Source organism: Equus caballus, chromosome 12 (assembly GCF_041296265.1).
Source record: "Equus caballus isolate H_3958 breed thoroughbred chromosome 12, TB-T2T, whole genome shotgun sequence".
Lineage (NCBI taxonomy): Eukaryota > Metazoa > Chordata > Mammalia > Perissodactyla > Equidae > Equus > Equus caballus.
This window is the reverse complement of record NC_091695.1, coordinates 1,221,382-1,497,392: the sequence shown is the minus strand read 5'-3', so window position 1 is coordinate 1,497,392 and position 276,011 is coordinate 1,221,382. Positions and strand designations below refer to the sequence as shown.

The 276,011-nt window shown below is 46.9% G+C and overlaps 3 protein-coding genes, 3 long non-coding RNA genes and 1 pseudogene across 24 annotated transcripts; 1 reads left to right on the top strand and 6 right to left on the bottom strand.

Annotated features, from left to right (window-relative positions):
* Window positions 1–24,504: 24,504 nt before the first annotated feature.
* On the bottom strand, window positions 24,505–64,655 carry EHF (ETS homologous factor). 10 transcript variants are annotated; one of them, XM_001503304.6, is made up of 9 exons: window positions 64,406–64,655; window positions 43,805–43,904; window positions 39,903–40,148; window positions 37,800–37,862; window positions 35,021–35,089; window positions 34,834–34,902; window positions 29,452–29,514; window positions 28,023–28,218; window positions 24,505–27,905 (listed from the first exon to the last, which is right to left on the bottom strand). In XM_001503304.6, the coding sequence occupies exons 2-9, from the start codon at window positions 43,899–43,901 to the stop codon at window positions 27,806–27,808; spliced, it is 903 nt and encodes a 300-aa protein (XP_001503354.1). In that variant the 5' UTR covers window positions 43,902–43,904; window positions 64,406–64,655; the 3' UTR covers window positions 24,505–27,805. The 10 variants fall into 10 exon arrangements, with proteins under 10 accessions (XP_001503354.1, XP_070084721.1, XP_070084719.1 ...); XM_070228620.1 differs by having other exon boundaries at window positions 29,452–29,511; window positions 64,406–64,638; XM_070228618.1 differs by having other exon boundaries at window positions 64,415–64,578.
* A 13,141-nt stretch (window positions 64,656–77,796) lies between these two features.
* On the bottom strand, window positions 77,797–85,126 carry LOC138916375 (uncharacterized). Its single transcript, XR_011423610.1, has 2 exons — window positions 78,916–85,126; window positions 77,797–78,449 (listed from the first exon to the last, which is right to left on the bottom strand). It is a non-coding gene; the product is annotated as an uncharacterized lncRNA (long non-coding RNA).
* Window positions 85,127–93,254: 8,128 nt separating this feature from the next.
* LOC138916376 (uncharacterized) lies at window positions 93,255–96,322 on the bottom strand. The gene is made up of 2 exons (XR_011423611.1): window positions 95,440–96,322; window positions 93,255–95,096 (listed from the first exon to the last, which is right to left on the bottom strand). It is a non-coding gene; the product is annotated as an uncharacterized lncRNA (long non-coding RNA).
* Window positions 96,323–140,079: 43,757 nt separating this feature from the next.
* LOC138916374 (uncharacterized) lies at window positions 140,080–141,895 on the bottom strand. Its single transcript, XR_011423609.1, has 2 exons — window positions 141,607–141,895; window positions 140,080–140,195 (listed from the first exon to the last, which is right to left on the bottom strand). It is a non-coding gene; the product is annotated as an uncharacterized lncRNA (long non-coding RNA).
* Window positions 141,896–164,554: 22,659 nt separating this feature from the next.
* Window positions 164,555–207,236, top strand: ELF5 (E74 like ETS transcription factor 5). 8 transcript variants are annotated; one of them, XM_070229261.1, is made up of 8 exons: window positions 164,555–164,983; window positions 165,106–165,197; window positions 182,304–182,428; window positions 193,793–194,026; window positions 197,068–197,118; window positions 204,156–204,224; window positions 205,226–205,421; window positions 205,854–207,236. In XM_070229261.1, the coding sequence occupies exons 1-8, from the start codon at window positions 164,684–164,686 to the stop codon at window positions 205,948–205,950; spliced, it is 1,164 nt and encodes a 387-aa protein (XP_070085362.1). In that variant the 5' UTR covers window positions 164,555–164,683; the 3' UTR covers window positions 205,951–207,236. The 8 variants fall into 8 exon arrangements, with proteins under 8 accessions (XP_070085362.1, XP_014584828.1, XP_070085366.1 ...); XM_014729342.3 differs by having other exon boundaries at window positions 164,739–165,197; XM_001492879.6 differs by lacking the exons at window positions 164,555–164,983; window positions 165,106–165,197 and adding an exon at window positions 175,188–175,595.
* A 7,078-nt stretch (window positions 207,237–214,314) lies between these two features.
* On the bottom strand, window positions 214,315–272,584 carry CAT (catalase). Of its 3 annotated transcripts, none has more exons than XM_070229259.1 (15): window positions 271,884–272,582; window positions 259,853–259,965; window positions 257,971–258,114; window positions 235,611–235,782; window positions 234,457–234,567; window positions 233,367–233,497; window positions 232,806–232,910; window positions 232,083–232,208; window positions 228,920–229,111; window positions 228,326–228,478; window positions 224,206–224,344; window positions 221,018–221,148; window positions 216,945–217,052; window positions 215,373–215,456; window positions 214,315–215,044 (listed from the first exon to the last, which is right to left on the bottom strand). In XM_070229259.1, exons 3-15 carry the CDS (start codon window positions 258,034–258,036, stop codon window positions 214,979–214,981), a joined length of 1,584 nt encoding a protein of 527 aa, XP_070085360.1. In that variant the 5' UTR covers window positions 258,037–258,114; window positions 259,853–259,965; window positions 271,884–272,582; the 3' UTR covers window positions 214,315–214,978. The 3 variants fall into 3 exon arrangements, with proteins under 3 accessions (XP_070085360.1, XP_014584827.2, XP_001914753.3); XM_014729341.3 differs by having other exon boundaries at window positions 235,611–235,779; window positions 271,884–271,940; XM_001914718.6 differs by lacking the exon at window positions 259,853–259,965 and having other exon boundaries at window positions 271,884–272,584.
* Window positions 265,380–274,183, bottom strand: LOC100060615 (thyroid transcription factor 1-associated protein 26-like; annotated as a pseudogene).
* Window positions 274,184–276,011: the final 1,828 nt, after the last annotated feature.

The following is a 276,011-nucleotide window of genomic DNA, read 5'->3' as shown; positions in this document are numbered from 1 at the left end:
TATTACAAGGCACAATTAGAGATGTTTCATAGAAGGGGTCAATTCATCAGGATATAATAGTCCTAAATTTGGTATGCACCTAATAAGAGAGTTTCAAACACAGGACACAAAATCTGTGTTTGAAATTAAAAAAATAGACAAATCCACGATGATAGCTGGAAGCACCAGCATTACTCTCACAATAACTGAGAGCAGAATTACATAAATCTGCAAGGATTTAGAAGACCTGAGTGCTGCTATCAAACAAGCATTACCTACTTGGCATTTATGGAACGCTGCACACGACAGCAGCAGAGTACAATTTCTTTTCCACTGCTCATGAAACATTCACCAAGACAGACTATATTCCAGGACAGAAACTTGTCTCAATAATTCAAAAGCATTGAAAGCATACAAAGGTTGTTCTTGGAGCAAAACAGAGTTAAATTAGAGATCATAACAAAAACTTCTGGATAATGCCGAGTTTGGAAATTAAACAACATTTGGAAATTAAAAAATATATTTCTAAATTATCCATGGGTCAAGTAAGAAGTCATAAAGGAAATTAGAAAATATTTAACTGAATAAAAATGACAGAACAACACATTAAGACTTGTAGGATATAAAGAAGTGCTTAGAAGGAAATTTATGTTATTAAATGCTTATGGAGAAAGAAGAAAGTCCCATAACCATTTATCTAAGCTTTAACCTTAAGAAACTACAGAATATGAATAAATTAAAGCCAAAATAACAAGAAGTAAGGAAACAATAAAGATAAGGGAAATCAATGAAATAGAAAATTGACAAGCAATAGAGAAAATCACTAAACCAAAATCTGAATCTTTGAAAAACTTAATAAAGTTGATAAATCTGGACTGATCAAGAAAAAGAGAGAAAAGGTACAGATTATTAAGATCAAGAAAGCAAGATGAGACATCACTGCAAATCCTACACACGTTAAAATTATAACAAGTACATATAATAACCAATTTATACTAATAAATTTAAAAACTTAGAAAAAAATTACAAATTACCAAAAAACACCTCAAGAAGAAATTTTAAAATCTTCATCGTCCTCTATTAAAGAAATTTAATTCATAATTTAAAATGTTCACACAAAGAAAATCCAGGCCCAGCTGGTTCCATTAGCGTATTTTAACATTTAGGAAAGAAATTGTACCAATCCTAAACACTCTTTCAGAAAACAGATGAGGAGAGGATATTTCTCAATTCATTTTATGAGGCAAGCATTAGTCGGGTTCCAAAACCAGACATTGCAAAAAAGAAAAAGCAATAGATAAATATTCCTCATGAACATAGATGCAAAAATCTTCAATGAAGTTCTAGCAGATTACATTCAGCAGTATATAAAAAGGATAGTGTATTGTGACTATAAGTGATTTATTCTAGGAAAAAAAAAGGTGTCGCAGAAAATGCATCTATTGACATAGAAATACAATTGCAATAAAATTGGGTGAAAATATCAGTCCTCCAAAAGAGTATCTCTTTGAAGGGAAAATGTTTATACACGTACAAATAGAAAAGGATCTCAGTGGCGTCCTTAGGTTTGATGGAACCCTCTGATCTAAACCCAGAACAATGGCTTTTCCATGTAAAAATAAACAATTGGGGAGATACAGTGGAGCTCAAAAACAAGATGCACTAGAAACACAGCAAATGTAAAGTTATGAGTGTGGTTGACCCAAAGGGGCACTGGGCTCTGGGGCTGAAGCACACGGTGGGAAGAGTCTGCTCACGTGAGGTAAAGATGTAAAAAAGTTCCATCTCAGTTAGCATTGCCGGCATCACTGTGTGACAAAGGACTTCTCTCTGTCTCTCCTCATCATAAAAGGAGGCTAAAGAAAGCTATTGCTAACCATTTGAGGCAATGGTTTAAGCAAGCTGTGGGTCCAGGGACAAAACAGAAGTAAACTTGTGACCTGGAGGTAAACCAAGCCGCTTCGGGTTTATCTTGGGTTGGGTTCCCCAAAAGAAAAGTCCGAGCTGGGGTGACTGACTGACTGAGAGAGTTCTTTCAGGAGAAACCTGTAATGACATGAGGAAAGAAGGAGAGTGCAGAAGAAGCAGCTAGGCACCGACATCAGTTCAGAAAAGCCTAGTCTCAGCCGGATCCCACTAGGAGCTCTGCAGTGTAAATCGTGTCACGAAGGTTGTTCTGCCCCGGTTGTTCCTATACTCCTGCTTCAATCAGTCAGTGTCCACATGCCAACGCCTAAAGTGAAGCTGTGAATCCTTCAGGAATGAAGCTCCTGTCAGTCAAGGCAATCAGCTGTGAAGGATGCAAGTGTGATCTGTTAGCACCAACACCCAGAACAGCTGGGTGGAGCACGTCCTGCATCTGCCGTCGAGGGTGATTTAACCATGGGATCCTGAACTGTGGTGAGGCAGGAGCTCCAAAAGGCTGTCACAGAACTCGATTTTGAGCGGAAAGGCTCAAGAGACCCAGGAGGAAGCAAGAACAAAACCACAAAACAGCGTGGACACAGAGGTTGGAGTCATGGGGAGCGAGAAGGAAAATAAAACACTCAAAGTGAAACTTCATACCAAAATTCCACCAACAAAAAGAAATCAAATGCTAAGAAAGACAGCAAATAAAGTCAACAACCAAGACACGGATTCACTCCAAACGAAAGTAATGTTACATAGTAATCTGAAAAAGATGTTCAAAACATCCTTCTTAACATCCTCAAGTAATTAAATAAAATAATTTCCAAGAGTAAAAATTCCACCAGAGAAGCAAAACAAGAAAAGTAGGAGGATGAAAAAGAAGTAGTTAGAAATATTGGATATAAAAAATACAGTCATAAAGGAAAGAAATACAAAAGATAGCATCAAATCTACATTAAACACAGTCAAAGAGAGTACTAGTTAATTAGAACATCGTGCTGGGGACTCACCCAAAACAGCGCAGAGAGACAAAGATTTGGAAAAATTAAGGGAGCAGCTAAGAGACATAAAGGATGGATTGTCAAGGCTCCAAAAATCATCTAACACTAATTCCAGAAGGAGAGTAAATAGGTAATGATGGAGAAGCAATAGTTGAAAAATAATGGCTTTTTTCCATAGTGAAAGAAGAACCTGAATCCTCAAATTCAAAACGCAGTCTGAATATTAAGCAGGATAAATAAAGATCAATCTATACTTTGGCAAAACATGGTAAAATTGCGTAACATTAAAGGTAACTAAAAATATTAAAAGCTACTGGAAAAAAACAGGCTACAGCAATAATCTCCTTAGCAATATTGGTTTCCAGGAGCAATACATAAATTTCTTCAAACTAATGAGTAAAAACATCTGTCAGTTTAAATTCTATTACTAAAAAATAGTCTTAATTTTTCAAAAAAGGCAAGCCATGTCCTAAGTATCGATACTTGCAATATACGTAGCCAAAAATGGTTCAAATCTGGAGTACATTAAAAACGCTTACAAAGCAATAAGAAAAATAATCATGCAATGAAAAATGGGCCCAAGTTTTCATTATGTTAATAGGTAATTTACAGAAAAGAAAAACTGAAAAGACAATAAATACATGAAAATGTGCTCAATCTCATTAATTTTTGTGGAATGCAGATTATGACAATAATGAGATATGTCTCACATCCCTCACACTCATCAAAACTCAAAAGTAGGGCAGTGGCCTGTGTTCATGAGGACACGGGACAATGGTGACACTCACGCCGCTGCTTTGGAAACATTTCTGCCTTATCTAGGAACACAGAAGACACTCAGACTCCGCAACATTGCTTTCTGGAGAAACTCTAACACGTGCAGAAGGAAACGTTTAATGCAGCTGTTTCATGGGAGAAAAAATTTGGAAATGGTTTAAATATCTATCAGTAGAAGAATGGATAAATTATGATGGACGTATGTGACAGAATACTGTTCAGCACGTAAAATGAAGCTGAAAAAGCAGCATATATCAATATCGATAAAACATAAATTACAGAATGATACAGACAGCGTAAAAACATCTACATGAAGCCTTTAAATGTGCAAAATTTTGCCACTTACATCTTGGGGACAGATACATAGGCAGCAAAAGTATAAACCTAAGCATGGGAATTCGGGAGGGTAGTCAACTCTCAGGAAAGAAGGAAAAGAAGGGAGTGTAGTCTCCAACTGCGTCTGGCATTGCAATCCTTTATTTTTCAAAAAGAAAAAAACTCTACACATCTCTTTATGTTTGAAATATTTCACAATTATTTTAAAAATCCAGAAGGAAAGTAAAATCAAGATTTTAACAGGGATCGTCTTTGGGTGCGTGAATTTATTTTGTTGTTGTTTTAGGATTTCTTGTCCTTTTTTATTGTTGTTGTTCAGAAAGGGCAATTCATTTTTTTTTTTCTGAAATAGTTAGGCTTTTTCCCCATCTGAATATTTTGTGTACACAGGATACAGCACATATGCCTTTGGTAATAACAGAGCCACTTAACACAATTGGAGAAATTTCTCCATCAATCATCTAGAACGTTTGATGGAAAAGTGATTTTTCTGGGCTTCGCAGATTATAATCTCATAAAGACCTTGGCAGGAGTGGAATGACCTCGCCCACAGTGGTTTCCAGGGTTTGGATGGGAACCAGTTTCTGGCTATGTCACCACCTCAGGAGAAGTGAGAGGTGTTTCTCCAGGGGCATCTGCCCGAGAGGCTCTGCCCAGCCATGCGATCGTTTCTGAAACTAATGAGATCAGCGGCCTTTTACGAAACCATGAGTCATCCCATCAGTGAGGATTTCCAGGAGCGGGAGGAGTGCCTTGAAGTGCCGGCTTCACCAGATGTGCTGGCGTCACCAACCCTTCCCCCAACACAGAGCAGCGCATCTGGCCCGTCACCAACGGTCACAAGGTCACCAACAGCCAAGAACTCTTGGCTTCCGGTGAGGACCTGTAAAATTAATGTAATCCCAATTAAAACTCCAGTTGAATTGTTTTTCAGGAACTTCGTCATCTAACATTTATATTGGCTCACAACTAATCAAGACATCATTAATTTTAAGACATATTAGAAGACCAATAATAAAAATAGTGTGGTATTGTTTCAGAAACAGACAAATTAGCCAATGGAAGAGAAGAAATTAGTGGCCGATAAAGACAGATAGATGGATAGATAGATAGATAGACAGATAAATAGATGAGAGAGAAAGAGAGGAGAAGTTGGCGGGGTGGGCAGTAATAAAACTTCCAGAGCACAAATGTGATGACAAAAAAACAATGGATAGATTTGACTATAACAAAATGAAGGATTTTTGTTCATTGAAGGACACCATGAACAAAGGCAATAGATGAATGACAGAATAGAAGAATTTGGCAATCTCTAAAATCAATATCTAAAATTTTCAAGGAAATTCAATCAAAGAAAATAGTCCTAATAGAAAAATGGCAGAGGGTATAAAAAGGCATTTTACAGAGAGGAAACACAAAAGATTACTTATGAAAAACACTCAAAATTATTAGTAACCAGAGAAAATTCATTTAGAACAAGATATCACTTTATACCTGCTGTCCCGGCAAGATTCCCAGAGCTGGACAATGGAAGTCTTGGTGAGGGCAAGGAGCCACAAGAATCTGGGCGCACTTCCACTCTTAGGTGTATGTCTCGAGTGAATTCTTTACTCGGTCCCACAGAGACAGGCCCAGTGCTCTTCCCTGCAGGGCTATTGTAGTGGTGGGCGAGCACTGGAGACAACCAGCGTGTTCATCAGTGGAAGAGGAGAGAGGCAAATTGGGGCGGACACGCACCTTAGGGCATTATGTAGCAACGAGGAGCAATGGATTAGGTGTAAATATAGCAATACAGAGAGGCTTTTTGAAAATGTTATACCTAGTGTAACAAATAAAAAGTAGAATGAGATATACAATCAAATAAAATTTACATAAAATTGAAATAATGCACATAAAAACATATCTTTGAAGACAAATATAAAAGACCCAAATGCGAACCATAACAATAAACACATTAAATGGAAGAGAGTGGCTGCCCATGAGTATGAAAATGAAAGATAGTAAATAAATAAGTAAAATAAGTAAGAAATGCTTGGAGGACCGATAATAATTATGTTCCATACACTGGAGAGTGTGCTCAGCTCTGCCACCGAGAAGCGCCTTGTCTTCTGAGTGCCCACGCTCTCATAGGGAAAAAGATTCTACAAAGTTGAAGACATTTTATATGTCGTAAGGAATTCACACGCTGTCTGGCAAAGAGGAGATGTGCTTAATACAGATGTCCCTATTAAGCTAGGAGACTGTGAGGAAAGCCATCACGACTCATCCTATGTGGATGTGTTATGACATCATATAGAATGACCAACATCTATTTTTTTTTTTACAGACTAAACACCCTAGATTTCTTCTTCTAGGGGTATATTAATGGTAAGATTTACTCAAGGAAAATCTAAGCACAGTTATCTGAGGCAACCCATCACAGGTGTGTGTGTAGGGACTGACGGAACGTGCCAAGGGCCCCGCATTCATTGCAATTCTCACCAGCACTTTAGACTTCGCGTTGATAATGAGGGATAGCAATGTGAATGCATCTGTTGTATGTAATACCAATACGCCATTTATTATGTGTATTAGCCTCTGTTGCTAGATTTTATGATGACCCTGTAGAAGAACAAAGTACAAAGAAAAAAATGAACACTTCCCCTGTGCACTTTTTCCCCTCCTATCCCCAGAATTTCTCCCCCATCAGCTTTTAATACTCGCTTCAACCTGATTTATATGGTAAAAAAGTTAAAATCACAGAAATGCCCGAGGATGGGGCAACAATCAAGTCTATGATTTTTCTCACTTGATAGAATATTACAAATTCATGAAAACTGTGTTAACGGAGAAGAGAAAGGCTGAGCACTGAGCGAGGGCTGGGGCCACGGTGGCACGGGCAGGGCTCGGTTGCTGCCTGCCGAGTCGTTTCGGCTGGTGTCCCTGGTGACTTGTCTCATCTGCATTGCAGTGTTTAATTTAACAGATTCCACATCTCTGCTCACGCTTTGGGAATTCAGAATGCTTGCTGCTGACAATAGCAAGTCACGCATGGGAAAAAATACAGAACAAAATACTTTTTCCAAATTGATTGGGTGAGGGCATAGAGATTTGCAGAGCTACAATGAGTAATCCTGGCATAATACTGCTAAAATTTCATCTATGCTAATGGATTGTACAATATTCCATTATTTTATGCACCGTTAAGTAAGAAAAACACTGTCTGTTAAACTATGATATAATGGCACCCTTCAAAAGAACTCTTCCACTTCTGGCTGTGTGTGTGGCTTGGAACAGATGAACCAGCCTCTCTCAGCCTCAGTGTCAGCATTTGTAATAAGAAAACAGTAACAGTACCTGCGAAATAGAGTTTGTGCGGAGATTAAATGAGATAGTGAATGCAAAGTGTTTAGCGTGGTATCTGGCAGATACTGGTCATCAGTACTTCAAATGAATTAACAATTTCAGAATCAATGAAAAGTTTGTAATAATACGGAATGTGCTCACGGTATAATGATAATGAAAAAGCAAGATACAAAATTAATATAATTTAATCTTAACCACGTTAAAAAAGGTAATGTGTAGAAAAAATGTTGCAAAGAAATATACCAAACGGTTAACATATATAATACATATTTGGGAGGTGAAACTATGGATTATTATTTTCTCTTTTCATATTTTTCTAGCTTCCTACTTTTTCTATAATATTAATTTTAATGGGAAAAGAGTGTTTGATTATTTTTACAATTTACTCCTAGATGCTTCTTTCACTCTTGGGTGCCGCCAGTGAGTGAGTAAACAAACGCACCTCTTGTAGGGCCAACAAACGTGCCTACAAAGCATCCATCCTACCCCTTCTCATTGCAGCCCCAGAAGAACGTTGCTAGCCTGCCACGGCCTCCTGTGCATCTCCACCTGAATCCTACCTGAGATTCACAATCCTCCTCCACCCAACAGTCCAGCTCTTCCCTTCTAGTCAGCTGAAATAGCACAATGGGTGAAGCCTACAATCTCATGCATTATTTCTTCCCAGAATGTCTACATGTTAACTATTAACATTTTTGATGAGTTTAGGCTAAAGAAAAAAAACTCAAGGTAGAACTTTAGGTGGCCAATATTTCTAAAAGGAGATTTGGAAAGAGGGTGCTTTCAAACACAACAACCTTATTTTCCTTTACGAAAAGACTGTAGGATTAACGGCAGAGTTACACCTCTTAAACCCATGGCAGAACTGCAGATTTTCCTAAGCAGTCATAGTATCAAATATTCTACCACCTGTGCTCGTCAATGTGTTCCAACCTTGGTTGTGCCTCTAAGGGCCCAGGAACTCATCCCTTTTTATATTCTAGGTACCTAGCTCTCAACAGATCCTAAATCAATGGATTGTACAAGGATCAATTTCTCCTGGAAAAAGAAGACCTCCTTCTTTTCCAGCAAAGCCAAGAATTCCTCTTGCTCGCAGACTCTGCCCCTTGCCTCCTCAAATCTGCTCCCCCAGGATAGCACATCGAGGGGAACTGACCGGTGAACTCGTCCTCCCAGGCAGGTCCTGAGAACCAGCTTCCCAGCAGACAGAATGGGTAGTCAGGGCCATGGCACGTCCATGCTTTGTAAAGCCACTGGAAATGACTGCTGGATGAGTCATGTGGCTGTGTTGCTGTGTTTGTTCACAGGGACCAAAGCTACATTTGTGTCCAAGCTTGCAGATTCAGAGAAGAAACAATCTCAGGAAAAATCCAGAGGCTCGTATTACTCCAAATTACCCACAAAAGGTAGAATGCTAGGCTGCGTGCAGGTGGAGTTGTGATAGCCTTTGAAACACCACTGAAAGGCTACAGGCACCTGTCCCCAGGGGAGCGGGGAGTTTGAAAAGAGATGTTTCCCTATGCAAGGGCTGAAGTAAAGAGGAGATTTGTCCTTCCGTATACCCAGAGTGGGGCATGGGAAGTGGTTCTGGGACAGCCTTTGGAATTGGTTGGTGTGGCAGAAAGAACATATGACTTGGTTTCAGGAAACCTGCTTTCAAGTTCTGCTTCTGTCACCTAATGGTAGTACGCTCTTGGGTGAATCTCTTAACTTCCCTGAGTCTCAGTCTTCTCATCTGTAAAATGGGGCAATAATTACAGGGCGTCAAGGTAAACAATTGAAACAGCTTATATGGAGCCGGCATGTAGGAGGTGCTCAATGAACATTTCATTCCTTACCCAGTTTTTTAGATACAGAAACTTTTCATATGGAACAATTTCAGCTTTTAGATATGGAAATTTAGGCTAGAAAAGATTCTATGATTTCAGTTTTTTAGATATGGAAACGTAGGCTTGGAGATGTTCTCTGGTTTACCAGAGGTCTCCCACGTGGATGGTGAACGACAGATATCCATTCTCTGTCTTGCAAGTGGGAGAGCTTGGACTCAAATCTAGTCAGTTTTCTGATTTAAAATCTAATGCATTTTCTGAAAATTCTTTTTGCCTTCTTGCCTATCAAATGCCAGCTGGTGGGGGCCTAGCTGGAACTGTGGCTGAGGACAGGAGAGCAAGTTCTTCGGGCCAAGAGAGGAGAAAACCCAACAGGACCCGCTCACTGAGGAAAGCCCTTAGCTCTGTGGGAATGCCGTCCTTTCCAGCCAGAGCACCAGGAGGAGGCCGCCTGTGGGAGGGTCCAGTCCAGGGTCATCGCATGTCACCCGGCACCACTGACCCAACACGACGCCACTGTGCCAGCACTAACCATCTAACGATGACCCCCACTTACTGACTGCTTATCGCCAAGCCAGTCACAGGCCGCACATTCCCACCTCACAAGGTTGTTGGGAAGATGCCATAAGACAACACGTCTAGAACGCTTAGTAGAGCTCGTGGCTTGTAGTCAGTGCTCGGCAAATGGTAGTTGCTGGTGCTTTGCATCCATGGGCTCATTTCGTCTTTGCAACAACTTTATGAAACGGTTGTTACTATTGTCTCTAGCTTACCAATGAGGATACAGAGGCTTAGGGCGATAAAGAAACTTGGCCACAGTCAAAAAGCTGGCAATCAGTGGAAATGAGGATAAATGAGATATGTCTGAGTCAAAGCCTGTGCTTTCAATAATACCGGTCCACAGGCCTGCCAGTGGAAACAGTGACCTGCGGAATAGTCTCAGTTTAACGTTGCCAGAGTTTTCCCTCTCCTATGGGGCCTGGGCCCTGAAACTGAGCACAGCAGGAGAGAATAGGACGCTGTGTCGTGCCAAAGGAGGTCTGGCTCCATGCTCACTCTTCATTGCCAGGAGCCTCTGAGACGGAAGATTGGCAGCTCAGAAGGGAGAGCTGGAGTGGGTTTTTATAGCAGAGTCCTTAGAGGTTACCTAATCATCAAGGTCAGTGGATTCATTGGTTAGTTCCAGTTTGATCTGGTTGATTTTGCTTTGGAACGCTTTGCTCAAATGGAATTTTATAGGAAAGCCCAAAGTGTAAAGTCAACGGAAGTAGAACCGCTCTGTTGAAAATGCGTGGAAGGTGCAGAGCCTCGCCTCCCCCTGGAGCGCTGACATACGCCCCTCTTAATTCACGAAGAGTAGTCAGAGAGCTGGGGTGAAAGGACGTGTCATCGGCATGTGGACAGAGACAGTGTGGGTAGTGGGAAGTGCATGGGGCTTTGAAGTCAGACAGTCCTGGATTCATATCTCATCTCTGCCCTTTATGACGTGTGTGACTTGGCAAGAAAAATCGCTTTTCTGAGCATGTTTCCTCCTATGTAAAATGGAGTTCTGACTCCAACCTGAGAAGGCAGTTGAGAGAAAAATGCAGTAATAGATGAAAATGGGCTCCACCGGTAAACGGCTAGCAGAAAGGAAACAACTGTTAGCTGTTAGATCACCAATCTGGGTTTTTCTTTTGGCTTGCTTTATTTTTGTGGTTTGTTTTGTTTTGTTGTTGTGGAAGGAGGGAAAAATTTTTTAAGGGTTAAAATGAGTAAAGAAAATGTATCTTAAAACAAGCATATATAATCACAAAGGCTGAACAATGCACAGCCTTGCCTTCATTCAGCATTCACCACGTGCCCAGAGCTGTGTGGCACTGAGATGGAACAGTCAACATGACTAGCGCCTGCCCTGGAGGAGCCTGCAGCCCAGTGTATGTACAATCACACACACAGGAGAAATTTCCAAACCCTTCCCAGGGTGGCAGACTACGACAGTGTAGAGGCACGGAGCTCCGGGCCCAGGGAAGCCCTGTCCTGGTTCTGGTTACAGCAGGAAAAACACCAGAGTCTTCTCAGATGGGACAGGTTTGGTCTAAGGTCCTACTGGCTCATATCTGTATCTTTCCTGGATCTTGTTTGACTCTGGGATTCATTGTCAACTTCTGCCTTCATTTTCCCAGGTCCTGGTATAACAGGGTGACTTGAAAAGCCTTTCCTCTTTCCCACGAGTGCCCTTTCCACACTTCAACGTATTCTCTGGAAAGGAATATAAAGATCAGAGTAACAGTTTTAAAATGATACTTTCCTTGGGGACTCAGACATAAGCTTTCTTAGCTAATGTGTTGAAATTTGTAAGGAAAACAGGCCAAGAGGGAAACAAGTGTTCCCATAGCTTCTGGATGTAATAACAAGGCCAAGATTATTATCTCTTAAAGAAAATAGGCCCCGTCATTGCTGGTAGAGAAGGACAAACTCAAGTGGTAAAGCCCACAGTCTGACGATCTTGCCCCATCAGGCTGAAGGCAGGATGTAAGCAGGAAGAAGACCTGGGGAAACAACATGATCCGGAAGGCAGAAGGTAACTCATTGGTAGGGAAGAGGCAAGTGTGGGATCTTGGGAAGTTACTTAATGTCTTGAAGTTAGGATGAGAAACCAAATACAGACGCATTAAGTTACTCCATAAATATTTGTCAAGCACCTACAATGGGTGCACTTGTACCTAATGCTGCATAACAAATTACTCTAAAACTTAGCATCTTGAAATAGCAAACATTTACTTTCTCGCACAGTTTCTGAGGATCAGGAGTCTAGGAGCTGCTTAGTCGAGTGGGTCTGGCTCAGAGTCTCTCGTGAAGTTTCAGTCAAGCTGTCAGCCAGGGCTTCAGTCACCTGAAAGTCTGAGTGGGGTGCAGGGAGTCACTTCCAAGCTCATTGGTGTGGCCATTGTCTGGAGGCCTCAGTTCCTCAGCACGTGGGCCTCTCCATGAAGCTACTTATGACACAGCAGCTGGCTTCCCTCAGAGCAAGTAATCTGAGAGAGAAAGAAACAGAATGCCCAAGAGGGAAGCCTCAATATCTTCTGTAATCTAATGTTAGAAGTGACATACCATTGCTCTGCCACAGTCTATTGTCCCATGGACCAAACCTGGTACCTGAGGGAGCAGACTACAAGGATGGTAGTGCCAGGCAGTGGGGATCTCTGGAGGCCATCTGGAGGCTGGGTGATGCCATCCTCAGTCCTTTGCCCTGAAGTGACGACCCAGACCAATACCCTCCCAACTCAGACACTGTGGGATTCCTAGACTTTATTTATCTGAACAAAGTAACTTTTCTATCATTCTGCAACCAACAAAACCAGAAGGGCAAAGACTTCAGATGAAATCCAGCGACAGTGCAATTACCCCTTCCATGTATTGAGAGCTCCCCTGTCAGGCAGTGTGCAGACTTTCCACAGATTGTCACTGGCCTCCGAGCTGCTCGAGAGCAGTGAGCTTTGTGTTCCTAGAGGCAGAGGGAAGGATGCATGATCTTTTCAGGTCCTTTCCAGACCAAGATAGCTTTTCTTCTTCCTGGAAAACTCTTTTTAGTATTCATTTTCCTGTAGGTCTGCTAGCGACTAATTCTGTCTGTTTTCGTCTGTCTGAAAAGTCTTTATTTGGCCTTAACATTTGAAGAATATTTTTTCTGGGTATAGAATTTTAACTTGGAAATTTTTTCCAGAACTTTAAAGAAGTTATTTCATTGTCTTCTGGCTTCCATTGTTTCTTAAGAACAGCCATGTTACTCCTCTTCTTTTTCTCTGCTTACTTTTATGATTTTCCCTTTGTCTCTTGTCTTTGTCTCTGTTTTTCAGAGTTCAGGCATGAAAGCCTAGGTGTGGTTTTCTTCTGAGTCTTTCTTCTTGGAGTTTGCAGGAATTATTGAACCTGTGGGTTTCATCCATTTTGGAAAAGTCTTGCCCATTCTCTCTTCAGTGTTGCTTCAGCTCATTCTCTCTCTTCTCGCTCTGGGACTCCAATTACACAGTTTTTGGACCTTTTCACTGCCTCCATGTGTCTTTTCTATTGTTTAGTTCTTCTCTAGGTTTTGCTCGTTTGGCCTTCTAATGTTTTATTGAATTGTGTGTGAGAAATTTTCAAGACTCTGAATCACGGCATTTTCCTCCTGCAAAGGCTCACCTTCCCTTCGCTAGACAGATGGATTAGGGGCTATCGACTTTCACCAATCAAGCTCATGTGAAGCAGATTTGCAGTCACGACAAGGATCCATCACTTCTGGTTTACCTTCCTTTTCTAGAATTCCCAATAAGAGCCTGAGGTGTTTATTGAAGATTTTTCTACCTGTTTGCTCCCGAATCCTAATTCTTGTGCCTTTGGCATTATGACACTAGCAAAATTTCCTTCCACTTTTCATAGCCTAAGTTTATTAGTCTCCTGCCATAAGCAGCTTCAGAATTTGGCAAATATTGAGGGTTGGGGAATCTGATGGGCTGTTGGCATCAGTTCTCTAGCCTTCTCTTCTCATTGGTGTTCTAATTCCTCAAGGATCTTCTTTTTGTCTCTCCAGCCCCATGAGACTATCAAACTCTCTATGCTTTCTCTGCCTCTCAGTAGCTGCCTCCTGCCTGGGCCTTGGTCGCAAATCCAAAATTGAAAAATGCCCTGAGTTTAAAAAGTCACTTAAGGGGCTGGCCCAGTGGCACAGTGGTTAAGTTCACACATTCCACTCCGGTGGCCTGGGGTCCGCCAGTTCGGATCCCAGGTGCGGACATGGTACCTCTTGGCACGCCATGCTGTGGTAGGTGTCCCACGTATAAAAGTAGAGGAACATGGGCATGGATGTTAGCTCAGGGCCAGTCTTCCTCAGCAAAAAGAGGAGGATTGGCAGCGGTTAGCTCAGGGCTAATCTTCCTCAAAAGAAATAAATAAAAATAAAAAGTCACTTAAAATGTCAACACATCTTTTTGCATGATTCCTTCTTCCCCTCAAGTCCTAGTTGCCTTAGCAGCTCTCAGAGTCTTCAAACTTTTCTAGTCATTTTGCCAGGAGCTACTGTATTATAGTTGGAAGTAGAAGTCTATAGCATTATTTAAAATTTGAAGGTGTTTTGGTTTCATTGGACCATGGTTTTATTTTATTTTTATGAAGGGTAGGAATAGGAAACACAGCTGAAGAGTCTGATATGTAGATAACGGAAATATTTTGAAGACTTAAAGCCCAGAGATGGCGTGACTGAAGGTTTGTGTCATACGGGGTTTCCTGGCAGGGGTGTGTGGGATGGGACGGAGAGGGAGAAAATGGAGAGATCAGCTGTTGTTTCCCTACTTTTTGTTCCTACTTAAGAAATGACCCAACATTTAAGGCTCCTGCTTCTTGCTCTGAAAAATCAGAAAAAGGTGTTCTCCCTGCAACAGTGAGCTTATGGGCAGCATCTCCTAACACAGTAAGGAAAGACAGTTCAGGGGCCAAAATAAGGACTTTGACGCCAGGTAGAACTTGGTCTAAATCCTATCTCTGCCAGTAACTGAGTGTATGAATTGGGTAAGATCACAACCTCATTTTTCTGAATCTCATTTTTTTGCCTGTAAAATAGGAATACTGATGCCATGTAGACTTGTTTCTCATGTTAAATGTGTCTTTAGTATCACGGTTAAGCCTGGATTTAAGCCCAAGCAATCTGGCCCTGGAGCCAAGTGTTTAAATATGAATATATGCGTCCTCTCTGAGAATCAGAGGTGGTTGTTGAAATTCCCCAAGTCAGATATTTCCAAAGGACAATATTTTCCATTGCACAGGTCAGTTGGGAGGCAAGAGGGATCCTCTCGAGGTCACCCGTGTCCTACAGTTGTCCTGGGTCATAGTTTCAAGGAGATCAGAGATCAGTGGCTCCAAAGCTGGACCCTTTCAGGAGATGACAGGAGAGGACTTTGTCCTATAGACAGACCACTGCCATCAACATTTCTGATAAAACCTTGTCACCTTCATGAGTATGAGTCAAGCCTTCTCTTACTCTGGATTGTCTCTACCTGTCCCAGGACTGAACTGTACCCACTGCCTTCAAATACTCCACAAGAGGATGAAATGGGCTCCATCTCTTTGCCAGGACAAGTCTTTTTTCCATCTCCCAACACGCCCACTGATTTCTTCTTGGCTCCCTTGCATTGGCCCAGCCCCAGGTACAATCTTCCCATAGGGAAATAACTTATACTCTGATAGGCAAGCTGTCACCACAATGTCCTACTCCTCTTTAATAAGAATAAAGCCCCAGAGAGAAAGAGAGAAACTCCCAAAGACTAGGCCACACGTTCTCTGTTCTCTGGCCTCTGAAGCTTTGTTTATAGCATTTTCTTTTCAGGAATACTCTTTTCCTTAGCCCCTGTCACCAACTACCCTTACAATTGTATTAATTAGTACTGTTCATTTTGCAATCAACAGAAAATTCAGAAATCTAAAATGAGGACATATTGACTCCTGTAACTGAAAAGTCTAGTAGTAGGGAGGGCTTCAGGTGCAGCCTGATCCAGGAGTCCATGATATTATCAAGGATTCAGCACCAGTTCTCTGAAATTAGGTTTGGCCTGCCCCCGCTCAGTGTATTGACTTTATCCTCAGGCTAACTTCCGTTATGAAAGCAAAACAATAGTTGCAGTAGTTCTTTTTTTTTTAAGATTGGCCCTGAGCTAACATCTGTTGCCAATCTTCTTTTTTCTCTCTCTCTCTTTTCTTCTTCTTCTTCTCCCCAAAGCCCCCGGTACATAGTTGTATATCCTAGTTGTGAGTGGCTCTGGTTGTGCTGTGTGGGAGGCCACCTCAGCGTGGCTTGAAGAGTGGCGCCATGTCTGCACCCAGGATCCAAACTGGTGAAACCCTGGGTCACTGACTTGGAGCGCACGAACTCAACCACTCCGCCATGCGGCGGCCACTGAGTAGTTCGATGATTCACATCCTCGCATCACACAATCTTGAGGAAGAGAGTTCTGTGTCCCAACATCCCCAGAAAAAGTCCCCAGACTCGCTCCGCCTGCATCAGCTCAGGTCGCAGAGACAACCGTCCCCGAGGATGCAGAGCGCTCGGATTGGCTCAGCCTGGGTCACGCGCTCCACGCCTGGAGTGGAAGGAAGAGCTGGTTTCCTCGGAATTACATGGATCTCCAGTGGCAACTGAGAACTAAAGAGGAGGAGGATGTACACTCAGGAGGGACCAATAGGAGTGCATCACATTACGAATCCCAGACACCCAGGAGGTGAGTCAAAATAAAGAAATGCAACGTGGATGACCGAGGTCAGAGAACCGGCGGCAAACAACACAAATTTAGACTTAAGATCAAACAACTGTGGAATTGGGATCTCGATTTTGTCAGAGAATAAATCCTCAGCAGTTTAAAAATTTTTTTAAAACTAACTCAAATCAGTAAGTGGGGAAAGAGAAACGTGAGGAATAACGTGCATTAATTTCATTGTCTTTCAGAACAAGGAGTCGCTCAATCCTGGCTAAAATGGAAACGTGTACTTTAAAAAAGCACAATCACCCCAATGTCAATACTTTCATACTGTATTTGCATGAACTTAAAGGCATCTTTTTGGAACTAATATGCTTTATATTAAACAAACGTTTATTTGAGTTCAGAGATTCCTTCCCTTTCTTTTACTTCATGTTGAATTCAAGTCAAATTGAATGGTTTTAAATTTTTAAATAGTGTGTAAGATCCTATTTTTATACAATTCTTCCTGTCTCTACACTATTCTTTTTTCATCGAATACCTAATCCATGCTCAGAGAGAGTTTCACAGTGAAAAGTCTTACTTTTGCCCGTGTCCTCCACCTTCCCAATTCCTGGCCCTCCATCCATCTCTTTACTATTCTAGAAGCCTGGAATGGTGCCCACCAAATGTGCACACTGGTTATTTTCGGTGGTGGAATTTGAGATATTTTTTAACTTTCCTACTATTTTTCTATATTTCTTTCTTTTTCAAATAGTGATCAAACATTATTTTTTAAAAGTTACGTTAAAAATGAAGAGACTTCCTCTCTCTCAAGGGCCCTGAGGACTGGGTTGGCGGTCAGGAGCAGAGGTACCTTTCTCTTCTCTGTCGCCCGGACCCCTTTGCCCGGCAGCGCTCACAGCGCATGCGCATCCCTGAGGCCAGCACTGTCTGCGGCCAGGCAATGATGCCTTCCTGCGGCTCCGCAGTCAGCAGGGCTGGGGCCATCAGACTCAAGGAAAAGCCATGGCTCTCGTGAGTGCTGAATTTCAAGTCACTCTCCGTGCCCCAGGGACCCGTTTATTTTTGCACTTTTGACAAAATTCTGCTTCTAAGAAAGCCTACTCGAACAAAGAAAGGACTTCGCTCAGCTGTTCAAACCTGAGGGGCTGCTTCCTTTAGCAGCTTAGGAATTTACGTGATAGAAAGGTGCTTGCTTGGGAGCTGGGTTCAAGTCCTAATTCTGCCACTTGGGCCAATTTTTTAATCATTTCTGAGCCTCAGTTTCCTCATCCCAAAGGAAAGATGGTAATAATGATATTACTCACCTCAGAGAGTTAACCGAGATCATACAAGTAAAGTGCAAAAGTGCCTGGTACTCTGCCTGACAGAGTAAGCACCATATAAAGATCAGCCGTGGCTATTACTGGTGAGCCATCACCCCAGGGGGCAGCCTCACCGGGTGGAGACATGGTTCTTAGCTCCAGAAGAACCACTCCGCTCTGCGTGGAACGGGTTACCTGTGTCCAGGGATCCAGGCTCCGCTGCCTTTGTCTCCACGCCCCTCCCACCTCCCAGTCCTACAAAACCTCCAGAGACAACTCCCTGTTCACTTTAGCTTCCCAACTCATCCCAGGGCAAAAATCATAAACATTTCAGGATATTTGGGACTAGAATCGAACTCACTTTCATCAATTCTTGCAACTTTCTATTTGGAAAGACCTCAGAGATGCTCTAGTCAACCTGTCTATTTACCAATGAAGAAACCCATGGGAGAAAGTTTAAGAAACTTGCCTGACTTAGTGATGGGCCCGTCACTGGAACCCAGGTCCCATCTTCCTACGTTCCCCTATTGTTGATCACACCGCAATGTAACACTCTGGCTATGTGGCCATCTCCCCCATAAAGCATAAGCTCCAACTTAGAATTCCTGCTTGTTCATGAGCAAGTTGAAGTTTAAAGACGTTAAGTCGCTTGGCCAAGGTCACTCAGCCTGTAGGTGAAGGTGACGGTGTGAGAGTTGAAACTGAGATGGTTCCAAGTCAAAACCCTGTGCTTTTCTTACTCTGTTCGTCTGCTTCCGGGTCCTGGTGACTTACAGATACCTCCTTCCCAAAGGAAGAGTGGGCATCAATGGAGACAGCACGGTGGGGTGGAAGTCAAGTGGGCTCTCCCACCAACCTGCTGTGTGATCTTGGACCAGTCACTTGACCTTGCCTTACTCTGTCTCGTGCTCTCTGGTGGCACCCAGTGCAGTGCCTGATGCCTTGGTTGTGATCAGCATGTAGTTGAAAATCGTTGAATGCGTGAAGCACTTTTTTCCTGGGACTGTGCTGCCACATCCTTTACTTCTTGCTTTCCCTCTACAGGAAACCTCACTGCAGAGTCAAACAGGGGCCTGGAAGCCTGTGTATCCCCATTCGGGTGAGATGTGTCCTCAGGACAAACTTGAGATTGCCTCTGTTTTCGCAGCTCTGGCAGGGATCACCGACGCCCTCGAGTGTGAATGCACTGTTTGTGTTCCTTCTCTTCTGTTTGCCACTGGAGAAGTCCATTAGTGCTGAGGGACGTGATTAAACAGCCAGAGAAAGAACATCGGTGTGTTAATAACTCAGGTAAATACCATTTGCTATTGTCACCGCTGAGGCTTTCAGAGAGGTGGCACCAGTCCTGGTCAGGGACTGTCCTCTTGTCAGCTCCCTGTCTTTCAGCAACCCGGAGAGACAGGTTTGGAGAGGGAGGAGTCTGAAAGGGCCTGGTGAGCAAGAAGAAGGAAAGGTATGGGAAAGAAACGGAGGCTGTAAAAGACACACACACAAACACACACACACACACACAGAACGAAGCGGAGGAGGGACGTCAGAGAGCTGAGGATTAATGGGACCTCTTACCAGATTCCATCCTCTCTCATGCTCCTTCCTCAGCAGTGCTAGGGACCTCTGCATTCATCGTTTCTTAGCAGCTCTGACTTAGTCCCTCTGGTTCCACCTCTTCTCTTCCACTAATGTCAAGGATATGCAGCTTTTCCTCCCTGTCCTGGCTCGGGACCCGAGGGGAGATGACGTTAGCTGGATTCAAAGAATCAACATAAGAAGGTTGTATGGCACCACCATGGAGGCCAGGCGGAAAATGAGCTTCCTTGAGGATGTCTCCATGTTGGGGTGGAAGACCCCTGTGACTATGAGGAACCCACTGCCAGGGAAGCGCTAACTTGGGTGAAAGGATTCAGGAATGGGAAAACCAGCTTCCTCTCGTAGCTAAGAGCCTGGGCCACCGTGGGCCTTTGCATTAAGCTCTCTGTGCTCTTATGATGGGAGTTTGCACCAAATATCTTCCAGTTCTAAGCATCTCTGGGGCTGTGATTTTAAGACAGATCAGACACCAACTCCTCTTTGAATCTTACTCCCTGCCTAGGGATGATCAGGTATGACTATCACGGGGTAAAATGGCTTAAAGACACCCGTGTCGGCTAGATAGCATTGTGTTCCCAGACTAGACATTCTCAAGGCCTCTCTTTGAGTTGTCACAAGTTTAGAAATAATTCCTTTACTTTGTTCAGTGTTCAATTCTTTTCATAACTCTTCCCAAGAGAGACAATAGAGCATCATGGTTAAGACCCCAGCTCTGGACTCAGCCAGGCAGATGTTCAAATCTCAGCTCTGCCACACACCAGCAGGGTGAACTCAGGTGAGATTCTTCACCTCTATGAGCCTCAGTTTCCTCATCAGCAAAATTTAAATAACAGTAGAACCTATCTCATGGGGTTAGAGTAAAGATTAAAATAAAAAAATAAAAGCAAAAAGCTTAGCACAGTGCTTTCAGGTACAAACGCTCCATAAATTACAGAATGATCAAGCATTGGAATCTGTCTGCTCCTTTCCCACAACATTCCCCATTTAAGAGGTGAAGAAACTAGGGAATGGAGAAATTAAGTGACATGTCCACAGTCTCTGGCTAGTTAGAGTTGAAGCCAGGACCAGAAAGAAAACAGCCTACGCCTCCCCATCTCCTTAGGAAGTCCCTCAGCTGAGCTTTCAAGAGACTAAGTTTGAGGGAAAGAAGAGAAAGGGGGAAGAGAAGAGGGCTGAGGATGCACTCTTGGGGAACACACTCAGTTAGGCGGATGAGAGGAGTAAGAACTGAGGAACGGGTTCTCAGGAAAGCAGGAGAAGAAAACTGCTGCAGAAAACAAGGGAATAGATCTCTTCCAGTCTGCGGAGGTCACCAGTGTCAAAAATCATGAAGTCAAAAGAAAAGCCTTAGAATTTTAAAGTAAAAAGTTCCTTCATTTATTCAACAAATATTTATGGAGTCACATGCATATATTAGGCACATCCTAACTCTGATAATATGTTGGTGAGCATGAAAGCTCCCTGTTCTCTTGGAGCTAACATTCCAGCAGGGAAAATAGATACTATAAAAGTAAAATAATAGAATAAAATATAATTTCAGCTGGTATCAGTTCTAAGAAGAAGATAAAATGAGAATAACACAATGGAAAGTGATGGGGGTTGGGTGAGCACCTGAAGCTCGAGTGATCAGCAGAGGTGGCTTTCTGAACTGAGACCCACATGACTAGAAGGAGCCAGCCGCGTGAAGAGCAAAAGTGCATTTTAGGCTTAGGGAACAGCCAAAGCAAAGTCCCTGAGGCAGGAGTGAGTTTGACTAAGACCTTCAATAGGGCCTTTTCAGTGACTTGATGTGAACAGAAGCCAAATCATGATAGTTAATGGAAAAGAATTGACTCATAAGGAAATAGAGAGCCTACAGGTAGACTGCTTATTTAAGAAGGTGGTCTTGAACAGAAGGAAGAAAATGGTATTAGTGCCATTTATAGTGGACAGTGGGCAGTGCCAGTCATTTCTATTTGGGAACTTTTCATCTCACTTCACATTTCGGTGATCTCCCCCCATTGGCACTGAGAATGCCAATATTCTCAACCAGAAAGCAGCATCCTTGGAACATTTGTCTTAATGACTGTAGGGTATCTGTGGGATTTGGAGATAAGAATAATGAAATCCTCCCCCTCCGAGGCTCCACCGACAGCATCAAGCGTGTTTGCTCTCGCAGACACTGTCACCGTTCCAGCAAACACAGACATGTTTAGTTTGGATCTTTGCTTTTTTGTTGCTGTTCTCTACAATCCAAGATCATCTTTGGTTTCCAGGGCTCACTGGATCTTATTTCACTGCTCGTTAGTTTTCCTCACTACCCTTTCCACCCTTATCCCATCCTCCCAGGTTGGATTCCAGAGCAGGGCTGTCCAATAGAACTTTCTTTGATTATGGAAATGTCCTGTATCTGCATTGTCCCACTACGGTAACCACCAGCCGCATGTGGCTATTCAGCACTTGGAACGTGGATAGTGAGAGTAAAAAGCAAATGTTCAATGTATATAATTTTAGCTAATTTAAACTTAAATAGTCATATGTGGCTAGTGCCTATAGTTTTAGACGGAAAATTCTAAAGAGTTAAAATTCAGGAGAGTTAATAGTTCCCAAAGAGGACTCATTCTGCAAGTTCTTTGAGATTACTGAGAAATGCATCAGTGCAAATAAATAATTCCCAGGGCAGTGAGGGAAATTCATCTCCATGAGAAAAAATGGAATATATACAAAGTGGGCCAAATTTGATGTACGTGGATGCTATCAGCATACTAATTTGGCCCAAACATGAAAATACTGCTTCTTCTAAGTCAGAGAAGTAATCTCTAAAGATCCTCATTTCCCTAAGTGTGTTCTAAAGGGCACTGGTTTCACGAAGGCTTCTTTGACGAAAAGGGTGCATTGTCAAATAGGCTTGAGAAACTCGGAACGTTTTCTGCCTCTCTTATAGATTCACAATGCACATCATCACAATTAAGGCTTTGAGAAATCCTACAGTAAATAACTCTGTCATACGTTGTTTAACTCAGTATTTCTCTAACGTATTTAACCATGAAACTGTGTGTGTGTGTAACATTAGCATTCTGACGAACTAGAGACATATTAGCATTAAGAGTATGGACTTTGGGAAAAAGAGGCTGAGTGAACAACGTCAGCTTTAGCACTCATTCCTAGCTGTGTGACCTTGAGAAAGTCATTTAACCTTTCTGACCTTCATTTCCTTCATTTGAAAATTGGGGATAATATTTACATAGCACAGGCTTCCGTGAGGATTACAGGTAATAACGTATGTAAAGAACATGTCACAGTTCCTGGGACCAAGGGGATCTCCCCCACATGATTGGCTATTATTATTTTCATTGTTTATGAAGTTAAGTGGCTGCACGGCTGAGACTTTCCATGCCCTGGGAGACAGATGCTATAAACTGGTAGAGCTAGTGTTACCCTGGAGACCTGGATGTGAGATGATCTTTTCCACCTCTCTTTGTTCATCCTTCACTACGAATGGACCTCCAGCATTGAACACCTTCCTGCAATTCATTCTCAACACCCCTCTCTGGCTCCCCATCTCACTCAAAAGAAAACTAGAGCCTTCATAACGGCCTCCAAGTCCTACGTGATCGGGCCTGCTGGTGCCTCTCTGGCATCATTTCCTACTGTTGCTTAATCCACTCTGCCAAACAGACTTCCTTCCTTGCTATTCGTTGCACGTGTCAGGAACACACTCAGCTCAGGACCTTTGCACTTGCTGGTCCCTCCAGTAAGGTCATTCGCCCAGTTATCTGCATGGCTCCTGACCTTCCATCCTTCAGGTCTTTACTGAAATGTTTCTTAATCCTTCCAAAACTTGCAGTACACCTTTACGTACTCCAGATCTCTCTGCTCCTCTTCCTTGCTCTACCCTTCTTGACTACACACCTGATATGCTATGTTTTGTTTATTTGTTCGCTAGAGTTTTATTCCTTGTCTGTTTCCACCCAACAGAATGTAAACTTCATGAGAGCAGAGTTTTTGTCTCTTTTATTCTCTGCCATAACTCAGTGCCTAGGACAGTGCCTGGCACAGAGTAGATGCTCATTAAATGCGGGAACTGTGTGTGTTTCATTGCTGTAGACCATATGCAGCTCTTCCAAGCCCAGTTGTGGATGGCTTGTTGAAGCATGAAACACACAGTTACAGGCTGGTCTCTGTGATTTTTATTAGTGTTTTCCAGGACCCATCAAACCAAAAAAAAAAACATATTCTGAAAAATATAATGCTTTCATAAAAGAGAAATATCCAGTTTGAATTTAACATAAAGGGCAAGATTTCTGATTCTTTTAAAAATGGCAGCAGTAGGGTTGTTTCCCACAAATGGTCAACCCGGAAGCCAGATGGGAAGAAAGCAAGAATGTGCAGATGGCTACAGGAAGATTAACCCCAATTTAGCCAAGCTTGTGAGGGCTCGTACATTGGAGTGGCCCGTAAGGCACAGTCTCAGTGGGTGTTCAATGCCCTACCCTTTACTCCACTCTTGGAACCCTGAGAACTAAGGCTGAGGTTCATTCAGCTCTGACACTGTGACTGCTGTGCTGCTCTTGCTGTCACACAGTAGGTGTCCACCCCACAGGTGCATGTGGAGGATCTATTACACCCCGTATAATTAGACAAGCTCCTCACATATGTGGGTCCGTGCTGTGCACAGAGTAGACACTCACACGTGCTTTCTTAACTGTAGAAGAATAATAGAATTGCCTTTCCCTCTTACTATTTTACCTTTTCCTATATTTTATACATTTGAAAAACAACACACTTGCGAAACTAAAACCTTATATGCGTAGCTAACCTTATCAAAAGATCCCTCAGTATTTTTCAAACAGAAAAAATATATATAAACCAACCCAAAAAGACTAAAACTTAGAACTGCTTTATACTTAAATAGCAATTTATATCATATAAACATATTCATAATCTTCATTGGTTAAAACATGACAAAGGTTCATTACTGGCTTCTTGTATCAGATAATTCTCACAGTTCCTCATAAGGCAACAGAATTCTCATCCATCATATATTGACTTGCAGAACCAAACAGGCTGTTTTGGTTTCATTTCAGCACAGGTAGGAAGGCAAACTAAACAGTCTCACAGTAAAATGTTCATCTAATAGATAACACATCCTTGAAGGTTTGGCATTGTGTTCTTACCCCAGTGAAGAAATGGTTCACATCTTGATTATGGATGTGGCTCCCAATCGAAGAAGTCTTCCAGAAGACATTCATTCGTTAACTCAACAAATATTTATTGAGGCCCTGTCTTATGTCAGGTACTGGGAAAACATTATTTATAAGACACGGTCCCTGCCCTCAAAGAGCTCACAGTCTAGCAAGGCAAAAACATTGAGGAAGGACTGGCATGTCCAAAGGAAAACACATAACCTGGGTCTGCCCTGCTCAGAAGGCAAGTTCAAGGAGCTGTGGGTATGTCCCCGGGGGCCAGGGCCTTGCTCAAGTTTCATCAAGTCAAATATCTAGGAGCCTCGGATCATCTGAGTCTGGTAAACTCTTAGCAGTACATTTCCTGCCTCAGGTTTCCATGAAAACTACTAATAAGAGCCCACGCCTTTAGCTTAAGGAGGGTTCAAGAAGACCACGTGTAGTGACCATGTGAGCATCCAGCACAAATGAGCTTCTCAAGTGAGAAGCCATGTGTCCCCCAAAAGAAGGGGGTTTCACCCGATGCTGGCTTATCTCTGGGATTTTGCTCTCCCTTTCAACACCATGGTGGGGAGTATTTGGTTCACACCCCGCATTGGCATGGCTCAATTACCTTGAGTTCTCCAAATCACGAACAGCACATAGAAAATGCACCAAACTCAAGCCAGTAGAGAGATATGCTGAGATCTTTATACTCCAGCCTATTTAAGTAGGAACTGAGTGCCAAGAAACTGTCACTTTCAAGAAATAGCACAATCTGTTGATTACCTGCAGAACTGTCCCCGTTGGTACTCCCCAGACTCACTCACCACCTAGCAAGGCTTGCTCTTCAACAGAGAGGGTGCAGAAAGAGCCAAGGCCAATTTGGAAGAAGGTGAGAAACTTACTGGTTTGGAGAAAGGTAAACTCAGGGAAGGATCTAGCCACTTTAGGTGGTGAACTGGCAAAGCCAGGGAAGGGCTAGCAGAGAGCACATTAGCATATGTCCCTAATAACATCACACAATCCAGACACACAGAGACACACGGACATTAGGTGTTTACAGCAATTTAAATATCTGGATGTTTAATTCATTCTGTGGGACGTACAGTCAAAGGCTGGGAAGGCCTCATAGTTCTTTAGCCTTGCTTGGAAGCAAGGTGTGTCTTTTATGCAAGAATGTCTCAGATCTGTGCGGCTCGTTGTTATTTCTCTCAGGTCCCTCAGTAACTGCTACTTAACAACACCTCTGTGGAGGTGACCAAGCTCGACAGAAATCACAGTAGGCTTGGTAGTACCTTCAGAAGGTCATCCATCTCACTAAGTTTCTGCTTCCAAGGTCACCACCAATAATGGTTCTCAGTATAGTTGGAACAAATTCTTAATTCTTCTTACTTCAAGACTTCTGAATGCAGGACAAACACTTTGCAACTTTGCCTGTGAATCACTCACCCTGCTGGGTAAGTGCTCCATCAGTTGGTGAAGAGCACTCCCTCTTATTGGTAGGAGTCTTCATCCTCCTATTATTGCTCAAGATGGAGAGGCAGGAGGGAGGAGAAAGCCAAGGACGTGGGGAACCAAAAAGAAAAGTCGCAAAAGGGATCTGGACAGTCAAACCCAAAGTGTCCACAGGCTCCTGTTCCTCGCAGCTTGCAGCGCCCAACGACAACTCTGCAGGTGCCTCAGAACAAGCCATCGTTGAAGACCAAGTCCACCTCCTTACTGACAAGCCTCCTGAGCTGAGTTTTCTGTTCTTCTTTTCCATCCTTCCTTTCTTTTCCATTTCTTTCTTTTTTATAAAACATCCCTCTGAAAGCAAATGTGGGCATTCACTTTAGGATAAGTTGCTGATGAGACAGGAAAGAGATGCTCCCAAAGAGGAAAGATTGTAAGAATGAACATCTGCAAAGAAGACTCTCCCGGAACCAACTCCCCCTCTCCCTTTCTCTTTCTCTCTCTCTCTCTCTCTCTCTCTCTCTCTCACACACACACACACACACACGCGCGCACACACGCACACACACACACTCTTCTCTCAGCGTTTCCTCCTACAGTATGATTTTGAGTCTGCTTTGTTAATCCCATTGCAAACGTCTTCTACTATAGTTCTTGCTGCATGATTATGTTTAATTTATCTGACTTTGGCTCTCATCTGGGCTTCTGAAAAGAAATACCTCTGGATATTTCAACCCATTGTCCCTACCATTTTAAAAATTAAAAATAGGTTGACTTTGAAGTCTTGCTTCTGCTTCACTCTTGGGACTAAAAGATCGCACACATCTTTTTGTTCTGAGAATAAACTACCGTCTTCATCTTGACTGGCTACATCACTGGTTCTCAATCATGGGCAGTTTTGCCCCCCAGGTGACATTTGGCAAGGTCTGGAGACATTTTTGTTTCTCACAACTTCAGGGATGGGAGTGCTACTGGCATCTTGTGAGAGAGGTCATGGATACTGCTAAACAGCCTGCAATGCACAGGACAGACAAACAATGCACAACAAAGACTTATTCAGCCAAAAGTGTCAATTGTGCCAATTGAGACACCGGGGACTATAGGAATCCAAGAGCAAACTCATCACCTCCTCCTTTTTCTCATTTATTTTTAAGCAATTGGGATAAAAATAACCAAGGCCGGACCCTTTCTTAAATAACTAGAAGTGAGCAGAGGTGGCAATGGAAGTTTTTCACCAGTCATCCGAGGGGGAGGAGGGAAGACGTTCTTGGCATCAGGTAAATCATTTCTGAATGAGTATGAAGCCCCCCACCATTATTCTTCTCGCTGATTTAAACATTGCAAGTCACAGGATTATGCAGTAATTACAGTCCGGCTGGATTTTGGAAGTCCTCATCTTCCACTCACTGGCTCCGAAAGGTCGGGTTCCACTTCCCAGCGTTCTTTGGTTCATCCCGTCAATCTGAGACGCCGGCGTCCGTCCAGCAACCGCGCCCACCTCTCTCATCGAGATCACGTGGATGCTGGTGTTTGGAGCACACGTCACCTTGTCCTAAATCATTTTTCAGATAAAAACGTTTAATGCCCTCTGATTTTTTTCTTTCTTTTGGCAAGAAGCACAAGGCTGCAAACCCTGTTTCTCTTGCAGTGGAAAAGAACTTCACAATAGAGGCCAAACACGTCACAGCCACATACAGCATCATATTTCACAGAAAACTGTGTACGCTTGTTCCCCAGATAGGACATACTTCAAAGTAACAAAATAATTTTATCAACTGTAGTGTTCCTTCTTCCCGTTAGAAGTAGATATTTTTTCCCCTCGTGGTACATAAATATCCGAGAAAAGTAGTCTTTGAGATATTTATGTCCAGGAGTTCTGGGTTTGTTATCCTTTGGGGTCCGTCTTGGTTTGTGTTCAAAGTGTTGGCAGCTTCAGTTTTCGTTTTCTCTCCATCCACGGGCATTCTTCCCAAATTTATAAACCAGCCTTCGTCCGTCCACACGTTCCAGAATTTCTCTTTTGTAGTAATATCTGTAACAGAGGACGTGGCATAAGGGGGCCGGTCAGATAAGACTGCGAGGGACACAGCCGGCCGTGCGGCCGAGCGTGTGCGGCCGAGCGTGTGCGGCCCGAGCGCGTGCTCCTCACCTCATGGCTCGGCTGAGCTTCTCGTAGGTCATGCTACTGTTGTTCTTCTTTCTTCCCCACAGCTGGGCCACCGCCTCCGATTTCAGGAACCTGAAGATGCCCTCGGACCGGTCTTCCCACTTGATTAGCCCTGGGTTCTTGTCTGGGTTCAGGAGGATGTCACGGATGAACTCCCACAGGTGAGTCCCTCTCGGATCTGAGGAGAAGCAGAGAAAAAGAGGGTCACGGAGGCCGAAGTCACAGCGAAGCGGCAGCCGACGGGGCGCAGAGTCGGGACGTCTTCCATCGGTCAGGAGAGACTCAGTTCTCCCCTCCAGCAAAGCCGGACCACAGAATCACCAAATATTAGATATAAAAAAACGCGTTTGAGGATGAGCCAGCACAATTTTTTATTTTCTAAATCGGGAAACTGAGACACAGAGAATTTAAGTGACTTGACCAAGGTCACACAGTAAACTAGTGGCAAAGCCAAAACTAGGGAACAGATCGCACACAGCCTCCAGCGCCGGGGGACGGTTCTTCTAAGTACTGTTGACACGTTGCTCAGGATTCATTTCAGCTTTTTATTTCCTCGGAGAGCAACTTTCGACCACGTTTATTTAGTCCCTCAACCAAGTGAATCGCTCCCACCTAGTAACTGTGCTTCAGCTAAACACAAGTCCATGGAGTTCTAGAAGTTTAACTTCTGGAAAATATCGGGGGAGGAAGGTCGTATCGAGGGGGCCCATTTGAAAATGAATCAGCGCCGGTAGTAAGATTAGGAGCCAAATTCAGCTCACCGTCAATAGACCTGTGACATGCAACCCCCAGGTGTTAATTCAGTTCTGTGGGGTGACCTCGCGTAGCAGATAGTAAAGATGTCCCGTCCCCTCTAATTTCTACTGTCCATTGTCTTGGTTTCTTTTTATGCCCCCAACTCCACGTCTCTGGCGTTTCGTGTACTGTCATAAGGTTTTGTTATTGGGGAAATAACAAAACGACTCCCCAAGCACACTGTTGAATCTTAGGAATAAACAGTCATTTCTTGGGACAATCACTCCACTAAGGCAGGAAGGCAACAATCAGCAAAAGAAAAAATAATGCATCTCAACTGTTTCTTCCCAACTTTCTCCTCTTCTCATCCTTTTTTCTAGAGAGAGGGAAATCGCTAACCCGCGCCCACAGGTTCTTATTCACGGGGCGTCTCAGATGTGGAACAAACATAACAGCACGAGAGGAAACACTCGCTGGGTCTCCGCTTTGAGAAACACTGGGGGCGGGGCAAGCTACTGTCCAGCAAGTGCTGCCCGCATTTTCTCGCCTCACCTCATCCGGGGCAAAGAAATGGAGGCAGCAGGCAGAGGCGATATTTGTCTAAAAACAAGTGGCCTCCAGTTACACCCAGCTTGAAGGGAAGAGCCAAGAGCCATCGGAAAGCCAGCCAACTTACTGTGTTTTTTGGTGTGGGACTTGGTGGGGTGGTCTTGCTCCTTTTTCATATCAGGAGACTCTGCTAAAGGGAAAAATGAAAGCAGCTTAATTTACTTATTTCCTATAATCATCATTTTCATTCACTCACCCACTCATTTAACCAATATTTATTGAGTACCTACTGCCTGCCTGGCACTGTTCGCATATGTGGTGTATGCCAAAACAAAACAGAGATGATAAGTACTGTGGAGAAAAATATTGCAGCATAAGAAATGGGGATAGAAGTATAGAGATGGGAATAATTTACAATTTAATATAAGGCAATCACAGATCTCTCTGATAAGGGGACCAGAAGGATGTGATGGAAGCAGTCATGCAGAGAGCTTGTGGAAGAGCCTTCTGTGAGTGAGAATTATAAGCGCAAAGGCCCTGAGGTCGCTGTGTGTTTGGTATGCCCACAGAACAGAAGGAGGCTATGAGTAAGGGGCAGCAGGTAGGAGCTGAGGTTCACATCACTAAGGCTTTGTGGGACGTTTCTGGATTTTAGCTTTTATTCTGAGAGAGAGGGAAAGCCAGAGGAGGATTTAGGTAATTGAAAGGTTGGAGGTGTTTTTACATAATACAAAAATGTAAACATTTATAACAAAGAAAGATGGCATTTCAACCAGAGGAGTGCCCATTTTTGGCATGCAAAGTTATATTTTAATCAGCCTGACAAAGGGGCCATTGACTGGCCTGAGCTCAGTACAGAGGCCCATGGTGGACTGTGGAAACACACATTAGTTTAACAAATGACTCATTTTGGTAACCCTTGTGACTGACACCAAAGAGGAGATGACAGAGGCACATCTGTGAAATAAAACTTCTTGAAAAGAAATGATCTAGCACTGTGTGTGTGTGTGTGTGTGTCAGTGGGCCCTTCGGGAGTCAGGAGGACCAAGGCAGATCTTAGCAAAAAGTCTCACAATCAAAAATTGCCAGTTTTAATACAGAGCAGTATCTAAACACAAGCCAATCCTGTTAAGAAACTGGGCCAGGGGCTGGCCCCGTGGCCGAGTGGTTGGGTTCGCGCGCTCTGCTGCAGGCCGCCCAGTGTTTCGTTGGCTTGAATCCTGGGCGCGGACATGGCACTGCTCGTCAAGCCACGCTGAGGCAGCGTCCCACATGCCACAGCTAGAAGGACCCACAGCGAGGAATATACAACTATGTACCGAGGGGCTTTGGGGAGAAAAAGGAAAAATAAAATCTTTGGGAAAAAAAAAAAGAAACCGGGCCAGTCAAATGCCCCTCTTTTGTGCCCGTTACTCCAGGGTGTCCTAACCTGGGGTTCGCTGACCCATGTGTGGTCTTCAAGGGCATTTTGGACTGACTGAAACTGGACGCAAAAGGAGAGGGTCCATAGCATTCATTCCGACTGTCAAGAGGGGTCCATTATCCAAAACAGTTTGAACAGCCCTTAGCTACTAATTCAAATGGTTGAGAAGCATGGCTGCTGTTGGTTGAGCACTTACATGAATCACCGTATTTAATTCACACGGTAACCCTATGAGGCAGGTACTATTATGAGCCAAAGTTTACAGCTGTGGAGGAACCGAGACACAGAGAGGTCAAATGACTTGTCTAAAGCCACACAGCCTGAAAGTGGAGCCAGGATGTGAATGCGGTTTGAACCCAGAGGCACTTTACTCATAGCCACTATTCTGTGCCACTTCCAAAGAGGGTGGCACATAGCAGATTTCAGAGAAGTCTTCCCTGCCAACAATCGAGTTTGGTTCCATAATGCTCTAGTTGGTGAGAAAAAGTAATTCCAATTTGATGATTCCGTATTTCCCAAGGTGCACAGACACATTCACCGATCTGATCACCCAGCTTGTCACGACTCAGCGCTCCCAGCAGTTTCTCCAAAACCTCTGGCCGGATGCAGGAGAGGGATTTCCTAAGATCTGGTTAGAAGAAAAACCTCTTCTTCTGGTTAAGAATTTCTCCCCTAGCGTTGTCAGCAGGAGGGCCTGCACCTGACTTGGGTTTCTCTGAAATCTCGAAGGACAGATTCACAGGAAATGCAAAGAGACTCCACTCTCCCTCCCTGTAGGTTTCAGGGTGAGGTTGCAAAACCCCATCAGGATGTGACAATATTGCGACAGGTCTGGCACGCACCCCAGTTTCCAAGTGATACATCAGTCTGACAGGGCCACGTTGTTCTGCAGACAAAGAGTGGCATTTACCCAGCAGGCCACAAGCAGAGCCCGTTTCCAAATGGCATCCAGGAGGGATGCAGGGCCATTATTTCAGAGCCAGGGGTGAACTCAGAAAAACCCAGGCGTCTCTCAGCTTATTGGCCTCAGCCACTGTTTAGGGTTCCAAGCCGACATAGAATCAATTACTGGGGGTTAGGTTACCTTCGTGAATAAGATGGAAAATTTGGACCCTCTCCCCAGAAAAAGGCACATGTGTGTACACTCGTGAATATCGGTGAACAATTTCAGGGGTTGGTGGCTCACTTTGGAGTCCACAGTCTCTAGATTAAAAAACCCCAGACCAGATAGAGCACGAGGGAATTTTCTTTTTGAGATGTCAACCCTTGACCCAGGCTAGACTTCCTTCCAACTACCATAGGAAAGAGCAAAAGGAAAAAAAAATCCCCAAATAAAAATGTTTCCGTCGTCATATGGAGGAATATGCAACCAAAGGCAAGAGAAAAGCTCAGATTTCTGCCAGCCTCCCCTTCCCGTCCTTCCGTCGCCTCACCTCGTCCGGGGCAAAGAAATGGAGGCAGCAGGCAGAGGTGATATTTGTCTGCGAGGCCAGGCTGTGGAATCACTGATCTCCTTAGTCTGACATCTTTTGATCTGAAATCTCACCTGAATATGATGGCCTCTCCCCCATGTCTACCTCTCGCCCCCAAATAAAAGTCAGACCCTTTGAAGTTAGCCATGTGGTGAAGTGAATCATTCTTATAAAATAATGGCTTGCTCTGGGGAAGTTGTCCGGCTTGGCTTTCTCTCGCTCTGCCCCCAGGCACCTCAGGCCAAGGTGGTGTCCGGAGGGGCCACACCAAGCCACGGGCTGATGATGAAAGTCCCAGAGCGTGACTTCAGCCGGGCTGCTTCGCAAGAAGCGAAGATTAGAAGTATTTGCATATGATTCAGCTGTGAGCCATTTCTTTACGGGATATACAAATTTCAGTGTTATAATAGACTGTGCCGCCCTAGCTTGAGGCTCAGCAAGTCAGTGAATAAACACATCAAGCCTGAGTTGGCGTGATTGGCTCGGGACTATCGGGCAGATCAGGAACACTGGCGGCGGCCATTTTATGAAACAGGCAGATGACAGAGAAATCAAAACAAAAGCCGGCTTCCCAGCTGCGTTTATCGCAGAGGGCATCAGTTTACGTTGGGCCTCGCCTTTGCTGGGGCTTGTGACTTGCGTTAGAGCATAGAAAGATGTTTAACTGCACTCAGTTTAATGGGAACTTGAAATCTAAAGACTCAGACAAATGACAAAGGTCTTTGCGGGGGTTCTGGTCCCATTTGGTAGAGACTGAACTATTCTGAAAGGAATTGGCCCATACAAGGCTGGAATTAACTATCCTACTGAAGGCTGTTCCTTCAGAGAATTTACCAACCGCAGACAGTGAGTTGATTCTTTAATACTTCCGACAGAGATCCTGGATTGCTTCTCTCATTTTCCAGCTGGGTTGCAACCGCAGGATAGGAGTGGGGGGTGGAGGATCAAGGATCAAGGGAGATGAAGAAGAACGGGTTTGTAAAGCCCTTTCTAAGAAGGACTATTCAAGAATAGAATAGGTGGAATGAGGAGTAGTGAGTGGCCTACGACTGCAAATATGAAAGCAGAAACTGGCCCCTATTGATTCTGAGATTCTAGAAGGTAAGTCAGGACACAGAAGAGAGAAGGATGGTCTGGCTGTGAAGGCAGTAGAGCTATGACTATGGCTTTTAGGGTTCCCAGGAGCCTCAAAACCTTAACAACCCCTGAGGCTCAGGAAGTGGTTGGTTCAGCTTTATTCTCAGTTGGAATCTTTTGCCATAAGCCAAAGACCCAACAGGAAGGACGTGGGAGGCAACACCTTAGGAAGCTTGAGAGGAAGTCAGAGGGGGAGCCGAGCGGGCAGTTTCCTCGGCTCTGAAACCCTGAGACTGGGTGGCAATGACTGCCACAGAAATTTCGCCGCGATTGGCTCAGTTCTCCCAGAATGGCCAGCACTCTGCAGAGACTTTCCAGTGTTTGATCTGTTTCTTAAGTTAGACAAATGCTTACAGTGACACATAATGCTAGGGGCCGTTGAGGGGAGGGGGAAGTGGAGAAACGAACTGGCCTCCTTCCTTAACCTCAATTCCAGAAGCATTTACACTGGCTCCCGGTTCTGTGTCATTCAAGGGGCTTGATCCGAACAAAACCTCAAACCAAAAGCTTTCATTATTTCAGTTCTCAAAACATAATCAACAAAAGAAAAAAACAAAGGTGGGAGGAGGGGTTGTTGTTTGATTCTGTGCTTTCTTTCACAAACACTCTTCTAAATCCCAGTTCTGAAGTTGCCCCAAATTCAATTCCACGAAAAGAGCAATTCCCTTTGTGACAAGTGTAAGCTCCATGTCATAGACCCACACAGATCACAAGTTTGCACCCAGATCAAGGGATAACATGCAACCCCCTCTCCCCTCGCCGTGCACTCTGCCTGCCCTGTGCCCGCCAGGGCACCTGTTTGTAAAGGGAGGGCAATACAACTGAAAGCCGCTCGCCCGGACCCCAACAGGCCAGCACTCTCACTCAGTGGAACCCTGGCTGAGGGTCACGGACAGCCCCCAGTTGCACCCAGTGTTAACCAAATACAACTAACGTGAGGTGGTCTGAATAATTAGAGAGTCCTGATGAGCCATCAGGGCCAGACTTAAAAACTGACTGAACAGTGTGATTCCCAGGGTTCTGGAAATTTCCAATTGCTACTCCTCTACCCAATCACCACAGGTTCACTGACCTCTGAGTGCCACTGTTAGAACTCTTTCTCTAAAGCCAAATATAGTCTGTTGAAAATCAAATAGAACCTCGTTCCCCCCGTAAGAATATCCACGTATGAGCAATTTTATCAGACAGTTTCCCAAGAGCGATTTTTTGTGGAAAGAGAGTTTTTGTTGTTACAACAGAGCGACTTGGTTTCACAAGAGACCAACACTTTGCCTAGAGGCATCCTTGCTGGTCATTTTCAACATACAAATTTTGACTCAAAAGCAGATCTTTTATAAGTAGGAACCCCATTCCTTTCCTAGCCCTTTAATGAGACAGACTCCAGCAAAGCAGAAATGTAGGATGTCGGTAATTCTCATTAATTCTCAATAAGCACTTGCATGAGGCACACTCAGCCTCAGATGTCAGGACAACTTACCGACAGGAAGGTGACCGGTGGTTGTCATGGAGATCTGGGCCCGGCAGAAAGTTTTGCTGTCCAACAAATCTATGGCAATAAAAAGATAAAGGACATTAAGATCCCCCTCCTTACAATATAAATTCTCAGCTGTTAGAAAAACAGAATCAGAATGTAGAAGGGCCTTAAGTATTGGGGTGTTAGTTACCTACTGTGCTACCATAGTTGGCATCATATAAATAATTTTCTTCTTTCCAGGTGTTCATGATGGAAGGGTCTAGAAAAGACAGAAAGTGGGAATGGTCAGCAATCACCTTCCCCAGGTTAAGAGATTGCCTTTTCTAACTCACTGCTCCTCAGAGAGTCACGGGGCCTAGGAGGTGGTGCTCAGAGAGAAGGGAGAAGGGTCAGCTTCAGCCGCGTGTTACTTTACAGTAATGTTATCCTATTTTCTTCCAGTGTCCTGGGCGAAATGGACTTTCTTATGGCCCTATCCATGTGTTCTGCATCTGCTCCATTTGTAGGGAAGTTGCCACCATGGGATCCTGTCCTAATCAATACTTTCCTGGGAATTTTCCCAGTCTGCACATGGCAGGGGTTGGTTTGGGAGCTTGACATTGTCTTGCATCCTATTATATAATTACCAGAATATTTTTGACACGAGGACAAAAAACACCTTGTTAGGGACAAATAAATTCATCATTAATGAACATCTTTTCCTAGTAATATCTTCCTGGGAAAATTAATGATGTTTCCTTCAGAAAAAGTCTAGTCAGTCTTATCACAGTTTCTTCATTGCTGAAATCCAGTCTCTCCTCAAGTTGGGTGACAGTCCCCTCCCTCCGAGTTCTCTCCAATTAGCTTAAGGGATGACATAAAATTCTCAGAGCAAAACTAAGGAGAAGAGGAGGAGAGTGTCCCCAAATCAAATAAACAGTTTTTAAGAGTAGGACCCCATGGCCTCAGCTTGGAAAAGAAGCCCTCCCTCTCTCTCTCTGTCTCTCTCTCTCTCTCTCTCGCTCGGTCTCTGTCTCTCTCTCTCAATCCATCTCTCTCTCTATCTATCCATCTTCAGTGTGCTGGGCAAGCACAACTCCCTCTGACTGACTCTTTAGATTTCAGATTCAAAGGAAACTCCCCTCCATCTACTCCAGATGAAGCCCACCTTCTACATAACCCCCACCTCTGGGCTGGCCTCCAACAGAAGCACTTTCTTTCCTGGCTGGCCGAGAGCTGTAAGATCTGGCAGGAGTCCCACCTAGTCCCCACCAGGAGCTTCCTGCTCCCCCTCTTCACAGATGGGGTCTTCCCTGAGCTCCCTGGCTGCCCAGGTCCTGAACTTCAGGGCTGGGGTGCTACGCCACTGGCCGAGTTTCCTTTGTTTTTACAGCATAAATGGGATAAAACCTGAGTCACTGGCTAAGTCCTCCTGTTTACGACATAGGGATTTAGCTGGTATTTTAACTAATAGCTACATGTTTGGGCACCCCAAGCCCAATCCCTTGGGGTTACACCCTCTTCTCCTTGTTGGGTCACCTCGTACACCTGTTGTTGTCTCTGAAAACAAACTGAACCAAAAGGGTTTGGGGGCGTTGGTCCATCTATGAGCCTCTTCTCCCCTCCCAGGCAGGCCTGCTTCTCCACCTTTGGGTTCAGCCTTTCTGAACTGGCAGCACAAGAACATCTGGACGGTCAAGGAGGGATTATCAAGTTACTTGGGACCTCTTCAATATTACCCTGGCTCCTCTCACGGGGCTGCCTGTCAGGTTATGGTGAGGAGAACCATCCTCTCGGCCAAGTCCTGTGTCTGCCTCTAGCACAGTCAGGCCCATACAGCACAGACCATCTGGGTAAACCAAGCCCTGGTCTCTGGGGGGAAGGGCAAGGCTAAGAAAATCTAATTAACATGCTTAGCAGCTATTGTTTTTTCTTTAATAATGGTAGACTAACCCCCTTATAAAGGAGTAAATAACTGCATGGAGCCAATTTCAGCCCCAGGTGACTCACAAATCACCCAGGTCAAATTCTGTCCTTGGTGACTGGCACGCAACCCTCAGGGAGGCCTGTGGCAAACCCATCAGCCCACGTGGCTCGCAGTCTCACTGATGTGGACGCCAGGAGCGGCCCTGGAGCAGTGGCAGCTGCACAGTTTAATCTCGGCCAGTGGACTTTGGGGGACTTGAACAGTTCTCCCTGGACTGAGAGGGCAGAGGCCAAAAGTCAATATGCAAGGAGCTCCGACTGGTGCAAGGCCAGCTGCTGCCCGTTGCAAGTCCAACTGACTGACAAGAGTCCCCAGGAGAGAAACTGGGACAGAGGAAGCGGGGCTGATGGGGCAGGGGGAGGAGAACGAGAATGAATGTAGGTACTATGGGACTGCAGACCATCCTCAGAGCCCGGAATAGTGTCTTTAATCTAAAAGCACACTAAGGCAGGAGCTGGGTTCTGCAGCTGCCTTTGGACATCCCTAAGGAAGCTCCAAGGGCCCCCCAGAAACCACAGCAATGACAACAGCAAGTCCGCATCTTTCTCCTTTCTGTGAAAGACATTCCCATTACGGGAGGAGGGGAGAGGAGACACTGCCATTTCCTCTTCTCTCCTTTGGCTTCTCCTAACGTGGCCAAGTCCAATTCCCTGAGTTTCTTTGTGGTGAGGAAGAGGCCTACCTACACTCTGTGTTTTTCCTAGCTCCTGGACCAGAGCACGGGTGATGCCCTGACCAGCAGTGGGAAGCAGAGAAGTGTGGGCAGAATTAGATGCACCATCAGTCTAGACATCAGAAACAGTTGCCAGGCACTGGTCCCAAGGTCAAGGAATGAGGCCCATGGCGGGGTAGCCACTGGAGACAGCCAGGGAAGAGGTGTCCCTGGGTCTCCTGCCACCGTGTTGTCTCTGTCCTGCTCCCACACTCTCCCCATGCTCCCTCGGAATCGTCCTCCCCAGGGCTTCACCCACCAACGGGGCTACCTGCCTCTGCTGCTACTCACCGGCTTGCTCCGTCTTGATGATGACATTGTGTGTGGACTGGAACAGGTCACTGGTGCACTGGCCTGAGAAGAACAGATTGGGAAGTCAGAACGGGCCCATGCGGAGCCCAGACTCGATGCTTAAACACAGACGGAGCTGGCTTCTTGGAAGAGCTCTGCCAATCCCACGGCCTGATCACCGCTCGTTGCTTCTGGGAGCGGCTTCCCTCTCCGCAGCTACCAACTCAAACCTGGGGTCCCTGGCACGGCAAAGGAGTAGCTGGGGCACCCACATCAGATGAAAGACTTTGGCCTTGTATAGGGAAGGCAGCCAGTGTGGTGGAAACAGAACTTCAGGAGTCAGAAGTCCAGTTTTTCCACTAACAGAGGGCAGGCACGTCACCTTTCTGGGTCTTGGTTCCCTCATCTGTAACCTTAGGGGAATAAACTAGAGAAGGTCATTAGACAGCCTCTAAGGTGCTTTCCCATGCTAAGATAGGATATGGAATGAAGACACAAATATAGGCAAAACCATTTTAACTAGCTTGATTCTTCTTTCATCTTAAATTTAATTGGCCTCATTTTGATTAGGTCCAATCCGTGAGACACGGCCGGATGAGTGCAATGATGCTGCCCTCGTTTATGCCTTACAACTCCTCTCCATGTGCGGTATATAAAAGCCATACATGCATGTGAATGAGTCTCGCATGTTTCTCTTGCCCAGGCAGATGATAAATATCTCAGGAGAAGAGGTCATGCCTTTAACCTCTCTGACTTTCAGTTTTCTTATCTGTAAAATAGGTACAATATTTATTTTCCCATAAGGTCACTAAATGAAGCAATTCACTTAGAATGCCTAGTGTAAGTAAACAATCAATACATGCGAGTTAATAGAATGTCTACAGAAAGGCGAACAAGGAAACAAAAGTGAGAAATCTGGTCATGAGGCGCTCAGAGGCCCCAGCAGCATGCAGGAGGACCAAACAAGTCACAGAAGGTCAAAGGCAGAAGGTCAGAGACAGCCACGTCACCCCGCCAGCCTCCTGCCTCGGGCTTCAATCAGGCATAGCTTTAAAGAAGTGGATTTAATTGGAGGTGGGGATCTAAATATTTTTAATTCATCAAGTACAAGTCTGCTCTTTCTGAAGATTCCTGGGGGTTATTTATAGAGCCTTGCTCGGTTTGGTTCTAGTAAAAGAAAAATGAGCAATGGCCTCTGTGAGGTGGGTGGGAAGAAGGGAGTGCCCCGAGCTGAATGAGGTCATCCAAAATGGCCGCCAGACTCCGGGGCCGCTTGGTGTTGACAACAGCTGTCAGGGTCTGAACCTGTCAGAGCCCTGGAACTCATTCATGCTTCCCAAAGCCCCAGCTTCCTGCCCCAATACAGGTGCTGCTAAGACAGACACGCCCGTTCTGATGTGGACAGGCCAGCTGACTCCTCTTATGTGTTGCTGCCTTTCAAGATGCCCACAGTTCTCAGAGGAGCTAATTTTTTACAGGCATGTGTGCATGTGTGAATAATCTGTCATGGATGGGCAGCACAGGGAATGTTGGCTCGCCTCTGTTCTAGGTGAGGCCTGGAGAGAGGCACATTTGGAGTACTAGGGCGACACCACTTCCCGAATTCGCTGCAGAAACATCCCACATGTGTCTGGACCATTCTCGCTAACCTTCTTTTTTGTTACGGACCTTTAAGAATCTGCTAAATACCGTGAGCCTTTTCCCCTCCCGAAACACAGACCTAATTTTGCACATCTTCTTACCACCCATAGGTCCCATCTTAAGAACCTAGGGAGAAAAGTTTAAAAAAAGAAAAGTCTATGATGATCTTGACAAGGAAGTGATTGGAAGTCAAACCATCAAACCCTGTTTGCAAGAGAAAGAAGAAAAGTTTTTCTGAGAGTGGCAAGTATTCTGTGAATACTCAGGTAGCCCTTGTCTCCTGGAAAGGTAACCATTAGGAGAGAATTCAATTACACTGAGTTCTAGGGTGTGAGACCCACCTTAGACCTTAGGCTTCGTGCCTTGTTCTCTCACAGCCCTCTCCTCCCCTCCCTCGGGAAACAGTAATTTGGAGGGGAGGCCCTGCTTTGGCTCCTGACGGGGAGGGAGAATGATAGTCACCGTTCCACTTGAGATGCTGCAGGTTGCTGTAGAGCAGCTGCCCGGCCGTCCCCGCCGCCCGGGTGAACTCCTGCAAACTCATGCCACACAGGTGCTCGCCGTTGATGTCAAACTCCTGGAAAGGGATGCAGCTAGCGTCCAGCTGGTTGGTGTCTAAGAGATGCTGGAGCCACTCCCACACCTGATACTTGGTCCAGTACTGAGGATGGATTTCATGCCACTGGCCTCCAAAAAACCCACTGGAAACTGCAAAACAGGAAGCGGTCGGTGAGTGACCCATGGCTGTTCCCGGGCATAATCTCAGACACGGGGAGGCACGCTGGTGGCCGGACGTCGTGGGGACACAGCCACAGTCCGTGGGCGTCAGCATGGGGGTGGAGCACAGACAGGCTCTGGAGAGGAGGCTCTGGGAAATGTGGTTCTTTTCCCAGCTGTGGCGGGGGCTGTCATTTAGCCTGCGGCCATCTCCATGTCCTCCTTAGGGTGATACTTAGCCCTGGGTGCTATGAGGACACCAGACCTGAAGTGCTCTGAGATGAGGAGCTCTTTCCCCGCCTCCTGCAAAGGGCCGCGAAGGCTCCAGCATTGCTCCAGTCCCGGCAATTTATAAGTTCATTGCCCACACCCACACAGCTCTCCTCCTCTCTTCTCCCTCCCTCTCTCTCCCATTTTTCATTCTCTCTTACACACACACACAGACACATACATACCCAAAGTTCAGACCATTCTCAGCTAAAAATGAGGCCTGAGAGTAAGGTTCTTTTCTCTGTGACGCACTCCCCAGAGTGGTCCAGATGACTCATGTGCTCCGCTCCCCACCCCCCACGGTATGACAGCTATGATGTCACTTCCCTGCTCAGTTACCTTCAGGCGCCTCCCATTATCCCCTGAAATGAAGTACAAAACTGCCAAGCGAGGCACTGAGGCTCTTCACGGGCTGTTCGTCAAGCGCCCTGTGACTTGTGCCTTTCCTCTGGCTTGTTCTTTCAGCCCAACCACTCCGAGCTGAATTCCGGCCCAGCCTGTAGACTTCACCACCCATGATGCCGTCACAGATGCCCTGACTTACTGCAAGGGCTGCTGTCCTCTGACTCTCCGGGAGACACGCTTGGTGTTTCTCCTAATGGCTTTTGTCACGTTCTGTCTTTCTGTGGGTCTCTAAGTACCATCCTATTGTCCTTTGTAGAGCGTATGCTCAGGGTCGTGGACACTGTCTTACCCAGCTTTGCATCTCCTGTAAAGACTATCTCAGGGACTTTGCCATAGTGGTGCTCTGTATATTTCTTTAGTGGAATTTGTTGCTGAAGAAGAAATGATGTAGGAATCTGGAAGAGTTGGGAGGTACATTCACGAAATGGTTAATTTGGATACCAGTGAACAAGTAAAGTTCACGAACGCCAATAAATATTGCTGAGCTTACTGTGGGCCAACCATCCATGTATGTGACTCTTTCAGGCTCACTTAAGAGAACATCACAAAGTCAGCTCAGAACCCTGGGGGATGGAGAAAAATGAGCCGGCCTCTGGGGGCATGTAAGAGGGCTGAGATCTTACAGTCCCCTTGAAAACAGAGAAGAAGGGAGAAGCGCTCTTCCAGGAAAGGTGAGGGGCAGGAGCAGGCAAAGACACTTGCCGCCCTCCAAGCTGAGGGAGGGGAATCCAAATGAACATGACCCACAGATATTTCCACAAACTCAAGGACAGACCAATAGAGGAAACCACAGCGCAAGGACACTGTCCCTAACTTTTTCTTCAAGGTCATGCTAAATCAGTACTTCTCAAACTCTAATGTGATGATGAATCCTGGGGAATGTTGTTTAAATGCATATTGTGATTCCAGAGGTCTGGGGTGAGGTCTGAGTTTCTGGATTCCTAACAAACTTCCACATGATGATGAAGATGCTGGTCTGTGGATACAGCTCGAGTGGCTAAAGAACGCCAAAAGGTTTGATTCCCATAATGCCTGCAGCCTAGCCCTCAATGCCCCCAGAGGAGAGGCTGAAGGGGGATGTTTCCAACCCAATCCCACTTTTCCCCACCTCTCAGAATCCATCCTCAGGAGCGCAAAGAACAGGAGGCCGAGACCATTTAGGCACAAAGGTGACTGCCTTGAGTAATACCTACCACTCACAGTACGTGCTTTACTCCTCATATCTCACAGCCAGAGGGAGCAGCCCATAACTTTCAGCCAATCGTGGAGGGGAATGGGGGCAAAGATTGGAAAAATCTAGTCTAAAACTTAATTACAGAGAAGTCTTCCCAAACATGCAAACACAGAGAGCTTAGACTGGATGTTTCCATTTCCCCCCAATTTTTGGGTGCCCCAAGGATGAGAGATATTTTTTGTGGCTCCCTGAGTCTTTGTTCATTTTTCTAAAATAATTGTGTTGCTATGACGGTGCTGCTCTGGGTTCGCAACTGTGAAGCCACAGCTCTCAACCATTGGACACCAGGCCTGGGGTAATTTCTTCTCTCAACTTTGCGCGACCTAGGTCATAGGCTAGTTCTTGACAGCGCATCCTGTTAGCGCTTGGGAGAGCCAGGAGACTGTGTCTGAAGTAGACTGGGGGTTCTCCCCACCAGCCAGGGGACACTTCAGATTCCTGAAGTCGCAGGAGGAACACTGAAAATCCTATGAGTTCCTCTCTTCTCTGTCATGCAACTGACCTGCCCTACCCCATCAGTCATCACCAGGAGCGGGGCCTTCTTTGGGGCCTCTGGAAGTTAAGAAGTAAAAGTGTGCCTAAATTCTGCTCCTTGTGCAGCTCGCTGCCCCAGCCTTCTCCAAAGCAGACGGGAGGAATGCTGCCTTAATCCAGGGTCCAGGGGCCTGCGGATGCCAAAGACTTTCTAGTCTGAAGAACCTTCCTGCCCTATTTGGAATCCTCCTTTGAGGTGCGCATGGGGAGTCTGAGGCCTGAAACAGAAACTGTCACTGCCCAGAAAGGGCAGCAGTTTGGTGGGACCTTCAAATAAAGGAAGGTCGCCTGTTCCCACCTGCAGCTATGCTTGGCTGGGGTCCAGCTTGGAAGGGGTGGAGCTGCACGTGGGCCGGCTGCTCGCTGGACAATATAAACCTTCTGTCATCCTCCCACTCCTGCTTCTCAGACTCTGTTCACCAACAGGGCATTTCCATTCTCCAAGGGAAGCGAGAGCAGCAGAGTCTCCAGCGGGGAGGTTGGCAGCGGGAGTGGGGAGGGGTAAGGCCCAGAGCTCCTTAAATCCACAGCAGTTAGATGCACAGCAATCTGCCTAAACTGAATGCCTTCACAGTGGGGTGTGGGGCCCTGATTCAGCAACGACTTTGTTCAGTTCAGCTTCAACAGTAAGCCACGGGCTTGATCACCAAACCCTCTATAAGCCCCACCACCGGGCCCTTCCCTCTGCTAATCAGGAGGTTCTGGATGAAAGCACTAAAAGAGGGCACGTGGTCTCCTAACCAATCTCCTCTCCCCTTACAAAGGGAAGTCACAGGAAGATGAAGTAGAAAGGTCAACTGCTGTTGATCTCCTCCTTAACTTCCATGCTTCCATGCGACACACACACACACACACACACCCCTTCCTCTCCTCTCCTGTCTTGATAGCCCAGCCAGACACTGTTAGAAGCTTCAACAGGTGGCCTTCCCTTTGCATATCTCTTCTACCCCGCTCTCTGCCAGGCTGCCAACCCAGAACCTTGAACACTGGGGGGAAACAATGGAACATCTCACAGGGGCTTCTGTCTGGCTCTCTGGGGGCTGCAGGGACCTCCAGTGTGAAGCTTTCTCCTTCCTCCTGGTCCTCACTCCCTCTGCTGAATAAAACCTATGTTTTTCAGACAGTAACTTGGGAAATGAAGCCTGATTAAAGCAAAGAAGGAATCCCCATGGTGGGTGACCCTGACAGCGCCCGGCCTCCTTACCATTGCACGTGGGGTAGCTGTCTGTCCAGGACGGCTGCTGGTGGAGGAGGTTGTTGCCGGGGTTGAGATTCATTACCCCACTTCCTTCCAGAATCATGATCTGTGAGGGAATCAAAGAGCTTGTTCAGTCAGTGCCTCCTGGACAAACGTCACTTGAGAGCACAAATTACGGAGTTAATTTAGGAAGAAAACAAGAACGTGTCCTTCCGACCACTGCCTCCAAAGCATGTTGCCACAGCCCTTTCAGTAAAAGCAAAACTCCCTGGCAATTAAAAATTTCCAGGTTCAATTTTCATATGTATGAGGCAAGTTTTTACAGCCACCCATTCATAAATGAATAATCTCTGATCGGGAATGAAGCGGGAGGAAAATGCAGTACCTGCTCACAGGGCGAGTCTGGCCAGCAGCCACGTTTGTGTTTTTTTCTTTTTTTTTTTCTTTTACAAAAGCGAAAATGCCTAGAAGCCTTCATTTAAAGTGGAATTGCAGTCAACACTAATCCAAGCTGGCAGCCTGGGCCTGGCCCCCAGTGCAGGAACCCTGAGCAGAACCCAGCCGTGCTCGCGTCCCAACACACGCAAGCAACCCGCACCAGGCACCCAGCGAGCGCTCAGCACAGATACCTGCCTCGGGACGCGCTGATGTCAGAGGCCCTGGGTCGTACCTGAGCCAGAGCTCCCCAAGGATTTGGCTCCGTGATAATATCAGGAGTCACTTGCTTTCTCTGACAAGACACTGCCTCTTTTCATCCCTCCCGGTGAAAATTCGGACCAGCTTTCCCACTCTTTTCAGAGACCTGGGGAAAGCACAAGCCTCGAGCTGACCAAAAGGTGCCTGTCTCAGTCTGAAGCTCGCTTTCTCAGTGTAGAACCCGGGAGAGGAGACTTTCTTCCACAGGCCTGTTTGGATTTTTCTTTTTCCTGGGAAAGTGTCTCCCTGAGCTACCATCTGTTGCTAATCTTCCTCTCTTTTTTTTTCTTCCCAAAGCCCCAGTACATAGTTGTATATTCTAGTTGTAGGTCCTTCTATTTCTTCTACGTGAGCCATCGCCACAGCATGGCTACTGACAGACGAGTGGTGTGGTTCAGCACCTGGGAACTGAATCAGGGCTGCCAGAGCAGAGCACGCCAAAATGTAACGACTAGGCCCAACATAAAAATTTTATACTTCAAAGGTATTCGCTTCAATCCTCCACCATCTGTAATATTCCTACCCTCCAGCTGGGCTCTCCCCACCTTTCAGACTCAAGCCCCAGAAGTATGTTCAATCGTTCGAAAGAAGAGCAGCCTGTTTCAGAAGGCACCTGAGCATTACCCACCGTCTTGAAAGGTAACTTGCTCTTTCGAAATGTCGGGGTGGGGAGGGGAAGCCAGCTTTATAGCAGCAGATCATGAAAATTTTTCTGCCTGTTTTGCAGAAAACTTGCATCCTCAGGTGTCACCAATGTCCCCAGGATTGAAATTACCCAGAGCAGTTGCAGGCTTTAAAACCCTTCCTCTGATTTAGCTACCGCTCCTCTGGCTCTGTGTGGGGCCTGAGCAGGGAGAAGAGAGGTGTGGGGAAGGCACAGATATTCATTCAGGTTTTCATGTATTCAACAAAGATTTACAAGCCCTACAGTGAGCTGGGCACTGTTCTAGGTACCGGGGAGAGAGTGGAGATTAAGAATTGAACTAGGCTAGACAGGAGCATTTACAGTGATTATTAACATCATCGTCATCATCATGGTTGTTTGGCAAATAATTAGGTCTGAATCCAGCCTGCGTGGAAGGTGGAGGAGGAAAGACAGGGTTGGAATGATGAGCATCATAACAGACCACCACGCGGGAAGACGGGAGCACTGGGGTCTCTGTGGTGGCACCATGGGGAAGAGTTTTGAAGCCAGAAAGCACTGGGGTTGATTCCAAGCTCTCCCACTTACTGGCTCAGGTGAGTAGGAACCCAGACGAGTCACTAACCTCTCTGAGCACAGTTCCCTCATACGCACACTGCACAATGCAGATCGCCAGACCTACCAGGTGCCTTGGCTGGAGATTAAATGAGTTTCTACACCTTGAGCACTTGGCACAAAGTAGGATGCGAGTGCATAGCAGGTGTTATATTGAGGAGAGTCACTACCTTGTGGATAACCCGAACTGGAAACAACCATGGGCCTCGGTTTCCCCAGGCGAAAATTTAAAGGGGACCAAATTGATTCTTAAGTTTCCTTCCAGACACCTCTTTGATTCTCACCCTCAGAGAAGGAAGAACAACTCAAGCCAAACCTTGCTCTCTTTTTCACAATAACCGAGCCTTTTCCCATCCAGCTTTCTAGAGCAATTGCCCGAAGCTAAGAAATCAGACAGGGGACTTCAAGGCAAAGGAGAACTCCACATCCCCAGAGGGGTGGCTGGGGGAGGGAGGGAGTACGGCCAGTCTCCTGTTTGCTCAAGGCTGGGCTTGCTCCTTGCCAGCATTTGCTCAATCACAAGCAGTAGAAAGGTTACTGTTTAACCCCGAAAAGGCTGAAGCTCAGAGCCCAGCCCATCTGTGCAGAGGGATGGGCCCTCAGGCTGGGGGAGGGTGGGGGGGTAGGCGGGCAAGACTTCCCTGAAATTCTTTCACAAGGATTTGCCTGCAGGACTGTTTCAAAGTGGCTGTTTCCGTGGAAGGAAGACCGGCCTGGGCCAGCCATGAGCTACCTTCTCAGTCAGCTCCCGGCTTCTGCTCACCACTTCCAAAAACCAGAAGACAGGGCCGTGTGCAGGCTCAGCACAGTGGCCTCGGAGCTGGGGAGAGGCGCGCTCGCATCCCAGCTGCCATGCCCACTGCGCGAGCAAGTTCCAAGGCTGTCTGGCCAACAACTTTCTGATCCTCACTTTCCGCACCTGTAAAATGGGAACGGCCCCAAACTCAAAGGGCTGTGAGAATCTAATGAGGTCATGCGTGTAGAGAGCTCAGTGGGCAGTAAAAAAGAATTCGATCGATGTCACAGGACCATGTGGGCCAATTCTCCGCTTGTGACCAGTGCTCACAAGCCCCTTTCCTCAGTGCAGACATCATTTCTCACCATAACCTCCTGGGGGCATCCAGAACTACCCTCAACCACAGAGAAGCCTTCAGGCCTACGAGGTCACAGCTGCCCCTTCGCCACTGGGCCCCCAAGAGGCTGGCCTGCGTGCAGGAACGTGCTCCCCGCTGACACCCCCTTTGTAGGGAGAGCATTCAGCACGGCGAGGCGCCCTTTTGCAGGGCACAGTAAGTGGCCACCACTCATAAAAGAGTGTATGCGGCTCAACCCTCAGTGAGTCAGAGTTCGCCGAGCTCACCCAGGCTTGTGTGGAAAGAAGGTCAGCGTCTCCAGCCCAGCGTGGCGCTGCGTGGATGGTGCCTCAGGGTGGGCCCAGAAGGCCCAAAGCCTGTCCCCAGTCCTCTGAGGCCCACTCCTTCAGGTGTCAAAGGAGGACATTTGCGCACCGTCCCCCCCCCCAACAGCTTCATAAGACTCTTGAGAAGATCAGATAATAAGAAAAGTGCCTTAGAATTGTAAAGAAAAGCATTATTGTGACCAACTCCCCCACATGTGCGCTAATATAGACTTTCTACGGCACGCAGCGCTCCTTTTCATTGAAAAGCAGGAGGATTATTTCATGCTCCTCATTGGGCTTCCTACTTCTCCTCTGGCATCGCTGTCATTATTTCCTGGATACATATTTCAAGTATGTGAAGTGGACTGGAGCCTGAGGCCTGGGTTAGAATCCAGGGTCTTTGTGCCGTGTAGCCTTGCGTATATTAACCTCTCTGAGCCTCAGTTTCTTCACTGGTTTCAAATTGGGAATTGGGGGCAGAGGACGTCGATTCCTCCAACCTAATACTATCGTGGATTTAAAGGTGCCGCATCTGGCGCCAGCACACGTGCCCTCAGTAAAACTCGGCTTCCTTTTCTTTCTTTCAACATCAGTTCTCAGGAGTTTCTCTATCTGGCACACTTTACTTCTTCCAGGACTAAAATCGAATTCAGAGCCCAAGTAAGAATGGTTGCGCCTTCGAGTGAACAGCGAGCTGGGAAAGGCCTTGCTCATCTTCGTCTCCAGCTCACGGAGGATTCTGCGGGTGACGCTCAGCCGCTCGGGCCAGATGAAAAGCACAGTCTCTCCACCGCTGAACGACTGACAGTTTGGGCTGAGATGCTTCTTGCTGGGGGGACTGTCCCTGCGTCGCAGATGTTCAGCCACAACCCTGGCCTCTAGCCACCAGATGCCAGCAGCAACCTACCCCCCAAAATGTCCCCTAGGGCCAGGTCGCCCCAGTTGAGGACACCGGTTAGAAGTGGAGCCTGTGGAGGCCACAGCTCAGCCTTTGATTTTGCTGGTGTGGTGACCTGGGGCTGTCCCCTAACCTCTCTGAGCTGCTATGTCCTGTCCTGGGAAACTGGCATGGCGTTAGCACCTAGCCTAGGCTTGCTGGAGGACTAAATGAGCTAAGCAGCTGTAAAGCCCCCAGCACGGTGCCCAGTACACGCAGAGTAATTGCCTCCAATGTGGAGGTTGAAGAAAATGTGCCGGGTATCGGGGCCAACTTTGTCTTTTCCCAGGTGGTACATATTCTGGGAATACAGTGTGAGCTGTTACTTGGGCTATTAAAAACTGCACACACAGGGCCGGCCCGGTGATGTAGTGGTTAAGTTCTCATGTTCCGCTTCAGCAGCCTGGGGTTCGCTGGTTCGGATCCCGGGTGCAGACATGGCACCGCTTGGCACGCCATGCTGTGGTAGGCGTCCCACATATAAAGGAGAGGAAGATGGGCACGGATGTTAGCTCAGAGCCAGTCTTCCTCAGCAAAAAGAGGGAGATTGGTAGCAGATGTTAGCTCAGGGCTAATCTTCCTCAAAAAAAAAAAAAACCCTGCACACACACAAAAAAATCTATACACTTTATTTCAAACCCAAAGAGTGGTGAACTGTGGATTATCCAGGAATGCTTTCATCTACATTCTCTGATCCTCCCTTCGTGTGTCGGAACATCGGAGGAACTGTATTGGACTCCGGGCCGTTGATTGTCCAGGCTTTCACACGCGCCCAAGACTTCGTTTCTAAGCCCAACAGCTCTGGAGACAGAAGTCTGCTCCTTATCTGAAGAGGGGGAGCCCGGCAGGCTACCCAGCAGGCTACACAGCAGGCCACGGGACGCGACAGGAACCCCACACCAGGCTGCCAGCCAGGGCCTGTTTGACCTTAGGCAGCAACTTCCTAGCAAAGGATGGGTCCCTAGGGTTTGGCCAATCCGAAACCCATTTTTGCAGCACTGTGTTGTGCTGGGGTGGCCACAGCCTGTCGTGGCGGGAGAGACAGGTCACTCTCTGTTTCCCATTTTGTTAACGGGCAGTTTCAGGTGAAACAGCAGCTCCCACAGCCCCCTAAGTTGCTAAGGGCTTGGACCGTCCCTGAGCCCACGCCTCCTCCAGGCCGTCACTGAGGCTGGATTCCTCCCAGCACCGCCAGCTCAACCAGCACCATGCATAGTTGGGATGGGGGGCCGCGGAGCACTTGGCCTGATCGTGAAGTTTAAGAATCCCACATTTCAGGGGCCTCTCAGTGGCACAAACGAGAGAGCACGAGGCCCAGCCACAGCGACTGGATCTCACTCCATCTGAGTTGAAAGGACATCTTCAAGGTGTGAGGAGCTCCAAACCCAGCCCCAACTTGCTCTGTCTCGTGAGGGCAGCTCTTAAGAGTAAGAGGTCATCACTCAGATGGCGAGGGTTGAAATCTTGATTGTGCCCCTTGGCGGGCTGTGTGGACCCTGGGGAAATACAATCCTCTCTAAAGCCTCAGTTTCCCCATATGACAAAAAACGGAGTTGATGTTCAGATTAAATGCAACTATTTGTGAATTCCTCACATAGCTCGTACTCAGCAAGTGCCCAAGAAATCTTAGCTATTATTATAGGGTCTGCCCCCGGGTTGCTCAACTGTGTTGGCTGGCTTCGGGGGCATCCTTGGGGTGGGGGTAGACCCTTCAGAGGCAGGATAGTGTAATGGTTGGGAGCTCCAGGCTCTGGAGTCAGACAGCCACAGTTCGAATCCCAGCTGTGCCTGTGTGCTGATGGGGCAAGCGTGGGCGAGGAATTCGACTTCTCTAGCCCTCGTGTTCCTCATTTATAAAATGGGGATGATATGAAAAGGGTGGTTGAAAGACAAAATGAGATGACACTTGTAAAATGATTAGAAAAGCGTTTGACACACAGTAAGTTCTTGGTAAACGTTAGCTGGTTTTTATAATAATAGTAATTGTTATTTATTATGTTACTATTATTTTGCTCAATCTCCAAGGAGGAAGTGGAGGACCAAGTTTATTTCAAGCAAGACCTCTACCCTCTACCGTCTACTCGATATTCTGCAATCCCGGCTAGCTGGCACAGGCGAGCCTAGGGCTGAATTTCCTGCCTCCCCACCCCCATTCTGGGCTGCTGTGTGTTCGCGCTGTTAGGCTGAGCTGTGACCAGCATCTCTCAGTCCCTGTCACAGAAGCCGTGCTGCGCCCTCTGGGCATGGTCCTGCTCGAGGATCTGAAAGTCATCCCTCCTGCCCCCCTTCCCCCCCGCAGACGCCCTGTGCCCGGCCGCCAGGGGCAGTGGGAGGGCACTCTCTGCAGGCTCTGGGTACCGCCCTGGCAGTGCACTCCCACAACCCACGGTGGTTTGCAGGTGCAAAGGAGAGCAGCACGTCTGAAATGGGAGCTCCTGGCAGAGTGTGGTCAGAGGGTTTCTCTATCTACAGGGCCCCTCAGCACCAGGAATGCTCCATTCCTGCAAAGAGCAGGGTCTGGGACTTGAGCCGATAGGGACAAAGAAGCGAGGGGAAGGAGGCGCCCCTGGGACTCTGGTGGGGAGGTGGAGCCGTGCACGCCAGGGCCCGGGACACCCACCCAGGCTCAGGATCCAGCAAAGGCGGGCAGCTCAACTCGCCTCTCTTCTTAAAGAGAAAGACGGACCTGCCAGCGGAGACAAACGCAGCCCAGCTTGCACCTGTCAGCTGGAGGGAAGCTCGTCTTCGCTCCACGGTGGGTCTGCTGAGACCCAGGACCTAATGCCAAAAAATAATAATAATAATAATAACTATACTATAGTATCTAGGGCTTATTGAACCTTTGAAATGTGCTGGCTCTGTGCTAATAGTTTTAAATGCATTATCTCAGTCAATACTCACAATAACTCTATAAGGCATTATGTCATTTCACAGATGGCCTATCTAAGGCTCAGAGAAGTTAGGTAACTTGTTCAAGGTCACATAGCTTAGCAAGAATTGGAGCTGGAAGAGAAGTCAAAATCGGACTGTCCAGCAAGAAACCCTGGGAACTTAGGGACCTAAATTGAGACCCTTCCCTTCTTTGCCAGAGCAACCTGAGGCCGCCCCTCCCCAGTGTATCCAAGAGCTCCTTTGAGGAGGAAAGAATAGCCTTCATTTTGCCACTTAGAAGATATGCTCAGGTAGGAATATGTTAGTGATTCAAAAGCTGGACCAGTTTTATCCATGATGCTCTTTTAGCCACTAAAACAGATCTATGTGTATATAATATATGTACACATACATATATATGTATATACACATAGATACGCACCCATACATATATAATATAAATTTTCTCCCTGTGACTCAATGAAGTTTTTTTTTTTAATATATGTTTTAGAAACAAACTGGTCTACAATTATTTATGCTTCATCCGAATTAGACCTCAGGCCACAAAACATGGTTTGCTCCTGCTGTGAGGGTGAAGATGCCCTGGGGGCTGTCAGGGCCACAGAGAGACCCTAAGCAGAGTCTGTGCCTACCTTCTGCATCCCCAGCCCCAGGGCACCGAGAGTCAGAGCCATGGTCTGCCTTCTGCCCGGTTCCTTTGTTCATTCAACCACATCATCCCCAAACCACCACGGAACTGCCTGCCTTGTGGGTATTTTTACTCGTCCCGCCAGAGGAGCAATTAGACATTTTAAATAATTACTTTGGGGATGACAGGGATATCCAGACCATTCTCGGTCCTTAATCAAAGTTACCAGCAGGTGGATTCACAGTGTTTGCCCTAAGGATGTTGCAATGGCTTACTGACTTCCTGTTTCAATATGACTGTCATTTCAGTAGACCTACTCCCAGCAGGAGAAAGGCAAATTCACATACATGGGAAATCTAACTGAACGTAACGCAGACAATAATTCCTGTTTTTCAAATGAATCAAAATGTGAATCCAGCTTGGGGAATGTATTGGATCCTCTCGGGATTACATCACAGGTAATTTCTTACCCTCACAGTGTGTTTTGAAACAGACATTTCACGTTCCCAGGAGCAACATCTGAGGTGCTATCCTGGGCTTTCATGACATTTCACGAGCCATGATGCAGTATTGGAAGGCCAAGTGTTGACCCGTTGTAGATACACTTTTTCTGACAATAAGCCACTTGGAAATGTACATATTATGCTGATCTTTATCATTCTTGGTGCCAGACCCAGACAAGACACAGACACGGACAGCAGACAGCCACCAAATTTGATCAAAAGCCAAGATTTCCTTACATGACCCCCGGGGCCTTTATCAATCCCATTCAGATATGACAAACTAAGAATAGGGAAGCTTTGAATCTTAAAAGGTCACAGAGCCTTTTGAGACCTCAACAGAAACTAGAACTCTCCTACCAAAAATGCACATCCACTCTTGGTTTTGCACGTGTTTTGTGAGCCCCAGGCCCTCTGAAGACCATCCATTGATCCCTCCAGATCCACGGACACCATCATCTTTAAAAAATCTCTCTTGCACTCATTTTGGATTGATATTTAAAGAAAACTTTGTAGTGGGGTCAGAATTGGGAGACAAGCTTACTCAACCTATGAGAGAAGGCCTGAGAGACGCTGGTCTTGCTCTCTAACTGGGCATGGGCATCGCCTTGCTCCCCTACAGTGATACCAGGGAGAGCCCCACTGCCCTCTCCGTCGGCCGCTGAAGTAGGAACCATGCTGAATCCAGCAGGGTCGTTCTGGACCTCTGTTTGGCCATGCAGTGAAGAATTCACCATTTTCCCCACCACCCTGACCCTCAGTATCTGTCTCCCCGCTAATCCCCACTCTCTATTCTAAAACCAAATAATCATAAAGTAAAGAACGTATAGCAAGAAAACCAGGCCTCACTCCTTTTTACAACCGTAGGTCTTTGTAGGTCAGAAAGGCCCAGTTATGGGGACTGGAGAATTCAGGATTCCTCTTACCATGTTTATTTCCCTCCTTGGCTGAAGAGGCCATATAGGTGTTTCTCAAAGTTTGGTCTAGGGACCACTTGTATCATCATCACCTGGGAGGGGTTAACCTGGTCCCACTCCACACCTCTGATTCAGAATCTACATTTCTAAAACCCTCCCTCAACCAGTCCGTAAGCATTCTCACATTGAGAACTTCCTACTTGCCTTCCCTCAATTTCCTACAACAAGATAACTAACTCCAGGAGAGATCAGCCTAGAAGAAAACACCCACAAATTCTAAGAAATCCTTGTAAAGTCAGAGACAACACAATCCGTGTGGAGAACTCAAGCTCCAATCCATCTGTGGAGACGCTATCCCTATATTATTTGCCAACTTGAAATAGAGCAGTTCCTAATGCTCAGCGCCACGAAATTTTTAACATTCAAACAACGCTCAGCCACTTAAAGTGTGAGTCTCTGAAGGTCGAGCAAACTGACCCAGCCTCAGGACACAGCACTTGCAGAGGAATTTTGTGTTGACTATGTCCATCAAGAGATCTCATGGCTGGCTGAGTCACCCCTGACCCAATCCCACCCCACCGTAGCCCTTCAAAGGATTTCTTAACCACCCTGGATTTTAGTCCTCAGACCCAAGAAGATTGGTGTCTTAGCCTTCAGTGGAGAGAAACGATCACCAAGAAAAGCTAGTCCCGCCAGTGAAAATATGTACTCATTCCCTCCAATTAATATGTACTTATTGAATGTGTACTAGACGCTGGGCTCTAGCTCAGTGCTGGGGATACCATAGTGAACAAAACCCAGATGCTGCCTGGCCCTGACAGACTATCCAGCAAGGACGCCACTTCCAACACCATGGTCACTCCGAAGTCATCTGAGCTCATTCCCCCCCCTCTTGCTGGGGGCAGAGTGGAGAAGGGCAGAGAGAGCCAGGTTACCTGCTCTGGTATTGGAAGGAACTTGACCACATTTAAACACAAGACTGATCCTCTTCTCTCCAGCAGCCCCCTTACTGAGACACGCTATTGGCAGACAGGGTGATACCCCTTGGTTTCACAAAGCAGCCTCAGCCAAAACCAACCTCCATTCAGGATAAAATAAAGCAGTCGCTTGTCTGGATGGTGGAACGCGTCTCCCTGAGACAATGGTGTGTTTATGTGTTGGAGGGTTAGGAGCAGGTTAACATAAACCCACCGTCAACAGAGCTGTTAATTCAGTTGCTGGCAGGGGCTTCTGTTGTCTTCTGAATACCTCCCAGAGGGTATAAGCTCTACCTTCTCATTTGAGTTGGCAGCAAAGTTATTTTTTTGCACCTGTTTCTCTGCTCTGATAACAACGCAGTTAAGCATTGATTTGTTGGAAAATAAACAGAAAAAAGCAAAGAAAGGCATCTGCCCAAACAGCCTGAGCTGGTTTGACTGAGAGTTCATGCCAATTTGTTTTCCTATAAAAACCAAAGAAAAACCTGTGCTTTCAGTTTGGTTGCTGCCCTCCCACACCCTCAGAAGAAAAGGAGGTATCCATCGGCCAGCCAGAGCTGGCAGGGCCAAGAAGCCAGGAGACACTGTACTTTTCCATTGGCTGGCTCTGTGAGGGTACTGAGGGGTGTCCAAGATCTACAGAATGACATGGCTAGCCTCCAGCCAGCCCAGGTTGAGATCATGAATCAGATTAACAAGGGCAGAGAAGGGGCTGCCGGGATAGGATCAAAACCCCAAACCATACTCTTCCAGACGGTTGACTTCCGAAAGTCAATATGGTTCAGGGAGTAGGTGTGGTCTACGGGTTACCTCCAAAAGCAGAGACTCAGCATGCCTGAATCTCAGTCCAGCTTCTCTCACAGACATCCTACTGCAGCCCTGGGCCGCAAGCATAACTGGAAAGCCCTCAGTCCCTGGACCACTGTTTTCCCAGCAGGCTCCACACCTACCTCAAGGGCAAGCTGGGTATACTCGCTCATGTCCTGGCAAGTGACTTGAGGTCCCGGGTCCCAGGTGGAAAGGACCTCAGATGTTCAAGGTGTGATTACTGCATTAATGCAAGCATCATCATACCCTCATTTCTCATCACTTTGTCAATATCACGTGATGAGCGCAAGCCAAAAAGGGTCACAAAGAGCTAAATAAATCACTCGAGTGGAGATCATGACCACACCAATTAAGCAATGGCATCATCACCCAGCCTTCAACACACACACACACACAGAAGTCTCTTGTTGTCTCGTTTTAAGCCTTGAGAAGAAATCAGCGGACACGGGCAAGGCGCAGCGTTCCCCAGGCTCCCACCCTCCCAGCTTTCCCTCATGTCGGACCTTTAGCGTCACCAGGGTTTCGCCAGTTCGGATCCTGGGCACGGACATGGCACCGCTCATCAGGCCATGCTGAGGCGGTGTCCCACATGCCACAACTAGAAGGACCCACAACTAAAAACCCACAACTATGTACTGGAGGGCTTTGGGGAGAAAAAAGAAAAATAAAATCTTTAAAAAAAAAAAAAGAAAAAGAACAGAGTGTTCCGACCGCGGAGGGATACGCCTGGCTGAGCGTTCCCAGGCATTCTTGTCTGAGCAGCGCAGGGAGAGAAGTGCCTCCACACAGAAGCGGGCAGCCGGAAAAATAAAGGGCTTAATGACACCCTCAGTTGACTGAAAAATAAATAAGACCAACTGCACAGGAATTCGGAAAGGGTAGAGGGAGGGAGAAGCGGGGACTGGAGCCAGGGAGGGGCTGGGATGGACTGGGACAATGGATTTGACCATTTGGAGACGCAAGTTTCTTCCCAGGAAAAGACCGAGATGATTCAGCCGCGGAAAGATCAACAGACACCAATTTGGAATCTCACAGACTGTGTAATTACAAAACAACCATCAAAACTGTGATGATGGGGAGGGTTTACATTTCTTGCGTGTTCACGATGTGCAAAGAATTGAGCTAGGCTTTGCATGAAATTATCTCACTTAATCTTTGCAATAACCCCCAACATTGGTTATTTTATCCTCATTTTACAGATGAGGAGGCACAGAGAAGTTAAGCAACTTACTCAGAGACACAGAGCTAGTAAATGGACTGGATACATTATAGTAAATGTCTCGGGTGGGGGAGAAGAGCAACATCCTTCTTCGTAGCTTTGAAAGTGGATCTTTGTGTTTCTAAAGAGGAGGACATCTCCTAGGACCTCATACTTTTATTTTGAAAGTTCAGATCCTTTAAGCATAGCTCCTGTAAGTTCCCCGCTAAATGTGAGCAGGAGGCATACTAAGCACACTTGAATCCTGATAGGAAAGTTCCCTTCAGCGGACGTCAGCACAGGTGCTCCAGAAGCACCAGTTCACGGCCTCTCAGACCCGTCCGTCAAAACTTCAGTCTGGCTTCCTGTTGAAAGGCCCAGATTGACTCAGGGGTTGGGCTTGGCTGCCTGAAGCCACCTCAGACTTATTAGCCATGATAAAAGAGCAGAGTTAATAACAAGGAAAAACTGTTGAAAAATTAAGGGGAAACTGTGGCCCCTTTGGAACAGCACCTGAGGTCTGAGCCGTCACACAGGTGGGTCCTGACAACAGAGCAGTGTGCTGTGGACGGCACACCGACAAGAGAAAGACTGTGGATGCGTCATTCCAGTAGCCAGAATTCCATCACTCTGACAAACAAATCCAGGAACGTTCTCCCCCTCGCCCACCGCATCCATGACCCTGATTGAAACCTTTGAACAGTTTGTAAAAACGTAACTGTAAAAGACAGACAGCACCTCATACGGCTTATTCTGTTATCATCTTTGCAGCTTACGAAGCAAATAATGTCTGAATTTTCTCACAAGTTAGAGGATCTCCTCTTTAGAAGAAGTAGGGTTTTCTTTTGTACAGATAATCATTACACGGCAGTTGGCAGGAAGGCTGCGTTCCTTTCCAGCACCTTCCTGCTAGAACGGGAGACTCTTGGCACCCTGGGTCTCCTTTTCCCTTCCAGAGCGCACTTTGCAAGGCTTCTCCTAGCTCAATGGTCTATGGAGTAAGCCCTCTGGAAAATGAAAAGTGAAAAAACCCATCAGCAAGGCAAGCAGCTCCTACCAGAAAGGTTTTCCAAGGAGTCAATTACTCAGCTGATTGTTCAGCCATTCCTCCAGTTGCTTCGGAGGAAACCTTTGGTGCTCAGACAAAATTATAAAACTCACCAATTCAAAAGCAACAACATCCCTCCTCAACAGGCCGCAGCTTTCCACCCGAGGTCAGCTGGGCGAGCAAGGTGACAACGGGCAGGGGCTCTGCACAGCTGCTTCCAGCATGGGGAGTTGTCATGTATTCAAACATTTCTCCACAGCCGGGGGTAGGCCCAGCTACAGAATTTGCAGGGAAGGGTATAAAAGAAAATGTGGGGCCCCCTGTTCAAAACGTGTTAAGAATTTCAAGACAGCCACAGAGAACGTTCAATTTATCAAGAAGCAGACCCTATGGTGTTTTGGCAAAATAAGCAAGTAAGGATTTTTTTCAAAGCACAGGGCCTCTCTAAGTGTGGGGCCCTGAGCTGCTGCACAGGATGCGAACCCAGGACACAGGTCCTGTCCAGGAGGTCGGCCTCATCCTCTACCTTCACCTGCCCCGATGTCTATCACCAAGGTTGGGGGGTGAGGGGGATTTTCTGTCTTTGCCCCACGAACGACTCCTGAAGTAGCTGGAAGCATTAAACAAAATATGACATTGAACTTGTCTGTAATAGCTCCTGGCTTGCAGCAGGCACTCAACAAGTGTTAGCTATTATTACCATTATTACGATTATTATTATTGTCATTATCTGCATCATGCCAAGGTCCCTCCACAACTCCAAAGCTGCCCCTAAGCAGGAACAATGAGTGGGAAGAACACAGAGCCCTATTTTTGACAGAGACCATCTATTAGCTGATGCTGGTCAGAGGTCATTTCATTGGCCCTGAATGAGAAAATGCTAGAAACTAGGGGTTCTTAGCCTTTTATTTATACCATGGACCAATATTGCGATCTGGTGAGGCCCAAGGGCCTCTCTTCAAAATGTTTTTAAATTACAAAAGATTAGAAGGGAAGTTTATATTGAAATTCAATGATCAAATTCTTTTTAAAATAGGTGTGTGATGTCATAATAATATATGTGCTTCTTTATTAACACCAGATAAGAATATCCAGTGCAGATCTAATACCCTCCATGACATCAGTGAAGTGGGGAATATCGATACTTTGAGACATTCTGCAACAAGTGTGATGTGATATGAAAATGTCACTTTTCTTGGTGACAGTCGCAGTTACAACTAATGCTCCTGTGGATGTTTTGCCTATATTTGCATTGAAAGAAAATGTTGAATTCTAGATTCAACATTACTGAATGTTAGGTTACTGAAAATAAAAATGTGCTTTCTTCACATCCAAGTTCACAAACCCCCTTAATTCTCTCCATGGACACCAACAGACCCTTGGATCCTGGGTTAGGAACCCGTGCTGTTTTATAGCAAAGACAGCTTGTTCAACTCAAATAGACTCTAGAAACCACGTCTACGTGGCCAGAAGCCTCACTTGAACACTTTACCAGGAGGCAGACCTGACAGTGTCTTGGAAAAGTAAGTTAAGTATGAATATTTTTCAAAACCTCCAGAGTGCCCAGGGTAATGCCTTAGCTGCAGTGGTCAGTGGACATCTGGAGTGAGGGGCTGGCAGTAGTCACAGAACTACCTGGAGGAGACCAGTTTCTTCTGAGACTCCTATCTGGCAGCATCAAGATGCTGTGTACTCACCCCAAGTCTTCCACAGAACCCCCATGGGTTGCAGTTTGCAGTCAGCTCAAGACAAGGCTCAATCTGGAGGTCCACTGTCGACGTGGTCGACCTCATCTCCCTGCTGCCCACCTTCCCCAGGGAAAACCCTGTTGCGTGTCTTTCCCAGGGTCACAGTATAGAACCAACGTCAGTCGTTAGAAGAACAAAATCCCAGAACTATTCATCTACTCCAACACAGCAGCCACTCACTGAAGACACCCATGTTAGGGATTTACCCTCAATTTCCACTCCACAAATTACTAATCATTTATTCACAAACATTTGCCCCATTGCTTTCAGGTTCTTTGTCTAATTTAATCCTTACGACAGCCCGGTGCAAAAGTCATTAACCCCATTTCCCAGATGAGGAAACTGAGATTCTAGAGCTTACATAACTCACCCAAAATCACTTGGCTACTCAGCAGCAGAGTCACATTTGAACACAGCTGTTCTGACTCTAAACCCAGTATTTTTTGCACCACATTCAGCTGCTTCCAGGCAACAAAAACTCATAGCCTCCTGCCCCTTCAGATACATAAGCAGCCAAAGTCTGCTCTTCACCAGCGTTTCTCAACCCACAGCCCTCTGGTCAGTGGAGTTAAGATGGGTGAAAGGTGAGTTAGGTGCGCTAAGATTTTCTAACTGGACATAATTGAGACAGAGGCTGAATTGGGGCCAAATCTAAAACCCACCGCAGAGACAAAACAAGTCTTGTCAGTAGCCACCAGGAAGACACGGCTGAAAATACCTTCATCTTTCAGACCCCACCTACCGCATCCACCAGAATATATCATTAGCTCTCCTGAGGGAATTTTGTTTAAAGCTTCCTAAGAGGGATCCCAAAATGATCTTTATGAGACAGCCATATTCTCCAAGCTCCATTGTCATATACGAAAGTAGAAGACTTCTTTCTATTCCAAGAAAGACTCAAGGGCACTCTGGAGGAAGTTTGCAGCAGGCTGAGAAAGGGTTGGCAGGGCAACTGAAATTTCTTAACTCCACATTTGAACCAACAAGGCTCCAGCCCCCAGGATTTTGTGTGTGTGTGTGTGTGTCTATGATATAGAGTGAGGGGGAAGTGACAGAATATGAAATTTTAAGTTCACCACAATTACAACAACATCAAAGAAAGTGTGCATCTGGATAAGGTCATACAGAAGTAAAAATAAGTAGGTATGTTAAAATGGTGGGGTTAAAAGGTGATCTAACAGTCCAATAATCACAATATTATAATAGGCATTTGGGCTTCTTTTTATTTTTGGCTTTGTTTTCTTCAGAAAGTATGTTTTGAATATGCCTACGCTGGCCCTATTTGAAATAAACAGTGAGATACCCTTAATAATGATTAAGATCCTTCTGAGAAAGGAAGAGAAGGAGGCTCTGAAGGCCAGGATGTGGGGGAGACTGGAAGAGAAGAGATAATGTGAATCCAATGAACCAGAACAAGGGGCCCAGCCCCATAAAACAAACCAAAGGCAGAGTGTGGTCAGGTGCTAGTGAAATCAATTTTCAAAGGAGTATTTTTACAGGATGTCTCTTTTAAAAAAAGGCCAATTAAAATCCTCGGAGCCTCTTTAAATGGGCCACCCCGCTCAACCCTGTTGCAGCTCCCGCTCTCCAGATACAGGCTGAGGCCCTCTGGGAATACCGGAGTCGCCAGGTTGGGCTGCCCTGGGGCCGGCAGCCATGTTCCCCTTCTGATTAACCCTCAGAACTTCTTCTAGGAATAATGAGTCCACGGCCATCCAATCTACCCAATAATTCGTGGACAATCAGCCCTGCAAGCTGATCAGCACCACACAAACCAAGTAGACTCTGTGGGTGCCTGAATGTTCACTCTTCAGCAGGCTACGCTGGTGTCTTAGAGAAGACGTCATGAAGAGTGCCTATTCGTGTACACTGACTGCTCCCTGTGGCCACGGAACAGTCAGCTTCATCCATTTCTACATTCTCACCCACTTTGGACACATGAGGCAAATTGATAAAGATGGGATGTTGTCATGGGAACAGACACTAATACCCCTAATAGTCTCCAGGGATCCGATCTTAGTACCTCCACAAGGTCTACCCATTAGCCAACATTCTGAAGACACTACGGAAGCCATTGAAGGGCTCCTACTGATCTTTCCTGTTTCGTCCTTAGGAGGGCATCTCCCGTCCTATTCTCAGCTGTCACAGATTCAAGCTAAACCTGCTGACCTCTAAGCACAGCCGGTCGCCCCCAGTCATCAGAATCTGAGGGTTGAAATGGATCTTAAAGAGGATCGGGTTCAAACTCGTAAAGCCCAGAGAGGCAGAGTGTGTTGCTCTGGGCACACAGCTTTGCCAGGGCTAGAACACCAGGCCTCGTGGCTGCCAGTCCCAGCACTGTCCTACACACTGCCTTGTGCACGCTGTGCTCCTACTACCAAGCGTGAGTCTGAAATTCTTCAGGAAGTGTCTTAAAGAAATACCTTTTTTTCTTCTCTGAAGACCAATATATTTTTTATCAACTCTGAGGGATCCACAGACGTTTTTACTCCAGCACATCTCTGCTTCCTGACATCAGTGCCATTTGGCTTGAACATATGTCCCGTCCTAATATCAGCTTCGGTGGGGAGCCATTTTCCCCCCAGCAGTGTTTCCTGCACAGCTTAATGGTCTGGCCCTTTAAAATCCTGTCCAATTTAAATACACGTCATAGTCACATATTTCTAATAAGAGCATAATTGCCTGCTCCTTAGAACAAATCCTATTACTTGAAATCATTATTATTTACCAACAAGAAGATTAATTCTCCACTGTTCTCAGTTCAAAATTAGATAAGAAAATGTTAAATAAAGTTTATTATCTTCCCTGTCTCTTTAGTTATTCAACAACAGATTTAAGAGAACCCTGGCAAGATATGGCTGCCTTCCTGCCTCTCTCCAGATGACAATCCCACCACAGATCCGGCTCACCTAAGCTGAAAGCCACCGCACTCCGTCAGTTACCCAGGAACAAAGCCAGGGTGAGAATGTGTGGTCTCTGAACACCAAGCCTGCAGTGAAGTCCGTGCCTCCCGACCAGGGCCCCACCCACAACAGAAATGATTGTCACTTCCATTCTGCCAGAGAGCGATCTTAACAAGAGAAATGGGCTGAAACGGCAGCCAAAGGTGTCACCGAAAATCAGGTTCCAACTTTATATTTGGTTCCTTAAAACTGTGGCATTGCTTCTCAAGTGTGTTAGCAGGTTCCATCACGGCATTCTTGGTATCCACCCCACCCTATCTCCCAGATGTCTTTGAAAATCACATCTGTTTGAGAGGACTGAGGCATGACTCCATCTGGAGGAGGGGGAAACACTGAATAACTTTGTAATGATTTGTACAAACCTCTATGACTGTGCTTGATGCTTTAACATTAAACATGGTACTTACACTGGGCTTTCAGAAAATCAAGATGCTCTGCAGAGCACAACCCAGGGATAGATTTCCCTGATTTGGGGAAGAGGGGGCAATGAGGAGGAAGTAAAACATTACAAGATTCCAGAAAGCTAACTTCTACTTCCTATGAGTGAACTTTGGCCCAAAGCACTCACATTCTGACCGAAGACCTGATGTGAGTTCCCCCCACTTTCCAATCAGCTAATTGAATCCAGTTGAGTAAATATTTTAACCTTTCAGTTTCCATTTTGTCTCAGTCTCTCAAGGAGTCAAAAAGATATTGAAAGAGGATCTGGGTAAAGTTGGTAAATTAATGGGAACATAAACGTGGAATCATAAGTGTGAACGTAAGGCTTCTCAGAGATCCAGAAAGGATCATAGCAGTTCCATTTGGGGGAACTCAGAATATATTAAAAAATGGAAAGAATATCAAAAAAGGATTTTTTTAATTTAACAAATAGATTCTTTTTAACACAAAAGAACAATTAGAATTGAATTTGAGATCTTTTGTGTATAGAGGGCCTGGTCAAATGCACACACACACACACACAACCGCCTTAGAAAAGTCCTGGCTAATGCCACCATCTTGAACAGTAACGCGAGGGAACTTACAACACAGCTGTTCCCTCAAAGTTACTTTCTTTTAAAACGCCTCTGTGAAATACTTTGGCAACACGGAGAAGGATTGTCTTCATTATAATTGTTATTTTTTCAAATGTTATCACAGACTTCCAAGCAATCCTCGTGTCTTGTTTCATTATTGTTTTTAAAATCTATCCATGAGCCATTAGCAATTGGTGTGCAAATGGCGTGATCCTACAACTTCAGATTAGAAGAAGATGGAATTGATGAGTAATTTCATAGTCTCAGAATTCTAGGTCTCAAAAAGAGGATTAGTGGAGCTTCTGCAAAACTCCAAATGCAGCTATTAAAGTCATTCTTAAAATCTCTTAAGAGCCTTTTCTGATAGTATCGCTTATCCATGAAGTTCTTCCTACTAACGCGACTTCACGTCTCCTGTTGGAAATCGACTCTTTCCTCGACCTCAGTGGAATCAGCATATGAAAGCTCAGGGTCCCCAAGTCCTCTTTTACATGTTGAAATGCTCCATCTGAACACATCCTCATTCTCATGCCCACAGAACCAATACCTGAACAAGACCTTCCATCAGAAAGTTCTCAGAATCCAAACTCTGCCTTTCTCCCTGCACCTAAGGTCAGTGCAGGTAACCAGCAGAGAAACCCGTCCACTTACACTCACAGAATCTTACACTTCCTCTTGAAAACACACATGTTCCCACAGTACTGAGCGTATGCTAAAGCTTGGCAAAGACAGATGGTGAAAATGTCGCTTTTCCAGCTTGGGGCTGTTATTTACCTACAAGATTAGTTCCCCACTGTTCTCAGTTCTGTCCACACTGGGACCATCTCCATGGTGTCCAAACAAACTCAAAAGAGTCTTAGAAGGCATGTGGTGCTGCTGACTCACGTCTGCCTGTCTGGTCACAGTATCCCATTATGGGACAGACAAATGGTTAGTTTGTCCCCTTACGAGATGTTGAAACTCTTTGCCAAAATTGATGGGTTTTTTCCCTTTTTTCTGGACAGAGTCATTTTCAGGTGGGCAGCTCTCCTCAATGCCCTTGCCCACCTGGGCTGCCTGACCACTTTTTCCAGTGTGCATTCGCACACCTTGCCTGTTTTCAGTCATTTTTCAACACCAGAATATGCTGAAGATGAATCTGCCTTTCCCTACAACTAATGAGTGAGAAAAATCACCAACAGGCGACATCTCTAGAGAGTGAGGACATGTGCTCTGAGCCCCACAGCTATGTAGCCAACCATCACTTCACCAGCTCTCTCAGAGCCACCTCTCTCTCACTGCCTGTTTGTTTCAGAATTCAACAGGGCAACAGCTCTGTCACACAGATAGAGGAAAACCAGGGGGCTTCCAAATTCACAGGGACTGGAAGTCCAGACTCAACACAAGAAATCCACAGGTACCATCTGGAGTAGCCCGGCTGCCCTCCAGAATGAAGTTCTAAGGAGACCCAGGGAGTTGGGCACAGGTGAGGGAGCGCCACTTCCTGCCAGCTGCCTCAGGGAGTCTGCTTTATTTTCATCCGCCCGATTCAAGGCAGCCTTCTCTTTCCATTCAGGTGTTTGAATTCCAGATTCAAAAGAAGGTTTAAAAATAAGGACTTACCTCATTTACCTAAAGATTCTGGGTGGGAAATCCAACAGCCGTGGCTAATGGAGGGGGGCAGCAGGCAGCACGCACGCCAGCTCCCACTGGGATCGGAAACCAGGGGTGTTATCACTTCTGAGCCCTCATCAGAGGGAAGATAAATGCATATGACAATAATTTTAAGTCATTTTGTAGGATGTTAAGCAATAAGCCACCAACCGGGAATTCCCTAAGTCACTTCCCCCTCTTCTGATTGGCTGCCGGGCCCTTTAAAAAAATAAAATGAAGGATTACAAACATTGGCTCATTTGCATGCGGCCAACTCACACGTTAGTGTTCAAACAAAACAGGTCTAACCAGGTTATGCCTGTCTCAAGAACAGAGACAACCTGTTAATGGATGAGGAATTGATTTGGTGGTGCCTGTTCTTTTCAGCTTAGAGGCTGTTTCAGGTGAAAAGCCCACGCGTGCTCCCCAAAGACACCATCAGGAAGGGAAAATATAAATGCAAAGTGAGCAGAGTTCGCATCCGGAGGAGGTGACGGTAGAGGGGAGAGGGGCCCTCTTAAATCTCTATCTCATGTATTAATCTATATTTAGTCCACTCTGCTTTGGCGTCAAGGTCTTTGCCCTGGCTGTGCAGTTACCAGGTTCTGAAGGAGCTCCTGGCCAGGTAGCCAGCAACACATGCTCTCTCACCAGGCCGCATGATCACCTCTTTGTCAGTGACCCTTGGCAATTTCAAGGGACTTTGAAAAGTCAGTCTCCCCACTCACCCCGGGTAGCAGCCTTGGGAGAAGGTTGGAAGGGAGGGTCCCAGGAGTTGTTCAGGTGGAACAGTCAACTCTCAACAATGCAAGGGCTGACTATCCAGTTGGTGGGTTGTCCAGCTTCTTTACTTCCTCTTGAGATGTACATGGTCTTTTTTGCTATTTATCAACACTCCCTACGGGTGCTAGAGAGGGAAAGATGGAGAGGCTGAAACTGGACATGCATCACAGTCTGGGTAAGAAGAAGGTGGAATCCTGGTAAGGATCCATGGATCTCAAACGTCCGTTCACTCCCCATCTGCCTGGGTCGGGGGCATGCTTCACTGGGTCACAAATGCACTTCCACCCACGCAGGTGAGTGACGGCTCCTGGCAAGGAAAAATGCCATCCCCTAACCATTAACTTCTCTCTTGGATCTTCCTGGACACTGGCCTGGCCTGAGCTGAGTGTCCAAGCAGACTTCTAACTCACCAGGCCTTCCCTCTGTGGGAGAAGAAAGGGAAATTGAGTTTTGGCAAAGAGACAAAGATTTTGGGATTAAAACTGAGAAGTTCCTTGTGTAAAAAAGAAAAGTCTGCACATGGGCAAAGCCTGAAAAGAACACTGAACAAAAAGTGAGAGGTTATCCCATTAAGGTGGAATGGTGAGTGAGCGGTGGTGAAGTTCTTTTCTTGGCTGTTTTTCTAGTCTGTGCAACACGAATGCCGAGGGTTTTGAAGGTGTAAAAGACTTCTTGGGGGGCGGTTTGGGAGGGTCTTGGAACTCAGGAAGGTCTGGAAGGTTTTGAAGGTTTGGGGAGTGCAATTTAGGGAGGCTCTGAAAAGCCCCTCTGGCTCCCTAGCCTTCGGTGAATGTTCCCACCAGGCCATGTCTTCAACCTGTGTCCTTCCCAGGGCCCTGTTAAAATGCGAATATCTGATAAAAACAGTAAATGTCATTATTGCCCATTATCACATTAGCCCCAATTAGTCTATCAGCTTCCAATCTGAGAGCAGGGCCCTGAGGGAACAGACTGGTGACATTTTGCTTGAGAGATGAATCAGGAGCAATCTGAGGTAGCAGGTCCACCAACTGCAGGGCGTTTGTGGTGGTGGGGAGAGGGGGGCGGGGGGGGGGGGGTGTTAGTACCAGTGTGACTCCAGGAAGCAAACTTGGCCTTCTTTATAATTTTTTCCGAGAATAAACGGACCGCGGGGGTGGGGGTTGTGGGGGGCAAGGGGGTAGGTGAGAGCAAGGAGTTGTGTGGTCAAGAGATGGTGAACTTCAAAAGCAACTCCAAAAGTGGTGTGGCTCGCAGGTCCAGTCCCAACAAGCTTTCATCATAAGCCCTTTTTTTTCCTTCTACTTCTCCCCAAAGCCCCCCGGAACAGAGTTGTATATTCTAGTTGTGGACGCTGTGCTATGTGGACGCCGTCTCAGCACCACCTCATGAGCGGTGCTATGTCCGTGCCCAGGATCTGAACTGGTGAAACCCTGGGCCACAGAAGCAGAGCACTCAAACTTAATCATTTGGCCATGGGGCCAGCTGGCCCCATTATAAGCCCTTTAATTTCTAGCTGAAGAGTTCCAGTTACCTCTCCATTGTTTTATCCACCCTTGTCCTGCCCATTTTAGATCAGAGGACTGCTCCTCTAAAGTCCTCCTGAGAAGAATCATTTTGGAACGCTGGTGGTGAAAGGGGATGGAAAGATGTCACCTCATACTCACAAGCCTCTTTGTTCGTGGAGTCTTTATGTATATTAAATACCTAGCAATGGATCTGGTCCTTACTGTGCTCTTACTGAGTATTGGTTCTTTTCTTTACTTGGGACTTAGTTGAACCTCCTAGAAGGAAAACAAAAACAAAAACAGCATCTCCCTCTCCCCTAAAAAAGCTAGAATTTTAGGCATGTCACATCTGTAGAGAAATTCTTTCAAAGTCTGTGGTCTTTTATCCTATGATCAACTTCAACAAGATAGCACTTGCATCAAATTAGATAGATGGATCGATCACTCGATAGATAGATAGATAGATAGATAGATAGATAGATAGATAGATAGATAGATGGAATGGATGGAAGTCCTGAATTTTAACTGAGAATGCTAAAAGTTGGATTTGATGCTGAGGTCTTCTTCTGCAAGAGTCTTGACTACATCAAGCACGTTTCTCCTGGGTAAGAAGATTAAAAATGTAACCACAAAATCATCAAACACACCAGAGCCTTTAGATGGGCACATTGTTAGTTTCCTGAAAGTCATAACCTTCACACGGAGGAATCAGGCAGGAGTCTCACATCGTGTTAGGCTTCCAAGCCCAGCACGGATTCCATTTGTTCCGTGCTCCCCAGATGCTCTGGGAGACAGATGAGGACACACGGAAGCAGACAGAGTGAGGAGACAAGGCTGCTGGCCTGGGTTTTCTGGACAGGAAGACTGAAGCGAGAGGCAAAGCAGCTTGCCCTCAAGTCAAGGTCAAGATAATCCTGGGAATTGGAACCCACTCTGCAAACTCAGTTACTCTGCACGGAAATCTTCCTGGTCTTCCCTGCAGATAAAGGCCTTGTCATTGTCTCAGACCTGGGCAAAGACGTGAGCATTTGAGTGGAGTCCCTGTATTCTGATGCCCACAGAGGAAAAGGGGGGCGGAGCAAACCAAGCCAGCTGTGTGCCGTGGCCTGGGGACCCTGCGTTCAGTCGAATTGTTTACTGGAAGATCCACATCACAGAACCAAAGAAACCTAGGGACCTTAATTCCTAAATCAAGGCCAAGACAAAGAATCTCTCTAAGCCAGGTATCAAGCCCTGAGGGGTCTGAGTCTTAGTACCAACACGGGCTGCGATTACAAGATTAATGAGAGTTGCGTGCTTGCTCTGCAAGAAAGAGGATGCTTGCTTGCTTTACACAGCACCTTTTAAATAGAGGCCCTATATTTATTTTTGAAAGCAAGTGTGTGTTTGTGTATGTTTCTGTCTGTCATCCCCTCTTGATGACATGGAGTTACCTCCAGGGCAGAAGATGCCGACCATTCCGTGAAAGCCACACAAAAACGCTATTGTCAGCCTGACAGGAGCAAGAACCTCTGTCTGGGGATGGGGGGGCCAGGGGGAGGGATGGGGGGTGGGAATTAGAGCAGAATATTATCATCAATTTCTTGGCTAAAGTCAAATAAGGAACTGGGGCTAATAAATAGCATCTTGCCTCTTACCCTACACCCCTCTATAAGCCACATTTCCAAGATGTACATTTTGGATTAGATTAAATTCCTGGGAATCTTCAAATCCTCTGAGGAGATGATTCGTGGGCACTAGAGGTGGTACCTGCGTTCTGTTTGAGAGCTCTAACATTGACAGCTGTCCTGACAGATTTGCATGGCACCTTCTCAACGTGTCTTTTGCCATCGCATCTGTCCCTGACGTGCTGTGCAAGTCCTCTGCTGACGGCACATACCACCGAGCTGCTGAGGTGGGGGACAACCTCGCTACTCGAATGGGAGAGGGTGGCTTGCCATTTCTGTAAAGAACGACCCCTGGCATATACGCATGCACGTGCATACACAAATACCCCTCAGGCATCCGAATATGTCACCAATCTTACCTATGCACCAACAATGAATTTTCTGAACTCCCCCTTCACACTTTATTCTCAAGACACCTCCACTCTTGTCAAACTTAACTCACCCTTGCCCTGCCCTTTCTGCCTCACCTGTATCTTATTATTCTCTTTCTGGCTTTATCTTTCCTCACAAACAGCTTTACATGGTGCCCTGACTTGATGCCAACTCAACTATTGTGATAAGCACTTTGGTTCCTGAATCAAACTTGAGTGTCTAAACAGCATTTTCATCAGGGTCTTCAAGAAGACTCGTCTCTCAGTCTCAAGGCTGGAGGGAAGGCTAGGCCAAGGTTGGCCACTTTCAGGCAACATTCTTGTAGCCAGTATTTTCTTCTTTTTTTGTGTGGAGAAGAGTTTTTAATAATTATAGCAGTTGTTTTTGTGTATTATTTAAGCATAAGATCTCTTTTTCCACTATCATGGAACCCCAAAAGATAAAACAGAATAGAGATGCTGCTGCGTCTGGGTTGGAGGCGAGGCTGCTGCAGCCTCCCCTGATTGATTGCCTTCCCCGTGCCCACAGACTCTCAGCCTTCTCTGCTGTATCATCCTGACTCAGTGTCCTTCTCTAAGCCAGTGGAGCATCAGAATCGCCTTTGCCATTCAGGACTTCCTCCCCACACCTATCAAATTGGACCTCCAGGGGTGGATGATAGAAGAAACAATAATCAATTTTGTGTCCATCACTATTTATATTTTGTGGGTTCCCATATTATTCCAGTAATGATAAACCAGAAGACTCGGTTCCTACTGTCCAAGCAGACATGTTAATGGAGCTGACTTTGGGTGAAGGTCTTAGCGCCTGGTCTCTTTCACCCAGGGACCAGGAGAGACAGCGAACTCTCAGACCCAAGTAGAAAATGTGTAAAATCACCATCCAAATGTCTAATTATTTGGGCGAACCTGTGGTGTTGGAAGACTAGGGATGTTCGGAAGCTATTCCCTCACCCTAAAAAACATGAGATGGCCCAGCTTTCTCAGAGGCAGCCTGGTACAGTGGAAAGGACCTAGATTTTGGAGCCAGACAGATCAGGACAACCTCGTCACGTTTACTTAAACTTTAGGTCTCAATTTCCCCATCTGTTTACTGAGAATATGAATGTTCTCAGTGAGCTGTTTGGGGAGTTAAATGAGAAACTGTATAAGCCATTATTAGCGGGAGCCTGGCATTTGGTGGGCTCTCAGGAAAGATTCACTCTCTCCTCTAAGTATGGAGTTGAACCCCAAGACATCCCCTTAGCGATATATGAAGCCACATATGGGTGGTCAGAGAACTAACTCTCCTTGTTTCCAAGACAAAGTAGGAGAAAGGGGTGAAGCTGGAAAAGTTATAGGAAAAAGAACGAGTAATAATGTCTAGTCGCATTTGTTAAGTTTTAGCATGTCTTTGTCACTCAATTAAGAATTAACTTGCATCAGCTCACGTAATCCTCACAAAACTCCGTCAGAAAGGTGCTGCTACTATCCTTCGTTACAGATGCGGAAACTGAGCGTCGCCAGCCTGGTAAGTAACTTGGCCAAGGGCACATAGTAAAGTGTGGCCGGAGCTCAGCCCGAAGTCAGTGTCAGCCCAAAACAAGATCTCTTAACCACAACCCTCATCAAAAAAGAGAAGCTCGACAGCGTGTTGAAATTTGGAACTAATATCTTACATAGACATAGAAAACTAAGCTCGGTTCTGGAAGCCAATTGGAAATGTGAATGTTTCTTAGAAGAGTGAGATTGTAAAATTGAAATGAAAAAACTGTGAAATAGGCAGACAGGTCTGGGTCTTATAGGACAGTCCTCAGCCCCTGCCCTTTAATACCAAATATTTGAAGAGCTAAGTGCTCAGAATAAGAATTGAGGGGAAACCCAATGGAAAAAGTTGTGACTTGGTCTTGCCTGGGAAGTCATGAGACTCTTCTGACACAAAGGTCACTCTGCCACCCTCCAGGCCTAATGGTACTGGGGAGGCTCACTGCCACAGTGAGAAGCCCTTAGGCACCTAGATCCAGAAAGGGAAGAGAAATAGAGTGAAGGGTTGCAGTAATGCTGAAGGCATTAGACATGAAGGTTGAGGGCAGGAGTGGAGCCTCATTAAGGGAGGAGGTTGCCATCAGTTTCTCAATTCCCATCCTTCATAAGCATTTGAGAGTGACTCAAGAAAATGTAAAATGTTAATCAACCAATTCTGCTGCTAAATGCCTTCCAGATAGAAATTAGGAATTCTGGACCTACTCGTGCCTCTGGAAAGAATGCATCTAGAAAACTCCTGGAAATGATAGCCGAGAGTTGACAAGCTCATACGCTAGGACTAAGCAAAAAACTCATTTGCATAAATAAATTATCCACTCAGTCCATTCAAAATATACGCACCTGCACATTGGTGGAGTGTCAGGAAAGAAGCCCTTGGGATTATTTTTGAATAATTCCATATTTGGGGGAAATCCAGATGAAATCTCCCCGCATGCAGCATGGCATCTCTATGATTTTTCTCCCTTTCTCTCCCCCACCCCCATTCTTAGCAACCACATGTGAGTTCAGGGTTTGGAATTAGTCAATCTGTCTTCCTGGACAAGGACAGGAGGCCAAACAGTCCTATTTTGAGAACTATTTCTTTTATGACAGTGCCCCAGGAAAGTTTTATGAGAATCCTGATTTAAGGTTGGAGGTTAAATCTTTGAAATTCTGAGAACCAAAAAGTATTGTGTAGGTGGATGTACAGTAAAACTGAAATAAGGAACTTCTCTGCAAACTGAACTAAAAATCTGCACAGTCGGTTCATCTGAAAACTTCTCTTGAGAAGACAGCCCTGCTGTGAGAGGGAGCAGCCAAGGTACCCACTCTCTTACAGCAGAAACATGAGGGCCCTTGAGCTCTGTGATGCTGGAAAGAATGGAGTCCGGGAGCCCAGGGGCAGCAGCTGCCCCTGACACGTTGCGTGTGCAAGAAGGGCATGGTCAGCTTGCTGCGGAAGCTCCCCATCAGCACCCAAGTCCCACACCGATGGACTTTTGCCGTCAACACCAAAAGACTTCGAAGTCTGCCCAAGGTTTACGGTCCTCAGAGTCACCAGTCTGTGGTTCTCTAGGAGTTGCCAGAACCACCAGAGCAGAAAACCTCAGGGAGCCCAACCTTAGATCTCACGATTGTGTGCGGTTGCGGGGGCACAGGGGAGAGTTCATTTGGCCAGTGTCTCATTTTTGCTAATTCATTTTCTTTCCAGCTTGGCAGGTCACCTTAACTTGGAAGCTCCGTACCCAGCTGCGAAAAATGGGCTTGTCAGAGGATGGGTCAACACTCTGAGCCTGAGCCTTGCCTGGGGGTAACATTCTGTGAATGCCCAGGTAAAATGAGCCCAGGAAGCTACAGCACTATTCCAACACGGACCCGTCGCCAGCCATCCAGACCCACCACAGCTCCCTGCACGACCCAGAGCCTCGGTCGGAGGGGACCCTTCCTTCCTGTAGCTACAGGCCCTCTCCATTCCTCAGAGCTCTCGGCACGAGCACGAGGCAGTAGGCAGAGTTGCTGGGAAAGAAGGAAAGCAACAGAGAAAGAGCAGTTCCTGCGTGTTTTAACCTGATGCCCATAGAGAGGCTGTGAAATGCCCCCGAAACTCACCTGGGTAAGATTTCTTACCATTTTAGTCACAATTGAAAAAGAATTTGATATATGTACTCCCATTTCTCGTGGTTGCAGCTTTCTCAGAAAGCGACCAGGTCACTCCCTCCTCAAGCTCTTTGCTGGGTCCTCACTCCCAGAGCGCTCCTCACAGGGAGGTGCGCCTGCCAGGGGCCACACACAAGATGATTTTAAGTACAAATAGTAATTTTTATAACACTTATATGTTTTTGATGTGAAAACAAAGTTAGTAAACTGAAAAAGAGAGTCAATATAAGGAAAATTATTGAGTAAATAATATAGGCGGGTATACAGACGGGGCAAAATGGTGACAATAAAATGTGAGTGACTGACATTTGAAATGTGGGAAACACTGGCTTAAAGGCAGTCCACACTCCCTGAGGGCACACCATTGATCAGTCCTCCACCACGTGGTCTCCACCCATGTCCTAAGACCCCTGGTCTCCAACTGTACCTCACAGGGTACATCCCAGACACATGGGTGGACCCACGTCCTTTCTGCACGTGCCCTTCTTCCTGCTTGTCCCACCACATGGACCGTCCTTTCCCCCATCTTTGCCCAGTGAAACCCAACCCATTTTCTCCATTCGGTCTTCCCCAATTGCTTCATCAGAGTATAAATCTCCCAGAACAGTTTGCTTGTACTTGGAACCACTCAATGGTCAACGTTCTACAAACGTTTATTGGGCTTCCATTCCGTGCCAGGCACTGTGATAGGCAATGCGGATTCAGCCAAAGGAGAAAAAAAAACCCAAAATCTCCTACCATCACAGAATGTAAATTCTAATGAAGTGAGGCGTCAGCACACAGCCTATTCTGCCACGTGGGGCAGCTTTGGGGTGCTGCTCTTCCCCAGCCGGCCTCGGTAGTCCAGGCAGACAGGGTCTTCATCATCCTTTTCCCAGAAAAAGGGGAAAAGGAGTCGTGTCAGGCAGACATGACTCCTCCCAAGAAGCGGGATGTTGAAGTGACATTTTTCAGAGTTGGGGCTCAGGGGTCTAGAAGCTATGCATGACCCACACACATCCTGTGTGTTTCTGGCATTTTAGAAACTACTTCCTCTGTGTATCTTCTTAGATCTCCCAATGCCCCTGGGACAAGTGATGCAAACGAGATGGTTGAAATGATGACCCCATGGGGCTTGTCACCTCTCCAGAGATTATGCAGATAGAGCCTGGCAGGCAGGGCTGAGGTCAAGTTCATGGGCCCCAGGGGCTGCTCAGGGAGAGGCACCTCCCAGCGCAGACAACCCTAATTCCCAACGGAAGTCAGACCCACAGGTGACACTGAGCAACGACGGAGCGAGGCTCTGCAGTGACAGCTGGAAAGAGGACCCCTGAGAACACTGTCAGAGTGGGAGAAGCCCCAACACCTTTCCAGAAGGAAACAGTGTGGAGGGGCACCCGCCTTTGTCTCCTGCGCCTCCCTCCTCTCCGCTCTCGCACTGCGGCCCGGCCTCGGCAGGGAGGCTGCACGTAGAGTCACCAACTCCTTCCAGATTTTCCCAGTTTTAGCACCAAACAACCTGCGTCCCAGGAAACCCCGCAGTTCCGGGAAAACCAGGAAGTTTGGTTGGTCTGGCTGCACGTCACATAGACTGTGCTCCAATCCGATCTCTAACAGCTGTGTGTCCTCAGGCAGGTACCCACCATCTCTGAGTCCCTATTGTCTCATCTGTGAAGGGAAATAACGCCATCCCCAGGGCTGTGGTGGGGATTAAAGAAGTAATGTGTGATTAGGGAGCACTCCAGTGTTCCACAAATTATTGCTGTTACTATACCTTTGGGAGCTGGAGTGAGAGCAGCATAAAAAGGAAGTGCTGCGGTTGAATCAAAGGACCTGTGAGCTGGTTGATGCCTGCTGAGTGGCTCTCTATTGGAAGCTGACATGACAAGGATCACGTGGCCGCAACACGTAGTCTCGCCAGGCTCTCTGATTGGCAGGAAACAAGAGACTTGCTGGCAAAGGGCTGTAAACCAAACCCCCAATCTCCCCAGGTCTGCCTTATTTTTATTCAGCACCTACTATATGCCAGACACTAAGTACTTATTTACGTGCAATTTCTTTTTTAATCCCCACAGCGGCCCCTCCAGGTAGCAGTATAACCCCCATTTCAAGGAAATTGGAGCCGAGAGATTTAGTGACTTGCCCAAGGTCATGCTCCCGGGAAGGATAGACAGAAACCAGGGCTGCCTGACCTCAGAGCCGCTATCTCTGACCCCCATCTCACCGTGTGGGGGAAACATCCTCTCCCCGAGCCTCGGCAGGAGCTGGCCGCCATTCTCCCCTCCCAAGAGAAGGAAATTGGCGTTTGACTAGGCACCGGGCAATCTGACCAGCCCTGGAGAGAAGGGGAGTTAGCAGGCGACCCTTGCTTGCGGGAGATGGCTTTCCTGAAACCTGGGTAAATATTTACATAATCTCATCGCATTGCTCTCCAGCTCAGACAGAGGAAACACATGGAACCAACCCAGGCCAACAAACCATTGCAGTTGGACAGGCTGTTTTCAGCCCCCAACAGTCCACTATGTGGATTCATTCCTGTAGACTGTCCGTCACAGAGAAAAGGGTTCTTGACCTGGAAACAGACTGGAGTTTTCATCCCGACTCTACCACTTACTAGCTATGCCACTTTGGACAACTTGAGACTCAGTTCTCCCATCTATGAAATGGGCATAAAGTTTGTCCCAGTATCATCATCATCGTCACCCTCGTCACCCCTCGTGGAGCGCTGAAGTATGCTAAGCACTATGCCTGCATTTTGTGCCAACCCCTCTCCAAAGCCCTTTAATGCAGTTATTGTTTTTAACTCTGTTGACAGCTGAGGAAATCGAGGCTCAGAGAAGTTGGGAAATTTGGCCAAAATTGGCCTTCTACCCCTCTGCACTTCATCACCCCTGTGCCCCATCTCTCGTACCATGTCCTATAAAGCTTTCAATGAGACGCCATGTGTGAATGTGCCCAACTCACGGGTCGCCCTATGGTAGCATCCTCTCTCCGGCAGCCTCAGCCCACTGCTCCCTACTCATGCCTGGAAAGAAGCGAGGGGTCACGGCGGGAGCACCCTCCCCACGGGGGCACCTCCTCCTTCTCTAACTGCATGGCCCCCCAAGGTGATAGCAAATAACTCACCAGGGTAAGTAGCACGAGCCTGAGGGTGACTCAGGAGCCAGAGGAACCAAGGAAGAGCATCTCACTGCAGAACATAGGCGGGAGGTGACCTGAGGCAAGACAACTACAGACAGAAGAAGGGCAGCTCGCGGGCCAAGGGCTGGCCAGTTTGTACTGTCATGACTCACAACCTCAAAGACTGAGCAGTTCTAGAGGCTGCACCAGGCCACTGGGGACCCAACTAGAATGTTAAAAATAACCTCCCGCCTCCCGACTAGCACACCGCAGCATCACCTTGCCTTTCCTCTCTCCACAAGTCCACACCCAAGACCCCAGCGCTGCCCCCACTAGCCCCATATTCTCAGAAAGGGCGCGAGAAAGGTGTACTGTTGGAAGTACGACAGCATTGTCAAATATACAAAAATCAGCAACACGGTGGGAAAATGGAAGTCATGGTTCTTCGTGTTGTCTTACCAAAGGGTTAAAATAGCTCATTTTTCATCAAGATAAAAAATGAAAACCTAGCACTATCGTATCCAGAAATGTTTGACATTGACCTCCACCCCCAAGTTGAGCCCTGCCATGCCTAAATAGACGCTGTACTCAGTATTTCTTTTTAGGGTCAGATAGACCTAAGTTTGTATTCCAGATCCACTACTTGTGGCTGTGTGACCTTGGCCAAGTGACTTGACCTCTCTAAGATTCCACTTCCTCATTTATTAGATGTGTGTGGACTATAACAGTGCTAACTCTGTAGGGTAATTAGGGGATTAAATTAGCTAACACATGTAAAAGGCTAGTTTTGTCAGTTATTTGACTTATTATTTCTGCAATTGTCAATTCTGCCTTCTTCCCCAGTCCTCAGCCATCTGTCTTACACAAGTTCCATTGATCACCATCTCCCTATAGTCCATCGGGCCTGACACCCTGTCGCGCCTGCTTTTTGGGAGTTCTAATATGGGACCAGTCGAATTGTGACCAACCCCATCTCGGGTTCTTAAGTCTTTTGTTAACCCAGGCGTGCCGGCAGTGGGGCCTGTACTGTCAGTAGTCGCATTCTGGTGGGCCCTTGTTTTGCATTTCAGGGGCAGGAGAGGCCCGTTCTGTCCCGCCCTCTGCCCCCGCCCCCTCTCTGAGAGCACTCACTCTCCCACTTGCACATGGCACCCGGAGGTCACAGGCTCTTTCCACAGAAATGCTATCTGGTTCCCTGGGGTTTGCATTTTGTGACACCAAAGGCCCGGCTGTGACCAGGACGTGTGACCAGTCACAGCTTGACAATGACAAAGTCACGCTTTTTTAAACTAACACCTCACATCTGCTCCACACCTTCCTCCTCCCTCCAAACACAGCAAAGATCTGTGTGTCGGAAGCTCCTATCGTGATGACAACACCGATGACGATAACGTGCTGCCTCAGGCGCTGTGCTCAGAGTAGATTGCGCCGTTGCGTCTAGACTTAGCGTTTGGAAGTACGGGCCCTCCGTTTACCCTCGAGCAGGCTTTCTACGCATTTCCACGTATATACGTCCTACTGTTTTGTCGGGCCACCGTTTCTCAGACGGCCCGTGCCCACTGCCGTCACAGACAATCTGCTCGTCAGTCCCCCTGCCGGGGCCCACGTGGCCAGCGCCGGGGGAGGCCTCCTAGTTTTAAAAGCCCCAGCAGAGCTGGTGACGCACACGGTTGGTCTGGGCATGGGGAGGCAGGCGCGCTGCATGTGGGAGGGGATGTGTGCGCAATCTTTATGGAGGGCAATTTGGTGGGACCTGCAAAACTTTAATGTTTGCATCCTTTGACTCAGCAACCCCATTTCTCAGAATTTCTCCCGTGGATGACCTGTGTACACAAGCCCACAGAAATTTATGATGCAAAATTGAAAATTATTTTAGTGTTCATCGATGGGGGAATGCTTAAACTATGTTGCATTGATACCACGAAGTAATATTAGGAAGACAGAATTAGATCTACCTGCTATGACATTAAAAAATGTCCATATATAGTAAAAAAACAACCTAAAGAACAAGGCTTATGATATGACTATATTTTTTCTTTAAAGATATGTATTTTGTGTATATCTTGGAGAATATATAACCAACAATCAATAGTTGCTGCTGGGGGGCAAAATTGGGAGGAAAGTTCACATGCTTCTTTGTCTAAATTTTGTGACAGGTGTATATTTATCTATATTTATATCTACGTGACAGAAATATCCCCAGACAACAGATCTCTTTGTTATTATCCCTGCCATCCCTCTGGTAGAATCCTCTAGCAAAGCAGTGCATAATAACCCAGAATAAACATTGATTCAGAGCTTTGCAGTTTATAAAGCACTTTCACAAATAAAACCTCAGTTCATTGTCACACCATCCACGTGCGATTAGCCCCATGTTACAGATGAGGAAACAGGCTCATAGACAAAAAGTGGTTCTGCGCCATGTCAGATGGCTGGAGGCTGGTAGAGCCAGGACTAGAGGCCCAGGTTGCCCAGCACCAGTACCAGCGCCTTTCCAGCCCTCCCAGCTGATACCTGCAGTATTTCTTCCCTGGTCAAAATCAAGTGACGCTGGGCTCAGATCTTCTCTGGCACACGGTGGAAACCAGAAGACCTAGGCTTGGATAACAAAGCTGAGAGTGGAAGGGAGACGAGCAGAGTGGAGAGGAGGTGGAGAGCATGATGCAGAAGAGAGATTTAAAAAGGTTTTAGAAGGACAAGAGGCTTGCATCCTGTTCCACAGTTAAACGTGCGGTCCACCAGCAAACCAGGTAAGCTTGACGCTCACAGGTGCCTCCTTCCCATGACTGCTCCGTCGTGTCATTTGGGGATGAGTCATCTGTCACCATCTTGCTCTAAGCTGTATGTGAGCCAGGCCTAAAACTCAGTGTGGCAGTGGGACCACTCCCATCCTAGGTATGTCACATGAACTTCTGCCCAAGAGGCTCTTAGGGATCTGTCCTCAGAGCTGCAGGAGGGAGAAGAGGAGATCTCAGAAGCCTTTCTAGAACACGCATCTGCTTGTTAACACGCTTCAATGGCTCCCATGCCCTTGGGAAGAAAGTACAGCCCCCATAACATGATTCACAGGCCCCCGGGATCCGGCCCCTACTTATTTCTTCAGCCTCATCTCCAGCCGTTTCTAGCCTGGCATTCTACATACTGACTCCATTCAGCACCTCAAACAGGCAGGTCTTTCTCCCATTTCTCTCTCTCTCTCTCCCCACCAACCCCACAAACATTCCATATGCTGCACCATCTGCCCAGAGCACATTTACTCCCCGTTCTGCTGGCGAACTGATGCTCGTTCTTCAGATCCCAATGCAAACACAGCTGCCTCCGGGGCCTTCCTGATCGGCTCAGCCTGCCACCATCCTCCCCTGCCCTGAGCTGCTGGCTCCCTTCTCCCGGATCCTCCTCTCTCTAGCATTTACCATACTGCACATGCGTGTAATGGCTGAGCTGCTGGCTCTCTCCCTGGCTGGACAAGCACAGTGGCTGGTGCATCACAGGAATCGCTAAATACGTCATTAATGAATGGGGAATGACGTGGTATGGCTGGCACCTCACAGTGGACGACAGTATCAGACTTCATCAATGGGACTTAGCTTTGTAGCCCTGGAAGGTAGGCTTCATCCACAGGGCCGGTCCCTCGCTGCCATTGTCTGGGAAATCTTAAGCCTGGAATGACAAGATATGTTACAAAGGGCAGTGACAATTGAGAGGCGTATTGTGAGAAATTTCTGGCAGGTTCTAACCACAACTCCTTAGGAGGAAAAGCAAGACACCCTCAGGTTTACACAGCAGGTGATAGTGGAACCAGAGGGCTGCAACTGGGTCAGGAGGCCGGGAGGCCCTTCTCTGCCCCGGGCAGGACTGGCTCAGTTACAGACCAGGATGTCCCCTTACATTGTTAGTAGGAATAATATTACTATCAGTATTAGTAGCAGTATAGGAATGGTTCCACTGAAAATAGACACGGGGAAGATGGTGTCACGGCTTCCCCAGGTCACCCTTCCCGGGAGTCAGCAGGACACGGACGGGTCTCAACAGTGTGAGGTCTGACCGCATCCCTCCCGTCAGCATGATGCCCAGTGTGACGAGCAGGGGAGCAGCAGGTTGCCTTTGAAGACGGCAAAGAAAATGTTCGAGGGTCAGGCTGTGGGTGCACAGTCATCGGCAGCGATCAGCGTCTCCCTGCCATTTATGGAGACTCACTCCTCCCTTGTGCACAGGGCTTTACTGGGGCACCGAGGCCTCGCTCGCGCCGTGATCTCATGGGATCCTCACAACGCAGGGTGGCACGTGCAGCCGAGGACCACGAGGACGCTGAGGCCAGGGCAAGCTGCAGGGCGGCTTCCCAGAGTTCTCACAATGCAGGGTGGCATGAGCAGCCCAGGACTGCGAGGACCCTGAGGCCGGGGCAGGCTGCAGGGTGGCTTCCCAGAGTGCTCAGACCTAAGCAAGCTCAATCAAAGAACCTGTCTGACACCTGCCCCACTTCGATATTCTGCATCTCAGTCTGGAAAGAAGATAATGGATGGAGCAGACAGCCCACACGCCCCACGTCCACGCTTTCAATAAATACATAAGCGCCTACTGTGCTGCAGGCACTGTTGCAGGCTCCGAGGATAGCGCAACAAGCAAAACAGATTATTTTAAAACTCCATTTCATCGTGGAGCTCACGTTCTGGGGCTGTGGAGTTTATAAGCGGTGTGATCTCAGATGACACCCGGGCCTGGACTTCAACGCTACTGAATTGCATAGTTGGAAATTCGCACCCTCTCCAGTCCCCTTTCGTCCTCCGCAGACTTCAAAGGAGGCCTCGGTCCGCCGACAGCCTCTTTTGACAAAAGGCCTGGCTGCGGGATCCAGTGAGAAGGGAATTCCGTTGTTCCGTTTCCGTCCTGTTTGTTATCAGTTAACGCCTACGTGTGTGTGGCTCAACTTCCATTAAAGGTAGTGATGGGGTCGCTTTTTAAATAAACGTAAATCCTTTCATCAGTGAGTCCCTTTAAAGAAGGACCAAAGAGGCTGATGGGACAAGCGGTCACAGATGCGGCCCAGCGCCTGGCGTCTGGGACACTTGAACCATGGTGTGAGAGTGTGGCCCAGGGCACCTCTGCTTCTCGAGACCCAGACACGCCGTGCCACCCCGCTCTTGGCTTATCAGAACCAGACTCAGGATAGCCCAAAGGGTCCCTGCTCAACGCTTGCATTAATCCCACACCTGTCCCCTTGCTGTCCCCTGCCCATCGTCCAGCACCGCTGGGCTCACCCATACGGTCTCCAGGAGAGAGGCCACAGGCGCTGAGCCCGGAGCCCGACAGCAAACACCCTGGCCTTCCTCCCCCCACCGCCACCCACCAAGATTTATCTCCCTTATCTCTGTCTCCACACTTTCACTGAGGGCGAAGGCCAGGCAGGAAGCTCCCTCAAAGTTAATTACCCTTCATTCTCGGAAGCCAATGCCCTCCTCCTTCTCTTAATGAGGAAGAGTTGCGTCTAGACCCACTGAACCCGCTTGCTCCCCAGTCAGCGGGTCCCCTGCAGGCTCAGCATCAGAAGCACCTGAGGAGATTTACCAAAATATTAGGGGCCCAGCCACACGTAGCTCGCTGAGCCTGAGTCACCGAGAGGAGGGCCTGGGAAGCTGCATTGCTGTCCTTCCAAGGGTCTGAGGGTCCGCCAGGCAGGAGGTCCACACTCTCAGTTGGAAACGCCGCTCAGAGTCCCTCCTGTGTGGTTGAGGGACCACCTGCAGTCATCTCATCAAGGCAGGAAACGCGGAGGTTAGGACTCAGGCTTTGGAGCTGAGCAAACCTGGATTCAAATCCTGGCTTCACCACAAGGAAATGGCTGAGGGGCCTCAGGCCAGGGGCCCTGCCACTCTGAGCCTCAGCTCCTGGCTGTAAAGTAGGGGTAACAATGGCTCGTACGCATCCTCAGCGTGTCTGAAGGAGTCCGTGACCTAACGTGTGTAAGGCACGTCGTACAGCAACTGGCTTGGAGGGAGAGCTAAAGAAATACTGGCTGGTATTAACGTAGGATTGGTTTTTATCTTTGTAACCAAGAGGGAGCCAGCCCCGGTGGTCCAGTGGTTGGGATTCAGGGCTCTCACTGCTGAGGCCCAGGTTAGTCTCTGGGTCAGGGACCCACACTACCCACCTGTCGGGTGTCACACTGTGGTGGCTGCGTGTGGCTGTGAGGCTGAAGCTACACCACTGGGATTTCAAATTCCAGCAGAGTCACCATGGCGGACAGGTTTCAGTGAGCCTCCAGACTAGACAGACTAGGAAGAAGGACCTGGCCGCTCACTTCCGAAAAAATCGGCCATGGAAACCCTGCGAACGGCAGCGGAGCCCTGTCTGATAGAGTGCTGAAGGTGAGAGGAGGGCGCAAAGGACCGGGCAGCGCCCAGCTGTGCCGCGCAGGGCGCTGGGAGACAGAAGCCACTTGATGACACAAACAACCACACAACCAAGAGGGACTCAAAGTGGTTTGCAGGGAAGACAAGAGGGGAGGGGAGAGCAGAGTGAGAGGGGACGGTGCCGCAGCCACCGTGCTGTCCACATCGTATCTGCCACACTCCCTTGACCGTGTGAGGTCCCCAAAGTCAGAGGCCATCAGTCCTTCCTCACCGCTCTCCCCACCCTGGATGTGTGGCCAAAGTTACCAGTGGACCCACAGAGGCGAGGCAGAATTTCCCCAAGAGAAGTAAACCAAGGGAGGGAGCACCCCTGAGAGGGGCCCCCGGGGCCCCCGGCGTGAGAGAGGGCTGTGGGAAGGCCCTGCCTCGCCGGTCGCAGTGTCCCCCCTCCCCTGGACTGCTTCGTTTCTTCATTTGGAAACAAGGGGCTGTTTCCTCGTGGTACAAACGGGAAACCTAGACCGTGATCCACGCGCTCGCTGGTTCTCTCCTCCCCTCTTCTGGCAGCTCCTCGCTGAGGCACTGGCTCTGTGCACACAGGAGGAGCCACGGCCCAGGCGGCCCCTGGTCCCCGGCATTTAACGCAGGTGAGGACCCTGGGCCCAGGAAGGTGAATTGATGGCTGGGGCCTCCCTGCCTGTGAGCGGCGGCGCTGGGGTCTGGATCCAGCGTCCTGGCCTGCACTGACTCACCCACTCCACACTCTGCCGGATGAAGGGCAGGTGCCCCTCAGGTCCATGCGGATATTTGTCTCCTGGCCTCCATCAGTTGCCTGGCACAACGTCCAGAGCTTGGGAATGAACAGTTTGGGAGCCAAATTCTCCTACTGGGAGGAGAGCATATAACCTAGCGGGGGCAGCACTTCCCCGACTGCAGTATGCACGCGAGAATCACCCGCGGATCTGTTAACATGCACATGCTGGCCAGGGAGTTGGGGTGGGCTGGGTTTCTGTGTTCCTAGCAGGCTTCTGGGTGATGCTGATGCGGCCAGCCCTAACCTGAACCGTAACCTGAACGGGCATAGCACACTCAGCAGCCAGATCACCTGGATTCGAAGCCCAGCTCTGCTACCTAGCAGCCATGTAGGCTTGAACCACTTACTGTGTCTCGGTTTTCCTGCCTATAAAGGTGGAGGTGGCGATGTGAAAATAACAGTGCGTGCTCCATGGGGTTATTGGGAGGTTTGATGAGTCAATGTGTGTGAAACACTATGCCAGGCGTCTGGCATGTATTAGGCACTCAGAAGCCACTGGCTGTCATCAGAAGATGAAGGCTTCTGATGAAGGCTGTCCTTGGAAGGAAGAAGGAGAGCCTCCCTTGCAGTAAGGCTGCCCTCCTGCTTTCTGTCCTAGTCTCCTGCCCCGGAAGAGTCAGCACGTTCTTCCCCGGCATCTGGCTAACCTCGGTCCATCCATCCTTGAACAGCCCGGAGACCCGAAAGGATGAGCTCACCCAGCCAAGAGAGCGATCAGGTCAGAGCGGCCCAGTGCAACCTCCCTCCCCTGGCTGCCGTGCAGCTGAGGCAGGGGAGCGGGTGGACGTGTGCGCAGGCAGGTGGAGCAGAGTTCTGCCAGGCAGCGCTGAGCTCCAGCTGGCAGGCCCTTGGACCTCTCTTCTCCAAAAGCCCCTCGGAGGTCTCGGGAGGCAGAGCGTTTCTATCTCCACGATCCTGAAGGGACAGGAGGTAACAAAGACGCTGATCTCAGCAGAAGGAAGGCGGCTTGCTTACCAGGGCAGTTCTCAGAAGCGCTCACGAAAAACCCTTTGGGGCTTTCAGGTCAGCAGGATCTTGGGGAAAAACTGGGAACCAGGTGCCCAAAGATTGGCTCCCTTTCCTCTGGCTGGGGGATCCTTTTTCTCTACTCTCGGCAACCCCGCAATTTTCCTGCACCCCAAGAAACGTGCCTTCCGTCTGCCCCCTTCCTACTAAGGCACGAAAGGCCGTCGGCAGCTTGAGCAGAAATCCGGAACTTATGTTTTCCCCTGAATCCAAGGCTTTGGCTGAAGTCGAAACACTCCACTGAGAACATTGTAGACATCAGCCAAGGGAAGGGGCAGTTGGAAGGAATGCGCTTGGTTTCAAGATTGGAAAGCCCTGAGTTCACGTCCCAGCTCCAGCCTTTCCCAGCTGTGAATCCCTGGGCAGGTTCCCAAGTTCCTCATCTGCAAAGGGGGCTAACACTCCCACTCAGGGTCTTGTGGGATTAGGAGCCTAGGATAGGAAGCACCTAGGACAATGCCTGACCGTGCAACCCCTCAATCGATGACTGCCCCTGCGACCTCCTTGGAGCCCTTCCCACCTCCCCAGGTGGGGCTGCCCGTCCTCTTACGCCCCAGCCTGGCTTCACCTTCTAGCGGGTAGACCCCTGGAAGGCTGCCATCTGTTTCTGTTGCTTTTCCTGCCTCCCACCGTGAGCTCATTGAGGGCAGAGACCCTGTCTGATTTATCTTGGAACTCCGTGTCCCACACAGCCTGGTGTAATAAATGGGCCAGTCTGGATTCCAGACCCTGACCTAAGAGATAAGGGGAGCCCTCCCTGGGAACCTGCCCCCGTTTCTCCTTGGGGCTGAGGCTTGGCTGAGGGAAAGGACCCAGTGGGGCCGCTATCAGACCCGCAGTCCTGGGATGCTGCAGCCCTCCCCACCCCACCACCACTGGCATGTTGCTTGTCTCTGGTGAAGAAGCTCGGTGGGAGCCCCTCTCCTCGGTGCCGTGAGGTCCGGGCGTGTACAGGCGGGAAGCTCAGGCTCTGGGCTGGCATTTCTCCATTGTTTCCTTCTCTCTCTCTTATCTCCGGCTAGTTAGTAATTAACCGCTCTTTGAAGGTTTCCCAGCCTCCAAAGCTCCCCAGTAGCACAGGTGGCCGCTGGGTTGGAGCAGGAGCACTTGACACAGGGCCCCCAAGACGGGGAGGACCCAGAGACACAGCCCCGGGTCACAGGCCTGCTGGCAAAGGCAAGAGCTTTGGCACTGCGCCAGTGGGCAAGGTGCTGGGAGGGGCACCAGGGAGGAGTGTCCACAGGCGCTGGTCCCCTGGAAACGTGTGTGTGTGTGAGTGTGTGTGTGTGTGTGTGTGTGTTGGGAGGGATGGGGCATGACAAACAGGACCTGAGAGAGAGGCTTGACTCTCTCACCAGCCCGCCTCCGCCCCCCGCGGGAGCTTTCTGTACAGACCCTGACCGTGGGCTTCCGTCAGCGGCGCCACACTGAGAGACAGGCCCCAGAAGTTGGAGCAACCTCCTCACACCCCTTTTTACCAAGCCCCCCACCTCGGGTGGGCTGCCAAGGAGACCAGGGAGAAGCAGCTGACTTGGACGCGCTCCACCATCCAGAGCTTCCCAGGGGACACCAGGGCCCTGTCCTTTCAGAGCGCGGGGCTCTCCCTACTTTTTCCTTTCTTCAACATGGGCGTTTTTGACTTGAGGTTCAGAATTCCGTAGAGGGACTTCCAGAGAGACTCATGAAACCCTGAAAACACACACCATCCACAAAACGATTGGCAGCACACGCTAAGTCCATTTTTCTAGGAATGGGCTTCCACACTCAGCCAAAGTGAATCAGACTTCGCCACGTCTCACCTAAAACCCTTTACTCACTTCCTGTTTGTGGCATTGCTTTTACTGGGGCTGGGGCACCCTCATCATGACACAGATGGCCCTGCCTGCCGCCTGTCACCCTCTCTAGGCCCCACGGGCTCCTCCTGGGCCCAGCTGGGCCTTAGCCTGGCTGTTCCCCGTCTGCCTCTACCTGTCCTCCAGCCCTTCTCATGGCTGCCCCTTGTCATAGTTCAGGCGCAGCTCCAACCTCACCTCCAAGAGGCCTATGGAGCATCCTAGTTGAACCAGCATCCCCCATGCCCCAGCTCCCCACAACGCCCTGTTTTGTCTTCACAGCCCACCCCATGTCTGGCTCTGCTTGTTTACTTAGTGTTTAGGATGTAAGCCCCGTCAGGGCAGGGCTTTGCGGTACTCAAGCTGTAGATCCCTTGGCAGGCAGAGTGTCTAGGGTTCAAAACACTTGTAGGATGAATGAATGAATGAATGTGAATCTTTCCTTGGGTTCTCAGAGGAGTTGGTTGTAAACACCAAAACTTAAAGAACTATCGCTCTAAATCAGGGATCAGCAACGATAGCCTTTGAACCAAACCCCGTCCACCGCCTGCTCTGGTATAGCCTGGGGCTGAGAATGTTCTTTTGTTTTTAAATGACAGAAAAAATCAAAAGGAGAATAATATTTAGTTACATGTGAAAAAAATACGAAAATCACGTTTCAGTGCCCATAACTGAACTTGCATGGGAACACAGCCACGATCATCCGTTCACGCGCCCACAGCCGCCTGCCTGCAGGGCTCGGGGGCACTGCCGGACGCTATCCAGCCTGCAAAACCTGAAGTATTCCCTGCCTGTGCCTTTGCGGGATAAGTTTGCCAATCTGCTCTAACTAATGCTGAAAAGGGAGGTAGAGGTGGAATCCAATTAGATACAGGAAAGGAATAAGAATAAAAGAGAAAGGAGGGGATGGCCTGGTGGTGCAGAGGTTAAGTGCGCACATTCTGATTCTTGGTGGGGTTCGCAGGTTCGGATCCCCGGTGTGGACATGGCACCCACTTGGAAAGCCATGCTGTGATAGGTATCCCACGTATAATGTAGAGGAAGATGGGCATGGATGTTAGCTCAGGGCCAGTCTTCCTCAGCAAAAAGAGGAGGATTGGCAGCAGATGTTAGCTCAGAGCTGATCTTCCTCAAAAAAAAAAAAAAAAAAAAGAGAGAGAGAGAGAAAGGAAAAGAGAAACAATTAGGAGAAAAGAAAAATAATATTTTATCGAGCATCTACTGTGCACTGTGTTTGGTGCATTATCAACTTTATTTCTCAGCTCTAGGCAAAACTTCAAGTAGAGGCAAAAGCTTTGGTCAGGAAGCCTCCACGCCTGATTCTGTGCCTCCTCTGGGGACCCGTTGCCTATTGACCATCCAGCCCCTTCTCCTGTCATTAAGGCACTCTGCTCTGACCCCTCCCATAGCATTTCCTGTTCCAGATAGTTCTCTTTGCAGAGATCAAAGCTTGCTTATCCCTCTTGTTCCCTCAAAGTCCTGCTCTCTGCTAAGTGACAGCTCCTCTGCATTACTTCCACCCCTACCCATGCTACCCAGCGTGGTACGACACACAGTAGGAACTCAGTAAATAGTTGCTGAGTGACGGAATTAGACCACCACCCACGCAGAACAGTAGCTCAGGAGGCACCAGTTCTCAGAGCAGGGGACCCCACTTGGGGCACTTCTGTAAGGAAGACAGTTGACAACAGACAGATTCTCTCAGCAATGTTACATTCTACCCAAAGACTGCTCCCAGAGACCCACGGGCTTTCACTCCACTCCCTCGCCTTCCTGCCCTGCTGTGGAGCTGCGCCCCCCTTTCGTCCCCAAAGCCCCTGTCCCTTCTGCTTGTCCTATCACTGTTCTAGGCTCTTGGCTGGTCCAGGGGAAAACAAGTAATACAATGAGGGTCTGGCAAGGATGGGCAAGCGACTGTAGAAGGAGGGGATTGTACTGGAAACTGCACTTCCCTTGTGATCGCTCCACGCCAGGAGGAGGAAAAACCAAGCTGGAAGGCTCAGTCAGAAGCCAGTCCCAGACGACCTCCCAGTGTGACAATAGGTGACAACTCATCTATCTGGTATTTCCTGTGAGGAGTGATGACTCTCACTTTGGTGACTGGTTTGAGAAAGAAGACAGGTCTCCTTATGGAAGAGAAGAAAGAGAGACACTCACGGGCACTCCCCTGGGTGTCCAAGGGGGCAGCGCAGTGTGAGGGCGCAGGGAGAGACTAACCTCAGAAGGACGACCGGGGCCTGAGTGAAGCCCGCTGGGAGCGAGCCACGCAACGCTGCTCTGTTTCAGAAGCACCGTCCACTAAAGGCCCTCCGCTTCCTGTGCCTGCCCTACATCTGTCAGAGCGGCTTCTAGTGGCAGCTACGGATAACTCCTAGGGGACCCCAAGATTGGAGGTGAGGCAAAGACTGAGTTACAAAGTCCCTCTCTTCAGGCAACAGGAAGAACCCAAAGAAAACAGTGGGTCAATCCACAGAACGCACAGCAGAAGGAAGTTGGGTGGGGTGGACCGCCCACACCTTCAGATGTGACCCACCATTTCCAGGGCAGAGTGGGGCCTTTCTAAGAACTCCCCTCCTGTGCCTTCACCCTTCCAGGGTGAGCAGCTGTTTTTGCCCCAGTGAAATTCAGAAAGAAAACACAAATGTTTGTACAACTTACTGTCTTTTTCATTCAAATAAAAATTACTTTATTGAGAGGAGTCCCAGATTGAGAGAAATATTCTTACAACTTAAATTCACTGCTAAAAAAATATAGAAGAAAATCAATAAAAAAAAATAAGCATCATTAAACACGTGAAAAGATGCTTAAACTCACTGATAATCAGAGAAGCACAAACTAACACCTGAAAGGCCACCCCATACCCTTCAAATTGGCAAAACTAAAAAGTCTGATGACAGTAAGTTTTGGCCAGGAGGTACCCAGCAGGGAATTCTAACCCACTGCTGGTTCAGGATTGTGGATCGTTATTAACACTTTAGGGAGTGATGTGTTAATTCTAGAAAAGAGGAAGATACACATGCCCATGACTCAGCAAATCCACATCCAGATACAAGCCCTGGAAACTTTAATACAGGCTCACGAGGTGACAGCCCACAGATTCTGTCACGTCGCTGTTTGTCGAATGAACAATTGGAAGCAACGCAGCTGTTCTTGAGTAGGAGAATGGATAAACACAGCTCCACATTCGCTGTCTCGCTCATTCTTTCATTCATTTCTCATTCAACAAATTTCCATGAGCTCATATTAATATGCCCAAGAATCGCCTGGGAAAGCTTGTTAAAAATATTCCTGGCCCCACCCTCAGAGTGTGAGTGTTCAGTTTGGGAAGGGGTTCAAGGAGGGGCTTTTTTCCTAGAACAATGTGTGATGCCAACGGGTGTGCTCTTTGAGTCACATTGTATCTGATCATTCGTCCTAAAGTTAGATTTCAAGCTGGATTACGAAACTAGGTGGGCCGCCTGGATTACGAAACTAGGTGGGCCGTACGTCCCTGGTGACTCATCACTTACCAGGGACAGTCTCGGAGCGGCCGGATTCTGGGCAGGGTTCAGGTAGGGGCATTTCTCCTCTGTAGGACTCAGTCCTCTCATGTACGAGGAGAAAGCCAAACCCGAGGATGGCTCCATTTTTCCTTGCATTTCTCACTTCTGTGATGCTCTCCCTGGAGGGGCATGTTGCCCAGTAAGCCAGCACAGTTTTCCAAAGGCGCCCACAGCACCACCTCTGTAGACAGCAGCCTCCACGTTCAACAACACTCCTTTAACCAGAACTCTCTGTCACGGGCGCTTTCGGCTCCTGAAATTCCTATGTGGTTCCTGTGCACTCTTGAAGCATTTTCATCAGAGAAGCATTAGCTAAATTTAAAGACCATTTCCCAAGCGAATATACATCATGGGATCCTAATGGCTTGAAAAAGTCAGTATGTGCACGGCAGATATGAAAACTACAAAACCCAGAACACCTGGTTAGCTCTGTGACTGTTGGGAAGCCGGGTGGGGTTCAGACAGAGGCCGGCCAGACACCCTGTGCTCACTGCTCTGCGTCTGCGGATGGTGGAAAACAGTGCTGACCGCACGTGCAAATACGAAGTTGATCCTCTTTTCTCATGAATCTTAGTCATGGTGGAGGCAGTGATCCTGACCTAAAATCTTAGCCTTTTGGGATTTTTTGAAGCTTTTCTAACTTTTGAGTTGAGTCATTAAGTCCAGTTGAGATACAGGACAGAGTAGGGTAGCTTTCTTAGCTCCAAGACAAATTCAATTAACAAAGATCTGTGGGTAGACCTGTGTCCAGGCAGGAGCTCGGAAGATGTGCTCATTCTGGCCAGTTCTGCCTCCTTCTGGCCCTCAGACCCATGACCTACCTTTTCCCCTCCCGGCCAGCCCCGCCCTGCCCCCTTTCTGCTCTCTTCCTCTAGGTTTGAGCCCTGAGACTGAAGGAGTTCCTCAGGCTCCCATGTCAGTCAGCTTCAACCTGGGTTCAGCCGATGTGGGTGGCAGCAGAGATTGGAGGGAAGAAGGGAGAAGTCACAGTATTTCTTCCCTCCCTCTCTACCTGGCCTTGCCTCCAGCAGCCACTGCTTTTCCTCCATGGCTCCAGCCCCCTCCAGACAAGCCCATCAGGGACTCTGGGAACACCAACTCCTCTCTCTCTCTTCAGCCTGTAAGTACCAGTGACTTTCTGCCTTTGCTAACCTTTCAATTACCTGGTCATTGTCTACTGGCTTTGCAGGTCTTCCGATGCTGGTCGGACCCACTCCGTGCACTCAATCCCTCTGTTGCAAACACCTGAGTAACTTTCTCCTCTCCTGGTTAGACTCCAACTGACCCGGGAGCAACTGGCCTCTCCTTTCAGCCCGGTCAATATTATAGCTCTTTGTCTCCCGTGCTCATCCAGGAGTTTGCCCTTTGCCAAGCCTGTTCACCTCACTTGAGCCCACGCAATCTCTAGACACAGACAGGGCAGGGAGTACGTACCACTTTCATCTTGCAGAAGAGGGAACACACCTAGAAATGCTAAAGTGATTTGCCAAAGTCACACAGCTCGTGAAGCTCAGGGCAAGTGCTAGAGTGCAGGTGTCTTGTGGGCTGGGGGTCACTCCCTGTGGCCTTTGGGCTCCTCTCTCTCCCCAGTCCTCACCACAAGACATTCTTCATGGGTCAAAATAAGGATTCATTTGGGTCTCATTTGCACTTGATGAAAAGGGGTTATAACTATGCAAATTGCACACCCAAAGGAGTTCCAGGGAGTATTCATTTCTATTTTGGTCTTTATAAGAATATTTTGCATTTAAGCCAACCAGCCTTTGTCAGCATTCTATAAATCCTAGAACAATAGTTCTCGAAGTGAGAATTATGTTGGGGAGGAAAGGGGTTTCTGGTAAAAGCCCAGAGCCCTGGGCCCCATTCCCACCTACTGACAGAAAATCTGGGAGTGAGTGCTGGGAAGGCGTATTTTTTAACCAACATTCCAAATAATTTTTATGAAAAACAAATTTTGAATGCCACTATTCCATGCACTACAAAGACGTTGTCATTGTCCACGGAGGAGAAGGGGCAATCAGCAAGGTGACCAGAGGGTTGGTTTCTGGCCAGTCAAATAAAGGCTGCCATCCCCAGTGAGAGGTGCCACTTACGACACCCTCCTTTTTGTCAGGCTTAGTCCCAGACACTGCGTGTATGTGGTTCCATTTACTCTTCACACAAACCCCAGGAAGTAGCTATTATAGTTCCCATTTTACACAAAAGAAATGTGAGACTCAGGTTAAATAAGTGCCACTGGGTCACCCAGCTCTGATCCAAATCCCAACCAAGGTCTAATAACTCCAAAGTCATGCTCTCGTCTGTCTATGTCGCCGCCCCAAATGGAGCCTGCTTCATCTCCAGACGTCCAGGAGACAGTTCCATACTGAGCTGGCTCTCTGTGGGAAGTCCTGCTCCTGTTCTCCAGAGGGGCTCAGTTCTCTTCCTGCTGGTTCCTGAATGAGAGCCAGTGAGCTGCAGAGGGGAGCAGTGAACGGCATCCGACCCCCTTGCTAATCTGCCCATGACAGGAAGGCATCCTGGCAGGTGAGGCTCCCAGTGGTCTCTTGGAAGCTCTCCTACCTCCACACTTGGCTCAGAAGCTTCTGGTTTTGCCCCAAACCAGTTGAAACCAATCAGAAAGCCTGAAGCAGCAGATGCCAGCACAATCCATCCAAGAAGGCCCCGGGGGAAGCAGCCTGACTGTTGTTCTTATCGCAAACTTTGAAAAAGTCAACAACATGAATGGGCAAGCGTGCAAGCACAGGATGCTCGACATCTGGATGCCTTGCATCATCTGACCTGCCTTTGCTCTGTTTCTAGTACACTGCTGTACAGGTCTAGTCAGTGTTCTGCTGACACTGCTGTTTCAATCAGCCAGGCCAATGAAACTGCCAGATAGAGACTAAGGTGGGAGTAGGGGGCAGTCTCAGATCAGGGTGGTCATTCAAAGCCAGCAGAGAGGGCTGCCGACTCGTAAGAAAATGCCTGGTGTTCCCCACATCTTTGGTGTCTCTCTTCATCCTTCCCAAGCTGTTGGGGCCCAATCTGCCTCGCTTAAATTTATAGGCATATCTCAGTAGATATTTGCCTCATATAGGAGGCCTTCCTGGCTGGCTCTAGAAGGCAAAGGCCTGAGTTCAAATCCCAGGTCAATCACTCAGTAGCTGTGTCTCCTTGGACATGTTAAATACCCTCTCTGAGCCTCACTTCACTTGTTAGTAAAATGGCAACAAAAATAGCATAGTAAGCTTTCAGGACTGCTGGAGGAAAACATTTTTTAAAATTTTGTATAAAGTGATCATCACAGCACCTAGGTCAAAAATATTTCTTGAGGGTCTACTCTGTGCCAGACACAGTTCAAGGCCCCAAAGATAATTGTGATAACCAAAAACACAGTCCCTGCCCTCCCAGGGCTTACAAAGTAGTGGTGGAGACAATAATCAAACAGATGGCTTCACAACACACGTCGCCTTCACAACACACGTCGCCTTGTGATAGGTGCTGGGAAGCAACAGAGAGCAGGGGACGCGACAGAGACGGCAGCGGGGAGAGTTCAATACCGGAAGATAGAGAATTAGTGAACTGAAAGATCAGTCAGAAGAAATTACCTAGAATGAAGCAGAGAGAGAAAAAACAATGGAAATATAAAGAAGAGAAGAACACAATGAACCTACTTAACATATTTTTTCAGGAATAGAAGTTTGAAAAAGAACATCAAAATAATCTCCCCAAAATATGGGAGGAAATAAAAAAGATAAGAGCAAAAATTAATGAAACAGAAAAAATATAAGAGACAGTATTAAAAGGTCAAAATTTGGCTCTTTGAAAAGACCAACAAAATTGATAAACCTCTGCTGAGACAGGTCAAGACAAAAAAGAGGGAAGGCACAAATAATCATCAGTGTCGAAGAAAACATCATTATGTGTGATGCAGACATTAGCAAGATAATAAGGGGATATTATAAACAACTGCCAATAATTTTGAAAATTTAGATGAAATTGGCAAATTCCTAGGAAAACATTGCTTACCAAAAGTAACAAAAGAAGAAATTTCAAAATCCGAATAATCCTATAACTATTAAAATACTTGATTTTTAATTAAAAATAAACTCCTCATGAATAAAATGTCTTTGATGGCTTCAAGCAAGTTTTATGAAATGTTTAAAAAAGATATAATGCCAACTTTATACAAACTCTTCCAGAAAATAGAAAAAGTGAGAACACTCCTCATTTTATTTTGTGAGACTAGAGAAATTTTAACACCAAAACCCAACAAGAACAGTATGAGAAAGAAAATTACAGACTAATTTTACTCATAAACATCTATAATAGTCCTAAATAAAATTAACAAGCCAAAGACAGCAATATATGAAAAGGAAAACACATCATGTCCATATCAGGCCTGGTCCAGGATGCTAGCGTAAATCTTGCTTTAACGCCAAAAAATTGGTGTAATTCGCCGCCTTAACAGATCAAAGGGGGAAGAAAATCATATAGTCATCTCAATACAGCTGAAAAAAAGCATTTGCTAAAATTCAACATTCATTCTTTATTAAAAATCTTAGAAACTACAAAAAAGGAGCACTGAAATAATTTGGTAAAGAGTATCCACAATGAAACCTATAACAACCAATCTATTTAAAAGTGAAACTTTGAAAATGTTCCCTTTGAGATTGTGAAGAGAACCAGGATGCCTACTCATGACATCTGTCCATCTGGCCTCCCAGGGATGGACACTGGAGCCTCCCTTCTCCTTTGGTCGAGCCACTCCAGGCTCCTTGTGAAATCTTTATTAGACACACGTTTGATTCTGAGCAGCCTGAATATAAAGGCCTTTTAAGATCTAATGCCCACGTAAGGATGCTTATTTTTACTCCTGGTTTTATAGTTTTATTGGCTCATTTATTCATTGAACATTTATTGGGCACAGATAGTAAACTTTCCATAGGCCACAGCTCCTGAAGTCCTGAGAATTTATTACATACCTGAATCTGGAGTCTGGCAACACACAGAACAGGGACGAGGAGGACGACGGCCGTCCCCTCCTCCTCCCGGAGACAGAGCCATCAATGGGCAGAAAGGGCAGGGCCCTCGGGCTAATTGGGCTTTAAAAGGGTTCAGAGATTCTGAAGCACCTCACAACGGTCCTAAGGAAGGATCTGGAATAAGGATAGGCAGCTACCTGGAAGGGCATTAACAGCAACCCCCTTCATCATCATCATCAGCGTTTATTGAACACATACTGTGTTGCAGAAACTACGCGAGACGCTTTACATACATCATCTCCTTGAATACAGCACCCCTGGGACGTGTAAACTATCATCCTCTGCTGGAAGATGAGGAAATCCAGACTCAGAGGAGGTTAGGTAATTGCCTGAGGTCCCATGGTTAGAAGGGGGAGGTGTTGAGCTGGGAATTCAAATCTGTCAGACTGGAAATGCTTGTCCTTTTCTGTGACAGTAACTCCTGCTCTGGGCACTGATTCTTATTCATCTATGTCTTAAGATATTTCGATTGCAGACCCTTTTGAAGGAAAACAGGAACCTTGATTTCTGAAGACCATTTGTATCTGGCATCAGCGTCTTTAGGACAACTTCCTATATTTGAGACCTTGTCCCCTGTGAGGTGGGGACAGAGCAGTCCCTGGGGCCACGTGCCCTCAGGAGGCCTACGTGAGATCACGCACACAGCACACCGCCCAGAGCAGGCTCAGGGGGCCCTCGTCACCCCAGCTCCCATCTCTGCACTGGTGGTCCCTCGGGCCGCGGGATGGCACTTGTCCCTACCTTGCAGAGATGGGGAAGACTTCCAAAACGACACAGATTTTTTCTGTTTCTTGGATTCTGGTACTGATAGCTTTCTTTAGGAGCATCTCTCGCCATCCTGTGCATCCACGTTCTGAGTGTCCTGTAGGTGTGACACTGATGTTACCAATCTCTAGGCTCTGAGCTGGCTTGCTGTCAGTGAGCCTTCATTTTGCAACAGGAAAATGATGACATAGTGATTGGTGCTCCGGTAATAAACTCTGGCAAGTTTCTGTATCAGATCCTACCAGTGAGAGAAAGTGTCATGAAGCAAAACATGGAAGTTAAAAGATCAAATTCAGAGCTGGGTAAATCAGGGTGTGAATGTTGGTTCTGCTCCTTCCAGCTGTGTAACATTGGGTGAGTTACTTAACTTCTCTGAGCCTCTGTAGTAACTTGATGGTAATAGCTTCCTCACAGCTTGCTTGGGAGGATTACCACATGATACAACGACATCAACTGTTAACACGGAGCCCAGTCCATGGGAAGCACTAAGTAAACGCTCATTCTTATTATATTGTTATTGAAGGAGAAACGCACCAACAAACCCTGCCATGAGATTTGTTCTACGGTTAGGAAGCAATTACCTTAAATGACTTTTCTTCCCTCCTGGATCCGTCTGCCACTTCCTGTCTGAACAAACTGGCCGGCTGTTGGAGTCTTGTTCAGTGCTGCAGGCCCTGTATGCACAGGGCCAGGGGCGTGGCAGGCCCAAGGCCAGCAGGCTTAACATGGTGTGCAGCCGACGACACAGGACAAGACATTTGAAAAGTCTGTTTGAAACGTTTAAGTAAAGAGTAATTTGGCAAGCACGTAGAATCAGGAGAACTGACTCACTCTGGGCCTCAGTTTCCCCATCTGCATGAGAAAGGGGCTGGACAACGTGCTGCTCCCTTGCGTCTCCGACCTTCATGAGTAAAGCACTGACTCGCAGGGACCATCTTAGCTGCTCACGGGGGCATCCAGCAACTCCCAGTCGGGCCCGGCCAAGAAAGCTGAGCGTCGGAACCCCTCGTGGCGGCTGCTGCAGGGGTCGTGCAGGCCCACCGACTTGGCACGTCTCCACTGTCCCCTACACCTCCCTCGGACCCACCAGCTCCCACGTCTCCCAGCTCTGACTCCACTCAACCTCAGAAGACAGCAGCCCAGCCGGAGGCCCCAGCCCCGGCAGAGAGGAGTCTCACGAGCGCCCTTTTACAGCACCAGCTGCCCCGGCTGTTCAGCAGGAACGCCCTTTCTTTCCTCCATGCTTTGGAGAGCCACTCTTTCGCACGTTCAGGGGATCAACAGCTGGCCATAAACTTGGCTTTTTCGCAGGGAAAACTTGCTTTGGGTTAAGGAAACATTGCCACCTGGTGGAACGATGTTGAAATAACTAGACCGAGAGAGACGGGCTTCACAGAATCCCCAAGAGAAAGAGCTGGAAGCGTCCTTACAGCTTGCATCCAATTCCTTTACTGAGTGATGGAAATGTTGTTCAGACATGGTTTGTGAAGGTCAAAGCTGGAACCCAGATCTGCTGACCCCTGATGTGAATAATTCAGCCTCTTCCGTCGCTACAACCGCCCCCACCAACAGAGTCACCCCACACTTTCACCTAAAATGACTCAATAATTGAGGCCAGCAAACTCAGGCTCATTTTCGTTCTGCCTGGTCCCTCTTGCTTTTTATCAACTTCATGGGAGCTGGGAAAGGAAGACCAGGGGAGTTTTCACCTGCCAACTGGCTTAGTGAGAAGGCAGACCAGACACCAGAGGAAAGAGCACAGACTGATCTGGGACTGAGAATTCTGTTTTGTGTTTCATATTTCAACTCGGGAGTCAGTGATTGCGACGAGGGTTGAGGAGTCAGCTTGTCCTGACTCTCCTCCTCCCCCTGCTGACTCTCTGCACCGGCAAGAAATATAGGACGTAATAGGAGGGGTGTTTCTGTGCCTGTGTGGAACATTTGGGTCCTGAAGATAGTAGGTTCTGTGAGTTGAGTATAGAAACTCTCATTATGTAGGCAAAGCATGAAAATCCATTATTGTGTAAGTCGAGCTGTCTTATTACAGGCAAGCTATTTCCGTCTCCTATTTGCGTATCACTTTGTAGTTCCCTGCATGCTTCAACCCATTTAAAATTACTTAATCTTTACAAAAACCCTATGGTGGGAATAATTAGTCATTGCCAGTGAGGAAATAGGAGCTCAGAGAAGTTAAACCATTTTCCCGAGGTCACACAGATACCCATGACAGCACCGAGACGTGACCTCCTGTTGGCCAGGTGAGGGGGGAGTGTTTCTGACACGCCTTTCCATGGCTTCTCCACTGGGCAGCAGCAAGACAGCATTCACTCACTCTCTGTTCCTCCAGCCTGACAACGACAGGGGCACCCAGGCTTCCCGTGGCTGCCGCATCCTATTGTCGCTTGCTTGACTGTAGAACACACTGAAAGGCCGTGTGACATGCATTTTAAGTTAAAATTGACTTGGAGAAATTTTGCCAATATCACAGTCTCTCCTCTGAGCAGGAGTGGCGTGGAGACGTCCTCATGATAGCAGAGGCCACCAGCCTGGGCCCCCGGGACCATCAGGAGGGCTCTCTGCGGACTTCCCACCTAAACTATTTCAAGTTACCCTGTCACAGATGCCCTGACAAAGAGGCTTCTTCGTGCCGTCCCACTTTATAACTGTAGGACCTCCTTCCTGGGTCCTCACCTCTAAACATCAGGGCCCAAAGACCAACGCTCAGACCACTTCTCTTCTGCATCTGGTCTCCCTCTGCCAGTGGGGCGATTTGGTCTCCTGCCTCTAAATGCCTTCTATGTATTGATGATTCCTAAACTTATACCCTCAACCCTAGCCTCTCCTTCTGCAGTCCAGTCTCATGGATGCAGCTGTCTACTCAACACTTCAAGGCCTAAGGTGTCAAAACCAGCAAATCCACATCCAGAATCCTGGTTTCCCCAACCCCTAGCCCTCCTTTCACAGCCTTTCCCATCTCAGTAAGTGTAAATCTCAATCCTCCAAAACCCTTAGAGTCTTCCCAGAGTCCTATCTTTCACTCAGAGCCCGTGGTCCATCTGCCTCCATGGCGCATCTGGAATCTGCTCTTCTGACAGACTCCCTTGCTGCCCACCCAGCCTCCCCTGGGCTATGCCAGAGCCTCTGGACTGGCCTCTCTGTACAGTGGCCAAATTGTCCTTTAGGACGTGAGTCAGAATGGAACATCTTCTGCTCCAAACCTTCCGTGACACTCCCGTCCTGCCTCATGGCCACTTTATCATCTACCTGCTCACCTCTCTAATCTGGCCTCCTGTCGCTGGCCCCTGCCTGCACCCTCTGCCATGTTGCTGCTTTCTGTCCCACGCTGGTAGAAATGTAAGGGGCTTCATCTCGTTCCATTCTGCTCCATGCTGTAGCCCAGTGCCTGGACAAGGTCTGGTACATGGAAGATACTCAACAAATTTTTGTTAAAACGCAACTGCCTTTGCCCTCCGTCCAGTTCATTCGTAAATGCCGTCCCTGGAAAGCCTGAGCTAATTCCCTCCCACTGCGTTTTCACTCTCTCTTCTTAGCTTTGCTCCACGGCAAAGGAGTCCTGGGACCCCCAGGGGCACCACGCTGTGTCCTTCCACTCCAGCTCAGGGCTGTGGCGGGGCGCCTTCCAGGCTCCCAGCATTCTCTTCAGGTTCAGTTTCTCAATGACTATGTCATCATCTCATTGGCCGTTCTACCCATCTCAACACTTCGAGGTGCCAGACAGTAGAGCCGACTGGGAACCAAGAACACACTGATTCTGACGATGCGCCAGGTGTGCTCAGGTATCAGCTGAGACCTCACAAGGCAGGAGCTGAGGGTTCTAGTCAAGTGCAAACAGCCATACGTTCTCTGGATCCCTGTCCCTCCAAACCTACGTAACCCCTGCCCCTGCCGCAGCCACGGCCGTGAGTTTTCAGCAGGAGGAAAGGGGGTGCAAGGGGAAGAGCAAAAGCTGAGAGAGAAGAGGAAGCGGCGTCAGGACAGACGAGGATCATCAAGGTGCACGCTTGGCTGGTGTTTGGTTGTTGAAGACAGTAACCACCGTGCTGGGGCTGAGGGGTGTTGGCACCCCGGAATTCCAAAGACACTCCCGCCTGCAATGTGATCCTTCCAACTCTATAACATTTGGGTTGACCAGAACCCTTTTTTTAAATACCAATATTCCCAGGCCCGTTTAAACAGTCAACCATTAACAATTTCTACCTTATTGTGAACTGTTGTCAGCTGGTGGGTAGCAACCCCACTAAGGCAAAGAGAGAGGTGGTGGGACGGAGGGGAAAGGCAAAGGGAACCTGTGAGAACAAGGCTTTTGCAAAGACAAGTCTGTCGAAAAATGGGGTCCCTGTCCCAGCTCTCCCACTACTGGGCATCTACCCAGCAACTCGAAATCAACAGCCCAAAGTCACATACGCACCCCGATGTTCACTGCAGCACTGCTCACAATAGCCAGACATGGAAGCAGCCCAAGTGCCATCCACCGATGATCGGGTAAAGAAGATGAGGTACATATATACAATGGAATGCTCCTCGGCCAGAAAAACAGACAAAATCATCCCATTTGCTACAACATGGATGGACCTGGAGGGAATTATGCTCAACAAAACAAGCCAGACAGAGACAAACACCATGTGACTTTACTCGTGTGTGGAATATAAACAAATACACAGACAAAGAGAACAGATCAATGGTTACCAGAGGAAGGGGGTTGAGGGGGTGGGCACAGGGGATGAAGGGGCGCACTCGCGTGGTGACAGTCGAGAAATAATGTACAACTGAAATTTCACGATGATGTAAACTGTTATGAACTCAATAAAAAAAATGATTTAAAAAAATGGGGTCCCTGCACAGCCAGAGGGCCAAGGGCACAGGACACATTGGGAACCAGGTGGGCTGGGAAGAAGGAAGGGCTTTCTCCCGAAGATAGGAAAGCAGGCTGAATAAAGAGAAGGAAAGTTAGGCACTGCAGGAAAGCAATCGTACCGGCTCCTGACTGATTGTTAAATGTTCAGAAATTTTGCAAAACCACTTGTTAAACACAACTCTTATTAAAAATTAAATTATATAAACTTAGAATTAAATAAATTCTATTTAGAAACAAAGGTAATAGATACTCAAACTCATCCGTTCTTAGTTATTTTGCTACACTTTACTGTTTGCGCCCCTGCAGCTGTGCAGCGAGGAGGCCGGGAAGCGGGCTGCCGCCGCCCCTCTCTTTCCAGCCCTGCGTCTGGGGATGGCACGTCGGCGGATTGACACCAGCTGTGGTGGGAGTATTTACACCGCAGGAATGAGCAAACCCTACCAAGCAAGGCCTGATTCATTGTTCCGTTGACCTGCGGCTGGCAAACTTTATTCTGTAAAGGGCCAGATGGTAAATAGTTTCAGCTTTGCACCCCTCCAGTCTCTGGCTGACCTACTCATCTCTGCCGCTGTATTGCAGGGACAGACACAGACAATATGTAAAACCAACAGTCAGGCTGTGTTCCAAGAAATTTTACTCACAAAAACAGATGGGGGACCGGATTTGGCCCACGGACCATAGTTTGCTGATCCCTAGTCAAGACTTTAAAAAAATGATGGAGAAATGTTAATAATTCTGATTAAATTTTAAAATGTGTCTATCTCCAATACATTGCGAATAGCACAAAAAATTGAGGAAATGTTCTTCTGATATTTGAAAGCTATCATCCAGTTCAGCAAAGAAGTTGCTTTTGTCATTGACAAGTGATTGAAGGCCCGACACGCAGCTTTGTGGTTTCGCTTTCTTCTTGCTGATTGACATACAGGGAAACATCAACCCACATTCGCGTTGGAACTATACTTGTTTATCAAGTGAAGTAGTAGATTGGCTATACTCTGGATAAAAGAGCCTGGAGCAAAAACCAACAAAAGCGTTCTGTAGGAATCCATCGGTTGCAAGGAATTTACAATAAAGACTATTGTATCATTTGATTGGTGTTATTTGTAAATTGTGTTTGCACATTCTTTATGTCAATAAATATTTACCAGCACATCACTGAACACCACTTTCTTCATGTACGTCAAACGATTTTGTTGAGGCCTGGGCCAGGTGTGTACAACCTTTGAGAACAAATTCTGCGCCGTAAGCGTTTGTTCTTTTCCGCTGATCACCCCTGCCCGCTCCGTACGGCAGCTCAGAGAAGGTCCCCAAGAAACACAGCCCGAGTTCCCCAGGGATCCGCAAGGGACTCCTAGCCTAGAAGCCATGAGATCTGCAAGGTCCTTCCTCCCCTTTCAAACTGAACCCCAAAGTTTCCACTGGAGGCGCACCCTCGGGTCCCTACATACCCCTCCTGGGAGGTAAATCCTATTTTCAAACCAAAATTGGGTCCGTGTTCTAACAATGATTGTTACACATGGAAACCAAGAATGTTGTAGGAAATTTAGGTCATATGGTCATATTCTCAACCTACACCTTCCGGCCTCATCACCAAGAAGTTCATTAATGAGAAGGTTTTAAAACGTTGACCAATGAATCTATGAAGATCGATTATTTAGGATAATATTTGGACTTAAAAAATAATAAAATAATTTCCAGTGTGTTGCTATTGTTCCTGAGGAATACGCTTTCTGGCCAAGACAGAGAAGTGGGTCAGTCCAAGCATGATGTTATTTTGAGTCTATTTAGGAAAATGCACCCCAGTTCCAGAATCATTAGAAATATTGCTGGATGTAGTGTAGTCAGACAAGAACTGTAGCCCTGGAATTGTGCCCTGAAGCACTGCACAGAATTCTAGAGCCTCTACAACTTCTTCATGTGTGATTTTAGTTTGGGACCCTGTTTACATTCCTGTTGACTCTATTAGACTGTGTGCTCTAAAAGGCAATGACGGCGATTTCTTCTTACATCCCGAACGACTGACATATTGCACAGCACAGTGGCGGGGCTCTGTCATTGCACGGGGAAGAATGAGCTTCCTCTTAGCTGTTGGGTAGTAACGCTGCATCTCCACCGGGTGCACCGGGAGGGAACACGCGCAGGCACTCTGCTCCTTCTTGCACAGAGAAAAAAGCAGCTTCCGCGTATCAGGAAGAGCACTGGCCTTGCCACTACGAGAGCTGGGTTCAGATTCCAGTTCTGCTCCATGTGACCGTGAGCAAGCCTCTTGCCAAATGCCTCCTGGATGCCTCCTGGATGCCTCCATTTCTCCCCATCCCCACCAGCATCCTGCTAATGCCAGCAGCTGTCACCTTGGTTCTGAGGTCTGAAGAAGCCTACCCATGGCTTTCCCTGTGTCTCCTTCAACGTAGTGTCCCCACAACAACCAGGAGGAGTTTTTACCTAATAATTTCATCATCTCATTCCATTCTCAGAACTCTCCATTGCCTCCTTGTGTCCTCAGAGTTAACGTGCAGGTTCCTTAGCAGAGCACACGAGCCCTTCGTGACCTGGTCCCTGTCAAGCTTTAAGCCACATCATCCTGCCCTTCGTTCTGGTCACATTGGCCTCTCAGTTCCTGACCTGTGGAAGCCCCTTACTGCCTCCGAACCTTTGCTTGGGCTCTTCCCTCCTTCTCTCCCTTCCTTACCCCTTGTTTCATCTGGCTAACGCTCACTAATTCTACAGAGTGAATGCCCTGCCTCAGGAAAACTGCCTCTACTTCCCCAGGCCGGGGCGGGCTGCCGCTTTGTTCATTCCCACAGCATCTCAGACTTCTTTTTCACGGCACTTGTCTCCAATGTACCTAAAAAACTATTTGTAAGATTACTTGTTAAATGTCTGTCGCCCTTGGCTGGACGGGAAGCTCCCAGGCGCCAGGGACACGAGTGTCTGCCCCCTGCAGTGTCCTCATCCTTTAGCACACAGTAGGTGCAGAGTAAATACGTTGGATGAGTAGCTGAAGAAGCTTTATTTTCTGAACCTGTTTCCTCATTTACAAACGGCAATAACGCCCACTTCAGAGGACTGCCATGGGGGTGAAGTCAGATAAGTCATGTTAAAGCTCTAGCCAGCTGTCTTGTATATGGTAAGCACTTAATAAATGTTTGTTGAGTGACTGTAAGTGCTACAGCTTCTAAAATGGCACCTCTTTAAATAGGCCTAGTATGAAGACGAGGCTACTAATTAGCACTTGTGAAGGTTTCTTTATTAGGTGATTAATGCAACTGAAACCTTGGGTGTTGAGGCTAAGGTGTTATTAAGTCAAGGGCTGTTGATTGGTACTTGCTGGGCAGGCACGGTGGTCTCGTGCCAGACCGGGACACTCAGTGCTGTTGTCCTGGGGGATGGGTTCACCACAGCTGGAGAGACAGAAAGAAGGGGGGTTATCGAGGGGTGGGAAGTGCAAAGGGAATCCTCGTGTACAAAGAAAGGCACAGTGATGCTTCCAGGCTGGTGGCTTCAAAATTCAGCCCAGGACTCCAAAAATGTATCTTTTGCTCTTTCTTAGGAAGTCCACAGGTCGTGAGTTCCATCACAGCGAGGGCATAAACCCAAGACTGAAAGACATGGGGTCCAGTGCACAGCTGATCCAACACAGGAAATGGGAGACTGGAACTCCGGGGAAGGTGGAGGGCAGGTCGGAAAACCCAGGAAGACAGAGGAGCAGCCGGCAGGAACCGCCACCGAGCCGGGGAGAGGGCTCTGGGAGAGATGCCAGCAGGGGAAAGGTCGAGGGGACAGTCTAGCTGACGGGAGAGGCCCACTGAGGGAAGAGTGGGAGGACAGAGCTGGGGGAAAAGTTGGTGGTAGGTATTTAGAAAACCAAGGGAAGGAAAAATGAGGTGATTGTGAACCCCAGGGGCTGGGGGTGGAGGTTGAGTAGTAGTAAAAGAAAGAATACGTACTCCTAATACGTGATGTGGCTCGGCTGTAAACAGCATTTGTTTAGTTATCACAATAACACCAACCTCGAACTTAACCGAAATTTTTAATATCACTGCCTGGAGAACAGAGAAGAGGGGTGATATGTACAGGCGGGGAGAGTGGGCACGGCTGGAGGAAGGCACTGCGAGTAATTCAAGTCCTCATTTTAAGTGGCAATAAGTAAATAAATAAGACAAGCCATTTAAACGTGTTATTGAAACATGAAGCTGAAGACTGGAAGCAGCCCCTGAAAGCATTAGCGTGTAGAGCTGGGAAGGGAAGGAGCCCGCGGGCAGCTTTTCATCGTTATAGGCCTGTATTACTATTTGTCTGTTTAAACTATAAGCAGGTATTCGTTCAATAAAAAACTAAAATTAAATAGAAAAAGTAAAGGAGATGTGGCAAACAGTGTTTGAGTGATTTATTTTTATTTTTCTGTACTTCTCAATTTCTTTTTAAAAAGTCCACCTTTATATTTTATAGGAGAGGAAAATAAGGTCAGCTTTTTGAAACCTAAAAAAGAATACCAGACTTGAACAGGAAGAGAGATGGGAACGCAGGGCTTGGAGAGATTTGTAGGAAGAGAAAGGAGATTCCTTGGTGATAGATGGATCAGGCGACGGGGGAGATGTTTGATCCAGAAGAAACTCCTTCTTCCGCCCACAAACCTGCCTGGGAGCGCTTCATTCCTGAATTACTTCAGCATTCAGGGCCCCCAAATTACAGGGCCCCCCGTGCTCTCCGCACCTCCCCTGGGCATCATTGTGTCCCAGCACTGAGTCAGCAGGTAATGTGTGCGTTCCTTTATTCCTGATGCGTTGCCCATCCACGGGAGTCAGGGCTCACTGGGAGCCTGTCTCATCCTCCTTCACAGCACCCAGGGCAGGCACCGGCCATGAAACACTAACACTTCAGGCAGGTGCAGAGGGAAGGTAGTGAAACTGTGAGGTTAAGTACGCGAGCTGTTGAGTCTCCGAGACCTGGTTCGAATCCTGGTTTCACACCCTTGAGCTGCTGGCTACAGGACCCTGGGCAAGCTCCTCCCCTCCCTGGGTTACCCATCTGTAGCAGAGTCTCCATCACAGCGCCACCGTGAAGACTCGTGGGGATGACACAGAGTGCACGGCATGCCTTAAATGCCCAACAAACCCCAACAATGTTAACTATCTGCACTCGTTTGGAGTATAAATACAGGGAAGTCACCACATCGATCAGTCTCGGCATGGATGCCGTTGACCCATCTCTCGTGGACAAATATTTTAACTAATTTTTACTTTTAACTAATATTTATTTTTTTATTTTCAACATTGTTGAAAGCATAATTGATGGTACTGAAAGACTTACAATAACAACAACAGAAACAAAACCAGAAAGCCTCCATTCTCCTACCAAGCCCTCCCAGGCCCCGTGCCCCGGAGGCAAGTACTTTCACCAGTTTTGGGTTTTCTTCTGGTGTTTGCATCCATATTTCTAAATAATGTCCCTCTGCTACTGTTCTTTCCCATGTCAATTTTAGACATTGCGGTCAATGACGATTTGGATTCGGCTCCCTCACACCCCGCAGTTCCCGCGGCTTCCTCCAAACGTCACCGCTGTGGGTTAACCAATAATCAATGTCTGCATTTTAATGACTGCGTATACACATGTTCATTTTTCACTGACTAGTCGAGGAGTACGCCCCACTGCATTTCCTTATTTGAAAGCTCTTTGATGTTTTTCCGGGAGTAAGAATTGCCTTGTTTGCTTTTTATCTGCTTGACTTTTTTTGCGCCTTTTACTATTTCTTATGAATGTTCCAAGTATTTTTTACAAGCACTTTTAATAGTACTTCCAAATGCTTAAGATGATCAGATCCTCCTTTTGTTTCTTCCCCTGGAGCGGCCCCTCCTTTGCCATTTTGGAGGCGTTCTTGGAACCCCTCAGGCTGAGCCGTGTGTTGTGTGGCTTCCCTGCTTCCAGATCCCATTTCTTCCACTTTCTGGATTTATGTCCTTGTTCTGGTGGAGCGCATCTTCCAATACGTTCTGAGCTTGGGTGCAGAGGACGTGAAATTTTTGTCCTTATATGTCTGATAATATTTTAATTCCTTCCTCACATCAGGCTTTTGGTCGAACTGGATATAGAATTCTAGCTAAAAATCACTTTCTCTTAGAAATTTTAAGGCATTGCTCCTTTTCTTTTCGCATCCAATATTGTTATAGAGAAGTCTGATGCCACTCTGAGTCCAAGTCCTTTGCATGTGGCCCATTTTTCCCTCTGGAAACTTCTAAGATCTTCTCATCCTAAAGTTTCACAGGGATGGGTTTCAATGTGGTTTTTTCAAAATCCATTTTTCTGGGTACATAGTGGGTCTTTTCAATCTGGAGACCCATGGCCTTTCGTTCTAGAAATTCTTCTTATAATTCTCCCTCCATTTCTTCTATTTTCCTTCTGAAACTTCTTTTGGTCACACACAACCTCCTGGGTTGATTCTCCATTTGCTGTTTTTTAAATATAAAGTTTTACTGTTTCAACGTTAATTTTGTATTTTTATTTCATCTTTCATGTTTTAAATTTCCAGGAGCTCTTTCGTCTTCTCTAATTAATCTGTCCCCATGGCAACCTGTACTTGTCTCAGGGATGCAATATCTTTTTCTTATCTCTCCAAAGGATAATAATTATATGAAGGTTTCTGTTTTTTAATTTACTTTCTTCTCCCTGATATTTCTCTGCTCTTTGCCAAGTTTCTTTTTCCTTCTTTCTTTATTTTATTTTCTCTTTCATCTTGGGAGCTTCACAAAAGCAATCCTGTGCTTCCAGAATCAAGACTGAGGTACGCTCCAACCGAGGAGAAGCTCTGGGTTCACGGCGAGGCCGGACTGGTGGGCGTCCCTGGAGGCTGATGGGATAGTGAGCTGCCTTTATACTGGGGAGCTCTCAAAAATCAGGATCTGATGTTTTCTCTCGGTCAAGTCAGTTTGTCCAGAGGGAACGGCCCAGTCTTCCCCTGGGGCAGTACACAGGTGATGATCCAGGCCTGGCTGGGAGCATCCTGAAAGGACGCCCCAGTCTTCTGCTGGGGTAGTACGCAGGTGCTGATCCAGGCCTGGCTGGGAGTGTCCCATGAGGGAGCTGAGTCTGGCCTGTAGACTCACACTTCTTCCTCATTTTCAGGATGGGGTCTCACTGTGCGCTCAGATGTCTTGTGGTCTCCCAGACCCAGAGGAAAGAGGCAGGTAACAAAGTCTGCTGGCTGCTCTGCATGGGAAAAAGACCTTAGCATCCAAATTCTCTATATTCTGAATTTCAACAAACCACCCTGTTTATTGCTACCTACTGTAGCTCTTGGTATCTCCAGGTAGCTCCACACCACAGCCTTTCTGTGGTTCTGACCAGGAAAGTAGCCTATTTCTCTATTGGTACCAACTCCACCCCATTCCCCATCCCTGCCATCACTTAATTCCTGCCTCCTCTGCTCTCCTGTTGATTCCGTTCCTCCAAGTGTTTTCCATGTTCCAAAGTGTGTTGAAATGTCTTGCCCAGTGATGTCTCCTCTTCCCCTTTCCTCCTTGTCTTTGTTTTATTCTATTCTTTTTAAAATTGAGGTAAAATTCACATAACATAAAATTCATTTTAACCATTTTAAAGTGTACAGTTTAGTGGCAATTAGCACATTCGTAATGTTGTGCAGCCATCACCTCTATCTAGTTCCAAAACATGTTCATCACCCCAAAAGGAGACCCTGTCCCCATTAAGCAGTCACTCCTCTTCCTCCTTCCCCCCTGCCCCTGAGAACCAGCCATCTGCTTTTCATCTCTATGGATTTGCCTATTTTGGATTTTTCAAACACACAGAATCATATAATACGTGATCTTTTGTGACTAGCCTCTTTCACTTAGCGTGGTATTTCAAGGTTCATCCATGTATCAGTATTCCATTCCTTTTTGTGGCTGAATAATATTCCATTATAGGGAAATGCCATATTTGGCTTATCCATCCACCAGTTGATGGGCATATTTGACTTTTTTATGTCTTTCCTATTGTGGGGGGTTGGAGTTGGGAATGTGAGTGGTAAATCTGCCATATTTAACCAAAACGATGCTGCTAAGTATTGATGCACCTGCCATCTTGCCAACCAGACAACAGCCTGACTTTCCTTTTCACCTCTGTTGAAAAATAAGCCCTGTGATCAGGCCTTATTAGAGTGACCATCAAAAGGATGTAGTCCACCCCATCAGAGTCACCAGCAGAAATTTATTCCTCTTCCCTGGCCTGAGGTCTCTCAGTCAGCTGAGTGAACCTCAAGAAGCTGCCTGGGAAGGCAGTCCCAATTGTTTGGAATAGCACTACTCTTTGATTATTAGATAAGTGGTTTTAACTCCAAGAATATTTAGAATTAAGCATAGAACTGATAAAGTATTTCAGATCCAGACAAGAACATTTTTGTGTTTAAAAAATAATTGATGTGTTGGGGCCGGCCCAGTGGCGTAGCAATAGGTTCACGCGCTCCACTTCAGCAGCCCAGGATTCGCCGGTTCGCATCCCAGGCGTGCACCTATGCACCCACTTATCAAGCCAGGCTGTGGCAGGTGTCCCACATACAGAAAGTGGAGGGAGATGGGCATGGATGTTAGCTCAGGGCTAACCTTCCTCAAAAAATAATAATAATAATGCAATTCATGTGTAGTTAGGTATTCCAAGAACACGTGATCTCATTCTACAAAATCACATACTCCTTTCCCTGGAACTGGAACCAGGGAATTCTGAGACACAGCCAATTTTGAGACACCCTAGTTGGAGAATTGATATGAAGGGATAAGTGTATATTCTAGGGTGTCACTGCTCATTTTCAGAATACCTTAGGTGGATATAAAGCGGTCTATGCAAGAAAAATAAAAAAGAAAAGGTTATGAGGTGCTACTGTGTTGGAATTTGCTAAAGAGATTAATTCCCAAATCAGTATCTAAAAAGAAGGAGTTTGGGGTGCTTACACTGAAGCGTCAACCTCAGACTCTTGAATTTCTTAAAAACATAAAATCTGAACCACCCCTGGAGAAGGTGAGGTATATTCTTATAAAGCCCAGCCGACAAGATTAATGGAAAAAACGCAAGTCCCCAGGAAAAGAGCTTGAGGCAAATTCTTATTTTAATTCAGCCTTACCCTTTGGCACCACTGGGTACAACACTAACCTTCATTTGTCCTGATTTTGGAAAGGAGGAAGTCTTTCCTCGGCAGCTTCCTTGGCATCCCCTTCCAATGGGCACTCAGCCCTCCCCAGGGGCCTCTGAGATCACTTGAGAAGAGAAGGCAGAAGAGCTGACTGGCAGGTTTCCTGGACCGGTGCACTCCAGGAGCCCCCGCCTGACTGCTATGGGCATTTGCCCCAGATCTGCACAAGTATATGAGTTTGCTCCCTACAACATCTGCCTCTCCCATGACAGGAAAGACATGGGCCACGTCTTGCATAAGGTCACACAGGGCCATGATCTGTGGGTTTCTAGCATTCTGCCCAGCGTCCTCAGGGGTCGAGAGGCAGGTTCCTTGACATGAGTACCATATAGCCACTGGCAGATGAACGGCCCTACAACTCCGGTCCATCTCTTGGGCCTCTGTGCAGGCAAGCACAGCACCAGCCTTTCCAAAGAGATGCAGGAGCATGAGAGGAGGGCACAGCAGTGAAAAGGATCCACAAGGCAGAGAGGCCAGGAAGGGAGACAGGGTGAAACAAGGTAGTCAGCATATTTGTTGGGAGGTCAAGGGAAGGGTTCTTAGGAAAGACAAGTTCAAGTATTGGTGATGTAGTTCTGGTAGGGACTTCCGGTCATATTCATCACCCCAATGTGACCATCCCTGTAACCATCATCATACCATCACCACCATCATCAGTACGAATACAACTGAATGAGTGATGACATGTACACGGTACAGTTGATCACACCCAACACAACCATCCCTGTACTTATCATTACAGCATCACCATCATCAGCACCAGCAGCACCGCAACACCTGAATGAGTGCCGTGTGTGCATCACGCTGTGGTACGCTGTGAAAAGAGTGAGAAGAACCTAGACCCAGCCCCACTCTCTAGGACCACTTTAGTATGATCGTTATTATCGTTAGCTAACTGGAATCAAATGCTTACCATGTACCAGGTGCTGTATAAGGATTAAACCTTACCTTACAAAACCCCATAAGGTATTAATGTCCTCACGTTATGGAGGAGAAGGTAGATTTACAGAGATTAAGTGATGTGTCCAAGACCACACAGCCAAGGAATAGTGGAGCTGGGCTTTGAAGCCAGGCTGTCCAGCTTCACAACTGACACCTCGCTGTGATGTATGTTGCCTCCCACAGCCTTTCCCAGTGGTCTCCAAATTGAGGTACACACAAGAAGAGCTATTGAGGGCAGGAAGAAAATACTAGAACTGTTATTCATTTTTACTTATCATTTCATCCTTTAGTTTCTATTTTACATGTTTTACAATATACTTAATTTACCACCATAATGAGGTATATACACAATTTGTCAATAAGTAATTCATTTTACAGATACATGTTTAACTCTTTATTGATAGAAATGTGCAGTTGAAAAAGCTTGGAGACCACTCATCTGGACAAGATTAACATGGCTAACCACATAGCTGGGCAAACGGAAAAGCGTATCGGTTGGACTTGAGCTCACTTCTGGGGAAAGATATTCAATGTAAGCAATTCTGAATTACTAGCAGTGTTCTGCAGAATTAAAGTCTTGGCTTCAACAAGTGACTAAAAATTATGACATATCCTTCTTAATGGCCCCTCTTTAAGCTTATCTAACAAATTGAGTTCCTATTACTAATGTTCCTGTATTAGAAACAGCAGACATGGATTAGCTGTCTAATAAATGTTTTAATTAAAGGGATATAGTTTCATCCCTTTCTGAGTCCTCTCTGAGAAGGTCTCAAATGCTTCTTCATTTAAAAAGAAGTTACACACTTTCAAAGGGAATGCTTGTCTTTCGGAGATAGATAGTGCACCACTTAGGTGTGAAATGACACACAATATCATAACCTGGAGTCTGGAAGTGGCCAGGGATCGGAAGAGGCAGAATTGTCTAAGAGTTGATTTTTATTGAGGCTTGGAGATGGTTTGCTAAGGTACTTTAGTTATTCTGTCAACTTTTGCGTATGTTTTAGTTCCATAAAAAGTAGTTAAAATGTAAAAAAAGAAACGGAGTCACAACTTGATTTTTTTCTTTTGAGCACTGTCAGAACTCACCTCTCAGTTGAGAAAGGAGAAGAATGATCAAATTCAGGTTTCATAGAAATTGTTGAATGCCCTTTTACGCCTTCATGAAATCATGACTTTGGTAAATGTGTATCCACTGTTTGCTATTGTGTTAGAATACACAATACAATTAAGAGGGAAAAAATCAAATCTGACTTTTTAAAAAGTCATTGCATTAGCTGTGCAGGGGAAAACTCAGAAAAGAAATAAACGTCATGTAGCATTGACGTGAGTGTCCTTTGAAAACACTTCTCAGCTCATATTATCGGTGTGGGGACACGATAGAACTTTTCACACAGGTGGCTCTCAAGGCTGAGACCATTGACTTAAAATCTGGTTGGCATCTAAGTGTCATCACTGGGACAGCAAGAAGCAGTTTGAAGGACCCCACACACATCTCAAGGGAAACAGTGAATTGCAGACCAAAGTTCCCACAGGGACAAGAAGAATCAAGAAATGATAACTGCTCTGCCATTGGACTTAAACCACAGAGCATTTCGCCCTCAGATTCATCAAATAATACAGGGAAGGCAGGACATGGCAGTGTTCACCATGGCCCATAGCTACTGAAAAAGCAGGAAATCACTCCCAAAGGAAACACCCACCTGTTGGCCATACCACTGCTCCAAGAAACCAGAGCCACCTCTGCCAAGAGGCCTCAGGCAAGAGTCCTTTCGGAGTTCAGCCTCCGAGCTCTCTTCAACCCTTTGTGTTCTGAGTAATGATTTCCACACTGAGAGCTCAATTCCAATTACACCCCAAGATAGTATCAAAATGCTTGGTAAAAAGAGGCCCAGCTTTCTGGCCAGGCAGCCAAAGCACACAGTGCCACAGGGAGAGATGGGCTGATTGGGATCTCTCACGGTTGTGACATCTTCTTGGAGAGATGCTGAGGGCAGCGGGAGCAGCGTCATCAGCTTGTGCTACCAAGAAAGCGCTGGGGAGGAGCACGGGAGTGCTCATTGCAACATGGGCTTTCCTGGGAAGGGAGGGGGTGGCTTCACCTCTCCGTGACATTTAGGGCAGAACGAAAGAGAGGTATGGATGAGCCAGACCAATGTGAGAAAGCTGAAGTTGTTGAGTCCAGCTGGTGGACCGCACAGTACAGAATCCTCAAATCGTAAAAGCTCAGAGGTAGGAGAGGTTTAAAAGGTCGCTGGTGTCACCCTCCCTCTGCTGGAGGAGCCAAGGGTGGTTTGGGGGGTGACTTTAGATTCTCTAACTCCCACCAGCAAGCCTCCAAGTTGCCCCAAATAAACACACAATCTAAAGAAAAAACAGTGCTTACTCTGCATGTGCAGCTTCAGGGAAAACGCCCGTCTCCCTTTAGGAAGAAAGCCCCTAGCCTCTCCTGGATAGGAATTTTGGAAGGCCCCTTGCCCTTCCCACCCTCCGTAGATAGTCAGTGCTTGAACCGACCCTATAAGCGGTCAACATCCTTAGAGACTAGGACCTCACAGACCCCCAAGGGAGCCCCTCCCTTCTGGGAACGGCACCATCTGAAAGGTTTTTTCCCAGCCATTTGGTAATAGAGATTATGAGCCTGAAAAAGTTCTCCTTCCTTTTAAGCCAGTAATTGATTTATTGAACCTGCACAAAGAAAGTGATCCTCCATATGATAAAAGTTCTACACAAAACTGCATTTTCACGACATTCTTTAAAATAGCAAACAATTGGAAAAAATGGAAGAATAATAACGGATGATACATCCACTCATTTAATAACGTTCAGCCATTAAAAATTACATTCATATAGAGAATATAGCAATATGAAAAGGTTCTTATGATGTTAAATGTTAAGAAACCCAGAACACTGAATTCCATATTATTAGGCTCGATTCATATTTTTCTTAAGAAGCCTTATTCATAAAACTGACTAGAAATGATCTCATTTACATGGGGCATCTAGAATAGTCAAATCTATAGAGACAGAAAGTAGAATAGTGGTCCTCGGGGTGGGATAGAGGGGGTTGGGGCGTTACTTGCTAACGGGGACAGGGTTTCAGTTTGGGAAGATGAGAAACTTCCAGAGATGGGAAGTGGCGATGGCTGTACAGCCATGTAAATGAACTTAATGCCACTGAACTGTCCTCTGAAAATGGTTAAAATGGTCAATTTTATGTTATGTATATTTTACCACAATAAAAAATGCACAAGAAAAGAGCTAGAAGGAAATAAACTAAAAAGTTAAGAAAACCTTTATGTGGGTGGCGGAACACTGTCTGGTTTTTTTTCTTATTTCTAATTTTCTGTATTCTCTAAAATGTGTATAAGGAATATATTTAGCTGGTTATTAAAAACCCAATGCGTCTTATTTTAAAAAACAAATTCCAATGTGAGATAGAATAAAAATACATCTTTCTACAAGTTTTTCTGGACAATAATAATACCCTTTCCTCAGGTGGGTTGAGTATTTCACCTTGCCTGACCACCCTGACGGTTTACAGGGGAGGAGATTGAGGCTGGTAGAGGTTCGGAGACCTCCCAGGATCAGAGTGTGTTGGCAGGGATCGTTTTGATGATAATGACCGTTGCAACCTCAGGCCATTTGCAGTGAACGTGGCCAACTCAGATCGCCAGGACTACACATTCATTTTGCCCTCAGACAAGAGTTTCTCCAAGATGCAAAGATCCCGGCCATTTACTGGCACTCCAGCTGGCCTCTACCTTCCTTCGCCTTTCAGATTTCATGAGAAAGAAACAACTGGTTAAAAAACAACAACAAAAACAAACCTCTTGAGTTTAATCCAAAGAAGACAAATTCTCAGTGGATCCCATAAGCAGCCAACAAACTTGAGCAAACTTCTCCCACTCTCTGCTCAGGATTAGGACCCTGAGGCCTTGAAACTCTGAATCATTAAGGACTCAGCTTTGCTCAGGAGGTGGGACACCCTGAGGTAGGAAATTTAGACTCATCTATGTTGGAACAGTTTTTTACAGTAAGGGCTATTAACGATTTAATATCATTATTTCTTTCATTTTCGTCAATTGCAATATTGCCTTTAGGACATTTGTTCCTGTCCAAAGTGTCCATCAGCCATTCAATCCACACCAAAAAGTCTTTGATGTTTGGTCCTGTCTAAAATGTCCGCTAGACATTTGGTCCATAAGTCATTTGGTCAAGGACCCTCGGCACAGACCAAGAGTCTTGTGGATCACAGGCCTTGTGGACCCAACGTCTTCTGGCTATTTTGGACAGACCAAACGTCTGCTCATTGAATGTTGCGTTACCTAGAGCACCTATTCCTCCCACGTCCTGGTTGTTTTCCACTGTAGATGAGGCAACAGTATTCAGGGGTCTTGTATCAGAGGGTCTGCACACTTCAACAACGGAGGCGAATTTTACAACTGTTAACATTCTAGGATCACTTTTTCTAGTCTCTCTTCACGCAGGTTCCCAGCTAATTTTAATTTGCTCCCATTGCCAGCTCAGTGACCTTTACACTCTTGGAGATGAAAAATCAGGCACTTCATCTCAAGCACCAGAAATATTCATGAGCCCTTTGCTAAATCCACTGAAACAAAAGATACCGATTCTGATATCCAACACCTAGTAATTAAGGAACACGCCTCATTAGTAATAGAATATGGAACAATGAGTAGTCTCAGCCAGAACCCCTGCCGAGCCTAGAGAACCAGCTTGGTGGGTGGAGGACGGAGTCAGTCGAGTTTAATATACACTGAACGCCATGGATTCAAAGGACGTTATGCAATTAACACAGAATTGTGCTCGGAGTTTCCAAGTGCTGTGGAAGTCACAACAGTAAGATAGGACGTCTCAGAAACAGACAACTGTCAAGAATTCACAGCAAAATTTCAAGCAGGCATAGCCAGGGACTGCATCTCAGGTGTCAGTGCTAACTGACGGAGGCTGCGCGGAATACTGCTCTGTGAAGGATCTGAGGCCACCGTCAGAGTGAGCAGGAAAAGTGCCGTGTGTGCCAAGGTGGGGGAAAGAGAATGGCGGTAGTTGTGCCAGGTGTTTGCCATCCCCGGCCCAAACTCTCGTGACAATTACTTTTCCAAAAGAGAGGCTGCCTAGGCAATACCGGTCTAGGCAAAATCGAGAAGAAGATGAAATTTGCTTTCAGCAGACCAAGCTTCCCTCTGACGTTGCCCTCTCCCAGGCACCAGCGCCCGAAGAACTTTCTGTTCTCTCACTATATTTCAGCCCCTCCATTTCCTCCAGGGAGCTCATAACAAACAATTTAAAGGGTTTACACTTTAACAGGAATCAAAATGTCCTTCTAAGGAGCTGAGACTTGGAACTGGGACCACGAGCCAGCAGGAGGAGTTGAGGGGCGGAATTATGCTTACCCCTGAACTCACCCCTTCCCCCATCAGTGGTAGCGAACTCTGGCCCCGGCAAAGGGAAGTCCTTGAATCTGACTGAAGAAAAGAGAAATTAGTGTTCCCGCTGCTTAATCCCACCAGCCGTGACTCCTTCCTCTGTTACAAGTACAAACACCAAGATCTTTCAGAGAATCTGGAAGAACCGAGGGGAGACTCCTAGGATCCACAGACACATTGAGTGGAAGCATCTTTTGGGCCCTGGAGAGAAGTCATGTGGGCTTTTTTCTGGGCTGATTGCCTCGCTCCAAGAAGCTACAACTAATTCACCTAAACAGTCCTTTCTCTCACCCCAGACCTTGGCTCTAGGTGCCCACAAGGATGGAAGGGCAGAGCAGGGAGACCCAAACAGTGGAAGAAGAGTGAGCTCTGTGTAGCCAAACTTAGCTCTCAGCCTCCCGAGGGTATTCTACATGTGCTCCATTTGATTTTCTCCCGTGTAGAGAGATGTCCCTCAGAATCCCTCTTCCTCCTCAAAGTCCCAATGATTGCCCTTCCAAAGTTGCTGCAGTTAGGTCTCCTGCAGCCCTGTGCAGGTCTCCGAAGCCTGCTACATACTCGGTGCCTCTGGGGCGGGAGAAGGAAGACATAGCAGAGAGGAGGAGCAAGGACATCCATAAACCACCTTTCTTCCTCCATCAAGATAGAAGCCTGGACAAAAGGCAGAGAACTTAGACAAGCTCTCCCCCTTTCACGTCTGGGGTAGAATCATGTCTGGTCCAAAGACGAGACTCAAGCTCACTGCTGGGAAAACCAGCACTGGTCCAACCCTAGCAAGGTAAGCTCACCAGAGGGGAGCACCATCTCTGTTTTGGCTGCACATGCTCACTTTATTTAGGAAACTGACCCAAGGGCACCAGATGACCCTTTCTTCTCCATTCTGAACCAAAGAAGTTTGGAGGCTACACTTGCAAACCTCTAGGTCCCAGGACCTGCTGCTTTGCCCACCAATATAGCTAGGAGTTTTAATAACAAATGATAAATAAATGGATGAACCAGTAGCTGACTCTGGCCCTTCAAGGCCATAAGGTCTACCCAGGGGTAAAGCTTTCTGAATAAGTCCTCAGCTGGAGAGGATAAAATGTTAGTCCCCCTAACCTTTCCAGGGAGCAGCTGGTCTTAGTAAGCCTTCCTAGAGCTAAGCTGGCCCCCCAAGGGATTCCCTGTTACCTCTGAGCCAGTCCTAGTCCACCCAGGCAGGCTGTGGTGCCTCTACTGGGCCAACCACCCGGCTCTGCCCCTACCACTCTGGCTACCGTCTCGTCCCTGCACCACCAGGGCGAGAATGGCATGTACATGGCACAGGTGAGTTGCAAGGGCTTTAGGTAAGGCTAACTCTGGTATAAATTCATGGCTCAGTCAGTTCTGGCTGAAAAAATCAGCAAGTTACTTGACCCCTCTCTGTCTCAAACTGTAACAGGAGGATAATAACACTCACCTCATTGGTACCCATTGTGTCCACCGGAATTGGAGCTCCACAGAGAGGAGTTACCAGGCTGTGCAACACCAGGGCACTCCATTCACAAAGTGCCCTCTGTGTGTGTGTGTGGCGCCCCCTAGAGTTGTGCAGTGTTAATTGCATGTGGTGGCCCTGCCTTGAGGACCTGAGTTGTGTCTATCCAAAACTTTTGTCTGCCCAGGGAGCCTAGAATAGTGCCTGACTCAAACTAGGAACTCAGCGGATATGTGCTGGGTGAGTGAATGGGACCTTGGTAAGGACTTAAGTAAATAGCTTATGTAAAGGGCCTGGCTTTGGAGTAAAGGTTCAGTAGACGGTAGTTGTGATTATTGTTTTTGATGATGTGCTGAGCATAACAGGCCCCCCTCCACGCACCCGCCCCACGAGCCTGGCTTTTATAAATTCACAGGTTGCTGGACTTGAATGTCGCGCCTCCAGCTCCTGACGAGAGTTGTTTTTCTCACATCCTCCCACCAGGTTGCTGGAGTCTTTGCCCTTCCCTCCTCCTTGGCCTGGCGTGTCCCCTCCCTGCCCCCACCCTGGCTCTGGCCCCCGCCTGACCCTAAGGCTGCCTCAGGACAGCAGGGCTGCCATCTGGCTGCCACAGGGGCGGCTGTCCGGTCTTTGCATCAAAGTCAGGACTTTGCTCTGCCTTTCTCGCCTCTTCATTTGGCACCAGGGCCTCTATTCAGCAGCCTGGTCCTACTCAAAGGCCACACTCCTTCTTGGAAACAGCACAGACCTGAAACAACGGATCCAAACACCTCTGCCAACAGGGACATTGCGTAACGACAGCACCGTGTTCCAGGGCAAGGGATCCAGTTTTGGGGGGCGGCGGGGCTCTTCCCCACACTGCAGGGCTGCGTGGGCATCTCAGCCGCCTCTCGTTCAAAGGGACAGATTTGATTTTGAAAATAAGGCACCCTGGCTTCGGGCTGCTCATGCCCCTCCTTCTCCACCATCACCACCCCACAGGGACAATCTCCTTTCGGGGGATAATAGGTGGCTGCCACCTTTATACAATACGAACAGTGTCAGGAAGGAACCCACCCCAGAAACATGACCTCCTCGAATGCCTGGGATTCCACTGTTACTGATTCACTCCTTTGGGTTCAGCACCACCCATTGTCTGGCTGTCTTGGAAAACATAAATTCTCCTGGGAGGGGTAATGCATTAAGTTTCTAACACCTGTAATGAATAATTTATCAGATATTTTATTTCCTCCTGATAGGAGAGATATGCGGGTGGGGTGGGTCACACAGGAATCAGAGAAGAAAGAAGGCTTTGCTGTCAAACTTCGTTAGTGTCATCAGGTTTTCTGGAGCTGGGCTTGCCTGCTCCCTCCAAAGGCAGCTGGCTCTGGAGCTGCTGATTTTCACGAATTAGTTACCAAAGGATTCAAAGACGCAACATACGCAAAGCGCCTACCTGTCCACTACGTGTCCTCTACTACGCTACTTGCCCAGTACATGTACGTGTACCATGACCACTCCTCCACAGATGTGAGTCTGTCCTGGCCCTCTCAGGAACGGAAGGACATTTGTCTCGGGGGAGAGCACTAGCCCGTGCCTGCCCCTCCTCTTCTGGGAAGGACAGGTCAAAGAAATCGGCTTTCCCCTGTGCTCCCTCTTAGAGCATGGACACTCCTCTGCCAAGCCAAGTCACTGGCTCCGTGGCTCGGTTTCCGCTGCTCTGGAAGAGAGAGCAAGAGAGGGCCAGGTGCATGTGTTGGAGCAGCTTCTCGGCAGAGACCTGGTTTCTTGGTCCCAAGGCTGTGAGTTTGAAGAACCTCTGGCTTGGTGTTGATTCTGCTCTGCTGCCCAGCCCTGCAAATTCTCTCCTGCGGATCAGGCCCTGCTCCGGCCTCGAGGACTGCATTCCAGCCTCCTGTGCCCTCTGCCTCCTAGTCACACTCAGCCAACAGGAGGTGCCAGGAGGAGGCTTGGAAGCAGGAGGAATTTATTGCCCCGACTCTGATTCTACCGGGCCAGGGTGCGTCTCCCAAGCTATGACCACAGATCCCATGAGGCAGCCCCTCTCCCAGAGCTCCACTGCTCACTGGGGTCGCCCACCGAGGGATGGAAACGACTTCTCGCTCTTGCTGGTCCCTGGGTGTGCCACTGTCTCTCACTGACCCTCATCATTTTACTTTCCATCCACCGAGGTTGTTGTAAAGACAAAATGGGCCTCCGGTGCAGTGTTGTCACCAATACTCGCGGAGAAATGAAGCGCCCATGAGAAAAGCCTCGCTTCGGAGGAGACCATACAGACCAGGATCAAATGAAGTTGGAGAAGTCCCTCTGTCCACGCTCAGCCAGTCTGTTCTCAAGACCCCTAAGCTCACTCTGGATGTCCAGACCCACTTTCTCCATCTGCAGTGACACTTTGCCCATCTGTGGAGCCGCGATTATAAGGAAGATTTCTTCTCCTTTTGGTTTCTTAGGGTCATTTTAGTCACTTGTCTGGGCAGTGGGACTCCCCCGGGAAGTCTCCATGTTGGCCGAGCCAAGGAGTAGTATTCAATCAAAGATGTCAACTTTCCCAAAGAAGAATGAAAAATACCCAGAAACAGGCTTGTCCCCTTTAACCCCTTCCTTTTTTGAAATTATCCAATTCCCACTTTAAACTAGCATACTGGTTGTTCTCCCAATCCTGGGACATGACCAAGAAGAAAACAGTTTGCAAGAGCTGAAAGGACCCAGAGAGTACAGCATGAAGGAGAGCAAGCCCCCACTTTCAGATGGGAAATGGGTCACGCCAACAGCAGAGCCTGGGCCAAAACCCCAGCAGCCTTCCTACCACCCCCTGGATGTGGGCAGCCCACTTACCCAGTTAGAGCTTTTCTCCTATTGAATTTGCTTAGCTCTCTCCTCTACAGAACTGTAAGCCCTATGACCCAATTCAAGATCTCATCCCATAGAATTGACCTCTCTGTGCCCCTCACAGACTGTAAGCTCTATGAGGGCAGGAGCCAAGGCTGGTTCACTATTTCACCCACAGCCCCTGCTTCTGTGTCTGCAATATTAATTCCGTCTTGAATGAATGAATGCGCCATGTGCAGATCTCTATACCTTCGATGTCAGACGTTTTAACACTCACATCCACCAGCCGTCACCAGTCAGCATCAACTAGGGGACCATTCAAAGTCACAAGCCCTTAGAAAAAGCCCCCCAAGGCTATCCTTGTGCCAATCTCACTGTGAGATTTGTATACTAGAAAAATCGGGGTCCAGTGAACACCCAAAGAAGTCTCAGAAAGAAAGAAATGGACAGAGAGAGCTCCAAATAGTAGCTTGGTGGGTCTGTTTCCCATGAAGGTAGCCCACTGCTCAGTGATTGCCAGCTGTTAACGGGTGCTGTTCACTGAGTGCTTACTACCCACCAGCCCATGCTGCCTCTCCATGTACCATCTCAATTAATCCTTATAACTGTCATACAAGTAAGGTATTATGTTCTCTGATTTATAGATGAGGGAAATCAGGCTCAGAGAAGTTAAGCCACTTAACCAAAAGTCACACCACTTCCACGTCTGCATCCATCCCACTTCACTATGGTACTTCTTCCAAGAGAACTCTGGATTTTCTTAAAACATCCATTCATAATGTTGCCTGCCTTCCCCATCCCCTCGTCCACCACAATCCAGCCCAGAGCTGGCCTTGGGAAGAGGAGGAGATGTTGGCAAAGTTCATGGTTTCCGGGAAAATCAGTCGGGTTTGCCCTAAGTGGCTTTGAGCCAACAGAGGAGTTGGGGCTCAAGGGGGCAGTTTGCAAGGAATGGGATGAATCCAGCCTCAGAAGCTTCCCTTTCCAGTTTCCACCCCCTTGTGTATATAGAACGCCATCTGAATAACAAATCATACAAAAGGCTTTCAATTCATTCCATCACCGGAGCTGCCAGACAACCCCAAGGTAAGGGAAGATTACCATCACCTTTTAAGATGGGAATTGTCAGCTCAGGGAACTCAAGTTACTTGTCCAAGCTCACACAGCGAGGAAGTGGAGAAGATAGATTCAAACCCGAGCCTTCTTGTACCAGGATCAGTTCTCATTCGTCTGCACTGAGCCTTGCAGAAAGAAATGTGAGGGATGTGGATCAGATGGAGGCAAAGTAGCCTTGGCATTGACCCTGCCTGCTCCGAACCACAACCTCAGCCTCCAGCACTGAGCTCCACGAGATGACTCAATCACTCTTGATTAACACCAGGCAAGATGGCTGCCAGGCTCAACACATAGGTGGTTGTTCCATGCCTCTGACTGCCCGGGTGCATTCTAGGAATAGCAGGCAACCCTTGTTGGCTGGATCTGGAGGGTGAGCAGAGCTCCCTTCTGACAATAGAAAGCTGTAAGGCACACAGGCTGGCCACAGGGCAGAGTTGGGGCAACACTATACTAACTCGGAAGTCTACAGTGTAGACGCCAACACGGCCAAGTCCCCCTGCAGCTGGAGTCCAGAGATGACGCAGGAGGAAAGAGAGGCATAGAGGTGGCGGGGAAATTCCATGTTACAGCTCCTCTAGTACTCAGCCTGGTTAAGAGGGAGGGGGATTTGGGTTCAACCCAGCAACATCATTTTCCAGCTCTTACCTGAGTCTGCCTCCTCTCCTTCATAGTGTTGCTGGGCGGATCCAAGATGCTGTATGTGGACATGTCTCTGAGCACTAACTATATTCCAGGTACTCAGTGCTCTGTACTGGTTGCTTCCTTGAATCTTAAGGACTCTGTGAGGTAGAAACTGTTTTATCCCTACGTTGCAATGAGGACACTGTCTCAGAGAAGGTGAGTGACTTGCCCAAGACACAGAGGCAAAAAGTCCTGGACTGGGAGGATGCATGTCCACTAGGAGTAACATTTCTAGTTCTAGATTGTGAGCTCCATGAAAGCAGACACTAGGACTTTAGTATTTTTAAATCATGAAATATTTCAAAGATACAAAAGTATATAATATTACAAATGCCTGAGTAACAAACACTCAGCCTCAGAAATAAAATGTTAAAATTGAAGTCTCTGCACCCCTCCCTGATCCTTTACCCCCAGCCTCCCCAGGGAGAACCAGCCATTCATTCATTCATCCACCCAACAGTGTTTGACTGCCTGCTCCATGCCATGAGTGCCTCCTAGATGCTGAATTGTTTTAAGTATTTTCCTGAATTCAGGGTTCATCATTTCAATACCTGTTTTTTACTGTTACCACATATTCAGGTATCCATTAGCAATATTTGGTATTTGTTGCATGACTTGAAACTTTATATAAATGGTAAACATCAATAAATCCTTCTGAAATATCATGTCTTGATAATCTTTTTTCTTCCTTTGAGGGAGAAAGAGATAGAGACACAGAGATACGCACACACAGAAAGAGAGAGCATCCTATCACTATATTACACAGAGTAGTAGTAATAAATGCATTGAGTTGAATTGAAAGAATACACTCCTTCCTAGGAAAATGAAAGATAGGAGGTTCTTACCTTATCCTGAACAATCTCATCTTAAATGAACTTCTCAGTAATTTGCTGGAGCTCTGGGGGTTATGGAAGCTGACAGTGCAACCTATTCTGACCAAAATCCAAGCTAAGATCACAATGAAAAATGATGGTGATAACAATCCAGTGTGCTGTCACGGTTAAGGCATTTTCACAAACATGACTATCTCAGGGTCGTGGTGTGTCAGAGGGAAGAGATGGCAGGGATCACCCAGGTCAGAGGGTTTCAGAGGTTCACTTTAACAGCTGAACCCCTTCTCCCAAACTCGCTGTTTCCTGGAATGCTCTGGTTTAAACAAGGGTGGAGAGTCCAGAGGCTTTTCCCCAATTCCTTCTCACCTCCTCTGACCCTTGAGACAACTGTGGAGACACAGGGCTTCACAGAGGGCCTCGTCCACACACCCTGTGGCTGGCTCCCTGTGCACACCCCTAAGGGCAGCGAGTGGGAACCTTCGCAGACACCTAGTGAGCACGCACAGAAGGCTAGCCCAACTCTGCAGGACCTGGAGAAAGCTGAGCATTCAACACTGTCCTTGGACAAGCAAACAGGAGGCTGTCGGCGCTAGGTTAGGCTTTGCAGGATCGAGAGGAGGCATAGAATCTTAAGAATTCCCCCCAACCAGGAGGGAACAAGAAGCATGGAGCAGTCGTATCCATAGAAAAGGTCTGAAAAGCCTCCAAATCCCTATCAGGGTTGACAGAAGGTATTTCTCTCCCAAAGCCAGTCAGTAAAGACTGGAAGAGGTGACTCCTTCTTCAAATGCAAAGACGGTGACATAAAGCTTTAAGGAACATGAAAAACAAAGAAACATGACACCATCAAAGGAACAACACAATAACCAACACTGAAGAAATGGAGATCTGTGATCTGCCTGATAAAGAATTCAAAATAGTTGTTTTAAGGAAGGTCAGTGAGCTATAAGAAAACACAGAGAAGAATTCAGTGAAATCAGGAAAATAATTCATGAACAAAATGAGAAGTTTAATAGAGAAATACAAATCATAAAGGAGAACCAAGCAGAAATTCTGAAGCTGAAGAATATAATGAACAGAAGGAAAAGTGAAATAGAGAGCGTCAAGAGCAGACTTGATCAAGCAGAAGAAAGAATCTGTGAAATCAAAGACAAGTCCCTTGAAATTATCCAGTCAGAGGAGAACAAAGAATAAAGAATGAAACAGAGTGAGGAAAGCTTACGTGAATTATGGGATACTAACAAGCAAAACAATCTACATATTATTGGAGTCCCAGAAAGAGACGAGAAGGAGAAAGAGGGAGTAAGCTTACTTCGAGAAACAATGGCTTGGAGTGTGTCAATTGCCAACAATAGAATTTTGTACCATCAACTTACTTTGATGGTACTCTGAACAGTATTCTCCCATTTTATGCCTTTCTTTATGTTTTTTCTTATGCTTCCTTTTTGCTTTTAGCAGAGATCCATCTTTTACATTTACAGTATCATTTTCCTCTTCAGCAGAGACTTCTAAATTGTAAAATTAAATATAAAGTTAAGACAAAAAGACATAAGTTAAGAATTAAGAAAATCTTATTTATCGAATCCTAAACTTAAACTTAGAAATAGCTTTATTTTCTTTGGAAACTTCTGAAGCTTCCTTTTTAATGTCATCTTTCTGAACCATTTTCTTTACTTTTCATCTGGAAGTTAGGTATTCTGCATCTTCAGAGCAACATCTCTTCCTCTTCCCAGTTCTGACTAAAGGTAAGATGGATGCTTCAGCTCTTTCTCACTTTTTCTTCTTCTTTAAGGGCGGCTTTTTGGATTCAGTAATCTCTACTTTGGAGCCTTCAGATGTGGTCCTGGATCTTTTCGTTTAACAGACACTCTTCTTGCTCATGTCCACATTTGACTCCCTGGTCTGGATATTGTCTTCCTTCTTCACTTGGCCTTTCTTCTTCTTTTTCTTTTCCTTTTCTTCTGTAACATGCTATCATTGGTTTTCATTTCACTTCTGCTGCATCTAGTTAAATATTAACATTGAATAGCTCACCAGCTACTCCAAGGGCAGGAAGGGGCTTATTTTTACTATCTTGTGCAATACACCAGGCTTTCTTGGAGCTTCTTCTGGTGGGTTGTTAAGAAACTGAAGTGAAATCAGCAAAAAGGTTTTGTTACTATTTAAAATGTCTGCTAATTTTCTTTGCTTTTTGTTACTATTTAAAATGCTTGCTAATTTTCTTTGCTTTTCTTTCTTTTTTAGGTTCCAGACCTAACTCAATAGCTTTTGCTGTTTGCTCTTTTGTTTCAAATTCTACAAAGGCAAATCCCTTTGGATCTCAAGTAGACTTATAATGTGATAAACTTGTATAAACAACATTACCACATTTCAGAAATACTCTTTCAATCCAGCTGTGATTAACATTTTTGGGAAGTAACTGCTATGATAAATTAGAAGCAGTATTAAATATCTAAGGATTTTTACTCAGAAGATCAATAAATTTTTACTTGAATATTAGAAAAGAAAGAAAGAAAGGCTGAGAACTTTCCAAATGTGGGGAGAGATTTGGACATTTGAGCTCATAAAGGCCATGTGTCCCCACAAAGATTCAACCCAGAAAGGTGTTCTCCAAGACACATTATAATAAACTGTCTAAAATCAAAGACAAAGAGAGAATTTTTAAAGCAGCAAGAAAAGAAATATTCCTCACATACACATATAGGGAACTCCTATACGGCTATCAGCAGATCTCTCAGCAGAAACCTTGCAATCCAGGAGAGAGTGGGATGATATATGTAATGTGCTGAAAGTGAAAAACTGCCAACCAAGTATGCATTACCCAGCAAAGCTCTCTTTCAGAAATGAATGAGAGGTAAAAGCTTCTCAGACAAACAAAAGCTGAAGGACTTCATCACCGCTAGACCTGACCTACAAGAAATGCTGAAAGGACTTCTTCAAGCCAAAATGAAAGGATGCTAATTAGTAACATAAAAACATATGAAAATATAAAACACACTGATGAAGGTAAGTATATAATCAAACTCAGAATACTCTAATACTGAAATATGGTGATGTGTTAGTCACTTAACTCTAGTATAAAGGTTAAAGGACAAAAGTATTAAAAATAATTATACCTATGATAATTTGTTGATGGATACACAATATAAAGAGATGTAAATTGTGACCTCAGGATCAAAATAAAGGGGGAGTAAAAGGGTAGAGTTTTTGTATGTGCTTGAAGTTAAGTTGTTATCGGCCCAGAATAGACTATTATAACCACAGTTGGCCCTCCATATCCCATGTTCTGCATCCACAGATTCAACCAACCACAGATCAAAAGCCGAGGATGGATGCATCTGCACTGAACACATACAGACTTTTTTCCTTGCCATTATTCTCTAAACAATACTGTATAACAACTGTTTACATAGAATTTACCTATATTAGTTATTATAAGTAATCTAGAGATGATTTAAACTATATAGGAGGATGTGCACAGGTTTTACGCAAATACTACAGCATTTTAAATAAGGGACTTGAGCATTCCTGGATTTCGGTATCCATGGAGGGTCCTACAACCAATCTCCCACGGGTATTGAGGGATGACCGTATAAGATGTTTTTGCTTTGTAGGTTTTGCTACAGTAGATACACACAAGATAAAGAGAAGGGAATCAAAGCTTACCACTATGAAAAATGATTAATTCACAAAGGAAGACAGCAAGAAAGGAACAAAGGAACTACGAAACAGCCAGAAAACTCTAAGATATGGTATTAGTAAGTCCTTACCTATCAAAAATTACGTTAAATCTAAACAGATTAAACTCTCCAATCAAAAAGCATAGAGTGGCAGAATGGATTAAAAAAAAAAAAAAAAGACGCAACTACATGCTGCCTACAAGAGATTCACTTCAACTTTAAGGACACACATAGGTTCAAACCGAAGGGATGGAAAAAGATATTCCATGCAAACGGAAACCAAAACAGAGCAGGGATGCTATACACTCATGTGTCACTTAATGGCAGGGATACATTCTGAGAAACGTGTCATCAGACAATTTCGTCATTGTGCAAACATCATAGAATGTATTTACCTAGCTGGTATAACCTACCACACACCCAGGCTATACAGTACTAATGTTGTGGGACCATTATTATATATGCAGTACGTCATTGACTGAAACATCATGTGGCACATGACTGTACATATTATCAGATAAATAGGTTTTAAGCCAAAAACGGAAGCGAGAGACAAAGAAGATCATTACATAATGATAAAGAAGTTGATTCATCAGGAGAATATAGTAATTGTAGATATATATGCACCCAACATCAGAGCACCTACAAAAGCAAGTTCTAACAGATTTGAAGCGAGCAATAGACAGTATAATAATAGGAGAGGACTTCCATATCCCACTTCAACAACGTAAAGATCATCCAGACAAAACGTCAATAAGGAAACGTTGAACTTGAACTAAACTTTAGACCAAATGGACCTGACCCATATACACAAAATATTCCATCCAAAAGCAACAGAATACACATTCTTCTCTAGTGCACATGGAACATTATCCAGAACAGATCTTATGTTAGGTCACAAAACAAGTCTTAACAAATTTAAGAAGATTTAAATCATACAAGTATCTTTTCCAACCACAATGATGTGAAACGAGAAAGCAATAACAGGAGAAAATTGGAAAATTCACAAATATGTGGAAATTAAACAATACACTTCTGAATACCCAAGGGGTCAAAGAAGAAATCAAAAGGGAAACTTTTTAAATCTTGAAACAAACGAAAAGGGAAACATGACATACTAAAACTTATAGGGTGCTGCAAAAACAGTTCTGAGAGGGAAGTTTATAGCAATAGATGCCTGCATTAATAAAAAAGATCTCAAATAAACGATCGAAGCTTATACCTCGAGGAGCTGGAAAAATAAGAATAAACTAAGCCCAAAGTTAGTAGAATGAAGGAAATAACAAAGATCAGAGCAGAAATAAATGAAATAGACCAGAAAAACAATTTAAAAAATCAACAAAACTAAGAGCTGGTTTTTTGAAGGATAAACAAAAATTGAAAAAACCTTAGCTAGAGCAAAAACAAAAAGAGAGGGGCCAGGACAGTGGCATAGTGGTTAAGTCTGTGTGCTCCACTTCAGCGACCCGGGGTTCACTGGTTCAGATCCTGGGTGTGGACCTACACATCAATCATCAAGCCATGCTGGGGCAGTGACCCACATACGAAATAGAGGAAGATTGGCACCGATGTTAGCTCAGGGCCAATCTTCCTTACCAAAAATGAAAGAGATGACTCAAATAAATAAAATCAGAAATGAAATGAGAGACATTACAACCGATACTACAGAAATAAAAAGGATCATAAGAGACTTCTATGAACAATTATACACCAAAAAACTGGATGACCTAGAAGAAATGGATAAGTTCCTGAAACCCTGCAACCTACCAGAACCGAATCATGAAGAAATAGAAAATCTTAACAGACCAAGAAGATTGACTCAATAATCAAAAATTCCCAACAAACAAAAGCCCAGAACCTGATGAATTTGCTGGTGAATTTTTCCAAACATTTAAAAATGAATTAATACCGATTATTCTCAAACCCTTCCAAAAAACTGAACAGGAAGGAACACTTCCAAATTCATTTTCTGAGGCCAGCATTACCCTGATACCAGAGTCAGACAAGCACAATACAGGAAAGTAAAATTACAGTCCAATATCCCCGATGAATATGAATGTAAAAATCCTCAACAAAATACTAGAAAACAGAGTTTAACAGCACATTAAAAGGATCATACACCATGATCAAGCTGGGTTTATCCCTGGGATGCAAGGATGATTCAACATATATAAATCAGTAAATGTGATACCCTGCATTAACAGAATGAAAGATGAAAATCATATGATCATCTCAATAGATGCAGAAAAAGCATTTGACAAAATTCAATATCTTTTCATGATAAAAACTCTCAACAAATAAGGTATAGAAGGAATGTACCTCAACATAATAAGGGTCATATACGAGAAGCCCACAGCTAACATACTCAGTGGTGAAAAGCTCAAAGCTGTTCCTCTAAGATCAGGAAGAAGGAATGGATGCCCCCTCTTGCCACTTCTGTTCAACATAGTACTGGAAGTCCCAGCCAGAAAATTAGGCCAGAAAAAGAAATAAAAAGTATATGAATCAGAAAGGAAGAAGCAAAATTGTCTCTATTTACAGATGGCATGATCTTATACACAGAAAATTCAAAGGCTCCACCAAAAAACTGTTGGAACTAATAAATGATTTCAGTAAAGTTGCTGAATACAAAACCAATATACAGACCAGTTGTGTTTCTATATGCTAACAATGAACTATCAGAAAGAGAAAGTTAGGCAGCAATCCCATTTACAATAGCATCGAAAACAACAAAATACTTAGGAATAAATTTAACCAAGGAGGTGAAATCTGTACACTGAAAACTGAAAGAAACTGAGAAAGACACGCATCAATGGAAAGATATCTTGTGCTCACGGATTAAAAGAATTAATATTGTTGAAATGTCTATACTGCCCAAAGCAATCTACAGATTCAATGAAATCTCTATCAACATTCCGTTGATACTTTTCACTGAAATAAAAAAAATCTTAAAATTTGTATGGAACTACCAAAGACCCCAAATAGCCAAAGAATCTTAAGAAAGGAGATCAAAGCTAGAGGCATCACACTTCCTGGTTTCAAACTATATTACAAAACTACTATAGTAAGCAAAATAGCATGGTACTGGCATAAGAACAGACACATACACCAATGCAACAGAATAGAGAGCCCGGACGTAAACCCATGCATATATGGTCAACTAATCTTTGACCATGGCACCAAAAATACACAAGGGGAACAGGACAGTCTCTTCAACAAATGGTGTTGGGAAAACTGGATATCCAAGTGCAAGAGAATGTAAATGGACCCCTACCACTCATATGTACACCACTCACAAAGATTAACTCAAAATGGACTAAAGACTTAAATGTAAGACCTGAAACCATAGTACTCCCAGAAGAAAACATAGGGGGTAAGCTATTTGCAATGATTTCTTGGATACGACACGGAAAGTTCAAGCAACAAAAGCAAAAACGAACGAGTGGGACTACATCAAATCTAAAGGCTTCTGCACAGCAAAGGAAACCATCCACCAAATGAAAAGGGAACACTTGGAATGGGAGAAAATATCTGCAAACCAGATGTCTAACAAGGGTTAATATCCAAAATATATGAGCAACTCCTATTACTTCATAGCAAAAAAAAAAAGGTCTAATTAAAAAATGAGAAGCCAGCCCCATGGCCGAGTGGCTGAGTTCGCGCGCTCCACGTCAGTGGCCGAGGATTTCACCGGTTTGGATCCTGGGCACAGACCTAGCACTGCTCGTCAAACCATGCTGAGGCAGCATCCCACATGGCAGAGCCAGAAGGACCTACAACTAGAATATACAACTATGTACTGGGGGCCCTTGGGGAGAGGAACAAAAAAAAGTGAGCAAAGAACCTGAACAGACATTTTTCCAAAGAAGACAGACAAATGACCAACAGGCACATGAAAATGTGCTCAACATCACTGGTTATCAGGGAAATGTAAATCAAAACCACAATGAGACATCACCTCACACTTGTTAAGATGTCTTTTATCAAAAAGACAACAGATAAGAGTTGGAAAAGATGTGGGAAAAGGGAATACTTGTGCACAGTTGGTAGGAGAGTAAATTGGTACAGACATCATAAAAAAGAATGTGGAGGTTCCTCAAAAAACTAAAAATAGAACTACCATATGATCCAGCAATCCCATTTCTAGGTACATATCCGAAGGAAAAATGAAATCAGTATCTCAAAGAGATATCTGTCTTCCATACTCATTGCAGCATTATTCATAGTAGTCAAGATATGGAAACAACCTAAGCGTCTGTTGACGGATGAATGGAATACAAAGATGTGGTACACATATATAATGGAATATTACTCAGTCATGAGAAAGAATGAAATCCTGCCATTTGCAACAACATGGATGAACTCAGAGGACTTTATACTGAGTGGAATTAGCCAGACAGAGGAAATGCTGTATGATCTCGTTTATGCGTGGAATCTGAAAAAAAAGTCAAACTCAGACAAAAGCGAGAATAGAATGGTGGTTACCAGGGGTTTGGGGGATAGAGGAGATGGGAGAGGCTGGGCAAAGGGTGCAGGCCCTCGCTTACAAGATGAATAGGCTCTGGGAATCGAGCACACAGCATGGCGGCTGGAGTTAACCACACCATGTTGTGAACTGGAAACCTGCCGAGAGATTAGACCCTAAGCATTCTCGCCACAAAATAATGGTAACTTTGTGAGACGATGGATGCTTAATTAACAAGATTGTGGTAATCATTTCACAAAGTGTATGTATGGCAACTCTTCGTGGTGTACACTTTAAATACACACAATTTTATTTGTCAACTGTACCTCAATAAAACTGGAAAAAAAACCAAATTGAGGTTCCCTGAGACTCTGACCAGCGTTGCTCTGTTGCATCATGTCTTGTAGAGAAGGTTCGTCTTCCTGAGCCATCAGGGGCCCCCCTGAGTATCACAGAGTACAGTGTGTGGAACTGGCTGCTCGGAGCAGGGGAGTGTCTGCACGGCTCACAGAATTTAAGATGTGAGAGACATGCTTGAAATGAAATCTAATGATTGGTATTTGCTTTTATGGCATGGTTTATAAAAATACACAGTTCTCATCAAGAGTATCCATTGCTAACCAAAAGCCTGTTAAGTGCCTCGAGATTTTATTTCAGAGCCAGCAACCTGAGTTCCTCACATGTCTCTATTAATGATGCCCTGTGTGAACTTGAGCCTCTAGCTTAAATGTCTGTGCCTCATTTTCTCTGTCTGTAAAAGGAGATAATGACACTAGCTGCTAGATCGTGTTGGCAACCTGCTTAGCGATCCCCAGATCAAAGGTGCTCTTCCTGGACCAAACAAGATGATGGCGGTGCTTGCCATCATTAGTGTTGTTATTATTGTTGTCGTTGGGGGTGGCCATGTTGCAGCCAGGAAGCAGGCGTGACTCCCACGGCTGATTCAGCACCAGGGCAGAATGAAGAAGCATTTTAACGCTGCGGAAGCCATTGATATAGAGAGCACCCATTGCATTGGCATCACATGTTGGCACATCCCTGAGCTCCCACGTGGTGTGAGGCATCGTCCCGTCTCAAAGTAGGACCCTGACTAGAGCATCTCCAAGGGGCAAATATCTGTCTTTGGAGCAGGGAGGCCAGTGAGGAAGACCCACCAGCTCTCTGGTTATATGGCCCCCACCATCTCCCAGCCAACTCCAGAGCCCAGGGATTATGGCAAGGAGCCTTTAGGTTCGAGACCCAGCTCTACCATCTAGAATCTTGTGGCCTTGAGCCTAAGCCATAATTTCTTAGAATTAGCATTCCCTGATTGTGTGTGTGTCACTGAAGTGACCCCTTGGTCTCCTAGTCCTGATATTTACAGTTACCCTAAAAATCACAACAGGGGATTCTGCCCAGAGAAGGCCTTGGTGGCACATTTCTGCATAGTTTAACGACCATATCAGTCACTGATCTTCCAACAGGCTGCTGGCCCCTTGCCCACACTTCAGCAGGAATGTCCTAAGTCTGGGACAAGGAAACGTACTGAACTGGTTTTGAAATTTACCAGCAAACTGAGGACTCAAAATCGAAAGCCAAATTCTAAGTCCTAGTAAACACTTACTGTCATGTCAAAGCACACTCCCGCAGGACCATCACCTGTGTACAAAAGGAGCCCTATCTGGGTGAGTCAGTTTCAAAGGGAAGCTCCTCTGGGTGCGCTCTGCTCTGCGGACACACAGCTAACGAGCAGACTGCACTTTATGCAAAGAAAAAGCTATCCCTATCCCCAGGTGGAGACAGGCCTGTCCCAGAGCCCGAGACTTCACGAGTGGAACGTGGGCTGCATTTCAACTCCCAAGAGGTCCCTTGGTCAACACTTTGGCGCAGTGTGCACACTGCATAACCAGACATGGCAGCCCTGGATCTGTTGACTCCTAGGGGTTCCATAGAGCTCTCCCATGAACCCCAGAGGGTAGATGGGAAGCATCGTCCCCCACCACACTAACTGATCTTTACTGCTTTACATGATATTGGCCATCGTGAAAATTTTCATTTGAAGAAAATGGGATTTTAAAAAGTTTGATCACCACTGTGCATACATAACATAGAAACAAATAAAAGGACCTTTGGTTTGGAGATATGCAAACATTCAAATCTGGAATGTATATTTTCTTAGGCAACGGTAATTTAGAGAACTAAGTATAATTGATATGAATTTTCAGTCAGTGTGAACTCAGGACTGCAAAAATTCCTTTCTTTTTTTCCCCCTCTCTCTCTAATTGGATGTTCTTTCTACCTGGAATCCCTATTCAGGCCAATGTAGAATAATTAATCTAGTTACCTTCAAGTAAACTAAGTTAAAATTAGGGGGTTTTTTGTTGTTTTTTTTAAAGATTGGCACCTGGGCTAACAACTGTTGCCAATCTTTTTTTTTTTTTTTTTTTCTGCTTTATCTCCCCAAACCACCCCCGTACATAGTTGTATATCTTAGTTGCAGGTCCTTCTAGTTGTGGGATGTGGGATGCCACCTCAACGTGGCCTGACGAGTGGTGCCATGTCCGCACCCAGGATCCGAATCCCGGGCCGCCGCGGTGGAGCACACGAACTTAACCACTTGGCCACGGAGCCGGCCCCGGAAATTAGTATTTTTAGTCACCATTTTAGTTCAGCTTGTGTGCACACGTGTGTGTGTGTGCTCATGTATGTGTGTGATAGGAATGTCACCCTATGTTACCTCGTGGTCTGCATCTGTCTTGATCCCATGCTGGCCTCCGGCTTCAGATGCAATTCATCTCATCTGGTCCTTAGTTGTGTCCCATGCTGGTAAATGCTCTGAGATGCAACCAAGTCCTCATCAGATGGTTGGAAGGATGACCCACCCACCACCCTCTGCCATGGGCTCCGCAAGCATTCAGGCAAGGAGCCCTTGCAGGCCTCCCAACTCTCATTTCTCATTGCCTCTCTCTTCTCTTCTCTCCTCGCCTCTCCTCTCCTCTCCTCTCCTTCTTCCTCTTTCTCCTCCTTCTCTATACAACAACTTGATGACACAGGGACATTCAGATGCCTAACCCTTGGGACTCTGAGGCCTTGGGAAAATTGGAAGGCTGCCCTACACCTCTTTCTTCCCACTGGACATGCCACAATACCATTTCCACTCTATTGCAGCCCTTCCATGATGAATGGAGAACTCACCTGAAGCATCCCCGACTGCACAGTGGGAAGCATGCCACAGGCAGGTCCTCTTGACTTCAAGGAAGGTCCTGTCATGCCCACCCCCCAAGATTCATCTCAGGAGGTGGAGGGAGGGACGCACAAGGTAGGGCCACTCACACTCAAGTCTAGTCCTCTTACTTCGTCTCTATTTCTCGTCTGCCCCAAGGGTCAGAGGTCAGTGATGAGAGAAGGACATAGCTGATCACATCTACTTCCAAAATCTTCCATTTGAACCCTCAGCATTTGAACTTAAATGCAAATACTTGCCATTTCAGTTTGGAAGTTCCACCATGTTGAATGGAAAAAAACCCTCCGGATGTACACAAGTGGAATATGGAGGGCGTCACAACATGTGCATTAATTTGTCACATGTCATCCTGCCACGAGCTAGCACAAGTGGACAAAGAGAAGCAGAGGGCAGGCCACAGGCTGGACACCATTAGTGCTCAGTGAATGAGAAAGCTCTGGAGCAGAACAAGAGCTAAGCAGTGGCCTGGGCTCCTACAACTAGAAGCAGGACGGGAAGGCTATGTAAAGACGTGTAGCAAAAGCTCTTTTTAAGAAAATGTGTGTTCCCTACAGCCCAGCACTCCCACTCCTAGAGGGTTATCTCAAGATAACCAGACAAGTGTGCAGTGATTATCTGTAAAGATGTTCCACACAGAATTGTTTACAGTGGAAAAAATGGAAAACAATCTACGTGTTCAACAATAGGGAACAGATATGCAAATAACCATGCTCTTGCAATGGAATATTATGTAACCATTAAAAAGTGATGATCTGAACTGTGCTTATTGAAGTAGAAAGATACTGAGATATCTGGTTAAGTAAAGAAGCAGATCACTAAGAACAAGTACCACAGGGTCGCATCTTCATCATAAATATATATATGGTATGTAAATATGTATATGGTATGTAAATATGTATATGGTATGTAAATATGTTTACGGTGTGTAAACATAGCAGTAGCTACTCTGGTGTGACAGCCTCGGTGTTTTACTTATATATTTTTTCTAAATTTTCTACAAAGAATAAGTATTCCTTTTTTAATAAAAAAAAGTTTCTGCTTGTGTTCAGCAGACAAGCTGCGTGGTTTGGAGAACACAGAGGAAAACCGTTCATCGGCACAGCAGAGGGCTACCAATCCTCGAAAGTTGTTGATAAGACCAGCATGCCCACTTCAAGGACAGCTCTGCTGTGCCCTGGCCGTTCTCAGAGGAATAATGTATCCATCAGCGTTCTTCTTTGCAAACCATACAGCCCACATGGCCAGTTTCAGCAGAAGGGGAATTTATTAAAGGATTTGGGGACGTCCACTTTGGGGAAGACACAATAGACATTCTTCTCCCCATTCCTCCAACTAAGTACAACTAAAAACCATAGACGTTATGTAGAAAACAATCATAAGAAGATAGTAAAAGGTGGAGACAGGAAGGCAGACGGGCTAGAGACTTGGGACCCAAGGAATGACTTGCAGGTGAGTTTTCTGGGTTTTCCTTTTGTCTCATATATCCCATCCTGGGAGGTAAAGAAGCCAGTAACCCAGAAATGCAAATGAGCACAGACATTAAAAGCCAGCTTTCTTTAGCCAAAAACCGGGAAAGGGGCAGGGTAACACAACAGGAAACTTTTAGACAATAACTGCTTTACTCCAGCCAAATATCACAGAAAAAATTGTGCCTACCCTCACTCAAGCCAGTAAAGATAAAATGAGGAACTGGATTTCTACCCTGGCCAGGCTGTAACGAGGCTCCCCAGCCCCGCGCCAGTGTTGTGTCAGAGAAGGCCAAGTAGGGAGCTGGGAGCTTCATCCCACCAAATGGTCACAAGCACCTGCCCCACCTCGGTGTCAGTGGAGCTGTCATGGGGAAGCTGGGCTGCCACCCCACCTAGCAGTATCGAGGTGCCCTGTACTCTCACCACGGAGGTGGTGTTGGGGTGGCTTAGGGAAGAGTCAGGACTTCATCATCACCCAGAGGCAATGAGGCCACCTTCCTTTACTGCAGTGTCAGGGGAGGATATGTGGTGAGCAGTAACTAGGCACTCCCACCCCTTCCAGCCAGGGTGGGATCGGCAAAGGCCTAATGGGGAGCCAGAACTCCCACCTCCACCCTAGTGATGAGAAACCCCTCCCCACTCGGTGTCAACAAAGTGGGGAACCTGGATTGTCACCCCACCTCTTCAAGGGGGAGTACCTCCCCCTTCCCCTGGCAGAGCAGCGTCCAAACAAGTCAGCACAAACAGAAGGGAGAAATAAGATCCAGAGTTTCATAACACAAGAGCCGAAAGATCTAGTTCCAAGAGAAAATAACCCTTCATGCCAAGAACCAAGAAAATTTCAACTTGAATGTAAAATAGATGATCAAGAGAGGCCAACACCAAAATGACAGAAACATTAGAGTTATCTGACAAGAAGTTTCAAGCAGATATCATTTGAATGCTTCAACATGCAGTTATGAATATGCTTGAAACAAGTGAAAAAACAGGAAGTTTCATCAAAGAAATAGACCATACCAGCAAATAAATAGAATATATAAAAGAGAACGAAATGGAATTTTACAATTGAAAAATGTAATAACTGAAATTAAAAACTCACTAGGTGGACTCAACAATGGAATAGAGGGACAAAGAAAATAATCAGTGAACATGAAGATAGAATGATGGAAATAACCTGGTCTGAACAACAGAGAGAAAGCGACTGTAGTGAAAAAAAATCAAGAGAGTCTCAGGGACAAAAAAATCTAACATTCACATCAACCGAGTTCCAGAAAGAGAGGAGAAAGAGGACAGGGATGGAAAAGCATTCAGACAAAGAATGTCTGAAAACTTCCCAAATTTGGCAAAAGACATAAACCTCAGATTTAAAAAGCTGAGTAGCAAGCTCCAAACAGGATAAACCCAAAGAAATCCACTCTAAGACACAACACAGTCACACTTCTGAAAACGAAAGTCACCTGAGACAAACAACAGCTCACCCATAAAGGAAACACAATTAAATTACCGTGGATTTCTCATCAGAAGCTGTGGAGGCCAGGAGGGAGTGGCATAACATTGTTCAAGTGCTAAAGAAAAGAACTGTCAACTCAGAATCCAGCAGAAATATCCTTCAGGAATGAATGAGAAATCAAGACACACTTAGATGAAGAGAATTTGTTACCAGCAGGCCTACCCTAAAAGAATGACTAAAGAAATTTCTTTAAACAGAAAGAAATGACAAAAGAAGGAATCTTGGAAGTAAATACAAAATACAACAGTCTTTCCTTCTCCTCTTCAGTTTCCTAAATTATGTTTTGTGGTTGAAGTAAAAGTTATAAGATTGTCTGATGTGGTACGAAATGTATTTGGAGAAAAATATTTAAGGCAACTGTATTATAAATGGAGGAGGATAAAGGGACTTAGAGAGATATGCGTTTCTACACTTCACTTGGTCTAGTAAATGTCACTCCCGATAAACTGTGATAAGTTATGTATATATGTTGTAATATCTAGAGCAACCACCAGAAGAGCTGTCAAAGAGATACAGTCAAAAGTACGACAGATAAATCAAAATACACTTCTAAAGAAATATTTAAATCTCCCACAGGAAGGCAGATAAAATAAAACACAGAAACAAAAAACAGAGAACAAACAGAAAAGAAAAAATAAACGGCATACTTATGGCCTATCATACCAATAATTACATTAAATGTAAATGGTCTAAATACAGAGATTAAAAGAGAGAGATTGTCAGAGTGGATTTAAAAACAAGACCCAACTACATGCTGTCTCACTTCAAATAAAATGATACAAGTAGATTGAAAGTAAAAAAGGATGGAAAAATATATGTCAAGCAAACTTTAATCGAAAGAAAGCAGGGTGGCTATATTAATATCTGACAAAGCAAATTTCAGAGCAGAGAAAATTACCAGAGGCAGAGAAGGACATTACTTGATAATTTTAAAAAGCCAATCCACACAAAAGACATGGCTATCCTGAAAGGGTATCCACCAAACAACGGATCTGGAAAACACGTGAATAAAAATCACCAATACAACTTGAAAGGAGAACTAAGACAAAGAACTAGATAACTAAAACTAGACAAATCCACAATTAGAGGTGGAGAGTTCAACACTCCTCTCTCAACAACTGATACAACTAGACAGACTATCAAGAAGAATCCAGAAGAACCCAACGTGACCACCAACATCTGTAGGATGCTCCACCCAGCAACAGCAGAATACACATTCTTTTCAAGCACCCATGGAACATATACAAAGATAGACCATATCCTGGGCCATCAAACAAAGTGCACTCGATTTAAAGGCTGTCGAGTGGCTCACAAATCTCCTGGAGGGTCAGAGAGTCAGATGTGAAAGCTCTGCCACCAAGAAGAAGAAGAATACCATCCAAGCCCCGCCACAGGTCTGCTCCTGCAGAGATGCCCCTGCCACCACCATCGGCCACAGACATCACAGCTGGCCTGTGCCACACACTGACTCCTCCAGGACCCCAACCACTGCTGCTGCTGAAAATGGATCCTTCACAGTGCCACTTTCCTCACATTACCCCCTTCGAGATCAAAGTCTGCTTTGGGGCATCTCCTTGAAGGAGTCTAAGTCATGAGTCCCCACTCAGTTGCAAATGGGTGCTGAGAAGGCAGGAGTCCACTCTGCTGTCGGGAAATCAAGACTCAGAATCCAGACACAAACCCTAGAAAGGTATCCCCAAGGGCAAATGCTACCTGCATGGGAAGTGCCCACTACGGAACGAATGGCCCCCAGAAGCCCACGCCGGCAACCACAGCCCACCATCTGCTCCTGGCCTGGGCCTGGGCTCCTGAGAATTCGCAGGCGAAGGCCTCGGCTCTCCTGGAGAGCTCAGTGCTTTCCCAGCTTCCCGCACACCCCCGCAGAGCTGGGCGCGCTGCCCACCCATGAGAACTCTTGGGTGGAATCAGTCACCAGTTGGAATGAACTCTTTGCCAGCTCCCAGCTTCTCAGCCTCCAGTCTTGCTTGAGTGAATCCTTATCTTCAGGCCGGGGTTGTTTTTCACTAGAAATGTATCGAACTCAGGCAGAGGACCAGCTCTCCGTCAGGAGGACAAGTAAGGGCGGAACATACACGTGTACACACACATTCACACATGACAGAGCTGCTCCTGCCAAGCCAAGAGAGAAAGACAAATGACTTCTTTACACTCTGCCCCAGACACACTGTATGAGATGCCCCTGGTCCCAGGTGTAAGAAATTGCAGGCACCCAGTGTGGGCAGGGAGAAAATAGCAACTGGAATAGCTCCCTTTGACCCCAAATCATCCAAGTTCCCGCCCATCCATGTGACACATTGGACTTCAGGACGAAAAGAAACAAGGGTGAGGAGAGAAGCGGGAAGCTGCCTGGAGAGCGGGTGAGAGCTTCGCTGCCAGGCAGACGGGTGCTCAGTTCCAGCTGGGCTGCTTACTGTGTGCCTTTGAAAAGTTAATCTCTCCACACTGTTTGTTCAACCACAGAAACAGGAGAATCAAAGCCTTCTCCTCAAAACTGTTAAGAGGGTTAAATTGAGATGATGTTGTCAAGTGCCGACACGTGGCAAATGATTGATAAGTCACTGTTGCTCATCTTATTAAGGCAGAGTTTGTTTCCTGGTGTTTGGTTTGGTTTTCAAGTAGAGACTATGAAGCCCAGAAAGAATGCTACTACACTTGCACCCTCTCAAAAGCAAGGGGACTGGGTTAAAGTCTTTAGAGGAAAACGAGATTGTCCCCTCCCTGAAACACAAGGCCCGGGAGCACAGCAGTCGACCGACACCGCGCCGAGCCCGGGCTGGAGTGCCATGCCCACTGCAGCAAGCTCTCCCAGGCTGGAGCTGGGCTGCTGGCTAGTCGGCCAGAGACACCCCAGCGTTCTCCAGCCACCCGGGGCGGGATTTGGGTCTAGCTCCTGGATCCAAGGTTTGGGGACACAAAGGTGGCTGCAGAGGACAGTGTGGCTGAGAACACGGTGCAAAAGGCCAGGAGAGCCACCTCCTGCAGAGGGAGCCCCGCCATTAAAGGGGGCAGGGAAGCAGCAGGTGGGCCTGACTGCCCAGCGAGCGAGCGGGTCAGGGCCATGGGAGACGAAGCCCACATCCATGGGAACCTCCAGGCAGAGAAGAGCGAGAGCCCTCTCAAACTCACTCTGAGACTATGCACGCCAGGAACAGCCGCTCCTCAGAAGGAAGCGGCCCCCGTGAATGCTCCCCATGGAACACCTCTCGTGGGAGCTGCCAATCAGAAGCCAGTCAGGAGGTGCAAAGACCACAGCTCCTGCTTCCGGCGAGTTCTGCCAAGTGGCTTCTGGGTCTGGTGGCTCGGTTCAAATCCTGGCTCCACAGTGACTAGCTGTGTGACCTTAGGCGAGCTGCTGAACTGATTTGTACCAGTTTCCCATCTTCAAAAACAGGGAGAGTAATCATCTCAGCCGTACAGGAGTGTTGTGAGAATTAAATCAGATAACGTCTGTTGAGCTCTTGCGACAGCGCCCAGGACGTATTGAGCACTAGGAACACAGTGTTCAATGTTCGTTAGAATTATCTTTATTATTATTAATATTAATATCAGGGCTGCTCTCCTCCCAACGTGGCTGCCAAGGAACCAGCTTAGGACACCGCCCTTTCCGTTTGTTGCGGGACCTGGAACATAGGGACGAAATCCATGAGGAGGTGAGAGAGTGAGCTGAAATCACAGAGGTGACCTCATTTCTCAGGGTCAACAGGACACAGTCAGACCCAAACAAGAGCAAGAGGGCAGATGCTTCCTGGGCTAACCAGACTTGCTTCAAAGTCCAACTTAAACGCTCACTCTGTGACATGGGGCACATGGCTTAACTTCTCTGAGCTTCTGAATCCTCACTCCCAAAATAGAGATAAAAATCCATAACACCTCCACGGGAGACTGACCCCTGTGGATTAACTAAGGCGCAAATGCACACAAAAGAGGTTTGCCCAGTGCCTAGCACATAGCTGGTCCCGGTGAAAGTTGGTTCCCACCCCCAGCTCCCAGCAGAAGCCAGCAGCTTCCGGCTTAAGTGAGTCAGGGCGATGAGCGCAACATCCGCGGCAAGAGGCAAGGTCTCCCTCTCCGCGGGCAGTCTCTCCTCTCCTCCCGGCTGAATTCTGAGCAACACCAGGTAAAATCTAGTAGCTTACCCCTGTTGACCTCTCCCCATGGGAGGCCTGAGCTCAGCGTCCAGCTCCTTCGAGGACTGTGTAACATTGGACACATTTCTTCACTTCTCTGGGCTTCAGGATCCTCATTTATAAATTGAGGATAATGACCCACAACAGCCAGTTTGCTGACTGAGTTCTATGGGTTCAATTACGTATGATACATAAAAGGGCATTCACTTAGCGCTTGGCACACAAGCGTGGGTGCCTCACATTTTGCATGATCACATCACTTAATCCTGACAACAATCCTATACCCACAATGTTTCAGCCTGAAACTAAGGTTCAGAGAGTTTACGCCACTAACTCAAAGTCACACAGCTACTGTGCCCAGTTTAAACAGCGGTTGCCAGACTCAAGCTTTGGGTCAGCCTCACAGAGAAAACTGCTTTGGCTGCCCCTCGTGGTCAACAACTCCAGGAGACCCCCGTGCGGGCTCGGAGCACTGCCTGCGGCTCCCCCTGCCAGCATCAGAGCAGCCCCTGGCTCTCAGGGAGCCCCACTCACCACACGGGGCTTCTCTGGGCGTCTGGGCCCACGGTTCACTTTCAGAAGCCGGGTGCGTGCCAGTTTCACAAGGAGATTGCTGGCAGGCCCCCTATCTCTGTTACTAGAGACTGAATTGTGGGTGAAAGAGGCCCATTGTGCGTCTCTGAATGAAGAATATCCCATTTAGAGAAAGAAGACAGCGCTGGTGAAAAGAGAGAACAATGCAGACCATTCACCAGATCAAAGCCAGGTGACCAACCGGGTGAAGGGCCACACAACCGGAGAGGGCTGAGGCCACGCTGGTGTGCGGGAAGAGGGAGCATCGGCTGAGCCGTCGAGATGCAGAGGCGCGAGGCCAAGCCCTCACTGTCCACCGCGGCCAGCTTACCTCCTGCCCATCGTGGCTAAGTCGAGGGCGTGGGCTGGCCCCAGCTTCTGCTGTTGGCTCAGTGGAAATACTTTTTGCACTAGATCATCTGTACTCAGCTGGGTCTCAACGTGGCTGTGCACGGAAATCATCTGGAGAGTTTTGTAAAATGCCGATACTTGGTCCCATTGCCAGGGATTCCGATTTCACTGGTGTGGGGCGCGGCGTGGGCACTGGGAATTTTTCAGAGCTCCCCAGGTGATTGGAAGGTGCAGCCAAGATTAAGAACCAGTAAGCCCCAGGGGCAGAAACGGCTTTGTCCACAGCGAGAGCCAGAGCCGAGCACAGGGCCTGCTGCACACTTGGTGCCCAATAAATACTTGTGGGATGAATGGGTGCATGGGCTGCTCCAGGACACCGGGGAGAAGGCACTCTGCCCCAGCTTCAGTGACGGCAGCTCTGTGTTTGTCACTCCCTCATCTCTGGGGATTTGGCACGAGGTTTCATTTTTTCCAAAGTTTGTCTGCTTTAAACACTTGAAAAAAAACCAATGGATCATAAAATGTCTAGCATTCTTTCCAACCCCAAAGCAACCTGATTCCAGCACCAGAAATCCCTTCTTGCCCTTTGAGAGCAGAAATGCTTTTCGGATGAATTCTCTGGGCGGGCGGGCAAGTCCGGGGAGGGGCACCTCTGAAGGCGGCCCTGCATCCCGTCTGCCCAGGCCAAGGACCCATCCCACAGCAGCCCCTGCTTGTCCTGGGCTGGCCCCTTCCTCAGCCTGCCCCTGTGGTCCGTGCTCCCCAGCGTTCCATGCTTGTTCCTCTCCCACTGCACGTCCATCCTCTCAGTGAACTCCACTGCTCCCCAAGTTTTAACTCTCGTTTATGTAAGTCAGCAACTCCGAATGAGTACCTCCAGCCAGCCCTTTCATTCTGAGCCCCAGACTCAGTTATCCAACTGCCTGCTGGGTGTCTCCACCGCAGCTTCCCTGAGGCACCTCAAATTCAACCCCAGGAATTAAGTAATGATCTTCCCCACCCAAACCTGCTCCCCCTCCCGCCTCCCTATCTTGATGAAGAGCGCCACATCCACCCAGTTGCCCAAACCAGGAAAGGGGACTCATCTTCGACCTCTCCCTCTTCCTCTCCCCTGCTTCACACCCCACCCTCTGAATTTTATCTCTAAAACAGCCACTGACCGATTCCTTCTCTTCTCCTTCTAATTCCTTTGTCCTCTACAGCACTGCCAGAGCATCTTGCGAAAACTCAGATCCAAAGATACCCTTAGGAATGAAGTTCTGGTTCCTTAGGAGGAGGACAAGATGGGTAGTCCACCCCACGGCATGGGCCACTTCCCATTCCCTCTCCCGTCGTTCCCTGTCACCTCCCTCCTGTCCTCACACCCTGACCACGCTGGCTGACCTGAGACACTGCTAGTAAGAGCGTATTTGCCGTTGATGGTGCCTCTCCTGCATGCTAGGTCCTGGTCAGGGGTGAACACATGATCATTCACCCTCGTTCTTCCAACTAAAATGCCCTGCCACTGTCTACACGGCAAACACCCACTCACCCTTCAAGGCTCAGATAGCACCAGCTTTCAAAGCTTTACCTGGCCTCTTACAGGGCATGCCAGATCGAGGGGCTTCTTAATAACAGATAGCAAACACTTGGATAGATGTGTTCTATGCCTGGCACTTTTCTAAGCACCCGACATATTTTAACTAATTTAATTCTCACAACAGCTCAGTGAGACAGTGACGATAATTACCTCTATTTAACAAATGAGTAAACTCAGATACAGAGAGGTGAAACCCAGGAGCTAGGACGTGAACTCCCTCAGAAGATGCTTTGAATCACTGCCTCCTATATCTGGATGCCTGCTTTACCTGCCATAAAGCAACAGCCAAGACTCGGAAGTAACTCAAGCACTTGTCAATGGATGAATGGATGAAGAAGACGTGGTATATATGTGTACACACACACACACAACAGAATATTACTTAGCCATAAAAAAGACAAAATCATGCCATTTGTGACAACATAGATGGACCTTGAGGGTATTGTGCTTAGCAAAATAACTCAGACAGAGAAAGACAAATACTGTATGATTTCACTCATATGTGGAAGATAAACAAACAAACACATAGATAAGGAGAACAGATTAGTGGTTACCAGAGAGGAAAGGGGTGGGGAGAGGGGGAAAGGGGTGAGGGGCACATGTGTATGGTGACAGATGGAAACTAGCCTATTGATGACCAAAAAGATGCAGTCTGTACAGAAGCTGAAATATAATAATGTACACCTGAAATTTACACAATATTATACACCAGTGACCTCAACAAAATAATCTTTAAAAAAAAAACTCTTAGCACATTTTTTTAGCTGAATACTCTTCTCTTCAATCAAAATCCTACACTGACGCTCAACCCGTTGCACAGAAAATAAGGGGCTAAAGACAGTAAGTGGAGAGAATGCAGCTCCCACACTCCCCCACCCCAGCATCTGTATTTGAAAGAATACCAAGGAATGCCCAGGCTCCAAAGAGAAGTGTTTGAAAAGCAATGTCCTAAGACACGTTTTGTTTGTCATTCTGTTGTTCGTTGGCAAGATACCCTCCATATCCAAAAGTGGTTATGAGATTTCAGGACTGTCTCCAGACCAGCAACACAGTTTCTGTGTCAAAACGTCCCGGGAGCACCTTCCTGAATGAAGAATCCTGTGCTGTTCCAGGTGGCTGAAGCTATTCCATTAAAACCCAACAGGTTTCAAAGCTTTGTTTTCTTAGAGGATGCAGGTATAGTTTACCCTCCTAGTAGCCGGTGCTCCTTTTGAGCGCCAGCTGTTGGCATGTGCAGGAGCACCCGGCTCCCTGAAGCCCTTCCGCCACACTCTGAGCGTACACGTCCTTGAGCACCAATGGTGCGCTTCGTTACTCTCCTGTCCCTGTGCCTATCGGAGGGCCAGGTATTAATTCTGTTTTCAGTAGTCTTATCTATAACAGCTTCTTCCCCACCCGTTCTAAACTGCTCTTTCTAAAAGGCTATGGATTTTCCAAAAATCAAACTTATAATTGTGCCTAAAGTAGAAACACGTGTCTGGAAAGAAATAGGGACAGAGAGGTTTCCTCTTAGTAACAGGATTGCCCTTTGGTGTAATGACTTTGAGACTTCTCTCCTGATTCTTATGAGGTCTTTTCCCATCCTCTTCATTCACTTAATACTTACTAGGCACACATTATGGACCCAAAAACTGGGCTGGATGCTGAGGACAAAAATAAGGCATAGTCCCTGTCATCAAGGGCTCACCAGTTTAGAAAGAGAGACAAGTAAACAGAAATGATGATACCACCACAGTATAAGCCCCGCGACCGCAGTATCTACAAAGCGCAAAAAAACACTTGACTCTGCCTTGGGGAGTGGTGGTGGTTAAGGAAGTCTTCCTGGAGGAGGTGGCATGTGAGCCAATTTCTGAAGCATCTATTAATAAGAGATCCACCTGTCCCACCACCACCAAAGGCAAAGACAATAGACTGGGGAAAGGGCATGCTGGCCAAGTGCAGAGACGAGGAGGTTGAGAAAGCCCACCGAGTCTGGGAGCTCCACATAGTCAGGCTGAAGCGTGTATGTCTGTAGGCAGGAATAGGAACAGGAGCTGAGTGAAAGCAGAAACCTTGGCAAGTAAATCGCTCATGACTTTAAGTGCTAGAAGGAAAGATAATGCAAACCTTCCAGGGCAGATTAACAATTGACTTTATCACACCCATATGCATACAATGAGCCAAGTCAACTTGCTGCAGGGACAAAAAGAAATACTGCCTAACATTGAGCAATTCCCATTTGCCAGACACTGCTGCAGAATTTTACGTGTATAATCTCTTTGAATCGTTCCAACAACCCTGCGGGGTGGGAATGCATTTTACATTTATAAATGAGGAAACTGAGGCAGGGAGAGGTTAAGCCACTTTCTCAAGGACCCAGAGTAAGAAAGCGGCAGTCTGGCCTCGGTGATGAGGCCTGAGCATTTTGGTTTCCTTGGAGTTGAAACAGGTGAGCTGTTAGGCCTAGAGAGCTGACAGTGAAGAAGAAAAGAAGATCGGAGGAGAGAGAGAAGAGAGAAAGAAAGAGCAAGAGAGAGAGACGGAGAGCACGCAAGGGCAGAAGAGGAGGAGGAAGAGGAGTTGTGGCCGTAGTTTCCCACGGGAGACCCTCTGAGCTAAGGTCTAGGGCTGGAGGCCCCACCCCCCAGAAGACCCTTTGGCTCAGGCCAAGGGAGAGTGGACGGAGCCCCGACTCCCATGGGTGGCGTCCAGGGGGAGAGCTGAGCCGCAGGCGGAACAGTGGGCATGGAGTGGAAACAGGGACAAGCCACAGCCCGGGGATGGTCAGAGCAGATGCCACCAAAGGACTCTGGACTGGGAGAGCCCTGGAGAGCCAGCCGACGCCAGCCCCTAGGTTTTGGCTAATGAAACTGGGAGAAGCTGGTTGATTCCTTCACAGGGCCCAGAACTAGGGCATGCTTTTTCTCTCTTTGCCTAAAATGGCCCATCTGGTCAAGGAAGAGGCAGGACCAAAATCCAAGTCTTTTCATCTCCTGGAGTTCAAACATTTGTCACCACCCCTCCCTTCCCACGGGGTCAACTGCTCAGCCAAGGAGACTTGAAGTCTAGAAGTCTCCCTGACGAAAGGGGAGGGCTTCCAGGCGGGGGCGGAGGGGGAGGGGGCACTGCTTGTGCAGTGAGCCTTGGCCAGCCTCGGAGGACCGGGCGTTCGTCTGCGAGGTGCATCCACGCACTGCAAGAAGAGCCCCCATGTCCTTGCTCACTCTTTTCTTGAACATCTCGACTGTCATTGAACAAACAGAATAGAGGCTTCTGGGAAAATAAACAGTGAAGCCTGGGAGCAGGAGGCGAACCTTTTGTGCAGAAACTTCAACGTTTGGTCATGAACGACGACTAGCTCCTGGGCATGCTGAAGCGCTCTGCACAGTGACCCCCCCGATGACGTGCAGCAGCATCTCCTAGTACTGCCTTGCTGGCTGTTAAAATTCAGTTGACAAACAGATGCTGTCCCCCATTGTCCCCTGCCTCCCTGACTCCTGTTCTTGGGACGCCCCCATACTACCCCACAAGCCAACAACTGAAGACTGCTGTTCAGCAAGGGGCCTCCAGACGCTCCAGGATAAGTGCTTATCGGTCAGCACTTGCGCAAGTTCAAATTGTTAAATATTTTGAATATTGCCCTTGCTTGCCAAAAAACTCTGCAGTTCAGTTTGACTAAGTTATGCAAAATTAATGTCTTACTACATAGTCTTTCCGTCAGCTTGGTGCAGATATCTATTAAGAATCCACTAAGGGTCTAGCCCTGTCCCAAGCACCAAAAAACAACAGTGAATACAACCTGACATGGTCTGTGCAGGGTTCATGGAGCCTCTGGTCTCAAGGGGCAAGCTCCACGCTCATCTCCACACCATCGTCCGTCCGATTAGATGCCCTGCCAGAGACACGCTGTATGATCTCGCAGTTCTCAAAGAGGGTGGGGCGGTCCCCCTATGGGGCTTTTGGAAATGGGAGGAGGCATTTTCAGTTGTAATAACTGGAGAGTGTGACCGGCTTTGAGTGGGAATGCAATGGACAGTCTCGCAAAAAAAGTAATCATTCTACCCAAAATGCTAGCAGCCCCTAGATTTGGTAAAGAATTATGAGCAATCAACCTTGAGCTGCTGGCAGATGGAATGGTCTGCATGCTGAACCACAGCCTGCCAGAGCTTTATATGAGCTTGCCGTTGAACGATTGGCCAGACTCTAAGCTGCAAACAGAATTTAAGGGGGGAAGTTCTGTTTACAGAATCCTATCCCACAGTCAGAGTGTTGCGTGTAACCAATGTTCCTCCACCTAGAGTCAGGCAAAGGGTTTAAGATTCTGAACACAATACCTGCAGGACCAATATATATATATTATATAAATACACATATTTACTGAACACTGTACTGCCACTAGCCAAAGACTGTGGATTATGAATACAGAACTTCAGCCCAATATGCAAAGAGTTAAGTCCCTTTCTTGTTCCTGTTTTTAAAAAAAAAGTGCAGTGTACCTCCTAATCCTTGTGGTTTCATTCCTCACCGGCCAGAAAGCATTGTCTGAACCCACACGCTTCTTTCTTAAGCTTCCTTTAGCGTCCCTCTGTTTAAGAAATAGCAGAAACAGGAGTATTATTTTCATCCTCAGCATTCACCTAAAGGAAAGCAAAGATCTCTTGTCCCTGATCACAGGGCTGGGAGCTGGCGAAATAAATTCTAGTGAAAAAATAAGTAGTTTAGAATGCTAATCCATCATTCAGCCAAAGCTGCAAAACATTTTCCTGTCATTACTCCTGTTCCCACCACATGACTGTGGGAGCCATAGCTCATGTATGGTAGACACGGAGTAGACAGGCAGTGAATATCTGTTGAGTGAACGAATCAAATGACCAAAAAAAACTTACAGAGGGTCACAGCAAGGTCCAAGTACTGCCTCATGTCACCAAGAAGTCAATTCCACGTGAGGCTCAGAGGCTGAAACCTGAAACTCTACCCTATCTCCTGTTAGATATTCAATAGATTTTTACTGATTTATCATAGTAATGACAGCTCATTGTTACTGAGTTCTTCTTATGAGCCAAGCACTGTTCTAAATGCTATACCTGGATCATTTTATTTACTCTTCTCAGCAATGCTGAGCGGTAGGTTCCTCGTTATCCCCATGGTACTGATGAGGAAAGTGAGGCAAGGAGAAATTAAGCTATGTGCTCACGATCACACAGCTCGAAAGGGCTGGAGCAGGTTTCCAACCCTCGAGTCTTATCTCCAGAGTTCAGCCATCCTGCTCTCCCGAAGAGGGACGGTAAGTCACTGACTTTCCATTAGCCGGAGCCCTTAGGATCCCAACGCATTCTGCTGGGCAGTTTTTAAAAGTTGTCTCAGAGAAATGGGAGTTGAGAAAGCTGCTTCTGAATCCTGGAGCATCACCATCAAATACCTCCGGAGCACTGTGCCCGACACCGTGCCAAACGCTCACCACTAAAGCCTGTATGAAGGTCCCGAAGCCGCCAGGCTATAGAGATTCCAAGGCCTGAGTGAGGGAGTCGGGTCACGGCTGGTGGCACTGACGGCCTTGGAAGGACACCAGGACTTGGAGAAAGAGGAAAGGCACGGAGGGGAGACAACATCACGTCTTCCTGCCAACAGAAAGGAGAGTGACCTGCCTCGAAGAAAGAACTTAATCCTTCTGGCAACTCGTTCCTGCTGTTAAGAACCAGGGGCCGGGTCGAAACCCAGGAAAAGCAATCAGCACAGCCCAGAACAAAGTCTCTGGGGGAATTCTTAAGAAGGCATTCCCAGGGTGACAGGAAAGAGCCTGGGGTTGGCCGCCATGATGAGAGGGGCTTTGCTAATGCCAAGAACCCAAGGGGCAAGAGTGGGTGTGCACAGGTGCTCGCACGGAAAGAGGCTACTCCTCTGCCCCTTTGAACTTAGAGGATTATACAACAGAAGCGTATACATCTCTCCAGAGGTTCAGCTTTCATGGGATCCTTTAATCGCTCCAATTGGCACCGAATCCCAACTTATTTATTCATTTGTTTTCTAGAGTTTCTCACACAACTCCCCTGAAGTCCCCAGGCAAACCTGGAGCTCTGTTCAAGATGAGTCACTCGGGAGCCCCAAGGGGTTCCCCTGGGTTGAGCCACTTCTGCCCCCAGCGAGGGATGCTAAGAACAGGTGTAGGGTGTGTATCCTTGAGTCAGGGCCTGGGCAACTTCAGAGGTCATGGAGGAAGAGGGCGGAAACACTGATGAGGGTGACTAGACCATCAAAGGGCCAGCATTTTGAACGTGCTCATTAATAATAATTGATGAACAAGTCTCCTCAAGGATGTTCTTAGGGATGTAGGGTTAGCACTATCGGTGTTTTACAACAATGAAGTTTTGAAGACTAGGTTTGTAGATTCTGTGCTGCCAAGAATACTGTCCATTATATGGGTCATGACTCTTTGATGCACATAACAGAAACCCAACTCAAACCAGCTTAAAACAAAAAAGAAAGGGGGAATTATTGGCTCATCTAACTGAAAACTGTATGGGAGGTTCAGGCATGGCTGGATCAAAGAGTTCAAACAAGCATCAGGATTTGGTCTCTCACTGGCAGCTCTGCTTCCTGTGTGTGGGTCTCACTCTTGAGCAGTCTTCTACCATGTGACAGACACTCAGCAGCTCCAGGCTTGTAAAGCCAGGTAAAAGAGAAATTCTTTTAAATTGCTCCAAGAAAGACCCTGAAATTAAGTCTCTCAACAGCATGATGGCTGATTTCCAAAAGCAAACATTTCAAAAAGTCACCACAATAGTCATAGGCCCATCTAGACTCAAGGGGAGAGAATCTGACCCCAGGTGTCAATGGGAGAACGTCAAAGTTACAGTGTAACAAGAGCATGTGGGCTGGATATTTTGTCGAGCCATCTCTAGAAAATATGGTGTGCAGGTGACAGGTATGCACACTCAAGTTTGAGAGCCATATCCTACACCAATTTTAGGCTCACTACTTATTTGATACTTTGTTTTCCAAAGTTCCTAGTATGTACGATGAACAAAGAGTCAAGACATTTATATTGAATACATAGCAAGAGGAAAACGTGGGGTATTTTCTAAGTAATGTCCTATTTTCACTCATCATTTCACCCAGAAAATATTCACAGAGCGTCTCTTACGGTCAAGGCACGGTCCTAGGCGCCAGGATAGAGCCGTAAACGAGATGGAACGGCCCCTGGTTTTGTGAAGCTTCAGTCCAGCAGAGAAGACAGTTCTTGTGAAGCAATTGCGGCTATAATGCATGTAATGACAAAGGAAACAAAGGAGCCAAGGGGACCTAAAACAGGGAGCACTCACCCAGTCCAGGGGGTCAGGGCGGGCCTGGAGGACGAGCGGGAGTTAGGTGGTCAGCTGTCACTTTGTCTTTAAAATTTGTGACAACAGACCCCCCCCCCACACACACACCCCTATTCCCCCTCTCAGCATTATTTTTCTCTATAGCTCTTTTCTTCACCTGACATAACGTGTATTGTATGTACATATTTTCCTTTATTATCTGTCTCCCTCGACTAGGATGTAAGCTCCATTGTCTGTTTGTTCACTGTGCTGCCCCCAGCACCTGTACAAGTGCCTGACACAAACTTAGCACTCAATAAATATTTGTTGGATAAATGCACAGTCTTCCAGGCAGTGGGACCAGCATGTGCAAAAGAACCTGAGGAGAGGGAGAGTGTAGAGCGTCCCAGGAACTGAAGGAGAAGGCAGCATAGCCGGGACACTGGGGGAGAAGGGTCCACGCCAGCGCTTCATTCATTTCCTCACCAAGAAGGATTGAGCGCCTCCAGCGTGCCAGGCACTGTTCTAGGCATAAAAAACAAACCTATTTTGAGTACTCAGAGGCAGAATTCATCAATAGTCCTCAATCAGTAACTAGGATTCATATGAACCTGTAGTCAAGACACTGTCACAGTTATTTCTCTAAGCTCGCAGATGCTCACCGTGTGCTCCTGTGTCCTGGTCCACGTCAGTTTTAGAGCCTAATTCTCCCCAAGAGCTCTTGGAGCACAGCAGCTGGATGGCTGAAATGCAGCCATGATGTATGCATCACTTCCTCAAGCCTCCTGGCAGAAAGTGGACAACCGTCAAGGCAGCGCTACAATTCAGTGCGTACTGGATGCTCCCACACGATCCAGTTGCTGAGTAATACATTTTTGAAGGAGTCCAGTTCTTCTTCAATAACCTTGTACATTAACAAGTCACCTTTAGACTCGAAGTTTAAATGGAAATATATATTAGCTTATTAGCAGAAGACATTCAGAGGTGACTGGTCTTTAGACAAACTAGAGTTCCATCTACATATGAGTATTTGCACATAGTTGGGTGAAGGTCAGTAGAGTGAAATCTAGAACCCAGAGCTTTTCGTGATCCCTTAGGATGAGAAAAACAGCTAAATCGTCCCTGAGGCGGACATGCCAAGAGTACTAGAAATGAAGCTTGAGCATAAATGCCAAGAAGACCTAGCTCCTTGACACCTCAAGAGAAAGGGGCTGCCTCTCCCCAGCCATTCCAAGGGTCCTGGAGCTTTCCCAACTCAGACCCCCGGAATTCTCCACTGAATTTGAGAAAGGAGAGCACTGCCTTCCTACACTTCTGAGGTTCCTCGCGGGGCTAGCCCTGTCCCACAGAGAGGACTGTGGGCAAAACAGAAGCCCCAGCTATCTGTCACAGCACGACGAGCACATCTGAGTGGAAGTCACAGACAGAAGCCCATCCTGGTGTGAAGTTGCACTGGAGGTCTTTCCTGTCCTCTGTGACCCACTGAGCTGTGACGGACACCACCGTCCCACCACGACAACCATCACTACGCTCTTGAATATTCTTACCCAGGAGCTGCTTCACTTTGGGAAAGGCAGGCACCTGAAGACAACGACTAGGTCAGGACTCGTCCAGATGCACGTGGTCGACCCCAACACAAACTAGTGTAAGAAAAACTCATATGTTGGTTTTCATAACTTAAATGTCCATGGGTACCTGGATTCGGGAATGCTGGATCTTCGAGCTCAAATACAATCTCACTATCTTCAGATCTCTCTCTCTCTCTCTCTTATCTCCATCCATCCATCTCCACCACTCTCCAACTCTCAGATTTCTTCTGTTGGCATGGTAGCCTCCTTCCCTCATGTCAAAGAGGGCTTCCTCCATGCAGCCAGGAAAAACGGCCCCACGAAGCACCAGGTTCACTGCCCTTGGTGTTGCTCATCTCAGAGGAACAGAGGTCCCCCATCTCAGGTCCATACCCACACCCCGGGAGATGCTGACTGGCCCCGTTCGGGGAGATGCCCCCTCCTGGACCCATCACAAGGCCCAGGAGGCTGGAGCCCTCTAACTGGCCAACCCGGGGAAGGGCAGAGCCGTGATTGGAGCAGAGGACAGATGACTTTACCAAAGGAAAACTGAGAAGCTATTACCAAGGGAAGAGGACAAGAAAAGGAATGCTGGGCAGACAAAATAATAAGAATCCCCCATATCACTCAATGGCTACTTGCTCTCAAGCCAGAAGGAAAAACCTAAGGACTAGGGCTGTATCTTTTCTGGGACCATGATTTCATTACAAATGAGAGTTCCATGAATTCATCCTCTTACCCCTGCTCCCAGTGCCCACACTCTGCCCAGCCTTTGTGCCTTAATCCAATTACTACCATGTCTGTGAGGCCTTGCCTGCTGGCCCCAGATCAAGGGTGGGTATCCTACTTACAATTATCCAGCACTTGCTATGTGCCAAGAACTGCAACAAGCACTTTGCCTATATTATCTCATCTAACCCGCACACCTCCACAGGATAAGTCCTATTATTGCCCCCGTTTTAGTTTGCTAAAGCTGCTGGAACAAAGCACCACAAACTAAGTGGCTTCAATGACAGAAATTTGTCGTCTCACAGATCTGGAGGCCAGAAGTCTGAAACCAAGATGTTGGACAAATTGGCTCATTCTGAGGGCTAAGGCGGAGCATCTGCTGCAGGGTTCTCCTCTAGCTGCTGGTAGCCCCAGGCATTCCCTGGCTTGTCGACCGCATTCTCCTTGTGTGTCCACATTGTTTTCCCTCTGTACATGTCTGTCTGTGTCTCCAAATTTCCCTTTTTTTTATAAGGACACGAATCATATTGGATTAGGATCCACCCTAAGGACCTCATCTTCTTGATCATCATCAAAACTTTATTTTCAAATAAGGTCACATTCATAGGTACTCGGGCTGAGGACGTCAACATCTTTTGTGGGGAACACAATTCAACTCACATCTGCCTTTTTTTTTTTTTTGCATTTAAAGTACCACTCTTTTTTATTTTTTATTTATTTTTTATTATGATTATGATAATTTACAACCTTGTGAAATTTCAGTTGTACATTATTGTTAGTCATGATGTAGGTGCACCACTTCACCCTTTGTGCCCACCCCCCAGCCCCCCCTTCCCCTGGAAACCACTAATCTGTTCTCTTTGTCTACGTGTTTAACTTCCACCTATGAGTAGAGTCATACAGAGTTCATCTTTCTCTATCTGGCTTATTTCACTTAACATAATACCCTCAAGGTCCATCCGTGTTGTTGTCAATGGGACGATTTTATCCTTTTTTATGGCTGAGTAGTATTCCATTGTATATATATACTATATCTTCGTTATCCAATCATCAGTTGATGGGCACTTAGGTTGCTTCCACATCTTGGCTATTGTAAATAATGCTCCAGTGAACACAGGGGTGCATGGGACTTTTAGAATTGCTGATTTCAAGCTCTTTGGATAGATACCCAGTAGTGGGATGGCTGCATCATATGGTATTTCTATTTTTAATTTTTTGAGAAATCTCCATACTGTTTTTCATAGTGGCCGCATCAGTTTGCATTCCCACCAGCAGTGTCTGAGGGTTCCTTTTTCTCCACAACCTCTCCGACATTTGTTACTTTTTGTTTTGGTTATTTTTGCCATTCTAATTGGTGTAAGGTGATATCTTAGTGTAGTTTTGGTTTGCATTTCCCTGATGATCAGTGATGATAGCATCTTTTAATGTGCCTATTGGCCATCCATATATCTTCTTTGGAGAAATGTCTGTTAATGTCCCCTGCCCATTTTTTGATTGGGTTGTTTGATTTTTTATTGTTGAGTTGGGTGAGTTCTTTATATAGTATGGAGATTAACCCTCTGTCGGATATATGACTTGCAAATATTTTTTCCCAATTGGTAGGTTTTTTTGTTTCAATCCTGTTTTCACTTGCCTTGAAGAAGCTCTTTAGTCTGATGAAGGCCCTTTTGTTTATTCTTTCCATTGTTTCCCTTGTCTGAGAAGACATGGTGTTCTAAAACATCCCTTTGATACTGATGTCAAAGAGTGTACTGCCTATATTTTCTTCTAGAAGCCTTATGGTTTCAGGTCTTACCTTTAGGTCTTTGATCCATTTTGAGTTTATTTTGGTGAATGGTGAAAAAGAATGGTCAATTTTCATTCTTTTACATGTGGCTGTCCAGTTTTCCCAGCACCATTTGTTGAAGAGACTTTCTTTTCTCCATTGTAGGCCCTCAGCTCCTTTGTCAAAGATAAGCTGTCCATAGATGTGTGGTTTTATTTCTGGGCTTTCAATTCTGTTCCATTGATCTGTGCACCTGTTTTTGTACCAGTACCATGCTGTTTTGATCACTGTAGCTTTGTAGTATGTTTTGAAGTCAGGGATTGTGATGTCTTCAGCTTTGTTCTTTTTTCTCAGGATTGCTTTAGCAATTTGGGGTCTTTTGTTGCCCCATACGAATTTTAGGATTCTTTGTCCTATTTCTGTAAAGAACATCATTGCGATTCTGATTGGGATAGCATTGAATCTGTAGATTGCTTTAGGTAATAAGGACATTTTAACTATGTTTACTCTTCCAATCCATGTGCATGGAATGTCTTTCCATCTATATCGTCACCAATTTCTTTCAGGAAAGTCTTGTAGTTTTCATTGTATAGATCTTTCACTTCCTTGGTTAAATTTTATCCCAAGGTATTTTATTCTTTTTGTTGCAATTGTGAATGGGATTGAGTTCTTGAGTTCTTATTCTGTTAGTTCGTTGTTAGAGTATAGAAATGCTACTGATTTATGTATGTTGATTTTATACCCTGCAACTTTGCTGTAGCTGTTGATTGTTTCTAATAGTTTTCCAGTGGATTCTTTGGGGTTTTCTATATATAAGATCATGTCGTCTGCAAACAGTGAGAGTTTCACTTCTTCATTGCCTGTTTGGATTCCTTTTATTTCTTTTTCCTGCCGGATTGCTCTGGCCAGGACCTCCACTGCTATGTTGAATAAGAGTGGTGACAGTGAACACCCTTGTCTTGTTCCTGTTCTCAGAGGGATGGCGCTCAGTTTTTGCCCATTGAGTGTGATGTTGGCTGTGGGTTTGTCATATATGGCCTTTATTATGTTGAGGTACTTTCCTTCCATATCCATTTTATTGAGAGTTTTTATCATAAATGGATGTTGGAGCTTGTCGAATGCTTTCTCTGCGTCTATTGAGATGATCATGTGGTTTTTGTTTCTCATTTTGTTAATGTAGTGGATCACGTTGATTGACTTGTGGATGTTGGACCATCCCTGTGTCCCTGGTATAAATCCCACTTGATCATGGTGTATGATCTTTTTAACATATTACTGTATTCGCTTTGCTGGAATTTTGTTGAGGATTTTTGCGTCTATGTTCATCAGTGACATTGGCCTGTAGTTTTCCTTCTTTTTCTTGTCCTTTTGGGATCAGGGTGATATTGGATTCAAAGAATGTGTTAGGAAGTGCTCCATCTTCCTCAGTGTTCTGGAATAGTTTGAGAAGGATAGGTATTAAATCTTCTTTGAATGTTTGGTAGAATTCTCCAGAGAAGCCGTCTGGTCCTGGACTTTTGTTTTGGGGGAGGTTTTGGATTACTGTTTCAATTTCTTTACTTGTGATTGGTCTATTCAGATTCTCTATTTCTTCCTGCTTCAGTTTTGGGAGGTTGTAAGAGTCTAAGAATTTATCCATTTCTTCCAGGTTATCCAATTTGTTGGCAGAAAGTTTTACATAGTATTCTTTTATAATCTTTTATATTTCTGTGGTATCTATTTTGATTTCTCCTCTTTCATTTCTAATTTTATTTATTTTAGTCTTCTCTCCTTTTTCCTTAGTGAACCTGGCTAAGGGTTTGTCAATTTTGTTTATTTTCTCAAAGAAACAACTCTTTGTTTCATTGATCCTTTCTACTCTCTTTTTTGTTTCAATTTCATTTATTTCTGCTCTAATTTTTATTATTTCCCTCCTTCTACTGACTTTGGGCTTTGTTTGTTCTTCTTTTTCTAATTCTGTTAGGTGTTGTTTGAGATTGCTTATCTGAGATTTTTCTTGTTTATTGAGCTGAGCCTGTATTGCAATGAATTTCCCTCTTCAGACCACTTTTGCTGCATCTCAAACGAGTTGGTATGGTGTGTTTTCATTTTCATTTGTCTCCAGCTAATATTTAATTTCTTCAATGATCCATTGGTTGTTCAGTGGCATGTTGTTTAATCTCCACATTTTTGCCCCTTTCCCAGCTTTATTCTTGTAGTTGATTTCTAGTTTCATAGCATTATGGTTGGAAAAGATGCCTGATATTACTTCAACCCTCTTGAATTTGTTGAGGCTTGCTTTGTTTCCCAACATATGGTCTATCCTTGAGAATGTTCCATGCGCACGTGAGAAGAATGTGCAACCTGCTGTTTTTGGATGGAGTGTTCTATATATATCTATTAAGTCCATCTGGTCTAGGTTTTCATTTAATTCTACAATTTTCTTGTTGACTTTCTGTCTGGATGATCTGTCCATTGGTGTTAGTGGGGTGTTGAGGTCCCCTACTATTATTATATTGTTGTTGATATCTCCTTTCAGTTTTGTTAACAGTTGCTTTACGTACTTTGGTGCTCCTGTGTTGGGTGCATATATATTTATAAGTGTTATGTCTTCCTGGTGGAGTGTCCCTTTTATCATTATAAACTGCCCCTCTTTGTCTTTCTTTATCTGTTTGGCTTTGAAGTAGACTTTGTCTGATATAAGTATGGTGACAACTGCTTTCTTATGTTCATTATTAGCTTGGAGTGTCGTCTTCCGTCCCTTCACTCTGAGTCTGTGTTTGTCCTTGGGGCTGAGGTGTGTTTCCTGGAGGCAGCATATTGTTGGGTCTTATTCTTTAATCTATCCTGACACTCTGTGTCTTTTGATTGGAGAGTTCAATCCATTTACGTTTAGTGTGATTATTGAAATGTGGGTGCCTAATGCTGCCATTTTGTCACTTGTTTTCTGGTTCTCTTCCATTTCCTTTGTTTCTTGTCCCATGATTTTTGGACTACTGATTCAGGGAGATAGTTTTCTATATTGGCTTTCTTCTTATTGGTAATTTGTGTCTTTATTCCTGTGATTTGTTTAGTGATTACCATGTGGTTTGTATAAAACATTTCATATATGAGATAGTCCATTTTCTGATAGCCTCTTATTTCCTTAGATTAAGCCATTCCATCCTTTTCCTCTTCCCCTTCTAGGTTGTTATTGTCAGATCTTTTTATTTTCTTCCTTCTTGTGTTGTGAGTTTGTGGTTAAAAGGACAAGATTATATTTATTCTTGGTGTTTCCCTTCCTTTTATCTTTAATGTTATACTTAGCATTTGCTAAGCTGTTCTGATGGAGAGCTGCAACATTCTGATTTTGTCTTTCTACTTACCTCCTTTGCTCTGGGTTTTGTAACCCCTTTCCTTTTTCCTTTTTTTTTTTCAAGTGTGAAGGTCTTCCTGAACATTTCTTGTTGGGGGGGGGCGGTCTTGTGACATCTGCCATTTTTTTAACATGAGGAAAATGAGTCTCAGAGGATTTATGTAATTTGCGTGGGTTACAGAGTGAGTAAGCAGCCTAGACACTGAGGTCTTCACAACTTAACTAGGTCTGTATTCTGGTCCTTCTCCAGAACTCTCATCTCTCTTCAGGACACTCACCACTCCACCTTGTCACCGCTACTCCAGGATCTGTGAGTAATTTTGTGCCACCCTTCTAGACTGTAAGCTCCTTAAGTCAGGGCCTTATCATGTCTATTTCTGTTGTCCCAACACACCTAGCAAGGACTCCATCGATACCCCTCAGAGGAATGGGGGTGAACACCAAGGCCGGGGGCAAATCTGACTGTTGTTCTTCATAGATCATTTCATTTATGAACCAGATAAGGCTTGTATTGGAGAGTTAATTAAATAAAACAAAAACTTTCATTGGCCTCTCTGGTTTAATTCATTCATTCTTTCAACAAACATTTAATGAGTCCCTCCTCTGAGTGGAGCACAGTGCTGGGCACTGAGGAAACAGATAAAGCAGATAGAGTCCACACCCTCCTGGAGCCCCATAATCTGGTGGACAAGACAGATGAGTCAAACACAGAGTCTCAGAGTAAAGACTGTCTTGGTGTCAGGAGTTCTTAGAAAAGTAATGAAGACAGGAAAGCTGGGACCCACACAACTTCTAAGAAGCTGGAGAAGAGACTCTACCAGCCAAAGAGCATCTTAAAATACTGAACTTGAATATAAGAGAACACCAGCAGTAATTGCCCCCTCCTGATGTGGCCGAGAGCCGAACTGACAGGAGAATGGATAAGAAACTCTGACCCGGAGCTTGGCTGAAGCCAATAAGCCATAGGAAAACCTCACATGAGCTACAAATCCAGGTCAATTTGGGGCTCTGCTCCTCATCAGCTGTGCACAGTTAGGCAAACCTCTTAACTTGTTAGTTTCCTTGTCTATAAAATGGAATAATAATAATAACAAATTGACCAGGTTGTTATGTAGATTGAGTGAAACAAATATGTAAAGCACAGGCTGTAGTCGTCAAGTCTCCAGAAGTGTAATGAAAGCGGATTATGGGCTGCCAGACCTGGGTTTGAATTCCAGCTCTGCTCTCATGCCACCTTGCAAAGCTACCAGACCTCACTGAACCTCAGTTCCTGCCTCTGTAAAGTAGGGAAAGTCGTCATCTACCTCCTAGAGTTGCTGCGACGATTCGTGAGACAGGTGTACAGGACGCTTAACCAAGCCCTGATGCGTCAGGGTGGGTAGTCGTTCTGTTAGTCCTGTTCACAAGGCCCTTGGTCTCCGTCTCACCCTCTGTTCTTGTCTAGGACTCCTAAAAGAGCTCTTTTGTTTGAAATACATATAACATAAAATTTACCTTTTTAGCCATTTTTACTTGTACAGTTCAGTGGCATTCAGCACCTTCACATTGTTGTGCAACCGTCACCACCATCCATCTCCAAAACTTTTTCATCTTCCTAATCTCAAACTCCAGCCCCATTAAACAAGAACTCCTCGTTCCCTGTCCCCCTACAGCCCCTGGCAACCACCACTTTCCTTTCTGTCTCTATGAGTTTGACTGCCCTAGGTACTGCCCGTGAGTGGAATCATACAGCCTTTGTCCTTTTGTGACTGGCTTATTTCCCGGAGCATCATGTCAGCAAGGTTCATTGTCATGTTTCATGGTTGGAGCATGGGTCAGAATTTCACTCTCTGTCCCTCTTTAAACTCAAATGCGTCTGCGGTTCCCACCTCAGTTTAGGTCACTGTCCCCCAGGTGGAAATATGGAGACGCGCTATTGCAGGAGACAGTGTCTAGATACGAAAGAAACACACAATGGGTTTTTCCTGATTACAAATGCCAGGGATATTCTTCCCCCTAGGACAGTTGGTGATCGCTGTAAATTCTTCTGAAGGCCACATCACCTTCCACGGCCTCTTTGAGGAGAGATGTGTTTCATGCAGGAAATAGCTTCACTGAGCTTTGCATCCCATAGGGTGGGGCAGGGCTGAAGCAACAGGCAGCCTCCAGCCAATGCTTACTCTGCAAACCCCATTGCAAGGCCGTAAATCTACATTTGCCCCGGTCACCAGTCTTTCTCTGAATCCAAAGTTGAAAACATCCTCCTGCTCTTCTCAGTTGGGTCATAAATCTTTCCTTAATCTTATTCATTAAAAAAAGAAAAAACAAAGTGTTATTGTGGGTTTTAAAGCCGCTCCCTCATGCTAATGAACTTGGCTTGTCAAGGCCTCCCCTGCCAGTCAACGGCTCGCTGGCTCACCCCACTCCAGGCGGTGGAGAGGTGCCCTGCCCCGGTTGCTACTATCACAAAGATCTGCAATGGTGTTTGTAACAGTGGAAAACCGGAGACAACCAAAACATCGATCACAGGGACATTAAATAAATTACAGCACATGCATAAGACAGAATAGGATGAAAGCCATTAAAATCGTGCTGAAAAGCAACAAGTCACAGAAAGGTGTTCAGGATCGTGAACACACAGACATTGCATTTGTGTATGTGTGTGTGTCTTAACTGCAGCATTACTAAGTGTGCACTCTCTGTGACTTCTCTTTTTTTCGGCTTTGTCTGCATTCCGCTGAGAATACCTGTTACTTTGAGCATCAGTTCCTGCGGATGTCTTAACAAGTGACCACAAACTGGCTGCTTTACAACAACAGAAACGTGTGTTCTCCCAGTTCTGCAGACCAGAAGTCTGGACGAAGGTGTCAGCAGGGCTATGCTCCCCGCAGAGCTCCACAGGAGGTCCATTCCTGCCTCTGCCAGCTCCAGGTGGCTGCCAGCACCCCTGGACTTGAGCCCGCACCACCCCAATCTCTGCCTCCATCTTCACATCTCTTCTCCTCCTCTGTGTGTCTGTCTCGAAAGGCCCTTTGCCTCCCTCTTATAAGGATACATGCGATGTACGTAGGGCTAATCTGGATAATCCAGGATAAGCTCCTCCTTAACTTAATTACATCTTATTTGCTCTTCAACGTATAACATAATAGTCACAGCTTCCAGGAACGAGGACGTGGACATGGCTTTTGGGAAGCTACCTTTAGGCCCATTACACTTTATAATCAACAAAAAGAAATCTTATGTTTTCACATACTCACCGCTCTGTGAATTATTTTAGCCCAGGGCCTAGTGCCTGACTCATGATAGACACAAAGTAAATATTTGTTGAAGAGGTGAATAACCTGCCCAGTAGGATAAGGAATTATAAATGATTTCTTTCCTTTTTATTTTTCCTTTGTTATTTTTTGTTACTATAGCTTTCAGATGCCACTTAAAAGGTATTTCCTTCTTTTTTTTACCCATCTTCAAATAATTGTCCCTCTAAAGCTAGGAAGCTAAAACCGTCCCATAGTCCAATATTATGGCACGGAAGGAGGTGGAGTTTTCTTGGCTTGGGCTCCACCCCCAGGGGCTAAATGAGGGATGGACTCCCACTCCCTGGTGCCCTCCTGCAGCAGCTTCTTTTCTGCAGCCACCCCAAGGCGACATGGAGCCAGAGACTGACACCTTAAGAAAGGCTCTTTCCTATCGTCTTCCCTTCTCCTTTCTGGCACGGGGAACACTGACGGGAACCATGCTCAGAGGCTGGGCACCCGAGAGTGGGCTATATTACCCAGCATTCTACTGGAGAACTCCTTCAGTCCTAGACATCACTTAGCCCCATCGGAGCTAGGAATGTGGAACCGCTGCAAGGTCTAGCTCAGGAATGGCAAGTAGATGTGCCTATGCTCTGCCTGCCACACACACACACACACACACACACACACACAAGGAAAACACTGCCAATAGATTGTGACAATCTTTACACACAGCATCAGGATCCTTCTAAATATAGCTCCTCAGGCAGCAATAGCCATCTGTCTAATTTGGCATGTGAAATAGCCATTTTCCATTCCTTATCTAGTCTGTGTTGGAAAAGAATCCTCATCATCGACAAACATCTATTGAGCTCCTAATGTATACAAGGGTTTTTGGTCTAGGTGTGGCTTTAGGAAAGGAACAAAGAAGAGATACAAGGCAATGCCAGGTAGCCTGTGCTGAGGGCCAAACACGTGATGGATCCACGTGTTGGAGGAGCTTAGACGTCGATGGAGACCCAGGAGGGCTCCAAGAAGACTGTTGGAGGAAATTAGACTGGAGGAGACCATTGAAGGAAAACCTGATTTAGATAAATGGAGAAAAATGGAGAGGAAAATCCAGACTTAAAGGAGAGTGTGACCTAAAGTCCGGGGACAGACAGGAATGCATAGAATGTCTTTGGGGAACGGAGAGCCAACCCAGTTGGCTAACCCAAAGGGCATTCAGGTGACATCCAGCTCCAACGTCACCTCCTCAGAGAGGCCCTCCCTGACCAGTCCAGCTAAAATAAGGATCTGTCTTTCTTCACGTTTATCTAGATGTGAGCTCTACTAGGACAGGGACCCTGCTGGCTTGGTTCACCTTCGTTCCCAGCACCTGGAACAGGGCCTGGCATATAGTAGGTGATCAGAAAATATTTACTGGAGGAACCAATGGACCAGGGTTCCTGTAGGGGAACTTGTGGGGAGCTCAACATGGAGATATATGTGGGCTCATTAGTCACTGCCTTTGAACCTCAAGCACAGGGCTGTGGCCTCCTGAGGAGTATTCCCAAGTGCTTCCCATCCCCCTCCATCAGATGTACCAGGTCAAAACCAGGAATTTCAGGTTCAAATGCATTTTTGGATCACAGGGCTAAGCAAAGTTTAGCAAATTACTTTTCTGTAATTTTTTCTTTTATCTCTGCCACATCCAAATGTTCCCCAAGCATTAAGCCACGACATTCTTCTTTATTTTCTTTAAACACGTCACATTGGATTTAGTGTTTCCTTGAAGACAATTTGGAAAATGGACCTGCAGAATCTTCAAAGATGCTGGAACGGGAGGTTTATGCACATGCAGTGATGTTTTAGGAGGATTGATCTGGTAAGATGGACTAGGAGGCGGTGAGGCTTGAAACAGGAACCCCGTTTGGGAATCAGAGCAGGAGTCATTCCTGCAAACCTTATGCCACAAATATAGTGTGCCAGACACTGTCCTAGACAACAGGGAGAAAGCAACAAACAAAACAAAGTCTACCCCACACGGACACAGGAACCTTATGTTCTGGCTGTCCAGGACAGTTCCAATTTTGGTCTGTTGTCTCCACACAATTATTAAATAGTGCCAATATTTATTCTCAAAATTGCCCTGGCTTGGGTAATAAATTAAATGGCCACCCAATTCACGGAGCTCACATTCTACAGAACGGACCATGAAGCCGGCCCATGTGGCACGTTTTTGTAGATCAGACAAAGTGTCGCCCGCTGGGTGGAGGAGCCCACAGGTGCACAGCTGGACAAGTAGTTAGCCCTCATGCAAACTGAAGACAGCATCCTTCTGCGGAGATGCAGGCCCTTCCAGGACTCAGGTTGGAAGGCAGAGCTCAGGCTTTATTTCCCCCTCCTCCCCTGCCATGGGCGCGGGTTTCAGTCTCAGTGTGGGTCCAGGAACCATACAAAAAGACACGCATAATGCCTGGCCAGCCCTCTGGGGCAATGAGCAACCTGCACAGCAGTTAGTTGATGCCCTGGAGATGATCAGTAAGCAAATAAATATCTAAGGAAATAAAACGTTAAGTAGCGGAGAGTCCTGCGAAGAAAACTAAGGTGAAATAGGGCCTGAGAGTGCAGGCAGCCACACCGCGTAATTCCAGCAGGCTCCATGAGTGCTGCCGTCTGTGGAAGGGGCACCCCCCGGGGTGCAGCAACCCCCCGGGGTGCAGCAACATGGCCACCCCCGTAGGAGGTGCTATTGTAAAAAGGGTGGTCAGGAAAGGCCTCTCTGCAAGGTGGTACGTCATTTGACACTGACTGTAAGAAAAGAGGACAGACAGGAGAGAAAGGTGGCAGAGGGGGCGGTCGACAAGGCACGGTGGCTGGCTTCGGGCAAGGGCCCTGAGGAAGGAAGACTGGAGACGCCCACAGGTTTTCACGCTCCATTCCGCCAGCCCACCGAGCCCGCCGTGAGCGCGGCTGCAGGGACAGCCAGCGAAAGAGGCACAGACCCTTCTCCTGAGGAGCTGACCGTCTCCATCAGGACTTCCCAACCAATGCATGGCTGGTGGGACACCAGCTGGGTGGACGCTAATGGGTGTTACCAGAAAAAGTTGCTCAGTAAGTTTGGGAACTGCTGGGTTAAGCACAATTCAATAGGTTTCTTTCCTGGCAGACTGCTCAGAGCTTCAACAGGCGAACATGCTCTGTGAATCCGGGCAAGGAATACAGAGGACAGCCTGTCCTAACTCAGCAGCCCGAGAACCTTTTTGTTCACACAGTATTTCAGGAGACTGCTGTTGCCCCAGGGGGACACTGTGCTCTAAACAAATGCCAAACGGGCCAGAATAGAAAGCAGAATCAGATAGGGCCACGGCGAGGCAGAGGTGGCCGAGACAAGGTGGCCCCGAGGAGGACAGAGGCTCCTTGGGGCCCACCACTGCCCTGGGGCAGGCCAGCTGTGCTGTCCCCACAGGCTGGGCTTCACCCAAGCTCCAGGGGTAACCTCTGAGTCACCCCCTAAGGGCCAAGTTTAGCCTCTGAAGGACTGGCTAAAGCGGTTGTCTGGCCTCCCTGGGCCTCCACTTGCCCTTCTATAAAACGGGGATGAAAATATGGCCCTCCCTCTCCTGGGTGGCACGCGGCGCCGTAATTACTGCTTGGCACAGTGCGGAGGCGCAGACAAGCCACGTCGGACACGCTTCTCCGGGCTCCTCCAGACACGGGCTCCTCCAGACACGGGCTCGCCTCCGAGGAGGCCGGGACCGGGCCCCGCCACGCCAACCCCGCCACCACGTGCGACGAGCGAGCAGGTGGCCCTTCCGGCTCTCTCCGTCTCTTCTGCTTCCCCCCTGGCAAGACAGGAGACTCGCCGAACCTGGGGCTGCCCCCCGGGCATCGCGGAGGTGGGCAAGGCCCTGCTGGTGGCCAGCCCGGGCCCCTGCTGCAGCCGGGCGGCCGCGTGGGGCTGGCGGGCCTGCAGGAAGAGGCCGCGCCGTCCCGGAGGCAGCCATGCAGCGGCCTCGCCGACGAGCAGGGGCCCGGCCCGCCCGGGCCTTCTCTGGGCAGGGTGATGAGCACGTCGGAGGACCCGAGCCCAGCCCAGCCTGGCGGGCCGGGTGAGCTGAGGTGGGTGCTGCGAGTCTGCGCGTGCCGGGGAGCAAAGGCTGGCATCCGGGGCACAGAGCTGGCCCCGGCCTCCCAGAGCAGGGCAGGGGTGCCTTCTCTCCGGTGCCGAGGACGTGTGAGGTCCCAGACACACACTGAGCCAGCCGCCAGCCTCCTCGGGGAGCACGGTGGTCTTCCCCAGCTGCCTCTCCCCTCCGGTCTGTCTGTGAGATCCACTTGGCCCAGTTTCCTCCAGATGGGGAACCCTGGGGAGCCCGCAGAGCAGCACATGGCGCCTCGAGTCTGGGCTGGAGGCCCTTGGGACGGCTCTGCAGGCGACTAAAGTCACGCCCGGCCCTGAGCAGAGGGAGGGCAGAGGAGTGCTGTTGGATCTCCCCGTGCGATTCTGAAACACCGGTGTGCTCAGGTGCGGACCGGAATCATCGTAGCCTTAAGCCCACTGGGTTGGCGGGTGTGAGAACTCGTTCTATGTATGGAACGTTTTCCTGTGATCCGGCTGTCCCTTATTTCTGCACAACCTGCTTATTTGTGCCTTTTGCTCAGCCTGAAAGCATCCCCTTAGAGAGCAGTCTTCTGCTTTCATCCTTGGCTGAATTCAGCTGCTATAAAACTCAAGAGAGAGCTGAGACCACACAGAGCCAGTCCACATCTCCAGGCCTGTGGCATCGAATGCCTGTTTAAACTCAAGATCTTTTAATTCCTGGAGGTGAGGGGGTTGGTCCTAGGGCCCGGACTGGATTAGGGGATGACAGCAGGGGCCCGGCTAGCTCAATCTCCAGCCCCTGCCTTCTCGAGAAGCCATTGCTGTCTTTACCCAGCGTGTTACCAAGTGACCTGTCTGTCGATGTCAGAGGAGCTGCGCAAAGAATCTGTGGCATGTTGTTAACCTCATTCCAACATGTAATTAGCCTAAAAGGCTCCTCGCTGCCTCCATCCAGAGTTACATCATAGAGAATCAGCTATTTTACTATTTGCAGGGCACTGTGAAGACTCTAGAGTTAATTATGGCTCACTGGAGCCTGTCTCCAAGAGCCCAAGATCCAGGAATTAAACTGCTTATTTTCAAGTGTCAGGCTTGAAGACAGCAACACATCTGTCTTCCTGGAGGCTGAGTGTGACGTGGGTTTGAAAGTGGACCCACTGTGCTTTGCAAGCGTGGGTGGAGGAGTGGTTTGATTTGGGCCTTCCTCCTACTTTGGGCCATGTGTTTTCGGAGATAGCATCTGTACAGCACTGCAGAGAAAAGAGAACCAAGGAGAGCTGGAATTCTGCTTACCCTCTGGTTCCGTGGGGCGAATCCAGCTAAAGCCACTTGTAATCTCTGAGCTGGAGAGACCAGCAGTGCGGCCAGAGTTCAAAGCGAGTTCAGGCCTAATCTGGATGTTTCAATCTGAGCCAATCTAACCATGCAGGCTCGGAGGACATTATTATCAGTCAAGTGTAATTATAGATAAAATAGTTTTACTAATCAGCTTCCTAAGGAGACTGTGTTTATCAGATGGCTGTGTGTATAATGTGTGCATGGCGTGGGGAGAGTCTGTGCTGTGTGCGGTTGGTCTGTGGGGAGGGCAGGGCGTCTCGGGGAGAGCATGGTGGGTATAAGAGGGAGGTTTGTGTCTAGGTGTCACGTGGGCTTGTCCACGAGGGATGTGAGGACATGCGGTGGCACTGATGGCCAGTGTGTGTGTGTTTGCTCAGGTTTACACAACTGGACTTGAAATTGCTCCTGTTTCTCTGCTATACTGTGAATTTGTCATAACTCTTTCCTGTAAAAATAGACTTTTCACTATTTGTACTTAGCTGGAGCCTAGAGAGTTCCTAATTACAGATTTCACCTGCAGGTGCCCTCTTTACCCACTAATTGTCAGCCAAATTTTCAGATCTTGTCTCTACACCTGTGTTGGCTTGTCTTAAATGTCCATGACCTTAAACCACTTTGTCAGCGGCAAGGGATCTGGAAAGAGTAGCCATCCTCCTGAATGTCGTTTGGCCTGATCTGAAGTCAAGTCCACTCAGCTCTGGACAGGAGAAATGAACTCTGTGGGGCCCAGCCACTAACTGTCCCCATAAAGTCTCCAGTTCTGATTTAAAACGGTTAAACATCAGTGATCAGATGGGTGTCAGGTGACACTCCGAGGCTAGGTTCCCCCTACAACAATGGGGGAGCAACTGCCCAGAGACCGTAGGACAGGCACAGTGGCAGCCTGGCCATCTCTGCCCTCCCCCCATCTGCTCGCAACATTACGCCCCTGGACCAGCCCTCTCTCGGCACAGCCGTGTCTGCCAGCCGATTGTGCAACTTGCCACTGCTTTAGCTGGAACACTTGACCCCAGTTGAATATCTGCTCCCTCAGAAGGCCTTGTGCAGAGTCTGCTCTCTGCCTTAATGCAGAGGTGCCGCCGGAGCTGTGCCCAAAGCTGTATCCCAGGGAGGATACAACCCGAACGCGGAGCCCTTCCCCGGGAGGCAGCTGGTATCCCTCTCCCCCGGGAACACGGAAAGGTGAACTCGTGCAAGCTCTGCACAGAGCGCGTGGGTGGAAAGGTGTGAAGCGGGCTAGCTGGGACCTTCACGGCCGCGTGGCAGATCTGCTGGGCACTCTGTGAAGTGCGCTATTGGGATTCCTGGAGCTTGTTTGCTCCCAGAAGGGCACAGCGGTGCTCAGAAAAAATGTTTGAGTGAGGGAATACACATCTTATAAAAGTATTGCTCTGTTTAAGATAATTAAGGACCATTGGCCATATAGAATGGCCTTCTCCTAACCCCCAAGGCTGATAGACTTTTGCTGGACACCAAACAAGAGGCTGAAAACAACAAGCGATGGATGGATTTCTTCTCCGTGCCAGATGCACACACTGTATTATTTCAATTAACCTAGTTAGTAGCTATTATTATCCTCATTTCGCTGGTTAAGGCTTAGATAAGTTGTTTAATAAGGATAGTAGTTAGTAGTAGCAGTGGCATAGCCATCGCTTACTGAGTGTTAATATGTGCCAGGCATTGTGCTAAGCACTTCTTAAATTATATTGTCTCATTCAATCCTCACCAGAACCCAATGAAGTAACTATTTATTTACCCAGGCTTTGAGACAAGGAAGCTGAGGCTCCAGGAGATAAGCACCTGGCTCCCACGCAGGAGCACCGAGCTCCAAACCCACATCCCTCAGCCTCGGAGCCCGGTGCTCTTTCTAGTCCTGGTTTTTCTCAAGCACCTTCTCGCCTGGCTTTTGCTCTCAGCAGCACCGTGTTGTCTCTGTGGTTATTGCACCAGCTGAAAACGTCCAGCCGTGTCCCATAGCTCACTGGCTCTTTGGAGCCAGAAGGATTGCTGTTGATTCAAAATAAAAGTGAATCCTGGAGCCAGCCCCAGGGCGTAGTGCTTAAGTTCAGTGCACTCCACTTCAACAGCCCGGGTTCACAGGTTCGGATCCTGAGCACAGACCTACACTACTATCAGCCATGCTGTGGAGGCATCCCACATACGAAATAGAGGAAGATTGGCACAGATGTTAGCTCAGGGCCACTCTTCCTCATAAAAAAAAAAAATCATTTCATAAAAAGAAATGCAGGCAAGAGTAACGTCCAGAACCAAAGAAGACACTTGCCTTCTCTCAACTCCAATAGCTCACAGACAGTGTCCCACAACGTTGGCCCTGGATGCGCACTGTGGGGAGGGATGTGTTCCTGATCGGAACCTTCTCAGGTTTGCAAGGTCACAGACGGGTCCATGTTGATGTGATCGCTTGGTGAGGCTGGGCAGCCTCTCCACTTTGAGAGCTCCCTCCTTACATCTATAAGTCCCAGGAATCGTTGGGTTTCAGTTAGGATATGATGGCAAACTCTGTAAAAGTGATAAATCAGAAAGCTTCATAATAGCAATAGACGAGTTTTGTACGAAGCACAGTGTATAAATCCCCATGCTAATTCTGTGTTTACAACTGAGACTGTTTCTCTGAATTAATTCCTGAACACAACCAAACTCAGGACATTTGAGTATGTAATTCAGACCTCTGTACTTTTTAGTGGCAAATTAAATTGTGAGAGATAGTAAAAGAATACAAGGAAACAATGGCAAAGAAAACAAGATTATTTCAGAATTGGTGGAAGAGAAAAACCCAGCAACAACCTCTGTAAGAAATAGCAATATGATCCCGGAAAAATACATGAGCGAGGAGTAAGAGGAAAATCAAGGGTTTTGACCGTGTCTCACCTTGCTGCCCTGTACAGATGTGCCCCTGCAGAGCAGACAGGGTCCAGGGCCTCCTTGGCCTCATGGTCCCCATCCACGTGCCCACGGGGGCTGGTACCCTGGACACCACGAGTCAGACTCCAGGGCTGCGGTGTGGGGACGGATGTAAGACTTGAGCCAGCCTTTGCGCAGCCTTGGGCTGTCCCACACGCATTCGCACTCCCATCCCCCTCCAGGGGCCTCTGGTTTGAAAGAGCCTCTCCTGGTCATCCCAGGGCTTTGAGTCAGACAATCCTCACATCGAACCCTGGCTCTGCTACTTATTAGCTGTGTGACCTTGGGCAAATTACTGAAGCTCTTTGAGCCTCAGTTTCCCCTTCTGTAAAATGGGGATAATAATGGCCCCTGCTCCCACAGTTGCTGTGGGACACATTCCAGTTTTTCATGGCCCAGTTCAAATGTCGCATCCCACAGGATGCTTTTTCTGGCTGTTCCAGCTCTTACTGACCTCCCTACCGCTGAAGTCCTGCAGCCGCTAGCTCGAAATTTGGCTTAGGATCGTATACTACCTTTAGCTGTTTGCTCTTGAATTCTCTGCTGTGGTGTCTCTTACTTGAAGGTCACAACCAGGTCTTACTCTTTTTTATGTTCCTGACAGTACTGGCCTGTTATATATATATGTTTTCTTAATTACTATATTTACCAAATTCACATTTTAACATTTCTGAAATCCAGATAAGCTTTATAATCCATCTGCACATTTAACATAGTGTCTTCTCCTCAAAGTAATTATATAAATCAGTGATACATATTATGACCACAGCATCTTAGGAATGAGACTTGGTTGGTTGATGAGGATGGATCTGCGTGGATCCAGTCGCAGATTTCTCCTGGCACCCTTCCTCAGCCTCATTCAAGCTGACCCAAAGCATGGAGCCTTTGGTTCGGTCGACGTCCAGTATCTTTATGGGAAGAAGGGAGACTAGAAATATAGCCAGTGTCAGCTGTTTCATAAACATTATCATAATTCAATCTTATATTGACAAAATCAGTATTGTTATCCTCATTTTCATTATGTTCCTGCCAACCGTTGACTTTGCCATTGTTTACCCTCCATGCTGTCTTCTGTGTTGGAAATCACACAAAGATCCGTTGCTTCCTCGAGGCTCATAGTCAAGGGGGATTGTCAGGGGAGCTACCTCACTGTTGCTATGGACTGAGTTGGGGCTCCCGGTCAGGAGGATGGACAGCGTGAAGCCAAAGGGTGAGTTGAGTACAGAAGGCTGGGAAAGATAGCTGAAGAAGAAGTAAACAGAAACCGCTTGAACACTGACTGTGCTGACGTCCACCCTGAGTGTTTTAGGGGACAATATGGTCCTTGTCCTTGCTCTCAAGGATTCCACCAGCCACCTGGGATGCCTAAGAAAACTGGTCTCTCTTCACCTTAGATTCTGCCTCCTCCAGAAGTACCAGATGATAGCAGAATGGCGAAGTGTGTGGACTCTGGTGCCAGCTGCCTAGCTCTCATCATGCTTTTTGTTCTATGAGCTGTGTGGTGTTGAGTAAGCCACTTAAACTCTCTAGGCCTGTTTTCTCATTAGTATATTTTAGATACCTACCTTGGAGGAACGATGTAAAGATTAAATGATTTAATACCTGTAGCACGCCTAGACAGTTCCTGGCACCTCGTAAAGGCCGGATAAACGGCAGTGATTATGACTATTCCTTGCAGAAGGGCGACAGTATCTGAACTCCCATGCATGGTACGGTGGTGCTCAGAGGCCGGCCGTCTCAGTGGACACCTGCCTTCTCTGTGCAGACCGCCACAGTCGCTGTCAGTGGGAACGCGCTCCGTGCCAGGGCTGCAGGGTGCACTTCTGCATGAGGGGGCTGAGGCCCCACAAAGTTGATGCCTCAGGTAATGTCTTCCACGTGGCAGGGGCAGGAGCCTGTTGTCACACATCCCCACTGACAGGAAACTTTTCCGTCTTAAATATTTGAGCCAAAAGAGCATAGAAAAACGTAATTTCCCTAACAGACTCTTTTCTAGAAATAGCATCAGGATAATGGAGACAGGAATCCTAAGACAAACCTCATATATTTCACCATCACCCTGCAGATCTCTCCTGCCCATGGCATCATCTCTGAATTTACCTAAATGCATTTTTTGACTCACTTTGGTTTGCAGCCTGTGCTGCCTGTTGGGGTGGTAGTGAGGGTGGCAGACTGAAGGAGAGAGGAAGCAACCACGGAAATGTTGGCCTCGGTCAAAGGGGGCAGGTTCAAGGATCAGCATGGAACTCATTATATGTGGCAAAAACAGCTGGGGAGGAGCCTCTGGCCTTCGATCAGCTGACTTGTCTTTCAATTCCCTGCCGTGATCCAAGTGTTTATGGAGTGTCTTCTTTGTCCCAAGAACCACACTAGGCACCAGGGAGTCAGCGAGGTCAGAATTTCCACTCTGCACTGACACTGAGAAACAACTGTGGCTGCGACACCAAGAGACCCAGGGATGTTGAACCCACAGAGAGGGAAAGGTCCCGTCTGAGGCCAGTGCTGAGGCCAGAGCAAGAGGAGAGAGCCAGCTTGAGCTCCTGTGTCTATCGTGTGGTTTGAACACTAGGCAGCCTCGAGTTCAACCCAGGCTTGGCCACTGCCCAGCTGGCCCAGCAAGCCTGGCACCTCTGTTTCTTTGTGCTAAAAAGAAGACAATGATAACTACTTCCCAGGGTTGTTGTGAAAAATAACCAAGATGAGACAAGCGAGAGAGCCAATGCTTGCACATGGTAGATGGTCTACCCATGTGTGACTCCCTCCTCCCTGTCCCACACAACCACCCCAGGAGCATCCAGAGATGAGTTAGCATGGTGGTGAAGAGCACGGGCTCTGGAGGCAGGCAGCCTGGACTAAAATACTTTACCACTTGTTAGCTGTGTGACCATGGGCATGTTCCTTAACCTCTCTGTGCCTCAGTTCCTTTATCTGTAAAATGGAGATAATAGGTAACCTCCTCATCAAAGAGAGTGAGAATTTAATGTAATGAAGGCATTAAAAGATACGCTGAGGCACATGAACGTTTTCAAGTGTTTCTTTGAGCAAACATCGATCCCAATGGGTATCGCCACACTGGAGGTGGTTAGGGCTGGGGGAAAGGTTTTCACAGAGCAGACAGGAGCCAAGCGAGGAACTCCGCTGGCTGCCTCCAGCTTCAGCAGCGCCTCAGTTGGGAAAGCCTAGCTGGCTGTTCGTGGTTGGTTGTCTCTCTCAGTTTCCTTTTCTCAGATCCGAGCGCGTTTGCGATCGACTCTGCTGAGGCCTCCTCGGGCTCGCGAGGGCAGCCCGGGCATGAGCACCACACAGTGTCGCCACTGTCGCCAACGGAACAGGCTGCACCAGATCGCGGAGCCCTCGCGCTCACCAGGGCGCAGCTCATTAACTCATCCAGAGACCCGTAAGAGATGGCGGAGTTCTTCTTCCCCACTTCACAGAAGATGTGAGGATGCTAAATGAGCCTCCCAGGCCCCCTGTCCGCGAGGGGCAGAGCAGGGATGCAAACCTGAGACGCCTCCCTCTGGAGTCTGGGCTTACTCACCACATTGCTTTTGTAATTAGTGTGACCTAATTTGTGTCACCTGTTATCACCGTGTGGCTGAGACACCAGGAGGAGGACAGGCTGGAAATTCTAAAATGCTCCATCCTTTCTTCTGGCCCCCCTTCCCCACCCCCAGCCCCCCGCTCTCGTGTTCAGCTGGCGTTGATAGTACAGTTTTTATAAGCTTAGGGTTTGATATCACTCAAGATCTCCACTCCAATCAAATTTAGGTTCACTGTGGTAATGAGACTTAATTAGCGTCAAATTCCTCTTTTATTTTGGTTTTACCTTTTTATTTTCTGCTTTTTCTCCCCAAATCCTTCCAGTACACAGTTGTATGTTTCAGTTGTGGGTCCTTCTCGTTGTGGCATGTGGAACGCCACCTCAACGCGGCCTGATAAGCGATGCTATGTCTACACCCAGGATCCGAACCAGCAAAAGCCTGGGCCACCCGAAATGGAGCGCACAAACTTGACCACTCTGCCACGGGGCCGGCCCCTTTTATCTGCTGGTCCAGGAGCCTGCAACCTCCCACACGGGCACTCAGAGATGCCGTATTATACATTCAGGACCATGAGACAAACATTTTGCCGTCATACACACCCACTGCCAGAAGACGTTTCACTCTGAAATAGTTGAGCCAAGACAGCCTAAAAAATGTGGTTTCTCCCAGAGTCTTGTCTAAAAACGACAGCAGAGGAATCTGTTTTCCATGAAGACCCGTCCACTGAGAGCGTATGTGGGCAGACACAGACAGGAGAAGCACTTCAGAAACCAGCGACGAGGTGGGCAAGTGGCAGCAGTGGGGGCTGGAGGGGACAAGCTGTTCCCCCGGGCAGCGAGGAGAAAGAGGCAAATCACAGAGTTTTAGAGCTTCAAGGAGATGCAAAGCCCATCTAATCCAGGTCTTTGCAGGCTCTTTTTAAATGCAGATTCTTTTGTTCAGATGAAATCTTACCTGAACCTGTGTGTAAAAGCTGAGATGCTCTTACCGAACCAGGGAGGAGAGGCCCAGAGCCTGACCCCTCGGCTCCTGTCCTCTCACCCGCAACAGCCCTTACAAGGGATCTGGGAACCCCTGGGGTTCCTCGGAGCACAGTTTGAACATCACTGTTCTAAGCCGACCTCCTCCTTTACCACTGGGGAAAACGAAGCCCAGAGAAGCTACCTGACTTGCCTGAGGTTACACGGCAACTCAGCGGCCTGTGCGGTCCCCTCTCCTCCTTCAACCATTTTTCCACAATGACACCCTGAGTTCTCTAATGAACGGGCTTTTGTTTCTCCAGACTGTGTTTGTAGTTGTGTGTTTGTACCCGTGCCCAGCGTTCCCAAGAAAAGCTAACAAACCAGTCCCTGCTCTCACTCTCAAGCTTGGCGTCTGCAGTTTGCCCACACTTCTTGGCCGCCCGAGAGCTGGACGCACGTGCGGAAAGGCACAGGTTCTGGCGGCTGTCCCGTGGCCCCAAGGCCCCCGGAGGCTGGCCTCCACCCGGAGGGGTGCCTGCTTGCATGGGGAAGTCCTACCGAGCGGGTCGTTCTCCCAGAGACACCTGAGAGTGGGCACACCCGCCCAGTAGCTGTGACTGAGCCACTAAATCGGGTCGCTTCTCCATCTGCAGGGGGAGGGGACAGGGCGAAAGCCACCACCTGACCATTACATGCAGAGATGTTACAAGTTGCTTAAGTTAATGTGTCCACTGCCTGTTGGTGCTTTGAGGGAAAAAGTAGAAGAAAGGCCCAACAATGGGTCTACGAGCGGGCTGTTTCCTTCCCCTGGTCGAGGGCACAACGTCAGGGGGAACGGTCGAGAGGGGGATTTCTGAGTAACGTGCTCTGTCAAGGAAATGCTACGACCGCAGTAGCTAATGCAGGGCTTACTCTGCTCTGCCCCGGGGTCCCTTCACGTGCCCCTAATGCAGGGCTTACTCTGCTCTGCCCCGGGGTCCCTTCACGTGCCCCTCGCAGCAGCAGCCCAGTGGAGAGGCACTGTTATTTGCGTTGGGTGATAAAGCTCAGATGCGCTAATCAAGCTATTTATGGTGGCACAGCTAGAAAATGACGGACCTGGGATTTGAACCCACAGCCATCGATAGAGCTGCAAAGCCTCGATGCCCCATCCTGCTCCATCCTGCCCTTCCTCCCTCCACACAGGAAAAAGGGAGGATGACGTGATGCATAAAAGTGCAGCCCAGGAGGGAGCCTGCAGGATGGGCGCCTGGGCTGGCTCTCGGAGCTGCCCTCCAGCCTGCAGAAACCAGCATTCCCAGCAAACCCAGATCCCGCAGAGCTCTGGGACGCAGGAATTCTCGGCTTGTTTACCGAGTCCCCGGGCGGGGGGGGGGGGGGGGGGGGGGGGGGGGAGCTGGGCACAAAGGCAGGATAAAGGTAAACTTTCTGCATGGGAGAGCCATTCCCCCTCGGAGGAGCGTGTCACACTGTATGTCACCGTCATCAAAGGGGCTGTGCATAAACCTGAAAAACCAAACGGACCTGTCTGTAGGTGTTACTTATACACAGGGCTGCAGGTGCCCTTATTTCCACTGTTCACCGTGCTGGCAGCGCCTGCCTTCTCTGGCCACAGAACCTCCTCCTTGGACCTACTCTCCGCTGTCCTCACGTAAGCACCTTTTCTTTGCTCTTTTAGATGAATTGGAAGGGGTGTCAGGGCTCAGGGCTCAGGCTGGGGCCCCGGTCTGTCTATCCGTCCAGCTGCAGCTCGCCGGCTCTCCTGCCAGTTTCATCAGTCACCGTGCCTCCCTCCCAGGAGCTGTTTGACTGGGACTGAGCTGCCCCCCTGAGAGACATTCTCACCTCCGCAGGCCACGCAGCCACCCAGCCCCTCAGCCACCCAGCCCCTCCGCCACGCCCCCACTCCCCTGATGGCTTGCTGAAGCCGAGAGGAACTGAGAGAGAATGCATACAGGCACTCATTCTCTACGCTCCCCAAAGGTTCCTAAAGCCCTGTCTGCAGGAAGGGGAGCTGGATTCCATGCCTGAAAATATTCCGATTCAGGAGAGCCCACCTGCCCCGGCTGAACTCCTCCTTCCCCAGCGGCCTGCTCCTGGCCCCCTTACGGAAAAGAGAGCTGCTTTATTACAGTTTGCGGCATTTTTCAGGAATTAGTCTGCACAAAACGTCTTAAAAGCAATGCATTTTGCCCCCTCACACCCCCTCAGGATAGAACGCTTCCAGAAAAGCGGCGGTTAGGGTTTTGCACTGTGTTCTCAGGCCTGTGCGCTCTGCGGCGTGTGGGGTCCGTGCACTCGCCCCCTGCTGGCAGCCGCCGGTGGCACATGCCCCCGTCCCGCGGAAGCGGCCCGGCTGGGATGCGCAAAGGTCACAGCCTGCAGAGGAGGGCAGAGGTCATTAGATACGACCTCTTCACGGCACAGATGAGGAAACGGAGGCTGGGAAGGGTAAGTGACTTGGGAGGGGGCTTCGTGTTAGAGTCTAGTCTAAAGCCCGGGGAGAAGGCTCTCTGCCGTCCTGCGCTCCCTCCAGAATGCTTTTCTGAGCGAGGTGGGCTCGGGGGGAGAGGTCAGTGTGGGTGTCTGCTTTTCTCAGCAGTCTCAACCTTTCAGATACATTGATGACGATTGCCTTTTCTGTGGTAGAATGTATTCGTGTACCATGCCCGTTCCTCTGCGTGTATTATCTGGTTTTGTTAAATCCTCAGGACACCCTGAGGATCACGTGTTAAAATCTCCATTCGAGACTTTGGCTCAGAGAGGGTCCTGGGTTTCTGCCTACTGCTCCTTGTAGGAAACAAAATAGAGAATGTCGGCAGGCTGGCAGTAAGCAGTGTGTCCCACATCCCTTGCCTTGTGGGTCACAGAGGCAGGATTTAACCCCAGTGGAACCCAGTTTGTCCAAAACTGATGAGCCTTGCGGGGGAGCCCACAGTAAACCGTATGACATACCTTCTACGGGTCTTAGCTGCACCTTCAGAAAAACAACGAAAGACAAGTGAACAAGCAAACTCCCTAAGCAAGCTACAGAAAAACGAGGAGTTCGTTGGCAAGACGTCAGCAAGTCAGTTCTCACAGCTGGTCTGGTTTCTCCCAGAAGAACAAACACTCAAGCACCCAGCCCTCAGCCCTTCAACAGCAAGTGTCGAAATAGCCCACTGGGCTTTCCTCCATGTGATCCTCCTCAGGGAGGCTGGAAGGGGGAACGGCCCCGCCTTGCCCACGGGGCTCGGGACAGGCGAGCATTGCAGGGTCGCTGAGGCTCTGGAGAAGGAAACACATTTTCCTTCCCGAGGAGACTGCCCGGCTCATGGGATCAGGGGAGGCCTTTCCCGGCCTCCCTTTCCATAGTTGACAGCCTTGTGGCCTCGTTGGGCCTGGCGATGTTTGGGTGCGTGAGTAGCCAATGTGTAGATGCTTAATAGGGTGGATTTTTGGTCACATGCCCAGAGTGAAGTTGATGATCTCTGAGAGGGTCAGGGAGGAATTTTCCTCCTCTGGCAAACTGGCCAAGGCTGGGTGGTTTGCTCCTTCCTCTCTCTGGAAGGCTGAGCAGAGGGGCCAGGCTGCTCAGGCCATGGGCGCCACACCTGCGATTGCTGCCTCTGACTCGAGGCGGGGCAGGAAGCCCACAGGCCTGTCCCTCTGACTGTGCAGACCCTCCCTGTGCACACTTGGTGAGTGAGCCGGCTCTCAGGAGGATGAGGAAGCCCCTAGAGGCACCGGGGACCTCAGCTTCCAAGCCAGCATTGTCTCATACCCAAAGGGACCTGCGGCTGGCCTTTCTCCCGTGACGAAGGGAGCCCACCTGACTCTTCTGCCTTTGTGGGTCGTGTTTGATTCTTTCCTGCTTCCTGGGCAGCTATGACGGTGACTACATTTGGGGGAAACTGATGCCAACAGCTTTGGGTCTGTTGATGGGAACTGAGGGGGTCCCCCGTGCTGGAGGGGCCTGGCCAGCCCAGGCAAAGAATATCCAGAGCCCACTGCCGAAAGTAGTGGGCACGGGAGGGAAGGGGGCAGAGGAAGTCGGGGCCTTTGTAGAGCTCAAGTTTAATCTGTTTGTAGTGGTTGGATTTACTGCAATTTGGCGAGCTTGCTTGACCACAATACCCAAGTATAGCCAAGGTATATGCATATGTGTGTGCGCTCCCACGTTTCGATGTGTCGGCCCAGTTGGGCGGGTGCCGGCAGAAAATCGTAGAGCTGGGGCACCTCTGCAGGCCACCTCGTGACTGTGTCCATTTCATAGATGAAGGATGGAGGCTTGGAGAGGTGCAAGAGACAGAATCAGGACTCCCAGCCCAGGGCCCTTTCCATGATGACAAACCAGGGAGACCCTTGAAAAACAAAAAGGTGTGGCTAGAGCAGCACGCCAGGGCCCCTCCTATGCATCCCCTCTTGTCCTGCTGCCTCTAGGTCTAACCCAGCACTTTGCAGCCCATTGATCATTGCCACCCCCACTAAGCAGCCTTTTGAGATCATTTTTTCTTAATTGTCTCCCCCATGAAAAGTTAATATCATAAAAATACCGCGTATCATTTATGTGCTGTGGCCCTTTGAAGGGTCATGAAAAATAATTTCTAAGATCTTTCTGATGCCCAAGAACCATTTTTTTCCCTCTGGGATCACCCTCGTTGGGAATGGGTGGTCTGACTTCAGGCCGGGCTGACATATCACAGGGCCTCAATGGCCTTGCAGAGAAATGGCGCCCCAAACAGCTGCTCTTTCCCACCCACATGAAAGAAATCTTAAGAGCTAAAATGTTCAGTTATTGCATGGACTTTAGAGGGCCTAAGAAACTGGATACAAAGCAGCATTGTCCCTGCCCTCTCACACCTAGAGCATGCTGGCTAAGCGGCCGAGGGCTTTTGTGGAGAGCCCAGAGTTAACGATACTACTGTACTAGCAAAAAAATACATAATCTGCTGCTGCTTTTATAAAGGACATTTTTTTCCTAAAAGCAAGAAAGAATTACAAAAGAAAAATAGCATATTGTATACCTGAGAGAGCCCTTTAAGAAAACCTAATGGAAGTAATTTGCCATGGAAGGAATCACCGAAGGGCCTTGGGTCCGGTGCTGCGGACAGCGGTAGGGGTTGCAGAGCGCGTGAATGGGCTGGGGTGGGGAAAACATCCTTCAAGGAGGAAAAGATCCTATGGATAAAAACTGTTCCTAATTGTTATATATCAAATTCAATTTACCAAATGACTTTTGAGAGCGACATGTCAGGTGTAGGTAGAGAAGCGTGTACTCTTGCGGTCGAGTTTTCTATCTGGCGCATTTCTAGCTGACATTGATGACCAGGGAATGTCTTCTATTTCCTCCCTGTGGAGTGGAGCTCCCCTTCCTCCAGATCCCCCGTGAAGGTCATGGCAGAGCTCTGCCGTCCTCTTCTGCAGTTTTCTGAGCCTCCGGCCCAGAGGAGAGGGGGCATGTTTATCCGTAGCCCTCACTTGGGGGAACTTTTCTGAGGTCAATTCCAGAAAGCAGAAGGGGCCTTGGATTTCAGGGGTCCCTCCCTCCCTCAGCACCTCCCACCCCATCCCTCCTCCTCCCACCTCCCGCTCAGGTTATAAAACCAGCCAATCCGTGGGAAAATCAGAGCCCAAATCAAGGCAGCCTTGACCTCTGCCTAATGGCACTCCCCGGAGATGCATGAGCCTGATAATCTTCCGGCCGCTGTTAACCCTCTCCGGGTGCGGGAAGAAGGCTTCCTGGTGGGCTCCGGGGACCAATGATGGCCCAGAAAGGGTGCCTCCGTGTAAGACTTTGAACTCGGTTGTTTGTCTATGTCAGGAGCACGTACGATGGTGATGATGATGGTAGATTTGCAAACACCCTGAAGAAGTGGTCTTTGGTTCTGGAATCACACAGCCCCTGCCCCTGTCAGTATCGAGGGCCTATGTGATGTGTCATGTGTCTGTGTCTGTGGGCTCATGCACCTGTGAGTGTTTTCAGAAAGGGAAGCAGGTGGGCCGAGAGTCGGAAACTTAACTCTGCAAGGTGACCCTGCCATCCACTGTGTGTGACCTTGAGCGAGTTACGCAAATTTCCTGGGCCTTAATTTTCTCAACCGTAAAATGACAGGATGAGGGGAAAGACTGGACCAACTCAGTACTTTCCAGCCTGTGGTCCTCACACCACTTGTGATGCAGGAGGTAAATCGGGTCAGGAGTGGGCAAACTGTTTCTTAAAGGGCCAGATAGTAACTATTCTAGGATTTGTGGACCTACCGGCAAAATCAAGGATATTTTGTAGTTACTTACACAGTAGTCCCCCCTTATCCACAGGGAACACGTTCCAAGACCCCCAGAGGATGCCTGGAACCACAGATAGCACCAAACCCCGTATATGCAATGTTTTCTCCTGTACGTACCTACAGTACGGCATGAGTATGCTGGACACAGGGATGATTCGAGTCCTGGGTGGGACGGAGTGGGACGGCGTGAGATTTCATCACACTACTCAGCATAGCATGCAATTTGATACTTATGAATTGTTTATTTCTGGAATTTTCCATTTCATATTTAAGAATGGCAGTTGACCGTAGGTAATTGAAACCGCAGAAAGCGAAACCACTGGCAAGGGGGGACTACTGTAGTGGTCCGTGGAACCATTTTAAATATAAAATCACTTTTAGAGGCGGGCCATTCCAGAGTTAGACGGCGGGCGGGACTGGGCCTGTGGGTCGTAGTTTGCTAACCACCAATGCACATGGGTCGTGGGGGATCAATTTTCATTTAAATGCTTATGTCGTCATTTTTATGTATGTTAAAAGAATACTGACTTTCCATTTATAGTGATGATATAAAGTTTTCCTTTTAAATAAGTGTAGTTTGTTAAAACAAAAAAAGGAGTTGATATTTTAAAATGTGTTAAGAAATTATCATGGTGGGCAAATGACCAAAGTTTGGGCAACACTGGACTAGATGATCAATAAGCTCCTGACCAGCTTAAAGCTCCGTGAGCTTAACGTCCCCAGACGCGGCATCTAGCCTGTGCGCCGATACTCACCAGCCGTGTGATCTGCAGCTGCTGGATCCCCCGTACAAAATGCGGGTGGAACCAACCTGTCTCATCAGCCCTATTTCGAAAATCGGAAAAGAGAAGTGCGGTGAACAGATTTTTCTATTCTGCCAAACATGGATGTTTTTCCAGAATTGTGGGACTGTGGGAAGCAGCAGAGAGAAACTTGAAAGATGAGACTGGCATGGGCCAGAATGCTTGCCAGTGGGGGCCCCGGGTCCATCCTCTTCTGCCCACTTTCCAGCCCCACCAGACACCTTCTCCCAAGCTTCCCACTCAGCCACGTGCGCGGGGGTAGAGCAGGGACTAGGGTTGTGGGCTTTTTAAACAGACAGCCCTGAGTTGCCACCCAAATTCCAGCCCCTGCCCGCCAGGGGGCGTGTTGCCTGAGCATCCTTCCCTCGTCTGTAAAACGGAGCCACCGCCAGAAGCTTCCCAGAGTGGTGGTTCTGGGGAGACCTCGAATCATAAATGGAAAGGACTAAGGTGCTCAGCACAGAGCCCAGAGGTTCGCTACCATCGCCACAGGTCCCCGCTCTCTTTTCCAAGATCCTGCTGCTAAATGTGCTGCAGACCCCAGAATCCTCCAGGGCTCAGGGAGGTTACACAGTGTGCACACTGCAGAACACAGAGTACTCGCCCCAGACACTCTCTGCTGGGCTGCTCAACATGTTACATTTCTGCAGTGCGTCCTGTGAGCATTCACCAAGTACAACAATTACGATTACAATTATAGTGACAAAACTGTATATATATAGTTTATGTGTGTGTAACATACGTGTAACATATATAAAACTGTATGACATCAATTCAGGACTTGTTTGAATAAGATAAGTTTGCAACAAACACACACATATACTTTCAGTTTCAGAGCTGTCGGATTGGAGAATTGTGGATAAGGGTCTGTAGTATATCCGTTTATGGCGATTGTTGGCCTATTTTCAGGAGCACGTTGTCGGATGTTAAGGTCGGATGTGAGTGAATAGAAACAGTAGAGAAAGAGGCATATCGCATAGTAAGACCCTCCATCCTCAAACCCCAGCTTTGCCACTTACTGACCATGTCACTCGGGCAATTGTCTCAAGCCCTCTGCCTTAGTTTGCTCATCTATAAAATGGAATAGACGTCCAAACCTAACGAGATGCGGCAAGGATTAAATAATGTCATCCTGGGAAGCATTGAGAGGGCTGCCTGGCTCGTAGGGGACTGCGTGTCAGTGTTTGCCATCATTATTAACAAGCAAGCGTGGCTCTGCTGGGGGCTCCTGTACGGTGTGGCTCCCAGGAGCCGTCACCCACCTCCTCACAGCCTCTCCTACCATTGCAGGATGATGTTGGACTCAGTGACACACAGCACCTTCCTGCCCAATGCGTCCTTCTGCGACCCCCTGATGTCCTGGACTGATCTGTTCAGCAGCGAAGAGTATTATCCTGCCTTTGAGCATCAGACAGGTGTGTACGTCTGGAGGGGCCCATCTGAGCTGGGACGGGCTGGGGCAGGAGGTGGTGCTGGGCTTGGGCGGACAACAAGGCCATGCTGGGGGCCTGAAAATGCCAACTGTCACCAGTGTTTAGGGCAGAGGACCAGGGGAGGTCCAGACAATAGGGAGGGCAGTCCCGGCAGAGAGGAAAGCACTGGAATCCTTGCCCCAACCTCTTCCCAGCTTTCCGGTCTTAGGGAACTCCGCTAACCTCTCTGAGCCTCACTTTGCTAACAAGTAAAATGGAGATGATAACGCCAATCTCTCGGAGTTATTATATTTAAACCATGTAATGGGAAGAAATCCTTAGTCCAGAGCCTCGTCTGCTGTGGTGGCTCGATCAGCACGGTTTTAGCTAACATTTGCTGAATACTCGCTATATGCCAGACTATGTGCCACATGTCCATCTCGTCTTTATGAGAAATGGACAATTATTATTCCCATTTTATAGATGAAGAAACTGAGGCACAGAGAGGTGGTGACTTGCCCAAGGTCTCATGGTTAGTTAAGTTTCATGCAAGTTGACTTGAGCACCTGTCTTCTTAGCTGTCCTACGTGGTCATCTCACAAATGATGTAATGCTGTGCTTACTGGTATTGATGCACATTGTTCTCTGAGAGTCTCTCTCCTTATCCCTTAAGCAGGAATGATGGGAATTACCGTGAGGATTAAGGGTGCCAAAATGTGTAAAATATATAGCCTGGCACGGAGTAAATGCTTAGTAAACATGAGTCCCCTGACTGTCCCCCCGGCCACCCTCCCCACCTTTCCTCCTCTCTTGGGCCAGTTTCTTCCATCTGAGAAGGGAGCACAGGGCCTGTGCAAATCCCATGCCAAAGGGAAGCCTGCTGAGCTTTGCCCCAGCGGCCCCCTGAGGGCTGAGGACCACTGCCCCTCACAGCAGGCCTGGCCAACTGCTGCAAGGCGGGTGCATGCCCCGCGGGGTGGCGATGCAAGTGCTAATCAAGCTGTCACTCCTCCTGAGCCTTCACCCAGTGCACCCCAGGCTGGCAGGAGGCAGGATGCAGGCAGCGTCCAGGAGAGGCCGAGCCTCCGAGGATGCTGCCAACTGTCCACTACCCCAAGCAAGGCCCTACCTCCGGCCAGAGACCAGGGCTGCACAGACAGACTGGGGCACTTGCGGATGTCATTCAGTCCTGGACCCACTCCCATCCCCCAGGCACATACATGCACACATGACGTCTCTCACCCTCATCTTAGGGTTCAGAGAAACGCATCTGCACTTGAGTCATCCACATACATATTATAATTCTCCTTGAAGCCTAGAAAGCACTTCATTTTCCAGAAAGACATTGAGAGATGTACTCGACCCCCTCCCTTTAAGTTTGGTTAAGAAGCTAAATTTGAAGGAGGAAAATGAAGGCTTTCACCGCCTGTCCCCTCCCTTGTGTGTCCCACGATGGTGGGGCCCAGCTCCTGGTCCTTCTCTCCACCCACGCCATCCTGGGGTCCCTCTTCCTGTCGGTTCTGCTGGGCGGTGGAGGGACGGGATGGCCCCACCCACCTGTCCCACACAGTGTCCCAGGCGTTGGAACAGCAGCTCAGACTTTGGCACCGGGTGTCCTAAATGCAGTCTGGCTTTGACCTTTGATACTGTGCCATCTTAACCTCTCATGCCTCAGTTTTCTCATCTGTACAATGGAAATAGTAACAATGCCTGCCTCGTAGAGCTGTTGTGAGGGTGAAATGAGTTCATGTGTGCGAAGTGTTTGGGACATGGTCAGGCACGTGGCAGGCACACAAGCGTTTAACAATGAAGAATGAGTTTCAGTTTTAGAAGATGAAAAAGTTCCAGAGATGGATGGTGGTGATGGTTGCAAAACAGTGTGAATGTGCTTAATGCCACTGGACTATACACTTAAAAAGGGTTAAAATAGTCAATTTTATGTTATGCGTATTTTATCACAATAAAAAAAATGAAGAGTTAACAGAAGCGATCACCACTAGGATTGCCAACGTTGCTTAAATCTAACAGTCTTAGATATACAAACACAGCTTTCTCCTGTCTGAGGCCTCTGCATTTCCATCAGTGTAATGAAGGGTTGACCCAGGTCATTGTTAGGATCCCTTCCAGAAGCTTCTCTGATTCCTGAATCAGGCAATATCTCAGATGTAGCCTTTTCCCCCCATCACCCATTCATTGAGAGAATAGAAATTCCTGCCAAGGCTTGAAGCCAATGAAATACAATATCCTCCAGGAGTGGTCCAGCTTCCTAACAGTCCCTGAGGGGGGAGCCAGCTTTTTTCTTTTTTTTTGAGGAAGATTAGCCCTGAGCTAACATCCACCACCATCCTCATCTTTTTACTGAGGAAGATTGGCCCTGAGCTAACATCCCTGCCCATCTCCCTCTCTAATTCATGTGTGGGATACCTGCTGCACTATGGTTTGATAAGCGGTACGTAGGTCCGTGCCCAGGATCCCAACCAGTGACCCCCCGGAGCCACTGAAGCAGAGCATGCGGACTTAACCACTGCGCCACTGGGCCGGCCCCAGAGGAGCCAGCTTTTGACTTGCCATCTGGCCCTCTGGATTTCAGAAGGAGCTGAGTGTGTCTCACTTCCTGAAGGTCAAACTTAGGCGTGAAAAGTTAAGTCTCGAGCAAGCACCTGGGCACCAGGTGAGCCTCAGGCCCTTGCTGTCCTCAGAGCCCCACCTGTGGGACGACTGCCCGGTGGTGCCTTCAGTCTTTTTCTCACCCAGCAAGGCAACGCATCGGTCTGTGTCTGCAGAGCCCTCTCAGAGAGGGATGTGTCGGGGGACAGCCGGGTTTGCCTCTGGGCACTGCTCCTCACGGTGCGCATGCTCAGTGGCCAGCCGGCTCTGAGACATCTCCTGCCTCACGAGAAGTTGCATCTCGAATTCAGGGTTGGCCCAGTGGCAGCTTCCTGTTCGAGTCTAGGTTGGGAGGCTGGCTCTGCCACTTAACCACCCCGTGACCTTAGGCAGGTTTTTCTAACTTCTCTGAGATGGGCTTTCCTCCGCTGACACAGTGTCTGCCTCCTGGAGTCGAGGAATGACGGAGCTTCCACACGTACAACGTTTAGCCCAGCTCCTGGCACACAGTAGGCACTCACCGTGGCCAGGAACACTGCACGATTTACAGTCCGGGGGAAAACAGCCTGCTCTTGTCTTCATTTTTCATACTGGACGAGAGCAACGCAGGTCTCCATCTCAAGCTTTCCAATTCAGAATTTTTGTCAACTTAGCTCCTTTGAGACCAAAGGGAGGGAAAGAGAGAGAGAAGCGATGTGCCCACTAGACAAGTGATGTCTAGGAGGAATACTCAACCCAGCTGGGGAAACCAGCTGTCTCACGACCTTTCTCAGTGGCTCCAGCAGAGGGCAGCTGACCGGCGCCCCTGTGCACTAACGGCCGAGGGGCAGCCTGCCCTGGGAGCAGGACTTCTGCTTGGCCACCCTGCGGGCTGGGGGTCAGCCACAGACTGCAAACTACTCTCGAATTTCATTAGCTCACCCTGGCCTCCCCTTTGGTTCTTTTAAAATAAAAAGCTAAAAATACTGGAAAAATTTATTGAAGTGTGGAAGGGGGCTGCATGTATTTCACAAGCTTACGATATTTTTTAAAGATTATTTCTCCAATCAAGCTCTGCTAGCCCCACGTCTGACAAGTCACGGAGAATCCTGGCCGCCCCCACTTCTTTCTGGAACTGGGGCCTGAGCCTCTGCACACCCACACACCCTCCCCTGACTGCCACACCGGCCACGCCCCCAGGAGCGCCCCTTTTGCTTTGGAAGCCTGTTTATGCTTTGTCTGCAGCAGAGATTTCTAGGTTGGGGCAGCTCTAGGGGACCCAGGGACCTGGGGTGGCAGCTGAGAAAGCCAGGCTCCGGCTCCCACCCCAAGCAAGGCTCCTGAAGACAGGACAGCGTGGCGGCTGTTATAGCGGGGTTGCAGGAACGCTGCGCCGACACGACCCACTCCTCGCTCTGCCCCTCCCTCGCTGTGTGACCTCAAGAAAGGGATTTCACTGTCTGTGCCTCACTTTCTCCATTTATTTTGTAAAATGGGCAATGTGAGCATGGCATTGTGTGGAGGACAACCTGAGAAAACACGAAAGGTGTAGTGTGGTAACTGGCACGTACTGTCAACAAGTGTGTCAGCTGTCATTACACAACAGGAGGTTTCAATTGAAGAAAGAACCTTAAAAAAAAAGTGCAAAACCCCCTATGTTGGGTGTCAGCATCTGGGAGAGCTGGGAACGAGGAGCTGCATCCCACACAGGCTTTTCTGAGCTGGACTCGTGTGCTGAGTATAGAAGTTTGAGAGCAGACGCAAGACCAAGAGTCTAAGAATGTCCAAATCAAAATAGATAAATAAAAAATCCTCTGAGAGGCTGCGTGAGCCCTGGAGCAGCAGTCACACCCTAGGTCACGCCCAGGAGAGGCCTCCCACGGGCCACCTCCCGGCTGTCCATACAGGCAGCGGTGGCCCCAGCACTGCTCAGGGATTGGCGCACCTGCCCTCGCAGCTGCAGGCGCCCGGGCCGCGGCTCTGCCCACACCCAGCCGGCCCTCCTGTCTTTTCTCTATCCAGTTTCTTCCGCTGCTCCAGCTTTTTCTCCTTCTCTTGGTCTAAATCATTCCACAGCCCAGGAAGGAAAGCCATGAAGGACCATCGGCCGCAGCCCGACCGGCCCCGAGAGGAAAACTGGAAGCAATTGATCATTTCTGGTTTCTCCTCGTAAAGTCCTTCTTTCAGTGACAAAGCCACAGTTGGTGGTGCCCATGCTACCCAGTCCCCCCGCCGGCTCTCTTCTGCACGGCCCCAGGCAGAAACCTCCCGACCCCCTGCACTGGGGACTCCTGCTGGTCATGGCCAGGCCGTCTGACCCCAGCCACCTCTGACCCAGACCGCCTGCCTCCCCTCCGGGCCCTGGCTGGCTTTGCTCTGCTGTCCCTTAGCGAGACTGAGGCCCTGGTGGGCAAGGCCTCATTTCTCTGGGAACAAATGCAATCTCAAAATAATAGCTAATGACAGGTGACGGATATCAAAGCTTAACTGTCGCCCAGGGAACTGGGCTCGTTCCTTATGTGCATCTTTCCTTTTCCTTTTCACAGCAAACTTCCCAAGAGGTGGACACTATTATTATTCCCGTTTTACAGATGAAGGAAGCTGAGGTCCAGAGAGGTTAGGAAACTTTGTTCAGATTGCACAGCTAATAAGTTGAAGAGCCAGGACTTCAAATCAGCGTGGTCTGTCTCCACAGTCCAAGCTCAGCTACTCCCCACAATCCCACAGCTCCCATTGGAGGGTTCCCCCAACGCCGGGTCAGTTGACAGAACCCTAGAGTGGAGGATGGGAACACGAGTCTGACTGAGTCCCTGCAGCTGGCAGGTTCACCCAGTGTCACTTTCCCATCCATGCTCCCCGATCAGCAGAGAAGCCTCAAGTTCTCCCCCAGAGGGTCTGGAGACGTAATGCAAAGCTAGTATCCCAAAGTACGTTTGCAGTCTGCAGATTTTGCATTCTGCTGAATATCTCTTTTATTATCATTTTTAAAAAGTCAACATCATCCCCCAAACTCTTGCTTCAAGTGAGGCTCCAAGAAAATGAACAGTGTTGGCTCCAGAATTTCTATCTAGGAAGGGCTGGTGGGCAGCAATCCAGTTGGAAGAGATGGGAAAGGGACTTGCCTGGGAATGCTTTTTAAGAGCACTTTGCATAACACTGAGAAGACACAGATGTCTGTAACCAAGAATGGAGGTAGGGGATTAAAGGACCCCTCTGGCCTTTCTACTGAAGACGTACAGGTGTTATCAGGTGGCCTCAGTTACCCCAGCACCTTCTGTCCACCCTGGGGACTTCACCCCTGCCCCTCCACCCCAGTGTCAGAAGCACAGGTCTGGTGTGTGTCCTGATATCCAGCATTTTACAAAGTCACACAGACTCACCTGTGTCCCCATATTTTTTTTTTTTTAAGATTTTTTTTTTCCTTTTTTTTTTCTCCCCAAAGCCCCCTGGTACATAGTTGTATATTCTTTGTTGTGGGTCCTTCTAGTTGTGGCATGTGGGACGCTGCCTCAGCGTGGTTTGATGAGCAGTGCCATGTCCGCTCCCAGGATTCGAACCAACGAAACACTGGGCCGCCTGCAGCGGAGCGCACGAACTTAACCACTCGGCCACGGGGCCAGCTCCCTGTGTCCCCATATTTTGAACAGCATTGGCCACCTAACTCATGCTGGCAATTCAAGGACAAATGAGCATGGTTAATAATATAATTTCCTAATTTTCCTTAAGAAAATAAATCCAAAGCTCTGGGAAGGAAGAAAGCTACTGACCCACACACACAACATACTGGCAGTATTTGCAGAGACACACACACACAAAACATGTTGGCAGTATTTGCAGAGACACACACACAAACAAATTCGCAGTATTTGCAGAGACACACACACAACATATTGGCAGTATTTGCAGAGACACACACACAAACATATTGGCAGTATTTGCAGAGACACACACACAACATATTGGCAGTATTTACAGAGACCCACACAAAACATATTGGCAGTATTTGCAGAGACCCACACAAAACCTATTGGCAATATTTGCAGAGACACACACACAAACATATTGGCAGTATTTGCAGAGACACACACACAACATATTGGCAGTATTTACAAAGACACACACACAACATATTGGCAGTATTTACAGAGACCCACACAAAACATATTGGCAGTATTTGCAGAGACCTACACACACAAAACTTGTTGGCAGTATTTGCAGAGACCTACACACACAAAACTTGTTGGCAGTATTTGCAGAGACCGACACACACATATTGGCAGTATTTGCAGAAATTCGAGTAAGCAGAGGGACGGGCAGCCCCAGGAGTAACCAGTGCAGACGGATGGTTGTAAGGAGCACCGTGCCGTGCCCTGCCTGCCCTGAGCACCTCCACACGTCCACTCACTCCATCCTTTCAACAGCACCAGCAGGTCAGTCCTCTTATGCCCATTTCGCAGACGAGTCCCAAGGAAGCAGGACCACTAAGTGTGAAACCACAGACCCTTTCAACTTTTAGGAGGAATCCTAATAACAGGAACCCTGGTCTCAGATTCTAGAACAGTGATTTTCAAGGAGACTGCTGGAGCTAAGGAGAGGAGACCATCTCGTACCTTTACCTCAACTCCCAGCAGAGCAGGGCTGCTTTTTTCCAGAGTTTTAATTTAAAGAAAATACTTTCCAACTAAAAACATTAGAAGTCTCAGCATGCCACTCGAAACAATAATCTCAAAGGAGACAACTGCCAAACGCATGTGAAATTCTCCATCACAAAGTGACTGGAGGAGTAGGAGCTTGGCCCTCAGAGTGGTTTGTAAAACTTAAATAACTTGCCAGCACTTAAAAAATCATGAGATTTCACGTAACAGTCTGGGCGTGGCAACACAGGGCCCATCCTCCCACACGGCAATGGCCAGTTGGAGCTGGGCAGCCACTGCCCACTTGGCATGAAGCAATTCCCACTGTCCTCACCAGGGCCACTTCAGGCTTGGACATTGCCTGTGACCCTGTGGCATTTGAGTGCACCAGCCCAGCTCTAAGAGCTTAAGCCCTCCCTCCGAATTTAAACACATCCCAGGTTATAACATTACTTGTGAGAGTTGTTCCAGGATTGCTGAAAACTCCCTTTAGCACCTCAGTTTTTCTTCCCAGGGCAGATGGCTCTTAAACAAGTGTCTTGACCTACTTCTGACTTCAAAGGAGCGGGCCAAGCCTGCTGCTTAATAGTGGCCTGTGGACATTTCTGTGAAGTCTAGCAGGCACAGGATCCCATCTGTCCCCAGCTGGTAGACGTAGGCAGACGGCCTCACAGCTCAGCTTCTCCAGAAAGTTCAGATTCGTTTTTGAATGGTGTTTGAGGAAAACACTTACATTTCCAGACAATACAACCTATTAAAGATAACATATTCTGTGGGTGTGGCACCCTTTCTTTTATTTGCCCTGAGATCATCTCTTCCAAGTAGCCAAAGGGTCTTCTTCTGTCATTCACTGAGGTTGCTAATGCTGTCATCACCAGTCTCTCCATTCTTTTTCTAATTTTTCAAAACCAGATTGTATATATATATATATTTATGTCTGCCTTCATCCAAATCGTTTTCACTCAGTCTTCCAGACATGTGCCCAACTTGGTCCTCCTCAACCAAGAATAGTGAGAGATGATTATGACTTGAAATTCCCACATCCAAAGACAGTAGAATTGGTGTGGGGCCCAACTCTTTACTGACCAGCCGTGTGACCTTAGCAGAGTCACGTCAGCTCCCAGAACTTCAGCTTCCTCATCTGTAAAGCGGAGATTATAATCATCGGTCATTCAGCCAGTCAGTCACCCTTGCTGAGCACCCCCAGTGGGCCAGGCTGGGCTCCAAGCCCTCCTGACTCAGGGGAACAGAGCAGAGCTGGCCCCACCTCACGGAGCTCAAGGGGGGCTGCGGAGGGACGGGAGACTCCCTGAGGGGCGAGTGAGCTGTGATCTTGAGGGAGAGCAGGAGTTAGTGAGGAGACAGATGGTCCCTTCACCTCACTCCCTCGTCCGGGCCAAGGGAATGGCCCGTGGGAAGAGGCTGACCCGGGAGGCAATCCTGAGGCAGTGATGGGGAAGTTGGGGCCGGATCAAGCAGGCCCTTCTCCCCCGCCAGCCTCGCCTCTGTGGACTGAAAAGCGCCCCGCGTGCTGGCTCCTTGGCGTCCGTGTCACTGCGGACAGCCATTTTCCTCTCAGCTCCGGGGCTGTGGGAAGGACTTTCCTGGTAAGGAGAGGCCGCCATGCTTGGCTCTGGCCCTGGCCTCCCTCCGGGGGCCAGAGCCACACAAAGCCTGCTCTGTGGGTAAGCTTCGACGGAGGGAGCCCGCCCGGCGACACCTTCCTGGTGTCAGTGCCACCCCACACCCAGCATTTCTCCGAATCCTTTAGGCCCTCTTGGCTTCCAGAAACAACGTGACCCTCTTCAAGTGCCAAAGAAAATAAGGAGGGGGTGGAGGTGGAGAGGGAGTGAGATGGAGACTTGGCCAACGCTTTCCATGAAAAGAAGTAAGTTGTGTCGTCCACCTGCCCTGCACGATGCCATCCCCAGGGGCTCCGCTCAGGACCCCACGGGAGAATTTCAAGGCTCACAGACATCTCTCACCAGAGCACCAGGAAAGTCAAGGCCCCAGGTCTGCTTGAGCCAGAAGTCAATGGACGAGTGAACAGATCAGGCGGGAACAGCCACCCTGTTCCCAGGAGACCCCACTGGCCATGAGGGTCCCCACAGGCTGGTGGGCCTGCTCCAGCCAGCGGCCAGGGAGCAAGAAGAGAGGCGTTGGCCTCCCCAGCCCTTGCTGTCCTCATCCACCAAGGAGAGGCGATCATATCAGCCTCAGCCATCCTGGCAGAATACCAGCTCCTCGATCCACATGCGTATAGAATTCTGATTAAAAATTTAAAATAAATCAAGACAAATCTTTTGTTTGTTTGACCACCCCTCAATCCACTCCATGGTGGGAAAAGAGATTTCTGGAAGCGCTCTGGGTTTTAGGGGGAACCTCAGTTTCCTCCTTGGTGAAACAGCCCGATTGTACCTATTTGGGAGGATTCGAGAACTTGAGAAGCTGACGCACGGGGTGCTCAGAGAGCGAACAGCTGCCGGGGCAGAGGACCCATCTCCTGCCTGGGACTGGAAGCTCCATAGCTCCACGGGGGACAGAGGCAGCAAATGCAGCATGTAAAAGGGGGATCCGAACCGCCTCGTTGCCATTCGCTGTGGAGTCTAAGTCACGAGTGACCCTATCTGTCGTCCACACAGCCTGAGCCAGTCACCTATGCCGTACTCTGCTCTCTGCCTTGCTCCACAGGCCTTAGCCTCGCTCCAGCTCTCTGTCTGCCTCCACCTCTCTCTCCACGGTTCCTCTCTTCCCTGTGATGATGCTCTGAGGACCAGAATGATGGAACAGGAACTGCAACGGCTTTCAAGTTCAGAGTGGGGTTCTAATCCCAGCTCTGCCACACACTGGCTGTGGGATCCTGGGCAAGTCCTCCGTGACCCTCAGGTTCCTCGTTTGTGATCTCCTGAGGGACAGGGACCAAACCTCTCCTTCACCATGAATCCTTAGTGCAAATTTGTTGCTTCACATACACTAGGTATTGAAGGACAACCTTCCTAATAGCATTAAAATTTTCCAGGCTGTGTTCTAAGTACTTTTACATGTATGAACTCATTGAATCTGCAGAACAACTCTATGATAGGGGTGCTGTCGTTGTCCCCACCTTAGCAGTGAGGAACTGGGGCTGACATTGAATGAATGAATGAGTACCATGTCAGGTGCAAGAATGATTTATGTCACAGAGCCTGACCACGTACCTGGTACCTCACCTCTTCTGTACCCTGTCACCACCTTTCCTGTTTCTCCTGGCATTGGGACCGAGCCCTTGAGCCCCAAATCTCTACCCTGGGCCAGGTATGGCCAGCCCCCCAGACCAGAAGGCACCCACCTCTGTGTGGGTGAAGGGGTGCTGGTCTCAGGATAGAAATTCTTCAAAACACCACCGAAACCACGAAAACAACAATACAACCAACTCCCCCGCACCCCCTTCCTTCAGGAGAGCCCACTGTGGTGATCCACGGTCTGCCAGCCTCTGGGCAATGTCTCACCACCTCAAGGGCCTCAGCATGAGACGGCCAAGACGGCGCACAGACCAACGGCTAGTGCTGGCAGCTGTCCACAGGGCAGAAGGAGTTGAGTTGGCGGCCGGTGGTGCCCGACACGCAGCAGGCATTTAACAACTCCTGAATTGACTGATGATTTTCTAGGCACCACACGGCCTATAGACAGTAGCTAACCCAAACTGCATAATGGCCCCGTGAGCTGGACATACTACACCCATTGTACAGATGAGGAAACTGAGGCTTCCATGACTGTGGACCCTGCCAAGTGGAAAGCCGCAGCGCGAGGGTGTGAGCCAGGCTTGCAGCCTCCAAAGCCTGTCCTCTTGATGCCTGAAAGGCCCTGCTCTCCCCTCCCCACGGGCTCCCCTCCTCCGAGCGCCAGAACCGGGCGTGGGTGCTCCCGGGCGGTGACGGGCGAGAGCGCGTTCCCTGTCCTGCCCCGAAGTCCCCCGTGGGATCCAGTCCCTCAGGTTTGCTGTGCAGTGGAAGGTGAGGGGGGCCCCAGCAGGACCCCCCCAGGGCAGCAGGCCCTTTCTGCTCGGTGGACCAGCGGTGGGGATGGTCACACAAGCAGAGCCTTCTTCGGGCTTCTTCCGGAGGCTCTCCTGGGCCGTTGTCCCTCACTTCTCTCTCCTCTGGTGTAGCCGGTGACCCCTACTGGACGTCGGTGCACCCCGAGTACTGGACGAAGCGCCACGTCTGGGAGTGGCTCCAGTTCTGCTGCGAGCAGTACAGGCTGGACGCCAGCGGCATCTCCTTCTGCCACTTCAACGTCAGCGGCCTGCAGCTGTGCAGCATGACACAGGAGGAGTTCAGAGAGGCGGCCGGCGTCTGCGGGGAGTACCTGTACTTTATCCTCCAGAACATCCGCGCGCAAGGTCGGTGTCCAGGGGGCCGGGGCCCGGGGTGGGACCAAGGGACCTCGCGAGGCCCTTCCCCACCCTGGGACTCACACAGCAGGGTGGTCAGCCGGAGTTCTCTGTTAACCACAGTCCCCTGTTCACCAAACCCCTCACACCGGGAAGCTCGAGTTTGCCAGAATTGGAGACTGTAGGTAAAAGGGAGCAAGTTACAAGGAAGCGAGTTTGGTCCATTTTTCAAAAGAAAAGAAAAGCTAAAGCCACATTCAGGGCTCGCCCAGGACCCAGGCTGACACAGCGAGATAATGCATTATGTTCATAAAGATTTGCAGCCATAAAAGGTGGACAAAAGAGCGGTGTGCTTGACGCTCCACAAGCAGGAGGAGAGGAGACCGCCCGGAGCCTCTCCCTCCGCGTTTCCGGAGGAGGCCAGCGGCTTGGCACTTCCTCCTGCCGCTCTCTGGGTGCGCAAGGACCGAGCGGCCGCGAGGTGGCGCCAGGAGCCTGAGTGGAGGTCCGCACGGGGCGGGAGGAGAGTGCCGAGGGACAGGCTTTTGAGGACCTGGAGTTCTGTATCCCCTCGTCACAGATACAGGAACTAAGGTCCCGAGCAGTTAAGTAACTTCAGGTCACACAGACACAGGGTCGACGGTGGAAAGTCAGGGCAAAGCAGGGGCTTTGAAATCAGAAATAGCTGCGTTCTAACACGGGCTCCACGTCTTCGGAGCCAGAAGACTTCTGGCAAGGGCTGAACCTCCACTGCCTCGTCTGTGCGGTGGGATAATGATCCACATCTCCACAGGCTTCTTGAAGGGTCCAGTGGAATATTACCTGCACAGCCTATGAGGGCACAAATGCAGTAAATGGCAGCATTTTTGTCATCATGAATGTAACCAAGAGGCAGAAATTTTAAAAATAAAGGAAAGATATCTCAGCTCCATTTTAAGAAAGGCCTTTCTAATAGTTACTACCTTCTTCTGGAAAGGCAGCTTCAGAAGGTACCTAAGGTAGGAAGCTCCCCATCACTGGAGATAATCAAGCAGTCTAAGAGCCCTCTGATTGGTGGGGATGCTGTGGCAGGGATTCCTGTTTGGGCAGAACACCGTAGATGAGTTTCCGGCTCTAGGACTCTGTTCCTCCCCTTGATCCCCCCCATCACGAGTGCCTGAGGGCAGGAAAGCTGAGGATGGTCGGGGGGGGGGGGGGGGCACTGTTCAGCTTCTGCCATGGGAGCCACGGCCCACCAGAGGCAAGGAAGGGACAAACAGACCTGCTGTCCATTGTTGTCCAGCGTCTGCTTAATTACAGCCAGGGACAGTGACCTATGCTTAGAGTGGGCCCTCCCTGAAAAGGGGCAAGTCTGAGCAAGTCACAGGGGCTCGGGAGGGGCTCAGGCTCCATTCAGAGCCCTCCCGAGGGAGGAGCCTTGCCCAAGAATCCCAGGGCCACGGAGAGGGAGGTGTTCCATCCGGGAAGAGGATGCAGCTTGGCGTTGCCAGCAGTAGCCAGACGTCAAGTGAGTCAAGTTTGCGTGCAGGCCCCGCAGCCCCTGACAGCACCTCCCTTCCCTCCCTGGCACTTGTTCCCCCAAAATCTGTGTCCCTGGTCCTGTTGCCTCAGGGGCTGTCCGGACGAATACGCTAAAAACGAGCTGTTTCAAAGCAGGCCACAGGTTGCCTCTTCTTCCGAGGAACCCCTGGAGCCCGGAAGCCACCTCCAGTGGAGGAGTGTCGGGCACCGACAGGCCAGGGCAGCCACCGCGCTGGGCAGTGAACCGTGTGCTCCACCGCCCGCCCCACTCTGACTCCTCCTTAACTCTTCCTGACGTGGGAGTGTGGCTCGTGTGTGGAGATACAGGCAGTGTGACCAAGTGACAGTGTCCCAGTGTGCCCGGGACACACTGTTTCCACCTGGAATGATTTCACCATTGTTATCCTGGAATAGTTGCTCTTAGCACTGTCGTCCGTTCTCAGGAGCTTCTCATGTGGACGATGAATTATGTGGCAAACCGGTTATTACCTAGTTAGGCCTTTCATTACTCCATAGATCAGGGCTCTGCAGGCGAGGACAGAACAAGTCAGTCTGGGCCGGGAGAGGAGCTGGGGCTCCAGGGCCCGGCGTGCTGGCTGGCTCAGGAGATAGTTCAGCAGGATTCCAGGGCCCAGAAACTTGGGATGCTGGCCACTGGAAGGCGAGGTGTCCGGGAAGGGTGGAGGCGGCAGCTGGCTTCCACAGCGTAGGTGAGAAGTGGGCCCCTTTGGCAGCCCCCATCCTGTTCTCGGGTGGCCCTTTGGGCAGAGTGAACTGAGGGGCCGTGTCTGCCCAGAACCACTTGGAAAATAACACTAGGAGTAAACTGTCACCAATGTGCCCTGTCTCAGTCTCCTTAGTGAATGAAATCAGGGCTCGCAGTGGACACCGAGCTAGAAAGCAGGTGTCTTGTGACCTGTGCTGCTACAGAAAACACGATCCCAACCCCTAACTCTCCCCATTCTTCAGAGGAGCTGACCAAGGCCCACACGGCTGCCCCAATCCTCATGGACCCCTCACTCGGGTTTCGCACTTCTTGTGGCCCCCTGTGCCCCTTTTCCCCTTTGACCAGCTCATGACAGGTGTTCAGATCTCCAAGGGATCAGAGGCCAGGTCAGAGATCACAGACTCTTCGAGCCAAAGGGCAGCTCGGTGAGCAACACGAGCCCGAATACTGAGTGACCGGGCAAGGCCGCACAGGTCAGCGGCACAGCCCGGCTCAGAGCCCAGGCCTCCTGGTCCCGTGCTGGGACTCACTCCCCAGTGCCTGCTTGGAAAATTCTAGAGGCTGCTGGAATGCCTGGCCCTGGAGCTCTCTCTGGGTGGCACTTAGAAACCAGGAGATTGTCACCTCCCAGGGTTGGCTTCACGGGGGTCCCATAAGAGCCAGGTGGTCTCCAAGCTCCTTCTGAAACAAAACTGCCCCGCCGAGGGGAGAGTCCCTCCCCTTCTCCCAGCACCTCCGCCCCGGCCTGGCCAGGGACACCAGGATGGCATGTACGGTTTGTGGATTTCTCTTTCTTTCCCAGGTTACTCCTTTTTTAACGACACTGAAGAGACCAAGGCCGCCATCAGAGACTGTAAGTACCGAGTTCAAGCCACCCCAGGCCGCGCCAAGGCCGCTGTTGGGCTTGACCGTTGTTTAGGACTATACGGAAGGGTGAATGACCTGAAACAACCACAGACTAGAGAAGACAGCAGGAGGAACGTGGTGGACAGAACATGGGGCTGGGGTCCGTGGCGTCAGTTTCTCTGCCTATAAAATGGGTGTCGTGAGTTCAAGAAGCCGTACACAGGAAGTGCCTGGCATGTGCCAGCAGCATGGGGGCTCCAGAGACCGGTATCCGGTGGCAATAATAATCGCTGTTACTAACCCTTAGAGGCCTTGTGGTTGATAGAGCCTACAGGGAATCTGAGCTCACACAGCAGGTGCAGTCAGAGTTACGGGCGATGGAGGGTCTCAAACGGCCTATTGATTCTGGAAATTAACCTTCCCTCTTCCACTTTTGCAGATGGAGAAGGTTTAGGAAAGGGACTCTTGGAGCTTGTATTTTTTAGAGATGAGGATGACGATGATTGCCATTGGTTACTGGGGGGCCCAGGAGAACATGTGGGTCCTGGCGGGCCCCGTGCTCCGTGGACCTCAGCTCTTTCCCCTGCAGAGAGAGGCCAGGGCTCACAGTCACTCCAAAGGCCTCTGAGAGTGCGAGCCGATGACAAACACAGAGGGCCGGTTTCTTATGATTTCTTTTTCCCTCCTTAAAGTCCCAAACAATCACCTGAGGCCTCAGTGACTCGGTTAAGGAAGGGTTTTGTTCAGAGCGTGGCGCAGGAACAGCCAGGTCCACGCACCGCCCGCTGAAGCAGGCGAGCCCGCGGGGCCCCGGCTGCCCTCCAGAGCAGTGATGTCTTCCCCGAGGGCTCCCACCAGGCGCGGGCCAGAGCGTCTCCTCCTCCCGGGGCCGAAGCTCCCGCAGAGCTTCCCGCTCGGTCGAATCCCCTCTCGTCCATCTGCAGCAGCAGGGCTGCAAAGCCCAGCTTCCACCCCAGGCCCGCTCCAGGCAAAGCCCCTGGAAGAAACGAGCCCACCGAGGCCCAGGGGCATGACGGGGTCTGTCTCCAAAGGCCTGAGCCCAGGGCGGGCGCTTGCTCTGCTCTCGAAGCAGCGGTGAGTCTGACCTGACTACCCTTCCTCAGGGTCAGGGTCTCCACCTATAAATGGGCATCTTTTTGCCAGCCCGCCTTCCTCCCAGCACAGACGATGATGGGCCAGGAAGAGAGTGTCCCGTAAGTTACCTGAAAATGGAACCAGCCCCAATAGAAGCAGCCCCAGTTAGAGTCAATGCTATCATCATCATCATCATCATGGCAGCCAGCATGCGCGGAGGGCTCGCTATGAGCCACACCCCATGCTGGAATCTCGATAGACGTTGTCTCAGGTAATCTTTCCAGTACCCTTTAAGACGAGTCCTAGTACCGAAGCCTTTTTAAAGGGGTGGCAACTGAAGCTTAGAGGTTAAAGGGGACAAGGTTAGAAGGTGACAGATCACCCTAGCGTGTCGAAATCCAGAGCTCTTAACCCCTTTCTCCCCTCATCCATTTCTTTCTTTCCTTTTTCATTCGTGCATTCATTCAACAAACATTTATTAACACCTACTTTGTGCCAGGCCCAGAGCTAGGCACTGTGGCTGCAGTGATAAGCACAACTTAGGTCTTGCCCTCCTGGAACAAGGGAAGGAGAGAGACATTAAACAAATAATCCCAATAATAAATATGTAACTGATAATCATGATGATATTACAGAGGAAAAGTGCAAGGTGCTTTGTGTGTAACGGAGGAAAGATCGCGTTAAATTAGGGACCAGGGAAGACTTCCTGAAGGAAGAGATATTTAAATTAGGCCTAAAGGATGAGCAGAAGTTAGCCAGGAAAAGAAGGAAGAAAAGGTTACAGGGAATGAATGGCAAGTGCAAAGGCCCAGTGGCAGGAACAAAAGGCTGGAAGGTTTAGCACTAGGTGGTTCAATAAAGTAGCCACTAGCCACATATGCCTATTAAATTTAATTAAAATTAAAGTTAAAATTCACCTCCTCAGCCACACTAGCCACGTTTCAAGTGCTCAATAGTCATAAGGAACTGGTAGCTACCATACTGGACTGCTCAGATTTCCATCCTCACGGAAAGTTCTCTTGGACAGCACGTTGGTAGAGCATCAGCAGGATCAGCGCAGGGAGGGGTGGGAGCCAAGTCCCCGAGCAAGGCAGGGGCAGGTCAGGGGCAGCTTTGTGGGCAGTGGGGTTTGGAGTTCATTCTGAGCAGGCTGGGAGGCACTGAGGCATGGCGACGATGGCTCCCGCTACCCTGCAAGAAGATCCCTGGGCTGCGTGTCTCAGAAAGGAGCCCAGCCAGGAATCTGCAGTCCAAGCGAGGAGGATGGCGGCCGGAAGCAGGAGACGGCACGGGGTGGAGAGAAGTTTCTGGAGGTCGAGGGGGCAAGGCAAGGGCTCCGAGCTGGCGTCCCTGGAGCACAGGTTCATGGAACAGCCCTCCATGGCTCGCGCTGCCCCAGGCTCTGCCCGGCGTGGGCCCTGCCCGGCCTGCCCCAAGAGGCACGCTTTCCAGACTGAACTCAGGCTTGAGGAGTCCGGTGAGAGCTCCTGAAAACCAGCGCCACAGGCTCTGCCGCCGGACAGCCTCCCCTGCCACAGCCAGGACCCCGCGGCCTTCCCGCTGGGCCCCGAGGCCCGTCTCTGGCTCCCCCACAGCCCTGACGACCACCCTTTCCCAAAACAGAACCCCTAATGCATATTTGATAGGTGCGAGGGCAGGTGGGAAGACGACAGGCTGGGGGTTCTACAACTGGCCTGTTCTAGGAAGGTGCAGGGCCTACGGTCACGGTGCCTGGGGCTCAGGTGATGTGTCACGGTCTCGGACACCCCCCGACCCGGAAAGGACATGTGCCATGCCTGGGCCCAAGCCTGGCCCCCTGGGACAAAGTGGCATCCCGGGGCTTTAAGCGATGTTCGGTCGGTCTCCGGCGAGGATTAGTGGCTCTCATTGCCGTGGCGAAACGCTTGCTCTCTGACAGGCGCGGTGCCCGCCGTGTATCCTGCACACGGTCACTCCTTTACTCCTCGGGGCAGCTCGCTCGCTAGTCCTGTGACCCTTGTCTGCCTCCGAGGAAACCGGAGGAGTGCTAACTTGCGAGTAGACGCAGAGCAGAGGTTCTAACTCGTTCTCTCCAAGTCTGTGCTCTTAGATGGGGTGCCATTCACTGCACGCACACACGCACACACACAGATGCACACACCCCCATACCCTTGTCTTCAGTCTGCTGCCCACTCAGCGGAGCCCTGAGGCCCAGGACTCCTCTGGGTCTGGGCCCAATTCCACAGCAATTCAGAGCGCAGGATGATTTTCGCCTTAGCACCTGCTGAAGGGCCCAGGCCCAATAAGCTAGGAAACCGTCAGCGCTGGCCCGGGTGAGGCCCCGGCCCCTCTGCACTTGTCTCTTCTCTCCCCGCTCTCCTCCCCCACCTCCACCGCAGAGATGCCGGTGAACAAAGCCTGCTGCGGGCCTGCGTTCGCTGTCGGGCTCCCGCTGCCGCTGAGGCTGAGCTTTTCCACGCCCTCCGGGTGTGGGGTGCAGGCTCTGTGGCACCCTGAGTGTGGTGGGGACATGATAAGCTTGTCTGGGGAACTCTGCCACTCCAGCCCCATGTCAGCTTCTGGAGGACAGTTGACCGTGATTTCAATCAACGGCTGAGAATATACCTTTTGGCCACATTTAAACTGTCTCCAGTTTCAAGGCAACCAAACTTTCCAAAGCCCACAGGCAGCAGAGAGCCAGGACCGTGCACCCCCCAGCCCACATCAGGGACACATTCGAGATGGGGACAGTTGAGACAGGGAGAGTCCCCACCAGCCAGGCTAGGGCCTCCAGTCCAGTCGACCCGTGAGGACCTGCAAAGCCACCCCTGAGAACAAGAACAGACAAAACAGGATCATCTCCGGCAAGACCCCCAAGGAGGAGGTCCCAGTGTCCCCATAACCGCCTCACGCCCACCTCTCCTGTGTCCATCCTCTCAAGCCAAACGGCTTCACTGAAGCATGTGGAAGAAATCATAACAATTAGAAGGGTGACTTTTTCCTCCGTCTTCTTGCCATTTTGGCATTTCAGTGAAAGCTTGTTGTCTATCCATCACTTAACAATTCCCCTCTGTTTCTCTTGGCCGCTCCATTTGTCTTCTCTCTTCCTGAAAGACTACGTGAGAACAGTGACCAGTCTGCATGGCAGGAGACGCCGGGCGGCATGGCGTTCCATCAGACGGGGGCAGAGCTCTTTCTTGGCCCTGGTGGGTCAGCTGTCAGCCCGGCCCTCCTGCCTTCCCCTCCCTCCACCTGGCGGTGCCTCCGGATTCAGCCGATTTCCCCTGGGCTTCGTCTGTGGTTTGCGGGCACCGGCCTGTGTGGTGGGCCTGTTCTTTCACATCTGAGCAATTGCAGACTGTGACGTATGAGGGTGGAGAAGAGGCCTGGGGGCCTGAGCGTGAGGTGTGCGCTCACTCTGGTGACCAGCCCAGGGAGCGATGCCCTGTGGGCGTCAGAGCCGAGGCTCGGCCGTCAGCATGTTTGGACTCGATTTCAGCTCCACCGCGGGCCTGACGCTTGACCTGGCGCACGCCCCCCAAGCGCCCCCAGGCTCGCTCCTCTCCTGCTCTGCATAGCTCCTGGTCAGACAGCCTTCTCTGCTGTCTCTGGCTGAAACTGCAGCTTTGCTCGCCCCTTCGCGTCGCCTCCTCTCCTCCCACCCTGCTTCATTATTCCCCGTCGCATTCACCACCCACTGAAATGGCCCGTATTTGCGTGTTCGTTGGCTGTCCCTGCCCACCTGGCTGCAAGGCCCCCCGGGAGGAGAGATTAGACTCGTACATGCTGTACCCCCGTGCCTGGCACAGTGGGCACACTGCAGCTCAGCACTTGCGAATGAGGGAGCAAATGACCCGCAGTGGGCTGCCCAACCTCTCCATGCCTCCGTCTCCCGGTCAGTAGAATGGGGACAGCACCAATGAACATCACAAGGGCGGGTGACACTGAGTGAGCGCACAGCAATAGCAACCGCTCAACAAACTTAGCTAATTATTCCTCAGGCACCCAGGAATGCCTGCTGCGGAGGCGAGGCGCGGTAATGACAAAGCAGTGGCTGTGAATGTTAGCTTTGGAATGGAACTGCCCTGGGGCCCGAGTCCTGGCTCCACCACTCTGGATAAATTCGGAAACTCTCGGCTTCAATTTCCTCCTCAATAAAGTGGAAATAGCAGTAAGACCACACGGGGTCATTGCAGAGATTAAATGAGGTGCTGTCTGTGAAGCCCTTAACAAGTACTCAGTAAGTGCTCCATAAATATCAGCTAGTGAAAGAGACGAGATGGAGGAACCAGGAGCACACAGGTCCACAGGACAGAGAGGGACCTAACCCAGAGGGCCAGTTCAGAGAAGCCTTCCTGAAGAGGTTTTGTGAGAAGGAGAGTCAGCTGGGTGGAAGTGGGGAAGCTGCGCAAAGGCACTGAGGCAGGAGAAGCCTCGGCCCACTGGGATTGTCTGACCTAAGAGAAGAGAAAAACTGGGAGCAGTACGAGATGAGGCTGGAGGGCTGGGGGGCGGGGGTCAGTTTGTGAAAGGCGGGCCTAACATGGCAGCCTACATCCTGCAGACCACAGGGAACCACTGTGGGATGGATGTTAAGCAGGGCGTGACCGGACCCAATGGCACTGAGAGAGGCCACCCTGGGCAGCGGAGTGCACACAGGACGCCGTTCCTCCCCGCGGCATGTGCTTGTCTTTCACTCAGCAGAGAGAATACAGACCCAGACTGTAGTCGGGCTGCTTAGTGGTGCAGCGCGTACTGCACCCCAGGCACTCCAGAGTACTCCCTGAGCACCTCCTGTGTCAGGCACTGTGCCAGGTGCCGGGGGATACACACGTCCCTGCCCTCAGGGGATTAGACAGACGGTGAGCTAAACAAATAAATACATGACAGAGCATGTTCGATGGCGATCAGTGGTACAGCACAAAATAAAATAAGGGAAGTAGATGTGGAAAGCTGGTCGGGGTGAGTGTGTGCGACCCCAACGCAGGCAGTCAGAGAAGGGCTCGCCGGGAAGGTGACAGCAAAGACCGAGAGGAGGGCGGGACCCCAAGGTCTGCAAGAGCAGAGCCCCGGGCGAAGGGGAGCGCGTGCAGCCCACCCGACTGCCGAGTTCGAGTTTGAGGGAGCCAGCGTGGGCGAGGCCGGGGCTGGAGGGCGGGCGGGTCGGCACCGCCTCCCGGAGCATCGCCCCCCGCGGTGGTGCTGGTGCTGGCGCCTTCTCACCCGCAGGGCCTGAGCCGCGCCGGCTTTCTGCTCTTCGTAAGCTCCCATCTCTTGGCTTTTCCTTGTGCCCCGTCCAGTCTGTTCTCCACACACTAGCCAGGGGGATCTTTTTAAAATGTGGATCTTGTCAAACTCCCAAGTCTTCGCTGTATGCTTTGAGGGAAATCCCGAGTCCTGCGCAGCCCGCAGGAAGGCCCCAGGCCACCTGCTTCCCCGCGTGCTCTCCGCCCTGGGCACGCCATGGGTGCTGGCCCCTCGCACGGCCTGCTCCTTCCCTCTGAGATGCTCCGTCCCACCCCGCACCGGCCCCTCGCCATTGTCTCAGCTAAGCCTGCTCTTCATGAGGCTTCCCGGCCACCCGGCCTACGAGGGGCTTTCTCCGCCTTCGTCCTCTGTCTCACGGCTTGCTTCCTTCGTCACACAACGCTGGGCCGTTTGTTTGTTTCCGTTGTGTTTCACCTTGCCCGTGAGTCCTCAGATCCCGCGGGAGCAGGACCCAGTCTGTCTGTGCACTCTTGTCTTCCCAGCACAGAGCCCAGAAGCCGGCAGAGCGTTGAACACAAACACTCCTTAAAGGCAAACCCCAGTCTTAGGCGGACTTGCCCGGCGCCTATAACTACCCCAGGCACCCAGCCCGGGAATTCTACCAAAAAGGGGTTCAGTTAACATTTGCTCACTTTGGTGTGATCAGAGGTCAGAATGTGGCCTCTCGATTCCTTTCTACTGCTGTAACTCATTCTGTTTCAGGTGCTGATTCCAACTGCTTGAAAACAAGTGGCATCAAAGGTCAGGACTGTCCCAGCCACAGTCGAGCAAGTAAGCGGGAGACACCACTGTCATTCCTAATTTCCTGAAAGGTTCATGAGACAAAGGAGTCTACTCTCATAAGCTTCAAAACTGAATGTTTGAGTGGACTCGTTGTTTCCCAAAGAATGTAGTAGAGAAACTGATGATTGCTTTTATAAGCGTAATCAAAATGCGATGTATTTCTTTTTACTTGGAAATGGTCTTGTAAGAGCTAAAGTGAGGCAGTGAAGGCATTTTCTCACCATGCTGACTTTCTGAATAAGAGTCTGTTTCTCCTAGTCTACTGGGGGTCCTGCTCGCTGAAGAGCTCAGGAACTATTGTGCAGACACCTCACAAGACGGCTACTCTGTTAGCCTTTCCCGGCACTGAGACAGGTCCAACCGGGGCAGAACCACGCCTGCCAAGCAAGGCTCTAAGCACGTGATGAGTACTGAGTCAGAATCCCCTAACCCCTGCTGTGAGGGGGCACTCTTAGTAACCCATTTGACTCCATAGATAACGGTTACAGAGCTAGCAAGAGGAGAATTGAGGACCCAAACCCAGGCTGTTGGACTTCAGAACTAGTCTTAACACCATAGAATGGAACAAGAGAAATGCCAGCTTTTCATGAAAAACGTAACTGTAGGGTTGCTCCCCCCGCCCTGACAGTTGTGGCTGTGGGCTCCGAGCACAACCCCTGCTGCCTGCCTGAAAGAAGGAGAAGGTCATTTGACACTCATTTCGTTAATTCCGTGAGAATTAGTCCATAGCTCCTGAGAGCGAGGAAGCTCCGTGAGCCACGGTGGTGTTAGTCAGGGGAAATTTGGCGTCTCTGTATCTGTGTTATGTACTCGCTTTACTAGAAACACACATTTCACAGCTCGGTAAGGTTCCAAGGGGAGCACCTGGTCATAACTCTGGGAAATAACCCTTTAAAGCAGTAATTCTCAGGGATTCATAAGAAGTTGTGCAACTCTCCTCTTAAAATTAAAAAAAAAAGAAATTAAATAATTTTTTTCCTTCTCCAAAGGCCTCCAAAGTTCTCATCTATGGGAATTTGTGCGAGACCTGCTTCTATCTCCTGAAGAAAACTGTGGCATTCTCGAATGGGAAGATAGGGAGCAAGGTATTTTTCGGGTCGTTAAATCAGAAGCCCTGGCAAAGATGTGGGGACAGAGGAAGAAAAACGACAGAATGACGTACGAAAAGCTGAGCAGAGCCCTGCGGTGAGTTGCAGCGTGGACCCTTCAGGTGGAGTCGCACAAAAGGGCCAGCGGTAGAAACTGACCTATCTTTGCAGCTTTTCACTCGATAATGGAAAGGTTATTAGACAACATGCTGGTTCTTAGTCACAGAGGGGATTATGGCTTGTAAATTGACACGCCGCCCTTTCCATTCTTGGCGGTGTCCCCGGGATCGCTCCGAACCCAGGCCACGTCACACACACACACACAGAACACGCTTTGAACTGACTGTGGTGAGGTGCCGTCTCCAAGCTGTCTGGGAAAGGCTGCAGTGTAAGTTGGTATCGGGGTGTGAAAATACCAGGGTAACCAGAGACCAGCCTTGTCACCTGAGAGGAATGAGGAGAGGGTTTGTACTCTGCTGTTTTCCCAGGGTGCAAACCCTCCCCCTTTCTCTTCTGCTATCCTTCACAGGTACTACTACAAAACGGGGATTCTGGAGCGGGTCGACCGGAGGTTAGTGTACAAGTTTGGAAAGAATGCACACGGGTGGCAGGAGGACAAGCTATGATCTGCTCCGTCATCAAGCTCGTTTTATGGATTTCTGTCCTTTAAAACAATCAAATTGCAATAGACATTTGAAAGTCTTTGTTGTTTTTTTTTTAAACCTGTAATACATGCTGATAAAATTTCCCCACATCTCAGCTTACATTTGGATCCAGAGTTGCTGTTATCTGCTTGGGGCGGTGGCAGCAACCCTTCAGAAGTTCTTTTTCTTCCACCTGAGGGAGGAGGGCATGACCTTTTGTGGTTCCTTGAGCAAACGTTACTTCCCTAATAAGAGCTGCAGACCCACAGCAGCCGGTGCCACTGGTGCTGCCCAGAGAAGAAGGCTCCAGGTCTGCCCTCGGAGACTCATCCGCTGCTCCCGTCCCAAAGGCTCGAAAGTTTTCACATATTTAACTTCGGCAGCTCACAAAGGAAGAAAAAGTGATAGTTTGTAATTCATAGAGTGGGAGGGGGTGAGACATGAGTAAGACAACTGTAGATTTCAAATTAAGGTTAAATTCCATAGAAAAGTCTCTTAATTAGTAAAAGAGACAAGCCCTCAAGGTGGGACATAGCTGGATTTAGCATCGGTTAATAGTAAATTTCTTCACCGGAACCTGTTTTTGGCCGCTCAGCAAAACTCCCACCGCCATCCTTCTAGAGTAACACACTTGAAATTAGGCACACTACTAACTCTTGCTGAGGTCATCCCCATCTTCTCCTACTGGTGGGGGGACCTCAGGTATGCAGAGTTAGTCGACAGACACTCCCCTCACTTTCCAAATCACCAAAGTTTCTATGACTCAAGCCGTCAGCACAATAAAATCGTAATTTATTGATTCTTTCTGTGGTCAAGATATGAAACCTTTGAAGAACTGGAAATGTCCTGACAACTCTGTAAAGGCCAATTAAATTATGAGTCTCTTTTGTTTTGTCTTCCTACCTGATGTGTACTCAAGCTCTAAAACACATATTTCCTTGACAAAAATAGCGGCAGTGAATTACACCAGTAAAGCTCATGGGTAAAGCCTGCACGGACATTTCCCATCCGTCACTGGTAGGGAGCCTTGCGCGGCCTGGAGTCAGTGGACTGCCCCTGGGACGTCCGCTTCCCCAGAGCAAGAAGCCCCGTGAGACAGGCGCTGAACCGCCACACAGGCTGAGCACCCCCGTGCCGAGAGCCTAACTCCAAAAGTAACTTGTTTTTAAAAATGTGAATTACTGTAAACTAATCTATTTTTGGATTCATGTGTTTTCCAGGCAGATATAGTTTGTAAACTATGTGAATAAAATATTTAATGTGTTAAACTGTCTCTGTATTGTTAAATTCAGCCAAGTGCTAACAACCTGTAAATCCTTTGATGACCTTCCATTTCCTAGCATTTAGGAGATGCGGAGTTTTAAAGAGCCTCAAAAGAAGCAAGAAATCTATGGAGTGATGCTACCCACCACCTTTGCAGCGTAAGACAGCAGTGCCCTCTCAGAATGGAGCGCATGGGCCCCCGGGGCCCCACAGATACGTTTCTCTTTGGGGCACACACAAAAAATCATTTATTGTGCTTATTGTTTTGAGGTTTTGTTTTGTTTCTTACTCTAAATTAGTTGCCTTATTTAAAAATCAGGGTGCTGGCCTGGTGGCGTAGTGATCAAGTTCACGCGCTCTGCCTTGGCGGCCTGGGTTCTCTGGTTTGGATCCTGGGTGCAGACCTACACACCACTCCTTAGGCCATGCTGTGGCAGAGTCCCACATACAAGATTGTTCAGGAACAATCTTCCTCACCAAACAAAAAGAAATCAGAGATACAGAAAACCCCAGATTTCCAGCTTCTTTTAAGAAACCAGATCTGGTAACACCAGTCTCTCAGTGCCTGGAGGTGAGCAGAAGCTGCCCCTCTGGGCAGAGATTTGGTCACCACGGGTATGTGGGTCGTCAGCGCCCAGTCCACTTTGTTCTTGCACTGCCATTTTCTTCATACTTTCAGAATGCTTGCATATTTTGGATCTTGGACCCCTGTGCTGGCCATCTGCAGCAGTGAGTACCATGTCAGCAGGCTGGATCCAAGCCCATAGTCTGGCTGGAAGAAGAGATTGTCCAGGAGATTGGAAACGACCTGGCAGGAGGGGAACTGGCAGCTTGAAGGCAAAGAGCTTGGCCGTGAAGGAGAAGCAGAGCCCGGAAGCTCAGGGGGACAGCAGGGACTGAGGGCACGGGACCGAGGAGTGACACGGCACCCACTAAGAGACACTGCCTCCAACTCCACAGGGGCAGCAAGCAAGTCAGAGAGGAAAAAACAAATCCTTCTGCGACTCAAGAAGTTTTCCGTTTTTAAAACTGTTAAACCAGCGTCTTCTTCGTGTGAGTTTCCTAGGCCTGCCCAGGACAAATCACCACGCTTGGTGGCTCAAAAAGACGGAAACGCATTCTCTCACAGTTCCCGAGGCCGGAGGTCTGAGGTCGAGGTGTCGGCAGAGCCGCGCTCCCTCCACGGGCTCCAGGGAAGAACTCCTCCTGCCTCCTCCAGCCCCTGGGGGCTCCAGGTGTTTCCCAGCTTGTGGCTGTAGCATTCCGGTCCGCACCTCCATCTTCATGGCCTGCCCCTCCTGCTCCCTTCTGTCTCTTAGGAGGACACTTACTGGATTTACGGCCCAACTGGATAATCCAGGATGATTTCATCTCGAGATCCTTAAATTAATGACACCTGCAAAGACTTTTTTTCCAAATAAGGTCACCTTCACAGGGCCCAGAGATGAGGATGTGGAAACCTAAGGGTGTGGGGCCGTCACTCAACCCGCCACACTCTCTGAAATGTGAGTGTTACTCTAGTGTACAGCTGCATGACACAGTTCATTCAAGACCAGAAAATACAACGGACTGTTTAAAATACCACACTTGAAACAAACGATACCAAAGCAAAACAACGAACAATAAAAACAGACGACGTCAAATTCCCTTATCAAATAGCGAAATGAGGGAATAAGCATCTGCTTCATAAAAAGGAGCACAATGGAACTTTCTATAGCAAACTTTCGGTATGCTAATAGGGGATTGTTAAAATTCTCAAAAATTCAAAAGTATGCAGGACTTTTCAAGTTCACGTCTACTAGCCGTCCATGAGGCTCTTTGGAAACGTTGAGACTGTGTCACCCCTCTGAGTAAACCCTCCGAAGCTTTCCTGCTACTTGCAGACTAAAGACAACCCAGCCCTTCTCACGCTTTCGAGGCCCTGGGATCCTGCCCCACCTCCCCTTCCGCCACCTCCTCTTCCTCCGCCTGGCCACGTCTCTAAAAGCTCTGATAAGATTTGCAAGCCTTCAGTTTGGCTTCTCAGATCATTTCAGTGGAACTCTGCCGTTTGCCTTTTGGTGACACTGTGAACTAAGACACAAAGAGATGGCCCAAGCAGCTTGCCTGTTGCTTTCCTCTCCGAGAAGCAAGCGTTAGGAAGTTCTTAAAACTCATTTCCTTAGCAGAGATTGCAAAGTGGAGCAATGACCGTTTATCAGGGAAAGAAAAAAATCAATGTGTTTTTAAACCAAAATTCTGACATTGAATTTGAAGGTGATCCTGCAAGCCCAGACCAAGGCCTCCTTTCAGAACAGCAAGTAGCAGACTTTAAAATACCCAGACCCGAACTTCAGAATGTGCCAGAGGGAAGGAAGGCGAGGCTGTGAGAAAAGAAAATGTGCCTGTAAAAAACACACAGACAAGTGTTCACAGTGGCGATATTCACAATAGTCAAAAGGTGGAACCCACCCAAATGTCCACCAACTGAAGAATGGATAAATAAAACACAGCATACTCATACAATGGACTGTCACTAGGCAATAAAAGGAAATGAAGGACTGATACACACTGCAACGTGTGAGGACCTTGACAACACAGCGCGCCATTCCACTCCAGCGGAGTGTGCACAGCAGGCACGCCTACACACAGAGAGCAGATTCACGATGGCTCACAGTTGGGGCAGGATTCAGTTGGTGGAAATGGTGCTCATGGGTACAGAGGTTTTTGTGGGGGTGACAGAAATGTTTTAAAATTGATTGTGGTGATAGTTACACAATTCTGTGCGTATACTAAAAACAATTGAATCGTACACTTTAAATGGTGAGTTCTATAGTATGTAAATTATATCTCAGAAAAGCTGTTCTTTTTTAAAGAAAGTGCCAGTGATCAACTGTGTCACACCCCCCTGAGAGGCCGCATCAGAAAAGGAATGAGGATGGACCATTGGGGTTTTTTCTGTGTGGTAAACAACACAAAATTCAGCATTTTAACCATTTTTAACTCTACAGTTCAGTGGCATTAAATACATTCACGCTTTTGTGCAACCATCACCACCATCCATCTCCAGGACTTTCTTATCTTCCCAAACTGAAATTCTTGCAACCATTAAATAATAATTCCCCATTTTCCCCTTCACAGCCCCTGGCAGCCACTATTCTGCTTTCTGTGTCTATAAATTTGCCTGTTCTAGGCACCTCATGTAAATGGAATCAGACCGTATTTGTCCTCCTGTGTCTGACGAACCCCACTTAGCATAATGTCTTCGAGGTTCATCCATGTTGCAGCACATGTCAGAATTTCCTTCCTTTATTTTTCACTTTTTTTTCCTTAAAGATTGGCCCTAAGCTAACATCTGTTGCCAATCTTCTTTTTTCTTCCCTTCTTCTTCTCCCCAATGCCCCCCAGTACATAGTTGTATATCCTAGTTGTGATTGCCTCTGGTTGTGGCATGTGGGACACCACCTCAGCGTGGCCTCATGAGCGACGCCATGTCAGCGCCCAGGATTTGAACCCACGAAACCCCAGACCACTGAAGCAGAGCTCACGAACTTAACCACTTGGCCATGGGGCCGGCCCTTCCTTCCTTTTTAAGGCCAAATGATACTCCATTGTGTGGGTAGACCACGTTTTGTTTGTCCATTCATCTGTCAGTGGACACCGGTTGTTTCCACCCTTGGCCATTGTGAAGAGTGCTGTGAACATGGGGGGACACACATCTCTTCGGGTCCCTGCTTTCACTTCTGCTTGATATTTTCCTAGATGTGGGATTGCTGGATGGTACCGTCGGACTTTAGTGGCGTGAAAGTCATTGGTGACCTTGGCAAGGACGGCCTGATTGGAGTAGGTTCCAGAAAGCACAGAAGACCATGGGGATAGCACGGAAAGGCAACTCTTTAAGATCTTTTTCAATAAAGGGGGCAATAACAAGAGAGGCTTACGAGAAGAGAGGAGTTGAGGACACTTGGAACAGCAGGTTTGCATGCTGAAAGGAAAGGTGCAGAGACAGGGAAGGACTGGCGATGCAGAGGGGCCAGGGATAATCCCAGAGCAGGCAGGAGCCCGTGGGGTCAGCGCACATGGGGGCGACTGACCTTCAGTATGAGCAGAGCTCATCTCTCAACAGGAAGGAAAAGTGAGCACACAGATGTTGATGCTGGCAAGTTGGAGGGTTTGGGCGGAAGAGAAGATAACGAAGTTATCCTATCCTGGGTGAAACAAGGAGCTGAGAGGGAAGGGGAGAGACGAGGAGGAGAGTTTACGGAGGGAGAAAAGAAAGACAGATTTCCAGGCAGTGCTGAGGGCCCACTTGAGGTTTGGGGTCACATTTTTAAAAGCCCAGCCAGAGGGTTGTATTTCACTCCAGCCGTGTCATTTCCGGTGCAGGCAGTGCGTCCTTCACCAAGGCCGGGTTCTGGAGTAATTATTTTCAACTACATAAAATCTGAACAGAGTAGAAGGGAAGTACGGACAGGAAGAGGGTGATGACCAGTGAAAAAGAGGAGGGTCAATGAACTGAAGGTTCTAGAAATGTTGAGGAACTGATGGGAGGGGAAGTCTACGGTAAATCAGATTACCGTTCTGATCTAGTCAGACACACACACAGTCACCTCCACAGTGGAGGACACTGCCTCACCCTTGGACTTTGGGCTTAGCCATGTGACTTGCTTTGGCCAATGAAATATTAGCGGGCATGATGAACAAAGGCTTGGGACAGACCTGTGCAATTGGGGTAGCACTCTTGCGATCCCAATTTCCTGAGAAAGGAAAAATAATAGGTTTCCTTTTCTTGCATTCTTGCACTTCACTATGGGCTAGCCATCACCATGGGTCCCAGAAGGATGAGAGACATGGCACAGAGCCACACCAGCCAATCACCCCAGCTGAGCCCAAACTAGGTCAGCCACTCCTTAGCCAACTTGGACTCATGAGTGACATGCGATCACTGTTTTAAGCCACTGAGTTTTGAGGTGGTTTGTTACAAGCAAAAGCTGACCAAGATAGGATCCTAGGGGCATTTAGCTGGAAAGATGTGGTGGTCAAGGTCAAATATACTTAATAATCATCACCCAACCCTGGGGAGATAAGAACAATTATTGGTCCCATAGAGAGGAAGGAACTAATACTCAGGGGGTGAAGCAACTTGCTCAAATGTCCACAGGTAGGAAGTGGCAAAGCTTGGATGCGAATCTAGGTGCGTCTGGTTCTAAAGCCACTATAACATGCCTCCCCAATTTTATCCTACTTACCAATTTGGCTCAGGAACTCTTAGGACATATCTTAATGTCACCTTGAAGGAATATATTAGATAGTACCTCCCAGGAAGTAAAACCCAACTGGGGGAAGTTGACCTCAACAATATTTATCTTTGACAATTACAATTACAGGTCTCCAGAGCAAAACTGGAGACACTTCCGTGTATCAGATTTTTACATACAGGAAACATGTTAGATACCTGTGATTTTTTTTTTTTTTTTTTTGAGGAAGATTAGCCCTGAGCTAATTGCTGCCAATCCTCCTCTTTTTGCTGAGGAAGACTGGCCCTGAGCTAACATCCGTGCCTGTCTTCCTCTCCTTTATATGTGGGATGCCTCCCACAGCATGGCTTGACAAGCGGTGCCATGTCCACACCCGGGATCCGAACCAGCGAACCCAAGTCTGCCAAAGTGGAACGTGCACACTTAACCACTGTGCCACCGGGCTGGCCCCGATACATGTGATTTTAACTACAAACTTATTTTTAGACTACAGAATAGAACAAAGCCGCAAATTATCTCAAAAACTCTTTGTTTTTACATCCAATATTCAAAAAATAAACCCCTTCTCATTGTCATATTTTACTAATTTGTATGAGTTTATCTTATATATTGAATACATAAAGAGATAGAACTATAGTAAAGTTACTATATTGAAAGTATTCATCACTGGGTACAAATGAATAAATTTATTTTCTGTATCTACAAATATAAGTTTCCAAGCACACTCAAATATAGGAGGAATTCAGGAAAGAGAGTTTGACAGGAGAATAAAGAGGTTTGAGCTAAAAGATCAAGAGTTTGTGTCTATAAGTGGTCCTACGGTTTCTGGAAGCCCAAAATCTCAGGGAATTCCTGAGAGTGAGGACAAACAGGTATTGAAGATCTAGATGAAGGGAATAAGGATTTCCAAGGAAAATATGTTTTCATTGGTATTCAGAATTCACCGTGAAATTGTTCCATGTGATTTTCAAGCATGATAGGCAAATATGGGTTTAAAAAAAGAAAACAGCTTAAAGTTCCGAGGTCTTATTTTAAAAATTCATAATCAGATAAGGAAGTGAGCTGATGAACAAGAGATCTAAGCATTTTCACAGTTGGGAAGTCTGCTATTCTCCCAGCGCAATCAAAGGTCTGTCCCCAGTATCTCCGACAGCTCTGTCTAAAAGGCTGTTCGTTTAACCAAGAACGTAGTATCCTCACGATACTGGCATTTTCTATTTTAAGGGTAAGCCTCTGATAACAGGTGATATTCAGATTAAGAGTCTGGTGGTGTTACCGGCTATAAACATAGGTTCTTTACCTGCCACATAAGAGGGGCCAAATAAAAACTGGAACGCCAGCTTACGGGAAGGAAAGAGTTTTTATTTTGGGTGATGTCAGCCAGGAGACAAGAATGGCCCCTCAAATTTGTCTCATATTGTCTCATCATCTCCCTGAAAGCTGGGAGGCGAGGGGTTTTAAAGGTTTGTGAGAAATGTGGCTGCTTGCAGAGAGGGGGGATAAGGAATTCCATAGGTTTCTGTCCTTGGTTGTCTGTCTCTGTGGATCCCATGCCAGAAAGCTCTGCGAAGCTGTGGTTTCTTGATATTCTCTGGACATCAATTTCCTTGTAATAAACTTCAAGGACCTGTGATTAGTCAGAACTTCAGTGTGAGCCCAGCTGAGCCCACGTGGGCTTTAACAACGTGTACCTTCTATTTGGTTGTAAAGCTCAGGGAGTCAAAGGTTAAAGAGACAGACATTTACATATGAGTGCTTTTGGTTTTAACCCGGTGTATGGAAGGGAACTGATATCAGTGGGACATTCCAGGTTATACATGGAGCCAAAAGGAATCAAATATCATTCTTTTATTCTTATGTACAGATTATTTTATTGTAAAAATGTAAGCAATCACAAATCAGTCTGTTGCAAAATCAGTGCTGTATTAGCATAAATGTAATTCCAAGATTTTTTAAAAATCTCATCAGTTCCAAACAGGAATAAGCATTAAGACATGATGGTGCTGAAGTCATTTTCAAGAGACACCAATGCATTGAGTGTGTTTTTCATATAAGGAACTTAGAAAATTTAAAATTTCTAAACGAATTATCTTTATCTTTTCTTCTTATATAATTACAGCCATATTTCTATATAATAGGCTATGAGATGATACGTAAACATAGTAATTTCACCAGAATTGTTTCTTATCAAATAAGATCATATTTTTGCTAAAAACTTTCATTCCAGTCATTTTAAGTGAATAATTCAAGCAACTGTCAAAAGCAAATACATGTTTCTTTTAAATGACGGCTAGGGCCTAACCTTCATTTTCCCCAAGGGAAACAGCATTAAAGATCATTATTACATTATTTGCTGTAGAGACGTGGATTATCATTTAAAGACATGAGCTTGCATTTGCGCATCTAACACAGAGAATCTTCCTTCCAGTGCTGAGCGGGCTGCGTGTGGGAACACCTGCGTTGCTCCCCAGGTGGGGAGCAGCTTGGTGCAGGACCAGGGCCCCTGGCCCTCACAGATTAGCTTTTTCCGTCGCAGACAAGTGGGACCCAGACTGCACAAAGGTGTGAATCGCGTTCTGTTGGAAAAGAACAAGACCAGCGTGTTAATGAACTCACTCAGCGGCAGCAACTCGGCATTCATCTTAGCTTTAATTTGTGCTCAAATGAAAATAATAACAATTCAGAATCCATTCACCTTAAACTAGTTTAAATTGTCCAGAGCTAAAATGAACAGCGTGTGTTCTGCAGGTGAATTCTTTACATCTCGAGGGCGTTTCTGAACAGCTGCTTAAGAAATGGGATAGTTGTCCCTGAGGAGGATCACGAAAGGAAAGCAAACTCTGCCTCATCTAACCCAGGACACACCTCCTCTGTCACAGCCATCCGCGGCTGCTCCAGACTCACCTTAGGTTTCTCAGCATTGTATTTGTCCAAAAGAGCCTGGACGCGGGCCCCGTAGTCAGGATGGACATCACTGAAGTTCTTGACCTGAAACCAAGTGAAAATAATGTAAGCACACCCCAGCCCCCTACGAGGCAAGGGCCCCGCGTCTGTCCCCGGGTTTGCTCTACAGGCGAGAGAGGATGCTCCCACGGGAGGCAGAACCACACAGCGAGTGGAAGAGCAACACGGGGTAAGACCGGGGCCCCGATGAAAACCTGACATATACTGGCTGAGCAACCTCCAATAAGTCATTCATCTGAGCTCCGGTGTCCACTCCCCATAAAATGAGAGAAATAATTGAGCCTACCCCATAGAATATTGTGAGAAAAGCACATATGAGGTGAGCTCCATTCACTGCATGTAAAGAGCTGACCCCAGAGTGACTCAACAAGGTCTAGAGATTTGTACTAAGAAACAGGCCCAGACGCTACCCGAATTCAGAGTGCGGTGTACAAAGACGCTGGCCCTGCTGGGCAGCTCCACACACTCAGCAGGAATTCCTGACCGTGGCTGATGCCGAGCAGACCGCGGGAGGAGGTGGAGCATCGTGAACCCCCACAGCGCTCACAGCTCCAGCATACGTGAGAGAACACGCCAAGGGTCTGAGCCAAGTTCTGCCACCTCCGAGCTGTCTGACTCATTCTCATCAGTGAGATGAGAGGAAACCTGCCCCACCTATTTCACAGAGCAAGTGTCAGGCTCTCTGCTGGGGTGAGCAATAGGAAACAGTGCCGTGGGGATTTAAAGGATTATTTTTCACACCACACACATGGAAGACAGTTATAGATACAGAACGTTGGCTCCAGAGAAAGTGCCCAGCCTGCTGGTACTTGTCTCTAAGCCTTGGGACACATGGCAGACAGCTGTTATCCTAGGTACCCCTTTGAACAGAGATGCGGCAACCAAGAGACAAGGAAATAGCAGGTTCCCTAACTCACCCGAAGTCTGCCCCTGTGGCAGGCCAGGAGACCAGGCTTCACATGGCACAACGAGCTGCCACCAGAAACACCCTGGCACCTTAGCTCCAAAGTTCAGCCTGACTTTTGGAAGCAGCTCAGTTCTCACCCCAGAAAATGTGCGAGTTTCTAGTTGCTTCTGAAGGAGGGTCAGGTGTCATGACCTCCAGTGGTTAGGCATGCTTCAAACCACAACAATGTAATCTGTATTTCTTATCTCCTAAAGTCTAAGCAAAATCGTGGCAGGACCCACATTTTGATATTGGACATGGTTCTCCTGCACAGACCTTGGCTGTAGTCAAATTAAACAGCCTAGGAGAGAGTTCACCCTGAACTCAACTAATTTATGACACATTGGACAAAGAGCTAAGGGTCACTGTATATGCTAAAGTCATCGGAAACAAATCCTGGACAGAAAGTATCAGAGGTTGATTGGGGATTAGCACTAATTTTTTTTAAGTCCACGTAGCTCAAGTGAAATAGAAATGCACCTTCTCATTTCCAAGGTTCTCTCACCCAGCTGCACTCTCGCCTCCTGCCGGCAGAGGTCCCCTTCAGCTCACAAAGCCCCACTCACCGCTTTCTTCTGGATGAAAAGCTGCGCGTCCTTCAGATGGCCGGCGATGTTCTGGCACAGGCGCTTCCTGTGCTCTTCATCCAGCACGTGCAAGTAGAAGGCGCGCACCTGCTCGTTGAAAACAGAGAGCATCCAGCTTATCACCAGCAGAACTCACCCACATGCCACTTTGGCAATGAAAAAGCGAGATTTCTTACTGGCATGAGAGTGAAAAACTTTTTAGAACTCGAAAATAATTTAAAATTAGAGTTGAAACTGTCATTTGTGTTGAGTTCCCCACTTTCCATTTTATTTAAAGCAAAACAGGAAGAATTCGGTTGCTGATAGTAGCTCATAACCGCTTTGTAATAACGTCCTTTGTAGTCACTGCTTATAAATATCTTACAAATAGAAGGCAGGACAGCCTACAATTAAAACTCCCACCACACCTTAATATACCGACAACTCCAGAATGCGCAAACTGTTATCGGATGTAAACTGGGCCCACTACAACCTTTGTTCAGTTCACCCAGAGCCACAGAAGAAAGACACTCGAATTCATTAATATATGTCCTCAGTTATTCGGAAGCCAGGATTCCTGGAGAAGACAGATGTTAATAGTGATTTTGCTAATTTTACCTCTGAATGATTTTACCTTTAAATCAATCTCACTAGGCTATCCACAGACTAAAATGAAAGATAGGAGCTTAGAATCAGGCATGTGAGTCCTATCAGCCGCTGCTCACTTCTGAAATCAGCCGTTTCTAGATTACAGCTATAATTTAATCTAACATTTCATTCACTCATTCAACAAGTACTTCTTTATTGAGCACCTCAGTGTACCAGGCACTGTTCTATGTACTGTCCTATTAATGTTTATAAAGCCCCCAAATATCCAAAGAATGAAATTCATAAAATAGAGATATTCATAGCTTTTCTAAGTAAATTAGCAAATATCAGACTATATTAACCTTTATTTAAAAACTTTTGAGCACAGTTTAAATCTGATACCAATGTTTAAAAGTCAGACTTTCCACATTAACACAGTGCAATCAGAGCACTGCATTATGGGGATTTCCTCAGATCTACCTGCAACGTACTAGCCTTCTCTTCAGCTGTATCCAATCTAGTGTTTAAACATCCACTGAGCCACTATATCTGCTGGATTTTTATTTCACAGATTGTCTGCTGCATTTTTATTTCAAAGATTGTTTGTGTTTCTAGATATTTCCATTTGGTTCTTTTTCAAATCTATCTGTTTTTGTTTTCTCACATCCTATTCTTGTCTTAGAGATAATATTCCTTTCTGTATGTCTTTGAATGCTGTGTACACGCTTATTTTAAAGCCCCTTCTGGATTATTCTATCCTGTGTATGACTCTTCCATCTAACGCATGTGCAGTTTCTCAGGGCACTGGACTCCCTTGTATGTATTGTAATTTTGCCCTGTGGCCCATCTCCCACAGGAGTTATCCTCTGCAGAATTACCACGTGTCCGAGCTGTGACAGTGTCATACATGGTGGTCCTTTTGGTCATCTCTGCAGAGGCCTAACAGAGCTCACTGATTCACTTGTTTCTCGGTTCAGGGCTTCCATGTGGTCTTAAGTGGAACAAGAATGCAGGGACGTCACCCGAGCACAGCACAGGAGAGGGGCCCCCAATTTCTCAGGATTGATTACTCCCATCTACAGTCCACATGCTTTCAAGCTGCATCCTTGGCCTGGTGGGTAGCTTTCCCAAGGGAGAGCTGGTTCCTGGTTCTCATCATTACGACTGGAGCTCACGTCTAGCTTCTGCAACATGTGAAGCCTTTTAAACCCATTTACTAAATTCCTAATCTAAGTTGTAGCATTTGCCAGTTCAGTATATCCATTCAACTCTTCTTTCATAAATTAAACTTCTCTTAGTAAATTCTCCATGCCGTCATCTATTTTCTTGAAAATATTAATCACAGTTGTTTTAAGATCTTTATCTGACAATTCCCTTATCTGGATCTCTAACAGGTTTGTTTCTATTAGGAGGGGTTTTTCCCCTCATGGTTTTCAGTCATAAAGTCTTATGTGTTAAGTATGCCTGATAACTTATTATTAAATGCTGGACATCTGAATATGAAAAAATATAGAGATAATTTGAGACTCTATTTTCCTCCAAAGATTTACGTTTGCTTCTGCTAGACAGTTAAGATAGAGGGAGATCGCCTTAATCCAGGTGATCTGAGGCTGAGCTGATGCAAAACCGTGTCTCAGTTTTTGCAGGGAAAGTTTATTGCAGGTTTGCCCTTATTCCTAGGCGTGGCCCTTCCGGGACTCCAACTCAATGCTTAGGATGCTAACTAAAGGCCACCTCCTTAGTAGGCCCTGAACTCCAATTTTTATCCCTCCAGACCCAGAAACATGCCATAAACTCTGCTCAGCATCTTGGCCAATGCTTACAAGGTAATAATCACCTCATGAGGAAAGGACACCAAACGTCAAGCTCACATCTCTGCACTTCCTTTCTGTCCAAGACGTCGGCCCTGCGCATCCTTGCTGCCTTGTTAGCTCTCCAGCCTTCAAACAAGGCTCTCTGTAGTTTATCTAGATTTCCAGTCTTCTCCGAGAGGACAGGGCTGATACAAGCTGGCCGGCCATAAGCCAGAAGTGGAAGTCCCAGTTAACTGTTTTAAGAGTATAAATCTGGACCTTCTTACTTATTTTCCATGTCACTCTTACAGTTACTGGATAGTGCTATGAACCTATAAGCAGTATCATGACTGCTTAAAAACATGAGTTCTTTACAGTGATAAGAAAATCAATAAAATAAGAATGATCAAACAAATTTTAAATTTCAATGTGTAAGCAATAGCGTCATTATCTAAGCTAAATTTTGCAGAGGATGTATTAGCTAGTTTAACACCAGAATAACCTCATGCAGGCACAATTCTTTGAGAGGCAGAGATTGGATTCTAACATACTTGCACCACCAGGAATAATGCAGTTACTATGAAAGGCTTCCAGGATGTTTAATCTCATCTAAATATGGTTTACATCCTACAATAATTTCCTTTTTATAGACACAAATATACATATACACACACGTGCCTTTCAAATAAAGATCTCTCCACAGTGAATTAATTCACGTATTTAAGTCTATTTTACTTGGAAGCCACATTTACAAGTTGAGGCACTAGAAATAGGTCCCATTCTAGTGTGAGTACTAAGCTTAACACCAACTACCCAAGCAGACCTCCAGGACGACGACACTTTTTAGCTTTATTCTTCTCTTGCGTGTGGACTGGACACATTAACGAGGTGGCTGCCCCTCAAAGTTAAAGGGCCTCTTTCACTGCATCCATCTACTGACAGACAGCCCTCAGGCAGCCTCGGGTGACTGGAAAGAGGGTGGCACTTGACCCGGGGCAGTTCACTATAGGCCGGCCAAAGGCCAAGGATGCAACCAAGAGTGACAAGATTAGTCAAATCAATCCGATTTCCTCTCTCCAGAATCTCATACAGAAGTGTTGAGAGAAAGAGAGAAAATGGTCCAAAAAAAAAAAAAAGAGTAATACATGGAGAAAAAAGCCATAAAGAAGAGTTAGCCATGGTCATATAAAGCCACAGCAAAGTTCAAACAGAAGCTATGAGGCAAAGAGGAGAAAAACAGGAGGACATGGTAAGGATAAGCAGTCGGGACTGGAAAGCAGAAGCCGGCAGGCGGAGGGGGGGTCACATAGATAATGCGCCCTGTAAGGAAAGAGCTGCTCCGAATGGAGGTCTGGCCCGTTAAATCCGGGCTCTCCTGCCCAGATTCTTAGATTGGGCTGTACGTAAGCTCCATTTGCCCATTTCTTAGATTTCTATGAGCTCACTGCTTCCCCAGCGGTCCCCACCTGTATCCCGTCTACAAACTTCGAGGGAACAGAGACGAGCCTCCAGACCCTGCACTGAAAGAGCACAGTAACACAACTCCATCGACTAAGGGGACTGACTGATGACCAGAGACGTCTTCCCTGAATTCCATTTAAGACATATTAGACACTTTAAAAGGGGAAAATATGCAGACGTGGACAAGGAGCATGATCAAGCCACTCCCAGGGCAGACAGAGAAGCCATTACCTGAGTGACGTTGTCCTCGTTGGCACTGTTGAAACGCTGCACGTCTGGAGAGCACTGGCTTTTACGTTCCAGGGCAGAAGGCTGTTGCTCCGGAGCACTGAAGCTATTGGGGTAGTAATTCGGAGCGCCACCTTTACAGGAAAACCACAAGGATTTACTCAGGGAGATGAAAAACAAAGCAAGTCTGCAGTCAACGTGATATGAAATAAATTCAAGTGGCGAGTATATATATATGTATATGCACATGTCTATACACACATGTATACACACACATACACGTACATGCCACGAGCATATTATTTTTAAGGTCCGAGATTTAGCTACAGGCAGGCCACAGCTTCTTAGAGAATGCTGCCATCTCCCAAAGGCTCCCATGGGCTGTCTCACTCCGAGTGTTAATGAGGACATTTCAAACTCCCTTTGAATACTTCAACTGACTTCATCTCTAAAATCTTCTGATGCTTCCCAGTACAAATATATTTATACAGGTTTGATTTGGCCCCCATGGAAGATGAGACCCAAAGACATATCTCAAAGTTGAGGGTTTTATTGGGCTTGGGCTCAATTCAAACAATGAGTCACAGAACCCACGGGAGCAGTAGAGTCCCAGCTGCGCCCCTTCCAGCTACAGACACATCGACTGAGCCCTGAGGTGCTAACGGGCTGCTGCCAGGGCCCACGGCCGTCAGGGGTCCATCTGAGCTCTGGGTTTTTGTCTGTGCCATTCCAGCACATACTACATCTGCGTTACAGTGCTCTGCTTTGCTATTCCTTAAAGGTTTTTAAGATTCTTGAGGTATCTTTCCTTTACTGACCATCACTTTATGCAATTCTAGCTTGACTTCCACTTCCCTCCACGGATAAATAAAAAAGGATTTTTAAAATTTGATATTTCTAGTATGTCAGCACTCATTTATCTGGACTATTAGAACAAATGACAAATACAATCAAAACATTTTTTATGACTTCTGGAATAAATTATGAGGCTTTTTTTTTTCATGTTGGCATATTTATTTTTCTAACTATAACTCTGCTTTGGCTGATATTAGCAGAGCTTGAATTATCTGAGCACACTCTGCCAAACAGAAGGAGTGGCCTGGGAACATATTAAGGGGTTTGAACAAACTGGTCTGGGGCTGCAGCTTGACCCAGCTCACTGCCAGAAGAGGTTATCCAGAGTGGATAACCAAGAGGCACATACGTAGCACACGGATCAGAGCACCAAGTGCATGTAGGGAGAGCGAGGACACCACACTATCATGGGGCCCAATGTTTAGCCCAAGAAATTCATTCTAGGTCAGCCACATCTATATGAAAAGCTAGGTGCTCCCACAAACGGCCACCACAGTGGTTTTCTGAGTTAAGAATAAGCTCTTTGAAATGTGCCTATCTGAGGAATTTTTAAATTCTCTTTCCAAACAAGCTCTGACCTTTGCTCAAAGAGGGAGCTGTCCGCAAGTCATTGACTACTGGAAATAATGATGCCTGTTTATCAAACTCCAAGGGCACGGTCCAAATGCTCTACTTTGTCTTTTGGGTTTTTTTTTTTTTGCTGAGGAAGATTCACCCTGAGCTAACATCCATGCCAATCTTCCTCTGTTTTTAGCGTGTGGGCCACCAGCACAGCATGGCTGCTAACAGTGTGGTCTAAGTCCACGCCTAGAACGGAACCCGGGCCGCCAACGCAGAGCGCACGGCCCTAAACCACCAGCCCCCCGCAGCTGGCCCCCAAATACTCTGCTTATAAAACTAGGCAAAGGTGCGTTTTAAAATACATCCTTAAGTAGTTTTTTCATGTATATGTCACTATAGTGAGAAACAAGAATGGCAAACAGGAAGCAATTACTTATTAATAAAGTTTCAAAATACACTTGAACCTGATACAGCCAGTCCCGGTAACAGAAGGACTGAGGAACATGAATGAAAAAAGTCACTTTAGAATAAAAACGCAGAAGACAGACACAGAAAGTATCAATGATTTGGGGCAATAACACACCTCACACCTCTGTGAACCTCAGAGAACAGAAATATTGCAACCACCTAATATAACTGGTGAGTGAGCGTGTAAACTTATCAAATACATGGAAAAGGCTTAGCGATAATTATAATAAATGCAAGGCACAAAATTATATATATAAAATAATCTTAAGCATATAAAAACATCTTTACAGAAAAGACTGGCAGGAAATCTAGCCAAATGCAACAGTTATGGCTTTTGCGTGTTGGGACTATAAGCGGGTTTTTCTTCTCCCTTCTCTCCCTTCCCTTACATTTTCCAAATTTCCTTTAGGGCACATATATTATTTTTATCATAGAAAAATGAACGTTGTTTGAATATAGACATCCATGGCTATAAATATAAACCATCATGGAGATTTCTGAAGGGATCAGTGTAAGCAGCCTATTCGTAAATAGTGTCCTAAATAGGAAGAGGAAAAAACCCTAAGATCTGTATGAAACTGTGGAATACTAAAAGGAAAAAAAACATTAACCAAACATGCTCTAATTAGAGAAAGTAATCAGAAAGAGAGGCTATTTGTACATGGCACCAAAAAGGAGTAGTTAAAAGAAAAACACCATAAATTTGATAAACGACCAAAAAACAAAATGCAGTGGAGTTTCCTCTCACCAGTTGATCTGCATGAGTTCGGCTACATTCACTTAGAAAAAAGGTGGTGGCGAACACCCGATTTGCTGTCTCCCCACCCTAACCTCGGCTCCCCCTCCACATGCTAGCTAGACCTGCTCCCCCATGGCCCCAGCAAAGGGCAGAGAGACAAACACAAGCTCTTTGCACTTCCAAGAGTGGAAGTCCTGGCGATTGAAGAGTGATTTGAGTCCGTCCAGCTCGGGAAGAGTCTTTGCAGCCTAACCCCCCAGCCAGATGCTGCTCCGCAAGAGTCAGGGTGAGAGGGCTTCCTCCCCCCCTTTCTGCACTGGATGGACCACTAGTCAAAGCTGAGCGGGGTGCTCTCACCACATAAAACAGACGAATGCAGGGTGGGTCCTCAGGCAGTTTAAACCTGCATTGCTGGGCAGAAAGGACACGGTTGGCAGGATCACGGGTGGCGCATCTGCACAGAGCCGGAAGGCCCGTGGGGCCAGACTGAAACCCAGGGGCCTGGCCAGCATCCCGCCCTCTCTGTGCAGCAGGCCCTCCGCCCTGGGCGAGCCGCTGCCTCACCTACCCTGGTTGTCGAACATGCACATGGGGCCGTCGCGTTGGTAGTTGGCCACTCGAGTGCGGAAGGGACAGTTCACGGGTATCTGAAGATAGTTGGGTCCCAGGCGGTGGCGGTGGGTGTCAGGATAGGCAAAAAGGCGGCCCTACAGTTATAAAGAAGATGATGACTGTGCACCTGACGTATCAAATAGGAACGATCTGTAAACGTCATTCTCAAGTTTCAAGGGCAAAGCACTCCGGACATGGGGTGAGCACAGAACCTGCCTCCCGCCTCCCGCCCCACGCCCCGCGCCCTCCTGAAGAGCAGAGCTCTGCTCGCCCATGAACGGTCCTTAATCTTCACGCCATATGGCCAAATATCCACACATCTTCACATTCGTTCTGGACAACAACTCCTTTTTTTCTCAGATAACAAGTTAGTGCCATCCCGCATTATTTCCCATTCCCAAGGATGTGTCACATTCTAAAATCGATTTGCAAGAACCCAACGAACTGGAATCACGAGCTGATTCCATTCTTCCCCGTTCCCCGACTCCAGGGGAGGGATCGACCATCCGCTCTCAACAAAATGAAGCAGATTTCTACAAAACCAACCGTATGGGAAATTGTTTAGAAAAGCACCTCCCATGTTGCATTCTGAATTGTATCAGTATCACTCTGAGCTCTGAGCCTTTCTAGATATAAATAAAATACTACACGAAGAAAACTACGGTTCAGAATGATGGCCGTATAATGCCAAAGTCCAGAAGCAAAGATTAAACTAGGTTATTATATATTTACCAAGGCAGGATGGTAACCTTTTTGCAATCTCTTTCAGTTAGTGTTGAAACAAAATACTTTATGACTAACTCTGCATTAATTTTGGTATCAATTATTTATATATTCTCATTATTCAAAGCTCTACTCTATGAGCAGTTTTCTTGCATTGACTTTATCATTGGCCTTGAATCTGAAAGATTATTATTATACTCCTAATTCTATGAGCCAAAATAAAAATCAAGTTGAATAGGGCAACTTATGCAATTATTTTGTACCAAACCAGTCATACCAACATGCTTAGTTCAGTCTCAGCATTCTGTCAATCATTTGCTCTTGGCTGAGTGACTCTACCTCCCACCTTATTTCAAACATCCAAGGTAATACTTAGATGACTGTCGTGCAGCCATGACTAAGAGCCTATTGTCTAGAAGCTGGTTGCCTCCTTTGGCTTAAAATAGACTAAGTTATGTTCTAACTTTACCCACAGGATAGACGACATAATGGAGCTCCTGGATGTAGCCTCCAGCACGTCCTTCTGGTTTTGTGTCACCTTATGTTTATAAGGCTGCCCTCCCTACCTGTGGGTGGAGACCCATAAAGTCAAGGTTGGGAAATGGGCACAGCCAGGCCAGACTCTGACACCAACTTGAATCCAGGCTTCACCCAAGGCCCTGTGGCTGAGCTCCCTGTGGACGTGGGTGAAAGGCAGAACAAGGCTCTCCACTCCAGGAACCGGGCGACTTCCCCACTCCTGCCAACTGCCGAGCCTGGCAGTCGGGAAAGGAGGCACCAGCTTCATCAGGGACCGGGGACGGTCTCTCTGAGACGGGCACTGTCCTGCTCTGTCCTTCTCACCGTGGTCTGGCTTATCACTTAGGATTTCTAATCCTCCTTACTGGCTCTCCACTTCCAGTCCCTCCTCTAAAACACCACCCGACACACTCCTGCCCAAAGAATCTTCCTGAGGCCCTGCATGGATCCTGTCTCCTGCCCAGAAACCTTTACTCCTCACTGCTCGCCAAATGCCGAAAGAAGGACGACAGCCCTGCCTGCCATGTGGCTCCTAACATGCTCCCTGGTGTCAGGATTCACAGCTAAATATCCCAAGCAGTTGTAGGAAAAACTAGGCTGGGAACTGATATTTTGACTGAACCCAATAAGGGTCTTTCACACACTTTCGTAAACTCATTTTAAAAAACTGTAAAGACAGCATATTACATTTAAAATATGTTTGCCATAACTGAAATTAACACTGATAGGAATTATATGATTAATCTTTCTAATTCATATAATTCAATTCACTAATGGAATTATATGATTTCCATTTATCATCCTTTTTCAGGACTCTCTTTCCCACAGTTTCAATGCCATGCCTGACACCTTTGTTTTTTGTTGTTGTTGTAGAGAATATGCATTTGCTATGCGGTCCTTTTCCTATGGGGGCCTAGGCCGCCATCCAGGGCATCGGCACCCTTCTAACTGTATGAGTTAGTGTTGCTAACCGCCTCCAGGTCTCCGTGTGGTCCAGAAACTCATGGCGACCTAGATTCTCATGAAAGAATCTTGTATTCCTCAACCTGTGCCCTCAATACCAAGACTACGCAGCCTTAGCTGTACCCTCGACGATTCCCAGCCTTGGCAAATCCCGTTAACCTCTGCTTCACACAGTTCAGCTCCCTCCAGCCGCCAGGCAGGGGAGGCTCAGGGCCGAGGGTCACGTTGTCTTGGCTTCCTCTGCTCCCCAGTTCAGGGCAAGCAGTTCTGCCCACCCTCTGTAATCCTATCCATGTCACTTCCCTTTCTATTGCCAACCCCCAGCTCCCTCTGTTCTATTTATAACCAACAGGAGTGATTCTGCTTGCTATGTACCAGATCAAAGTTCTCAAAACTGAAGAAAACTTTTCTCTTCCTAGAAGCAACAACTGTAGCATAAACTTCTACTCAAGCATTCAGGTCCCCTCTGACATATGCTCAACGTACCTGTCCAATCTTATTTCTTCTAACGCAGGAAAGAGTCACTGTTTACAGTTTAAATACACCCAACAGGGTCTGCCTTTGCGCCTACACTCCTCTCCCTCTCCTGTCTCACTTATCTCTATTAAAAAACAAAATCCCTGGGCCGGTCCCATGGCCAAGTGGTTAAGTTCACACACTCCGCTTCTGCGGCCCAGGGTTTCACCAGTTCAAATCCTGGGTGCGGACATGGCACTGCTCATCAGGCCAAGCTGAGGCGGTGTCCCACATAGCACAACCAGAAGGACCCACAACTAAAAATATGCAACTATGTACTGGGGGGCTTTGGGAAGAAAAAAGAAAAACAAAATCTTTAAAAAAAAATCCTATCTATTCTTAAAAAACCATCTCAAATGCTACCTTATTCTGGAAACTTTGCCATTGTCCTATCAGACAAGATTTCTCCTCCAATTCACCATAGCATTCTTCTGTATCATAGTTATCCTGTGTTTTAACGTCTGTTACAGTACCCAGGACACTCTATCACACACAGTAGATAAGTATTCCAGTTACATTAAACTGAACTAAAAACTAATGAAAAACTTATTTTCTATAAAAGCCTCAGATGTTCCCAATGTCAAAGCAAAAAAGTTATTATTAAAAAAAACAAGGGAACCTTAGCTTGCCTCCCGGGACAGTGACACCTGAACTGGAATCAGACGCTTACATAAGAAGTGGCCGTAGGTCACTTTGGCCTTATCTAAGATGTAATCATTAATCTGTGTTTCATGGTCATAGTCCAAAAACACAAAAGATCAATCAATTAACTCAATAATTATGAAGCCAATTATTTTCTACTGATTTCTGGTCCAAAGAATGTTTCACTCTTCGTACTCTTGAAAGAGCATTTTGGAGAGTGATAAAAAAAATACTGATTGCCCAAAACATTAACAAGACAAACGGCTAAATTAACCCATTGCCTTAGTTCATAAAAATAATCTCCAGATCTCTTTTTACAGATGGTAAAATTCAAACATCACCACGGAAGAGGAAGTAAATAAAGTTACGCTGACCATGGTGTTACAATCAATTAACAATATTCCCTCCCACCAGTTACAGACTCAACAAACAGTGCTTTACTCTGTAAACACTAGGCATCTCTAACATAACTTTTTTTAAATTAAAAGACTAAATATCAAAGTCTTAACATATTGAGGGGTTTTACAATGAAATTTGGTTTATATTGTAATGCCATCTAAGGATGTTTCAGTCAGTCCACAGGAACTAAGGACCCCGATTAAAGTCTAAGTGATGTTCTAGTTAATTCTTTGTATAAAGATTGTGCCAAATTACACAGTGTGTGTGTCACGCGCGCACTCCTGCCTCAGAACATCTCAATTCATCAGGTTTACCTGAAGCATTTTGTCCGGGCTGGGCTCAATGCCAGGTGGCATGTTGTTTGGGTCAAAGGCCAACTGTTCAACCTCAGCAAAATAATTAACTGGGTTCCGGTTTAAGACCAGCTTACCAACTGGGATAAGAGGGTAGTCCTTGTGAGGCCAAACCTAAAAATAATGTCATAGTCACAATTACCAGACAACCAACTGAAGGAAACTAAAGTACCCATAAAAATTACGCTTTCAAGCATAATGAAGCCAATGATAATAACTGAAAATAACAATTTTTTAATCCAATAAAATGATAACTTAAGGTGAGTACATTTGGTTGAGTCTTTCGTAACAGTGAACAGTAAATAGCGACACTTTCCCTGTGCAAAGGCACATCAGCTTTTCAAAATTGCTAAGAACGCTATATGGAGCCACCCAGATAAATGCAAAGAACTTATCAAACAGGAGCTGAAGTGAGATGAGGTGAGGACTCATTCACAAGAGAGGAACTCTAAAGTGGTACCACTGTATTCGTACGACTTCCCTTATGAACACTTGACTGCAAATGTTCCAAAATTAGGTTAACAACTAAAACTATCAAGTTGTTAACTAACTCACCTTGGTAAGATCAAATGGGTTAAATGGAAAAGTTTCTGCCTGATCAAATGTCATGACCTGGATGTACAAGGTCCAGGATGGGTAGTTGCCTGTGGCAATGGCGTTAAAAAGGTCCCGGAGGCCGTAGTCAGGGTCTTCCTGGGAGAGTCTTGCTGCATCTTCAACAGAAAGGTTTTTGATGCCCTGGTCAGTCTACGGAATGAAAGAAGGAAGCACAAACTGAAACTTATTGGCAAAGTTATGGAACTTTAATTAGTAATTCATTGAAGGATTATGAGTAAGGCTACTCAAAGATTGGATTTTCCTTGTACCATAATTCCACTGTTCAAGAATGATACAAATATAAATTTATCAATGAGAAATTCTACTGGATTAGACTGATTCCTTTAATATCCAGGGAATCTGTCTATGCATTTCATACTTAAGATTAGTTCTATCTTTCCTTTATGCATTCTATATTACAGTCATGAAAGGCATAATGATGTTTCTGTCAACAATGGACCACATATACCACAGTGGTCCCATAAGATTAGTTTCTTGTAGCCTAGGTGTGTAGGGGGCTGCAAGCTCTAGGTTTGTGCAAGCACACTCTATGATGTTCACACAATGATAAAATCACCTAACAATGCATTTCTCAGAACACATCCCCATGATTAAGCAAAGCATGACTATATCTAAATTTTTTAATTATTGACATATACTTTATTTTCAATTTTTCACCCATATAAAGAATGCTGCATGACTGTCTTCAGACAAACCCCAAAACATTTTGGCATAAAATATACATAACATAAAATTTACCATTTTAAAGTAACCACTCAGTGGATTTTTTGAGTCTATATCTCAAAATGGAGTTGCTGGGTCATATGGTAATCCTACATTTAATATCTTGAGGAATTTCAAAACTGTTTTCCAGAGAGTCTATTATTTGAATTTGTATACTCATTTTACTTTTTGAATCAGAAAACAAAATCAAAATATATTTAAAAAATAAACAAATGATTAACAAAATTAAATGGCTTCTCTTTTTTGCATGAAGTAGTTTTTTTAATTCCCTGTTTTATAACAGCTCGAATCAATTAGTGAGCTTGTGCTCAGCTAGCAGCCCTCCACCCCTACTCTCCTCCTTTTTTATTTTAAACAAACCATAGAGTCATAGCTCACAGAGCTCAGAAGAACTGCAGGACAGCCTCTCGGAACCAGTTCTCTGATTCTCAGCAGGCAAAGTTAGTATTCTGACTTTCCAAACAAGCCATTAAGACCCACAGAAGTTAAGTCACTTTCACAGCTGCTCCCAGAGCAGAATGGCAATACTGCCCTTTAACAGATCCCCCACCTCTATCTTATTCTGAAAGATCCCCAACAAGCTAAGCACCATGGAAAGATTTCCTTAGCAAAAGTCAACTCTGAAAGGCGAGTCCATTTCTACCACAGAAATCTCAACGCTCTCTGGCCAGTGGCAAGATTTGAACCTTCTTACTATCAGACCAGAAGTAAAGCCACCGTCAGGATTCAAAAATGGAGGTCACCATCTGTAGATCACCCAGAGAGCTAATACACTACATTGTGCAATAATATTGCAACATCTTTCTGATTTTAATCGAATCTCTTGGGTTTAGAAAAGAATAATCTCTGGTCAGAATAATCCAGACTGATGAAGGGCTGTCTGCTGAACAGACCCATAAGCAATCCAGTCTTTCCCAGACCATGGACAGCTGGTACTATCATCCCAGTTTTACAGTGACAAACCTGGAGCTCAGCGACTTCTAACAATATTCCCAAGCCACAGTTATCTGTAAGAGGGAAGACCTGAGTTCAGATTGGTCTAACCGCAGAGCCACCAACCATGCTAGCTGTCCCAGATAGAATCACTTCTTAGTCCTGCCCTACATGACACCACACTGCTCCTTTTGGCAATTACAAGCCAATGGGTCAACTGTTTCTTAAGTTGTTCCCTGCCAAAGATCACATACCCAAGCCATAGCAAAAAGAGAGGTGACAGTTTCCCTGTCTGCTATACCTACATTCATGGTTCACATAAAGATTAAGACAGGACAGAAGAAAACAGGTCTGTGGGATGTCATTAAGAGGGAGATGGCATTTTTCATGAGTCCACTCCTGTCTCTGCTTATTTTAGCAGCAGTGTTGGGAAATAAGCTCTTGGGCAACTAGAGGTTTTTTAAGAACCTTCTAGAGTTCTCTGGAATATGGCTTATTCTAACAAATGCCAAGCTCACACTAAAAGAGAGCCCTTTAAAACACTTCAATTATTTAAAAGGTTCTCAAAGGCTTCCCCAAAGGTAACTGATTTGACCTGATTGTATGAAAGCAAACCAAAAAAAGAGAATTTTTGTTTTCTGACATTTGTAATTCACTTGCCCTGTTCATAGTATACCCTTAATAAATGGTAAATAAGTGGATAGATGAATTAAAAAGTTAGGAGAAATGTTTTTGGAAAGCCAGCATCAGATGTTGAAAGTGGTGGTGAGACTGGTATTTCACAGACGGGAATGCCCCAACTCTGCCTCAGTGCCCCCTCCTGGGCTTCGAAAGATAGCTATGCTCAGAGCACTGACTCAGGGCCAGGAAAGGCGAAGCAACAGAACAATTCACCGCTTGCTAAGTCTTACCTCCAAACTCCAACAAGGAACTCTAGAAACCTAGGTTACAGGTAGAAATCTTTTGCCTATCCTGGAGGCCTGTATTATCTCCTTACCTTTGGGCCCACACCAAACTTTAAACCTTCTCACTCCAGGGAGAAAGAATTTCCATGTGCACCTGCCAGCACCAGAAGCATTAAACCAGAGAGGCAGCACAAAGGAGCGTTTTTCCACCTATTTATGGCAGGGTCCCCAGGGTCCAGGAGAAGAAAGCTTGACTATTGACAACGGCCGTGTGCTCTTGCCCTCTGGCCACATGAAAAGAAGAGACCAAAGAGCCCACACACAGTTCTTCTAATTGGGCTGCGAGAATCTACTCACTCAGGCAGTGGTCAACAAAATATTCATGGTACTGAGCAACTAGATCAGTACTTCTCATCCTTCGGGGTGGAGGAGGTAAGGGAAAGGTAGGGGAGGTCTTGATCTTTGCCTAGTCCTCAGGAGAAGTAAGGAGACGTCGGTGGCAGGAGCCTTGTACCCCCTGCCCCATAGGCAACACGTACCTTATAATGGAATTTGCAATAAACTACCTCTCCCTTCGCATTAACCAGCTTGAAAGTATGTGATCCATATCCATTCATGTGCCTATGTCCATCCGGAATGCCTCGATCACTGAACAGGAAAGAAACCTAAGGAAGAAAAAAATAAAGCCTAAAACTTTTCAATTTAAATCAAAACATCCTAGATTTTTAAGACATTCCTAAGTTTCTAGAAACCCCTTAATGACACAGCCAAGTACCCAAGGAAGGGTTACCATATTTACATCTATAATAAATAACAAACAGAAGAATTTTAAAGCAGAATGATATATAAATTATTGAACTCATGGCTCAAAATTCTATAAACAAAAGTTAAAGCAAATCTGAAAACTAGCCTAACTTATTATTCAAAATTGATTTAAATAGCAAATTCATTTGGTACTCCTTTCCCCTCCTTTCCCTAATACAAAGAAGTTTACGACAGGCTTGAGACTTTAATCCTTAATATTGCGAAGTATCAAGGGATAATGTCTTTAGCACCACATAAGGTCTACGAATGGAAGAAGATCGACAAAATCAGTCACTATAAAAGTCTTCAGGGTGAAGAAATCTGAGAGAGCCTCCCAAAAAAGGTCAGAAGCCAATTCTAATCAAAGAGCCCAACCTGGAGAAGGACATTATGAGGCATAATTACCAGTTCCATCCCAGGTGACATATGATAACAGAGTGAAAAAAGAATGCTCCCACCTGATGCAGAGACTCAGGACGCAGACTCCAGAAATCCCAGACCATATCCGGATCCTTCAGGTGCGTTTGAGGGTTTCTCTTTTGGCTGTGGATAAAGGACGGAAACTAAATGGGAAAAAAAAAAGAAAAACTAAGTTAACAGGAATTATGGTGCCTGACATTATACATCACATTGCTAGGTTTATGGATTATAGTTCTGAACAATATAATCCTAGAATTTTAAACTGCAAACCCTAAAATGAAATTTACCCTCTACTGTTTCTAGGGCAAAGCACCTTTTTCTATTAATCTTCCATCTCTGCAAGGAAAACTGGACTATTTCCATTAAGTCGGGGAATCTTGAAACTGCAAATCTAAGACCAGTGATAACTGTTGTTATTTGATACTATAAAAAGATACTAAATATGAAAAAAATGTGTTTAAAAAGGCAATGCAGCCAACCTAAATTCTCTTCTTTCTGCCTTTCCGAGGGCCTCTCCTCAAATGCCATTCTATACGGAGTATCTGAAATCAATTTAAATCAACCAATATTGGTAGAGTGCAAAATACTCTATGGCTTACCAACATGGCATCCCTGATGAAGAAAATGGGGGTATTATTTCCAACAAGATCCCAATTACCATCTTCAGTGTAAAATTTCACCGCAAACCCACGAGGGTCACGAACTGTGTCAGCTGAGCCTGATTCTCCAGCTAGAAGATTCAAATGGGAAAAAGGAAGCCTAAGCCAGAGCTCTTTGCATCCAAGAAGCCTGAAGGCATAAAGAAACATTAGGATCTAACTGTTCCAATCCATTTCCTAAAAGTAAATTAGATATTTAAGTACCCAGGTTATTATTTCTACCACCTACCAGCTAATTTGGTCAACAAATTAAATAAATGAATTAATTGAGAGTAATAAGAGAGTACATGTAATAACAGCTGAAGAGATTATCCATTTAAGATAATAAGGTGGCTTTGTCCAAAGGTGATTAAAATAAGGGAAGAGAATAATTATAAACATTAAGGTGGTGAATAAAGCAAATAAGTGAGTCATCAAAATGAGACTGATATTAAGAAAATGAGTTAAAATATAGGTTTATTCTTAATTTCATTTATTTTTGCATTCCACAGTATTTTTTAAATGCACAAACACAGACTCACACAGAAACAGAATTAATCATGCATTGTGGTGTGTTGAGATGTAGTATGATAGATCTCATTCTTACTACCCTGTACCATGAGAAAAACTCTGAAATAGAAATAATCTCACCTTGCAAAGTAAACCTATGGATTAGGAATAATGTTGGTAAAGCATCTACCCATGGTTGGCAGAGTAAATTCTCAATAAAGGGCAGCTGTTACCATGGTTACTGAATAAGGTCCTCACTCCATACTTCCGTGTGAGGCAACCACTCATAGAAAAGTTCTTTCCAAGTGTCACAGAACTGCAGAGGCAGCTCTGTAAACTGTGATTTCCTAAGACCTCAACAGAGTTATAAGTAACTTCCTACGTGTCTTACCTATTTTTCCACTGTAAAACCTTGCATAATTTGGAGAAGTGCTTATTTCCTATTGTCCTACAAGTTTTTCTTGAAATTAAGTTATAAATGCCCCCAAATAAGATGCAGGGCTGAGTCCAGCAACACAATCATGCGAACAGACTGACTTACCAACGGTAGAGAATCGAACCGCAATGGGAGTCCTCTTGCCAATCTGGTCAAACACCTTTGCCTTGGAGTATCTGGTGATGTCATGCGTGACCTCAAAGTAGCCAAAAGCCCCTAACAAGAAAGACACAGAAATCTCATCCTGGAGACCATCACTCAAACCATCAGGCCCTCAATGGACATCTGGGTGACTAGAGAAACTGATGGTTTAGCACTGGCCTTCTGGGAGCTTCCAATATGATGGGAGAAGGGGAGATGTCCGAATGCAAGTGCAAAGAGCAGAATGCAAACCCCTGTTATCGTTCAGTGCTAAGCGGAGGGCTACACAGCTGGAGCCAAGAGGAGGAGATGGGCAAGGCTGGAAGCCGCTCATCACGCAGGGTCTGAGAGGGCCTGGAACTCCACGTGGGACTCAGGAGAGAAAGAGAAGAAGGGGGAGAAGGAGAAAACACAGAGAGAGAAAGAACAAACACTTAGAAAGGACGCCACAGAGCCACACCACACACCGAACAGCAAACCAAAGCCACAACGGAAAAGCCACACAAAGAACATTGGAGGAGCTGGAAGAAGAGGGGATGAGACCAGGAAGTCCTCACAGGGACTGCAAGGGGGCAGCTAAGAGAACAACTTTCTCCTCCTTTCTATCAAGCTTTCTTTTTCCTACTGAGTTTTTAGCTTTCTTTGAAACACCACCCTCATCTTTTATCTCCGTAATAAAAGCAAGATAAAAATTTTACAGATGTCTTGACCCAAAAGGAAAAATCACCACAAACCCACCACCCTAACACAACTATCCTCAATTTTGCACAGCTCACTCCAGTATCTATCCAGCTAGTGCACCATCTAAATCGTGTTACAATTACAGGACATCTGGGTCTGTATTTCCATATTCTTACTTCTTCACTAAACTGTATGATGGAAGAAAAGGAAGATTACTCTTATTTTTAGTAAAATAAAGTATGTTTATATATAATGTTCAATCCAGGGAAATAACCATCATTTCATTTCTAACTCCTCTGCTGATGGACGTGTTTTCCTTTCTCCCAGGAAAGGAGATTTTGGCCCTTCTATTAAAAGAGCTCCAGCCTTCTGAGAAATAATTTTTAACCCAAGTGCTATGAAACAATCCTTCTGCAACAAATAAACAGAGCTCTCACCTGCTCCTTTAGCATGCACGACTCTCTCAGGAATTCTCTCCCGGTCAAAGTGAGCCATCTCATCAGTGAAAACCACATCCTGAACAAGGAGGGGCCCTCGGGGCCCTGCCGTCATAATATTGAGTTTGTCTCCTATTGGGATACCAGCCCCGGTGGTCAGAACATCAGGCTGCTAAGAGAACACCAAAGGAAAAAGGGCAGGAGAGTCAGCACGATCAAACTCCTAATTGACACTGTCATAGGCTACACTGCTTTGCAATTTTTATACCTTCTGCCCAAATTCTTTTTAAACTTCCTGTGTCCAAGGCACTAAAATACTACAGATATGCTGTTTCCTGAAATTTATAGTCAGGTCTCAGAAATCCCAGATGAATCCCAAACTAATCTGCTAAGAGATCTGCTATAAGGGCAGAAAGATAGCAAAATACTCAGCCAACGTGCTCAGCATCTGCTCTGCATATAGCCAGCGGCTCCGCCCAGGAAGCCCCAGGTAGAGATCCCCAAAAACGGATCAATCGTGCTTCACGTCCAAACGAATAGGGAGGAGACGGTCTCTGCAGAAGCTACGCTAGTTAACGCCTTACTCAGAACTTACAGATGCTTTGTACCGTGGCGGATGTTAAGGTGGGCGCTGGCAGAGTGCATTTTCTCTGTGGATCCTCAGTGGATCCCAGCTATCTGCAACACCTCTTTTCAATTCCCAAAACAAAAGATCAATGGCTTTTATTGTCACTGAAAATTATGGCGTCAATTTTCTAAACATGTCAAATGTCTCTGAAATGGATAGAACTCGCTTTAATCCACCCAATTCTCCAGTTTTGGCTACATCCGAAGCCTCTCGGCTGTCCCTTCTCTAGGGTGCGAGCAGTGCTTTTTCAAACCTCATGATTCTGGGCAGCTCTTCCCTGCATCTCCCGTCTGGTTCCATGGTCACACACTCTACTTTTGGCCACAGATACCTCCTCCCTAACGTCCCCCCTGGTGCCTGGGAGATGAGGGGAGAGTGTGGGTGCAGAAAGCTAAGCTGCCTCCATCCTGGGAGAATAACTCAAGAGGCCTCCTGACCAAAGTCAATGCTACCAGCTTCACAAACCCAGAAAAGCATTAAGCTCAGAGTTTCCACAAACCTGGAGCAGAGTATATAACTTCTATTCTCCATGCACGTCTGTCCTGAATATTAAAATAAAGTTGCTGCCTGCCTCTTTTCTGGAACGGGATACGGGGGGTCGGAGGGGGGCACTTTTAAGTACTATAAAAGTACTGTGTGAGCTCTTTGGGAAAATGCACTGAATAAAGGAGATCTTGGAGTTTGCAAAATTAGTAAACAAGACTCACACACTAGTACATGCCCCTTGCCCACCGGCGTCCTGCTCACACTGGAATGGGAAGAGGCCCACAAGCCCCGTGAAGAATCGTGCGTGCTGGCACCACAGACCCTTCCCCTCCAGCTCTGTCAATCACCCCATGTGTAGTTACCAGCAAGTTACTTACTATTTTCTGAGTCTCAATTTTTCATCTGCAAAATGGACAAAAAGTAACTACTTCCCAGAGTTGATACACGGATTACACAGATTAAAAGAGCTAAATTTATGTAAAATATGGGCCACACCACTCACCAGCTGTGAGAAAGTGACCTGATGGCAGAAGCCAAGCATTTCAGGTCGTATTTTCCAGTAACTGGGCGGATGTGCGGGCCTGGGTCCACACTCTCACCCCACCCCTCACCCTCCAGCAGCAACCTCTTCCTGACTGCAAGGAAGTGTAAGTCCAGTCAAAGGTCACCACCCAAGCACGCCACTCTCTTTGGAAGACACACATGCGCTGATCCATGTGACACTGCATACTTTTAAATTTAAAGTAGAAAACGAATCAGAAAAAGGACAGTAAACTTGCACAACTTCACCTTCAGTTTAAACCTGAAACCTGACTGTCAGCCTCGCTGCCACTGGAACCACCTGGGGAGCTTTTTAAAGCATAGTGGTGCCTGGGTCATCCTCCGGGAGATTTCTGATACAATTAGTCTGTGGGAGGCCTGAGGGTCGGGGTTTTTTTGAGCTCCCCGGGTGATTCCAAAGGGAAGCCAGGTGTGAGAGCCACTGACTTAAAGCTTTTGGATAATCCAAAATTAAAATAATAAGAGTCTAAGCAAACTAAATCTGTTCCCTCTTTATATGTTGTTTTCATCATATAAACAAGGCACCAAAGGAAGCCTAAAAAGCAATAAAGAGGCCATCTCATAAAGGAGAAGAGCAGGAGAAAGGGTGCCGAGAAGCTCAGCCAAAGGAAGGGCAACCTAAGGTCAGTGTCTACATCCCTGCATCCCTAAGGCAGGCAAGGAGCTGCCACTAAAAGAGAGAGGAGACCACACCACATGTCCCCTCCTGATGACCAGGTCAGGGTGATATGGTCAAGATTAAAAACTATGCCCAAAGGAGGGAGAAGCAGAGGAAACTGGATAAGTGAATGGATGGCTGAAGAGCTAAAGAATGAGATGGTCTCACCTGAATTTTGCCACCATTGGGCCTGCCTCCCACCCAACACGGGCATCTCCTCCATAGCACCAATCCCATTAAGGAAGGAAACCTGGGCTTACAGTTACAAATGTAGCATTCAGCACCTCTTCTAATTCCCTCTTCTAAGAGATCAGCTGTTCTCATTTTTAACAGCTTTCCTCACACAAGCTATTCTATCTGCACTTTGCCTTCAAAACAAGTGTGGCAGGAAAGCCTTCCACGGCCTCAGCAACACAACAGGGAGGCCAGTGGGCAGAGGCCAGAAAGGAAAGATCCCGACCTCAGGGGATGTTTAAGGCGACATTAGATCCGAGAAACTGACCCAAACGAAAGGTAAGAAAGTGTTTATTACAAGGTGAGGAGGAGGGCGCAGCACATTTGTCAAGATGCAAAGAGTTATGCAGTGAAGCTTTATTAAATAAAATGGCGGGGGAGGGGAATAGACTGCAGACAGCAAATTTTTACAAATCATTTCTGAAAAAAGTACGAGGCGTTAGACAAGGTTCTACAAGATAACGAGGTCCCAAGGTGGAAAGAGGAACTGCCTCATATTGCCTCTGACCTCAGAAACATTTTCATGTGACAGGCACGCAAGCATGGACTCTGAGTTAAGGCTTCTTCCTCAACGTACTCAAGACAAAAAGGAATGAGAAGCAGTTACTCAATGCATCTGCTTGCCTTGAGGGAAGCTACATTCTAACCACATCTCCCAAAATATGACAAAATAGACAACTTAATCGTCTCCCTTGTGTGAGGGATCAGAATTTGCTACCCCAAAACGTGTCTCTTTGGCTTGTTTTTAAGAACAAAATACTAAGAAACTTTGACCTTCCCTGTAACTACCTAAAAGAATCTAAGATTAAAGGCCTGTTCCAAGAAGGAGCTCTCACCATAGATAACTCCAGGTGTGGTCGACAGAAAAGCACCTGGTGAGGCACAATTTTATCAAAGTAAGAAGGCCCAGCAAAGATTTGTTATCGAACATTTGCTTTTCCATCTCCCTGTGAATTGCCATCCTCCCTTTGGAAGTCCCAAACCACTACCCCCAACATCCTTCTTTGTCTTTAGCTAAAGACGGTATTTAAGGTGGCGCCTTTGGCAATTTTGGCGAGCTACTTAGTTTTCCTGAGTCTCTCCCATGTGTGCATGTTATAAAGCTTTGTTTGATTTTCTCCTGTTATTCTGTCTCATGTCAATTTAATTCTTGAACCAGCCAGAAGAACCTAGAGGGTAAGGACTAGCTCTTCCTCCCCCACAGTTTGGCAATGAGGATGGGATAAAACTTCACTGGCTGGATGCTGCTTGCTCCTGGACTACTGCAGCTCAGAGATCCTGGATCCCTAAGAAGAGCCAGCAGGAGACAAGAGTTCTTACCACGTCAGTCTCCCAGATCTCTGCCTGCAGGGTCCAGTGGAAGCAAGAGTGGTGAGTTTTGTTTCCTTGTCTCAATTTAGACTAGCAGGAGAAAATATTGGTGAAGCTAGCTTCTTGTACTGAGTGACTCTGGGAAATTTGGTTTGGGTCCTCATTGGTTCATTGATCCTTCTCCACCCAGAGATGGTCACTATTTTTCCTTGTCTCTGTCTTTTTTGTTTGTCATGTGGCATAAAAAGGAAAAACCACGGGGCAAGATGCAGGCATCTCTACAAGCCTGTTGTCTGGGCCAGCCCACAGTGAACTTGGCTGTGGGTTAATATGCACGGGAGGGGAAAGCTGTTGCTAAGGGGCATCTTGGAAGCCAAAGAGGGTGCAAATTTGGTGGACACGGGTGGAGCAGTTAAGAGCCATTAGGGCGCTCGCCACCTCAAGAAGTCTCCTGTAATAGGATAAGTTGGTCAAGGAACGGGGTAGATGACACAGGTTTCCTGCCAGCCTCAAGAAAATTCCCATGCAGCAAGAGTTGTAAAACAACACACACTCCCTAAGCCCACAGAACCTCTCTCCTAGGTATTATTCTGGCTCCAGGAGACCCAAGGCTTAGCTAAAGCTGTCCATGTGCATATAAGATGAGGTTTTTCTCTTTTGTCTTGTTCCGTATCTTGAGAGCTTGGCTTTGTGACCTTTCTGGTCTCTGCCATCGGGAGGACGCGTGCACTAGCATGCATCTTGGCAGCCAGTTGAACAGACGGGTTCCGAGACACGCTCTCTTTGTCTGGCTGTCTCAGCTCTCAGGGAGTCATCAGGGGCCCCAGTCCATCAGGGCCTTTGTCATCTCAACCTGCATTGCTTGTTATTGCAGCACCTGTGCAACAAAAGCCTCTGCTTTCTTAGACCATTTTTGGGAGCAAACATTCTGGATCTGGTGAGGGTGGCTTCTTTTGCACTCTCTTTTGGGGACGTCTCTTATGTCCATGGTTAAGCCATAAAAGCGTTAGCGAGCAAGGGCTTGCCTCCAGATGCGCACAGAAGCTGACACCGTGGCACACAGCCTTTGAGAGAAGAAATGCTTTATTGTGCAATCGACTGGCAAGGAGACAGAAGGCCAGGTTCTCGAATCTGTCTCATGGGTCCAAAGTATGAGATAAGGGTTGGGGATCGGGGCGGGCAGGCTGGTCTGCAGAAGCACGGGCAGGATGAGTTTCAATTGGCAGATCAAAATTTTCTCTTCTGTACATGCTCCCGGCTGGCTCATGACCCCTGAAAAATAGCTTTAAGATCTTGTTGTTAAGATGGGGGTCAGTTATCGAAGGTTACCGGGAAAAGCACAGTAAACAAGGGTGAAGTTGTTATGTAGACTTAAGTCATTGCCTTCTCCATTAATAAAAGTTTCTGCAGATTTAGAGTCATCCTCCCCTTCCTGGCACAGAGAGGGAGGCACCCTCACAAATGGAGACTTCTCTAACAAATGTAAATTTCCCCTACAAAAGGGTAACTTCAACTCGCTGTTCAGAGCTTTTCCTATGTCTAGCATTTTTTAATAATCATCAGCTCAAAACAGCCCTTATGCCAAAGAGGCATATTTTGGGGTGGCAGATTCTGTTCCTGGCCCACTGGTTACAAAACCCCTATTGGTTTGAGTCACTATTAAGATCCTACTCATCACGGCCAGACAATGGATCAGTTAAATTGGAAAAATTTTGAGAGAGCTCTCATCATAAACAGCTGTTTTATTGGTATCTATGAAAAAACCAAATTAAAAACAAAACACAAAGAAATAATGACTAGCCTTAAAATCTAATCGAATTTGGGATCTTTGTTTCCTCATAGTCTTACAGATGCTAATGAAAGCATTAACTAAGAAAAAAATACAAACAGCAGATGAGAAAGTCAAGGGACTCAACAAGGTAGAAACTTTTAAAAGAGTTTTTAGGAAATAAGGTAAATAAAGCAAATATTAAAAGGGAAAAAAACAGCAGAATCCAAGAGGGGACAGTCACGAGACTCATCTCCCCAGGAGGGAAGTCTGCAGACCGTTACTTTAAAAAGTGGGATAAATAAAATGGACATTAATGGGATGAAAACAAAGGTTTAATTCAGCACTGCCTAAGGTTGGGTGGGCCAAAGGGACACTCTACTCGTCCCCCCAACACTGATAGGGCCCCAAACAGGTCTCCCCTACTTACCTAGTTTGGAAAAATTTAAAAACCCAGAAGGCAGCGATCACAATGAAAAACTTGCACTTAGGGCCACCATTAGGCCTCTTAACCAAGTAAAAGAAGAACAGAAGGGCCAGGGTCCCTCGGCTCAACCTGACGCTGGGGCCTCAAAGCCGTTTACACAGAAATGGGTAAAATTTTATAGGAGAATTGGTATATTTAAATGGACTGTAGGTGAAGTGATTGCATCTCTTTTGCCCGACCGTATTACAGATTGTACGGTGGGGATACACATATTTTCTCGCTGGGGAACATTTCCCCTGCCAGATACTGTAAAACAGCAAATAAATCCATCCTTCAGACAATGTTAATTAAACATGCTAAAGGAAGTCAACAGGGTTGCCGGAGCCCATACAATGGCCCATACAATAAAATAAAAACGAGAAGCTGATAGCAGGTGCTAATAAAAAAGATAATGAGAGCTCGCCAACCCAGGGTAAATTGATCTAGGGTTGAATTGTACACAGAGGGCCTTTGTTAAATGTTTTGTACAGATTTTAAAGGTGTGATACATTGTTCTAAAGTTTTAGAACATTAAAATCTTTTCATTTACCTCTTAGCTAAAAATCTCCCTCATATAAAAAGCAATTGGAAAAATGTAGCTGGGTCAATGTCTTTTATCATTCAGACCATAATCCAGTTCTTTGGGGGCCTGAAGGCACCATCTTTGTCTCACAAATGCCTGCTGGGCCAGAGGCATGGCTCTTGGAAGCAGCTCAGAGTTCACTTGTCCTTCTGCCAATCCCCAAACGCCCCCCTATTCCTCTCAAAATGCTCGTAGACATTGGGACATTGGAAACTGATAATGCAAATATGCCCCAGAAACTCCATCTTGGAGAAAACCTCAATATTTTCTCTGCACCTCTGTGATGTAGGTTTTCTGCTCCAGTCTTCTCTAGGACCTAAGAGCATTCTTTAAAATGCAAAGTTTCTCATCAGAAAAAAAAAAAAAAAGGCCTTAACCATTCTAGCAGTTAAACTTAACCTTTCCAACAGCCAAAACAACATATGGATCGAACTATTTTATAAACCAGTGAGTTTTGTTTGTACCTGATTCATGGCAAAAATTTAATGGAGGGGCTGGCCCAGTGGCCGAGTGGTTAAGTTCACGCACTCTGCTGCAGGTGGCCCAGTGTTTTGTTGGTTCGAATCCTGGGCACGGACATGGCACTGCTCATCAAGCCATGCTGAGGCAGCGTCCCACATGCCACAACTAGAAGGACCCACAACGAAGAATATACAACTATGTACTGGGGGACTCTGGGGAGAAAAAGGAAAAAATAAAGTCTAAAAAAAAAAAAATTTAATGGAAACTAAGGTCTCTGTCTGCGTCTACCTGTATGTTCATGTATGTCTATATGTATATGTTGTAAATGCAAGATATTTTTCTACCTGGGTTATTAGTCAAATCAGCTAATGTTATCTCTGTTACGACATTTGTCAGCAAAAATAATAACTTAGAATGATAGCTAATTTTGTCTAATGTCTCATGAAGTTTTCGTGGGTAATCTAAACATAATTGTTGGGGCAAATAATTTAGATATAAGTGAGATAGAAGTTTATAGATAAACTGTTAGCAATACTTATATTTTATGGCATTTATATTACTAGGTAAAATTAAATAATAAAAAAATTCATTGAATATCTAGGTCATTTTCAAATAAGATAAAATACTGAAACATTAATTATTAAATATGTCTAAGTTTACCTACTTTTGTCTTACTACAGAGAAACTAAAAGATGTTTGAGTCTATTAGTAAACATCTCTTGTGCTCTATTAAAAGATTATACTATGACATAACATGTTTCTAAAAAGTATTTATAAATTTGCCAAGCCACTAAAAATTAATAAGGAAAACATCTTTGTATCAAGGAAGGTAAGATATTTGTTTTCAGTAAAGAAGGTATAAGAAATAAACATATTTGTTAAAATGGTTATAGAAGGTTTATTCTTAAAAACTCTTGGGGGCTGGCCCAGTAGCATAGTGGTTAAATTCGTGTGTTCCACTCTGGCAGCCCAGGGTTCATAAGTTCGGATCCCAGATGCAGACCCAGCACTGCTCACCAAGCCATGCTGCGGCAGCACCCCACATAGAGTGGAGGAAGGTTCGCACAGATGTCAGCTCAGGGCCAATCTTCCTCACAAAACAAAAAAAAAAACTCTAGAAAAGAGTTTTGTGCATAGTCAAGTTGGCTAAGATTGAAATGAATTTAATTGAGTTTTACTATGAAAAGTAAGCTGGTGCAAAATTAAAATTTGGTTTTCTCTCCTTAAAAGAATAATTTTCTTAAACTTTTGGTCTGCTCTTGATCAAGAAATTATAAAACGTTTTTCTTTACCTTTGAGTAAGTCTACATAAAAGAAATTCCATGTTTTGTCAAAATCATTTCCTATGTTCACAAAGGCTGAGGTCTATTAAGCAAACTAAGGGTTTTTTTGAACTCTATGTTTGCCTTAAACATCCTCTGTTGTCCGGCTGGTTCGATGGATATCTGACTAAGCATTGGTTCACAGTGACCTATATCCTATTTGAAGTCTTCTGTCATTTACAGACAGTTATTGTTGTCCTCTGGTGCTTTTTGCAAATATGTTTCATCTTCATGGAGACAACCTTAACACTCAATCTAGAATACAGGTTTCTGATGAACTTTCAGATCATAAAACTGAACTGAGTAAGAAAACATAAAACTCTAACAGAGAAACTGATGACCTCATGAAACTGCTAACAAAGATTAAGAGTTGATTACATGTACCTGAATAAACTGATGAGAACGATTATAAGTTTTATGACTTTTGTTTGAATTACTGCTTTTTTTATGTCTTGTTTTTTACATATTTAAGGAAATCTTTTTGTCTTTTCTCTTAAGCTAACTATGACTTATGGCAACTGGGTAAATTGTACTTTTGTAAGCAGAATTGAAACATTTCTCTTTTTCTCCCTACTTTATCCCTCCAGAATTTAGAAACTCTCAATGAGTAAATATTCTTATTTCTATGGCAATATAGTTATTTGCACAAGTTCAATAAAAATCTGTTCTCCTTATAACAGGGCACAATTAGAAAACATTGATTATATTACCAAGGCTTTGACTGAAATGTCATATTTGGGACAGAAATGCAGACTTGGATATGACCATACAGCTTTAAGCAACAAGGATTGACTTTATAAAACAAATAAAACTACTCGAAAATATTGGCCTGGTACCTTGCTTACAGGGTTCCCAGCAACCTTAGCTGGTGAGTAAATTACTTCCTGGGAGGCACAGAGAACCTCAGGATATTTGGGGGACCTTGAGAAGAGAGGAATTCACCCAAATCTAAGTTGTTGCAGGCAGAGCATGATGACAAGTTGTTGGCTTTGCTTTCCTGGCCTCAAGAGGCTTTTAAAGTTCAATCTGAGATTCCTTATGAAAAGTTCCAGTAAAGTAGGTCTAAAAGAGCCTATATGATCATTATTCTTGCTGTGCTTATGTAAATAATTGGGACAAGTTTATTGAAGGTAGACTTATTTTGCACAGCAATCAGTCAATTTGGCTACCTTAGGTAAAAATGAGAGTGATTTTAGAGAGGAAAATCACGTTTCAGTAGAAAACTATAATATGCATTTGTGGATATTAGATTCTAGTTATGTTGCTTGTCTTTGAAGTTTCTGTTTTCTACCTGTAAACTGGACTGGATCCTAAATGCTTCTAGTTTCCTCAAATATCTGGCTACAAATCTCCAAATTAATGTTTTCAATTTTCTCCAACCTTTTTATTCAGAATCATTGAACTAAAACCTGACAACTGAAGTTGAACAACCTGATATAAATGTGAGAGACATCATCATGACAGCCCACGTTTAAACAATCTTCACGTCTACTGCTGTATAAGCCACTCAAAAGGATACCTGAACACCTGATGGCATCATCAGAGACATCTCAAATCGCAAAAGATGCTTCAACCCTGACATCTAGAAATCTGCTTGACTGGCTGTCCCTTGGGCTCAGAAATTGGTTTATCATTTGCTCCAACCATTAACCTTGTTTTTCTTTTGGTTTCCATAGAAATCCCTTCTATTAAAGACCTGATTGCTTGTTTACACAATATAGGCCTAACTTTGGGAGGCCACCTGCACCCCACCTCCTGAAGTGAATTTAACTGGACGGACCTATTGTCAGGACTGAGAGACTGACTGGTGTCCAGTGAGATGGAACAACCTACCAACTCAGCTTCTGGACTGTGAAACTTTTCTTTTTTTTTTTTTTTAAGGAAGACTGGCCCTGAGCTAACATCGTGTCCATCTTCCTCTACTTTATATGTGGGATGCCTACCACAGCATGGCTTGCCAAGCAGTGCTATGTCCACACCCAGGATCCGAACTGGCAAACCCCAGGCCGCCAAAGTGGAACATGTGCACTTAACTGCTGCGCCACCAGGCCGGCCCCTGGACTGTGAAACTTCTTGAAGTTCCAAAGATGGGACTGTGGGGACCACAATTTGCCACCCCAAAATGTGTTTCTTTGACTTGATTTTTGTTTTTGTTCTTTTTTTTGCAGGGAAGGTGCTAACATCTGTTGCCACTCTCCCACTTTTTTCTTTTCTCCCCAAAGCCCCAGTGCGTGGTTGTAAATCCCAGTTATAAGTCCTTCTAGTTTTTCCATGTGAGCCACCTCCACAGCAAGGCAACTGAGAGACAAGTGGTGTGGTTCTGCAACCAGGAACCAAACCTGGGCTGCCGAAGTGGTGAGAGCACCGAACTTTAACCACGAGGCCATCAGGGCTGGCTCTTGATTGTTTTTAAGAAGAAAAAACTCAGAAAGAAACTTTGACCTTCCCCCTAACTGCCTAAAAGAATCTAAGATTAAAGGCCTGTTCCAAGAAGGATCTATCACCATAGATAACTCCAGGTGTGGTCAACAGAAAGGCACCTGGTGAGGCACATTTTTATCAAAGAAGGCCCAGCAAACATTTGTTTACCCAACATTTGCTTTTCCATCTCCCTGTGAATTGCAATCCTCCCCTTGGAAGTCCCAAACCACTACCCCCAATATCCTTCTTTGTCTTTAGCTGAAGATGGTATTTAAGGTGGTGGCTTTGGCCATTTTGGCCAGTTACCCAGATTTCCTGGGTTTCTCTCATGTAGACATGTTATTAAACTTTGTGTGACTTTCTCCTGTTATTCTGTCTCATGTCAACTTAATTTTAGATCAGCCAGAAGAATCTCAGGGGTAGAGGAATCAGTCTTCCTCCCCTAAACTAGCTACTCCTCTCTCACTTTCTAGGGGTATTGAGAGACAGGAAGAAAGTGTAGATTAAGATTTAGACTAAATTCACCCAACAACATTCAAAGCATATTTACGGGGTGTCTACTGTATGTTAGGCCCTGAGGATTACAGCAGCAAACATCAAATTCCTGCCTCAAGGAGCTTACATTCTATTGAGGATGTTAACTGTTCTATTATTTATAGTATCAGAAGCTTAGAGACAGCTTAAATGTCCAAAAATAAAGGCACAATTAATAATGGCACATCCACAAGATGAAGTACCACCACCAATAAAAGTTTTACACACAGAAAAATTTTATTAACAATGACACTATTATAACATTTATGTGGTATCATTACAGGTCATTTTAATTTTCTTTAGATTTCCTTCTATTTTCTTTCCTAAAAATAAATTTTCAGTCAGCAAGTCTTTTTCTACATCTAATTAAATATCAGAAGTTTTTCAAATTATTTCTATTTTTATATTGACTTAATGAAGGCTATGTGAATCATATGCATGTAATAAACAGATAAAGTTCCTAAAAACATTTTTAATGAATATACTACATCACTGCAAAGGTCCCTCGTAATCACTTTGCTAATTACTTTCTAAAAACGTCCTAGACTATGCTTAGTTTTCACTTGCCTGTACAAATTTAGAGACAAGTGAAATTTTTATTTGAAGTTACACACTACATCCTCGGCTTAAAATGCCTTCATAAAAAACAGAGACAGAGATACATACATAATCATTTTTAAGAGGGACGTCCCTACACAACACTCCTCTTTCTCACTCTCCTACTTAAGAAACATTTACAATTCACAGGGAAAGTCCTTCAGAGAATGAGCCACTGTTGCGCACAGACTCTTAAATAAATGGAAACAACTGTATTTCATCAATGGTAACATAAGCAATGTTTCATAATTTCAGATCTCTGAAGTTGGAGCAAGTCCTACAGCCTGTGGAATCTCAGCAATGGATCACGGTTTCGATGGGCAGCGTCCCTCTTTCTTAGTAGTGTCTACAACGGTGTGCATTTTACAGCACATTGCACCTCGGATCCAGTGAAATGTGATAGTTGGCTTAAGGCTGGGAAAGCACAATTTCAAAAAAGTCTAACTCAAAATGACTACATTTAGTGTGCAAATTCTTTTTTCAGGATTGATACACTGAAACTGTGGTCACTCAACACTGATGGGGGGTGGTGCTCCTGTGACCATGAGGGAGACTGACCTGGAAGAGGCACAGAAGGAGACAGAGAGGCCCAAGGACAGAGCACCCAAGAAGAGCAGCGCCTCCACGCACCGGAAGGAAGACGCAGCAAAGGAAAAGCAGCATTTGAGGGAGGCAGGAAAAACAGAAGCTTGTCATGGACAGAGAAACCTAGACACCTGGTGGTGCGGTGAGGAGGGCGTCTCTGGTGACAGTTCCAGGACAGTTTTGATGGTAAATAAAATGAGAGACAGACATAGACCAGTGGTGACCTGTGTGACCTGAACCAAGGGATAACATCATGCCAACTGGGTGCATCTGAGGTCCTATCATAAAGACTTGTAAAAATTTTCTCTGACTTTATTTTTATTTATTTTTTTAAGATTGGCACCTAGGCTAACAACTGTTGCCAATCTTCCTTTGTTTTTTTTAAGGATTGGCACCTGGGCTAACAACTGTTGCCAATCTTTTTTTTTTTTTTTTTTCCTGCTTTATCTCTCCAAACCCCCCCGGTACACAGTTGTATACCTTAGTTGCAGGTCCTCCTAGTTGTGGGATGTGGGACGCCTCCTCACCATGGCCTGACGAGCAGTGCCATGTCCACGTCCAAGATCCGAACCCTGGGCCACCACAGCAGAGCAAGCGAACTTAACCACTCAGCCACAGAGCCGGACCCTCTGACTTTAAATCAGTGACGCTGGAGGTGTAGACAGAGTAGGCTAAGGATGAACAGGAGGGAGGGGAGCAGAGGTCATGAATATAGTCTCTCTGGCGAACGCTGCTGGTAATCACAGGAAGAGAGCAGTGGTGTTCCAGAAAGAAGGCAGCCAGCGCCCTGTGGCCTAATTCCACAGTCGGCTCTGTGCAGTGAGCGCTGCCATCAACCCCAGTGTAAATACAATCCGGTTTGGGGTTTTTTAGGTCAAACTTCTAGCAATCTCAAGCATTTAGAATACTTTTGGACTAGTAGGTAGGAAGCAGTGGAACCAGACCTCCAGGGCTACAAGCGACAACAAAAATAAGCAGGAAAAGACAGACTTGGAAGGTGATACCTGATTAGCTGGGGACAGTCAGAGGAAGTCACTCCCTGCACAAGCTGAGAGGGCAGAGGTGACAGGTGGGAAAGAAAGGAGAGAAGGGGGAAGATGAAAAGCCCACAGCAGCAGAGGCAGCAACCCCCTGGAATGGTGAAGTGAGCAGCCAGAAGGCAGATGTCAACCGAGGCCGGGCCGAGAGAGAGACAGCTGAGGGAGAAGTAAGGCGGAGCTTGTCTGCAGGTCAAGGACTCAAAGAGCAGCACCTGGGTCACATTAGAAGTTCCACAATCCTAAGGTGGCCCCCTCCGCAGACTGGATGGTAGGGTCCGGGGGCAGCGGCTAGAACAAGGGCCCCTCTGGCATGCTTATTCCAACACTCGCTCATTGGTTCACCAGGCCTGGTTCCCTGTCCCTCCGTCCCCATGGACCACAGAGCCTGGCAAGAGACATCCCTCGGCTCTGCAAACACAACCTGAAGGAGGGGGCACAGAGCGCTCCTGCGGGATGGTGAGCGCTGGGAAAACACGTCACAGTCCTGCCCTGTAGCCTGCACCCTGCTTTTTAACAAACAATGGACAAAAGAAACAACATCCCATGATGCCAGCTCTGAGCTTCCTCTAGAGATATGACGGAGAGCGGCTATTTCTGGTCCAAAGCTAACCGAAAAGGACAAAGGCAGAATCAAGGCACTTGACTAAACTATACATGGTTTCTAATTTCCCTTTTTAACTACCATTTCTGGAGCACCTGCTGTATGCAAGTCTTCACTCGGCACCTTCCCACTGGTTATCTCACTTAAGCCTCCCAATCGCCCAGGAGATAAAAGCCATGAGTCCCATTTCACAGGGGAAGCTGTGCGCTCAGAGTATAAGTTACTCTACACAGGCGTCACTGTGGCAGCACAGATGTAGCTGTTACGTATAACAAGTACAGATGGGCAAAGATATTTCTTCCGATTTGCTGATTATTGTTTTTCTCAACTCTGTGAAAGATCACTTTAGATCTGGAATTTCTTAAAGACAGAAAAGCTTTTCTGTGGCTAAGCAATTCTAAGAGCTCCGTCTCTGGAAAAGCAGCATTTGCCCATGTTGACATGTTTCCATCTTTCTGGCTGCTCCTCATTCCTGACCTTCATGCAGGCTTCTCCTGCACGGCTCTTCCCGCCCCCACCCCACACGGCCCCTCAAGCTGGGTGAAGGGCATCTTCTTTGCTCCATAGAATAAAACATGATCGTTGCCTGTTTACTTCACTGTTTCCTCTCTAGACAGTACACTCCTTCTCCACCTGCATCCCTGACGCCAGATACGACGTTCAGTTACCAACAAGCGCTTGTGGACTCAACATTTGATAAATTAAGCTATGGACCAATATGAAATGGCCAAGGAAGATTATTTCTAAGTAGGAAGAGAAAGCAACAACAGTCTGCCCCTCTCCCACCTCTCCCCCCAAAAGTTACAAGGGAAACATCTGAATTTCTAACTTCAAATTCTGATCAAACGCCTTTAGACAAAGTTTGGAAAACTGTTGCAGACATTGGCGCCCTGCTGGGCCAGGTTGGCGGGATGGGTACCCAGCACTGGAACGTGTGCGGGGTATGTCAGCTGCGCCGACGTAAGAGGGGCTCCAGGGTCGGGGTTCAGAGTTTGGGCTCTTGAGCCAGTCTGTTTGGGTTCAGACTCTGAGTCTGCCCCTTTCTAGGGGGAGCAGGAAGAAGCCGAGAGCAGTGGGGACCCCGTACAGGCCTGGAGCCTTTTCCCAAACTGCCCAGTCAGGAAAGTGTCCCCTCCCAGGACTCGGGCGGGAGACCTGGGGCTCCCCGAGACTTGGCGCCCAGGGCCCGTGCCACGAGCTGACACCAGGCACCTCTGACTCCCAGAAGGAAAGCGGGTGTCCGCACACAGCGCACCGCTCGTGCCACCAGCCCAGGCGTCAGCCGCTCGCTCAGCCGGCGTCGGGGAGCCCTCCCGAAAGCCAAGGTCGGGCCACCCGCCGGGGCCCAGGGCACACCGACCTGCTCTGAGGACATGTAGGCATCACTGTCCGTTTTGTAGATGAGATAACGGTAGGATTAAAGAGGCCCTACCTTTTGGAGATACGCCCTAAAATATCGGCTTCAAAAAGTGGAGGGGGCAGTGGGTGAGAGAGAAACGAAACGGGGTCACTTGTGAAGCCGAGGGACACGCACTGGAGGGGCACTGTCCTCCCTACTTCAGTTCTCGTCTGACATTTTCCATAATATAAAGCTCTGTGTATGTGTTTTAATGAAGAATCAAAGAGAAATGTCTAATAAAAGAAAGAAGCGAGAAGGTGAAGCAAGGGAGAGCGGGAGAGAGCTCGTCGATGATGCTCGCCTGCGAGCGTGAATTCCGACCACGCTCTGTATTCAGCACTTTCCCACATTAACATGTCCAGTCTGGACCAAGAGCAGAATTCAGCACTAGACAGAAAATAGACTTCGGGCAACGGACCAGATGAGCAACACGGGCTCCTGCCCAGAGGACCTGTCATCACCAGGAAGAGTGGAAAACCCTAACTCCCGCGTAGGTCATCTAGTCCCACTGAAGTCTGGATTCAGGCTGATGTGGTTTTTGTTCTTAATCTTAAAACATTCTAAGCATCAGAGGGTGCCCACCTTAATCCACAGCACACTAGAGGGACCCTTAAGCACAAAATAAATGAATTAACAACCGTGGGAAGTTTTCTGATTGCCTTAAAGACTGAAAATTATGCTTTCTGGGCTATAAGCAGAGACTTCATCACGGGGCTGCCCTTGACCCTGTAAGGTGACTTCACCATGGATAAGCCACCAGGCACCTCGTGCAAGTCAGTGCCAATCAGTCATTCTACGCTCAAGAGGAAAGAATGAGTCTTCACTATACCCTCTGCCTAGGGCACTGCCACTCAATAAAATATTAAATAATATCTAAGGCAAAAAGTGAAACTCAGGGGCTGGCCCCGTGGCCGAGCGGTTGAGTTCACGCGCTCCGCTGCAGGCGGCCCACTGTTTCGTTGGTTCGAATCCTGGGCGCGGACATGACACTGCTCATCAAACCACGCTGAGGCAGCGTCCCACATGCCACAGCTAGAAGGACCCACAACAAAGAATATACAACTATGTACCGGGGGGCTTTGGGGAGAAAAAGGAAAAAATAAAATCTTAAAAAAAAAAAAAAAAGTGAAACTCAGTAAGAGTACGAAAAAATCACATTGTATTCTTGATAAGGATCATAAATGGTTCCCAGCATACTAAACAAAGCGCAGTGGAGGTGTCTACAGCAGTGTGCGAACTGCCACTGCACGCGCAATGTTTATGGCCTCTGCTAACAACAAAGCACTGAGGAAGGAACAAGATCTGTCAGGCAAGGAAAGAACTGCCTGTCCTCAGTGTTGAGCTGTGGGGCAGTGGGGACGGGAGGCAAGCGACAGAAGAAAATCAAAAATGATTCCAAGGATCCCAGGGAAGAGAAGTGGTGGGTAGTTTTAATTCCAGAGAAAATGAAAGTTGCCTTTCACAAGGACAATAAATGTCGGCCTTCAAGGTCACATGGCTGGACCTCTGAGCTGGGACTGACTGAACACACCTCCCCCTTCACCCAAATGGGAAGTAGCTGTTTTTCAAGCACAGCTGTTTCATATTATTTTGTACCAGAGTAAGCACGTCAAAATAGTTGCTAATGTTTTTTTCCTCTCTTCTTGGTGAGTTGTCAAATGTTTCCAGCAAGAAATGGTCAAAACGTTGCTACCAGTTTTCGATGATCAGCAAATATTTAAAATAATCCTATCAAGAATAAAACATACAGAATAATAGCTATTGCAAAAGAAGTTTTCTCTGTCCTGAAACTGTCTTAAGTGGGAGCACTAAGAAGTCTTTCAAAAAAGTAGGGAATAAGAGGAAAAGAAAAAGACAGACTCGAAAAATGAAAGATAATTGATCCACAAACGTGAAAGATTCCCTTACTCTTTGTATTAGAAACCACAGCAGTCACAGTACTCAGAAAGAAAATAAAGACCAAAAATGAGGAGAAAATAAAAATTTGCTAGTTTTACATCTTGCAATCAGCCTCTCTCTTCTTACCTGGAGAAAAATATGAAGTGGTCTAAATATTGGGTAAAAGAAATAAAAGCTTAGAAATTTTGATTCCACTTCTCCTGTCTCTTCTGCTGCCACACTATGACTCAGCAATTCCACTCCCAGGTGGTTCCCAAGAGAAACAAATACACGTGGGCACACAGAGTTATCAGTCACCCCCTCCATCCACGTGTCGGCAGCGTTACAGCAATGCCGTTACTATCAAGTTATCTTAAAAAACACACAGACCCTCACAGGTTCTGTCTTCTGACTCACTGACAGAAACAGGCGGGCTAAGACCGACCTCTCTCCCACGTCATGAAGGGACTTAAAAAAAGTAAGGCTTGAAATGTTCAAATTCTCCAGTTTTTAAGGGATCAGAGGCTACTAATTAAGCCCAGGCATCCAACAGGAAGAGCTCACGGCATTCTAAGCATTGAGCAACAAAGTTCCCATTTAAATTCCGTCCAAAGTGACTGGGAATGCTGACAGAACCAACTCCCTCCCCTCAGCGTATTTTGACAGAAAGAGAAATAAATATTTTTAAGAAGATCCAAGTCATACCTTTGAACATATTTGATTCAATGCTCGCTTATTACAATTGACAAAGCTCCCAATTCACTTGTCAGCAACAAAAACTGACCATAAGGAGAGACGCCCAATAAACTGCTCTCACATTGGCTGACACTGTGGTTCCAGAGGAGGATAAACCCAGCGTGGCGTTCCACATCTGGTTCTGGAGGGTCAGGAGACCACAGGGTGCCCTCCTTTGAAAGCTTTCACAGGCCAGTAAACTGGGAGGTGGGAAGCAGGATACTGATACAGAGCTGCCCACTTACATAGAAGCATTTGTCAAGCAAGGGGAGATTTTTTTTTTTTTAATCTGTTACTGTCACAATTTTCTAACAGAAAGAATATTTTAATGTCAAAAAGTAAAAAGGACATAATCTTTAAAAAGAGATTATATCTGTTTGCCCATCACCACATCACAAGAAAATGGCTGGATAGATTTTCAGCAAACATGAAATTTATAGTTTGGCTAAGGTACAGTCATGCACCACATATGGCAGACTGCATACATGACGGTGGCCCCCTAAGATTAGGACCACAGAGCCTAGGTGTGTAGTGGGCTAGACCATGTAGCTTTGTGTAAGTGCACTCTATGACATTTGCACAACAATAAAATTGCCTAATGACACATTTCTCAGAACGCACCCCTGTCGTGGAGTGACGCATGACTGCAGTAGGGTCAGCTACCTGGCACAGGTAGACCACATTTCCCAGCCTCCCCCATGATTGCAGAAGGGTCAGCTACCTGGCACAGGTAGACCACATTTCCCAGCTTCCCCCATGACTGTAGAAAGGTCAGCTACCCAGACACAGGTAGACTACATTTCCCAGCCTCCCCCACGATTATAGAAGGGTCAGCTACCCAGACACAGGTAGACTACATTTCCCCTCACAGGTAGGCGTGGGTGGGTGACAGAACTCTAGCCAAAGGAATGTGAGTAGAAGTGACCTACACCACTTCCAGCCTGGCCCCCAGACCTCCCACATATGCTCCTCCATGCTCTTAAGCTGCTGAGGCTGGACAGTGATGCCCAGGGCAACCTTAACAGTCATGTGTTGATAAAGGGGAGGCTCCTTCAGCCAGGAGCCCTCAGTATCTGTGGGGCAGCAGAGTACTCATTCCCTCTCCAACTTCAAACCACTTTGGTCCAGCACATAACAGAGAAATACATTTCCAATATTTTTACACCATTATACATTGGGGGATCTAGTATTACAACACTTAGCCCATACATGATTTAACTTAAAACATGGGCTATGAATCAGTAATAAAAAGACAATCTAATTTTTAAAGGGCAAACAATCTGAACAGATACTTCCAAGGAACATATACCAATGTCGACAAGCACATAGAAAGATGCTCAGCACCAATGATCATCAGAGCAATGCAAATTAAAACTGCAATGAGCTACCACTTTACACCCAACAAAATGGCTAAAATTAAAAGACTGACAACACCAAAAGGGGTCAGGATGTGGAGCAAATGGAACTCTCATACATTGTTGATGGAAGGAGAAAACGGTGTAACTACTTTGGAAAAAGGCTTAACAGTTTCTCATAAAACATTTGCATACCCTATGACCCAGCAATTCTACTCCTAGGTATTTCCTAAGGGAAATGAAAGCATATGTACACAAAAAAGACTTGTATGAGACTTTTCATAGCAGTTTATTCACAATAGCTACACATTGGAAACAGCCCAGGTGTTCAGCGACAGGATAAACAGATGGTGGTATATTCATACAATGCAATACTCCTCAGCAATGAAAAAAAAATTTTTTAAAGTAGTGATACATGCAACAACATGAATGAATCTCAAAACATTTTTTTTATCTTAAAACATTTTTGTTGAATGAAAGTGGCATTACACAAACAAGTATATAAATCAATGGTTAGAAAAGAAAATCAACAGTGGTTTCCCAGGGCAAGATTGCAGGGGTTGCAAGAAACGACTGGGAAACAGCACGAGGGAACTTTCCAGGGTGATGATTATCCTCTGTATCTTGATAGGGAAACAGGATTCCCAGGGGTATATATCATGAAACAGTCCTCTTAACATTTGTGTATTTCACTACTGTACGTATTACCTTAAAAACATAAATAAACGTTGAACTCTGTTCATTTGCATGCTTAGTGTTTAAGGGTAAAAATCTACTGATGTCTACAACTTACTCTGAAATGTGCCCCCCAAAAAATGGGTTAATGGGTGTTTGAAGGGACGGACAGATGGAATAACATGTAATAAAGGATATGGAGCAAAACACTTACTGCAGAATCTGGATGGTGGATATACGGGTACACAGTGCACAATTCTTTCAACTTTTCTGAATGTTTGAAACTTCTCATAACAAAGCATTGGAAAATTATACAGTCTATGTGATATGCAAAATTTCTTTTGGAGGGTCCCAGGGGGTTCACCTCAAAGAAATAAGCAGTTTTCACTCAGAGCAGTTAAAAGTGAGGAATAAGGAGACATCAATCTGACTGCCAATTAGGACAGCGTGCAAGTGCACTAAGAGGCCACGGGCAGAGAAGACAGCAGGACGTCAACGATGAGTCCTCCAATTACCCACGTGCTCTGTGGGCCAGCTGCTTCTCGCAGAGGCATCCAGGTAGGGTGCATCGCCAGCAGAGTCTCCATGATTTAACAACAGTGAATGACTCTTGCAAACTATGACAAGGCAAGCTAGCCTCAGGATAAAGGGGAGTCTTTTACAATGAAACTATGACAAGGCAAGCTAGCCTCAGGATAAAGGGGAGTCCTTTAACAATGAACAAATTTTGTTTTATGAAAAATTCACTACATTGTCCATATTTTTCTCAATTCACCAAGTATGCATGAAAACTTCAGTAAGAACCAGGATTTAACAACCACTGGATATGAAAAGAGTCCTGGCCTCCAGATGCTGAGTCTAATCTTGACTCTGCCACTAACGAGCTGCACGTCCTTGATTAATAGGACTCTAGGTCTCTCTGGTTCACTTTGATTAAGAGCTCATCAAACACTGTGCCACCTAATGGCATATAATAAAGGACAGGACAAGAAGAGAGATTTTTCTGGGCCCTTGGAGGAGAATGGGAGCCCTCTCCTAAGCAGGGAACCATAAAGCCATCCGTGGACACTGAGCATTAATACCCCGGCGCATGAATACTAACCTGGTGTTGAGGAAAGAGCACGGGGCAAGATGAGGAAAAGCGCGGCTCTTGACCTCTCTGTGCCATGAACCAGGCACCATGGGAACTGGGCACGGCCCCTGGACTCCCTGCGCCAATGTGACCAAAGACTCAGACCAGATGTGCTCTCATCTAATCCAGCCTCCTCCAAGATGCCCTTTAGGACTCTGCCCCCGTACAGGTCAGGAGAGCCTGGCCCACCCCCGGGCCAAGATGCTACTCATCTTTAAAGCTCGTTCAGATGTCACCTGCTTCGGGAAGCTCGCCAGCGCGACGTCACTCCCTTTACATTTTACAAATAGATGCCGAGGGCCCTCGCCACGCTGGACAGTAATCGTCTGTTTGTCTGTCTTTCCTAGCTAGACTCAGCTTCTCAGCGGTGCAGTTCTAGCTCCAGTGGGATTCGGACACTCCTCCCGGCACAGCACCTCGCACGTGCAGGCTCTCAGAGAAGACGTGTAAATAAGTGCACTCACCGACCCCTCACCAGCTTCTAGCTCTAAAATGCTAGGCTTGATGTTTTTAAGTGCAAATGGAATAATAGACGTAAAGATGCTTTTATTTCGCCGTTCAAGGCTGTGCGTACTAAGTATCAGTCACGGTGATTGGTGCTGGGGACATGGAGATGATGCACACGGTCCTGCTCCCACGGTCCCCCGTGAACACGAAGGCCTTGCAGTGACCGTCTGTGGAAGGCCGGGCCGGAGCCCGCTGCACTTCTCCCTCGCTTCCCCTCTCGCAGCCTGGGCTCCCTGCCTCTCCCCACGCGCCCTCCCTCCACCCTCCTCTCTCCGGCCCAGCGGGCAGAAGCGCAGAGCTCGGAGCCCCCGCCGCCCCCGCCTGCAGCGGTCCCCCGGGACTCCAAGGCCCGCGCCCGCCCTGGGTGCTGCTGCGCCCGGGGTGCCCAGCTCTCGACGCGGACCCTCGGGCGCCGCGTGTACCTGCGCGGCCCGCTGCTCCTTCCAGTGCTTCATCTGGTCGGTGGCTGGGTCCCGGCTGTCCCCCATGCTGTCCCACGAGCGCCCCAAGTCCGAGCGGCCCCGCTTCCGCGTCTGCACCCGTGGCGGAGATCGCGTCCACAGCCCCTGAAATAGGCGAGTCGGGCTCTGACGATCGGCTCCGCCCCAGCCCCGCCCCTCGGAGGGCGCCGCTGACTGGCCGCCCGCGCGCCGGGCGGGACGGGATTGGAAGCCAAATGGGGCCGTGGGGGGGTGGGGGGAGGTGGCTCCCGGAGGGAGGCGGGCCGAGGGCTGGGAGAGGCTGGGGTGGGGGGGGAGAAGGGGAGCCTGCCCTCAGACCCCCAAACCCCGGGGTTAGGGAACCCAGGGTGGGCCCGCAGTACGGGGCGTGACTCTCGCCTCCTGTTATCGGCATCCTCGGGCGGGCCCGGGCCGCGGCGGTTGGTGACCTGCCAGTTACCCTGAGCAAACGCTTAGGCCCTGTTGGGTGAGGCTTCGAGCTCTGTAAATGTGCTCTCAGCTTTTAAAAAGTCAGAAACCTTGGGTTGCATTCCTCTGTGCAAAATGAAGTTTTGACACCTCCGAATGTTAGCATTGTTTGCAACTGAAGGATTCACGGGAATTTGGAATAAACACAAACACTGATTCTGCAATTGTCTTAACCAGTGATCTTACTCTCAAATGTTGCACTAGTCTTCTTATCGCAGACTGTATGTACAGGAAAACGTACCTTTTCTAGTAACACAGAAAAATGAAACATGGACAAGTTCTTAATGGTCTTAATCGTCTAAAATCCATAGGAAGAAAGTTCAGTCTTTTCTGCTCCCTTTTGGCTCGGCCCCTCCCGTTCTGTGAGTGTCTCCCATGCCCCAGATGCTGCTAGATGTTTGCCAGACTTTGTGAGTTAATCTTCACAACAATCTCGAGATAAAAGTTTCATCATCCCCATTTTAAATATGAAGAAACTGCAGCTTAAGAGAAGTGGAGGAACTGGCCGAAACTTAAAAGCTAGCCAAAGGTCAGAGCCTAGGTCCTTTGTCTTATTTCAAAGTTTGCGCCCTGAACCACTATGCCCTCCTGCCTTTTGAAGAGTAAGAAACTTTTAAAACTCTAAGAATTTTGAAAAACTCTGTGTTATGAAAGAGCCATGTTGAAAAGTAAAATATTTCATAAGTTGCGGACCAGTTAGTCGTTGTAGTCAAATGGATTGAATGACTTTTTCCCCTCAGGTGCTAGGGTTTACGTTTAAACATCGTGATATGAATAAATATACCATCATCTTCCAATTAAAAGCTCTCAACTTTTAAGTCTGATTTTTTTCAGTAAAACTACATATAATGAATGGGTGGATATACAACAGTGGAAATTTCAGATAGTCTTGATTTTACAAAAGTGCAAGAATCTGTCACAGAAGTTTGATTGCTGCAGCTCATTGCAAAAGCAGCCGACAACTCGATCTTTAGCGCCCTGTGGTTTTCCTTCGTTACGCTTGACACGGTTGTAGAGATGCTGATACCTGTGTGGTCTGTGTGACATCTTGCACTGCCCGCTCCATCCACACCTTCAGCAGAGTGTGAACTCCATGAGTCAGGGACCACGTTTGACTTGCTCTCTGTCGTATTCCTGCACACCTAGAATTTACTAAGCACTTACTCTGTACCAGAGACTGCTCTAAGCTTTTTGTGTGCATTTGGTTAGTTAACCCTCCTGATAACCCTATGAATTAGGTGCTAATATTATCCTTGTCTTGCAGATTAGGAAAATGAGGCATTTTTGTTAGTTCCATCAAGTCAATTCCAATTCCTAGTGACCCTATGGACAGCAGAGCGGAACCCTGCCTGCTCTTTCTGTGCCCTCCTCTCACCTTTCAGCGCTGTATCAGACAACACTCTGCTGCTATTCACAGGGTTTTCATGGCCATTTTTCTCAGAAGTGGGTGGCCAGGCCCTCCTTCCCAGTCTGGAAGCTCTGCTGAAACTGAGACACAGAGAGATTAAGTAAACAACTTGTCCCAGGTTACACAATTATTAAGGGACAGAGCCAAGATTCCAGCCTCGTCCATTTATCTCCCGAGCCCATGCTTTGTTGAATAAATAAATGTTAAAAGATTCAAACTAATTGTTTTCTTCATTAGCTAAAAAAAAGTAGCAACAAAATTAATGAAAAGAAACCTGGAGTCATATGTTAAGCTTTGCTCTTTATGTAGACATTGTCCTATGTTTCGGGGTTTTTTTCTGTTTTCCTTACTGTTGGTTTAGATTCCTAAGGAACTGTTCCCAGTGAGAGAGAAATGGAGAAACAAGACACTTCCAGGTCGTGTCGTATGTTGCCTCTTAAAGTAAGGAGCGTGCTTACAGGTAATGACAGCAAATTTATATTGCCTACATAGGCAGAATTCTACTCATTGGCTTTATGACTATAATTTAACTGTAATTTAAGTGAACCTACTTCTAAAAATCAGCCTCAGTTTAAAAATACCTTAAACCAAATCCGTTTGACCCCTAAAGGTAATTCCAAATGATTTGCTCGGCAAACAAATTTTGTCCTGATTTTTATATTTTACTAATATAAACACGTGAGTATTTTTGTTGGTATTCAATAAAACTGTTGTTTATAAAATGCTGATCTCTGATTGTTCAGAACCCAATTAAATAAAATGTATCTGCACAAACCATAATGTTGTTAATCCTGTTAGAATCAAATCTACCTCCAAGCTTGTGAAGTACACCGTATTATAAATGTTCGAGGGGAAAGGTTGAGCACCCACCTAGGAACCTTATAGATAAGTTCCATTAGTGTTTGGAGGAAAAGAATGGAGAGAATGAACTGTCTTGTTGGATGACAGGTCAATGCAAAGGAGTGTGAGGAGTAATAGAAATCAAGATAATTATTTGTTTCTGTGCTGATTCCACCACCCTCTGACAGACTGAGATGTTTCCATTTCACTCTCTTCACAATGGCCTTGTGCGGTAACCTCAGGGGTAGGAAGAGGGGAAAGAAGAGAAGGAGAAAGAGAAGAGGTATGTTGCAGTCCAGGTTGCCCTTTGAGGGAAGGGCGGTGAGCACCAGCACAGCTGCGTGACTCCAACCCACCGGGGACCAGCCTGAGCAGGCAAGAGAAGGACGCGGAATGTGCGCTCAAGAGGACAGTGGGTTTCATTGTGAGAGTAGCACGGACCCCCTGATCTGCCTATGTTGCTTCAGCACGTCTTAGTCCTGCTTTAACAAGAACAATTACTTAGGAGGAGGTGGCCCAGATGTCCCTTAGGTCTGGTGATGGCCATAGTTGGAACTATCCTGAGGGGATAAATATCCATGTGCCTTTTCTCCCCCAGGCCCCAAACACCATGCTGTTGATCTGGGTGTTTGAGAAAAAGGAAATAGAAACAAGAATTTGGAATTTGTTATTACTTTAACTTTTTTTTTCTGATTTTAAAATTAACATATGCTTACTAATGGAAACTTGGAAAATACAGAATAACATATAAAATGAACAATCATCTATAGGTGGTAATAAATAGATAGCTTTCACACCAATATTTTCTCTCATGTGTATGTAATGTGTGTGTGTGTGTGTGAAAGAGAGAGGTTTATAATGGATCATATAGAATATATAATTTTGTGTCCTGCTTTTTTTAAATTTTCGAAACATTTTATTTCACCTGAATTTCATATGGTACCACATACTTGAACCTGTCACCCACAAGAAGGTTCTTTCCATTCTCCAGGACTACTTTCCTTCAGAGGCAAATAAACAAGAAACAAATCATACACATAGAGCATAGAGTAGTGCCCCCTTATCTGAGGGGTCATATTCTGAGACCCCTGGTGGATGCCCGAAACCTCGAATATGCTGAACCCTTACATGTACTATATTTTTTCCTATGCAGTCAAGTGTCACTGAACGACAAGGACACGTTCTGAGAAATGCGTCATTAGGCAATTTCATCACTGTGTGAACCTCACAGAGGACACTTACACAAACCTGGATGGTGCAGCCTACCACATACCCAGGCTGTGTGCTGTAGCCTATGGCTCCTAGGCTAGAAGCCTGTAGAGTATGTTACTGTGCTGAATACTGTAGGCAATTGCAGCATGATGGTAAGTATCTGTTTGTTTAAATATATCTGAACACAGAAAAGGTACGGTAAAAATACAATATAAAAGATAAACAGCGGTGCACCTGTGTGGGGCACTTCCCACGAATGGAGCTTGCAGGACTGGACGTTGCTCTGGGGGGGTCGGTGAGAGAGCAGTGAGTGGTGAGTGAATGTGAGGGCCGGGACGTCACTGGACACCGCTCTGGATTTTATCAACACTGTGCACTTAGGCTACACTAAATTTGTAACAAATGTTTTTCTTTCTTCAAACATAAATTAACCTTACTGTAACTTCTTTACTGTATAAACTATTTAATTTTTAATTGACTTTTCTGTAACAACACAGCTTAAAACACAAACACATTGCACAGCTCTACAAAAATATTTTCTTTCTTTATATCCCTATTCTATAAGGTTTTTTTAAATTTTTAAAATTGTTTTTTTTTTTTTACTTTTTAAACATTTTTGTTGAAAACTAAGACACGAACACACAGATTAACCTAGGCCTACACAAGTTCAAAATCATCCATATCACTGTCTTCCACTCCACAGCTCGTCCTGCTAGAACTCCAGGGGAGAACTAACCTGCATGGAGCTGTCCTCTCCCATGATAACAATGCTTCTTCTGGAACGCCTCCTGAAGCACCTGCCCAGGCTCTTCTTGAGGAGGGGTCACTCTTTTCAGAAAAATGTCCATGGGGGTTTGCTTAGTTTGTTTCTTTTCTTCATCACAGATTTGCTTGTAAGCAGATAATGCACCATGAACATTCCTCTCTGTTAATGAAAACCTTTTGGTGTTGGAGTCTACGTTTTCAAGCTTTTTAAGGAGCTTGTTGAGGTCTGCAAAAGCTTCTGCTAAACCCTTCACTGTGAATTTTCTTGGGGATTCATCTTCTTTTTCTCCTTCAGTTTCCTTTTCTCTTGCCTCTTCTTCAGCTGTGTGTTCCTGTTCCAGTTCCAACAACTCCTTATCAGTCCACTCCTCAGGGACCACCTGTAGGAGCCCCTCAGTGTTGTTCTCATCCTCACCCAGGTTCAAGTTGTTTGCCATCTCAACCACAGCCTTATTGATTTTTGCAACCTCCTCATACTTGGCAAGAACTTGGAAGTCGTAGACAAACTTCTTAATTGTTTTCTTCCAGATGCCATTCACACATTCTTTGGTGACATCACCCTAAGCCCGAGCAAGGTTCTTGATGTCGTCACAGATGCTGGAATCCTTCCAGAATTGCATCAGTGTCTTCTCAATGTCTTCCTCAGTTGCAGCAGTTGGGCAAAGGTCCTCCTCAGGTATCAGGCCTTAACAGCTGCTATAATTCCTTAATCCGTTGGTTGGATCAAAGAGATGGTGTTTGGAGGGAGAAACACCACTTTGATATTGAGAGGAAGATCACCAATAAAAGGAGGATGACCAAGAGCATTAGCAACAATAAGCGAAATCTTTAAAAGTCTGTTATTCTCCAAACAGTACTTCTCCATTTCTCTGGCATAGCAATTCAGGAGGGTAAGTCGGGAGAAGAGCTGGGTCCTCCCTGACTTCTTACTGCTCCTGGGGTGCACTGGCCGTGTGTGCTTGTCAATGTGCTTGAAGGCCCGGGGGCTCCCACTGTGCCAGGTCACAGAGTTTCAATTTGTAGCCTGCAACATTGCCCCCCAAGCAAGACTGTTATCCTGGCCTTATAAGCCTTGAAACCTGGCACTGATATGGCCTCCTTATGCATGAAAGTCCTTTCAGGCATCCATTTCCAGAATAAGGAGTTTTCATCCATATTGAACATTTGCTCTGGCAAGTAATTTTCCTCCACAATCAGCTTATCTAGAGTTTCCAAAAATTCTCCAGCTGCCTTCACATCAGCACTCGCAGACTCACCGCTCACGTTCACATTGCGCGATGAACAATGATTCTTGAGTCACTTAAACCACCCAGAGCGAGCAGTAAATTCAACATCGTAGTTATGTTCAGCCTTTTCTTTCAACATCGCAAATGAACTCTGTGCTTTGGCTGCGATCGCCATGGTGCTGAGACAGATACACTTCTGTGTCTGGTCTTCAGTCAGATCATTAAAACTTTCTCCATGTTTGATATGGGCCCTTCTCAAATTTTTGTTAGTCTCATTGCCTTCCATGAAACAGATCCCTTTACACCTTCCGTCGCTGTGTTCTTGTTCTTGAAGGTCATAGCTATGGTGCAATGGGACATGCCTGACTGGCAAGCAATAGCTATCACTGATTTTCTACCTTAACAGCCCTTAATCAATTTTAATTTCATTTCCAGGTCAATCACTCAACGTGGCCTCTTACTGGCAACACTAGAAGTAGATCTCGTACTTTTAGGGGCCATGATGAACAAAACAAAATGAGATTAAATCAAGCACCAGAGAAAATGATGCACTCAAGAGATGCAGTAAGCATGAAATGGATGAGGCTGCTGCCAGCGTAACAGGCATACGGTTTTACAGTAAGCTTTTTTTTTTATTAGTAGAAAGAGTACACTCTAGAATAATGATAAAAAGTAGATAAAAAGAGTAAATACATAAAGCAGTACCATGGTCATTTATTATCATTGTCTTATATACTACGCATAGCTGTATATGCTGTACTTTTATATAACTGGGAGCACAGTAGATTTTTTACAGCAGCATCACCACAAAAACATCAGTAATGCATTGAACTCTGACCTTACAATGACTATGACATCAGTAGGCAATAGGAAATTTTCAGCTCCATTATAATCTTATAGGACCACCATCGTATATGTGGTCCGTCTTGACTGAAATGTCGTTATGCAGCATACGACTGTACATAAACACCTATGATAAAGTTCAATTTATAAATTAGGCCCAGTAAGAGATTAACAACAATGACTAATAATAGAACAGAACAATTATAACAATATGCTCTAGTAAAAGTTACCGTAGATCTTAGCAATTTCAGTGTACAATTTTTTTCTTTCCTTGTTAAGTCAGGAACTTTCACCTTTTCACTTAGAGGAAGCACTTCACAGCTTCTCTTTGGCATATCCAAATTGCCAGAATTATAAGTAAGATAAGGCTTGCTTGAACACAAGCCCTGCGATACTGTGACAGTCACTCTGATAACCTACATGGCTACTAAGTGACTAACAGACGGGTCGTGTGTATAGTGTGGATCCGTGGGACAAAGGGATGATTCATGTCCCAGGCGAGACGGAGCATGACACTGTGAGATTGCATCAGGCTACTCAGAATGGTTACCAATTTAAAACTGTGAATTGTTTATTTCTGGAATTTTCCATTTAATATTTTCATACCACAGGTAACTGAAACAGCAGAAAGCGAAACCACGGATAAGGGGGGATTACTGTACAAAAGATAGTTTAACTCTTGATTAAGCAAAAAATGCCAATATAACTTTTTTCCTTGTATTTTTAAGATGTTACTTCACTTGTAAATTCAAGTTTGGTTGAAACTTTTTAGTCTTTTTGCTCAATATTTTGAACACTTCCATTTTCTCTTTTGTAGAGTCTTTGAGCTTCTTCTCTCTCTTGTTTTTTCCTCTCAAATTCTTGCTTCTTAGTAGAACATTTAGCTTGTACCTGTTCACGTTTTTCTTGTGCTTTTTGATTTGATGTTTTCCTTTTATTTTTCTTTGGAATAGTAATGGAGTTTTCTCTTTGTTATATTGTTCTCCTGACTGAGGCTGGTCAGCGCTACAATGCTCTTCAGACTAAGCCTGGTGAGTTCTACAATGTTCTTCAGACTGCGCCTGCTCAGTGCTACGTTGGTCTTCTGGCAAAGGCTCATAAACTTGGTAGTCTAACAAAGCTGATCAACTTTTCTAAGTTGCTTCCTGAGTCTTTTCTCTTTAGCTCATCCGAGATGTTTCGGATGATCAGGGTATTGATCTGCGAATGGAGGTTTCTGTGTGAGTTTGAACCTTCTTTTCCCTCTATAGCAATTTCTTGTAATTTTGCTGAATCTTTAGTTTTCTTTGAAATGCAAATCCTTGTCCCTCACAAATGCTCCCCACAAAGGCGTGCAGATGGTGAGGTCACCAAGTCCTTTGTTTCACATTCTTATTCTGGAATCCGACTGGAGAAACCCTTCACACATCGAAAACTCCCTGTCTGCCGCCTTGCTGCCAACCTCACTGGCACATTGACACACCAACTGTGTCCTATGTCTTGCTTTTTTTACTTAACATTATGGGATAAAATTGTCCCCAAATCATTAAATATTCTTCCAAATGGTGATTTCTTCCCCCCATGGCTGCACAATATGCAACCAAAGGACTGTTCCATTATTTACACATTCTCCTAGTGGAAACACTTAAATTTTTTTCCTACTATAAACAACAGTATAGAGCACATCCTTCCTCTGTATTTGTATTTATTTCCTTAGGAGCTATTTCTAGAAGTAATTTTTGGTTCAAATCATATGGACATTTGAAGTCCCTTATGGCATATTGTCAATTGTTTTCCGCAACACTTGAGCCAGTTTACACTCTCACCAGCACTAAAAGTGTGGATTGGAGATAAAATTTTAAAGATAGGTCAGTAGTTGGATTCTGGATGCCCCTAAATTGAATATTTCGTTAGAGTCTTCAGAAAGGACAATGCCTCTCATGTCATCTTCAGCCATCTCCACCGCTCCATGGAATTCGTCCCACCTATTGAAAGTCCACCACGTCCTCGGCTCTCTGCGTGCCAGGCTCTGGGGGCAGAGCAGGGAAGGAGAGGGTGCAGGCCAAAAACCAGGCAACAACACCGTGTGAAGAGGGCTCCTGCTCTGGGAAGGAAGTACAGCTGCTTGGTGGTACCTAAGAAGGTCACCTCGCCTGAACGTGAGAGGTCACGGGAGGCTTCATCAAGGAAATCATGGCCAAGAGAACCTTGCAGGATGAATAGGTATTAGGTACAGTGTCGGGAAGAAGCATTATGTGGTCCACCCCATTACCACAGAAAACTGAAGAGACTTCTTCCATTTTTTCTTAAAAGTCTGACTTCACTAACCATGGTGTTGCGACTCCTGAGTAGGACGGGACAGCAAGCAAACATTCGCAACTGCAGTGGGGTCTTTTTCAAGTTTTCCCATGTCCTCTGCTCTCTGTGTTAGGTTTGGGCTGGCCTCGAATCCTGCTGCTGGCCCACTTGCCCTCCTCTCAGCTGGGCCCCTGCAAGGCCTGTGCCGCCAGTCATGTTTAACCACTGGGATGTCTATGCCTGGCTGGGAGTTACCTTCCAGCGCTGCTGTCTCAGAGGTATCTTGATTGCCTCCCTCTGTATGCTGTTAAGTGTTGCACCTATGCTTGACCCTGGGCTTGTCTGTATGCAGAAACCAGACATGGGTTACTTAACTCTGACAATCCAAAAAAAATGACAAAAACCTCCGAGATAAATCAACACATTCAGTAGTGACTGAGACTACACAGTTATGCGTCAGTGGAGAAATGAATAGTTATCAAATGTACATGTTGGGTGGAACCATGGGTCGTAGCTGGGGATGCTACACTAGGAGGACTGGGACAGGTGTCCTCTCCTCCCCTTCTTTCCTGTAAACCAGCATCGTGGACCAGCAGGGCTTCAAGAGGTAAAATAGCATGACGCAGTTGAAAGTCCCAGCCCTGGCTTCAGAGCACTTAGGTGGGAATCTCACCATGGCCACTTACGAACTGTGTGACCTCAAGCAGGTCCCTGAATCTCTTTAAGCTTCCATTTCTCTTTTGTAAAATGGAGATATTAACACCTGTGTTATTTATCACCTAAGGCTCTCTAACAAAAACAACCCAAAAGATACCATGGTTTAAAAAAGATAAAAGCTTATTTCTCTCACACAAGACGTCTCTGACCTAGAAGGCACAGGGCTACTCAGGCAGCTCAGGCATCCTCAATACGAGGCTTTCCTCTCTGAGTCCAGGGTGGCTGCTGCAGCTCACGCAATCACAAGTCCATGCCAGCCAGTGGGAAGGGGGACAGAGGAGCAAATGGAGTACATGACCATTCCTGCTGAGGACACAACCTGGAAATGGCATGCTTCATTCCTGCTCATCTTCCCTTGGCCAGAATTTAGTCACGTGGCTCTGCCCAGCTGTCCAGGAAGCTGGGGAAAGTAGTCACTCTCTAGGTGACCATGTGCTTTGTGAAACTCGGGCATTCTATGATGAAAGAAGAAAGGGAGAATGATACAAGTGGTCAAGCAGTTCTTGAGAGGATTGGCTGAGAGAGGAGATGTGCACAGCGAGAGCCAGCGATTGGCGTTTCTCAGTATTGCTCTTGAGCCCCACGTGGCCCTTAGATGGCCGAACAGCTGTGGGGGAAATAGAAGGAACCCTGCATAGGAGATCACACGACAGCCACCCTCCAGGGTGTGCTGCAGGGAAGAGAACCCCTCTGGCCAAAGCAAGTGCGACTCAGAGGCCACATTGTGATAAACAAGGACTAGCAACTGCCCTGAACGAAACCCTCCTGTGCGACACAACCGTCCTCTCACACAGATTGTTAAATTTATCTAACAAACATTTATACGGCTCCTCCTGTGTCCCAGACTCTACTCTAAAGGTACCTTCCAATACTAACCCCTCTCATCCTGGTAACAACCCTGTAAGGTATGAGCTCTGCCTTCATCTACACTGAGGACACTGAGGTACAGAAAGGGTTAGTAACCTCCCAAAGACACAGCTGCTTAGTGACGGGACCAGGAGCCGACCAGGCTCCAGAGGTCACATCTCAGCTTCGACAGTGTGCTGCCCGCAGCGAGGTGGACAGGAGGGCAGGCAGATCGGGTCCCACGTTCTCAGCATACAACTAAAGCACGCACCACCTCCTGCCCACCTGCAGACCTGGCTTTGTGGGAAGCACGCTGGTGTAAACCAACGGTGGACCCCACGTTTTATACCCACACAGTGGAGAAAGAGCACAGGAAAATGACATTCCCAACTGTGTTTAAAAGAAAGAATGGGAAGTGGTTATGGGTTTGTGATACAAGAGTCCTGCAGGCCTGGAGAGCCACGTCGGAGTGAGGGCACTCAAAGGAGGTGATAAGAGCACTAGAGGAGAGGCAGCGAGGATGGAGGGGGAGGAGGCAGGTCCTTAGCCGTCTCTCCACATGGACAGCAAAGGGCAGCGGAGCCTCAGACTTCTAAGATAGTGGGATGAATATCCCTGGGAAAACATGTCCGTTAAAAGACTACCAGGCGAGGGGATGTGTGGACCTGCATCATCGCTTCTGTGCAACTCCTGCTCCTGGACATGTGGACACAAACAGACTCAGTCCTGAGACATTGTGACAAAGCAAAGTTCTCCCTATGGTGCCAAGCATCAAGAGCAACTGCCTCGGGCAATCTGAAAACAAAAGTCTATTTCTTTCTTAAAATATCAAATCTTGAGAATACAACATAGAATATATGCACTATCTGTTTATTGTCTAGCCTACTTTCTGGGAGAAGTTGTTCAAATTTTGCCCCATCGATCCCTCCTGGCCCTCCATTTCCATCCCTGGCCACATCTCTCTCTCATTGTCTCCTTAGCAAACACCAGCTTAGTTGTCTGGAATCTTGCCCTGGGATGACCTCTCTCCCGTCCCGTCCCGTCCCGTCCCGTCCCACCCAATGCTCCAAACACCAGTGAGTAGCAGCCACCGTGAGCTTTCTCCTCCTGGCCTCTGACATGTGAAACAACTCACTCGGTGGATAAATTACAGATAACTCACTCATAGAATTTGTAAAGGGTCCAGCCCGTTCAACCGCTACTTCCTCCAAGTACCAAAGCTGCATTGCCCGGCCTGCGGGCCCATGATTTGCCCTGCCGCCTTCTCAGGAGGGCCGTCCCCGTGCCCTCACTTAACGCTCCAGCCTCCTCCAGCGTTCCCCGTCACACTCCCCGCTTTGTATTTTCTCCACGGCGCTCACCTTCTAACAGACTAGCTAACGGACTTGTTTATTGTATATTTCCTGCCACTTAAATAGACGCTCCAAGTGGAGGGTGGGTTTCAGTTTTCATTTCTTCTGCTTGTCCTCGGCACCTGGAGGTTTTCTGGCGCTCAGCAGGTGTTCAACCAGCATTTGACTAAATGAATGAAGAAATGAACGAATCGCTGGGTGAACTAACACCAGGATAAACCATATTACAAACACCAGACATCTGTTGAGGAAACACAGCAAACTCTGTGTTAGGGTACCATGTTGTAGTCACCCCTACAGACTGTGTTGTAGTGAAGAGATTGCCTCTGGCCACTGCAAGTGTTTCCCTTAAAGGACTTGTTAAGATCCTGCGCTCAAATCTGTTTTGTTGTTAGCGTCGTGGAGTCTATTTTGACTCCTAGCAACTCTCTGCGCAGCAGATCTGAACCCTGCCTGGTCTTTCTGCGCCATCCTCTCCCCTTCCGGCGCTCTATCAGACAAGGATCCACTGCTACTCATAGGTTTTTCAGGGCCGATTTTTCCAGAAGTGGGTGGCCAGGTCCTTCTTGCTAGTCTGTCTAGTCTGGAAACCTGTCCACCGTGGGTGACCCTGCTGGTATTTGAAATCCCAGTCGCATAGCTTTCAGCATCGAAGCCACACTCAGTTGCCACAGTGCGACAACCGACAGACGGGTGTTGTGGGTCCCTGACCAGGAACAGCTGGGGCCCCAGCAGTGAGAGCGCTGAATCCTAACCACGAGACCACCAGCGCTGCCTTCAAATATGTTACACCTTTCATTTCACTGTTACTTATATATTTCTTTAGGATTTGAAAGCATTCTCATATTTGAGTCCTCTTTTAAAAAAGAAATATAATCCCACCATCATGAGCCTCCTGATGTGACCGAAAGGACACAGCACTGCTTCTGCGGCATTAATACCAAAAAGGCACAACCGGAATCCAACCACAAGGAAACATCAGGCAAAAGAAAACTGAGGGACATTCTCCAAAATAACTGGCCTGCATGTTTCAAAATACCAGGATCATGAAAGAGAAAGACTGAAGAATGCTTCCAGTTTAAAGAAAGCCAAAGGGCCTTGCCAACCCAGTATGAAGTATATTTCTGGACTGGGCCTGGCATAGGGGGAAAGGTTTCAGGAGTATTATTGGGATAATTTATGAAATTTAATATAGACTATAAACTTCATATGAATAACGATATTGTATCCATGTTAAATTTCCTGGTTTCGATCATTGTACGGTGCTTATGGAAGAGAATATTTTTTCTTAGTCAGCGCATATTGAAGTATTTAGTGGTAAAGAGGCATGCTGTCTGCAATTACTCTCAAATGGTTCTGAACAAATATGTACATACACACATACAAATAAAGAGAGCAGCTGAACGACAAAACGAATAGGACAAATGCAGACTTCTCCTGCAGCTGGGTAAAGGGGAACTGGGGCTGTTTCTGCACTTGTGATATTATACCAAAGTAAAAATTTACCAAAAAGTAAATAAATACTTTCCTGCGGGGGTAATAAATAAACGTTTTCTCAGGTCATACTTTATAAGTTACTCAGTAGCTGATTGAGATCCAGGCCGGGGCCCAGTTTAGGCCTCACGTGGGGGTGAAGAAGGAGCAGGAACAAGAAAAGGGAAGATGAGGAGGAAGTGGAAGCCACTGAACTCAAACGTCACCCACGTCACAATTTTGCCTTGGACCCTGTGATCTTCTATAGAAAAAATTTAAGACACACAGACAAGTTAAAAAGTAAGAGGATATAAACACAGTTAGACAATCAGGCTATACAGAGAAATGGCCCTATGATTTTCTTAATTCTTATATATATTATGAGATTTAATGTATTAATACTTATGAAACCCTGAGGTCATTTGACAAAGCATACTGTAAGCTTACCTTACATGATTATCCCGAGGTAAGGAATTACCCGCCAATGAACATTTGTCTCTGACTTTTTCACCGCTGTATCATTAGTTGCTATTAGTTTAGTAAACATCAGCTATTGTTTTCACAACAGGCCCTGCTTCTGTGGCAGCCTTTGGTGATGTTGGGAACATGACCTATCTGGCTGTAGGATCATGCTGTTAGGTTTAGGGATTATTCTGTATGTTGTTCTGCTGACAGGAACCCTGACAACACAAGTCTTGATGTCTGAAGAGAATTAAGTGCGGGAAGAGCATCCAACTTGTGACAACACACCTTCCTTAAAACGGTCTGAGCCGCTGACACCCACGTGTCCACAGGAGGAATCAATCGTGGAGGAAACCTGGAGGGCAGCAGAGCGTCATGATGTTGGATAGCGCTGAGGCAGTGGAGGCCCACACCGGACAACAGGTGCCAAAAATAGCAGTCTCCAGGACGCTTCCGCCAGTGAACCCACAGGTAGCGTCCCCAGGGAAGAAGGATTCAGCAGTGGCTCACCCCAGGCTGCAGGACAGGCACTCAACCTCGACAGTGGGCGGAAGCACGGCCCTGAGCCGGGGCAGGGGACGGGTGTGGCTTGTATCAGAGAAGCATGTGGCCTCTTTATATCATATTCTCCCATGTTATCACTCTTTGCCCCTTCCAGACGTATCAACGTGAAAGCCCAACACCCTAAAGATGAAAAAAAATTTATTTGTAACTGTCAGGAAAAGATTACATAACATGAAACACAATAGTCTATGAAATCAGCCACATAAATTGTGAAACCAGAGTCAAAGTTCTAGTCGTTCTGTGCCAGTATTTTTTTTTCAAAGGCGTTTTTTTAAAGGTAGAAACTAAAAAACAGAAAAATTATGAATGCAGACACGTGGAAAGCCCTGTGTACACCATGTCAGATGGTCTAGACACTCCACTCCCAACCACTTTAGCCAGCCTTTGCATCTGTTTATGACTATGTCTAGGAAATGAAAAGCAGATCGAAACATACCATACAGCCAACGTTTGTAGCAAACGTTCCTTCCCTCCAAGGTGTTAGATATTCCTTAATGCGGGACCAGGAAGACTAAATCATAATTACAGGTAGACGCACTATTATTTTATTCTCTCGTGGTCCTAAAAGGTAGTGCCTCCCTGAGAGAACTCCAAGCCACAGGACCTGGCTGAGGATGTGTTTAGCTGTGGGGACCTGGCTGTGAAGGAAGGCTTAGAAGGAACCAGAATGATATGGGTGAGCTGCTGGAGATTAGAGAGTGCCTGGTCAGGAAAAAAAGAAAGGAAGGAAGGAGGGAGAGCGGGAGGGCGGAAAGAAAGGACGGAAGGAAGGGAGGGAGGGAGGAAGAAATCAGAGAGAATAGAAAATAGTGATCAAGACTGGATCTCAACTCGGACATGCTAAGGACAGTACTACTTGCTCCAGCAAAGGCCCGGGGTGCTGGCTGCAGCAGGGATTAAATGGAGAGGAGGAGGAAGCAAAGACTGGCTACAAGAGACCTTTCCTCTTGGAAAAATGTCCGCTTTGAGCAACACTTGCCCAGGAAATAGCAGAACGGAACACTGCGTTTCATCATAACGAGTCCTCAGCAGCTGCAACCAGTTAGGAACATAAACTGTGAGTGCCCCAGGCATGCCCGGCCCTCAGGAATCTAACTGAAAACTGCTTCCTGACCAACCAACCACAGGTCCCGTTAAACCAGCACACAATCCTTAATTTGGAGCAGTTAACAACCCCGACTTTTCCTGTTGACAAAACGACTCAGTGAATTTCTTCTCCAAGGTATGTTCCATTGCCTGGCAAGTTAAAAAAACAAACAACTACTTGACTCTTTTTTAAGCATCAGGGATCTTTTTTTTAAAGAGGAACGTAAGCAAAAAAGATACATGGTGATGAAGATATGAGCTAAAGGTGACTCCAGCCCCCGAAAGCCAGTGAAACCAGGTGAAGTCTGGAAGGAACCAGCTAATGCTTCCTGCTCCCACGTGTGGGGGAAAGACAACTGAAGAGATGCAGGGGACAGGAAAGGTGAGAGGTGCGTGGTCCTGTGACCGCAGCTCCTAGAATCTTAGCCTCCCCGGCCTCTAGCCCAGAGCCTTTGATCTCCTCGTTACAGCGACAGTGGAAAAACTGGAAACCCCTTCCTTCCTGCTCGAGCTGTCAGCACTGTTCACCAGCAGCCCAGGTCCATGCCCCCGGCAGCAGCATATCCTGGCATCTCGTCTGGTAGACCCCTCACTATCACCATGGCAACTGCCACCTCCTCTCGCTTGGTTGCCATGGCCTCCACAACCTTTTGCTGCCTGACTCAGCTACCTCTCCTGATCACCGCTGATGTGCCCACCACATGGGGAGACCAACCATCCCAGTTTTGCCTGGGACTGAGGAGTTCCCTGGGATGCGGGACTTTCAGGGCTAAAATGGGAAAGTCCCGGGCAAACCTGCTTCGTTCACAGGCCGCCACTCGCCGGTCTCACTTGAGGCAGCTGGTCTCACAGGCCACAAGTTTTATGCTCAAGGGATCTGGCTGAGCAAAAAGAAGCAAGAACTAGTAACGTAAATATAAAACAAACCTTCAAAATGGTGGTCTGACCAAGAGGCTGCTGACAATGATGGCTAGCGGCAAGGGTACTCTCAGGTCATAAAGCCGGCTAAACATCTTCTCAGAGTCCCCATGGGTTCTCAGGGTTGACTCCTTGCCTCATGGCTTTGAACACTCAGTGCGGGGTAGGAGGAATTTCTAAACATTTTGGTAGATTCTCTTTTCTAACCGAGAGATTCTTCGTTATAGAACTTGTGCCAGATGTCTTCATCAGGAGAAGCAGATGAACTGGTGCCCTCTGTTCCCCACGATGTTGATAGGTTCTTTTTCATAACACAATTCATTTAATCCTCCCAAGTATCCTGGGAGGGGGCAGGTGATATATCTGAGTCTCCACGAAGATTAGGTGATTGCCCAACTGGTGAGTGGGGCCCAGGATTCTAAGCCAGTCTAAGTCCCCCTGAGGCCACAGCCTGTCCCTTTCCCTGTTTGAGAACCTCGTCATAGTTTCACCCCAGACTATTCCCTCCACGTAAGTGGTAGGCAATCTTCTTTCACTAGTGCCCCCTTCTCTAGCATAAGGAAGGAATCAAAAGAGAGAGAACTATTCTATTTCTTCTGGGTTGGACACTTAGTCTTTTTTTTTTGCATTTATTTGTAGTATTTTTGTCTTGTAACCTTGAGTAAAATCTCAGTAAGAAACAGAGAATCTTTAGTTGAAATCGGCCCATGTGAAAGCAGACTGAAGAAGACACAGCTGTGTCTCTGAGAGTCCTTTACTCCTCACAGCATGCGATGGAACATGGCGGCAGAACCCAAGCTCAACTGAGGCCGAAGGTCGGGCAAAGCATCATTCTGTCTTTAGGAGAGAGAAATTCTCAGGCTGGATTGTAGAGTTGAAGATTGACTAATGTTTGGTTACTTGACTTTAGAGTTAAGCAGATGGAAATAGGTTGAAAACTTATTTTTTTAAGAGATGTGTATTTCCAGAGAAACTCAAGCCTGGTGAACCATAAGAGCTTGCAATTACTTAGCCATTAAGGCAATCCACAGACTATGAAACCCATGAGATGTAAAATGGTCATGTAATTGATACAGCCCCATGAGAGCTTCCTCTCCAAAGCCCTTTTTAGATATGGCTACATTTGTCAATGGACAAGGGGTATCCTCCAGGAAATACACCATTGGTGACCAGATTGGCTGACCAAGGAGCTCATACTTCTGGCAAGAAAAAGGAATCTTGTTATTCCTGCCAATTAAGATATGTGTGCTATGGAACAGTGGCCACTGTGCAATGTTTCCATTATTGCCTTATTCTCAATGAGTTTAAACTGTTTTTATTGTAGTTATTCTTGCCTTTTCTACCATTCTGTATTGGGGTTTTGGGGTGACCAAACGTCGTTTAGCAGCAATCCATTCAACCACGTGGAGCTATATCCAGATCTAACTGAGAGAACTGAACACCATCCAGGGCTCCTTATGTCAAAATTGGATCAAGCAACTTGATAATGCCTTGGATGGTGTCCTTTTAGGAGAGAGGTTGAGCTGGACAACAGGAACCAAAAGC

Bases quoted from the DNA above. Each gene is read 5' to 3' on its own strand.
- EHF (XM_070228616.1), bottom strand. From the start codon at position 55,393: ATGAGCGGTGCCATGTCCGTGCCCAGGATCCGAACTGGCGAAACCCTG. The intron at 43,905-55,333 runs GTCCGACATGAG...ATTCCCTCACAG, and splicing joins AAACCCTGGTGACGCTAAAG to ATCATGATTCTGGAAGGAAG. The intron at 28,219-29,451 runs GTAAGTTGGCTG...GCTTCTCCTCAG, and splicing joins GTCCCACACCAAAAAACACA to ATCCGAGAGGGACTCACCTG.
- ELF5 (XM_070229261.1), top strand. From the start codon at position 164,684: ATGGCCCTCCCTCTCCTGGGTGGCACGCGGCGCCGTAATTACTGCTTG. The intron at 164,984-165,105 runs GCCCTGCTGGTG...GCCGACGAGCAG, and splicing joins GCATCGCGGAGGTGGGCAAG to GGGCCCGGCCCGCCCGGGCC. The intron at 204,225-205,225 runs GTAAGCGGGAGA...CCTTCTCCAAAG, and splicing joins TCCCAGCCACAGTCGAGCAA to GCCTCCAAAGTTCTCATCTA.
- CAT (XM_001914718.6), bottom strand. From the start codon at position 258,036: ATGGGGGACAGCCGGGACCCAGCCACCGACCAGATGAAGCACTGGAAG. The intron at 232,209-232,805 runs GTGGGAGCATTC...TTTCTTCCTTAG, and splicing joins GTCCTGAGTCTCTGCATCAG to GTTTCTTTCCTGTTCAGTGA. The intron at 221,149-224,205 runs GTAGGTGAGGCA...TTTCCTGTAAAG, and splicing joins GTGCATGTTCGACAACCAGG to GTGGCGCTCCGAATTACTAC.